Genomic DNA, 262,716 nt, shown 5'->3' on the forward strand with positions numbered 1-262,716 from the left:
CAGGCACTCAGTTCACAGCGGTGGGATGAATCAACTCGCCGAAGCAACTCGCACACCTGGAGGCTTTGGGCTCTGCCACCTACTCAGGAGGCAGAGCCAAGTCCCAAGGATCCCTCCTTTGCTCCAACCCAACAATCAGCACGATGATGACCAAAAGAGTAATAACAGCAGCCCTCACGCCCTCCCGGAAGTTGTAGTTCGCGGACATCTTATACATGAGGGAACAGAGGCTGCAGCCACAAGTTGGCACCTGCACTGCTGTGAGGGCGTCAGAGCTGCCACCAGCTACTCAGCTGTCCTGCCTCCCAAGAAACAGCCTCAGTCCTGCGGTGCTGTGCACGGAGGAAGGAGCGGGTGGGATATTGCTGCATGATTTTATTACTATAAATAGACAGTAAAAACGAACAAAAACTAGCCAATCAGAGTACATCAAATGGTAGCACACGCAAGTACAAGACAGGGCAGTCTGCACCCTGTCCTTCAGAGTTACTGGCACAATACCGATGGCGAGAGGCCGGGGTGCTGGCCGTGAGAGGAGAGGGCTGAGGAGAGGGACACGGCCGCCCTGCCTGTGTGTGCGTGTGTGTGTGCATCGGCATGCGTGCACCCACGAGCACATGGTGGGTGGGAGGGGAGGGGAGGCAGGGAGCCAAGGGGCCGGGGCAGGCTGCCCCAAGCGTGGCCTCTGTTCACAGGCTCAACCGGAGGGAAAAGGAGTCATCCACTCCCCACTGCCCCACTCAACAGAGCCTCAGGCTGTGCAGCCGGCCGCCCCATAACCGTCCTTCCCAGGGCAGCTCCTCAGGAAGCGGGACCCTCTCTCGCCTGCCAGGAAAGTGTCTGCACCCGGGAGCTGCAGACCCACCCACTGGGCTCAAGGTCCTGCTGGGGAAGCTCTCGCCCAGGGGAACCAAGGCCAAGCGTCCCCTCTGCCTTTCTGTTACCCAGAAAGTTTATCTTTAAAAAAAGACGAGGTCACCTCAGATGGGACCCTCATCCCCTGGCAGGTCCCACCACAGGAGTCCCAGACAGAACAAATCAAAGAGAAACGCTAAGTGGCATCTACATGGTGAAGAGGGAGCAGAGAAGCCGCTCAGGCCCTCCCGGGGCAGGTGGGCAGCAGCGCCACCAGCCGAGTGGAGACCCCCACCCGGAGGGTCCGACGACATGGGCTAGGCCGCCTCCGAGAAGGTGTGGGGCTCAGAGAAGGGCCCCTGGACACAACCACTGTTAATGGCCAGACCCAGACCTGGCCTGACTGCCTAGCCGCCCGGGGTGGGGGGCCAAGCTTGTGGGAGGTGGTCCCGCAGGGCCGCGTAGGGAGGGGGGAGGGTACACGCACACAGGGAAGGGACAGGCACTGTTTCCTTCACTGACTGAGACTCGGACCCCACTTCCTTTCCTCCCACAAGGCCCCCGTGACGTTTCCTGTGAAGACTGCACTCTGTTGAGTTCTCGGGCATCGACGGGCCCCCTACGGACTTGGGGGCTGGGTGAGGCCCAACCAGGCTGCGCGTGGATGATCAGCCCACAGGACGTCTGGGGGGAACCCCAGAGCTCAGCGCCCAGGACAGAAAGCCGCCATCCTTCATCCTGTACCATTTATAAATACATTGACCGTAGAAAAAGGGGGTTGTCAGAGAGGAAGGTCAACTGTGCTCTTCAATCAAGGGTCACACGGCCCCTCGGAGCCAGTGACCACACAGGGCGTGCAGACTGGAGAGGCCAGGGGTCACGCTGGAGTCCGGGCAGCCCCTCGGCCAAGTCTGGGGAGCTGAGGGCTCCATGCTGCCAGCCTGGCCAGGCTCTCAGAGTGGGGTCAGCTCAGCGGCCCCAGGGTCAGGGCTGGGGCCACCAAGTGGAGGCCGGGGGGGCCCGGCGGTGTGGAGGCTGCGGGGTGTCTCCATGGAGGTGGACCATCCTGCAGGCGGGAAACAGGGAGGAGGGTCACGTTTGGCTGAGCTGCCCCACCTCACCGCTCCCTTCGCCCGCCAGGCTCTGGGTCCCCACCAGCTGCCCTGCTGTGTGTCTGTGGCGGAGCACACAGAGGGCCTGGTGACCCCAGCCCCCGCCCTGGAACAGAAGGCAATGGGGCACCTTGGCTGCCGGCTCCCGGGTGCCCCGCCCGTGCCCACTCCGTGCTTCCTGGGCTCTGACAGGCCACTGGATTCGGCTGGAACTCGGTCACCCCCGATGGAGGGGCGCCCAGAGCGGCCCCAGGAGCCCCTGCCTGCCCTCCTCGGAGGCTGTTCCCGCCATCCCCACATGGCGCCTCCAAGATGCTGTGATGGGCTCCGTCCCTGGCTCAGGCCGCCCCAGGTGCTGGTGCAGGGGGAGCTGCACACCTCTCAGGGCCGTGCCCATCCACACAAGGGGCCCCGGGGCGGCTTCAACGGCAAACCCAGGAGCCCCCGCGGCCTGCGACAGACTTCGGGGACTCGGTAAGGGACAGTTTTCTTAGGAGCCGTGGCTTCACGTGGGAAGCCAGCTCTGCCACACAGCCCACAGGACAAATACAGTTCCTAGCAGCCGGGTCTGACCCGTTTCCTACTTCCGGAAGTTTTACCTAAGTGGCAACACTCAACATCTCCCACGGATGAGAATAAAAGTGTCAGGTCCTATTTCAGCAGAGAGTAAGATTCGTCAACAAGAAATGATCAAGGAAGACGAGAAAGGCCTGTGGGGGAAGGCAGTGGGTGGAGGGACCCCGCAGCCTGGGTCCAGGACGGCTGACCGGGAGGAGGGCTGCGTCCCGCAAGGCCGACACAGCCCGGGCTGCGACCCCACCCACACTCGTCTGGAAACCCTGGGCCACCGAAGGCGCCAGGTTCTCTATCTCCAGACTTGCTAGCGAGGCTGCTGTCACCTGAGGGAGGGGCAGGGGCCCCAGCGCATCCCCTCCCAGTGGTGCTCGCAGAACTGTCTTCTGTAAAACGTCTGTTTGGGTCGCCCGGGGAGAGGGCACCTCCCTGTTAGGTGGGGAGACCACTTCACGCAGCCGCCTCACAGGCTGACATCAGGGCATGCTGGTGTTCCGGAAGGTTCCAGAGGTAGGTCGGGGGACAGGCTAGTTGTCAGCGATGGCAGGGTCTCATCTAGGGCTAAGTCACTGATCCTGGGACCCTCAAGGCTGCAAGAGCCTGACTGGGCTGCCTGGTCCAGATGGGAAATCCTCTGGTTCCAAAAGCTAGCATCAGACCCCGCAGGACCACCTCTCAGGGGCACCTCTGCCTTGGTGTTTGGAGCGCTCTGGATTCTGAATCCAGGGCCCCAGAGAAGACACGGCTGCGGAAGGAGCCCGGAAAATGGGAAGGAACCCCCAGCGGAAGCAGGAGAGGGAGGGCGGCTGGGGCCCTCTCTCCGGCACCCTGCCAAGGCCGCCCTCAGAGACCCCGCCCCGCGTGCGAAGGCGTCACGTACCAGCTTACTTCTCTAAACCACCAGAGCAGGAGCCGGGCCCCAGGGCTGCGCAGAGGAGGAGAGAGACGGAAGCTCGGTTAGCAAAGCGCTCAGAGGGACCGGCACGTTCCAGGGCAGAGGCACCGGCTTTAGGACAAGGTGCCAGGGTGGGGGTGGGATATGATGGAAACAAATGCCACACAAACCGACGTGCTGACACAAAAGAGACAGATGCTGAAAACGCTTCCTGAGAAACAGCTCTGGGCCCAGTGCTAATGAAGAGGAACCCAGCCCAGGGAAGGACGCAGGTAGCCGGCGGGGGGGTGGGCTGGGGGCTGGGCACAGCGGAGCCCAGAAAGGGCCCCCACCCCGCAGGGCTGCTGGGACGCCGGACATCTAGGATTTCTCCATTTTAAGGATTTGCCCCCATCTCTTTTCTTCCTGTCTACGGGATACACTAAGATTCAATGAATCACGCTCCATCCAGCCAGAGAACGCGGTGCTGTTAAAAAGAATGGAGATCCCTGTGTGTGTGTGTGGTCGCATTCTTAAACACACACACTGATGTGGAAGATGTGCAGGGTCTCCGCTAAGCGAAAAAGCCCGGAGAGAACAGAGGAAGCGGCGTGGGAGTGGACGACTCAGAGGTGTGTATGTCCACGAGGACCCCTGCCTGCCCCCCAGGTACAAGCAGCCATGCTTGTGAGGAGGGGGTACAGGACACCCACGTGCAGCCTCCTCTCCGCTCTGGCATCGAGAACCAGCCCCACCCTGCTGTCCGGTCAGGCCCCACAGCCAGCTTTTGGCCTCTGTGGCCTCTCCTCTACCACCTCCACAGCCGACTGCCTCCACCCCCAGTGTGGACCTAAAGAAGGCCCGAGACATGCGCTGGGGGGTCCAGAGAGCCAGAGGTCCCGCTCTCACCCGTGGGCTGGGCCAGCCGGCTGTGGCCTGTCCTGAGCTGCAGGCTCCTGGACGCTCCGTGGGCCACTCGAGGCGTGAGAAGTGAGGGGTGGCACTCAGGGTGCCCTCACCCACACCCAGGAGCCACCTGCAGGGTCAGGACTCACTCAGGGCTCTAGGAAGCTGAGTCCCTCTCCTGACCGCCCCCCAGCCCCCGACCAGGTTTTCATCCTCATGATATACTAAGTCCTCCGGAATCCTGTGTTACTCTAAGGTCCTAGACACAGCTTTCACCCAGGGGTTCCTTTGAGTAGGCCCGTGTGTGTCAACGAACCAACTAGTGCCCGCCTTCCTCACACCTGGGGACCCGCTGTCCCCTAACCACACCCTCTGTCTGCACAGGCCGCTGCTCGTCCAGAAGCCCAGGGACAAGAGGCCCTTCCAGACCAAAGCACATCACAGTTCCCCCAATGCCCAGGCCAGGGGACCAGGCAGTGGTGGCTCCTGGGACAGGTAGGGGCGAGGAGAAGGGGCTTCCCAGCCACAAGGAAGCAGCCAGGCTCTGAGGGCAATGTGGCTTTTTATCTTGATTCCGGAAACCTCCGGTGGTGTCCCAGCAGGCCTGGGCACAAGCTTCTGAGAGACCCCAACTCCCGTCCCGTCTTTGAAGCCCAGGACTTGAACCTGAGGATCTTGACCCAGAGGAGCAGAGAGCAGAGCTAAGGCCACAGGGCCCTAGGTGGGGGCCTGGGAAGGGGTGGGAAGAGAAGCAAGACCCCTTCCTGCTGCCCTTGGGCCTCGCTGGCACCTAGTGCCCCAGCCTGTGTCCCCTGCCCTGGCCCGGACATGCTGCTTCACCCGGGACCAGGGAGCCTGTGAGCCCCAGGCCAGTGGTGGAGCCTGGTGGCCCTCGTCAGGCCTGCGGCCGGCGGGGAGGTTTCCGTCTTCAGCTGCCTGGGCAGAGGCCCGGCTGCTGGGGCACCCAGCACAGCCCAGGGATGAAGGAAGATAGCAGTGGCAGTGGGACCAGATTTGCCCGCCTGGCCTTAAACAAGAAGCCTTTTCTGCCTTCCTGAAGCTGAGCTGGCTCCGGGATGAAAAGGGGCCTCAGGCATAGGCTCTGCCCCAAAGAACCAGGGGCTGCAGGGTGACTGTGTAATCCGGGCCTGGCCGTGCTTTGGGGGTCAACGGAAGGAGCGTGGGCTCAGAGCCAGGGATGGGGAAGTGGGCTTCCCCCAGGCCTGGCAGGCCCCCAGCGCCACCGGCCGAGTGCCGTTACCTGGCAGGTAGATGTCTGCAGCTGCGCTGGGCTGGCCTCGGCTGCAGGGCTCAGGGCTGCCGTCCTGCAGGACATTCTCGATAGACGGCACTCGGCTCCCTGCAGAGGAAGGGGCAGGTTGGGGACCGGCAGGCAGGAGTCTGGGACCCCAGACCCCACCCTGGGGCCCAGACCCCACCCTTGACTCCCCCTCTGCTCTCCCGGGGCCCAGAGGTAGACGTCTATTTTCTTTCTCTTTCCTTTTCTCCTACCCACCAGCGTGGGGCTTTATTTTGTTTTTATTATAAAAACATCACATACCCACATTTAAAAGACAACATGGAATGGTAATAGATCTGACTGTCTCCTATCTTCCTGGACAGGCAGGTGGGCGCTCAGCCCTCTGACCCCCAGGCCCGCAGCAGGGAGCTCACATGTGGGGAAACAGGGGGGTGTCCTCTCTCTCACACATCAGTTCTCAGCCCGGGACTTGCCCTGTGCTTGTGGGGGCGTCCCCTCAGGCAGAAGAGGGACCTGGATCCTGTGACAGGGCCTCCGGAGGGTCCCCAGTCCTGGCACATGCTATGTGCAGGCGGGAAGCAGCCACAGCCATGGAAGGTGGGGAAGCTGAGGCCTGAGAGGCAGAGGGACCTGGCCCTGCACGCCGGGTAGGAAGGGACAACACCATGCTCCTGGGGGACACCTTAACCCTGGCACCATGCCCAGGCCCAAGGCCCTGCCCAGCGGCCTGAAGGCAGACATGGGTCACCCAGGGCAGCACTGGCCAGGGGCCACCCAGCAGGGAGGGGGTCACAGCGCCAGGGTGGCTGCAGGTTGCTCTGGGGGCCTTGACCACACTTTGGCCACCCCCTGGCTCTGTCATTCTCAACTAAAGGGCCTTGGGCCTCCCCCGACACCAACCCTGAGCCTCAGTCTCCTCATCTGTCTGACACGGGGAGGAATGACCAGGACTGCAGAGGAACAGCGTCTTCCCAGGCGGCAGAGAAAAGCTTGGGAGGTGTCTTATCACCTCCCGTCACCTCCCCGCTCACAGCTAGTGCCGGCAGCGGCGGCTGGGACTGGACCCCAGGGGGCTGCCAAGTGCTAAACCCTCTGCTCAGGAGGGGCACCAGGCCCCTTACACAGGGAACACGCCGGGGAGGGGCCTGGCTGAGCTGCACACCCACTGGCCATCGGCTACCCCAGGTCCGGGCAAGGCCCCAGAGACCCCAGTGGGACCCTGCCCTGGAGGGAGGGGCACAGCCCAAGCCCAGGAGCATGGAGCACCGACCATGGGCAGAATGAACCAGGCGGGAAGAAAAAGGGCTGCTACCACTAAACGGATGGATAGGGAGAGAAAACCAGGAGCGGCCCAGGGCTGTCCTCCATGAGACCGTGTAGGAACCAAAGTGTGTGGTCCCAGGAGGGCAACTAACACAGCTTGGAGAAACCTCCGGAAGAGCCTGGAGGCCCCGCTTCCTGCTGGGCAGGGAGCACCAGGGCCTCAGCGAGGAGAGGGCTCACCTTGCTTTAGTGATGAAGTCTCGTCAACCTCCTCCGTTATGAAGCTCTAGGAAACAAAGGAAAAACATGCCTGGACCCTGGTGCTGACAGCTGGGCGCCGGGCTGCAGGTGGCCGGGGAGGGCACAGGGTGAGTCGGGTCCAGGACAAGCAGCGCCTTTGGGTGCGTCACACACAGCGCCTCCTACGGCCCTCGCTGGACTCCACCCAACAGCGCCCACCTGACAGATGAGGAAACGGAGGCTGGGGCAAGTCACAGCAGCCAAGGTCGCCGAGTGAGGGAGTGGTGGAGCCTGGGATCTGGGAAGCCAACAGGCAGGCAGTGGGGACGGGAGGACAAATGGCACGCCTGAGGAGGGCGGGCAGGGGCCTCACCTCGGGGGAGCTGCTCAGCGCCATCCCTGCCCCGCTCGGCGGGGGCGGGGCCTCCGAGTCATCCTCTTCGTGGATGGGGGACGACGGGGACCGCAGGGTGCTGGGGACAGAGTGGGCAGAGGACAGAGGATGAGCAACGCCAACCCCACCGAAGCCAATGCCCCAGCGGGGCCAGCAAACATGCACTAGGTCCGGGGAGTAGGAGGCCCTCCACCTGCAGCCTGCACACGGCGCTGTTTGCAGGGGAGAAGGGAACCGCTATGGTATAGGCTTAGGGGGAGGGCTGGGCAACAGCAGGAGAGACCCACGTGTCCTTTTGTATCTTTGGAGTTGTTTTGTCACAAGTATAAGGCGCAGAGGCCGTGGGAGTTTTATAGAACCTGTGCCTTCTTTATACTTTTCTAGAAAACCAGCACATGTCTGAGCAAAGACTAAACACAGCAGGGCTGGTCGCTGGCACCTCCAAGTGTCCAAGGGACCAGGACTGACCCTTGCCCGGCCCCTGGGCATGTGGCCCTCGAAGGTCCCTTACATCAGTGATGACGATCCTGTAATCGCTGAGCAAGGCCAGGGCTGCCTCGTGGGGCACAAACAAGGTGGATGAGGTGCACCTGGAGGGTCCCGCACACCTTCCCCAGGGGGCTGCCGGCGGTGGCCTCACCTGTCGGGGGATTTGCTCCTCAGCTTGCCCTTCTGGAGGCCGCTTTCCATGATCCGATCGATCCCAGCAAGTGGACAACTGGCCTGGGACAGGCCGTCTGAGACGCCCGAGTAGGTGATCTCTTCATAAAGGGGGGCCGAGGGGATGGCTGGGGAGGCGGCCCGAAGGCCGTTGAGCGCCTCGAGCAGGGAGATGGGCTCGTAGCCAGGCGGGATGCTGTCGGAGCTCTGCAGGGACAGGAGCAGGTGAGGGACGGGCCGGCCAGGCACCCTGCCAACTGCCCATGGCCACAAAGCCCCAGACGCCGGCCTGGCGCCCCAGGGATGCTCTGCTCTCTGACCATCTCCTGTCCACTCCACCTTCTAGGGACTCACATCCCCCTCCCTCAGAGGGGCGCCAAGAACTCCAGAGCAGCATCGGACACCCCTGCCCAGGGCGCCCTCGGCCATCAGCTGCAGCTGCAGCCCGGGACACCCAAGTGCCCCACTCGGTGCCCAGGATGGAGGAAGAGAGGGCCTTGGCCAGCCCCTACCTGGCTTTCTGCTCCTGCCTGGTGGGCGCAGAGAGTGAGAGAGGGGTTAGTGAGAGGAGGGGGCAGGAGCAGGAGGGGAGCAAAGCCATGGCAGAGGCGGGAGAAGCTGGTGGTAGCGTGTTGTCTAGGCCAGGAGGACCTGCCCGACACAGGGGCCCAGCCTAGAGACCCTCCGTGGGCCGGACGAGCAACTTCAGGGCTGATGTGGGCTCCAGGGAGCCTAACGGGCACCTCCTCAGGACCAGTCTCACCCTCTCTGGGAGTAGATCCAATCAATAGGCTGCGTCTTTGCTTTAGGGTTAAAGGCAAAGGGAGATATTAGGCCTCCCAAGCCAGGGGGCTGGGCAGCCGCCTGCCCTCACTCTCGTGAACAAGGTGAAGGGCAATGCTCTCGACATGGGACTCCCGCCTGCCCGGCTGACCTGTGAGAAGCAAGGGAGCTGCCCTTCAGGGAGGTGACAGAGTGACCCTAGGGACCAGGGGGAGGCAGAGGAGCCGGGTGGGGTTCTCTGCCCTCAGCGAGCACCTCCTGGGTTCCCTGGGACCACGGTGCTTGCATTTGTCCCAAGCCACCCCTTTCCCCTTGAAACAGGGAGAAAACCTCTCTGTCTAGGCTGACCCTCAGTGACCCCAACCCTCTACCATTTTCCAAAGGGGCCCGGGGCTCAGCGGAGGCTCTAGGCAGAGGCCCGGCCCAGCCGCCACATGCTGTCTGCCCCCAGCCTGCTCCCTGAGATGCAGGAAAAACATGAGAAATACAAGTGTTGGCCCGCTGAGCAGGGATGCAGGGCGAGCAAGCACGAGGGACGTTTGCAACAAGAGCGGCAGCCTTAGTTCCGCCTCCGTCATTCCACTGCCAGCAAGAAAAAAAAGGGAAACAGGGCATCAGGAGACCACGGGCAGAAGCAGAGCTGGCGAGAAGGGGCGCCCGGGGCTTTCTGCCGACAGACCTTGAGCTTTGCTTGTTCCACAAAACTCCCTTCCTGGGCAGGGACGCCGGGACTGGGGAGAGTGGATTTGACAGATTAAATGAACAGAACACGTTAGCCTGGGGTGAAAGTGACTTCCCATTCTTGTCACTGGTGCAATAATCAGGGCACAGGGCAAAGACATAGCCACAGGGCCAAACACACTTACTGTTTCCCTTTTAGGTTTCTTGCTGGCCAGTGAGGCAGGGTGCGACTTTGATTTTTTAAAGGGACACTGTCAAGATAAAAATCATAGATTTTACCGCTGCCACCCCCCATGCGGCGCTGGAGCTGGCTGGCTGGGGTCTCCCTGGTCTGCTGGTCTCCAGGTGTGCCATGAGCCAGCGCTTCGCAAACTCTACATGCATGTAAATCGTGGGGACCTGGCCGAGCGTGGGTTCTGCCTTGGGGCCTGGGTTGGCTGCGCCTGCACATCCTTGCAGCTCTGGAAGAGCCCATCCCCGTCCGCAGCGGCCACTCACGGTCTGGGTCACCCTGAGCAGCAGGTGCTGACAGTGGCCAAGCGCTCCCCACAAGCGGGCCCGGCTGGGCACAGGGAAGGGACCCGGAGGTCCCAGCACAGCCTCACTGACTCATCACCAAGTCTAACTCCTAAAGGTGGGGCTAAAGCCCCCGAGGACCCCCACTCTGCGGTGATCTTAACAGACTCACTGGAGGAAACGCCCAATTTGGGCTCTAGTACTACTTGGAAATTCCTCGTGCAGGGAACGTGGCAGAGAACAAGGGCCACTTACTTGGGACTGGAACCTCCAGAGAGGAAGGCGCTGGCCCCCTGGAGTGCGAGTTTAGCACCCAAGCCCCAGGCTGCCCTGCACTGTGGGAGGCACTTCGGCTCTCAGGACAAGAGGGATAAACAAGGGAGGATCCTGCCTGACCCTCAGATGCCAGGGCAGAAACCCGGAGAGGCGACAATAAAAACCCACCACCTGAGCCCACCCCTCCGTGGAATAGCAAAGCTCCTCTCTCGGGGGCAGGAACAACTCAGTACTGTTCTTTTCTCCACCAAAAACATGGTGCTGGAGAAAGTACACACTGTTCTGAAAACAAGTCCACTGTTAAATGGCTGAGGGCCTGGTTTCAGAGCCGGAAGCCCTGATGCCTATGGGCCCCACAGGCTAAACAGTGTGGCTGGCCCGGGAGAAGCGGGGTGATGGGCACCCCAACCCAAGGGGCAGCCTTGCTCCTGATCCAGCAGCGAGACCACACCTTCAGATTTTGAAAGAGAAGCCAGAAATCTGAGTCTTAAGGAAAATTCCTAGACTTTTAAACATTGGCCCAATTTTCAGAAATGCTGGGCTGAACACATCACACCTGCTGGCCTGGGGCAGGCGCCCTCTGTGGGTATGCCAAACCAGAGGGCTTTGGCTCTTTTTCCTTTTTATTATTATTATTTTTTAAAATAAATTTATTTATTTTATTTATTTATTTTTGGCTGCGTTGGGTCTTTGTTGCTGCGTGTGGGCTTTCTCTAGTTGCGGTGAGCAGGGGCTACTCTTCATTGTGGTGCGCGGGCTTCTCATGGCAGTGGCTTCTCTTGTTGCAGAGCATGGGCTCTAGGCGCCTGGGCTTTAGGAGTTGTGGCTTGCGGGCTCTAGAGCGCAGGCTCAGTAGTTGTGGCACACGGGCTTAGTTGCTCCGCAGAATGTGGGATCTTCCCCGACCAGGGCTCGAACCCGTGTCCCCTGCATTGGCAGGCGGGTTTTTAAGCACTGCGCCACCAGGAAAGCCCTCTTTTTCCTTTTTAGAGAGTTGGCAGGGCCTCTAAGAATCACTGGATCCAAACAACCTCAATTGCGAGCCAAGAAAATAGGCTCACTGGCTGACAATGCTCAAAGCCAGCTGGGACCTAGGAGCCAGGAGCCGGGCCTACCCCCGTCCGTCCTCAGTCCTTCTGCCCCCACCTGCCCACCTCAGCGACCCGCTAAACCCCACCCTGTGTGTCTCTCCACGTCTCTTTCTGTGTCTCCCTGTCTGCCCATCTCCCAGCATCTCCCTTTTCAACCTCATCCCCATCTGTCTCTCCCTCTCTCCGTATCTGTCTCTCCATGTCTCTGCATTTCTGTGTCTCTCCCTCCCTATCTCTGTCTCTGCCCACCTCTCTCTCAAGGTCACCTTGGTGGAGCAGAGGTGACGACACCACGGCTCAGACTCAGCAAAGGGTCACCTGCATCTCAGGCTCTTGCTATTGGCCAAAGCAACGCCATCCGGCAGCCAGAGCTCACTGGGCCCAGCCTGGATCACCCCACGCATTTTCACAGCTGCCCGTCGGGGCCAGGCAGGTGAGCCAGAGGCCCAGAGGGCTGGCAGGCAGGGGTGCTGGCCAGATAATCTGGGTCCTGGTCTGGCACCGCCCTGAGGGCAGAGCCTGGGCAGCCTCCTCCAGGCCACATCTCCAGGGCCTCCTGACCTACTGGCTCCCACCAGACCAGCCCCACCAGGAGCCAGGAGCTGTCCTAACATGAAGGCGGGCCCTGCACAGTAGGCAGGGGCTTCCTCCAGGCCCCTTTTCTCTCCACCCCCACACCCTCCAATGTAGGAAGGAAGAGGCACTTACAGAATGTTCATCGTGGTCCATGCTCTGGGCCAAAACGGGGCTGAAGGAGATGGGGGACAGGGCTCCTGGCTTCTTCCTCACTGCCCGGATCTGCAGAAGGGCCCGGAAAGCTGTGGCAGAAGGACAGGGCTCATGTCAGGCAAAGGGCAGCACCACTGAGACCCTCCAAGTTTCGGGGACACTGACCACCCACCCACCCCGCAGCAATCCCAGGACAAGCCACGTTTCTGAGTCGAAGGCAGTATTTTTTTTGACATAAGTCTCAGTAAAATTTTGAGGGGTATGTCTCCTCAGGCAAGGGAAACAAAAGCAAAAATAAACAAATGGGACTACATCACACTAAAAAGCTTTTGCACAGCAAAAGAAACTATCAACAAAATGAAAAGTCCACCTACTGAATGGGAGAAGATATTTGCAAATAATATATCTTATAAAGGGTTAAAATCCAAAATATTCAAAGAACTCATACAACTCAACATCAAAACAAACAACCCGATTAAAAAATGGGCAGAGGGGCTTCCCTGGTGGCGCAGTGGTTAAGAATTTGCCTGCCAATGCAGGGGACACGGGTTCGAGCCCTGGTCCGGGAAGATCCCACATGCTACGGAGCAACTAAGCCCATGCGCCACAACTACTGAGCCTGCACTCTAGAGCCCATGAGCCACAACTACTGAAGCCCGCATACCTAGAGCCCGTGCTCCACAACAAGAGAAGCCACTGCAATGAGAAGCCCGAGCACGGCAATGAAGAGTAGCCCCCGCTCGCTGCAACTAGAGAAAAGCGTGCGCGCAGCAACAAAGACCAAACACAGCCATAAATAAATAAATAAATTTATATTAAAAAAAAGATATATGCATTCCTATGTTCTCTGCAGCATTATTTACAATAGCTAAGACGTGGAATCAACCAAAGTGCCCATGAATAGACAAATGGATAATAAAGATGTGGTGTATATACAACGGACTATTATTGTATATACACCATAAAAAAAGAATAAAATCTTGTCATTTGCAACAACATGGATGGACCTAGAGAGTATTATGCTAAATGAAATAAGTCAGATAAAGACAAATACTATATGATTTCACGTACATGTGGAATATAAAAAACAAAATAAATGAATAAGCATAACAAAACAGAAACAAGAGTTATAGATACAGAGAACAAACATCTGGCTACCAGATGAGAGTGGGTGGGGAGAGGAAAGAAATAGGTGAGGGAGATGAAGAGGTACAAACTTCCAGTTGCAAAATAAATGTCATGGGTATGAAATGTACAGTGTGGGGAAATACAGTCAATAACTATGTAATATCTTTGTACGGTAACAGACCATAACTAGACTTACTGTAATGATCATTTTGAAATGTACAGAAAATAATTATTATGTTGTATAACAGGAACTAACACAGTGTTGTAGGTCAGTTACACTTCAAAAACAAACATACAGGGGCTTCCCTGGTGGCGCAGTGGTTGGGAATCTGCCTACCAATGCAGGGGACATGGGTTCGAGCCCTGGTCTGGGAAGATCCCACATGCCGCAGAGCGACTGGGCCCGTGAGCCACAATTACTGAGCCTGCGCGTCTGGAGCCTGTGCTCCACAACAGGAGAGGCCGCGACAGTGAGAGGCCCATGCACGGCGATGAAGAGTGGCCCCCGCTTGCCGCAACTAGAGAAAGCCCTCGCACAGAAAAGAAGACCCAACACAGCCAAAATAAATAAATAAATTAATTAATTAATTAAAAAAAACAAAAACAAAAACAAAACAAAAAAACCCCAGGGCTTCCCTGGTGGCGCAGTGGTTGAGAGTCTGCCTGCTAGTGCAGGAGACACGGGTTCGAGCCCTGGTCTGGGAAGATCCCACATGCCACGGAGCAGCTGGGCCCGTGAGCCACAGCTGCTGAGCCTGCGCGTCTGGAGCCTGTGCCCCGCAACGGGAGGGGCCGCGATAGTGAAAGGCCCGCGCACCGCGATGAAGAGCGGTCCCCGCACCGCGATGAAGAGTGGCCCCCACTTGCCGCAACTAGAGAAAGCCCTCGCACGAACCGAAGACCCAGCACAGCCAAAAATAAATAAATAAAATAAATAAATAAAATAAATTAAAAAAAAAAAAAAAAACCCCAAACATACACACACATAGAAAGAGAGATCAGATTTGTGGTCACCAGAGGTGGGGATGGGGGAGGGGGAATTAGATGAAGGCCGTCAAAAGGTACAAACTTCAAGTTACAAAATAAATAAGTACCAGGGATGTAACGTACAACATGATAAATATAATTAACATTGCTGTGTGTTATACCTAAAAGTTGTTAAGGGAGAAAACTCTAAGAGTTCTCATCACACACACAAAAATTTTTAAAAATTTCTTTAATTTCTATCATTTCTTTATATCAGATGATGGATGTTCACTAAACTTATTGTGATATTCATTTTGTGATGTAAGTCAAATCATTATGTTGTACATCTTAAACTTATACAGTTCTGTATGTCAATTATATCTCAATAAAACTAGAAGAAATAAAAAATTTAAAAATAAGGTTAAAGGGGAAAAAAAAAAGAACAGAAAGAACATGAATAGATTCCTCCCGGTAGTAAGGCAGAAGCTCAAAGGAAGCACGACCCATTCTTGGAATCAAATAGTAAGAATGATTTCCTGAAGACAGTAATTTTCAGATACAAGGAATTTTATTCAGTCAAATATAGCTGATGAAATAGATAACCATAATTCTAGTTTTCAAATGCATAAAGAATTTGTTTTTTGAAAGTAAGCTGGTTGTGAAGTAATAGTCCATGAGATATTAGAGTATTAACTTGGCAAGATGGCGGAAGAGTAAGACGCGGAGATCACATTCCTTCCCACAGATACATTAGAAATACATCTACACGTGGAACTGCTCCTATAGAACACCCACTGAACGCTGGCAGAAGATGTCAGACCTCCCAAAAGGCAAGAAACTCCCCACGTACTTGGGTAGGGCAAAAGAAAAAAGAAATAACAGAGACAAAAGAATAGGGACAGGACCTGCACCAGTGGGAGGGAGCTGTGAAGGAGGAAAGGTTTCCACACACTAGGAAGCCCCTTCGCGGGCGGAGACTGCGGGTGGCGGAGGGGGGAAGCTTCGGGGCCATGGAGGAGAGTGCAGCAACAGGGGTGTGGAGGGCAAAGCGTAGAGATTCCTGCACAGAGGCTCGGCGCCGAGCAGCACTCACCAGCCTGAGAGGCTTGTCTGCTCCCCGGCCAGGGCGGGCAGGGGCTGGGAGCTGAGGCTCGGGCTTGGTTGGATCCCAGGGACAGGACTGGGGTTGGCGGCGTGAACACAGCCTGAAGGGGGCTAGTGCGCCACAGCTAGCCGGAAGGGAGTCCGGGAAAAAGTCTGGAGCTGCCGAACAGGCAAGAGACTTTTTCTTGCCTCCTTGTTTCACGGTGCGCAAGGAGAGGGTATTCAGAGCGCCGCCTAAACGAGCTCCAGAGATGGGCGCGAGCCGCGGCTATCAGCGCGGACCCCAGAGACAGGCATGAGACGCTAAGGCTGCTGCTGCCGCCACCAAGAAGCCTGTGTGCGAGCACAGGTCACTCTCCACACCGCCCCTCCCGGGAGCCTGTGCAGCCCGCCACGGCCAGGCTCCCGTGATCCAGGGACAACTTCCCCGGGAGAACGCACGGCGCGCCTCAGGCTGCTGCAACGTTATGCTGGCCTCTGCCGCCGCAGGCTCTCCCCACATCCATACCCCTCCCTCCCCCCGGCCTGAGTGAGCCAGAGCCCCCGAAGCAGCTGCTCCTTTAACCCCGTCCTGTGTGAGCGAAGAACAGACGCCCTCAGGCGACCTACACACAGAGGCGGGTCCAAATCCAAAGCTGAACCTGGGAGCTGTACGAACAAACAAGAGAAAGAAAAATCTCTCCCAGCAGCCTCAGGAGCAGTGGATTAAAGCTCCACAAACAACTTGATGTACCTGCATCTGTTGAATACCTGAATAGACAACGAATCATCCCAAATTCAGGAGGTGGACTTTGGGAGCAGGATATATTAATTTTTCCCCTTTTCCTTTTTTTGTGAGTGTGTATGTGTATGCTTCTGGGTGAGATTTTGTCTGTATAGCTTTGCTTTCACCATTTGTCCTAGGGTTCGGTCCGTCCGTTTTTTTTTTTGTTTTTTTTTACTTAAAAATTTTTTTTCTTAATAAATTTTTTCTTAATAATTTTTTCCTTATTTTTTATTTTAAAAAATTAAAAAAAACTTTTTTTCTTAATAAGTTTTTTCTTATTTTTTATTTTAAAAAATTAAAAAATTTTTAATAAATATTTTTCTTAATTATTTTCTTATTTTTTATTATAAAAAATTAATAAATTTATTTTAAAAAATTTAAAAAATCTTTTCTTAATAAATTTTTAAATAATTTTTTTCTTATTTTTTATTATAATAGCTTTATTTTATTTTATTTTATTTTACCCTCTTTCTTTCTTTCTTTCTATTTTTTCTCCCTTTTACTCTGAGCCGTGTGGATGAAAGGCTCTTGGTGCTCCAGCCAGGCATCCGGGCTGTGCCTCTGAGGTGGGAGAGCCAACTTCAGGACACTGGTTCACAAGAGACCTCCCAGCTCCACGTAATACCAAACGGCAAAAATCTCTCAGAGATCTCCATCTCAACACCAAGACCCAGCTTCACTCAACGACCAGCAAGCTACAGTGCTGGACACCCTATGCCAAACAACTAGAAAGACAGGAACACAGCCCCATCCATTAGCAGAGAGGCTGCCTAAAATCATAATAAGGCCACAGACACCCCAAAACACACCACCGGACGTGGACCTGACGACCAGAAAGACAAGATCCAGCCTCATCCACCAGAACACAGGCACTAGTCCCCTCCACCAGGAAGCCTACACAACCCACTGAACCAACCTTAGCCACTGGGGACAGATACCAAAAACAACGGGAACTACGAACCTGCAGCCTGTGAAAAGGAGACCCAAAACACAGTAAGATAAGCAAAATGAGAAGACAGAAAAACACACAGCAGATGAAGGAGCAAGGCAAAAACCCACCAGACCAAACAAATGAAGAGGAAATAGGCAGTCTACCTGAAAAAGAATTCAGAATAATGATAGTAAAGATGATCCAAAATCTTGGAAATAGAATAGACAAAATGCAAGAAACATTTAACAAGGACGTAGAAGAACTAAAGAGGAACCAAGCAACGATGAAAAACACAATAAATGAAATTAAAAATACTCTAGAAGGGATCAATAGCAGAATAACTGAGGCAGAAGAACGGGTAAGTGACCTGGAAGATAAAATAGTGGAAATAACTACTGCAGAGCAGAATAAAGAAAAAGGAATGAAAAGAACTGAGAACAGTCTCAGAGACCTCTGGGACAACATTAAACGCACCAACATTTGAATTATAGGGGTCCCAGAAGAAGAAGAGAAAAAGAAAGGGACTGAGAAAATATTTGAAGAGATTATAGTTGAAAACTTCCCTAATATGGGAAAGGAAATAGTTAATCAAGTCCTGGAAGCACAGAGAGTCCCATACAGGATAAATCCAAGGAGAAACACGCCAAGACACATATTAATCAAACTACCAAAAATTAAATATAAAGAAAACATATTAAAAGCAGCAAGGGAAAAACAACAAATAACACACAAGGGAATCCCCATAAGGTTAACAGTTTCAGCAGAAACTCTGCAAGCCAGAAGGGAGTGGCAGGATATACTTAAAGTGATGAAGGAGAAAAACCTACATCCAAGATTACTCTACACAGCAAGGATCTCATTCAGATTTGATGGAGAAATTAAAACCTTTACAGACAAGCAAAAGCTGAGAGAGTTCAGCACCACCAAACCAGCTTTACAACAAATGCTAAAGGAACTTCTCTAGGCAAGAAACACAAGAGAAGGAAAACACCTATAATAACAAACCCAAAACATTTAAGAAAATGGGAATAGGAACATACATATCGATAATTACCTTAAATGTAAATGGATTAAATGCTCCCACCAAAAGACACAGACTGGCTGAATGGATACAAAAACAAGACCCATACATATGCTGTCTACAAGAGACCCACTTCAGACCTAGGGACACATACAGACTGAAAGTGAGGGGATGGAAAAAGATAGTCCATGCAAATGGAAATCAAAAGAAAGTTGGAGTAGCAATTCTCATATCAGACAAAATAGACTTTAAAATAAAGACTATTACAAGAGACAAAGAAGAACACTATATAATGATCACGGGATCGATCCAAGAAGAAGGTATAACAATTGTAAATATTTATGCACCCAACATAGGAGCACCTCAATACATAAGGCAAATACTAACAGCCATAAAAGGGGAAATAGACAGTAACACAATCATAGTAGGGGACTTTAACACCCCACTTTCACCAATGGACAGATCATCCAAAATGAAAATAAATAAGGAAACACAAGCTTTAAATGATACATTAAACAAGATGGACTTAATTGATATTTATAGGACATTCCACCCAAAAACAACAGAATACACATTTTTCTCAAGTGCTCATGGAACATTCTCCAGGATAGATCATAACTTGGGTCACAAATCAAGCCTAGGTAAATTTAAGAAAATTGAAATCGTATCAAGGATCTTTTCCGACCACAACGCTATGAGACTAGATGTCAATTACAGGAAAAGATCTGTAAAAAATACAAACACATGGAGGCTACACAATACACTACTTAATAACGAAGTGATCACTGAAGAAATCAAAGGGGAAATCAAAAAATACCTAGAAACAAATGACAATGGAGACACGACGACCCAAAACCTATGGGATGCAGCAAAAGCAGTTCTAAGAGGGAATTTTATAGCAATACAAGCCTACATCAAGAAACAGGAAACATCTCGAATAAACAACATAACCTTGCACCTAAAGCAATTAGAGAAAGAAGAACAAAAAACCCCAAAGCTAGCAGAAGGAAAGAAATCATAAAAATCAGATCAGAAATAAATGAAAAGAAATGAAGGAGACAATAGCAAAGATCAATAAAACTAAAAGCTGGTTCTTTGAGAAGATAAACAAAATTGATAAACCATTAGCCAGACTCATCAAGAGAAAAAGGGAGAAGACTCAAATCAATTGAATTAGAAATGAAAAAGGAGAAGTAACCACTGACACTGCAGAAATACAAATGATCATGAGAGATTACTACAAGCAACTCTATGCCAATAAAATGGACAACCTGGAAGAAATGGACAAATTCTTAGAAATGCACAACCTGCCGAGACTGAACCAGGAAGAAACAGAAAATATGAACAGACCAATCACAAGCACTGAAATTGAAACTGTGATTAAAAATCTTCCAACAAACAAAAGCCCAGGACCAGATGGCTTCACAGGCGAATTCTATCAGACATTTAGAGAAGAGCTAACACCTATCCTTCTCAAACTCTTCCAAAATATTGCAGAGGGAGGAACACTCCCCAACTCATTCTACAAGGCCACCATCACCCTGATACCAAAACCAGACAAAGATGTCACAAAGAAAGAAAACTACAGGCCAATATCACTGATGAACACAGATGCAAAAATCCTCAACAAAATACTAGCAAACAGAATCCAACAGCACATTAAAAGGATCATACACCATGATCAAGTGGGGTTTATCCCAGGAACGCAAGGATTCTTCAATATACGCAAATCAATCAACGTGATACATCATATTAACAAATTAAAGGAGAAAAACCATATGATCATCTCAATAGATGCAGAAAAAGCTTTCGACAAAATTCAACACCCATTTATGATAAAAGCCCTGCAGAAAGTAGGCATAGAGGGAACTTTCCTCAACATAATAAAGGCCATGTATGACAAACCCACAGCCAACATTGTCCTCAATGGTGAAAAACTGAAACCATTTCCACTAAGATCAGGAACAAGACAAGGTTGCCCACTCTCACCACTATTATTCAACATAGTTTTGGAAGTGTTAGCCACAGCAATCAGAGAAGACAAAGAAATAAAAGGAATCCAAATCGGAAAAGAAGAAGTAAAGCTGTCACTGTTTGCAGATGACATGATACTATACCTAGAGAATCCTAAAACTGCTACCAGAAAACTACTAGAGCTAATCAATGAATTTGGTAAAGTAGCAGGATACAAAATTAATGCACAGAAATCTCTTGCATTCATACACACTAATGATGAAAAATCTGAAAGTGAAATTAAGAAAACACTCCCGTTTACCATTGCAACAAAAAGAATAAAATATCTAGGAATAAACCTACCGAAGGAGACAAAAGACCTGTACGCAGAAAATTATAAGACACTGATGAAAGAAATTAAAGATGATACAAATAGATGGAGAGATATACCATGTTCTTGGATTGGAAGAATCAACATTGTGAAAATGACTCTACTACCCAAAGCAATCTACAGATTCAATGCAATCCCTATCAAACTACCACTGGCATTTCTCACAGAACTAGAACAAAAAATTTCACAATTTGTATGGAAACACAAAAGACCCCGAATAGCCAAAGCAATCTTGAGAACGAAAAATGGAGCTGGAGGGCTTCCCTGGTGGCGCAGTGGTTGAGAGTCTGCCTGCTAATGCAGGGGACATGGGTTCGAGCCCTGGTCTGGGAAGATCCCACATGCCACGGAGCAACTAGGCCCGTGAGCCACAACTACTGAGCCTGCGCGTCTGGAGCCTGTGCTCTGCAACAAGAGAGGCCACGGTAGTGAGAGGCCCGTGCACCACGATGAAGAGTGGCCCCCGCTTGCCGCAACTAGAGAAAGCCCTAGCACAGAAACAAAGACCCAACATAGCAATCAATCAATCAATCAATCAATAAATCTTAAAAAAAAAAAAAAATGGAGCTGGAGGAATCAGGCTCCCTGACTTCAGATATTACAAAGCTACAGTAATCAAGACAGTTTGGTACTGGCACAAAAACAGAAACATAGATCAATGGAACAGGATAGAAAGCCCAGAGATAAACCCACACACATATGGTCACCTTATCTTTGATAAAGGAGGCAAGCATATACAGTGGAGAAAAGACAGCCTCTTCAATAAGTGGTGCTGGGAAAACTGGACAGGTACATGTAAAAGTATGAAATTAGAACACTCCCTAACACCATACACAAAAATAAACTCAAAATGGATTAAAGACCTAAATGTAAGGCCAGACACTATCAAACTCTTAGAGGAAAACATAGGCAGAACACTCTATGACATAAATCACAGCAAGATCCTTTTTGACCCAACTCCTAGAGAAATGGAAATAAAAACACAAATAAACAAATGGGACCTAATGAAACTTAAAAGCTTTTGCACAGCAAAGGAAACCATAAACAAGACCAAAAGACAACCCTCAGAATGGGAGAAAATATTTGCAAATGAAGCAACTGACAAAGGATTAATCTCCAAGATTTACAAGCAGCTCATGCAGCTCAATAACAAAAAAACAAACAACCCAATCCAAAAATGGGCAGAAGACCTAAATAGACATTTCTCCAAAGAAGATATACAGATTGCCAACAGACACATGAAAGAATGCTCAACATCATTAATCATTAGAGAAATGCAAATTAAAATTACAATGAGATACCACCTCACACCGGTCAGAATGGCCATCATCAAAAAATCTAGAAACAATAAATGCTGGAGAGGGTGTGGAGAAAAGGGAACACTCTTGCACTGTTGGTGGGAATGTAAATTGATACAGCCACTATGGAGAACAGTATGGAGGTTCCTTAAAAAACTAAAAATAGAACTACCATACGACCCAGCAATCCCACTACTGGGCATATACCCTGAGAAAACCATAATTCAAAAAGAGTCATGTACCAAAATGTTCATTGCAGCTCTATTTACAATAGCCAGGACATGGAAGCAACCTAAATGTCCATCGACAGATGAATGGATAAAGAAGATGTGGCACATATATACAATGGAATATTACTCAGCCATAAAAAGAAATGAAATGGAGGTATTTGTAGTGAGGTGGATGGAGTTAGAGTCTGTCATACAGAGTGAAGTAAGTCAGAAAGAGAAAAACAAATACAGTATGCTAACACATATATATGGAATCTAAGGGAAAAAAAAGGTCATGAAGAACCTAGTGGCAAGACGGGAATAAAGACAGACCTACTAGAAAATGGACTTGAGGATATGGGGAGGGGGAGGGGTAAGATGTGACAGGGTGAGAGAGTGGCATGGACATATATACGCTACCAAATGTAAAACAGATAGCTAGTGGGAAGCAGCCGCATAGCACAGGGAGATCAGCTCGGTGCTTTGTGACCACCTAGAGGGGTGGGATAGGGAGGGTGGGAGGGAGGGAGATGCAAGAGGGAAGAGATATGGGAACATATGTATATGTATAACTGATTCACTTTGTTATAAAGCAGAAACTAACACACCATTGTAAAGCAATTATACTCCAATAAAGATGTTAAAAAGAAAAGAGTATTAACTTATTATTGAAAATGAAAATATGATTTAATTAGAACAAATGCCTTCAAAATGCCCTCCCTTTATCTCCTCTTACTGTATATACTAACAACGGAATACCTTTAACCTGGAATGCAATTCACTAAAAACAACTAAAGTAAATCAAACTGAGAAACAAAGTAAAATAACATGTTACCAATATAGACTCACTGAATCTAAGTTAGGTTTTTGAGTATGCTAAACATAGGGCAAAGAACACTTTATTACAAAGATAATTTGCATTAAAAAAAAAATCATCCTAAGCTTTGTTTTTTGTCTTTTTCTGCCTCACTGTGAAGCTTTCAGAATCTTGGTTCCCCGACTAGTGATTGAACCTGGGCCACAGCAGTGAAAGCTGGGAATCCTAACCACTAGGCCACCAGGGAACTCCCTAAGCTTTATTATTTTTAAAACGCACTTTCTTTTTCTCCCCCAGGGTTTCCCAAGGCCATGTATATTGATTAATTGCTTTGAAGCATAATTTTAATGTAGCCATAGACTACTCAACGAAAGAGAGTTTTATAGTGAACAGTCATGAACCTAAGAACTAAGTGTAGCAATAAAGAGATATCTTCACACTTGGAGTTTTAAATCGACCAATACATTATTTCTGAAAGTGACAGTAAATCTGACAGTCTTTGTCTATGCTAAAAAAAAAAAAAAAAAGCTGTCATTTATCTCCTCAGATAAAATGCCCTGCAGCTCCCATGGGAGGGTGCTCTTGCCACCCACACCCAGTCCCCGCCAGGACCAGCAGGAACCGGGCCCAGGACTGCTGACCCACCAGCAGGACCCACAACCTGAGAATGTCTACTCTCTACTGGAGGATGAATATTTTGTTCAGAATTAGGCCCAATGTGACAGCTTTTTTTTTTAACGCCGTGTGTGCTACTTGTGGGATCTCAGTTTCCCGACCAGGGATCGAACCTGGGCCCTCAGCAGTGAAAGCGCCCAGTCCTAATCACTGGACCTCCAGGGAATTCCCCCAACGTGACAACTTTCGACTGAGAAAGTCCAGATGCTCAAGGAAACCAAATTTAACTCCTTGATCATTTACACCCAGCACACTTTTCATTTTATTATAATTTTCTATCAAAATATTTCCCACATACTCTTTGAAACAAAGACCTGACTTGCTGATCACTTCTGTGCAGTTCACCCCACACACTGCCCTGCAGCCCCTCCTGGATGCTTGCCCTGCGTCTGACTTCCCTGGAGGCAGACGGCGCCACCCCATCGCCACAGGGGTCCCTGCCCACGTCTGCCACCGTGCCGGTCTCCCTGCCCGCCCGCCCGCCCGCCCGCCCGTCCCACTCACGCAGCCGGCAGATGGGGCAGTTGCTGGCCTGGTAGCGCAGCGTGTCGGCGCACGAGTTGCAGAGGCACAGGTGGCGGCAGGGCAGGATCAGCGTGTCCCGTAGGTCCGACAGGCACACCACACACTCGTTGCTGTTGTCGCTGTTCTCCTCGTCTGAGGGCTGAGGGGACACCGAGGGTCCCAGGGTCGGTGGCTCCCGAGGCCAGAGGCCGGGGGCCTTCCTGTCCCCACTTCCCCTGGGGGCTGCGGTGGCAAAGGGAAGCCCCAGGGGCAGAGGAAGGTCACCAAAGAGCAGGACACCCCCCCAGCCCAAGACACCTCCCCAAATCAAGAGAACTTGGGTCTCCTCCTCCCCAGAACCAAAGAGGAAATGTGGGAAGACTTGCATCTGCCAAGGCTGCCCATTTACTTGCTTAAAACAGCAACAACAAAAATAAGGCAACGGAGTTCCCGGGCGGTCCAGTGGTTAGGACTCCGTGCTTTCTCTGCTGGGGCCTGGGCTCCATCCCTGGTAGGGGAACTAAGATCCCACAAGCTGTGCATTGCGGCCCCCCCAAAATAAATCAGGCAAGTCTAACTTGTTGAAATGTTTTCCTTAAGTAATGGCACGTTCTGGAAAACAAAATTAGCTTCTGGATCAAGAGATAGCAACAGCCTAAAACGGGCATCAGCCAAGTCCAGCCTGCTGCCTGCTTCTGAAGCAAAGTGTCACCAGAGCACAGCCTTGCCCCTGTGTTTCTGTATGTCTGTGGCTGCTTCTGCGTGATCCCGGCAGCGCTAGACACATGAACAGAAGTGACAGACGCCAGAGAGGTCGACGACATTAACTACTGGGCCCTCTATGGGAAGTCGGATGACCTCTGATGCAGAAACATGACCTGGGCAGAGAGCACTTGGCATCCAGCCAGTTCCAGCCACCATGGAAGCTAGCCTGAGACCCCAGAGGTTTTTAAAAAGAGGCAGCAGTTTCATTTGTGTCTTAAGACAATGACAAAGCCATGGACTAGTTCCCTGGCTGTGCCAGACCTTGGCTCTGTGGACCACCAGGCTCCTGTCACAGGCATTGGAAGGCGAGCCGGCCCACGGGTGCAGCGCGGGCTCAACTGCTGATGAGAGAAGGGAAAGGCCAAGGCTGCACAGGGGAAGGGGGCAGCAGGAGGGGGCCCGGCATCCCCAGGCTGCCTTGATGGCCAGCTGCCCAGTGATGGTAACAAGCCAGTGAATTTGCTGGAAAAAGGACAATGTCCCACAGACTCCGCTAACTCTAAAAATTAAGGAAAAATGATGGAGTCTGGGGTCCTGGGGTCTCCAGGGGAAGGCTCAGCAGGGAACTGGCTCATCTGCCACCAACCTGCAGGGCCCTGGCCAGGACAGGGGCCCCAAGCAGGTCACCCAGGGGCCCGCCTCCGAGCAGCTGGGAGGAGCACAGGGGAGCATGGCCAGCCTGGCCCGGCGGTGCCACAAGCACGCACCTTTGTCTCCTGGTTGTTCTTGTTCTCAATGCCGTAGATCTCCTGCAGCAGGTAGCTGACCCGGTCCACCTGGAGAGCAGAGAGGTGTCTGGGCACTTGCTCCCAACTCAACGGCTCCTCTGCACCCACCTTTCCCGACAACCCCTCCCAGGTGCCGGGCTCAGGTCCTGGGGGCAGGCGTGGTTGGCGGTTCTGTCTAGCCCCACCCCCAGGGAGCGGGCACTACTGGAGACAGGCAGGGAGAACCACCACCTGCCCAGCCCACTGGTAGCAAGGACACTGGGCTGGGCCCAGGTTCTGCCCGCCCCAGAGGGCGCAGAGCCTAGCTCTACCCGGACTCGGCGACCACATCTTCTGCCCACCTTACCGTGCCCAACCCCAGAGGAAAATGACCTTGGACCCTCCTGTCACCAGCCCCACAAGAGTGACCAGAGTCAGGCCTCGAATTGACCACAGTTTATGGGCCAGATACTCCTCCTGAGAGCCACGGTCCTGCTGGTCAGCTCTCCTGAAACAAGCACCCAGACCATCCCCGGGGTCTCCTGCCCTCCTGCCACCTCCAGGTGTTGCACCTGCCAGAGTTCTCTCAACCCCTCTTTTAAAAAACTCAAGCAACACCACTCTCGGGTTGTGGCTGACACACCTGAGCAGCTACACACAGGATAACCTGATAATCACCGCTTTGGAGACAGACCCCACCATGGCCGCTGTTAAATCAGTCTCCAGGCTCACTTCAGGCGAACCTGTCCGCTAAATCCTCACAGAACCTACCTAAGTCGGAGGCCACCAGGGATAATTCTTCCTGGTGTTAGACCATGGAATTACGGACCCCAAAGAAAGGCTGTACTGGTCTATAGCTCCCATTGGTTCCAAGATATTCCATCCTTCTCTCAAATATGGATTAAGTCAATCTAAGTCTTTGCCCAACAAGGAGGTAATTTCAGCAATTTGTAAGGAGGAGGACGGGAGGCTGCAGTGTTTCTCCCTTCTTTCCTCCCTCGCTTCCTTCCCTTCTTCCTTCATCTGTCCATTCATTCATTCGGCAAGTGTTTACTGAACACTCACTAAGTTCAAGCTGGACAAGATTCGGCTACAATGGTCAATGCAGGTACGTGGTGGGTATGCAGTACACGCGGACACACCCAGTGACCCTGACCCTGACTCCTGGAGCCCAGGGCCCACAGTAGTGGTGTCACCAGCTACTTCCACAGTGGCCATGGTGGCCTGGGGAGAATAATCCACAGAGACCACTGGGTCACATGTGCACGCCTGTCTTTTAAATCAAAAGGGCTCACGGTATTTCCTCTGATGGACTTACGATTTGCTTCTGCTTTAAAGGCTTCACAGAGAAGCTGCCATCGACGTGCTGCAGGGAAGAAGGACAGAGAGGTTAACTCGGCCATGCTGAAGGCCTGTCCTTGGTCAACCCACAACCACGGCTGAAAAAAGAAGGGGCCAGCGACAGTGAGAGGCCCGCGCACCGCGATGAGGAGTGGCCCCCGCTTGCCGCAACTGGAGAGGGCCCTCGCACAGAGACGAAGACCCAACACAGCCAAGGGTAAATAAATAAATAAATAAAATGTCTGCAGAAATATTAAAAAAAAAAAAAAAAAAAAAGAAGGGGCCACACGAAGACTCGAGAGACAGGCCAGGGATCCTCCAACTGTGGCCCTCTGACCTGGCTTCGAAACTACCCGGAGAATCTTCTAAAAATATCGCCTCCTGGGTCCCACCCTGACCTACAAAACCCAACTCTCCCTGGGTCGTTCTCAAGTACACTCAAGTTCACCACCATCAGCCAAGTTCTGACAATGGATAGGCGCCTCCCCACCTGGATGGCAAGAACTAAGACAGACGGCTCCAGCCCTCAAAGGGCCTGGTCGAATCGCGAAGACAGCACAAGGATGTCACTGGCTTACGTACTCAGCAAGGCCCAAAGCTCTGAGAACCGTGAGAACAAGATAGAGCAAATGCGGCTGGTGGTACCTGGGGAGGCACACGGCTCTGAGTCCACACAGTTAAGCACGGTACCAGATCTGAACTCTCGCGCACCAAATACCCCTTCTGAGTCCACCGAGACCAGCGCCCGGCGTTTTCTGTAAGGCTGATGGGTTCTGACAGAAGTTTCTAGCACGCTGCACTCCAAAAATAAGGTAGTTTCTCACTGGACTCTACACTGGAAGCACAGAATGGAGTGTCTGCCAGTGAGGGCCCATCGCCCCGCCAGAGCACACAGATGGTAAATAGTCACCATCTCCTCTGACAAGGCCGGTCTGGGGAGCACAGCTGGTGAGCCCAGAGATGGAGAGGGCCACCTCCACCACAGCCCCAGGAGGCCAGGGAGAGCACAGACCCAACGTCACCAGAGGGGCCTCGGGCCCAGCTCCACTGATCCCTTGGGGCATCTGGAAAGACCCAGATCACAGGGAGGAGATGAGCTCTGCACTTAAGGCTTTCGGGGCTGCAGGCACACCCTGGGCTGAGGAAGCCAGGGGTTGGCAGGACGTCCAGGACAAGTGGTCTGAGACTGATTTCCTCATGAGGTCCTTGCTCCTCGCCCACCTGGGCCACAGGCCGGTGCTAAACACACAACTGCACGGTGCCGACCAATGTCAAGGAACACTACAAGGTGGGGATCGGCCGTAGCCTTTTCAAATAGGGGACACACCCCACTACTCTGGCAGGGCTCTCGGTGAGCAGGGACCCTGCCCCAACACAGCCAGGCCCTCGCTCGCTGCATGCACGGACGCATGGAACTGGACCCCGGTGAGAGGACCATCCCTAGAAACCGAGACACCCTAATGCAGAGTCAGTGGTGAGGCCGACTGTCCTCACCACCAGCCAACATCCCCACCACACACCGTAAACACGGCCACAAGCATGGACAGTCAGGGGCCTGGGGACTCAGGTCTGGTGGAAAAAAGGGCAAACACGTAAGTTCAAATACACGTAACGCTAAAAAGGTAGTAGTAAATGAATCCTTCCATGTAAATGGTCTCTTTCTATGCGGGGCACCCCCAACTCGGGGACCCCAGGAGAGTATGTATGTCACGTCTAGGACCGTACTAGGCAGGTGGCAGACCCTCGTCTACCCCACCAGCATTTACTGGGCACCGACTGCATGCAGGATACGATGACAAATGAGGGGTCGGTTGGACGATCACGAGCAAGATGGCACTTACCTTTTCAAAGGCGGCCAAGAGCACGTGGGCGTGGCCGGTCACTTCCACAACTGCCCGGGAGAGAGGAGAGTGGTCAGAGCCGGCCTCCACCACCCCCGGCCCCCCGCCCCGGGCTTCCTCTTTCCAGCTGGCATGTCCCCAGCTCTCAGCCTGCAGGCAGGGCCTTGTCCTCTGAGGACCCACCGAGGTCTTGTCCTTGCCTCGCCCTCCTCTGCCTGCAGCTCCCTCCGACCCGCACCTCACCCGGCCCCAAGGCAGCCACTGCCGGCTGCCCACGGTTGGCTCTGCTGCTGTCTCACTTGGCACTGGGAGGAGCTGAGGAGCCCGGGGACGAGCCTGGGCCGGGCAGGGTGTCTGCACCCTCGTCTGGGACCCCGCAGCCTGCAGCAGGGGCAAGGAGAGGCCAGCAGGACAGGCAGGAGGAGGCAGGCGGCGAGGGGTCAGCGTGGCGCCGACAGCCTTCATCGTTCCACTGTGGGGTGGACACCAGCGCCGCGAGAGCCAGGCTCCGCCACAGGGGGGTGGGGACAGCACCAGCAGCAGGAGACGGAGCGCTCGGCGCCCGAGCCCCTCGGCCCCAAGCCCGGCCAGCAGGCTGAGTCGACGTCGTCCGCTGTTTCTGGACCCGGCTGACTGGGGTGAGAAGGGCCTCTTCCCAAGTGTGCACGCCTGGGAGGGAGACCGGAGGGAAAGGCCACTCACCATCCCCCTCATCCACCACGGCCTGGATGACCACTGGAAACATGCCCCGGTCCAGGTCAAAGTTCAGCTGCGGAGAAGAGGAGGTGACAACAGTCAGACTGAGCTGGAGGGAGCGGGTGGGATGAGCAGGAGGCGTCGCGGTGACAGAGCTGAGGCAAGACAGGCGCCCTTTTCTTCTTTGTGGTAAAGCAGATTAAAAGGGCACATTTGTGTTCTAAGTGTAGCTCAGTGTCATTAAGTACATCCGTAAGGTCACGCGACCGTCAGCACCACCTTTCCTGGCACGTCCTCGCCAGCCCTCAGCGGGCCTCCCAGCCCAGCCCAGCCCTGGAACCTCCATGCTGCTGCTGTCTGTGGACCGGCCGGCCCTGGACATTCACAGAAATGGATGCACACAGTATCTGTCTTTTGCGTCTGGTGCCTCTCAGGCAGAATCATCACGCTGCAGCCGCCTCCCCCTTAAAGCCGAGCAGCGCTCCCTGCCTGGCCAGACCTCACTGTCACCCATTCACCTGCTCACAGACACCAGGCCCCCCTTCGGCTGTGCTGAGCGGGGCCGCCTCTGCTGGACTCTGCTGGGTGGACCCCTAGGCACGGGAGTGCCGGGTCCCACGGAGATCCCGTGTCTAACCTTGTGAAGAAAGGCACCCAGCTCGGCCCCAACAAAGACGGAAGCAACGTGAAGGAGACCACGTGGCTCGTCCGAGCTCACGGAGAAACCTCCTCTCACTTTTCCTTCTCCTCCAGCTTAAATCCCTCCGGGGATCCCCGCTGCCCTCCGGCTGCAGGCCACGCTCCTCCCCACGTGTCCACTCGGGTGTAGCTTCCACGTCTGCTCACCAGTGGGGACCGCGGAGAGGTCACACAGAGCCTGCAGGGCAGAGGCGCTCAGCCAAACCACACCCACCACGGGAAGGGTGCCCAGCGGGTCCCTGGCTGTCGGTGGGCGGCAGGGCCGGGCCGGGGCCAGTGCTGGGACAGGGCATACTCAGCGCTGCCAGGTTCGGGTCTGGCTCTACAACCTGAGCATCAGGTCCTGATCCTAATGCAAAAGTTGCGAGCAGGTGGCCGAGAGAGCAGGCGGTGAGCATCGGCCACTGGAGCTGCGTGTGCTCAGGCAGCGGGAGCCGAGGAGGGAGTTGGCCCAGGAGGACCACGTGGGGTAGGGACTCCAGGGCGCGGGGCTTGGTAGTAACGTGTGCGCACAGATCCGCACGCGGGGAGGCGTCCAGGCCTACCCAGGACCCACAGCCTCAGGGTAGAAGGGCTGCACCACCAAAACTTGGACCTGGGAGAGGGAGGGACCCGCTTTCCCCGCTCCTGCCTTGCTCTGGGGTGCCCCACGGGGTGGGGGGGTGACCGCCCGAGACAGGAGTCACACATCACCTACAGCTATCCCGGGGCCAGGGACCTCCCGCACGCCTGCTTCTGCCCTCCCTACCGCAAGTCAGGGAACAGGGAGCCATCCTGCCAACGACCATCCCGCAGTTACCCTGGTGAGGGCGAAGGGAGGTGGGTGTGACGCACAGGCGCTGCCCTTCCCAGGCTGTAATCAGGCCCAGGAGGGGAGCTGCTCAGGTGACAGAGCTGTATGGGGAGCAGTGTGGGCCCTGCCACCCCCGCGCTTCCAGCCTGTTGCTGGAATACAGTCGTCAGCGCTGACGTGGCGACTTGGTTGCTCTCAGGAGCTGCCAGTGATTTGCATTTCCTTTCTCCCTCGCACGCTGAGTGCTGCCTCAGCACCAGCTGACGGGTGGAATAACAGACACTGGTCTGGGGAGGTGTGACGGGGGCCCCTGCCCCGCTGGCCGCCGGGCTCACGATGGACAGCCTGGCCAAGTAAGCACCCTGCACCCCGACCTCGCGGACCCCTGCGGCCACCTGTGAGGGAGGGACTATTTCTACCTCCAGCTGACAGATGGGAAAGCAAGGGTCGCAGAGGTGGCATAACTTGCTGGATGCTTCATGGACAGAGTGACAGAGCCAGGGTTGCCTCCAGGCCTCGCCCACCTGTGTCCTCCCAGCTCCTGGGAAAGGCCATCACTGCTGCCTGGACGCCGCTGGTACTTCTGTCCTGGAGACTCTGCTCTTATCAAGCCTGACCCACCTGGGGCCTCCTGTCCAGTCCTGTCCAAACCCTACTGCAAAGGTGCAAATGGCTGTTGTCCCACTTTTCAGGTGGCAGCACCCCAACTTTCCCTGTGGAAATGGGGGAACAACTTCTCTCCTATCCTGGTACTTTGTGGCCTGGCCAGAGGATGGTATGTCCACCTGAGCACTCTGGGACGCAGGCGGGGACCACACCTCTCCACTGGTCTGCAGGGCGCCAGCAGAGAGCGAGGCCAGCTCAGCAGGAGCACACCCTTCCTGATGACAGGGGCCCCTGCAGACACCCAGCCTTTTCAGAATCTATGCCAATAAGTTCCTGATTTTCTTTTCTTAAGCCAGACTGAGGTGCTTCTGTCACACTTGCAACCAAAGAAGTCCTGACACAGACACCACTTTGAAGGCTCTGCCGCAGCAGCCTTCCCGGCGCCTCCCATGAACATTCAGTGCCCAGACCACAGGGCAGCACGTTACATGTGACATCTGTCCAGCGGACTTTGCAAACCCAACAGAAGACCCGGTGCTGAGCCAGGGACAGAGGTGGAGACGGCAGGGCACCATGACCCCCGCTCTCCCCAGAAACCAGGGCCTAGGGGTCGGGGGGAAACCCTGGGAGTGCAGGGACCCAGGGAGCAAGGACCACCTCCTCCCAGACTCCTGCTCCCCAGAGCTTGGCGCATGAGTCACGCCCCAGAGCCAAGCACGCGGGGAGAGGACAGAGACTTCCACCCTCCCAGAGAGTCTGAGGGAGACGCTTTTTAGTTTTTGGCCACGCCAGGCAGCATGCGGGATCTTAGTTCCCCGACCAGGGATCGAACCCGCGCCCCTGCAGTGGAAGCGTGGAGTCTTAACCACTGGACCACCAGGGAAGTCCCAGGAGACACTTATTTTTAATGCAGGGGGTGAGGCTTTCTTAGGGAAAAAGGCGGCCAGGTCAGGAGAGAGAGCAGCAGCTGACGCCAGCAGGAGTCCCGCCCAGGCTCCCCTCAGGCTCTGCTGTCACAGAGGAGCCGTGGACGAGGGTCTTTGCAAGGCCTAAGTCAGATGGACACTGGGAAATAGGGGAAAGGCAAGGTGTGGGGGAGGAGGGGACGTGGCTTTGACTGAAATAAATGGAAGCCCATGAGGAGCTGGTGGGAAAACTGCAAAGAAGCCCCACGAGCCACGAGGAGATCTGTAGGTATTGACCTGGAAAGACTCCACAACATGGTGCAGTAAGAAAAGAAAATGACGCCTGTGTGGGGCAGGGGGCATATGGGAAACCTCTATAACTTCCTCTTAATTTTGCTGTGAACCTTAAACTACTCTAAAAAAGTCTTACAATTAAATTAATTCAAATTAAATTAAAAAGCAAACTGCAGCCAAGAGGAATGAAAACATACATCCACACAAAGACTTGCACACAAATGTTCACAGCAGCATTATTCATGATAGCCAAAAGGCGGAGACAACCCAAATGTCCATCAACTGATGAAGGGATAAACAAAATATGATCCCATCCATCCAGTGGAATGTTATTCAGCCATAAAAAGGAATAAAGCACCGATACATACTACAACCTGGACAAGCCTTGAAGACATGATGCTGAGTGAAAGAAGCCAGCACAAAAGGTCACATAGTGTATGATTCTGTTTATGAGAAATGTCCAGAACAGACAAATCCAAAGAGACAGAAAGTGGATGAGCAGTGGCCAGGGGCCGGGGGAGGAATGAGGAGTGATTGCTAGTGGGTAGAGGGTTTCTCTTGGGGATGACAAAAAAGTTCTGGAGCTAAGGCAGTAGTGACGGCTATACAACTCTCTGAATATAGTAAATACCACCGAATTATACACTTTAAAAGGGTGAGCTGGGGACTTCCCTGGTGGTGTGGCAGTTAAGAATCCGCCTGCCAATGCAGGGGACACAGATTTGAGTCCTGGTCCAGGAAGATCCCACATGCTGCGGAGCAGCTAAGCCTGTGCGCCACAACTACTGAGCCTGTGCTCTAGAGCCTGTGAGCCACAACTACTGAGCCCGCGTCCCACAACTACTGAAGCCTGTGCGCCCAGAGCCCATGCTCCACAACAAGAGAAGCCACCGCAATGAGAAGCCCACGCACTACAACGAAGAGTAGCCCCCACTCACCACAACTAGAGAAAGCCCGCGTGCAGCAACGGAGACCAAACACAGCCAAAAATAAATAAACAAAATAAACAAATTTATTAAAACAGAAACAAAAAAATAAATAAAAGGGTGAGTTGTATAGTATGCAAATTATGTCTCGATAAGTTGTTTTAAAAAAACAAGCTACAAAATAATATTTGTACAGTATGACTGCATTTTTGTAAAAAACAAATGCATACAGGAGAAAGTCTAGAAAATACACCCCACATGGTTAGAAGTGGTCACTTCTGGAAAAGGAGACTGAACTGGGAGCATTCTGCTTGACAGATTCTGTGTAATTTGCACATTTTACTATAAGCATACATTACTGTTATAATCTTTAAATAGGCAAATCTGGGGAAAATGGCTAAAAAAAGGGAGGATGGCCAGGCATCTGATGGCACAATGCTTACAGCTGAAGGCACGCCTGGCTGTGTCTGGAGACATCTTCAGTTGTCACAATTGCAGCAAGGGACATTCCTGACACCTGGTAGGCAGGGGCCAGGGAGGCTGCTCAACATCCCACAGAGCACAGGACAGTCCCTGCCAGAGAATGGCCCAGGACCCAAATGTCAACAGCACTGAGGCTGAGAAACCCTGGTATAAAGGAGAAACTTGAGTTTGGTGCCAGAGTGTCTGTCACGTCTCTAACACCTACCAACACCCCCTTCAATGCCTCAGCAGGCAAGGACGTCATGCCAGGACGTAACAACATCCTTCCGCTCTCCATACAGCTTAACTTCCAGAACCTTCTATTTATGGCAAAGCTTAGCCGTTTCCTAGCTACAGTAATGACTGACGAAGTTCCCATTTAAAAATACATGCAATAGGGCTTCCCTGGTGGCGCAGTGGTTGGGAATCCACCTGCCAATGCAGGGGACGTGGGTTCGAGCCCTGGTCCAGGAAGATCCCACATGCTGCGGAGCAGCTAAGCCCGTGTGCTACAACTACTGAGTCTGCGCTCTAGAGCTCGTGAGACAGAACTACTGAGCCCGCGTGCCACAACTACTGAAGCCCGCGTGCCTAGAGCCCATGCTCTGCAACGAGAGAAGCCACCACAGTGAGAAGCCTGTGCACCGTAACCAAGAGTAGCCCCTGCTCGCCGCAACTAGAGAAAGCCCGCGCCCAGCAACGAAGACCCAACGCAGCCAAAAATAAATAAAATAAATTAAAAATAAAAAAAATAAAAAAATAAAAATACATGTAATAGAGGGAGGAATGGGAGTGACTGCTTAATGGGTGCAGGACTTCCTTGTGGGTGATGAGAACAGCCTGGAACTGCCCAGTGGTCACACACTATGAATGCACTGTCACTGATGTAAGTTTATATTTTGGGTATTCTACCGCAATAAAAAACACCTGTTAGAAAAACTGAGGTGATTTCAAGAACATATTAGTGGGAATTCTCTGTCGGTCCAGGGGTTAGGAATCTGCACTTTCACTGCCGAGAGCCCAGGTTCGATCCCTGGTCAGGGAACTAAGATCCTGCAAGCCGCGTGGTGTGGCCCAAAAAAAAAAAAAGAACATCTTAGCTGAGGTGATAATCAGAAAAGGCAAAGATGAGGACGGGGTCCCAGGATAACAACACCGGACAGGCCCACCAGGCCACATGCTGACAAGCTGAGGAGGCAGGTTCCCTGATGCACTGAGGGAGCAAAGGGGGTGCCCTCGTGGAGCACCCAAGACTGGCTTACAAGTCAGGTCTGCGCTCAGGACAAGTGACCCAAACCGTTGGTGATGCAGCACATCCGCAAATGCACGGGGGATGTTTCAGGGCCAAAATGCCAAGACTGGGCTATTTCAGAGGTCACCAAGCTGAGGTGCAGCCTCAGCCCAGCCGCCCCGCAGTCACCATAGGTGGGGGCACCCACTCACCTGCCCTCCCAGCCCCTCTGCCCTTGGGGAGCTGCCCCTCCCCATTCACAGGAGGGTGGGTGGGACCAGATGCACCTGCCGGGCATCTGAACCGGGAATGTGTGCACGCAGGGACGGAACCATCCTGACGGCACGGGGCTGTGGGCAGGGGGCCCCCAGGACTGCTATTCAGCTTGGCCTTTGACTTCGACGGCCCCACCCAGCTTCCAGAAGACCTGTCTTTCTCACGTGGTAAAACAGAGGGGGCTCCTGTTGCTCAACATCAAAGCACCCTGACCAGCAAGCACACGCGGCCGGGAGTAACTACCAGGGCGTGGCCTTCACCGTCTGACATACCCGTGATCCAGAACCTTCCTGGCAATTCCCACACCACACCATGCCCTGCTACCTCCAATCCTTCCCACTCATGTATTTCAGTAACACAATACGTGACTACCCTCTGTCAAAAAAAAAACTAGAGAATTCAGCTAAGTCAAAGAAGCCAGACATGAAAGGCCACATACTGTACAGTTCCATCCATATGAAATGTCCAGAACAGGTAAATCCAGGGAGACAGAAAGCAGATTAGTGCCAGGGGCTGGGGCAGGAACAGGGATTAACTGTAAAGGGCATGAGGGATCCTATCGGGAGGATAGAAACATTCTAAAACTGGATTGTGGTGATGGCTGTGATCACAGAGATTTACTAAAAATCACTGAATTGAACACTTAAAATGGGTGAGTTTTATAATATATAAACTCTACCTTAATAACCTGGTTTTTTTAAAAAAACAAAATAATTCAGGGGTGTACACAGTATTGATACTCACACTGTACACATGCAGCGTGTATGTGTGTGTCTCCCTTATATCAAGCTCCGTTGCAGAAATAACCACTGTCTTCAGCTTGACGGGAATCTTCTCTGGCTCTTCCTCAAGGATTATGTACACATACATGTACCTGCAGAAGTGGTCTTGTGCACATCTGTGGCTGTCACATATGTGCGATTACATGGTATTTGTCTGTAATGTGCTCTTCTCCAAGCCCAGGAGGTGCTTCCACATCAGCATGTACAGCAGACGTAAGCTCTGTCAGCTACTTTAAGGCTCACGACATCCCAGAACGGAGCTGGACTATGGTGCCCCCATTATATATACAGGGGGTTCCCATGATGTCAGTGAACCAAGCGATACCTCCGTAACGGACATGTAGATTGTTTCCAATGTACTATTACAGACAGAGCTGCAGGGAGCACCCTCCACGTCGCGTAAATCACTGTCCTTAGCTACAGAACCGCTGGGGGGGGAGGCACCCTGCCACGCTGCAGCCCCGTGGCCCTGACAACCATACCAGAGCCCATACGGAGCTTCTAACTGCCGCTGCTCCGTCTGGCCGCGATCACCCAGTCCAGCCAATGCCTGCACCGACCGCGATCCACAGTCCAGGTACCCCGGCTGGGCACACAGACCTTGGTCAGCAGCCATTCCTGACACTTATCAACCATGTGAGGAATCTGAGTGAACAGGCCCCACTGTGCTTGCCCCCCTCCAGGGGAAGGAACTTGGGGAGGGGCCAGGGGAAAGGGGGGCCCAGCCAAGATGTTACCTCATCATCCTTCCACTCCGAGAAGTCGATCTTGAAGGAGGGAAGGGAGAACTGCTGGCTCACCCCCCGCTTATAGTGGACAGTCTCGGACTGCAGGGCCGGGCTCTTGGGGGTGTACCTGAAGGGGCCGAGAGAGAAAGGACAGTGAGACAAACGCTCTGCAGCGTCCCATTCTCCCAGAGCCCACACCTGCCCAATTACTGCTACCTTTCCAGACTTGGCTACACCTTTCCATTTGGCTTTTATGGTTTGTTGACATTTTTGAATGAATACAGTACAAAAATGCACAGTGCAAAGTGACCCCCAGCCCCGGCCTCACACGTGCTTCCAGCCACCTGCTTCTCTGCCCCGTCCACAACCCGTGTGTCACTCCTGGGAAAGCTGAGGCATAATTACGCCTGTATGAGCAGGTGTTTCTTCTTTAATATTCAAACAGCAGTCCACCTACACTCTGTTCCGACCACTCGTGTGCCCGAAGCTGTCCCACAGTCATCACAGATGGAGGTGCCGTGTTCTTGGGACACTGCATGGGTTCCACCGCGGTTTTACTCTAATTGATTCAACCAGGCCCCCAGTGGTGGACACCAGGCAGTCGCCAACATCTTGCTATTCCAAACAAAGCTTCCAGGACTCTCCTCTGCACACATCTTAACCACACATGCAAGCATGTCCCCAAGATAAAATTCCCAGGAAAGGAATGGCTGAGTCAAGCAGCACGCACATTTTCAATCCTGATAAGCTCTGGCATCTCCTTATGCAGGAATCCAACCCAGGACCCTCACCCACCTCCCCACACCTGCTGTCTCTGGGGCCTCACTCAGTCTCTAGGACAAAGGACACTCTCGAGGGCCTTGGCACGTCCGGCCTGAGACTGACACTGGGGGAGGGGCTGCTCTTACACGAACAGGGACTCACAGCCCGAGCTCTCAGCCACCACTCCACCCCCGGATCAAATCTGGCCTCCGAGGGGTTTCCTCCGACAGGACGGAAGTGGGTGCGTTTCTGCCCATCCTGCCTGGGTCTGGCCTTGCAGCCTAGAGGCAGGCCTGCCGTGGTCGTGCTGAAGTTGCCGATTTCAAACTTTTGGGGCCAGCAGGGCCCTATTTCAAATCAAAGCTCTGAAAGTTCAAATACACAATACAGACAGAAGCAGAACCACTGGGCCTGCCAGGCCCCACGGGGACTCACGCAGCCGTCCCATTCAGGAACTCCTCCACTGCCTGGCAGTAGATGGTGATGGCCACCCGGGCGTCGGCGTCGAAGGTGAACTCCAGGCTGTAGAGGACTCGGGGCTTCTCACCGTCCTCAGTGGGGCTGTCAGAACCGTCCTTGTACCTGCCGGGGAGACAGAGGAGCAGGGCAGGTCAGGGGCCGTGCCTGCGAGGGTGCCCCCACCCCATACAGCACCCCTGCCCCCGCGGGGGCCCCAGAGTCAGCTGCCTGGCTGCATCCCACCTCCCTAGGAACGTGGAGGCCGTTCCCTGTTCGGACAACAAGGCCCAGCAACGCAGGGTCCTCCATCCCTTGTCTCCTGACCACAGAAAGGGAGACCAGTCCTGTGGGTTTAGAAATGGCCCCGATCCCTCAAGTCTTCCAGGTCTGAGGCGGTGTCTCAGCCTCGTGGCAGTGGGGGTGTGCTGAGCGCTGAGGGTGCTGAGCGGCATCCCTGGTCCCTGCCTGCCAGATGCCAGTAGCACCGCCCTCGCCCACCCCCAGCTGTGACAACCAAGACTGTCTCCAGACCCGGCCCAATGCCCCTGGGGCACAGGCGCCAGGCTGAGGCTGGAGTTCCACAGGCAGAACCTGCGGGCCCCTCCCCTCCCCACCCTCCCCCAGGGGCAGCTCTGGAATCGAGTCCTGATTCTACACAAGGGGGAGTAGGGCCCACGGGGGTGAGGGGGGGGAAGGGTTACCTCACGAGCCGGAGGGAGTCTTTGCGGATGTTCACCAGGCTCCTCAGTGTCTTCACCGGCTCGTGGGGGGCGGGGGTGACGTAAGGAAACTAGGAGGGAAAGAGCAATTCCAGGTAACCCCCAGGGCATGGCAGCGGAGGGAAAACAGGGCTTCATCAGAGCAATGGTCACAACCCTGCCTGGTCATCCTGGGCCCTCGCACTGACCACAGGACAGCACTCCCCTCATCCACATCCAAGGAAACCACAGGCGACACGGCCAGCACGTGGGAGAGCCGGGACCGGAACTGCCTGAGGATTCTGGGTCCCCAGTTGCAGGAAGGACCCTCAGCTGCGTCCCCGGGGCAGAGGTTAGGGTTGGGGCTCTCAGGCCACGTTCCTGGAGGTGGGACCTGCCGTCTCACTGCTGCCCTGAACAAGGCAGGCTCTCCACACGAGGACGATGGTCGATACAGGTTTCGGAAGGGACTTGTGCCCACACAGGCACACACGCACACGCACGCACACACACACACACACGGGTCCTGTAAAACTGGTGGTGTCTGGAAGGCTTGGGCACGGGGTCAGTCTCCTGCTGGTGACAACGCACTGAGTCTTAGCAGATGTTGTCACTGGGAAGCCGGGTAAAGGACACCCGGGGTCTCTCCATCACTTCTCACAACTGCAGGTGACTCTACGATGGTCTCAAGGAGAAAGTGACACAAGACAACAGATCTACAGGCAGCCTGCAGAGCCAGGCCCTGGGTCTGAGCCAAGGCTACAAAGACGTGGAAGGCAGGTTCTGCTCCTGCTGTCACAAACTTGGGAGGGTGGGCAGCTCAGTACAACGTGGAAGCCCCACTGGCCCCACGGGTGGGGGACCAGCACTCTGAGCCCCAGGCCAGTTAAAGGACCAAGACTTCATGTCAACCAGCTGCTCTACAGCTAAAACAGCCTGGAGACCCCTGGTCCAGGGAATACCACCCCCACCAGGCCCAGGACTCAGCAGCCTTAGGGGACAGAGTCCAGTGTCTCCTGAGAGAGAGGGCCTCCTGCCTGGGCCCTTGGCCAGGCAGGGGACCATTATCTCAAGATGCAAAACCCAGGCCCCTGCTCAGCAATCCCCCACAGCTCTCTCTCTCTCTCTTTAGTCTCCAGCCATCAAGCATTCCCTTCTTTATTGCCTGCACCCCACATACTAAACAGGGCAGGGTCTGTCCTCCGCTTCCAGCCCCTGGAAGAGTCCCTAGGTACACAGCAGGTGCCAAATGTGCGTTGAACAAAGGGACAGCAGTGTATGAAGTGCACTCCTCTGGTGACTAGTGAGGGCGAACTTGTAAAAAACGGTCCTGGCCGTTTGCGTTTCCGCTTTGGATCACATCTCTTGCCCACTGCTCTATGGAATGTGGACGTTCTTTTCTCTTTTTAAAGACAATCATCCAAGAGGCCTGGGATGAAATCCAGAGCCTTCCTCAGCCCCACAGCCTGGATGCACCGGGTTCAGTAGCAGCTGCCCTGTACCCCAGGGACCAACCCTCAGCCATCCGGCCTCTAAGGGGGGACAGGCCTCACGCACACATCACATGCACACATCCAGATGGCACCTCCGCCTCGTTTGGGGAGACTCGGTGCAGGTGCCTGCTCGCAGCCAGGGGCCTTGCCACCACTGCCCATGTGCCCAGCCCCACCGAGACCCACCTGGACCGGGCGATTGCCCAGGAAGTTCAGATCCATGTTCTCTCCAAAGAGGTAACCTTCAGGGTGGGGGGTGTCGAATTTCTCACCTCCCATGAAAAAGTGGGAGGCAAAGTAGTTTCCTGGTTAAAAAAGGAAACACAACTGTAGATGATGAGGCTCAATACAGCCCAATGGGAGCATCTCATGGCCGAGAAGCTCAGCCTGAGAAAGGCCAGCTCCAGACACAGCCTCAGCCCCTCCACCTGGCCCACCCCACCTCTGTACCTGCCCCTCTCCGGGGCCTCTCCTCCCCACTCCTGGACTCATCCAGGCCCCCGCTCCAATATCACTTCCTTCTGCAGCAGGTTGAATTGCGTCCCCTACAAGGACATGTCCCAGTCCTCACCCGTGGCACCTGTGCATGTGACCTTGTATGGAAATAGGGACCTTGCAGATGGAATCCAGTTAACAGGAGGTCAGACTGGATGGGGGCCCCTAAACCCAGTGACCGGTCTCTCCATAAGAGAAAGAGGGAGATGTGGACACACACACACACAAAGGGAAGAAAGCTGTCTGACAACAGAGGCAGAGACTGGAGTGACGCGGCTACAATCAAGGAGTGCCTCGAGCCTCCAGAAGCTGGGAGAGGTGGGAAGGAGCCTCCCCTAGAGGCCTCAGAGCGAACCAACCCTGTGGACACCTCGATTCTGGACTTCTGGCCTCCAGAACTGTGAGAATAAATTCTGTTGTTTTAAATCACCCAGTTTCTGGCACTTCGTTACAGCAGCCATAGGAAACGAATACACTTTCTCTGACCCCCAGACTAAATCAGCCTCCCCACCCCAAATCCGAGCCCTGAGTACTTTTTCACCTCAGTACTGGCCACAGTGTAAACCTGTGTGGACCTGAGTTATTTCACTTCTATCTGACTCCCCTCCACGAGGACTGAGGTTATACGTCCCTGGCACACTTAGGCACTAAATTCACGTTTCTTGTAAAAATAGATGGCTACAAGGCATCGGACATGGGTCAGCTTCAAAGAACTGAGCTCACAGCCTTGCTGGGGAAACACTAGAAGTACCGCCTCCCCCAGGCTTCCTGATCTGATACTTGCCCACTGTCCCCCGTTTCTCTCTGGCACAGAGAAAGGCCAGGTAACCAGAGGGCCCTGTGAATTCTGTGGACCAGAGGGAATTCTGGGCCCCTTGAGCTTTGGTGGGCGCCCTGCATGGATCTGTGTGCCCTTCCTGAGAACCACAACCCCAGTTACGCGGGACACAGCCTTGGCTGCCTAGGCTGGGAGGCCCAGAACCAGGAGTCCAGCCTGGTGGCTCTTGACTGCAGGGAACGTAGCCAGGACATATCAGGCCAGGGCGTAGCCCCAACCCACGTGTGGACCAGGAACCAGACAGAGCCAACTGCAGTGAGAGAAAAAGAATAAAGTGGTGACTAGTTAAATAAATACAATACTCCTGATTTTATGGAACACCATATAATAGCTGCTAAAGAGCGTCAAACAGACCTGGATACTGACGCAGAAAAATGGTCACGGAATATTTGTTGGATGCATTCCAAAACCCCTTTTGAGAGGTAACTGCACACACTTAGGCGTGCATAACGCAAGTTGTGAGTACACAGAGAATGGTCAAAAGGACGCACTCAAAAAGCTGCCAAGAAGTCAGTTGGGAGCAGGTGCGGCGTGGACAAAAGCCCAGACGTTCTGCTCCATGTTAGATCTTTTCACTGAACATGAACCACTCGTGGTGCACTTATCAGAATAAAAAGACTAAGTGTGATGCAGGGAAGCACCTGGGCCCTTCCAAAATCACCTGGGATTTGCACTCAGTCCCGTCTACCGCACCGAGAGCATCAGTGGATTTTAATGTGCAAAAGGCTTTAAAAAGGTGGTTGTTCCCACACTGGCCCTATTGGGGTGGGGCACAGGAGGTCTCTGGACCTGTCTCTGGACAGGTGGGCCTGTGGCCCACCCAACCTTGAGCCCGAATCACAGGGCAGGTGAGAGGGGTGTCAGCTGGGAGCTCCGGGGGCAGCCAGCCCGGAGCCACCTGGTCCGCCAGGACTGTGATTAGGCCGTGACAGTGGCACACAGCACAGCCGACAAGCAAAGTCACATGCGCTAGGCTCTGTGACAAGTCAGGGCCGCAGTGGCACGTCTCATTCCAGCAACAGGTTCTATTCGACTGTGACTCCCTGAATTAACTGGGGGGAAAGCAGCCTATCCACTGACTTAAGAGATATATGTTCAATTTTTTTTTTTTTTTAGTATTTACGTTTGTTATTTATAAAAACTGTAATATTTGTGATGTTTTGACCAACTGGATATTTGTAATGGCCACTCAAACCAGGAGAAAAATTCTCCCTTTTAAGATTCTAATTTCAATTTATGTACATATTTTGGTTGCATACAATATAGGGACCAATAAAAGACTTTCAAGCATAAAAAGTTGGAAACACCTCACATGCTCGATAAGGAAATGGTCCAACACACCGTGGCAGTGACAGGATGGAACCAAACGTCAGGTAAAGGAGGAAGCGGGGTCTCCAAGTACCAGCACAGAGCAGGTGCAGAACCAACACAACTCAAACATGGAGGACGTGAAAACATCACAACGCAGCCCCGCAGCGCAGATGGTGGGACCCCACACTTGGAGGAGGAAGAAACCAACGTGGGGAGGACATGCCTGAGTCCACAATATGAAAAATGTTAACTGTGGACTCTGAATGGAGGGCATTCCCTATATTACTCTCTGTATTTTCCTGTATGTTTTTAAATGCTCATACTTTTTAAAAATTTATTTATTTTTATTTATTTATTTATTGGTTGTGTTGGGTCTTCGTTGCTGCATGCGAGCTTTCTCTAGTTGCGGTTAACGGGGGCTACTCTTCGTTGCGGTGCATAGGCTTCTCATTGCAGTGGCTTCTCTTTGCTGTGGAGCACTGGCTCTAGGTGCACGGGCTCCAGTAGTTGTGGCACGTGGGCTCAGTAGTTGTGGCTCACGGGCTTAATTGCTCCGCGGCATGTGGGATCTTCCCGGACCAGGGCTCGAACCCGTGTCCCCTGCATTGGCAGGCGGATTCTTAACCACGGCGCCACCAGGGAAGCCCTAAGTGCTCACATTTTAACAAAAGGAACTTTTAAAGGAGGAATGTGCATCCTAGGGAACTGGCAGCAGCTCCCAGGTGTGTGCCTGTGTGTGTGTACAGGTGTATCATGCATACGTATATGTGTGGATAGGTGTGTGCATATCTAAATGTGCGTGGTGTGTGTGTGTACAGGTGTATCATGCATACGTATACGTGTGGATAGGTGTGTGCATATCTAAATGTGCGTGGTGTGTGTGTGTAGGTGTGTGTGCACATGCATGCATGTGTTGTGCTTGTGTGTGCATGCATCTGTCATGTACACATGTATACGGTGTACATGTGTTGTGTGCATGCATGTGCATCTGTGTGTGCACACTTTGGAACCAAGAGGAGCAGGCAGAGCTATGAAGAGGAGAGAGGGAAAGAGAAAGACAAGACAACCGAGGGGGAGAAACAAAAAGGAAGACCTGGAGATGGGAAGAGAAGAGAAACCACCCCCACAGCCCCCAGGCTCTTCTTCCATGTCCCCGAGTCAGTGCCCTAGCCTGGGTTCCCCACGGAACCCATTGAGAGGGGATGGAACCTGCCCCCACTTTCCATGTGGGAAAGCTAGTGATGGAGCTACGGCTCAAACCTGGCGACACCAAGCCCACCGTGTGGCTTTTTTTTTTTTTTACTTATTTATTTATTTATTTATTCTTGGCTGCATTGGGTCTTCGCTGCTGCACATGGGCTTTCTTTAGTTGCGGCGAGCTGTGGCTACTCTTTGCCGCAGAGCGGTTTCTCATTGTGGTAGCCTCTCCTGTTGCGGAGCACGGGCTCCAGGCGCAGGCCTCGGTAGTTGTGGCTCGCGGGTCCAGAGCGCAGACACAGCAGTTGTGGCGCACGGGCCTAGGTGCTCCGTGGCATGTGGGATCCTCCCAGACCAGGGCTCGAACTGCGTCCCCCACCCTGGCAGGCGGACTCTTAACCACTGTGCCACCAGGGAAGCCCCACTGTATGTCTCAATCCCATGCTGGGCACCTCCCTGTACCACAGCACAGGGGACAGACAGGGGACGGCAGTCAGTGGTGTCACTGCCGGTCACACATAATGAGCCACATGAGAAGGGCGTCTCAATTGTGAAATCTTTCCAGAGGGCCTGCCAGAGGACACGGGTCCTGATTTTGACCTAGAAGCCCCAGCTACCTGGCACAACCCACCCCAGTACTCCAGGGCCTCAGAGGAGCCATCCTCAAACTTTATGGCTAGTATGCGAGTTCCTCAAAAAATTAAAAATAGAACTGCCATATGATCTAGCCATCCCACTTCTGGGTATTTACCCAAAGGAAACAAAAACACTAATCCAAAAAGATACATGCATCCCGATGTTCACTGCGGCATTATTTATAATAGCCAAGGTGTGGAGGCAACCTAAGTGTTGTCAGTAGATGAATGGATAAAGAAGATGTGAGATATATATATATATATAGTGTGGAATAGTACTGGACCATAAATAAAATGAAATCTTGCAATTTGCAACAACATGAATGGACCTAGAGGGTATGCTAAGTGAAATGAGTCAGAGAAAGACAAATACCACGTGAACTCACTTGTGTGGAATCTAAAACACAAAACCAAACAAACAAAACAAAACCAGACTCAGAGATATAGAGAACAACAGGTGGTTGGCAGAGGGAGGGGGCTGAGTGAAATATGTGAAGAGGATTAAGAGGTACAAACCTCCACTTATAAAATAAATAAGTCATGGTGACGTAATGTACAGCATAAGGAATACGGTCAATAATATCGTAATAACTTTGCACAGGAACAGATGGTTACTAGACTTGTCATAATGTATGCAAGTGTCAAATCACTATGTATCAACAGTACAAAACTAACATAACATTGTATATCAACTATCTATATATTTATAAATACATATATATTTTTTGCTTTCACCCGTCTTATTTTTCCCTTTTCCATTATAGTTTATTACAAGATATTGAATATAGTTCCCTGTGCTATACAGTAGGACCTTGTTGTTTTTCTGTTTTATACACATTAGCTTGCATTTGCCAATCCCAAACTCTTGATTTATCCCCCCCACCAATTTCCCCTTTGGTAACCATAAGTTTGTTTTCTATGTCTGTAAGTCTGTTTCTGTTTCGTAGATAAGTTCATTTGTGTCATATTTTAGATTCCACATGTAAGTGATAATTAGTATTTGCTTTTATACCTCACTTAATATGATAATCTCTAGGTCCATCCATGTTGCTGCAAATGGCATTACTTCATTCTTTTTTTATGGCTATATATATGTACCACACCTTCTTTATCCATTCATCTGTCAATAGACAGGTTGCTTCCATGTCTTGGGTATTGTAAATAGTGCCGCTATGAACACTGGGGTGCATGTATCTTTTCAAATTAGAGTTTTCTCTGGATATATGCCCAGCAGTGGGATCACTGGATCATATGGCATTTCTATTTTTAGTTGTTTAAGGACCCTCCATACTGCTTTCCATAGTAGCTGGACCAATTTACATTCCCAGCAACAGTGCAGGAGGGTTCCCACTTCTCCACACCCACCTCCAGCATTTGTTATTTGTTACATCAACTATACTTTAGTTTTTTAAAATTATGGTTAAAACAAATCCATGCCTCTGTCCCCTCTCTGCTGTCGCAGCCAAGGGACACTTGGGCTCAGACAGCTCACCTCCTCTCTGCCCGAGGGATTCAGACTCTGCCCTACTTATGGGTGTCCCAGTGACCTGGATGACAAACAGATGAACAGCCACCAAAACAAAGACTAAGAGTGCCCTTCCCGGGAGGCTCCCAGCGTCCCCTCAACGCGGCTGTTTTCCTTTACATATGTCAGGCGTGGAAGGACAAGTCAGGTGTAAAGCAGACACGTGTTCATCATCTCCCAGGATGAGGAAAATCAAGGCTGTTTCTGTGACGGCCTGTGGAGGTGGAGGCAGAGAGGTGCTGCCCCTTCCTCACGGGCCACAGAGCGAGCCCAGCGGACTTCTGGGGTTCCTTTCTGTTCTGTGTGTTCCACTTTTACACGTCTAGCTGTGCGCATGCGTGTGACGATCATCATTTACAACCGAAAACTGGAAACATTCTAGTTGCTTAAATGAACTAACCCTGCTAAAGAGCCAGGTGCCAGGACACGCAAAGATCTCCCTGGGATCAGAGTCAAAAGGCAAAGTGTTGGTCAGCACAGAGAGCACAGATGGACTCTAGGGGAAAGAAAGGGTCAGGCAGGATCCACGCCAAACAGATAGGAATCTCCGAGGAGGCGGGGAGAGAGAGGGAACAGTAAACCATGCCCTCAATGTTCTCCCCAAGAACACTGGCTCTGCACCCAGAGTTCTATTTTTTTTTAATAAATTTATTTATTTATTATTTATTTTTATTTTTGTCTGCGTTGGGTCTTCATTACTGCACGTGGGCTTTTCTCTAGTTGTGGCGAGCAGGGGCTACTCTTCATTGCGGTGCACCGGCTTTTCATTGCGGTGGCTTCTCGTTGCAGAGCATGGGCTCTAGGTGCACGGGCTTCAGTAGTTGTGGCATGCGGGCTCAGTAGTTGTGGTGCATGGGCTTAGTTTCTCTGCGGCATGTGGGATCTTCCTGGACCAGGGCTCGAACCCGTGTCCCCTGCATTGGCAGGTGGATTCTTAACCACTGCGCCACCAGGGAAGCCCCAGAGTTCTATTAAAACCTGAGTTTATCAAGAGACCAGAGTCTGGAACCCTGCTATAGAGTGAATGTTCGTGTCCCCCAAAATTCACATGTTGAAACCTAAGCCCCAATGTGATGGTGTTAGGAGGTGGGGCCTTCGGGAGGTGATTCTGCCTGATTCACCCAAATCTCCCAACCTCTGAAACACCCACAACAGAAAGAAGCTGGGCAGGACAGGTGCCACCCAGCATCCCTGTGGGGACAGCCACCACTACGACCACCACAGCCACAGGGCAGCTCCATGGCTTCATCAACTCCTGGTTTCCCCCGAGATCTGAGTGAAGAGACATCGTCAGAGGCAGAGCTCCTGCAGCAGGGCATCCTCAGACTAGACGCCGTTCCAGGTGGTCCCTTAAAATGCAAATGGGATGTCTGCACACAACCCGGGACCCCTTCAGAGCTCCCACCTGCACCCCGACTCCTCAGGGGCTCACAGGCCTGAGCCCCTCACCTCCCACCTCCAGTCTCAGCAGCGGCCCACCTTCCTTCCAAGTCCTTCCTACACAGCAGTGCCTCTGGCCTCGAGGTCTCTGCGGGCTGATCCTCTGCCCACACTTTCACACCCCAACTGTCCTTGGCTCACCCTGTGCATTGCTCAGACCTCCATGTGCTCAGAGAGGCCTTTGCTCAGCATCTCCAGCATGCAGAACACGGAGGGACCCCCACGCAGACGACCCTCACCTCTCCTCGACCCAAGAGCAGGACTGTGCATCTTGGAGATGGGATGCCCACATCCCCAGGAGCCCCACGAGGCCCAAGGACCGTCTGTCTCGGGAACATGGGATCCCAGTGCCCTTTCTAGCGCATTTTCAGGTAACCCAGGCTCCGCCCCCCACACTCCAGACACTCTGGACCAGGAACACTGATGTTATCCCCAAGGGCAAACAGGCCTCGCTCAACCCACGGGCTAGGCTCCGGCTCATCACTCTGCAGCAGACTCTTATTCTGCTCTGCACTGCCCACCCCACCACACCATCTCCCCGCCCATGTCCCGGACCCCAGAGCTCTCTCCATCCCCTCTGGCCCAATGGGCTGCTCCGGCCTTGCAACTCCCCGGAGGCCTCCCGTGCCCTCCTGGCAGGCCTTTGCCCAACTCTCTGCATGGTGTTGATCCCGACAAGCCCAGTAATCACCACCCTGGCCTGGACACAGCAGGAGCCCAATGAAGGTGGATGAATGACACCTTTATTCCTATGTGACAGTCATGGAAACTGAGGAACAGAGAGATCAAGGAACTGCTCGAGCCACACTACCAGTGGCGTCCTCATTGACAACCCATGCTGACCCAGAGCTGCGTACTCAACGATGCCAGCCCAGCCAGTGTTTTCAACCCACCAGGCAATTTTCCAATTCTCATCCAACACTGCCCGGGTGGCCTACAAACTTAGTTCAATCCTGACACCATGTACCTGGACACAGTTGACACTGTCAAATCCCACAAGATAAGGGCTCAGCCCATACGACTGCAAACCCCTACCCCACTTCAGACGCCAATCACAAGTTCAGGTGATCCCCTATGCTTCTGACCCACCAGCTATAAATCAAAGTTCCCAGGACCCCCTTCTCGGGTCCAATTAATTTGTTAGAGTGTCTCACAGAACTCAGGAAAACAGTTCACTTACTAGATTATCAGTTTATTACAAAAGGATACAACTCAGGAACAACCGGATGGAAGGGATGCACAGGGCAAGGCACGTGGGAAGGGCTGCGGAGATTCCATGCCCTCTGAGTGTGCCACCCTCCCAGCACCTCCACATTGTTCACCAACTGAGAAGCACTCCAAACCTGGCCCCTCTGAGTCTTTGTGGAGGCTTCATTACATAGATAAGACCGATTACATCATTGGCCACTGGCCATCATCTCAATCTCCAGCCCTCTAAGCTCATGGCTGGCTCCACCGGCAACTAGCCCCCATCCTCAGGTGCTTTCCAAAAGTCACCTCATTAGTATAAACTCAGGTGTGGTTGAAAGGGATCTGTTAAGAATATCAAAAGACACCCATTTCACTTTATCACTCATCCCTTAGGAAATTCCAAGGGTTTGAGGAGTTCTGTGCCAGAAACGGATGAAGACCAAATTTGTATTTCTTATTACAAATCACGATACCCCTGCCGGGTAAACCGTGATATTGACAAAGACACCCTGGGGCCCCCTTCTAAGAAACACAGGTGGCCCTGGAACCTGGGCACTGGGTGTGGCTTCACTCAGCTGCCTCCGTAGTCATTCCCACTTGGGTGGAGGGGAGCGGGGAAGGTGAGAAGTCTGGGAACAGTTCATTGATTCCACTGGCCAAAAATTCTTCTCATTTTACCACAGCACAGATATTCCCGGTTACCAGCTTCCTGACATCCGCTGCCACTAAGCCCCAGGTGGGCCTGACCAACAGGGATCAGGATGTCACTGCCCTCAGAGAGGGCTGATCTCGGGAAGCATCTCCAGGCCCATGAGATCACCCCGCCAGGTGAGAGACAGCCCCTTGGGCTAAGAGGCTGTTCTCAAACAGTGTACGGAGACCAACCCCTGGGGCCCACCCACCGTAATCACGCAGCTCAGCGATTCCCCTGGGTCGCGTTCACACATTGCACAGAATAGCTTCTCTGCTCCCCACACTCAGGCTGGGGGACTCAGCGCAGCCCAACCTCTCTGGGCCTCAGTGTCCCCATCTGTAACACGAGGCCTTGGTGAACACCACCAGCTGCAGACTACAGACAGAGGGCTGCTGGGGATGCCCTAAGGATAAAAGGAGCCGATTATGCAAAGGAGCATTACACAGGTGACAAGACACCTGAAAAACCTCCCTGCCGTGTGAAAGCCTTACCAGAGTGGACACAGCAAGTAAAAAGCTTGCACCCCTTCCCCTCCCATGGAGGGAAGCAGAGTGAGCTGAGAACAGCTCTGATCAAGCAAGGACTCTGCTTTGCTGAGTTCCTGGAAGGTGCTGCAGCCGCCTCTTTTGGGGGAAGGGGTCCTCCCCAGCTTCACCCCTTTTCTGGACACGGCCTCCACCACACACAGAGGTGGGCCCCAGCTGCCACCAGAACACACAGCTCCCAGCCCCTGGACACGGCTGGTTGGCCGCAGCGAACACCAGACTGTGCTGGGCCATCCCCACATTCCCCTCCCCCCGACCCCGGGAACTGGACCCAAGACCACAGGACTCGGTCCTTGAGGGCCTCCGGTGGGTGAAGTCAGCTCTATGCCTGTCACAGCAGCATGACACTGAGGCCGGAGAGGACGGGGCTCTGTGTTCTGCTTCTCCTGGCTTCCGGTGCTTGGTTCCACATCCTGGGTTCTAGAGACGCTACCCACCAGGCTGCAGTGCATTCCATTTCTGCCTAAGAGAGTTGGCATAAATGCCACGGACAGTCAATCGCCAAAGAATTCAAAATGTAATAAAAAGTACTTAGGAAAGCACTCCTGCAAGTAGGTGAGACAAGAGAGACAATCCAATATTTTTTTTAAAAAAATGCAAAAGACCTCACAAAAAGAGGAAGAGAAATGAATGACAATTTACACACAAAAAGGTGCCCAGCCTCACTGGTCATCTGGGAAAAATAAATTAAAACTACCACAAGGACTTCCCTGGTGGTGCAGTGGTTAGGAATCTGCCTACCAATGCAGGAGACACGGGTTTGAGCCCTGGTCTGGGAAGATCCCACATGCTGCGGAGCAGCTAAGCCCGTGTGCCACAACTACTGAGCCCGTGTGCCACAACTACTGAAGCCCGCATGCCTAGAGCCCGTGCTCTGCAACAAGAGAAGCCTCCGCAATGCGAAGCCCGTGCACCACAACGAAGAGTAGCCCCCGCTCACCGCAACTAGAGAAAGCCCGTGCACAGCACCAGACCCAACGCAGCCAAAAATAAAAATAAATTAATTTAAAAAATTAAAAAAAACCAAAAAACAAAAAAAAACTACCACAAGACATCCATGGCTAATATTAAAGAGAAAAGCAACAGAATAGCGCGCACGCGCGCACACACACACACACACACACACACACACACACACACACACACACGACACCAGCCAGCACTGGTGAGAACACAGAGCCCCTGGAACTCACGCTCTGCTGGTGGGAGCGTGAATGGGCTCAACCCGCCACAACATTGTAAAAGCTGTGGACTCCGCACACGCACACCCGAGGGTGCCAGACCCACTGCCAGGTATGAAAACAGACCCAAAGAGATGGGTATCTGGGATTGTCAAGACGAGACACAGAAAGTACAGTGGTGGCTGCCAGGGGCTGGGGGAGAGGGCAATGGGAGTTATTGTTTAATGGGGACAGAGTTTCAGTTTCACAAGAGGAAGACTTATGGGGATGATGGTGCGGATGGCTACACAGCAGTGTAAATGTACTTAATGCCTCTGAACTGCACACTTAAAACGGGTAAAATGGTCATTGTTAGGTGGAATTTACCAATTACTTTTAAAAGTGAAAAAAAAAATGGACCCAAAGAAATCAGACTCCTGGGAACCAAAGCCAGTCACAAGAGTGTCCACCCAGCATCATTCATGAGAGCCCAAACCGGAAACTCCCCGAGCGCCCTCCATGTGAGCTCGTGGATGAACACACGGTAGCACCGGCAGACACTGGGATGTCACGCAGCAGAGACAGGAAACCGACTGCCGCCCCACTGACGGCGTCCACCCTCTCACCACCCGACGTGCAGCCAAGAGCATCCACTTCCGTTCATACCAAGTTCAGAAACAGGCAAAACTCACCTCCACTGGAGTCCAGAGGGGGCCTCCCAGGGAGGAAGGGGCAGAGATTGGGGAGGGGCACCGGGGGCTTTGGGGGCTGCTACTCTTCTATTCCTTCAGCACGCCCACCTGGTGATGGTTCATCAAGCGGAAGCTCCTGACCTGTACGTCTCCTCAATATGTTACAGTTTGGCTGTACATGTACATACGTGCGTGCATACACCACACGTTTTCTACAGCACTGAACTGAATACAATTCCTTCTTTTGGTTCCCCCCTAAAGCACTGCGGGCAGCTGGTCACTCAGGGCTATCACAGGGGCAGGAGACCCGGGTAACAGAATGCGGCAGTTATCAGAACAGTGGACCCCCCGGAAGGCCTGCTCTGCGGGTGCCGGGCGCCCAGAACCAAGCCAACGCTGAGTAGGATGAAAGGATGAGAAAATGGGTTCTTTGCAAGCACTGCACACACAGGGGTGGACAGATGTTCCCGTGTCAGTCGTTCCCAAGCCTCCCCCTCCCCTCCCAGCTCGGAGAGAGCCGGCCATGATTTCTAGACAGCGAGTGCCACCCCCCCATGCTGCTCCACACCACTGGCTTGTCTGCAAACAGCAGGGGCGCGGGCCAGGCGGCGGCTGGGCCTGGCTCCCCAGCTCTGGGGAGCTGGGCAGACGCGGGGACAGTTGGCAGAACTGAACAAGTCCACTGTTATTCACTGAGCCTGAGTCCGACGCTGTGTGGGTGGCATGTGTGGCACCACTGCCCTGCGTTTTACAGGACAACACAGAAACGTGAGGCCTGATGGCTGTACCTGAGCACACGGAAACACACATGGTTAACGCCCACTGGACGTGGCCCCGTGCCAGTGTCTGGCCGCTGGCACCGGACTTGGGAGGTGAGGCAGGCAGCAGTGGTCACTGCTCGCGGGGTCATCCAGGAAGTGCAGGACGTGCCCAGGAAACTGCCAGGCCCCTGAAAAACACAGGCTCGGCTGGACCAGGGCTTGGTCCCTCCCCGCCAGCTCCCGTGGACTCACAGAGTCACAACTGAAAGGGGCCCGGGAGCAAGTGACCGGCTCAAGGCCACAGGGCAAGTCACTGGCGTGGGGCCGCTGGACTCTGAATCCAGTGCTCCGCCTCGGCTCTGCAGGCGGGTGGGGGCTGAAGACCCCTTGAGGCGGGCTCACACTCACAGTGCTGAGCTAAGCTCCGCCTGTGCCCACCCTGCTGGTGGAAGGGTGTGTTGTCAGCACAGCAAAGGCCACCCCAACCGTGAGGATGAAAACACGTGCGCACACCCCCCTTTGACGCTAGGCAGCTGGGCCCTCCGCGCCACGACCAACCTCCCGGTACCAGATGAAAGGCCTGCCATCCAGCTGGCCAGCCTAACCAGCACAAGCCCGGCTTCTTCCACTGACCAACAGGAGACTGCAGCAAAGCCCAGGAGCCGGGCGAAGGATGCAGGGACCTCCGGGTGCTCAAAACCCCGAGGGCAGGTGACACAGCAAACCTCAGCCCCAGTGGCCACAGGGCCCAAGTGCCCACCGAAGGCTTCTAAACCTAAGCAACTGGCTTCTCCTTCAGGGAGACAGGTCCTCAGATGCCCACCCGCCATGGCCAACTTAAAGGGTTTTTGTTTCTGCTGTTTTGCTGTTGTTGTTTTTACCTAAAATGTAACTACTGAACTTCCGAAAATACAGCTTATTTATACAGCTCTTACAACGATAAAATCCAAACCGAGTTCATGTGAGCAGAAGCACAGAACTAGTTCTGCTCTGTGAACGGGCACAGGTGGCACGATGCTGGCGATGATGGTGCAGGACTCGGAGCACGAAGGTGAAACCCCCGTGTGCAGGTGGAGCCCCTTCCCCACACCCCACCCCTCTGACACTGACCCTGGGGCTCGGAGCACAAGCTCACTGCCTCGGGACAGTGATGGGGCCCAGGGACCCAGAATGTCCCCAGTGACAGAGGACGCCCTCGGTGACACAAAAAGTCCTCCCTCATCTTACAACACCTGCCTCGGTTCTTTCCTTCAGGCACCAATTAACCAGAGTCGGCAAGGCCCCACTTCAGAAAGGGCAAACCCAACACACGTGGCAGCACTCATGAGCAGACATCTCTAGACTGCCACCAACACAAAAGTACACACCAAAGTCTCCTGGCACACACCTCAGGCCCCTCACCGCGTGGCGGCAGGCCCAGGAGTCCCCGGACCCCCGCCTGACACCCCAGGGGATAAGATGCAGCCCAGTCTGAGCAGCTTGTACACTAGGGAGAGGGGGGTTGTTTTCCGCAAGGCCTGCTGCACAAGCATTTATTAAACACCTACCGTGTGCAGGCCCAGGTGCTGGGAGACAAAATCAGCCTGATTTCTAGTTCCTCTGCCAAAGAGGACAAAAGTCTAGTGTCACGAGAACATGGCAAAGTTCAAGTGAGATAAAGGAGGTAAAAATGCTCTGAAAGTACACGCACCCGATATACAAAAGCTTTAGGTCTGGGGCATAGTTCACCCACACCTCCAGGGTTAGTGGATCACATGTCTGATTGCCCTTCCGGACGTTTCTCTTGGGTGACCTGTCCCTACCATGACCTCCCTCAAACACCAGGGCAGGGCAGCCCACATGGCTTTAAGACACATGAGTAACAATAGTAATGCAGAAGGAGGAACAACCAACCATGGCCGCCAACAACGACCAGGCACTGCTGTGGGGACCTACTGTGCCCCGGGCTTCCGTCTGCAACCTTCTCTCTTTTTTTTTTTTAATAAATTTATTTATTTATTTATATTTATTTTTGGCTGTGTTGGGTCTTCGTTTCTGTTCGAGGGCTTTCTCCAGTTGTGGCGGGCGGGGGCCACTCTTCATCGCGGTGCGCGGGCCTCTCACTATCGTGGCCTCTCTTGTTGCGGAGCACAGGCTCCAGACGCGCGGGCTAAATAGTTGTGGCTCATGGGCCTAGTTGCTCCGCGGCATGTGGGATCCTCCCAGACCAGGGCTCGAACCCGTGTCCCCTGCATTAGCAGGCGGATTCTCAACCACTGCGCCACCAGGGAAGCCCTGCAACCTTCTCTTTAAGAACTTGACTGAGGTGTCCTAACGCCTGCCGTGACCCCTGGCTGGGGACCAGCCAGCCGTGTGATCGGGGCAAGGGACTGCAGGGCAGTGGAGTGCAGAAATAAACCCTCACATTTATGGTCAGCTGATCTCTAACGAAGGTAAAATGGCAATGTGATGGGAAAAGAATAGTCTTTTCATCAAATGATGTTGAAATAACTGACTATCCATAAGCAGAAAAAAACACAAAACCCTAAATCTTTACCTCAAACCATACATTAAAAAATTAACTCAAAATGGATCACAAGACTTAATGTATGAGCTAAAACTATAAAACTTCAAGAAAAAAAAATAGGAGAAAATCTTTGTGACCTTGAGGTAGGCAAAGATCTTTTACAGTAATCTTTTTATTTATTTATTTATTTTTATATTTATTTTTGGCTGTGTTGGGTCTTCGTTTCTGTGCGAGGGCTTTCTCTAGCTGCGGCAAGCGGGGGCCACTCTTCATCGCGGTGCGCGGGCCTCTCACTATCGCGGCCTCTCTTGTTGCGGAGCACAGGCTCCAGATGCGCAGGCTCAGTAGTTGTAGCTCACAGGCCTAGTTGCTCTGCGGCATGTGGGATCTTCCCAGACCAGGGCTCAAACCCGTGTCCCCTGCATTAGCAGGCAGATTCTCTACCACTGCGCCACCAGGGAAGACCCAAAGATCTTTTAGATATAACTCCAAAAACATTAACCATCAAAAAAATTGATAGGGAATTCCCTGGTGGGCCAGTGGTTAGGACTCCGCGCTTTCACTTCCAAGGGCCCGGCTTCAATCCCTGGTTGGGGAACTAAGATCCCACAAGCCACGTGGCGTGGCCAAAAAAAAAAAAAAGAAAAATGATAAATCAAACTTCACCAAAACTTAAAATTTTGCTCCTCAAAAGACACCATTAAGAAAATGAAAAGACAAACCACAGACTGCAAGAAAATATTTGCAAATCACAGAGCTGATAAATGAATTGTATCACTGTATCCAGAATCCATAAAGAACTCTTACAACTCAAAAAGAAGACAATCCAACTTTTAAAAAGTGAATAAGACTAAAAGAGCCAACCCTCCAACACACACACACACACACACACACACACACACACACACACACACACGACATATAACGGCCAATAAGCACATGAAAAGATGCTCAACATCATCAGTCATCAGGAAAATGCAAATCAAAACCACAGTGAGATACCACTTCACACCCACTAGGATGACTATAATTAAAAAGGTAGGCAATAATAAGTGTTGACAAGGATGCTGAGAATTTGGAACCCACATACACTGCTGCTGGGAATAAATGTAAATTGGTGCAGCCATTATGGAAAACAGTCTGGCAGTTCCTCAAAAGGTTAAACATATGACCCAACAATTCCACTTCTAGGTGTATACTAAAGAGAACTGAACACACCAAACAAACGTTCAGCGGCGTTATTCATAATAGCCAAAAGGTGGAAACACCCCAAGTGTTCGTTAACTGGTGAAAAGATAAACAAAATGTACTATAACCATACAGTAAAGTACAATATATGGATGAACCTCAAAAACAATGCTAAGTGAAAGAAGCCAGACACAAAAAAAGACTACATGCTGTATGATTCCAGTTATATGAAATGTCCAGAAAGGGCAAATTTTAACGACACAAAGCAGATCAGTGATGGGGTAGGGGTGAAGGTGACAGCAGAGACTGCCTGCAAACAGGCATAAGGCAAGGAAACTTTTATGATGGAAATATCTAAAACTGATTGTGGTGATGGTTGCACAATTCTATAAGTTTACTAAAAATCGCCAGATCATAGGTTTACAAAGAATGAGTTGTACGGCACACGATTGATACCTCAATAAAGCTGTTATGAGTAAAATAAATAAATACAATAAAAACAAAGCAAATGCTGTTAAATTCAAGCTAGGTAACTGTTGCAGGGCATGTTGAAAACTTCAAAGTAAAAGAAAATTGGACAGGGACTTCCCTGGTGGCACAGTGGTTAAGAATCCGCCTGCCAATGCAGGGGACACATGTTCTAACCCTGGTCTGGGAAGATCCCACATGCCTCGGAGCAACTAAGCCTGTGTGCCACAACTACTGAGCCTGCGCTCTAGAGCCCGCGAGCCACAACTACTAAAGCCTGCGTGCCTAGAGACCGTGCTCCGCAACAAGAGAAGCCACCGCAATGAGAAGCCCGCGCACCGCAACGAAGAGTAGCCCCCGCTTGCCACAACTAGAGAAAGCCCGCGTGCAGCAATGAAGACCCAACGCAGCCAAATAAATAAATTAAATAAATAAATAAATGTATTTTTAAAAAAAAGAAAATTAGACAGGAGATTTTAAAAGTCCTCACCATACACACACACACACACACACACAGAGATAACCATGAGATGATGGATGTGTAAGTAACCTTATTGTGATAATCATTTCCCGATATATACACATATCAAATCATTACACTGCACACCTTAAACTTACGCAACATTATATGTCAATTATATCTCAATAAAGCTGGAAAAAAATTGGACAGTGTTACAGAGGTGTTAAAAAAATACTAACTAGCACCCAATGATTCTTTCTAATATAATCAACAAAATTGACAGAGACCTGAAAAGATAACAACTGTCTCATAAATTGATTGTACAGTCCATGGTCCCTAAAATCATCTCAACCCCCCCTTCCGTCCCCAGTCCATGCTTGGGGAAACATACTCAAGTACTGCTTAGGTTCCAGACTGCCTCCCGGAATAAGGTGGCCCGAGGGACAGGAAGCAGAGAGGACAGCCTTTGGACTGGACAGGTTAAGCACTCCAATCGCTGGCAGCAAAACCGAGGTGGCCCATGGTATTCACCTGGGTGCCAGCCCCAGCAGATTAACTGTGGCTGACTCGGGTGTCCACAGAGTGGACCTGACTGATTAACAAGGTCTGCCAAACAGAATCCAGAAGCAGTGCTGTAAGTGCCTTGTATTTGTGATTTTGTCCAAATGCCCAACTGAAGGGACATCAGGTTTGCTCTGCTCCCAGGTGACGGGAGGTACCACCTTAAACTTTTTGATACCTCTTCCAAGACACTGCTAACTGCTATTAGAGTCTAAGTTGATCACTTAATTTACTTTTTGAGCCATTATAGCAGCTAACATTTTTCAAGGACCTCTTAGGTGCTAAGCACTGTTCTGAGCACTGTATGAGGATCAGCCCATTTTACAGATGAGGAAACCATGACCCAGGGGGCTAAGCAGCTTGCCTAAGATGACTCAGCCAAAGATGGGCTGGAAGAACATCAGAGGTGGAAGAGGATGACTTCAAACAACTGCTCCATCAGATCTGGGGATGTCAGCCTCCAGGGGATCCCTATACCAGGCTGGGCTGCCCTGTCCTAGTGCCTGGGAACAAGCAGGCGTGGAGATCTCCCATGCCTAGTAGTAAATAGAGCCCTCTGCCCAGCTCTGACTGCATCCTCTTTGACTGCCCCGAACTGCTAGTCTCCACTCCCTTTATCTCTGGTGGTCCCAAACACTTGCCTTCTTTCACCTTCCAAAATGAGGGTGAAGCAGTTCTCAAACTTGAGTGGACATCTGACTCACCCTAGGAGTGGGTTTTAAATGCAGGTTCCTAGGCCACAGCAGGCCCCAACAAGTCTGAGGCAGGGCCTGGGAAATGCATGTTAAACAAGCTTCCCCACTGTTGGAAGCAGGTGGTCCTGGACCATACTCAGAGGAAACCTGGCCCAGGGGATGCCCACAGGCCAACTGTGAGGCCTAGAAGACCACGACATGGGATCAGATACTTCAGAAGCCAGGATCAGAGGCCCCAGTCTGAAAGTCTCCATGATATCCAAATGCCCTGTCCTCTTTCTTCTCTCCTTTCCAGGCAAGTAACCAGACGAGGAGATGGGCACGAGGAACCCGAACTAAAGTTCCAGGGCAGGCCACACTCCTCATCAGAGGCAGAAAAACATTGTGGACGGGTACAACTGGTCTGGTAGTCTGACTCCTGGTCCTGCACCCGGATGAGCTTCCATCCAGTTCTGAGACCTTGGGAAAGTCACTTCCTCCCTGGGGCTCAGGTCTTTCAGCCACAAAAAAGGAGACTGGAGAACCGGGTAGGTCCCTTCCAACCATTCCCCGGTTGTCCAGCATGGACTCCCAGCTCCTCTTCCACCGACAGTTATGCCCCCTTGGGCCCAGCCCCCCTCCCAAACACAAGCGCCAGGTCACAGGAGAGCTAAGCCTCTGTCCAGACGGGACGGAGAGTGTCCAGAACCACTGGCCGGGTCTTCACAAGAAGCCACCAAAGAAAGGGAAAACCGGCGATGGAATGATGTCAATCCTTTTGACAATGACCACTTTGTAAGCACAAGCGAAGCATCGGGCACCGTGCTAAGCCCTCGCAAGCGTCGCGCCCCGGAACCTCACGCCAGCCCTGGGGGATTCCTATTGAGCATACCCCAGTGTGCATACGAGGGAGCTGAGGCGCGCAGGAGTGAGCTGACTGACCCAAGGTCACCCAGCCGGGACGAGGCAGTCAGCGCCGTACCGACCCACGCCCCGGGGTCCGGGCGGAGGGCGCGTGGACCTCCATGCAGGGAAGCTGCAGACAGGGCCGCGGGCCGAGCAGAGCCCCCAGCCCACCCTCCGAGGAGGATCTTGCGCCCAGCCCCGCCGCCCCCTGCCCGCCCCGCGCTCCAGCCCGCGCCTCGCTGTCCGCACCCGGGGCCGAGACCCGGGCCGGGGCGGCCGCTCACCGGATTTCGGGGGGTAGCGATAGGCCGAGTTCGCCTGGATGTCGATGTCCTCCACGCCCGCGATGCGGCGGCTCAGGATGGAACCCATGGTGCACGGCGGGCCGGGCCGAGGCTGGGATGGGGGGGGCGGCGGCGGCGGCGGCGGCGGCGGCGGCGTCCTTACGCGGACATGGCCGGGACCAGGCCGCACGGACGATTGCCCACGGCTGCGGGCGCTCGGCCTCCGAGCCCCCACCCCCGGCTCGGCCCAGGGACAGACGCCACGGCAGCCCTCCGCCCCCCAGGCCTGAGGCACCTCGGGAAATGGAGTCCCCTCGCCGCCGAGGGTGCCCGGCGGCGGCGCGGGATAGCCACCTAGGAACTACATTTCCCAGGAAGCTCCTCGCCCGGGCTCGCTGCAGTTGTTGACAAACGGTCCGGGACAAACCAAATGGACCTGAGTCCAGAGGGGAGGAACCATCAACCACACTGCAAACTATCCTTCCCTTTGCATTCCATGCACAAGACTAACATCGTAACTCTTTAGCCTTTTAATAATCTGTTCATACATAGATCTTGCTAGGAACCAACGCCTTCCATTTATTCCCTCTCTGAAATAACTCCCGGAGCATGGTTCTCCCCACTTCCCAGGGTTTAATCTCCCGGCCCGGCCAGCAGAGGGCAGACCCGTACCTGCCACCCGCAAAGAGCTGGGATGGAACCCAGGATTACCTGGAGCGGTGCACACAGGGGAAGGGAAGAACCTTTTCCAGAACTCTAGGCATCTCTCTGTCTCCACGTCCAGAACAATTCTTTGAAGACATAATTTTAAAGTCCCCCATGGAGGCAGTAGACCTCTCCCCGTTTTACATATAGGGAAACTGAGGCACAAAGAAGGGAGGGGGCCACACATAAGGGTGCTCAAGTTTACAAGAATCAGGGTTAGAGTTAAAGCCTCCTCGCAGATTGCAATGTACTTTCTTGGCTTTGTGACTCACACAAAACTCTGTAAGCAGGCCAAGTGAGGATCTGTTTTTACCTACTTTTCACTTGAGAAACAGCAGTTCTGAGAAGAAAGTGACTTCCCAAGACAAGCCTGTCTATCCAGCAAGGAGCTAGGGAGGGCAGAGGCTGTCTAAGAGTCTCAGATGGTAAATTCACCACAGTCCACATTAAAGTGATTCCTACACCTTTCCAGACGCCAGAACCCAGAATACAACCTTCCTATTTTCAGGGGACCTGGGAAGCCAAAAGTAATAAAGGAAGTGAGGGACTTGTGTGATTATAAGGGAGAGTCCAGGTCTTGGAGCCTGATTTAACCTCTCTGCCCTGCAACCAAGATCCCCCTTTACTGAGCACCTACTATGTGCCAGACATTGGTGTTGAAGGCTATGCACATATTCTCTCTTTTAATTCTCTGTTGTAGGTTCTATTTTCATTCCCAATTTACAGAAGAGGAAAGAGGCCAGGAGAAGTGAAGTACCCACTCAGCTTGCATAGTAGGTAAGTGGTAATAAAGCTGGAATTTGAACCAGGCCACTCCTCTTAATGCCACACTCCCCTGCCACTCCCAGCCCCTACCACCCCAGAGACAGGAATGCTCCAGTGCCAGATTCCCTGTCTCTTGCCCCCAGATGAGCTTGAAGACATCCCCACCCCATGTGACCTTTCTTCCCTTACTTTAAATTTCTTTCTGTTGAATCACATAACACTGTTGAATCATATATACACAAACAGATATACCAACACAGCATTCAATTTATCGGTCTCCCTGCTTGTGGGGAGGGAAGGAGAGTATTGAGGGCCCAGATGTTCCCACTGAAAAATAACCCTAAGAGCATGTCCTCCCTACAGATAATGGGCCAGGGCAGTCATTTCCATGGGCTGATGTTTGATCAATTAAACATTCCTCTTAATAGAGCTTTGGACTTCAGGTATATTTTTCTGTGCTTATCCATGCCCCAGTGGGAGACAGGCCCTTTTTTATTTGATACTAGTTCTACTATCAACATCTTCACTGGTTCATTTATTTATTCAGCAAATATTTATCATGCAGCTACTATGTAAAAAGCAATGAGACAGGCAAAGAGCCAGGAAATAGAGATTAAATGGTGAAACCACCAGATATGAAACATCTAATGAGGAAACAGACACTAAAGGTGAACAAGTGTATAAATACAAAATGTGGTGGGTGCTATAGGGGAATGGACTGAGGTGCAGTGAAATACTAGGAGAGACCTACTATTCATAGGGGAGTCAGAGAAGGCTTCTCTGAGGAAGTGACATTTAAGCTAGGACTTGAAATACAAGTAAGAGCCAAGCAGGCAAACGCTGAGGGAGTAGGCAGCCCAGGTTCCAGGCAGGGAGAGCAGCATGTGCAAAGGCCCTGAGAAGCTGAGTAAGATCAATGAGCTCAAAGGCCAGTGTGGCTAGAATCAAGTAGGCAGGAGAGTTCAGGAACAGAGGTCAGGAGTGAGGCAGTGGCCAGATCTCAAGGCCCCTCAGTCAGCCAGTATCGGGTCCTTTGAAACATGAAGAAAGACCCTAGGCACACTTCACGGCTAGTATGAATCCCTCAAGTCGACTTCTCAAGCCTTCTGAGGGGGCAGGATCCCTCCCTATTCATTCTTGTGCTCCCAGAGCCAGGCACCCAGTGGATGTCTGATAAACATATCTGCAGAGTGATTGAAGGAATGGAGGTGGAGAGGAGCCCGGGGTCCTGAGCCTACCATCAACTGGCTATGCCAACTTTGCCAAGGTCCTCAACCTCCCTGGACCTCAGGTAAGATGAAGGCATTGCCGTAAATCCCTTTTATACCTCCATCCCCCCCATCTACTGGCCCCAGCTGTCAGGCCCAATCCGAGCCTGCTAAGAAATCCAAAGTCCACTCTCTAGCCAGGCTGATCCTGGCTGAAAACAAGGTTGTTTTTTCCTTCCCGCTGCCCCTGGGAAAACAAGCTGGCTGGGGGGCCATAGGGGTGACCTTTGCTCCCGCTAGCCCCACCTGCCCCACCCCAGCCAGCCAGCTGGCCTGGAAGAGCTCCTTCTGGGCTGAGCAAGTCTAGGCAGGTAACTGAGTGGTGCCCAGATGAGAGTGAGGGAAGGGGTGAAGGTACTTCCTGCCTCCCTAAGCAAGAAAAGCCCCCAGTGGTCCCTGCCAGGACAGTGCCCACCCTCCTTGGCCAGAAACACACCCTGCTGGCCCACTGGGTGCCTGCTCTTCTCCACTGGCTCTGAACACTGTCAAGAGTGTAAGGAAGTTTGGATTCCAGCCTCAGTTTCCTTATCTGTAAAATGGGGCTTGGGTTCCCTACAGTGGTCCAGATGGAGGCAAAGAGGTGAGTGCTAAAATGGTGCTCTGAGCACCACAGGTATTAATCCCCCAGAGCAGTCCTGGGAGAGTTCTGAGCTGTTACCTTGGGTTCTACAAATGAAGGAACTGAAGCTCAGAGCCAGAGAACCTTGTCCCAACATCAGAGTCATTAAGTGGCAGAGTCAAGACTGACACCCAGGTCTGTCTGGCTCCAGAACCCACTCACCTTCCACCATGCCCTGTTGCTGTCCCAGTAGTAATAGTGATAGAGGTAATGACATTCAGAACTGCCCACCCCGTGCTGTGCTGAGCGCTTTGTCCACATTAATTCACGCTGATGCTTTGTGAAGGTGAGGGACCATTTTTAATAAGAGCAGAACTCTCCTGGCACCATCAAGGTTTGCAAAAAATGGTGCAGCCTGAGTGATCCCCATGTGGCAGAAAAGGGCTGAAACCTTATTTCCCGAGTGGACTTGGGAAATAAGTCCCAAGGTGACTTCTGCCAGGGTTCACCTGAAGGGGACACTGAGTCCTCTCCCTGCCAAAGGGCCAAGCTCCCATCTCCAGCCCTCAGAGGCCGCTTAGCAGTCCCACTGCTCCAGGCTCCCCTCCCTCCCCCAGCTATCCCGATGCTCCAGCCTCCCGGAGCCCCCATAACCTTGGGAGCCTTCAGGCCCTGTCCACCAGTCTCCCATCCCCCTCCTCCTACCAGTCAAAGCCAGAATCCCCTGGAAGGGTTGAGGGACCCAGGAAGGGCTCCTCCCAGAGCCCTGCCGGTCCTCCTCCTCCCCCCAGGGTGGGACAGTTCCCTGCATTCAATCGAATTCTGCAACAAATCCCTGGGCAGGGACGGACTCCCCTGGAACCAGACACACCTAGAACATCGCCTGACCCGGACTGGTCCTCTCTCCCACCATCTGGTCTCCACAGTGCTCAGCCACAGTGATCCTACTGCACACAACGGATCAGATGTACTAAAACCCTTCAATAGCCTTTAGCCCACCATCTCCAGGGCCTGTGCCTGCTTCCTGAGCACTTTCCACACTTGCAATTCTACATCTCTTCTTGGGATTTTTCTTTAATTTATTTGGCTGCATTGGGTCCTCGTTGCTGTGCACGGGCTTTCTCTAGTTGTGGCAAGAGAGGGCTACTCTTCGTTGCAGTGCGCGGGCTTCTCATTGTGGTGGCTTCTCCTTGCGGAGTACGGGCTCTAGGTGCGCGGGCTTCAGTAGTTGTGGCACACAGGCTCAGTAGTTGCGGCACACAGGCTTAGTTGCTCTGCGGCATGTGGGATCTTCCCGGACCAGGGTTCGAACCCGTGTCCCCTGCATTGGCAGGAGGATTCTTAACCACTGGGCCACCAGGGAAGTTCCTGTTCTTGGGATTTTTGATGCACGCCCCCACCCCACCCACCAGCCGACCCTTCTAGAGTTTGTTCTCTGCATCCCGGGCCAGATCAGAGCCAGGAACAGAGTAAGGGCCCAATACAGAGTTGCTCAACTAATGAAACTGGTGTCCAGGGAGCGCGGGGAACCGGAATAAGGTCATTCTGAGCCGGAGTGACGAAGCCCCCGACCCCAGCTCCGAATCCGTCCGACCCCGACACTCTCGACCCGCAACGTCAACCGGAAGCGCCGCGTGCGGAGCTGTAAACACAGCCCGCAACACCCTACCTCGCGCTCTCTTCAGCCCCGCCCCCGCCCTCCACGTGACGCGCCCCGCCCGCCCCAACCCAGTGCCCGCCCCCGCTGCTGCCTCATTGGGCGGCCAGCTTTGTTTACCTTATATGGCCAGGTGCTAACACCTCCCGACAGCCCATTGGCTGAGGCGCGGCCTCACTCACTTGACGTCACAAGGACTGAACGATGCAAATAAATCAGGGCATTCTGGGAATAGGAGTTCGGGGCCGCCCCGGAACTGGCTCCGCGCGGTCCTAGCGTCCGTACGCTAAAAGCTGAGATTTCCGGGAAAGCTCACAAGATTTTGCGTGGGAAAGTGCGAGCATCCCGCAGAGGGTACGCAGAGGCTCCAGAGACTGCCGTCCTCGCCTACCTGTCTCGGTCGCCATCTCTTCCTCTGACGTTCCTCGGGTCTACTGTGTGCTTGGTGGAGTGCCAGGCCGGGGAGGGACCCGTGTCACAAGTGGGCGACGCGAGCTTGTGCCCTGGGTGTTGGGGAGACTCGGAAGGCTTCCTGGAGGCGGTGACTTTAGGCAGAACCCTAAGGGGCAGATTAATTTATTTACTGAACGAGTATCTGTAGGCGCCTACTGTGTGCCAGGCTTTCGGGGCCTTATGGCCCTAGTGCTGTTGATTTGTGCCAAAATTCTTGGCCCATCCCCTTCCCCAATAGTGCGCCTACTCAACACAGTGGGATGCCAACCACATTGGGGTTCGGGATACTGGGGTCTTGGTAAATACCCTGAGGCTGCGTTTGCGCCCATGCACAGTGTCTGTGGCCCCCGTCTCCTGACCCCCATCAGTTCAGTCACGGGCCTGGGCACGTGCCCGTCCAGCTTCTGCACACAGTAGGCGCCCAACGCTCAGACACACCTTCGGCCCCAGCCCGGCCCGCGGCTCACGGCCGAGCGCGGCGGAAGCGGCGCGGGACTACATCTCCCAGCATGCCCCCCGCGGCCAGGAGCGAGGCGAGGCTCGGTGAGTCAGAGCCGCACAGTAAATATTTGTATTAGCCGGAGCCGGCTCGCTAATGGTGGACGCGTGAGGCGAAGGAGCGCGCGGCGGCGGGAGGCCGGAGCGGGCAGGCGGCGGAGGCGCCATGTCCGTGAACATGGACGAGCTCAAGCACCAGGTCATGATCAACCAGTTCGTGCTGACGGCCGGCTGCGCAGCCGACCAGGCGAAGCAGCTGCTGCAGGCGGCCCACTGGCAGTTCGAGGTGCGCGGCCGGGCTGGGGCCGGGGCGCGGGTGTCCGTCCCGCGTGGCTACGCGTGTAGTGGGGCATGTGCGGGCCGGTGTGGACACGTGCCGCGGCGCGCTCGGCCGGGGTCGGGCCCGCGCACCCGGCCCGGAGTCCCGGCGGTCGCGCGCCCCGGCGGCCGGGCCGCAGCGCGCACACGCGGCGTGCGGGTCAGGCCCCGCGGCGCGGCCGCGTCTACGCGGCCCCCGGAAACGCCGCCCGCTCGTGGTGGGCGGGAGGGGCAGGCTGCCCCCCCCGGCCCCGAATCCCCGCCCCCCAAATTCCCAGGCGATCGGTTTCGGGGGCCCCCCTTTTTGTGCGGGTAACGGCCAGGGCGGGGCGGCACCGAGGCCCAGACGGACAGACGGGCGGGCGGCCGGAAGGAGGACGCCCCAGGCCTGGACCGAGCTGGGCCCACGCCGCCCCCGCCTTGGGAGCCGCGGGTTTGAGATACGGGAGCCCCGAGCCCGCGGGTGGAGCCGCCCGGTGTGTGTGGGTCTCAGGGTCTGAGGATCTGCGTGTGGGCTGGACAGCTCGGCAGCGCGTATTCACGTACATGTGCATTTGTATTTACGCACGCGCCACGCTGCGTGTGGACATGTTGGCGTGTGTGTGTAAACACGCAGTCCACCGGGGCGCGGGTGCGGGGTGTGTACCCACAGGTCGCCGTTTTGCAGACGGTGCTCTCGCGTGTGCACACATGTGTACAGGTGTTGTGTCGGAGCCCCTCACTACAGCTACGTGCGCATCTGTGTACCCTGATCCAGAGGCGTCACCAGGTGCTCTCCTCTGTGTTGGCCGGCGAATCTACCTGCACAGTGCATAGCATGGTATACACGGTTCAGTAGCTTCTAGCTTTCAGCCAGCTGGGCAGGAGGTGGGGCTGCCCCAGCCTGGTCCCCACCTCCCCAGGCCTCCCTGACCCATAGGGCACTAGTGCCCAGAGCTTGTGCTGCCAAGAGGCCACCTGGCCTTCCCTACTCTGCCGCCCCAGAAATAACCCAGGATGGTATCTAGGGATGAGGCCAGAGCCCCTTGAGCTCTTCCCCTCACGAGTGTAAGGTCACAGCCCCAGCCAGTCTGTAGAGTCTGTGCCTAGTCCAGGCTTCAGAGCCTGGTTTCTAGAGGGGGAGCGAGCTCAGGGAAGGTATTTGGGCCGTAGGAGGGACAGGGAGCCAGGGTACTCTGGAGTTCAGCTTCCTGGGGGTGGGATGGGGATCAGAATTGCTGCCCGAAGGTTGGGACAGTCTGGGGAGGCAGTGGCCTGTCCACCCAGGGGAATCCTTGCTCACTTTCCTACCAGAGATCTCAGGGGAACCGCTAACCCTGCGGTGGTCCTCACATCACAGGATGGGAGGCTTCTCTGTCTCTCTGAGCAGGTCCCACCCTCTGGTCTCAGTTTCCTCAGCTGTACCTGGGGCGTGTGAGTTGACCTCTAAGGAGTGAATGGCCAGCCCCCCTTCCAACCCAGGCAGCCCCACCCTGCAGGAAGCTCCCTAATCAGCCCGTTTGTCTCAAGAGCTGGATGTGGCAAAACTTGCAAAACCACATTCATGGCAGTTTGCTTGAGTCCCACATCTGCATACACAGCTCCCCCGTCTGCTTGGGGCTGGGCAGGCAGGTGTCCGGTGGGAAGCGGCCCTGCCTGTAGGCACTCTCAGACCAGCCCACAGAGCCTGGCACCAGCCTGGCAGTCACTCAGGCAGCACGGGTTGGTGTCGCTTGGTCACAGGACTTGAAAATGTAACTTTGAAAATGGAAATGCCTGGGGAAAAACTCTGATCTCAGGAGGGGCAGGAGCAGCTTGCAGACGGGGGAGCTCTGGTGGCCCCCAGGGTAGGAGCCCTGTGCGCCAGGCTCCCTGAGTCTCAATTTCACCATGTGTAAAATGGGGAGGCTGATAGTAGGGAGGTCTACTTAAGGTAAAAATGGACTGTGAACATCCAACCCTTAGATCTTCCTGGGAGTGAGTGGGGTTCCTTGTGGTAAACTCCCCTCTGTGCCCTCCACCCCTGGCTGGCTGCACACTTGGGCTGAGGGCTGGCGCAGCAGGAGGCCCTGTTTTTGGGTCATGCTCTCTGTGATTCAGGTGTTAATGGGGACAGAAGGCTGCTGGGGGAGGGGGACCTGTGTGCTTTAAGGTTGGGGGTGCTTTAGGAAGGCAGGAAAAGGGCAACCGTTTCTCCCTGGAATCCTAACACACAGCAATGGCCTTCAGAGTTGCCGTTGGGGGAGGAATGGTTTGGTGTGTCCCTTGAGGCTCCTGGGGGTGTGTGTCACAAGGAGGTGCTTAGAGATCAAGGCCCTCCCCCCAGCTCCCACACCCATGTTTGGGGACACTGGGGTAGGGCATCTCCAGCAGGAAATTCCCAGAGTAATTCACTTGAATTTACTTTAATAATAAAACCCCTAGGGTAAGCCCTAGAAGCCAGGCTGGGTTTCTGGTTGTGTTGGGAGTGGGGGAGGGGCTGACAGCGCTGGGCTGTGGGGTGGTGAGCCCGAGGGGGGAGCCATGGAGGGCAGAGCTGCTCGCAGACCCTTCACACACTTGACGGGCTCCCTCACCCAGCACTTTCGCAAGAGCAGCTGGTTCCTTTATTTTCCTGGACGCCTCTCCTGCAGGGGCCGAACCAGGACACACCAACGCCAGCGGAGGCCACCCTGGGGCCCCTTCCCCCAGCCCCCCAGGGTCACTAGAGGAGCTTGTCTGACCCAAGCCAGCTGCCACCCCCTTTTCCACCCACTTCTCACAGTCCTGGGTGCAAACCCCACTTCAGCCTTCCTCCTGCTCCACCACCTTGAGAACATTCGAAGGAAGGCTCAGGTAACTGGACAGCGGTGCAAACCCCAGACCATCCTACTTAATTCCGGCTCTCCCAGCTGGACCGTGGATCTCAGGAGGTTACTGCTGCTAGGGAGGGGAACCTGCAAGCCACCTAGTCCCGTCTCCCTGTGGTGCAGATGGAGAAACCAAGAACCAGGGCAGGGTCCCTTGGCCAGCCTAGGAGAGGAGCAGGTGGGTTACAGACTCGCAACATTTGGGTGCCTTTGCCGTCCTCTGGCTCATAGACAAGGAAACTGAGGCTCAGGGAGGAGTAGGGACTTGCCATCCACGGAGTTGGTGGCAGTAGGGCTAGAATCTGCCGGAGGCCTTTCCCCATGAGACAGGCCCCCATGTCAGGTGAGCTGGAAGCACCTGGCAGCCAGGTGGCAGGCAGTGTCATGAGGGTCCTCCCCACCCACCAGACGTGCCCAGAGGTCCACAGCGCCTCTTTGGGCTGCAGCGAGGGTTGAGGGATGACAGGCCTGCTGCCTCGACTTGCCAGGCCAGGGCCACAGGGGTCCTGAGGGTAAGCGTGGGCCTTTCTTCCCGCAGACGGCCCTCAGCGCCTTTTTCCAAGAGACCAACATCCCCTACAGCCACCATCACCACCAGATGGTAAGTGTCGCCTGCAGCCCCAGGGGCAGCCGTGCGGGGCTGTCCTGATTGGGGGCAGGGGGAAGCCACCCAGGGCCAAGGATGGTGCAGTGGCTCTTGGCCACGGAAGAGCCGCTGGGATGGGACTCCTGGGAGCCTGGCAGCAGGCACAGTGGGCCAGCCCGTCTCGGGCACCACACCTTTCCTCTGTGAGCTCCTGGCTGGTGGACCGCCTGCAGGGTGGGGTGCCTCCAGGGAAGGGGCATGTGTCTCCTCATGGGAGCCCGGGGCCCTTCCAGAAAGGGGTGCTCACCCCTCCCTCTCTGTTCCTCTTCCCCCACAGATGTGCACTCCAGCCAACACCCCCGCCACGCCCCCCAACTTCCCCGATGCCCTCACCATGTTCTCCCGTCTCAAGGCCTCCGAGAGCTTCCACAGCGGAGGCAGCGGCAGCCCGATGGCCGCCACGGCCACGTCGCCCCCGCCGCACTTCCCGCTCGCCGCCACCGGCAGCTTCGCGGCACCCAGCTGGCCGGCTGCGGCCTCGCCCCCAGGCGGGGCACAGCACCACCAGCCGCAGCAGCTGCCCCTGTGGACTCCGGCACCCCCTTCCCCGGCGTCAGACTGGCCACCCCTGGTCCCCCAACAGGCCACCTCAGAACCCAGAGCCCACCCTGCCATGGAGGCCGAGAGATAAGGGAGGCCCCTCCCCCCTCCCGGAGGCCAGAACCCCGTGGGGCGGGGGAGAGGACGTCTCTGCGGGCCCCCTTCACCCTCCTCTGTCTGCACCCCCATTCCCCAGAGCCCTGGGGGGGAGAGACCGGACCCTTGTGCCAGTACACAGGCTGCCCGCATGCGTACCCAGCAGCGCGGGCCTGCGGCACCCAGCTTTCATGGATTTGGTTCAGAGTCGTCTGGGTGCTGGTGGACAGAACCTCAGAGAACAAGCAGCCTTCCCCCGAGGACTCACCCGCCCCGCCCCACCCCAGGGGGCTGCGGAGCTCCCTGGGGCCGGTGGGCCTAGATCCCCACCCTCGGGAATGCAGAGCCTTCTCCGCATGTGTGCGTGTCGCTGTGTCTGTGTATTTATACGTATGTCGCTCTTCGAGAAGCAACCTAGTTTATGGGGCAGCTGGACTTTGCATGTTAGAGTGAGCCCCCTCTCCCCTTGTCCGCCGTCCCTCTCCCCAGGGCCCTGCCCCTCTCCCCTGCCCCCTGGGCAGTCAGCCTTGCTGTTCCCTGCAGAGAAAAGGATTGTGGGAAACTCCAGGACTCTTCCCACCCATCCCCCAGCGCCTGCCTGCTGGGGCTGCCTGCATGCTTCCCCAGAGCCCGGGGGTACCCCATCCCCAGTTCCTTTCCCCCTTTTAACAAAGGAGAAGAAAGAGTTCCAAACCACCACCAGGCTCTGTGGTCTTGCCTCGTATCCTAAGCTTTGCTGCCAGCTGGCCCTGTGTGGAGGGGGGAGGGAGCCAACGGAGCCCAGAGCAGGGGCCCACCCCCCAGTCCCGCCTGGCTCCACACCACTCCTGTCTGTTGCTGTCTTTTCAACCACAACATGCTCTGGAATCTTCCTGCCCACCCCAGCCTTTTCCCATGAAGTTAGTTCCTGCCCTGTGTTCCCAGAACCCCTGCCTGTCTGCTCACCCTTCCCCCTGTCCGACTGGACAGATCCCGACCTCCAGGGCTAACAGCTGCCTTCCGGTCTGCCTGGGTTTCACAGAGGACTTTTCTTCCTGGCTTAGGGCCCCAATGACTGGCTGCAGGCTGGTCCCTCAGCCCAACCTCCAGCAAACATGCTGTGTGGGCAGGGCCCTCCCTTGGGGAGGCACAGGCCACAGCACCCGTAGTAAGATAGCAGGCTCGGATGCAGAGCCCGTGGGGGCTAGCAGCAGGGACCAGACAAGGCTGAGCAGAGTCTAACCCGCAGCTCAAACCTTTGGATGCTAAGGAGACGAACCACTCGGGCAACAGGCAGTGGATCCGCGGCTGCTACCAAGCCAGGCTGGGGCAGGCACCTGTTCTTGCTCCAAGGGAGAAGCCAGGGCGCCCCACTCTGTCCTGGGCAGCCTGTACCAGTGGAGGGCATCCCTGGGGCAGCTTTGGGAGAAGGTAGCCTCGGCCTTGCACCCCTTCGTGAGGAGCTGGAACGTGGGGAAGGAAGGAGGCGGGGGCCTCTGCAGCTCTTCACTGGCAGACCTTACTCCCTAATCCGGGAGAGCCTCCCGGCACTCAGCCCTCTGTGGATGGCGTCTGGGTTGGGGAGTTCTATTTTGGAAGGTCTCCTGCTTGACAGGTGTCTCAGCACCTGCCATCAACAGTCCTGCTCTCGCTCCCCAGGGTTGCCGTGCTGCCACCCAGCCTCACCTCTGCCCTGTTGGAGCCTGGACAGGCTCTGTGGACCACTGTCTGTCCCCGCTTGTCACTGAAGACTGACCGTGGCGCCCCTGCTCTAAATGTTGCTTATGTCCTGGAAGTGTGTCCTCACCTTGAAGCCCACCCTTCTAATGGCCTTCAGAGGGGGCACAGCTCTGCCTGGGGTGCCTGTGGTGAGGGGATTGCGGGATGGGGCAGGATGAGAAGGGGGAGGCTGCCCTAGGCCTCCTCAATCTTTACTGCAGCTTCTTCATCCTTTTGGATGGAAGACAATTCTCAGGGAGCTGCCACATCTCCCTCCAAGTGTAGGAAAAATGGTTTGTAGAGACAAGTAAGTATTTCTGGGTTATCTGTAACATGGGGGTTATCTGTAACAGTGTGCCTGAGCTCCCCAGTGCGCAGATTACTGAGGTGGCCGTATGCGTTGGAGCCACACAAGACGGTGTACAGTCCAGAATGTGCACTCAGGCTACCCCCAGGCGGGCCCCTGGGTGGCCTGTAAGTGATCCACACCCTTGCTACTCAAAGTGTGGTTCCCAGACCAGCGGCATCACCTGGGAACTTGTTAGAGATGCAGGACCTCAGCCCCCAGCCCAGATCTACTGAAACAGAATCTGCTTCTGACAGGATCCTCATGTGCCCAGTGGACATTCAAGGGTGAGAATGTCCCAACCTAACCAAGCCCAGTTCTGTTTCTGGGGGCCACCACGGGCTGGGCCTGGAGGTCCCTGGTGGTCTCATTAGGGCTGGCAGGGACTTGAGGTTCCTGTAGATCCAGCTCTTGCAGCGTGGGCACTCTAGACGTCGGGGGCTGGGTCCTTCTCTGCCACAGGCACATCCTGTGTGCTGTGAGATGTTGAGCAGCATCCCTGGCCCCTTCCCATGAGTAGATGCCAGTAGCAGCCCCCAGTTGTGACAACCAAAAATGTCTATACGCACAGTGAAACATCCCCTGGAAGCAAAGTCGCCCCCGTGGAGAGACCCCACTCTGCCTGTGGTTCCGTAGCTGGCTGCACAGCATGGCCTCCAGGGAGCTCCCAGACCCCACGGCATCAGAATCCCTGGGGAGGCCCTGACAGTACAGTTTTAAACATTCCCCAGGATATCAGTGATCGACTTGTGAACATACTAAAAACCACTCAATCGTATACTTTAAAAACTGTATGGGGGCTTCTCTGGTGGCACAGTGGTTGAGAATCCGCCTGCCAATGCAGGGGACACGGGTTCAATCCCTGGTCTGGGAAGATCCCACATGCCGCGGAGCAACTAAGCCCGTGCGCCACAACTACTGAGCCTGTGCTTTAGAGCCCGTGAGCCACAACTACTGAGCCTGCGTGCCACAACTACTGAAGCCCGTGTACCTAGAGCCTGTGCTCCACAACGAGAGAAGCCACCACAAAGAGAAGCCTGCGCACTGCAATGAAGAGTAGCCCCCGCTCGCCGCAATTAGAGAAAGCCTGCATGCAGCAACAAAGACCCACCACAGCCAAAAATAAATAAATAAAATAAATTTATAAAAAACAACTGTATGGCATGACACTTATGTGTCATAGCTGTTATTAAAACGGCTCCCGGGTGATTCTGATGCAACACAAGTCCCTCATGGCAGCTGGGAGCCACCAGACTCGTGACCCTCCAGCCTGCAGAGCACAAGGGTCCCTTGGGTCCTTGAGGCAACTGTTCTGGAGGAGGGCCCAAGAATCTGATTTCTCTCTTCTTAAAATTTTGTTAATAGACTTTATTTTTTAAAGCAGTTTTATTTTTTTTAATTCTTTTTTTGGAATTTCATTTATTTTTTATACAGCAGGTTCTTATTAGTTATCTATTTTATACGTATTAGTGTGTATATGTAAATCCCAATCTCCCAATTCATACCACCACCACCACCACCACCACTTTCTCCCCTAGGTGTCCATATGTTTGTTGTCTACATCTGTGTCTCTATTTCTGCCCTGCAAACTGGTTAGGAATCTGATTTCTAACAAGGGCCCCAGGCACAGCGGGAACTGGAGCAGGAGGGGGCAGAGGGCAGGGCTGGAGCTTTCCAGCAATGCTGAGGCCCTGCCAGGTGTGAGCATCTGAGCATCTCTCAGGCAAGCAAAGGGGGCAGGAAAACTCACTCAAGGGGGGCTAGAGGTGGGCCCACATAGATGCTACGTGACCCAGAACTCAAGGGCAGCACGGAACCAGGAACTTCAATTTCCCCAAACCTGGAGTCTCAGAAGCAAAACTGAAGGAGTCAGTAACCACCTACTACACGTTCAAGTGTAAACTGGCTAAAAAGCAAAGCTGCTGATGTAGGAACAGAAGAGAGCCACATTTACAGCCATCCTCAGCTGTCCACCTCGGGCACCTCCTAGGAGCTGCCTAAGCAGCACACAGAGAAGACCAGCCTTGTCACCTCAAAAGTCCAGCCTCTGGGCTCTGTCACCACTAGACTTGAGCTCCAGATCGCTCTTTCCAAGATTCCATTCTGAAAACACCATTTGCATCCATGAGGTTGCTGAAAAGAATGTGATTGGAGCGCTCATTTCTGAAGAGGGGACATGGCAGCATGTGGGAATGGAGGCCCGGCCTCCCCAGGTGACAAGCGGTGGGTGGGCCCTTCAGGTCTGATGTTAAATAATCAGGGCATGGCTGTCTTAGGGGTTTGCAGATTCACAGGCCTCTGATGTGTGCTGCTGGGCTTGATTTGTCTGCCAGCACTTTAAAATCAGGAGAGTTTACAAGAAAAGCCTCACCTCTGGCTTACCTTGGAAAATTTGTAATATCTGGACCAAGTTCCCTTAAGGCCACAAATGGTTGAAGCTGACCACCACGGTGGGGACATAGCTCAGCCTGTCCCTGGCCGGCCAGCCACTCCTCTGGCCACCACGGACATGTGCGTGTCCAGCGTCTGTCTTGCGTCTGCTGGAATCTCTGAAGGGGATTTGCTCTTCATCAGGAGCATCTGTGGAAGTAAATGTCCTGCTCTGTGGGGTGGCAGGGTGGGGGGTGGGGACCTGGGGGGGTGGTGAATGGAGGCTCTGAAATGCTTTCTGCGGGCAGGCAGGGCTCCTCCTTCAGAGCTTTAAAGAGAAGGGCTTGTTCTGAGATTCCCTTGGATGAAGGTGGATGCTCCCAGGGCCGTTGAGAGCCTCCAGGGCTCTCTGGGAACACACCGTGGCCGCTGCAGAAAACCACGCTGCTCCGGAGACTGGCCCCCCAGCCAGTGGCGGGCAGGGCCGTTGTGGCCCTGGAGGTCTCTGAGGGGCTTTTTACAGCAGGACTCATCTGAGGACAGATGAGGGTTTTGACTTCAGCCCCCTCCGCAGGAGGGGAGGGGAGGGCCCGCTTCCTGGAGGCCTGTCAGTGGCACAGCACGAGGTGCTGGGAGCCTGTTGGCAGAGTCCTGCTCTGCTTTCTGGGGCCATTTCTCATCTCCTGGGGAATATGAGGTGTAAATATTGGGGAGCTCATTTTCTATGGATGCTGGGGAAGCCATGAGCAAGAGGAAGAAAGGGGAGAGAGAAGAGAAGCCCCTCTCTGGAGGTTGTGTGTGTGTGTGGAGGGTCTCTGCCTAGAGCTCCCAAATCCGTGGAAAGTCAGGGGTCAAGCCAGCCAAGACGGTGGTGCCAGGGGGACCTGTGTGTCCCTATGAAATACCTGCACAGAATGTCCTCCCTCCAGTGCCTCCTGGTGGCCTGCTTTTGGGTACTGGTGGTGCCTTTTACCAAGGCAGATCATCTTGTTTGGGACACGTTTGCTGTCATCAGTTGTTTATACCTTAGGGTTAATGAGTTTGTGGTCTTTGAAAGGAAGAAAATGTTCAGTGACCCTTTTACTTGCATCGGTGGGTTGTGGGGCTGGGTTTGGGGGTGCAGAGCAATCACCACGCTGCACCTCGAGGCAGGACCCTCTGCTTGGCAGCAGGCATCTCATTCGTGCCCCTCATACCAGGCCAGCTCACATGCTTCCCTCTCCACATGACCGATTCATCTCAGTCTTTTGTTTGTTTGTTTTGTTGTGTTTTGGCTACACCACACGGCTTGCGGGATCTTAGTTCCCCAACCAGGGATCGAACCTGGGCCCTCGGCAGTGAAAGCCCGGAGTCCTATCCACTGGACCACCAGGGAATTCCTTCTCGGTCTTCAAACTGCAAGTTCCAGGGATCCCCTTCACTCCCAGGCAGACCAGGATGGTTGGTCACCCTACTCCTTGTCCAGCCTGGCCCTGCCACTGTGTCCCAGGCCAGGAGCTGTGGTCCCCCCTGCAGAGGAGGAGGCTGGACCCAGGGCCTCCAGAAATTCCCACTCTACTGACCCCATCCCCGGTTCTGTCTGCTCCCCAAGCACCTTCCCCTGCTGGGATGGGGTGGGCCACCCTTCTGAGCAGCAGCCCCAGGAGTAGGTGCAGTACCTCCCTCCCAGCTGCCAAGACCTGCAGGTCCCACCCCCGGGGCTAGAATAGGCGAGCCTTGTCCTTGGCAAACATCCTGCCTGCACCTCCCACCTGGGATCAGGCCAAAGGTTGGCTTCCCTACCAACCCCCACGGGGGATAGAACTGTCATCTTCAAGATGGCTCCTGGCCGGCTGCAGTTGGGTTCATGGTTCCCCACCGTTCAAAGCACCCAGGAGGCCTGTCAGTATGCAAATGGGTACACAGTGACCTACCTGGGTCTTGCTCCTCGCTCCCTGGGCTGCAGGAACCCACTCAAGCGCTGATTCCATTGGTAAATCTGAGAAATGGGCTGGGAAGGCAGCTACGAGGGGCTGAAAGAGCAGGGCTTGGATGCCTGTGGTTCCACACGTCAAGGCTGCAGGAGACAAGCCTGACCACACCTGGCATGGGCGCGTCCCCAGGAGCCCCCACCTCTCCGTCTGCCCGAGGCCAGGCCACACCTCCTTTCCCTGGAAGTTGGACCCCCTCATACCTGTGTACAGCACCCACCCAAGAAGTACAGCCTTCTGGGCAGGTGGCTGGAGAGCTAAGGCCTCACTGTGTGACCCTGGGCAAGTCACACCACTGCCCCTCCCACAGGCCTGTGATCTGCCCACCATACAGGACCAGGGCCACACGGGGCGCTTTGCCACGGGCGACCGATGTGATGGGGGAGGGGAGGTTTGTTGTGATTCTCTGCTGAGACTCAGCCATGGTGGTTCTGGACAGTGGTTCTGGGAGGCTGACCCTGGGCTGGTGGCCCGAGGAAGGACTGGCAGGTCCACCCACCCATGTGGGATGGGCAAGGCCTCCCCTCGCAGAGGGCATGGGGCCAGTCACCCTCATCCACAGTCAGAAAAGTGAAAGATTTTATTCTGGGGAGAAGCTGACAAAAATACTCATCTGTGATATGGGGGTGGGGCCAGGGCTGCACTGGCCAGTATCCCCCAAGGCGGTGTAGGTCACCTGGGTCAGGAAGAGCTCTGCCTCATTTGGACACAGTCCTTGGAGAAAGAAAAGAGAAGTCAGGAGTGGTTGCAGGTGAGGAGCAGGGGGAGGGGGAGGCAGGGCTGGGGGACAACTGATGGGGAGGGGCAGGCACGCAGCATCCAGGACTCCTTTGGCTGCCGGTCCAGAGGACCCTCCTCCATGCCAGCACCCTGGCTCCCCCAGGGCGGACCCCTGGGCAGCTTGCCCACCCCACTCCCTGACTCGCTCCAGGAGCCTCTGGTGGATGTTGGGGGGAGCCATGCCCCAAAACCATTCAGAGGGAAATTTTTTATTTTAGTCTTTGTGGAATGTGATAGAAGTATCAGAAGCACACAAAGGGTAGAGGGCGCAACTGGACAACCTAGGGGGTGGAAAGGGAGAAAACGCGAAACAGAGGGAGGAAGGACCAGTAAACTGTCCAAGGGGCCGAAACCATGCCAGGCTGCAGGACTCGCCAGGCAGACGTGAGCAGGCCGGCCTCTGAACCCCAAATCAGGACGCTTTGACCACCCCCCGTCCACCAAGTGCATAGGCAGTGAGTGCGGGAACCAAAGAGGCAGAAAGACGCCAAACAGGACAGAGCTGTCCTGGAGGATTCCAGGGCCGTTGCTCCAAGTGCCTCATGGATTAGCCAGAAGTAAATACAAACAATCGGGTTCTTTAAATATCCAACTCATAACAGTAATTACTGGTGGGAACAATCAACAGACAATAAAAAACCATGCACGCAATAAAATTTGGTTCCCATGAGAAAATTGGTCCTGGTAGAAATAATGGTCCCCAAAGAAAATGGACAGTGGCGTTAGCTGTAATTGGAACTGATTCTGATAAAATCATTTCAGCAAAATAAAAAGGAAAGTGTTTTGAAAACCACTTTGTGTTGTATTGAAAATTGGTCAAGGAATTAAATTGGTTTAGTGGGAAATTCAATCTAGAAAGCTGTGTTCTCCATGAAACGCAGCATGAGAAGGATTGTGTTGCGGGTATTTATATGAGAGTTAAAACAGCTACTGGATCAAAATGAGTCTCTTACAGAGACCCTCCCCTAAGTCCAGGGCCCCTGCACCTTCCCCAGACTAGGCTCAGGGCAGGGTCTCCACCTGCTGGGGGGAGGGGGCGACGCTGGAGGTGCAGGCTCACAGCTTGGTGGGCTCCTTGGCGGACTGCATGCCGGCTCGGGACTCGAGGCGCAGAAGCCTTGGGTGCCCGGCAGGCCCTGGGGCCGGCTGGGGATCCTGCAGGGACGGCATCAGCTGTGGCAGCAGCGACAGGGGAGGCAGAGACGGAGGCTGAGCTGGCATCGTCGGCTGGGGGCCTGAGGCGGCTGAGCCCATGCTGGTGCGGGGGTGCAGGGCTGCGGGGGGGGCAGGAGAGACCCATGATGTGTCCCAGGAATGTTCTGGAGAGAGGCTGGCCCAATGGGGTCATCTTCTCCACTAAGGAGAAGAGAAGCCCCAAGACTGGAAGTGCTTCACCTCTGCTCACCCAGTCCAGGCACCTGACACTTCCTGGGTCTGGGGGGCGGCCCAAGATAAGTGAAACCAGAGGTGGACACAGAAGTGGAGCAGGGCAGCCGAGAGGACACAGGACTTGGAGTCCAGGATCTGGGCTTCGGCCCAGCTCTTGCATTCTCCAGTTCACGGTCGTGCGCCTCAGCTCCCCCACTTTAAAATGGGCTAGCTGTGCCCACCACAGCATCCCGGTTAACGGGATAAGGACTGGGTGAGATGAGAAGGGAGGAAGTGCTTTGTATGCTGTAAAGTGCTCTCAGATGCCTGGTACGTGGTGATGTGACCAGAGGAGTCATGAGCTCAGTTGCCCCCAGCTTGGCTCACGGGCCCTCAGCAGAGAGGCCCGAGGGAATGAACAGGCTCCCTCATCCCAGCTCTGCAGCCGGCTGGACCCCAGGGGACAAACACCTGGCTTGGGCCCCAGGGATGGCTCCTGGGCCAGGAAACCTGGCTGAAGGGTAAGGGTGGAGCCCAGGACGGCTGAAGGCCCCAGCCAGGGGGCTGGGTGCCAGGGGGGCGCCACTCGACGGATCTTCTCTGGCCCAGGTCCGGGCAGGGCAGGTGAGATATGGACGAGGTGGGGTAGGAGAGCCCCAGGCTGGGACTGGGGGCCCAGAGACCCTGCCAGAATCCCAGCTGGGCCAGGTACTCACAGGGGTAGATGGCACCAAATAAGGCACTCGGGCGCGCACCCTCATATGGCCTTCGAGCGGGGGGATGCGGAACCTTCACAGCTTGGTGGAAAAGAAAGGGGAAGAGACAGGAGCTGGTGCGGGGCGCTTCCAGGGCTCTGCCCCACCCTGGAGACCCTTTCGTTCCAGTGGGACCTGCCCTGCTGCCCCCCGCCCCCCCACCCCCTGCCGCCCCTTCACACACCCAATCCCCACCCAGTCGTGCATGGAAGACCCTTCCTCCCTCCCCACCTTCGTGAGTCTAGAGCTTCTAAAGGCTGAGATGTCAGAAAAAGGCTTTTTGAAAGTAACTCAAGGCCAAGGAGGAGAGAGACATTATGTTAGCATGAAAAGATACAGGTGACGTGCTGGCCAGCCTGGCAGTTCTTCAGCTATTCCCACCAGGACCAGGCCACCACAGTGCCCCATCCCACCTTCCTGGCCTTCATCTTCTGTACATGCACATTTTTTTGAGGTGAACTTCACATAAAATTAACCATTCAAAGTGAACAATTCAGTGGCATTAAGTGCATTCACAAGGCTGTGCAACTGCCGTCTCCATCTGGTTCCAGAATACTTCATCACCCCCAAAAGAAACCTGTACCCATAAGGCAGTCACCCCCTCATTCACCCCTCCCCCGAGCACCCAGCAACCACTAATCTGTTTTCTGTCTTCGTAATTTCCCTGTTCTGGACACATCATGGCGGGGGTGGGGGGTCACACAATATGTGGCCTTTGGAGTCTGGCTCCATCCTTCACTTTTGAACCCAAGGCGTCCCTTTCTCCCCGTCCAGCCAAGAGTCACCATGACTGGCCATCCAGACCAGAGACCACTGTACGAGGTGGGAACGTGCAGGGAAAAGAGGCCATGACAGTGAATATGCAGGAAGGACGGGGTGGGGGGTGGTGTTGGGGGGTCGCAGATGGCTGAGCAGGGCACCAGGTCTGGAGGGGACGGGCCAGGCCTCCCACCTAGGACGAATTACAGGGGCACGAAGCTCCTTCCCATGCAGGACCCCGACGGTTCCTTCTGCTTGGAAGGCTCTGTCCTTCCCTGGCTGTCTCCTGACCTTCATTTTCAGAGAGTCCTTCAGACCACATGCTCCACAGGGACAACCCCTGGCCCCAGTCATTCTCTCCCCTATTTCCATGTTTCATCTTCTTTTTTTTGGCCACACCAAATGGCTTGTGGGATCTTAGTTCCCCAACCAGGGATTGAACCCGTGCCCTTGGCAGTAAAAGCACTGAGTCCTAACCACTGGACCGCCAGGGAATTCCCCATGTTTCACCTTATTCACTCGCTGAACTTACTCATTTCATTTCACCATTCTTCATGGAGTAAAAACTCTAAAGGGGCAGTAACTTTACTTTGACCTCACCAGGTCTCTCCAGCGGCATCCAAAACACACGTGGCACCAAGGAGGGCTAAGGACTGACCGCCTGAGTGACCAGGGCCATGTGGCAGCAGGAGGTGCCGTTTAGCTCTCCCTTTAAGAAAGAACTCATCGTTCAGTTCTGGGGAGCACAGGGAGCCGACAGCCTCCACCTGTTAGCACTCGGGGTCTGTTAGCATCTCTGGCCAATATGGGAGCACAGGGCCTGGCCATCTGCTGGGCAGTGTTTGCTTGGAAGGTCCCCACTGGGCTGGCCTGGACTTTATCAGGTCTGCACACTGTCTGAGGGTCTCTCTGCCTGCTCCCTCCCTTCCTCCTCTTTGTTAACGCCGCCCCATCCCAAACCTATTGCATTCCTAACTCTGTCTCAGGGTCTGCGCCCTGGAGGACCCAACTGACACAGGGGACCACACTGATTCCCCATTAGCCTTTGGGATCCAGGTAGCTTGGGTCATGTCCCTTGAACCTGAGCTAGGAACGACCTCCCATGTGCTTTGCAGGTTCGGGGTAAGAGCAAATGCCCAGTTGAGGATCACTCCCTGGTCCCCACTCTGATCACCGGTTGGCACCTGCATCCCTCCACAGGTCAGAGGTAGGACCTGCCAACCAGCCAACCAGTGAGACTGTCACACTGCTTCCCTCCAAGGTGAGGCACGTGAGCCTGGGGTACAGATTCAAAACCAAGACCCAGTGAGGCCTGGGAACCCAGCTCTGAGCCTGCACTCTCCTTGAAGGCCCCCAGACACCTTGGATGCAGAGGCCCAAACCCAAACTCGCCACCTGACCCCAATATCTGCTTCTCCCACGATCTCCTCCACGGCTTTCCCGCCTCTGCAAGAGCCAAAAGCCAAGCAGCTGGGAGGCTCCCGATGGGAGGGGACATTTGAGCCCTGGCAGATGAGAAAGGTCCTCCAGGGATTCCAGGCAGAGCACATGGCACATGCAGGGGCCCAGACGGGGGGAACAGCCTGGATCGTTGAGAGAGCAAGCAAGCGGTTCTGGGAGGCTGGAGGCAGGGAGCAGACGAGGCTGGGGTGGGGAGTGGCCAAGGGGCCCTGCAGATCAGCCAAGGAGATTGGACTCTGGGGACAATGCACCCCAAGACGTCCCTGCCCTAATCCCCAGAACCTGTGACTATGTCACCTTACATGGCAGAGGGGGCTTTGTAAATGTTATGAAGTTAAGGATCTTGAGATGGGGAAATGATCCTGGATTAACTAGATGGGTCCAATGTAATTGCAAGGTCCTTATGAGGGGAGGCCAGAGGGCCAGAGTCAGAGAACGAGATGTGAGGACAGACGCTGAGGTCAGAGAGATGCACTTTGAAGATGGCAGAAGGGGCCATGAGCCAAGGAATGTGGGAGGCCTCTGGAAGGACACGGAGTCTCCCCTTGAGCCTCAGAAGGAACCAGCCCTGCAGACACCTCGATCTTAGTTAGCCCTGTAAGATTCACTTCCGATTTGACCTCCAGAACTAAGATAAAATAAACTTGGATAGTTCTAAGCCCCTGTTTGTGGTAATGTTACAGCAGCCATAGGACACTCACCCTGCAGGGTCCTGAGCGGGGGAGGGGCCTGGTCAGGAGTGGGTTTGAGGCCATTCACTCAGTGCTGGTGAGGACGGCATCTCCCCCTCCATCTGCGCCCCTGCTGCCTCTGCCTACCTGAGCCCTGCCTGTACTTAGCCCCCCTTCCACTGAGACCTCTGTGGAAGTCCAGCCTCATGCTGGGGGCACTGCTTACTAGGGATCAAGGGTTCCTCTGCCTGGCCTGAGATCCTGACCACTGTGCAGGCATCAGGAGGGCACAGGCTGGCTGGACGGCCCTTGGTGGCCCCGTGGGCAAAGGATGGATGGATGCATCTGGGACCAGGCTGGACCTGGGAGGGGGGCTCACATCAGCTAGTTTAGGTTTAGATACTGAGTGTGTTTTGGAGTAGAATTTTCTTTTGAGTAAAAAATAAGCAATAAGACAAACTGGTCAAAAGATCCAGCCACAGGTCGGTTTCGAATTGATTCCAATTTCTAGTTAGACTTTGTGGCCCCCAAGCAGGATAAAGCAATTGAGGCATCCTGATCCACTCCTGCTTTGCTGCATGGGTCTAGAGAACAAACAAGCCCTGGGGAGAAGAGCCCCTCGCTCTGGATGACAGCCCTGGGGAGCTGGGTGGGGACGCCATCCGATGGATGACTGGGGACGAAGGTCGGGTCTGTAAATCATCCTGACCCCTCCACCAAGGGTGGGCTCCCGGCAAGCGGCCCTCACCCGCTCATTTGTGCAATGCCTCACCGGCTGGTGCAGGGTGAGAGGAGGCAGTGCAGGGCCTGGCAAGAAGTTGAGCTCATTAAATATTGGCCACCATTGCTGTTATCCTGCCTGGTGATCCCAGGGGCCCAGCCTGAGTCTCTTCTCGACAGCACCTGCGGCCGGGGGCATCATCCAGGTGGAGCCATTAACACTGCAAGGGCCACATCCGTGCCCCAGGGGGAATGCAGGGTTCAAGATGGTGACCTGCCCCCTGGAGCAGGGCAGGGGCCTGTGGTGGGTTGAATGGCAGCTCCCCAAAAGATGTGTCCCCCTGGAACCTGTGAATGTGACCTTGTTTAAAGAAAAGGTCTCTGCAGATGTAATTAAGTGAAGGATCTTCAGATGAGGGCATCTGAGTTAAGAGACAGAAGAGGAGGAGACACAGGGAGAAGCCACACGGAGAAGCCACACGAAGAAGGAGGCAGAAACGGGGGTGATGCAGCCACAAACCCAGGAATGCCTGGAGCTCCCAGAAGCTGGAAGAGGCAGAAAGGATCCTCCACTAGGGCCTTCGGAGGGAGAACGGCCCTGCCAACACCTTGATTTTGGATTTCTGGCCTCCTGTACTGTGAGAGTTAATTTCTATTGTCTTAAGCCACCCAACTGGTGGTCATTTGTTGCAGCCCCGGGACACTAAAGCAGGGTGCTGTCCTCTCTATCCAGCACACCCAGGATAAGAGCCCCCTTTCCTTTGCTTAGGTGTCTGGTGGTTGTTCTCAAGTCAATGGAGGCAAAGTGGGGTGAGGAAGGACAGTGGGGTGAGGATGGGCGGAATTTACCCCCCTGACCACTTTGTGGCTCCAGGACCAGTCCCAGTAGGGCAGTGTGTGGAACCCCTCTTCCCAGAGCGGGGTAACCTCAAAGGGGCAGGCAGAGAAGGTATTGCTGGCCCAGTGCTGGAGCTGAGTCCCGGGGTCCCCGGTCGGAGCCAGCTGGAGCCAGGGCCTCGACACTGCAGTAACCAGAGCAATTCATTCCACGTCTCCCTCTGGCCCAACCCTCCCCAACCCGTGACAATTAGGACACAGGCCTCCAGTCTGTCCTGGCATCCTCCTCATCACGCCCAACCCCAGCCCGATCTCCCCACTCCAGGTAGACTCACCTTCCCGAGTTCCTAAGTGTGCCTGCCTTCCATCCACCACAGGGCCTTTGCACCTCTATTCCCTCCCCCTGGATCACTCTCCTCCCACCTGATCCCTTCATCCAGCTAAGCCTTATTCCCTTTTCAGAGGCCTCAGGACAGCAGTCTAGGACCTCCTCCTTGAACTAGTGTCCCTTGTCACAACTCTCCCATCACCACCCAGCATTCCTTCTCTGGGGAGGCCATCCAGTACCCCTCCCCAGCATCCCCTGTCACAAGCTGTCCCAGTACAGTGCCTGGCATACAGCAGGATCCCATGTTTGCGAGTGGCTGTGTGAGGAGCCCCCAGTCATAGATGTTGCCGGCTCTGGGCCCCGCCTGCACCACACTGGGCCTCACAATGCCCAGCAAAGGCAGGACACGGGGCAGGGGTGCCCAGGAAGGCCTGACGCTCCTCACCTGCCAGCTCCTTCTCTGCGCCGGTCAGAGGCCGCACCCTGTCCTTGCTGTTCATTCGGCCCTTGTACAGGATCCCATCCACTCCCAGGATGTCCACCTCGGCCTGTTGGGCAGCCCGGGCCCCGGGTAAGGGAGTGTTCACAGAGGCAGCAGGGCCTGGCTTCCCCCAGGGTTGCCCACCGCCAGGGGCTGCAGCCTGACTCACGGAATCATAGTCCAACAACTCGGGGTCCCCGTAGGGGTAGACTGTCGACAAGTTACATGATTTGAAATCAAGGTTGGCGTCATTTCCAGGGCCGTCACCCCAGTCCTGCGGGGATCCCAGCGAGTCCAGGCTCCCCTCCGGGGCTGCAAGGTTCTGGAGCTTCTGCAGCCGCTGCTGTTCCCTGGGGCAGGGCAGGGGCGTCAGCAGCCACTTGGAGACCCCTCCGCCCCAGAGGAGCCTCAGGTTGGGTCCGAGGGCCTGGCCAGTAGCGAGGGAAGACTGGAATTTCTTCCAGCTTCAGCTTGGGTGATGCTGCCGGGCAGGCCTGGGGCCTGGTATGTGGATACAGACAGGCACCATCGGGGCAGAGGGGAAAATTGAGACCCGTGTTCTCCCAGACCTGGAGTCCTGGTCTCGCCTGCCAAATGCAGGCTCTTAACTTCTTTCTTTTTTTTTTTTTGGCCACGCTGAGCAGCATGTGGGATCTTAGTTCCCTGACCAGGGATCAAACCGGCGCCCCCTGCAGTGGAAGTGCTGAGTCTCAACCACTGAACCGCCAGGGAAGTCCCTCTTAACCTCTCATCCCAAGAGGGAGTCAGGCGAGTGAGGGTGGGGGCACCGGGCACAGGCCCCCATGTCCCTCCCCTTCATGTGGCTGTGGCTGCTATTCAGCCATCACTCCATGCCTGGCCAGACGTACCCTCGGGCCTGGGGGCCTGGGAGTCAGAAGCACCCATGAAGCTGTGGGGTGTCAGGGGATGAGGGGCAGGGCTGGGGCCCAGGGAGATAGCCGGGGGCAGAGGAAACCTGCAGGTTTAGGTGCCAGAGCCCGCCACTCACTAGCTGTGAGACCTCAGGAGGGTTGCTCAAACTCTTTTAGCCTCGGTTTCTTCAACTGTGAAATGGGATGATAGCAGAATGACCTCAGAGGCAAGGTGTAAGGATTCAACGAGGTCAGGTCTGTCAAAGAGGTTGGCACAGTCCCTGCCCGGCCGCAGCAAGCCCCACGGAGGACCCAGGGTCATGACTCACTTCTTCCAGCTGGAAGCAGGCTCATCAACCCTAGCTCACAGGGGGGTGTGAGCTTTAAATGAGAGACCCTCCCTCCCTTAACAGTTCTTGGCCCATGACAGATGCCCAGTAACCTGTCCGTTCCTCTCCCCATGAGCACCTCACGTGCCCGTCTGCAGCCCCACCACCCAGGACGGCTCCCCTGCAGATGGCTGCAGTGCCCCGGACAGCCTTTGCATCTTGGAACTGGAGTTTGCGTCTCTGTTGGCGCCCGGACCCCCACCTGCTCACCTCACCTGTTGCCACTGCAGGTACTCGTAGCTGTTGGCGCTGGCCGGCCGCAGCCGCGACAGCAGGCGGGCACTGCGGATGGTGATGAGTTGCCTGTGGAGGACAAGAGTTAAGTGGGAGGTGCACGTGGCCAGCAGAGGGCCCAACTTCCACCTCTTCCAGGAAGCTCGCCCTCAAACACGGCCTTCCCTCTAGAAAGATCCACAGCATGGGGCCACCATCCTCTTCATAAATCATAAAGAACAGTTGTTCTGATAATAAAAGGAAAACCCCCGAACAGGTGAGTCCTAGAAGTGGGATGCAGGTTGGAGGTTGGCAGGGGTGGGGGGAGGGGGAGGGGGAATGATTGCTTATGGGCACGGGGTTTCCTTCCGGTGGGTGGAAAGGTTCTGGCACTAGATTGAGGTGGTGGCAGCACAATATTGTCAATGTACTAAATGCCCCTGAACTGTTAACTTTAAAATGGTTAATTTATATTATGTGTATTTGACCTCAGTACAAGAAATAAAAATAGTAAAACATCAGCCTTCTGAGGAGCTGGAACCGTTCTACATCTTGATCTGAGTGGTGGTTACCAACGCGTGTACACATGTAAAAACTCATCCAGTTGTGAAACAAACGTTTACATACTTTACTGTGTGCATGTTAAGCCTCAATAAAAATTTAAAGTCATGCATATTGTCAGCATTTTAGAAAGTAAAGAAAAACACAAAGAAATCACTGTAATCACTGTAATCAAATATTTTGATATGTGTCCTTCCAGTATTTTTCTGTTTGTGTTTGTTTTTTTTTTTAACAGAAATAGGATCATAACACACATCCTACTTGGTTTTCTCATTTAAGTTACTGCAAACATTTTTCCAGGTCATTAAACATTCTTTTGTGACTGTGCCATCCAATATGGCAGCCACTGGCCACATGTGGCTATTTAAATTAACTAAATTTATTTTTAAATTTTTTTAATTTTTATTTTTATTTACTTATTTATTTTTGGCCACGCCGTGTGGCATGTGGGATCTTAGTTTCCCAACCAGGAATAGAACCCGTGCCCCCTGCAGTGGAAGCACAGAGTACTAACCAATGGACCACCAGGGAATTCCCCATATTAACTAAATTTAAATAAAATTTAAAATTCAGTTTCTCTGTCTCATTAGCCATCTTTCAAGTGCTCCACAGTCAAACGTGGCCAGTGGCTACTTCACTGGACAGCACAGCTATGGAACATCCCCCCCATCTCAGAAGGTTCTACGTAAGGCCTTCCTCTACGACTTGCCTTATTGGCTGACGTGAACATACTGCAACTCACTCACCACTTCAGGTTGTTTCCTTTCCTCTTTTTTTGAAAAAAAAATATTATGGGGCAGGGAGGGATAAATTAGAAGTTTGGGATTAACACATACACACCACTATATATATAAAATAGATAACCAACAAGGACCTACTGTATAGCACAGGGAACTCTACTCAATATCTTGTAATAACCTATAAGGGAAAAGAATCTGAAAAACTGTGTGTATGTATATATATGTATGTATATATATATATATATATATATATATATATATATATGAATCACTTTGCTGTACACCTGAAACTAACACAACATTGTAAATCAACTACACTTCAATAAAAATATTATAAATAATGCTGCGATTTTGAAAGAAAAATTCTGGCTGTATCTCCCAACATGGCCAGGTGTGGGGTGGTGAGCGTCACGGGTCACCAGGAACAGGCTAGCAGCGCAGAGGCCATGGGCACTGCAAGATCCTAGGTGTGTCCACACAGTGGGATATTATTCAGCCATAAAATGGAATGAATCACTGACACAGGCTACAATGCAAATGAACCTTGAAAACATCATGCTCAGTGAAAGAAGCCAGACACACAAGGCCACATATTGTATGATTCCATTTATACGAAACGTCTACAACAGGCCGATCCGTAGAGACAGTGAGTAGATTGGTGGTTGTCAGGGGCTGGGGGAGGGGAATGGGAGTGAGTGCTGATCAGTCAGGGTTTCCTTGGGGAGATGGAAATATTTTGGAATTAGAGGTGAATGTGCACTAAATCCCACTTTAAAATGGTTGATTTTATAAGTGAACTTCATCTTGATAAATAAACAAAAGTATTAGACTATAAAAATATGTGCAAGGAAGTCCCACAAAGTTCAGCTTTTCCCCAGAGTTTCCTTTCATCCTTTTCCTTTTGGAGTTGACCCTGCCCCTGGACACAGCGGGCACCAGACAGGGCTGGTGAAGGGAGGGATGCTAGTACCTTGCCCAGGTCGGGGGCTAATGAAATGATCTGTACAGAACGGTGTACACGGATGTACATGTCATGGACGATTCCCGGCGGTACTCACGGGCTGGTCATCATCTCCACGGGCCGGTGGCAGGAGATGCATTTCACCTGCTCAAACAGTTTCCTGGAAGACACCCAGCTCCGTCAGCTGCTGCGCCAAGCCAGGCCCTGCAAGGCCACCCCTGCCCCAGGCAGTGCTTGCGCCGGAGGCTGCAAGTCCATCTATGCCTCAGGGTCAGGGCTTCCCCCACATCCTACTCCCGCTGGCCCAGCCCCTGCGCTCAGCTCAGCTTTACTGGCCCCCGTTGACCCCCATGTGCGGCCACTTGGGGCAGCAGTAGGGGTAAAAGTGTGTTTAGTTTCTCTCCTCGCCCCAAACGCAAAGGAGGTCTTTAAAACCAGGGAAAGCTACTCTTCACAGTGGACATTTGGGAGCATGAGGGGTGATCTGAGGACAGGAGCCCCCCCCAGGAACATCAAGTCCCTCTGCCTAGGGCTCTGTCTGGAGGGGGTGGGGGCCTGGCTCTAGTCCCAGATCTGCCCAGGCTCCCTCTGGGGAGCCCCTTCCCTCTCTGAGCCCAGGTTTCTTCACATGAGCACCTGGAGCCCCCTCTGCACTCAAGGGCAGGCCTGCCCACCTCTGAGCCCCTGGGTGCTCGCAGCTCCATCCCCCACCCCAGCAGCTGGAAAGCCCTGCCCCCTCTCTCCACAGGTCCACAGGTCTGGAATCCTTCCTCCCAGAGTTCAGAATCCACTGGGATACCTCTCTTGTTTCCTCTCTGGAAAGAGGGACCCCTAGCCTCTGGGAGCTGCACCCCTATCTGGGAGAGGCTCACTTCCTAAAGCCGGCAGCGCTGTCGGGGTCGAACCGGAAGCCTTCAACCAGCAGCTTCCTGACTACTTTCCAGACCTCATCCACGTCTTTCTTCAGGTTGTCCAAATCACTGGGAACCAGCTGTGAACAGTCAAAGGGAAGAAAAGAGACTTTAGTCAATTAATTCACACTCTGCCTTGCTCCAGAAAAGGATTTGCAGCAACCTGCAAAGTTATGTAGAGTGTAACAAGATTAATCAAGAAAAGTGAAGTGGTGAAGGAAAGGGAAAATGACAACGCTTGGGTTAAGGCTCGGACCCGTAATGCATGCTCTTGCTGGAGGGGAGCTGCAAAGTGAGCTTCCCGGCAGCCAAGGCAAGGAAACACCGTCACAGTTACTGTCTCCAAAAGACAAACCAACCCCACTGCTACTCTGAGTGCAGGCCTGCAGGCCCGAGAAACATTCTCCTGATGGTTCCAAGACACCTGACCTTCACGCATTCAACACCTATTTAATGAGCGTAAAGTGTATATTCAATGGCTTTTAGTACATTCACAGAGCTGTGCAACCATCACCACAGTAAGTTTTAAAATGTTTTCATCATCGCAAAAGAAATCTCATACCCCTTAGCAGTCACCTTTCTTTTTGTCCCAAACCCCCAGGCGTAGGCAACCCCTAATCTACTTCCTGTCTCTACGGATTTGCCTCTTCTGGACACTCCATATAAATGGAACCACACAATCTGTGTCCTTTCATGTCTGGGTTCTTTCATTCAGCATCATGTTTTCAAGGTTCACCCATGTTGTAGTGTGTAGCTGTACTTCATTCCTTTTTATGGTTGAATAATGTTCCATTATATGGATATACCACATTGTGTTTATCTGTTCATCTGTTGATGGACATTTGGGTTGTTTCCACCTTTTAGCTATTGTGGAAAATGCTGCTGTGAACATTGGTGTGCAAGTTTTTTTTGTGGGCTGTTTTCATTTCTCTTGGGTATCTACCTAGGAGTGGGAGTGCTGGGTCGTATGGCGACTCTATGTCTAACTTTTAAGAAACTGCCAGACTCTTTTCCATGGTGGGAATTTTGAATTTTTAAAGTGTTCCTTCCAGTGCCCAGATTTTGGTCCCTAAACACCATTCCCCCAAAAGGCACCAAGACGCCACAGAGAAATGGCTGATTCAGGTCTGAGGAAGGGAATGTAGAAGATGAGCCTGGAACATCTTGTCATTTAAAAAAGCAGGACAGCTATCCAAGATAGAGGGTCATGTCAAGGGGCTCAGGGGCCAGCTTGCAAGCCTAAGATGAGACCATGTGAGCGACAAAACAGTAACTTAACTGACTGAACAAACTGAATATTTAAAAACTCATGATTCATAGTGATACCCACAAAAAAGAAAAAAAATAGAAACCCTCATTTGCCACCATGTATCGGAGGTGGCTACTGCACCAATATTTTACCCTGAAAACTGGTAATTAAAGGAAATAATTCACCATTATCTCTGTCTTTCCTGCAAGAATCCTATTTCAGGGTAATCAGCTCAAGTTGATGAGGGAAAGCTCTTCTTTACAGATTTCTAGCTGATATAGAAGCAATGCTAGGATTAGAAAAATCACCATTTTGTAACCCTTAATGAAATAATGGGTTCAGGCAACAATCCTCAACTTAGGAGGAAACTATCAATATCAGGAGAATGGCCAACGAGGCAATGGCCATTCCCAGAGTGACAGAGAGTCACCCCCAAATTACTTGCTGCTTGTAAGGGGAGAATATACGTTTATGCTGGTGGTATCAGCTGGGCTAGCACCGCTGGGCCCTGATGAATCTTCACTCCAGAAGGGACCACCTCCCAGCACTGACTTATCTGTTAACCAAACACTACAGGAAGCGCATGGCATACCAAGAAGATTCTTTTCCCCACATTCTATTTAAAAACTTAAAAAAATATATTTATTTTTGGCTGCATTGGGTCTTAGTTGCAGCATGAGGGATCTTTCGTTGCAGGGCACGGGCTCTTCGTTGTGGCATGCGGGCTTCTCTGTAGTTGTGGCATGTGGGCTCCAGAGCACATGGGCTCTGTAGCTGCAGCACGTGGACTCTCTAGTTGTGGCATGCAGGCTCAGTATTTGCGGCACACAGGCTTAGTTGCCCCGTGGCATGTGGGATCTTAGTTCCCAGACCAGGGATTAAACCCACGTCCCCTGCATTGGAAGGCGGATTCTTAACCAGTGGACCACCAGGGAGGTCCCTCAAAAACTTTTTTTTTTTAATTTATTTATTTTATTTCTCTATTTTTGGCTGCGTTGGGTCTTTGTTGCTGCGCACGGGCTTTCTCTAGCTGTGGCAAGCGGGGGCTACTCTCTGTTGCGGTGCGCGGGCTTCTCATTGCGGTGGCTTCTCTTGTTGTGGAGCACGGGCTCTAGGCATGCGGGCTTCAGTAGCTGTGGCTCACAGGCTCTAGAGCGCAGGCTCAGTAGTTGTGGCACACGGGCTTAGTTGCTCCGCGGCATGTGGGATCTTCCCGGACCAGGGATCAAACACGTGTCGTGTCCCCTGCATTGGCAGGTGGATTCTTAACCACTGCACCACCAGGGAAGCCCCCCCTCAAAAACTTTTAAACCTACAGAAAAGTTGCAAGAATAGTCCAAAGGACACTCCTATATCCACTGAAATTCACCAATTTTTAACATTTTGTCATGTTTTCTTTTTCTATATATATGTATGTGTGTTTTTTTTTTTCTGAGCCATTTGAGAGTTAATTGCAGACATCACTATATATCACCCCTACAAAAACTTAAACACAGAATTACCATACGACCCAGCAATTCCACTCCTGGGTATCTACCCAAAGTAGCTGAAAACAGGTGTTCAAACAGAAATTTGTACATGAATGCTCATAGCAGCATTATTCAAAAGGTGGAAATAACCCAAGTGTCCATCAACAGAGAACAAACAAACAAAATGTGGTCTATCCATTTGACGGAATATTATTCAGCCTAGAAAGAAATGAAATTCTGGGACTTCCCCGGTGGTCCAGTGGTTAAGACTCTGCCTTCCAATGCAGGGGGCGCAGGTTCAGTCCCTGACTGGAGAACTAAGATCCCACATGCCGTGCAGTGTGGCCAAAAAAATTTTAAAAAGAAAAGAAATGAAGTTCTGGTTCATGTTACAACATGGATAAACCTTGAAAACATGATGCTGAGTGCAAGAAGCCAGACACAAAAGGTCACATACTGTGATTCATTTATATGAAATGTCCAAAATAGGGTAATCCAGAGACAGAGAGTAGATTAGTGGTTGCCAGGGGCTGGGGGAGAGGGGGAGTGAGGAGTGACTGCTTGATGGGCCTGGGGTTTCCTTTGGGGGGATGGAAATGCTCTGGAACTAGATAGAAATGGTGCTCACACAACACTGTGAATGTAACAAATGCCACAGAATTAGTCACTTTATAATAGTTAATGGTTAATTTTATGTCGTGTGAATTTTACCACAATTAAAATACACAAAGAAAAGAAGAGCAATGAGGATAGGATCACTTCAACCAACAAAAAACAAAAAAGCTTTCAATCAGGAAAAAAATTCAGACACATAGAGAGGAGAAAAGACTAGACTCATGAACCCTGATATACCCGCCATGTAGATTTAATCATTGTTAACATGTTCCTGCATTTGCCTTTTTTTCTTTGTTTCTTTTCTTTTTTTTTCCATGCCATGCAGCTTGTGGGATCTTAGTTTCCCAACCAGGGATTGAACCCGTGCCCCCTGCAGTGGAAGCACAGAGTCCTAACCACTGGACCGCCAGGGAATTGATGGAGTGTTTTTTAAAAAAGTTACAAAAATCATACCATTTCACTAAAATATTTTAATTTTCTTACATGCCTGCAATACCATTTATCCCATCTAACACAATGAGCAGTCATTCCTGACGTTGATCTAATTCCCAGCCCATTTTCAGAGTTGGAGCAACTGAACCAGGAAACAAAGTAAGTCTCCTCGTGTGTTGCATTTGGTTGTTGTGTCCCTTGAGACTCTCTTAATCTAGAACAGTCTCTGTCCCACTTTTTTTCACCCTGCCATTGAATTATGGAAGAAAAACAGTTCAGCTGTTCTGTAGATAACTGAGTTACTCCAGCTGTAATCCTGCATTGATTTGTATGATTTCTATGACAAGTGTGTTCCATATCTGTTTTGCTTATCATCACATCCTCGCTAACCAGCATCAGAGGTACCCAATAGGTGGATGATGAGTGAATAAATCCTCATTTTACAGATGAGAAAACTGAGGCTTGAAGAGGTTCTATAACTCAAGGCATACTGCCAATCATGGTGGGGCTGCAACTCGGAACCAGAGCTGCCTGACTCTAAACCCAAGCTCTTTTGTCCTCACCAGCCACCCCAGCTGCAGGAACCACACAACACTGAAATGGCTGGCCTGACTGTTCCTGTCTCTCTATTGGACGGTACACATTAAGGCTATGACTTCTTATCAACATTTCCCCAGGATCTGGCTCAACACAGGTGATCATTAAATGATGAATGAATAAACGAATGACCAGCAGGACACCCCCTCTGCCCGCCATGTCCCTTTGCTTGCGTTATGGTGGTCAGCCTCCAAGATGCTCCCCAACTATACCTCTTGGTATTCACACCCCCATATGGTCCCCTCTCGCACTGAACAGGGCTGACCTGTGTAACCAAAAGGATACTACAGAAATGATGGAGTGTGAATTCTGTGGCTAAGTCATCAAAGATGTTGCAGCTTCTGTCTTGCTCTCTTGGACCATGTGCTCTGGGGGGCCCACTGGCTGCCATGTTGTGAGGCCAGTCAAGCAGCCCTAAGGAGGATCCGTGTGATAAGGAAGTGAGGAGTCTTGCCCACAGCCATGTGAGGGCGCCATCTTGGAAGCAGCTCTTCCAGCTCCAGTCAAGCCTTCACATGACAGCAGCCCTGGATGACATCCTGACTACAGCCTCGTGGGAGACCCTGAGCTACTCAGCTAAGCTGTTCCCAAATTCTTAACCCTCAGAAACTGTGAACGTTTGCTGTCTTAAGGGACTAAATTTCAGGGTAGTTTGTTACGCAGCAGGTGGTGACTAATACAGGGGTCCTCACCTTGGTGCGTAGGTCTTTATCCAGCTGCGCCACAGTCTTCTTCCAGTCATCCTCATTGGCCATAACCCTGAACAGCATGCCCTGAATCGTCTCATTCAGCTCCATCGCCACTGCGTCCAGGTCAGCCCGGCTTCCCTTGCCTGCCAGGGAGCTCCTGTTGGCTTTCTAGAGAGAGATGGGACTCAGGGAGGCAGGGCTGCTGGTGTGGGAGCAGGAAGAGGCTGAGGGAGATCAGACCACTCTGGTCAGTTTTTCTAGTTTGGGACCCTGGATACACAGCCTTGGCTTAAATTCAACCTTGGGGTCTGTGTTGGCTCAAACACAACCATTAGATCGAAGCCAAGGTTTCCTGTGATGGAGAAGTTGGGGCATGGTTTTTAAATTCACATAAATTGTCACAAACTCTAATTCAAAAAGATACATGCACCCTATGTTCATAGCAGCACTACTCACAATAGCCAAGACATGGAAACAACCTAAATGTCCAACAACAGATGAATGGATAAAGAAGATGTGGTATATATATACAATGGAATATTACTCAGCATTAAAAAGAACGAAATAATGCCATTTGCAGCAACATGGATGCAACTAGAGTTTATCATACTAAGTGAAGTAAGTCAGAAAGAGAAAGACAAATACCGTATGATATCACTTAATATGTGGAATCTAAAATATGACACAAATGAACCTATCTATGAAACAGAAACAGAATCATGGACATAGAGAACAGACTAGTGGTTGCCAAGGGGGAGGGGGTTGGGGGACGGATGGAATGGGATGTAACTATTATATATAGGATGGATAAACAAGAAGGTCCTACTGTATAGCACAGAGAACTATATTCAATATCCTATGATAAACCATAATGGAAAACAATGGTAAAAAAATAATGTATATATATATGTATATGTATAACTGAATCACTTTGCTGTACAACAGTAATTAACATAACATTGTAAATCAACTATACTTCAATTTTAAAAAATTGTCACTCATCCTGAGTTACTGAAAATAGGAATTGATGGAACAACTTCTGAGAACTTCCCCTTAACTTTCTATATGATAAAGGTGGAAGGAAACTCCAGAAGTCTGCCTGCCTTTGTCTTGGCTGGATGATTCCATTTCCCTGGTGGGAAAGCTGGGCTCAGGATGGTGGAGGGGGTGGGGGAGAGGAATCTCTGCTCACTCACCTCTTTCAGCTCCTGCTCCATCACACTTTTGTCTGCCTTGTACATTTCTAGGTTTTTAATCTGAGAATGGACAACCTAAGAACAGAAGCAGAGGGCATGTCAGCTATCCTCGGAAGTCCTGAGGATAGCCTCTACCTCCCACGTCCGCCCTAGGAAGGGACAATGGGGCCAGGTGGACAGCAGGCAGGGTGGCACATTGGAAGGCTTGGGCTCCAGCTGCCCAGATCAGAAGGGGAGGAACGTGGGACTTGGCACAAGACGTCCCCTTGGAGGTGGCCTCACAGAACTACAGGTGGCTACACAGGAAAGGAAGGAAGACCCGAGGAAGGAAAGCATAAACAAACGCTGATGCTTTGTGTCCCTAGATGTTTAAGACAAGTGCATCTCTTCTGATCTGTAATGGGGTCCCCGTGAGAATGGCAGTCTATTCATCCACCAAGCACTTATATGCCATACATGCTATGCCCCAGGGTCAGGGGAAAACCCTTATTTCCCATCCCCATGACTCCATGAAAAACCAACTCCCTGCATTAATTCTGCCCTCTCTCCACTTACTGGGTCCTCCTTATGACAGCAGCAGCCAGCTAACCTGCTTGGGAAGAGCCTCACATCCAATGGGCCATGTCCCCAGAGGGTAGGGTCACTCCTCCTCCAAAGCTGGAAGCAGGCTTCTACTTCTCCCTACATATCTGGTCTCCCTTTTACCCTCAGAAACAGAACCCCCAACTTTTAGCTGGCATTTGGCAGATCAGAATCATGACTATATTTTGCAGCCTCCCTTATAGTTTGATGTGACCACTGAGGTGTAAATGGAAGTGGGTCAGTGTCCTCTTCACTGCTGCCTTGGAAGCAGAGTTAATGACTGGAGCGCCAGCAGCCATCTTGGACCATGTGGTGACCTTGTGAATGGAAGTGACACACCATGGAGTTCAATACCAGCTCTGAGTTTCTTGAATGTAAAAGAGAGATACACTTATGCCTTAAGTCAGTTACTTGGGAGTTTTATGCTATTCAACGATGAACCTAATTCTTTTTTTTTTTTTAATTTATTTTGGCTGTGCAGGGTCTCAGTTGCGGCATGTGGACTTCTTAGTTGCAGCATGCATGCAGGATCTAGTTCCCCGACCAGGGATCGAACCCAGGTCCCCTGCATTGGGAGCGTGGAGTCTTTACCCACTGGACCACCAGTGAGGTCCCAAGATGAACTTAATTCTAATTAATGCAAACCTCCTTCACATCCACCTTGCCCCAGATGGGTCTCAAGGTCTAGGATGGACGGTGGAGGTAATGGAAGGGAGATCCTGCTTCAGCCTCGTGTCAGGCTGCTTCCTCCAACACCACATTAGCAGGGAGCTGACCTTTTGGAGGCATCAGGCCCAACATTAACACTTAGATCCCCACTTGGCTCTTCCTAGTTAAAATCTAGAAATAAAGAGGAGCCGGGAGCCTCTAACTTCCACTGCCACGGTAACCTGCATACTGGGTTGACTAATGTCCGCCCCAGAATTCATGCCTGCCCAGAACCCGTGAACATGGTCTTATTTGGAAATAGATCTTTGCAGATGTAATTAGTTAAGATGAGGTCATACTGGATTAGGACAGCCCACATGGATAAGGAGCCCATGTGAAGACACAGATATACACACAGAGAAGAAGGCCACGTGACAACAGAGGCAGAGATTGGAGCGATGCGTCTATAAGCCAAGGAACACCTGGAGCCACCAGAAGCTGGGAGAGGCCAGGAAGGATCCTCCCCTAGAGGCTTCAGACAGAGCAAGGCCCTGTCAGCACCTTTATTTGGGGCTTTTAGCCTCCAGAACTGTGAACGAGTACACGTATCTTGTTTTAAGCCACCCAGTTTGTGATCATCTGTTACAGCAGGCGCAGGAAACTGGTACACCCACTAAGTGGCAGAATCGGGATTGAAACCCAGGCCTATCCAACCACAATAGCAGGCTGCCTCCCAACTGGCTGGTTACTCTGCCTGAATCTGTTTCCTCCTAGTTCAAATGGCATTAATACCACTCCTGTCCCAAAGATGCTGAGAGGACTAGAAATGGCATTTTCCTAGGAGAGTTGGCATTTGATACACATCAGCTGTCTTATCCGTCCCCTCCTGCACCAAGCCAGAGCCTTGGATATAATAGTTTGTTCCAAGAATGGCTTTGGAATGCAGCCTCTGGCTTATAAAAGACACCTGTCCACTTGCAAAGGGCAAATAATGTTTTCACATTATTTGAGTCAGTAAGAAAGAGTTCTATCCTCACTTATTTTCCTGCTGGGTTCTTAGTGGGAAACACTCCAAGAGGAGCACTCTAAGGTGATGGAAACATTTCCATCTTGATTGGGTGGTGCTGACATGGGTGTACCAAGAGGCAAAAATTAATCTAGCTCTTACACTTCAGGCCTGGGCATTTTACTGTGCGTAAAGCATACTTTCATTAAAAGCAAACAAATACTACCGTTCCCCCGCAAAAAACACATAAGGGCTTTGGCGCTGTCCATCTTGTTGACTGCTGTATCGCTGGGCCCTGGAAGGGCGCCTGGCACACAGTGAAGGCTCAATGACGTTGCCTGAATGATTCAGGGAATGAATGGGGATTTCTCGTGCCACCTGTTACGTCCAGAACATTTTCTCCCAGGCATCCAGGTAACGCAGTAACAGCGGCGTTTCCTCTCTAGTCCCGATGTTGCGACAGAACCAGGGCAGAGGTGTCTGCCCTCCCTCCTTCCTCTACTGGAAGGGCTCCACTGATCTGTTGCTGCCCATGTTCATTTAAGAACTATTTAATGAAGCGTGCTGTGTACAAAGCCCAGCTCCTGATCCTTCCAGGGTTCACTTTTATAAGCAATTAGTTCTTGCTGGCACAACGGGCAGGAAGGAAGTCTGGACAAAGGCTGACTTGATCCATTTGGTCTGTTTGGCCAAACTCCTCTTGAGTTTCTCTCAACGAGTGACAGCTCCTTGGAGGCAGATCCTACGCCCACCCCCCGACCCCGAGCAGGGCAGGACATGGTGCTGGACACACATCAGACGTGCTCAAAGAACTGGCCCTGGTCTCCGACCAGGAAGGACACCAATAGGTCCCTAGGACAAGGCATCCCAGTCTCTCTGAAAAGCAGTGGCTAAATGAGGGCACAGAGTTGGCAGGAGACTATGTAGTTCCTGATCCTGGTACTCACAAAAGTCTGGGCCTGAAACCGTGTATTGGGAGCCCACACACGGCCCAGGCACTCCCTTCTTTCCCCGCTTGGGCTGGGCATCGGCTCACCTTCAATGAGCTCCTCCCCCGTCCAAGTTGCCCTGTGCACGCTAGCCTGGTTACTCTGTGTGACCACCTTGGGAGGGGGAGCTGTGCCCTCCCCTTTCGCTCCCCACACCCTAGTGCATCCCACCAACAGCCCCCCGACTTGGAATCAGAAGCCCTCTATGGAAATCACCTCAGGTGGATCTGCTTGGGATTTTGTCTCTTTATACCCTGGGGGAAAGGTCATCTCCTCCCACCGGGAATGACTGATCCTTTCCCCGAGGGTCTGGGATGCCTCTGGGACAAGGCACAGATGGGACTGGTCCCGAGGTCATCAGGGCAGGGTCATCAGGCCAGCTCAGTGAGCCCAAGGGAGAAGGCGTCTGGTTGAATGACCCCTGGGAGGTGCTCTGCATCGTCCTCACATTTCTCACGTCAGACTCTGCTGTTCCGGACAGGCCCCACGGTGTGAGAACTCAGAAACAAGCCAGTTTAGGGGAAAGGTTATGAACATGAACAGTTGGCTCAAGAAATCCTCTTATCCACTCATCGATTCATTCAGCACATTCTGAGCCTTCACTTTGCGCCGGGCACCCTTCTGGCGTGGGTGACCCAAGCGGTGAACGAGACAGATCCTGTTCAGGCCCTCTTGTTTATGTGGGGGGGGTGCGGGTGGCGGGATTTGTTTGCTTTTCATGGAAGTGTAACTTACACACAGTAAAATGCCAGGAAAGTGTCCCTGGTTCCCCTGCCTTCAGGGTGTCTGTGAAATCTCTGGGGAGGATCTGAGTGTCCCGATGAGGAAACCTCCCTCCTCTGGGCCCTTCCGGACCTCCGAACCTTAAACTCACCCAGGCGAATCTGGAGCTTGTCCACTGCCCTGTCCAGCACAAGGTGGTGGTCCTTTATCATCTCTATCTGGTGGCCCCAAATTCTCTCAAGTTCCTCCTCCTACAAGGGGGAAACACAGACACAAGAGGCCTCTGCTTCTGAGGTCGCCACGGCCGGGAAGGGACTTCAAGAGAGTACCAGACCAGGGCGTCCCCAGCCTGCCAGCCAACTGTCACTTTAGACACTTGTCAGGGGGAAACATGTGGCTGCCCACCCCTGGGAGCCTTGCACCAGCCGGGGCAGATCTGCCTCCGCGGGGCTGCACCTCCCTTCTGGGCCCCACTCCCTCCCCAGGGCTCCTTTCAGCTCCAGGACAAACGCTGCATCCAGGAGGGCAGGGCCTCCACCTGGCTCTGGCCATGGAGTCTGCCATCACCTCAAGCCATCATCTTCTCAAATGCCTTTTCTGCCCGGGACACTGACCCTCATCCTGGATTTCTGGAGGCTGCCAATCTTTTCTTGCAATACGTCCACTGTTGTCCCAAGCTTGGAAGAGGCTCCCATATTAGCTGAAAGCAAAGGAGGGGGTAGCTGTTGGGGGCAGGGATGGGGGAAGATGCTTCATCTAGAGTTCCACCTGCTTCTGTTATGAGATATTTAAGGCAGTGCTTTCCAACAGAGAGATGCTGTGAGCTTGGGGGCCTTTGAGGTCATCTAAATTTTTCTAGTGAAAATTTAAAAAAAAAAAATCTAAAAATAAGCAGGTGAAATTAATTTTTTTAAAGATTTTTTTTTGATGTGGACCATTTTTAAAGTCTTTATTGAATTTGTTACAATATAGCCTCTGTTTCATGTTTTGGTTTTTTGGCCCCGAGGCAGGTGGGAACTTAGCTCCCTGATCAGGGATCAGACCCACACCCCCTGCACTGGAAGGTGAAGTCTTAACCACTGGACCACCAGGGAAGTGCCAGGTGAAATTAATTTTAAGAAAATATTTTGTTTAATCCAATACAATCCATGTGGGTTTTTTGGGGGGCCACACTGTGGGGCATGCAGTATTTTAGTTGCCCGATCAGGGACTGAACCCGTGCCCCCTGCATCGGGAGCTTGGAGTCAACCACTGGACCGCCAGGGAAGTCCATAACCCAATATAATCCAAAATAGCATCATTTTGGGAATTCCCTGGCAGTCCAGTGGTTGGGACTCCACGTTTTCACTGATGAGGGCCCGGGTTCAATCCCTGGTCAGGGAACTAAGATCCCACAAGCTGCGTGGCCAAAAAAAAAAAAGGCATCATTTTAATATGTGATCAACAAAATGATTAACGAGATATTTCACATTCTTGTTTTCGTATTAAGCCCTCAATATCTGGTGTGCGCTTTGTGCTTGGACCATATGGGAACTTGAACTTGCCCCATTTCAGATGTTTGACAGCCTCGTGGTTATCCTATTAGGGAAACCTCTCTGGAATTTATTGCCCTCCCAGAAATGGTCCTGAGAAAAACTATGGAGTATTTACTTCCGGGAGTTTATGAAATGTATTATCTCATAACAAGATGCAAAGGGGGATTTAACAAAAAAGGAGAGGGGTGAAAAAAAAAGTGCCCTATATCCAGTTTTGGATGAGAGGCCAAAAAGTGATGTACATGACACAGCTGGGAGGGTAGGAAACACTGCAGCCAAGACACATTCACAACCTATCTTTAGTTTTCTTAACAAAAATGGCAACTGGTCAGAAGTAAAGTTTGGGCTATTATGACTTTATGTTTTATATTTAAATTCATGACTATCATCACCTAAGCTGTGCCCCAGAATTCACAGAGATCGATGTGGTTCTTTTTAGCTGCTCAAAGTTCTACTTTTTCAAGATCTGTGCAATGGCACTGCCCATCAGGGGTGGCGCCACATATGGATTTGACTTAGGCTGATTCAACTATTACACCTGGCAGAGAGCGAAAAAGCAAGATAATGATTCAAAGAGGGGAGGACAGTGGATCTCAAAGTGGGTTCCCTGAGCCAACAGCAGCATAAGCAGCATCCCCCGGAATGGGTTAGAAAGAGAAATTCTAGGGCCCCACTCAGACCAACAGGTCAGATCTGGGGCTGGGCCCAGCAGCCTGTGCCTTACCAAGCGCCCCAGGGATGCTGAGGTGAGCTTAAGGTTGGGAACCACTAGGGTAGGCCATTCTCCTCTCCACTCCCCACAGTGAACATATGCCCATCATGGGCGTGAACTGGGATCATATGTCTATTGGCCCTACTGCCACCTAGAACATGACTGTGGTCTTTAAGAAAACATATGTTTGCCCAGCTGTTGTTCCTAATCCCAAATTGACCACTTCATCTGGGGTCTGTTCAGTGCTATTAGACACTCTGGTTGATCTGGACTTATCAAAATACTGTACAGCAGTACTATTTTATGCGCTATTGAAAGGGAATTTCCAAGAGTAATTTTGACTTGTGATTTTCCTCCTTGAGCACCAACTTTAGACCCTAACCACCCTTCTTCCCTAAGATAAGACCTCACTGTACATTCATTGTAAAAGAATAGACTAGTAAGAGGCTAATGCTTAAGCCAAAGGAATGAATGGTTAATGGTTGAATGCACATTTTGTTGGGGCAGCTAAATGAAAGAGAGGAGGTGCTTCTCAAAGGCCACAGGGAGGGCCTGAGCCCTTGTTACCCTTCCAGAAGCCAGGCCGGGCCTACCTAGATAAGTCATACGCTGATGCAGGTTGGATGACAGCTGGGCGAACTCTTCTTGCAGGGAGTCATGTCTAATGGGCATCTGGGCTATGTGGCTCATGGAATACCTGACGGCCTTCTTCTTGTCTTCAGGGGTCATGGCCTGTTTGGCAGCCAGCACGGCCTGGGACAGGGCCATGTTGGGAGGGACACTGGCAGCAGAGAATGAAGGAGAGAGGACATCCTCATAGTCCACCTCCTGCAAGTCTTCCATCTCGCCGTCCTCGGTGAAGGCCCCGCGGGAGGTCCCCGCGCCCAGGATGTCTGCAAGGACCCCTAAGGGCCCGGATGCGGCCACGGCTGTTGCTATGGTGGCCAATTTGGTGGCCGGGGTGTCCCTGACCAGCCTGGCAGCCGCCTTAGCTGCCAGGGCTGCCAATGTCGCTGAAGCTGCGTAGGCGGCTGCGGCAGCAGCTGCAATGGCAGTGTCGGACTTTATCTGCTGAACCGCAGACGGGGATCCCTTAGGGAGTACTTCCGTGGAGGCCTCAGCCCTTGGGGCTCCATCCTGAGGGACTCCCACTTCCACAGAGGAATATTCTTCCTCCTTTTCTGAGACAGCTGAGAGCTTGGATGTGTCTCCCTGGCGAGACCATGACCGCAGTGAACGAGGCCAAGCTGAGCCGAGTTCCGTGGCTGGGGGTAGGACCCTAGAGCCCCAGAGCTGGGCAGACAGGGAGCCCGACGGGCCTGGGCCAGGCTGGAAATAGCCCAAGCTGGTCCCAGGCAAGCCTCTGGGAGGAGGCCAGCCTCGTGGTGGTACAGGCCAGGATCCTGATTGTGTGGGCTGAGGACCTGGGGCAGGCCCCAGTCCAGGGGCAGGCCCAGGTCCAGACGCAGGCCCAGGTCTGAACGCAGGCCCAGGTCCAGGCGCAGGCCCAGGTCCAGGCGCAGGCCCAGGTTTGAGCACTTGGGCCTGGTCCGGCCCCTGGGCCCTGGGGAGCAGAACTGCTTGGGCAGACTCCTCCTCCTGTAGCTGCCCTGGGACTTGGTAATGCCAGATGGTCTCCAGGAATCTGGGGCACTGGATGGCCTCCACGACCTGGCTGTGGCTAACTTCTTCGTGGTACTCAGCCATCTGGGGAAGGTTGGTCTCTGCAACATGTTCCGCAATCTGCCATAGCTCAGAATCATCCAGCAGTTGTGGAGCAGTTCCCTGCGGAAGAGGGGGCTGGCTTGGCCAAGGCTGCTCCTGACCAGCTCGGCGATCACCCTGCCCACTCCTCACTCCGCCTTCCCCGACGCTCAGATGCTGCCTCTCCACTTCCTCCTTCACTTACCGGGGTGAACATGGCCTCATGGAGGCTGCTCCAGAGCACCATGTCCTCAGTTTTGGGCATGGTGGTTATCTTGTTCTGGAGAGAAATCTGGGGGGGTGGGAAGGAGATTGGGAATAAGGGTCATGAACCCAGAGGGTGCGGTGCCCTCAGTGGCTCCCTCCTCCATGCTGTCCTCCACACTTGCAAATAAATGGGCCTTTCCAGATTGTGTTCTCCTCCTACCCCTCCTTGCCCCCAGCACCCCTGGGCCTGGAGGGCGGGGGTCTGGCATGGTAGGATGGGCCCCAGACCCTCACCACTTCCCGCTGCAGTGCACTCATCTTCCGGTTCTGCTCTTTCAAATCTTCAGAGAAAGCATCTATTCTTTCCAGATGCATCTGTCAAATGAGCCGAGCCTGTGAGCCAGTGGGTGCAGGTTCTGGTCCCAGCCCTGCTTCTCCCCCAGCTCAAATGCAAGGCCTTAGCTCTAGGTAACTAAGAGATGGAGAAGGAAGAACAGATTCCAAAACAAGTGTTTCCCACTGAGTGGGAAAGGGTTCCCTGGGCAAATAAGTTTGGGAAATGCTAGGCTTAAAAAACATTCAGTGGGTTTCTATACTGCAGGACTTCTCAGAGCCTTTAATAGGCCAAAGTACCTTAAGAAACTCCAAGAGGTAAGCTGAGAAGGCATTGTTACCCAAACAGATTTGGCCAACTGTCTGTTTTAGTGTTTCATGACACAGTTTCCTGGCAGTGCCCTTTCTGCTCAGATGGGAGCTACACAGCCCAAGACTGAAGTTCTCACAGTTGCCATCATGGTCAAATACATACACTGACCTGTATATTAGGGATGATACAGTAAATCATGTTATTTCGGGACAAGTTGTAAAACCTCAGCCATAACACCAGCCTGGGGGTGTTGAGGCCTGGCTTCGGAGCCCAGCTCTGACTCACCAGCTATGACCTCACACTTCAGGGATTCCATATCCTTTCACATCACAGTAAGGAGTTAGAACATGTCTGGGTTGATATTCTTGTGGCTACAGAGGGAGCTAGAATGTATGCCTATGCTAGGTTTACTCCACTTTTCAGTGTGAACAAAGTTTTCGAGACAAGGAATAAGTATTCTCTTTCTGCTAAGTTGATGGACTATAAGCCTGGAGTTACCAGGACTTGGGGAGTACCTGTGTGAGAATGAAGCCAACCCAGAGGAAAGCATCACTTGAGGGAGAGATGTTGAGCACCTTGGTATGTGGTATGAACACCTTAATCTGGCTGTAACTAAAGGCATTCCTGACTTTTTAGTAAATGAGACAATAAATTCTCTTCTTTTGCCTAAGCCAGGATGAACTAGGTTTCTGTCACTTACAAATGATGTCTTAACACAGCAGTGTGAGGATCATGGTGGAAGCTGAAGAGAGTTCAGTGGGATGGACCAAGTGGCTCAGCCATGTCAGACGCCTTCTCCTGCCCCCATAGCTGTGTTCTTTGACTAAGAACAGGCTTCTTGGATTTACCCTGTCACCCCAACCACCAGATGTCCAAGCAGCATGGCCAGTATGAAGGATACTGGGGAGGGTCTACCTTGTCAAACATGTCCTTCAGCATGGCCACATCCTTCCTGAGGGTTTCAACAGTGACCCTGAGTGCGTAAATGTTGGTGAGCAAATCCTGCAGGGTCTTCATGGACTGAAGAGGGAGAAAGGAAAGGAAAATGTGAAGTTAGGTGCAGCTGGGGGAAAAGGCAAGTAAAGTGTGGAAGCTCTCTGGTGATGGCCATGGTTCAAAAAGTCTTCTTGGCTCTTCCAAGGCCTAGGCTGGAACATATTCAGAGGCCAGAAAATGACACTGAAGTGAATCGTGCTCTGAGCTCCCAGGTGGCCTAAGTGGGAAGGAGGCAACCCTCGGTTTGAATGTGTTCAGTAAGCAGGAGTCACTCATCATGAAGCATCTCATGCCCTTTGGTGGGAGCCACTGGAAGATCAACAAGGAATTTACTGGATTTATATTTTTAAAGGGTACTTCTGGCCGCATGTGCAGATTGGCCCTGGGAGGGTAAGGGAGAAGCCAGAGGAGCAGGGAGGAAACTACAAGGCAAGAGCTGATGGGTGCAATGTTGGTCTCATAGCTCAGCTCCACCAATGACTGGGGCTGTTACTGCATCTTCCTAGATTTTAGACTCCTCAGTCATTAAATGGGTATGAAAAAATGTGATAATTTATATTAAAGGTCTAGTGCATAGTTAGGCATTCAGATAACAAAAATAACAAATAGTGAAATGGCAGAAGTCCTTCTTATCTGTAATTACATTAAATGTAAATGGTTGAAATGTCAGTTAAAAGGCAGAGATTGGCAGAACGGATAAGAAAACATGATCCAACCTCATGCTGTCTATAGGAGACACATTTCAGATTCAAAGATACAAATAGGTTCATTCACAGAAAGATAGACAAGATGAAAAGGCAGAGGGCTACATACCAGATAAAGCAACAAGATAAAACCCCAGAAAAACAACTAAATGAAGTGCAGATAGGTAACCTTCCAGAAAAAGAATTCAGAATAATGAGAGTGAAGATGATCCAGGACCTCGGAATAAGAATGGAGGCAAAGATTGAGAAGATGCAAGAAATGTTTAACAAAGACCTAGAAGAATTAAAGAACAAACAAACAGAGATGACCAATACAATAACTGAAATGAAAACTACACTAGAAGGAATCAACGGCAAAATAACTGAGGCAGAAGAACGGATAAGTGACCTGGAAGACAGAATGGTGGAATTCACTGCTGTGGAACAGACTAAAGAAAAAAGAATGAAAAGAAATGAAGACAGCCTAAGAGACCTCTGGGACAACATTAAATGCAACAACGTTCGCATTATAGGGGTCCCAGAAGAAGAAGAGAGAGAGAAAGGACCAGAGAAAATATTTGAAGAGATTATAATCGAAAACTTCCCTAACATGGGAAAGGAAATAGCCACCCAAGTCCAGGAAGCACAGCGAGTCCCATACAGGATAAACCCAAGGATAAACATGCCGAGACACATAGTAAACAAACTGGCAAAAATTAAAGACAAAGAAAAATTATTGAAAGCAGCAAGGGAAAAACGACAAATAACATACAAGGGAACTCCCATAAGGTTAACAGCTGATTTCTCAGCAGAAACTCTACAAGCCAGAAGGGTGTGGCATGATATACTTAAAGTGATGAAAGGGAAGAACCTACAACCAAGATTACTCTACCCGGCAAGGATCTCATTCAGATTTCATGGAGAAATCAAAAGCTTTACAGACAAGCAAAAGCTACGAGAATTCAGCACCACCAAACCAGCTCTACAACAAATGCTAAAGGAACTTCTCTAAGTGGGAAACACAAGAGAAGAAAAGGACCTACAAAACCAAACCCAAAACAATTAAGAAAATGGTCATAGGAACATACATATCAATAATTACCTTAAACGTGAATGGATTAAATGCTCCAACCAAAAGACACAGGCTTGCTGAATGGATACAAAGACAAGACCCATATATATGCTGTCTACAAGAGACCCACTTCAGACCTAGGGACACATACAGACTGAAAGTGAGGGGATGGAAAAAGATATTCCATGCAAATGGAAATCAAAAGAAAGCTGGAGTAGCTATACTCATATCAGATAAAATAGACTTTAAAATAAAGAATGTTACAAGAGACAAGCAAGGACACTACATAATGATCAAGGGATCAATCCAAGAAGAAGATATAACAATTATAAATATATATGCACCCAACATAGGAGCACCTCAATACATAAGGCAACTGCTAACAGCTATAAATGAGGAAATCGACAGTAACACAATAATAGTGGGGGACTTTAACACCTCACTTACACCAATGGACAGATCATCCAAAATGAAAATAAATAAGGAAACAGAAGCTTTAAATGACACAATAGACCAGATAGATTTAATTGATATTTATAGGACATTCCATCCAAAAACAGCAGATTACACATTCTTCACAAGTGCGCACGGAACATTCTCCAGGATAGATCACATCTTGGGTCACAAATCAAGCCTCAGTAAATTTAAGAAAATCGAAATCATATCAAGTATCTTTTCTGACCACAACGCTATGAGATTAGAAATCAATTACACGGAAAAAAACGTAAAAAACACAAACACATGGAGGCCAAACAATACGTTACTAAATAACCAAGAGATCACTGAAGAAATCAAAGAGGAAATCAAAAAATACCTAGAGACAAATGACAATGAACACACAACGATCCAAAACCTATCGGATGCAGGAAAGCAGTTCTAAGAGGGAAGTTTATAGCTATACAAGCCTACCTAAAGAAACAAAAAAAATCTCAAGTAAACAATCTAACCTTACACCTAAAGGAACTAGAGAAAGAAGAACAAACAAAACCCAAAGTTAGCAGAAGGAAAGACATCATAAAGATCAGAGTGGAAATAAATGAAATAGAAACAAAGAAAACAATAGCAAAGATCAATAAAACTAAAAGCTGGTTCTTTGAGAAGATAAACAAAATTGAAAAGCCATTAGCCAGACTCATCAAGAAAAAGAGGGAGAGGACTCAAATCAATAAAATCAGAAATGAAAAAGAAGTTACAACAGACACCGCAGAAATACAAAACATCCTAAGAGACTACTACAAGCAACTCTATGCCAATAAAATGGACAACCTGGAAGAAATGGACAAATTCTTAGAAAGGTATAACCTTCCAAGACTGAACCAGGAAGAAACAGAAAATACGAACAGACCAATCACAAGTAATGAAATTGAAACTGTGATTTAAAAATCTTCCAACAAAGAAAAGTCCAGGACCAGATGGCTTCACAGGTGAATTCTATCAAACATTTAGAGAAGAGCTAACACCCATCCTTCTCAAACTCTTCCAAAAAATTGCAGAGGAAGGAACACTCCCAAACTCATTCTATGAGGCCACCATCACCCTGATACCAAAACCAGACAAAGACACTACAAAAAAAGAAAATTACAGACCAATATCACTCATGAATATAGATGCAAAAATCCTCAACAAAATACTAGCAAACAGAATCCAACAACACATTAAAAGGATCATACACCACGATCAAGTGGGATTTATCCCAGGGATGCAAGGATTCTTCAATATATGCAAATCAATCAATGTGATACATCATATTAACAAATGAAGAATAAAAACTATATGATCATCTCAATAGATGCAGAAAAAGCTTTTGACAAAATTCAACACCCATTTATGATAAAAACTCTCCAGAAAGTGGGCATAGAGGGAACTTTCCTCAACATAATAAAGGCCATATACGACAAACCCACAGCAAACATCATTCTCAATGGTGAAAAACTGGAAGCATTTCCTCTAAGATCAGGAACGAGACAAGGATGTCCACTCTCACCACTATTATTCAACATAGTTCTGGAAGTCCTAGCCACGGCAATCAGAGAAGAAAAAGAAATAAAAGGAATACAAACTGGAAAAGAAGAAGTAAAACTGTCACTGTTTGCAGATGACATGATACTATACATAGAGAATCCTAAAAATGCCACCAGAAAACTACTAGAGCTAATCAATGAATTTGGTAAAGTTGCAGGATACAAAATTAATGCACAGAAATCTCTTGCATTCCTATACACCAATGATGAAAAATCTGAAAGAGAAATTATGGAAACACTCCCATTTACCATTGCAACAAAAAGAATAAAATACCTAGGAATAAACCTACCTAGGGAGACAAAAGACCTGTATGCAGAAAACTATAAGACACTGATGAAAGAAATTAAAGATGATATCAACAAATGGAGAGATATACCATGTTCTTGGATTGGAAGAATCAACATTGTGAAAATGACTCTACTACCCAAAGCAATCTAGAGTCAATGATTCAATGCAATCCCTATCAAATTACCAATGGCATTTTTTACAGAACTAGAACAAATCATCTTAAAATTTGTATGGAGACACCAAAGACCCCGAATAGCCAAAGCAGTCTTGAGGGAAAAAAACGGAGCTGGAGGAATCAGACTCCCTGACTTCATACTATACTACAAAGCTACAGTAATCAAGACAATATGGTACTGGCACAAAAACAGAAACATAGATCAATGGAACAAGATAGAAAGCCCAGAGATAAACCCACGCACCTATGGTCAACTAATCTATGACAAAGGAGGCAAAGATATACAATCGAGAAAAGACAGTCTCTTCAATAAGTGGTGCTGGGAAAACTGGACAGCTACATGTAAAAGAATGAAATTAGAACACTCCCTAACACCATACACAAAAATAAACTCAAAATGGATTCGAGACCTAAATGTAAGACCGGACACTATAAAACTCTTAGAGGAAAACATAGGAAGAACACTCTTTGACATCAATCACAGCAAGATCTTTTTTGATCCACCTCCTAGAGTAATGGAAATAAAAACAAAAATAAACAAATGGGACCTAATGAAACTTCAAAGCTTTTGCACAGCAAAGGAAATCATAAACAAGACGAAAAGACAACCCTCAGAATGGGAGAAAATATTTGCAAATGAATCAACGGACAAAGGATTAATCTCCAAAATATATAAACAGCTCATTCAGCTCAATATTAAAGAAACAAACAACCCAATCCAAAAATGGGCAGAAGACCTAAATAGACATTTCTCCAAAGAAGACATACAGATGGCCAAGAAGCACATGAAAAGATGCTCAACATCACTAATTATTAGAGAAATGCAAATCAAAACTACAATGAGGTATCACCTCACACCAGTTAGAATGGGCATCATCAGAAAATCTACAAACAAATGCTGGAGAGAGTATGGAGAAAAGGGAACCCTCCTTGCACTGTTGGTGGGAATGTAAATTGATACAGTCACTATGGAGAACAGTATGGAGGTTCCTTAAAAAACTAAAAATAGATTTACCATATGATCCAGCAATCCCACTACTGGGCGTATACCCAGAGAAAACCATAATTCAAAAAGACACATGCACCCGAATGTTCATTGCAGCACTATTTACAATGGCCAGGTCATGGAAGCAACCTAAATGCCCATCGACAGACGAATGGATAAAGAAGTTGTGGTACATATATACAATGGAATATTACTCAGCCATAAAAAGGAATGAAATTGAGTCATTTGCTGAGACGTGGATAGATCTAGAAACTGTCATACAGAGTGAAGTAAGTCAGAAAGAGAAAAACAAATATCGTATATTAATGCATGTATGTGGAACCTAGAAAAATGGTACAGATGAGCCGGTTTGCAGGGCAGAAGTTGAGACACAGATGTAGAGAACAGACATATGGACACCAAGGGGGGAAAACTGCGGTGGGGTGGGGATGGTGGTGTGCTGAACTGGGCGACTGGGATTGACATGTATACACTGATGTGTATAAAATTGATGACTAACAAGAACCTGCAGTATAAAAAAAAACAAACAAAACAACTAATACTAAACTTTCATTGGGTTATTTGTATGGAAATATGTTAATATGTTTCAGACATTACATGAAATTTCTAAAAATCTTATATGTTCTGGTATAATGTTATATGTCATAATTCTAGTTATTACTTTAAAATGTATATCTCAGAAATAAAAAAAAAAGATACAAATAGGTTGAAAACAAAAGGATAGAAAAAGATATACTATGCAAGCAGTAACTAACAGAGAAGCAGAGTGGCTACACTAACATCAGACAAAATAGACTTTAAGATAAAAATTGTTACTAAGACACAGAGGAACATTTATAATGATAAGTGGATCAATCCATCAGGAAGATATAATAATTATAAACATACATGCACCTAGCAATGAAGTCCCAAAACTATATGAAGCAAAAACTGAGATAACTGAAAGGAGAAATAGTTGAAGACTTCAATACCCCATTTTCAATAATGGATAAAACAACTAGATAGAAGATCATCAAGGAAATAGAAGATTTGAACATCACTATAAACCAATTGGATATAACAGACATCTATAGAACACTCCACTCAACAATGGCAGAATATACATATTGGGTTGGCCAAGAAGTTCATTCGGGTTTTTCCATAAGATGTTATGGAAAAAACTGAACAAACTTCTTGGCCAACCCAATAGAACATTCTACCAGATAGACCATATGTTAGGCCACAAGACAAGACTCAATAAATTTAAAAAGGATTGAAATCATACAAAATGTGTATTCTCGACCACAATGGAGTTAAATTAGAAATCAATAACAGGGGCTTCCCTGGTAGCACAGTGGTTAAGAATCTGCCTGTCAATGCAGGGGACAAGGGTTCGAGTCCTGGTCCAGGAAGATCCCACATGCTGCAGAGCAACTAAGCCCGTGCGCCACAACTACTGAGCCTGTGCTGTAGAGCCCGTGAGTCACAACTACTGAAGCCCGGGCGCCTAGAGCCCATGCTCTGCAACAAGAGAAGCCAACGCAATGAGAAGCCCACGCTGGCAATGAAGAGTAGCCCCTGCTCACCACAACTAGAGAAAGCCCACGTGCAGCAGTGAAGACCCAATGCAGCCAAAAATAAATAAATAAATAAAATTTATTTTTAAAAAAATCAGTAACAGAAGAAACTTTTGGAAGTTCACAAATATATGGAAATTAAACAACATTCTCCTAAATAACCAATGGGTCAAAGAAGAAACTGCAAAGGAAATTAGAAACACTTCGAGATGAATTAAAATGAAAACACAAACACACCAAAACTTATGGGATGCAGCTAAAGCAGTGCTTACAGAGAAATTTTAGCTGGAAGTGACAATATTAATAAAGAAGAAAGATCTCAAATCAATAGCCTAATCTTCTACCTTAAGACACTGGAAAAGACAGATCAAAATAAAACTAAAGAAAGTAGAAAAACTGAAACAATAAAGATTAGAGTGGAAACTAATGAAATAGAGCAGGGATCCCCAACCCCTGGTCCACGGACAGCAGGAGGTGAGCAGCGGGCAAGCAAGCAAGCTTCATCTGTATTTATAGCCGCTCCCCATTGCTCACATTACCACCTGAGCTCCACGTCCTGTCAGCATTATGGTGAGTTGTATAATTATATACTACAATGTAATAATAATAGAAATAAAGTGCATGATAAATATAATGCTCTTAAATCATCCTGAAACCACCCCACTCCCCGGTCCGTGGAAAAATTGTCTTCCATGAAACCAGTCCCTCATGCCAAAAAGGTTGGGGACCACTGAAATAAAGAACAGAAAAATAATAGAGGAAATCAATGAAACTAAAAGCTGGTTCTTTGAAAAGATCAACAAAATTAGCAAACCTTTAGCTGGATTGACCAAGAAAAAAGGAGAAGACTCAAATTACTAGAATGAGAAATGAAAGAGGGAACATTGCTATTGACCCTACAGAAAAAAAAAGAATTATAAAGGAATACTATGAACAGCTGTATGCCAACAAATCAGATAAGGTGGATGAAATGGACAAATTCCTAGAAAGACATAAACTGCCAAGACTGACTCAAGACAAAATAATCTGAATAGACCTAAAACAAGTAAAATGACTGAATTCGCAAAACAAAAACAAAAACAACACGTGAAAAAAGGCCCAAGCCCAGATGGCTTCACCAATGACTTTTATCAAAAATTTAAGGAGAATTAATACCAATTCTTAACAAACTTTTCCAAAAAACAGAAGAATTCCTAACTCATTCTATGAAGCCAATATTGCCCTGATAAAAATCAAAGATATCACAGGAAAACTAGAATATGGATGCAAAAATCCTCAACAAAATACTACCACACTGAATCCAGCAACATATAAGGCAAATAATCTGATTAAAAATGAGCAGGGACTTCCCTGGGGGTCCAGTGGATAAGACTCTGCACTCTCAATGCAGGGGGCCTGGGTTCGATCCCTGGTCAGGGAACTAGATCCTGCATGCATGCCACAACTAAGAGTTTGCATGCCGCAACTAAAGAGTCCACATGTCACAACTAAAAGATCTTGTGTGCCTCAAGGAAGATCCTGCGTGCCACAACTAAGACCCAGCACAGCCAAAATAAATATTTTTAAAAATGGGCAAAGATCTGAACAGACATTTCTCCAAAGATGATATACAAATGGGCAATAAGCACAAGAAAAGATGCTCAACATCATTAGTCACCAGGAAAATAAAAATTAAAACCAAAATGAGGGCTTCCCTGGTGGCGCAGTGGTTGAGAATCTGCCTGCCGATGCAGGGGACATGGGTTCGAGTCCTGGTCTGGGAAGATCCCACATGCCGCGGAGCAACTAGGCCCGTGAGCCACAATTACTGAGCCTGAGCGTCTGGAGCCTGTGTTCCGCAACAAGAGAGGCCGTGATAATGAGAGGCCCATGCACCGCAATGAAGAGTGGCCCCCACTTGCCGCAACTAGAGAAAGCCCTCGCACAGAAACAAAGACCCAACACAGCCATAAATAAAATAAATAAATAAATAAATAAACCCAAAGTTTAAAAAAGAAAAACAAAAAACAAAAAACCCACAATGAGATATGCTAGGATGGCTATCATCAAAAAGACAGAAAATAAGAAGTGCTGGTGAGGATGTGGAGAAATTGGAATCCTCATACACTGCCAGCAGGAATATAAAATGGTGCAGCCTCTTTGGAAAACAGGCTAACAGTTCCCTAAGATTGAAAAAGAGTTACCATGTGGTCCAGCAATTCCACCTCTAGCTATATAGAAATGAAAGCCTATGTTCACAGAAAATCTTGTACAGCAATGTTCATAGCGGCATTATTCCTAATAGCTAAAAGGTGGAAATAACCCAAATACCCATCAACTGATAAAATCTGGTCTACCCATACAATGGAATATTATATGGCAAAAAAAAGCACTGATACATGCTACAGATAAGCCTGAAGACATTATGGTAAGGGACTTCCCTGGTGGTCCAGTGGTAAAGAATCCACCTTCCAATGCAGGGGACACAGGTTCGATCCCTGATCGGGGAACTAAGATCCCACATGCCACAGGGCAACTAAGCTCGCATGCCGCAACTACCGAGCGTGCGCACCTCAACGAGAGAGCCCGCATGCCGCAAACTACAGAGCCCACACGCCCTGGAGCCTGCAGGCCACAACTACAGAGCCCATGCACCCTGGAGCCTGGGCGCCACAACTAGAAAGAGAAAATCCATATGCCACAACTAGGGAGAAGCCCGCGCACCACAACGAAGAGCCCATGCTGCAATGAATGATCCCATGTGCCTCAACGAAGATCCTGCATGCCGCAACTAAGACCCAACGCAGCCAAAAAACAAAGAAAAAAAGAAAAGAAAATTGCAAAAAAACCCCTCAAAAAAACCTTCTACTCCAATATAAAATAAAAATTAAAAAAAAAAAAGACATTATGGTAAGTGAAATGTTGAAGATGTCTTAAAATTGACTGTGATAGTTGCACAACTGTGAGTACACTAAAATCACTGCACTGTATACTTCATTTTAAATTGAGGTACAATTGACATATAACATTACGGTATACTTTATTTTTTTATTTTTATTTTTTAAAATAAATTTATTTATTTATTTATTTTTGGCTGTGTTGGGTCTTCATTGCTGTGCACGGGCTTTCCCTAGTCGCGGCGAGAGGGGGCTACTCTTCATTGTGGTGTGCGGGCTTCTCATTGCCGTGGTTTCTCTTGCTGCGGAGCACAGGCTCTAGGCACATGAGCTTCAGTAGTTGTGGTATGTGGGCTCAGTAGTTATGGATTGCGGGCTCTAGAGCTCAGGCTCAGTAGTTGTGGTGCACGGGCTTAGTTGCTCCGTGGCATGTGGGATCTTCCCAGACCAGGGCTCAAACCCGTGTCCCCTGCATTGGCAGGCGGATTCTTAACCACTGTGCCACCAGGGAAGCCCCCAGTATACCTTAAATGGATGAACTTTCTGGTATGTGGAATATATCTCAATAAAGCTTTAAACAATAGCATTTTTGTTTTAACTGGGGGAAACTGCAACACTGTCTATTGGATGGTATTCACGAGTTACTGTTAATTCTGCTGGGAGTGATAATAGTATTGAGACACCAGTTTTCCAAGGCCTTACCTGCTGTAGATAGAAAAATGCTTTTCAGAGAAATCTACAAGGTCCAGATCCCCCACCTATGCAGGGATGCTTCCCCCTCCCCTTGTCTCTCTGGGTGTAACCAGGGGACCAAATCACCTGAGCAGGAATCATACCCCCCTCCCATGGGCAACTACAGGGCAAACCCAGAAATGATGGCCTGGTGGGTTGCTGCACGGGTAGGGGCTGCACAGGAGAGGAGGAAGACTCTTTTCTCGTGGGTCTCCTAGGACATGCAGTTAAAGGTTTCCCACCCCAGATCTAGCCTGCTTCTCACAAGGTGGGCCATGCCCCGAACTCTGGACTGTGTTGGTGGGAGAATAACCAGGAAGGTCCCACTTGGCCCCTCAGGCCACAATCAGGGCTGGGATGTAGCCAAGTTCAGGGAAGCAAATTCTAGAAAGCTGCCCTTCTTGGAAGCAAAATGTCCAGACATTCATTCTCCCTCTGTCTTTGTCTCTTTCTCTCTGTCTGAAGACGGCTTCAAGAATGTAGGTTCGACCTGAGCTCCAAGTGCTTCCAGAAGCTTTCAAGGGCTGATAAGGGGGTCCAAGACAAACATCCCCTTGAACAATCAGCTAGACTAGTCTACAAGGCCTCAGAGCCAGAACTTTGGGAAATGGGAATGCTAACACCACCTCCTTCCCAGGAAAGGAGGAATGCAATAGCCCTTCCCGGCACCCTGGGAAGAGCACTGCCAACGCAGGAAGTTCATTACTATTACTGCAATGACTTGCACCTTGATTCTCTAAAACCCCAAAGCGTCTTCCGTGCCCTTAAGCTTTGCTTTGAAATTCTCAAAAACCAATATAAATTTAAAATCATTTTAATTGTGGGATACACAGCAGGAGATTTTGGTTGGGGGAGGGAGTTTTGAAATTTCAAAAAAAAAAGCAGCAACAGGTTGTTACAACCCCCTAGTGGGACACACAAGTTTACTTATGGAAACGGGGTTAGCCAGAACAATCTTAATAACAAACAGCAGACATGGCCCCTCATTTTCCCGTGTGAGGCCAGCCGGGGTTATCATAACAGATGAGATAACCTGAGATAACCTGAGATAACCAAGGTCTCGAGGAGACAGCCAGGGGCTTCTGAGCAGCTTTCTAAAACTCTTGTTCAGAGCTGCCTGGGAGATGCGGGCAGGGCCTGGGAACCTGCAATTCTGGAAATGCTCCCTGGCGCCGGGAGCCTGGGTGGGTGCCCCCCTGGAGGTTACGGAGCCAATGCACAGCAAGCAGGGAGCCCAGGTTTTCTAAGCAGTTCTCAATGGGGCGATTTGGCCCCCAGTGGGTATTTGGCAAGTCTGGAGACATTTCTGGTTGTCATGACTATGGGGCGTTCCTGGCATCTAGTGGGTCGAGGCCAAGGATGCTGCTCAGCATCCCTCAGTGCACTGGACAGTCTCCACCACAAAGAATTATCCGGCCCTACGCACACGGAATAGTGTGTGCATCGAGACCCGGGGGAAGGAGCAGTGACCCTGGGGGAGACTGAACCAGACCTACCTGCTAGTGTTGGAGGGTCTCCTGCAGAGGCGGGGGCTGGCTCTGTTTCACCGTGGGGACAAGGACACTGGCAGTAGAGGTTCTGGGAAGTACTCCTTGGCGTGAGCCCTCCCAGAGTCTGCCATTAGGGCCACCAAAGAGCCCAGGTAGGCTCCAGTGTTGGGTTGCCTCAGGCAAAACAACCAACAGGGAGGGAACCCAGCCCCACCCATCAACAGTCAAGTGGATTAAAGTTTTACGGAGCTCTAACCGCCACAGCAACAGTCAGCTCTACCCACCACCAGAGCCTCCCATCAAGCCTCTTAGATAGCCTCAACCACCAGAGGGCAGACAGCAGAAGCAAGAAAAACTACACTCCTGCAGCCTGTGGAACAAAAACCACATTTACAGAAAGATAGACAAGATGAAAAGGCAGAGGGCTATATACCAGATGAAGGAACAAGAAAAAACCCCAGAAAAACAACTAAATGAAGTGCAGATAGGCAACCTTCCAGAAAAAGAATTCAGAATAATGAGAGTGAAGATGATCCAGGACCTCAGAATAAGAATGGAGGCAAAGATTAAGAAGATGCAAGAAATGATTAACAAAGACCTAGAAGAATTAAAGAACAAACAAACAGAGATGACCAATACAATAACTGAAATGAAAACTACACTAGAAGGAATCAATAGCAGAATAACTGAGGCAGAAGAATGGATAAGTGACCTGGAAGACAGAATGGTGGAATTCACTGCTGTGGAACAGACTAAAGGAAAAAGAATGAAAAGAAATGAAGACAGCCTAAGAGACCTCTGGGACAACATTAAATGCAACAACATTCGCATTATAGGGGTCCCAGAAGGAGAAGAGAGAGAGAAAGGACCAGAGAAAATATTTGAAGAGATTATACTCAAAAACTTCCGTTAACATGGGAAAGGAAATAGCCACCCAAGTCCAGGAAGTGCAGAGAGTCCCATACAGGATAAACCCAAGGAGAAACACGCCAAGACACATAGTAATCAAAGTGGCAAAAATTAAAGACAAAGAAAAATTATTGAAGGCAGCAAAGGAAAAACGACAAATAACATACAAGGGAACTCCCATAAGGTTAACAGCTGATTTCTCAGCAGAAACTCTACAAGCCAGAAGGGTGTGGCATGATATACTTAAAATGATGAAAGGGAAGAACCTACAACCAAGATTACTCTACCTGGTAAGGATCTCATTCAGATTTCATGGAGAAATCAAAAGCTTTACAGACAAGCAAAAGCTACGAGAATTCAGCACCACCAAACCAGCTCTACAACAAATGCTAAAGGAACTTCTCTAAGTGGGAAACACAAGAGAAGAAAAGGACCTACAAAACCAAACCCAAAACAATTAAGAAAATGGTCATAGGAACATACATATCGATAATTACCTTAAACGTGAATGGATTGAATGCTCCAACCAAAAGACACAGGCTCGCTGAATGGATACAAAGACAAGACCCATATATATGCTGTCTACAAGAGACCCACTTTAGACCTAGGGACACATACAGACTGAAAGTGAGGGGATGGAAAAAGATATTCCATGCAAATGGAAATCAAAAGAAAGCTGGAGTAGCTATAATCATATCAGATAAAATAGACTTTAAGAGAAAGAATGTTACAAGAGACAAGCAAGGACACTACATAATGATCAAGGGATCAATCCAAGAAGAAGATATAACAATTATAAATATATATGCACCCAACATAGGAGCACCTCAATATATAAGGCAACTGCTAACAGCTATAAATGAGGAAATCGACAGTAACACAATAATAGTGGGGAACTTTAACACCTCACTTATACCAATGGACAGGTCATCCAAAATGAAAATAAATAAGGTAACAGAAGCTTTAAATGACACAATAGACCAGATAGATTTAATTGATATTTATAGGACATTCCATCCAAAAACAGCAGATTACACATTCTTCACAAGTGCGCACGGAACATTCTCCAGGATAGATCACATCCTGGGTCACAAATCAAGCCTCAGTAAATTTAAGAAAATTGAAATCATATCAAGCATCTTTTCTGACCACAACGCTATGAGATTAGAAATGAAATACAGGGAAAAAAACGTAAAAAAGACAAACACATGGAGGCTAAACAATACGTTACTAAATAACCAAGAGATCACTGAAGAAATCAAACAGGAAATAAAAAAATACCTAGAGACAAATGACAATGAAAACACGACGACTCAAAACCTATGGGATGCAGCAAAAGCGGTTCTAAGAGGGAAGTTTATAGCTATACAAGCCTACCTAAAGAAGCAAGAAAAATCTCAAGTAAACAATCTAACCTTACACCTAAAGAAACTAGAGAAAGAAGAACAAACAAAACCCAAAGTTAGCAGAAGGAAAGAAATCATAAAGATCAGAGCAGAAATAAATGAAATAGAAACAAAGAAAACAATAGCAAAGATCAATAAGACTAAAAGTTGGTTCTTTGAGAAGATAAACAAAATTGATAAGCCATTAGCCAGACTCATCAAGAAAAAGAGGGAGAGGACTCAAATCAATAAAATCAGAAACGAAAAAGGAGAAGTTACAACAGACACCGCAGAAATACAAAACATCCTAAGAGACTACTACAAGCAACTTTATGCCAATAAAATGGACAACCTGGAAGAAATGGACAAATTCTTAGAAAGGTATAACCTTCCAAGACTGAATCAGGAAGAAACAGAAAATATGAACAGACCAATCACAAGTAATGAAATTGAAACTGTGATTAAAAACCTTCCAACAAACAAAAGTCCAGGACCAGATGGCTTCACAGGTGAATTCTATCAAACATTTAGAGAAGAGCTAACACCCATCCTTCTCAAACTCTTCCAAAAAATTGCAGAAGAAGGAACACTCCCAAACTCATTCTATGAGGCCACCATCACCCTGATACCAAAACCAGACAAAGACACTACAAAAAAAGAAAATTACAGACCAATATCACTGATGAATATAGATGCAAAAATCCTCAACAAAATACTAGCAAACAGAATCCAACAACACATTAAAAGGATCATACACCACGATCAAGTGGGATTTATCCCAGGGATGCAAGGATTCTTCAATATACGCAAATCAATCAATGTGATACACCATATTAACAAATTGAAGAAGAAAAACCATATGATCATCTCAATAGATGCAGAAAAAGCTTTTGACAAAATTCAACACCCATTTCTGATAAAAACTCTCCAGAAAGTGGGCATAGAGGGAACCTACCTCAACATAATAAAGGCCATATATGACAAACCCACAGCAAACATCATTCTCAATGGTGAAAAACTGAAAGCATTTCCTCTAAGATCAGGAACGAGACAAGGATGTCCACTCTCACCACTATTATTCAACATAGTTCTGGAAGTCCTAGCCACGGCAATCAGAGAAGAAAAAGAAATAAAAGGAATACAAATTGGAAAAGAAGAAGTAAAACTGTCACTGTTTGCGGATGACATGATACTATACATAGAGAATCCTAAAACTGCCACCAGAAAACTGCTAGAGCTAATTAATGAATATGGTAAAGTTGCAGGTTACAAAATTAATGCACAGAAATCTCTTGCATTCCTATACACTAATGATGAAAAATCTGAAAGAGAAATTATGGAAACACTCCCATTTACCATTGCAACAAAAAGAATAAAATACCTAGGAATAAACCTACCTAGGGAGACAAAAGACCTGTATGCAGAAAACTATAAGACACTGATGAAAGAAATTAAAGATGATACAAATAGATGGAGAGATATACCATGTTCTTGGATTGGAAGAATCAACATTGTGAAAATGAGTATACTACCCAAAGCAATCTACAGATTCAATGCAATCCCTATCAAATTACCAATGGCATTTTTTAAGGAGCTAGAACAAATCATCTTAAAATTTGTATGGAGACACAAAAGACCCCGAATAGCCAAAGCAGTCTTGAGGCAAAAAAATGGAGCTGGAGGAATCAGACTCCCTGACTTCAGACTATACTACAAAGCTACAGTAATCAAGACAATATGGTACTGGCACAAAAACAGAAACATAGATCAATGGAACAAGATAGAAAGCCCAGAGATTAACCCACGCACCTATGGTCAACTAATCTATGACAAAGGAGGCAAAGATATACAATGGAGAAAAGATAGTCTCTTCAATAAGTGGTGCTGGGAAAACTGGACAGCTACATGTAAAAGAATGAAATTAGAATACTCCCTAACACCATACACAAAAATAAACTCAAAATGGATTAGAGACCTAAATATAAGACTGGACACTATAAAACTCTTAGAGGAAAACATAGGAAGAACACTCTTTGACATAAATCACAGCAAGATCTTTTTTGATCCACCTCCTAGAGTAATGGAAATAAAAACAAAAATAAACAAGTGGGACCTAATGAAACTTCAAAGCTTTTGCACAGCAAAGGAAACCATAAACAAGACAAAAAGACAACCCTCAGAATGGGAGAAAATATTTGCAAATGAATCAACGGACAAAGGATTAATCTCCAAAATATATAAACAGCTCATTCAGCTCAATATCAAAGAAACAAACACCCCAATCCAAAAATGGGCAGAAGACCTAAATAGACATTTCTCCAAAGAAGACATACAGACGGCCACGAAGCACATGAAAAGATGCTCAACATCACTAATTATTAGAGAAATGCAAATCAAAACTACAATGAGGTATCACCTCACTCCTGTTAGAATGGGCATCATCAGAAAATCTACAAACAACAAATGCTGGAGAGGGTGTGGAGAAAAGGGAACCCTCTTGCACTGTTGGTGGGAATGTAAATTGATACAGCCACTATGGAGAACAATATGGAGGTTCCTTAAAAAACTAAAAATAGAATTACCATATGACCCAGGAATCCCACTACTGGGCATATACCCAGAGAAAACCATAATTCAAAAAGACACATGCACCCGAATGTTCAGTGCAGCACTATTTACAATAGCCAGGTCATGGAAGCAACCTAAATGCCCATCAACAGACGAATGGATAAAGAAGTTGTGGTACATATATACAATGGAATATTACTCAGCCATAAAAAGGAACGAAATTGAGTCATTTGTTGAGACGTGGATGGATCTAGAGACTGTCATACAGAGTGAAGTAAGTCAGAAAGAGAAAAACAAATATCGTATATTAATGCATGTATGTGGAACCTAGAAAAATGGTACAGATGAGCCAGTTTGCAGGGCAGAAGTTGAGACACAGATGTAGAGAATGGACATATGGACACCAAGGGGGGAAAACTGCGGTGAGGTGGGGATGGTGGGGTGCTGAATTGGGCGATTGGGATTGACATGTATACACTGATGTGTATAAAACTGATGCCTAATAAGAACCTGCAGTATAAAAAAACAAACAAAACAACTAATACTAAACTTTCATTGGGTTATTTGTATGGAAATATGTTAATATAAATGTTTCAGACATTACATGAAATTTCTAAAAATCTTATATTTGTATTTGTATGGAAATATGTATGGAAATATGTTAATATAAATGTTTCAGACATTACATGAAATTTCTAAAAATCTTATATTTGTATTTGTATGGAAATATGTATGGAAATATGTTAATATAAATGTTTCAGACATTACAGGAAACTTCTAAAAATCTTACATGTTCTGGTATAAGGTTATAAGTAATAATCCTAGTTATTACTTTAAAATGTATATCTCAGAAATAACTAATTTTCTTGTCAACTGCATTATTATGAACTTTCATCAAATCTTTAACCATGGTCATTTTTAAGTCTTCTGTCATTTACAGACAGTTCTGGGTGTACTCTGATGATTTTGCAAATATGTTCCTATAAAAGGGTTTCATCTTCAAGAAATTCATGGAAAAGACTCTGACAAGTACAGGTTTCTGGTAACTGACTGTACTGCTGAACTGAATGAATAAGCATTTTCAGAACTCTAATGAAAAACTGATGAACTCATAAAAGTGCTAACAAAAGATCAAGATGAAAAAAAAAAAATTAATTACATGGGACTGAGTGAACTGATGAGGATGAGTATAATTTTTGTGACTTTCTGTCTGAATTAAAAAAAAAAATCCCACAAGGACTCAGAGGCAAAGAATATACAAATCAATTTTCACTGCAAAGTAAAGGAGCTGTTACAGTGGAGGATTACTGGACTGAATGTCAATATTATGACATAGTATGAGCGTGTTTCATGTTTGGTAATTGCAATCATTGTTGCTTTTGTTGTGGTCATCCATGTACAATGCTTGGTGTCAGTCTATTTATCTCTTGTAAAAATAAAATACAGTGTGTGTGTGTGGAAAAAAATAAAAAATAAAAAATAAAAAATAAAAAAAATAAAAAAAAAAAACCCAGCAGATTACACGTTCTTCTCAAGTGTGCACGGAACATTCTCCAGGATAGATCACATCTTGGGTCACAAATCAAGCCTCAGTAAATTTAAGAAAATCGAAATCATATCAAGTATCTTTTCTGACCACAACGCTATGAGATTAGAAATCAATTACACGGAAAAAAACGTAAAAAACACAAACACATGGAGGCCAAACAATACGTTACTAAATAACCAAGAGATCACTGAAGAAATCAAACAGGAAATCAAAATATACCTAGAGACAAATGACAATGAACACACGACGACCCAAAACCTATGGGATGCAGCAAAAGCAGTTCTAAGAGGGAAGTTTATAGCTATACAACCCTACCTCAAGAAACAAGAAAAATCTCAAATAAACAATCTAACCTTACACCTAAAGGAACTAGAGAAAGAAGAACAAACAAAACCCAAAGTTAGCAGAAGGAAAGAAATCATAAAGATCAGAGCGGAAATAAATGAAATAGAAACAAAGAAAACAATAGCAAAGATCAATAAAACTAAAAGCTGGTTCTTTGAGAAGATAAACAAAATTGATAAGCCATTAGCCAGACTCATCAAGAAAAAGAGGGAGAGGACTCAAATCAATAAAATCAGAAATGAAAAAGGAGAAGTTACAACAGACACCGCAGAAATACAAAACATCCTAAGAGACTACTACAAGCAACTCTATGCCAATAAAATGGACAACCTGGAAGAAATGGACAAATGCTTAGAAAGGTATAACCTTCCAAGACTGAACCAGGAAGAAACAGAAAATATGAACAGACCAATCACAAGTAATGAAATTGAAACTGTGATTTAAAAATCTTCCAACAAAGAAAAGTCCAGGACCAGATGGCTTCACAGGTGAATTCTATCAAACATTTAGAGAAGAGCTAACACCCATCCTTCTCAAACTCTTCCAAAAAATTGCAGAGGAAGGAACACTCCCATACTCATTCTATGAGGCCACCATCACCCTGATACCAAAACCAGACAAAGACACTACAAAAAAAGAAAATTACAGACCAATATCACTCATGAATATAGATGCAAAAATCCTCAACAAAATACTAGCAAACAGAATCCAACAACACATTAAAAGGATCATACACCACGATCAAGTGGGATTTATCCCAGGGATGCAAGGATTCTTCAATATACGCAAATCAATCAATGTGATATACCATATTAACAAATTGAAGAATAAAAACCATATGATCATCTCAATAGACACAGAAAAAGCTTTTGACAAAATTCAACACCCATTTATGATAAAAACTCTCCAGAAAGTGGGCATAGAGGGAACCTACCTCAACATAATAAAGGCCATATATGACAAACCCACAGCAAACATCATTCTCAATGGTGAAAAACTGAAAGCATTTCCTCTAAGATCAGGAACGAGACAAGGATGTCCACTCTCACCACTATTATTCAACACAGTTCTGGAAGTCCTAGCCACGGCAATCAGAGAAGAAAAAGAAATAAAAGGAATACAAACTGGAAAAGAAGAAGTAAAACTGTCACTGTTTGCAGATGACATGATACTATACATAGAGAATCCTAAAAATGCCACCAGAAAACTACTAGAGCTAATCAATGAATTTGGTAAAGTTGCAGGATACAAAATTAATGCACAGAAATCTCTTGCATTCCTACACACCAATGATGAAAAATCTGAAAGAGAAATTATGGAAACACTCCCATTTACCATTGCAACAAAAAGAATAAAATACCTAGGAATAAACCTACCTAGGGAGACAAAAGACCTGTATGCAGAAAACTATAAGACACTGATGAAAGAAATTAAAGATGATATCAACAAATGGAGAGATATACCATGTTCTTGGATTGGAAGAATCAACATTGTGAAAATGACTCTACTACCCAAAGCAATCTAGAGTCAATGATTCAATGCAATCCCTATCAAATTACCAATGGCATTTTTTACGGAACTGGAACAAATCATCTTAAAATCTGTATGGAGACACAAAAGACCCCGAATAGCCAAAGCAGTCTTGAGGGAAAAAAAACGGAGCTGGAGGAATCAGACTCCCTGACTTCAGACTATACTACAAAGCTACAGTAATCAAGACAATATGGTACTGGTACAAAAACAGAAACATAGATCAATGGAACAAGATAGAAAGCCCAGAGATAAACCCACGCACCTATGGTCAACTAATCTATGACAAAGGAGGCAAAGATATACAATCGAGAAAAGACAGTCTCTTCAATAAGTGGTGCTGGGAAAACTGGACAGCTACATGTAAAAGAATGAAATTAGAATACTCCCTAACACCATACACAAAAATAAACTCAAAATGGATTAGAGACCTAAATATAAGACTGGACACTATAAAACTCTTAGAGGAAAACATAGGAAGAACACTCTTTGACATAAATCACAGCAAGATCTTTTTTGATCCACCTCCTAGAGTAATGGAAATAAAAACAAAAATAAACAAGTGGGACCTAATGAAACTTCAAAGCTTTTGCACAGCAAAGGAAACCATAAACAAGACAAAAAGACAACCCTCAGAATGGGAGAAAATATTTGCAAATGAATCAACGGACAAAGGATTAATCTCCAAAATATATAAACAGCTCATTCAGCTCAATATCAAAGAAACAAACACCCCAATCCAAAAATGGGCAGAAGACCTAAATAGACATTTCTCCAAAGAAGACATACAGACGGCCACGAAGCACATGAAAAGATGCTCAACATCACTAATTATTAGAGAAATGCAAATCAAAACTACAATGAGGTATCACCTCACTCCTGTTAGAATGGGCATCATCAGAAAATCTACAAACAACAAATGCTGGAGAGGGTGTGGAGAAAAGGGAACCCTCTTGCACTGTTGGTGGGAATGTAAATTGATACAGCCACTATGGAGAACAATATGGAGGTTCCTTAAAAAACTAAAAATAGAATTACCATATGACCCAGGAATCCCACTACTGGGCATATACCCAGAGAAAACCATAATTCAAAAAGACACATGCACCCGAATGTTCAGTGCAGCACTATTTACAATAGCCAGGTCATGGAAGCAACCTAAATGCCCATCAACAGACGAATGGATAAAGAAGTTGTGGTACATATATACAATGGAATATTACTCAGCCATAAAAAGGAACGAAATTGAGTCATTTGTTGAGACGTGGATGGATCTAGAGACTGTCATACAGAGTGAAGTAAGTCAGAAAGAGAAAAACAAATATCGTATATTAATGCATGTATGTGGAACCTAGAAAAATGGTACAGATGAGCCAGTTTGCAGGGCAGAAGTTGAGACACAGATGTAGAGAATGGACATATGGACACCAAGGGGGGAAAACTGCGGTGAGGTGGGGATGGTGGGGTGCTGAATTGGGCGATTGGGATTGACATGTATACACTGATGTGTATAAAACTGATGCCTAATAAGAACCTGCAGTATAAAAAAACAAACAAAACAACTAATACTAAACTTTCATTGGGTTATTTGTATGGAAATATGTTAATATAAATGTTTCAGACATTACATGAAATTTCTAAAAATCTTATATTTGTATTTGTATGGAAATATGTATGGAAATATGTTAATATAAATGTTTCAGACATTACATGAAATTTCTAAAAATCTTATATTTGTATTTGTATGGAAATATGTATGGAAATATGTTAATATAAATGTTTCAGACATTACAGGAAACTTCTAAAAATCTTACATGTTCTGGTATAAGGTTATAAGTAATAATCCTAGTTATTACTTTAAAATGTATATCTCAGAAATAACTAATTTTCTTGTCAACTGCATTATTATGAACTTTCATCAAATCTTTAACCATGGTCATTTTTAAGTCTTCTGTCATTTACAGACAGTTCTGGGTGTACTCTGATGATTTTGCAAATATGTTCCTATAAAAGGGTTTCATCTTCAAGAAATTCATGGAAAAGACTCTGACAAGTACAGGTTTCTGGTAACTGACTGTACTGCTGAACTGAATGAATAAGCATTTTCAGAACTCTAATGAAAAACTGATGAACTCATAAAAGTGCTAACAAAAGATCAAGATGAAAAAAAAAAAATTAATTACATGGGACTGAGTGAACTGATGAGGATGAGTATAATTTTTGTGACTTTCTGTCTGAATTAAAAAAAAAAATCCCACAAGGACTCAGAGGCAAAGAATATACAAATCAATTTTCACTGCAAAGTAAAGGAGCTGTTACAGTGGAGGATTACTGGACTGAATGTCAATATTATGACATAGTATGAGCGTGTTTCATGTTTGGTAATTGCAATCATTGTTGCTTTTGTTGTGGTCATCCATGTACAATGCTTGGTGTCAGTCTATTTATCTCTTGTAAAAATAAAATACAGTGTGTGTGTGTGGAAAAAAATAAAAAATAAAAAATAAAAAATAAAAAAAATAAAAAAAAAAAACCCAGCAGATTACACGTTCTTCTCAAGTGTGCACGGAACATTCTCCAGGATAGATCACATCTTGGGTCACAAATCAAGCCTCAGTAAATTTAAGAAAATCGAAATCATATCAAGTATCTTTTCTGACCACAACGCTATGAGATTAGAAATCAATTACACGGAAAAAAACGTAAAAAACACAAACACATGGAGGCCAAACAATACGTTACTAAATAACCAAGAGATCACTGAAGAAATCAAACAGGAAATCAAAATATACCTAGAGACAAATGACAATGAACACACGACGACCCAAAACCTATGGGATGCAGCAAAAGCAGTTCTAAGAGGGAAGTTTATAGCTATACAACCCTACCTCAAGAAACAAGAAAAATCTCAAATAAACAATCTAACCTTACACCTAAAGGAACTAGAGAAAGAAGAACAAACAAAACCCAAAGTTAGCAGAAGGAAAGAAATCATAAAGATCAGAGCGGAAATAAATGAAATAGAAACAAAGAAAACAATAGCAAAGATCAATAAAACTAAAAGCTGGTTCTTTGAGAAGATAAACAAAATTGATAAGCCATTAGCCAGACTCATCAAGAAAAAGAGGGAGAGGACTCAAATCAATAAAATCAGAAATGAAAAAGGAGAAGTTACAACAGACACCGCAGAAATACAAAACATCCTAAGAGACTACTACAAGCAACTCTATGCCAATAAAATGGACAACCTGGAAGAAATGGACAAATGCTTAGAAAGGTATAACCTTCCAAGACTGAACCAGGAAGAAACAGAAAATATGAACAGACCAATCACAAGTAATGAAATTGAAACTGTGATTTAAAAATCTTCCAACAAAGAAAAGTCCAGGACCAGATGGCTTCACAGGTGAATTCTATCAAACATTTAGAGAAGAGCTAACACCCATCCTTCTCAAACTCTTCCAAAAAATTGCAGAGGAAGGAACACTCCCATACTCATTCTATGAGGCCACCATCACCCTGATACCAAAACCAGACAAAGACACTACAAAAAAAGAAAATTACAGACCAATATCACTCATGAATATAGATGCAAAAATCCTCAACAAAATACTAGCAAACAGAATCCAACAACACATTAAAAGGATCATACACCACGATCAAGTGGGATTTATCCCAGGGATGCAAGGATTCTTCAATATACGCAAATCAATCAATGTGATATACCATATTAACAAATTGAAGAATAAAAACCATATGATCATCTCAATAGACACAGAAAAAGCTTTTGACAAAATTCAACACCCATTTATGATAAAAACTCTCCAGAAAGTGGGCATAGAGGGAACCTACCTCAACATAATAAAGGCCATATATGACAAACCCACAGCAAACATCATTCTCAATGGTGAAAAACTGAAAGCATTTCCTCTAAGATCAGGAACGAGACAAGGATGTCCACTCTCACCACTATTATTCAACACAGTTCTGGAAGTCCTAGCCACGGCAATCAGAGAAGAAAAAGAAATAAAAGGAATACAAACTGGAAAAGAAGAAGTAAAACTGTCACTGTTTGCAGATGACATGATACTATACATAGAGAATCCTAAAAATGCCACCAGAAAACTACTAGAGCTAATCAATGAATTTGGTAAAGTTGCAGGATACAAAATTAATGCACAGAAATCTCTTGCATTCCTACACACCAATGATGAAAAATCTGAAAGAGAAATTATGGAAACACTCCCATTTACCATTGCAACAAAAAGAATAAAATACCTAGGAATAAACCTACCTAGGGAGACAAAAGACCTGTATGCAGAAAACTATAAGACACTGATGAAAGAAATTAAAGATGATATCAACAAATGGAGAGATATACCATGTTCTTGGATTGGAAGAATCAACATTGTGAAAATGACTCTACTACCCAAAGCAATCTAGAGTCAATGATTCAATGCAATCCCTATCAAATTACCAATGGCATTTTTTACGGAACTGGAACAAATCATCTTAAAATCTGTATGGAGACACAAAAGACCCCGAATAGCCAAAGCAGTCTTGAGGGAAAAAAAACGGAGCTGGAGGAATCAGACTCCCTGACTTCAGACTATACTACAAAGCTACAGTAATCAAGACAATATGGTACTGGTACAAAAACAGAAACATAGATCAATGGAACAAGATAGAAAGCCCAGAGATAAACCCACGCACCTATGGTCAACTAATCTATGACAAAGGAGGCAAAGATATACAATCGAGAAAAGACAGTCTCTTCAATAAGTGGTGCTGGGAAAACTGGACAGCTACATGTAAAAGAATGAAATTAGAATACTCCCTAACACCATACACAAAAATAAACTCAAAATGGATTCGAGACCTAAATGTAAGACCGGACACTATAAAACTCTTAGAGGAAAACATAGGAAGAACACTCTGACATCAATCACAGCAAGATCTTTTTTGATCCACCTCCTAGAGTAATGGAAATAAAAACAAAAATAAACAAATGGGACCTAATGAAACTTCAAAGCTTTTGCACAGCAAAGGAAACCATAAACAAGATGCAAAGACAACCCTCAGAATGGGAGAAAATATTTGCAAATGAATCAACGGACAAAGGATTAATCTCCAAAATACATAAACAGCTCATTCAGCTCAATATTAAAGAAACAAACACCCCAATCCAAAAATGGGCAGAAGACCTAAATAGACATTTCTCCAAAGAAGACATACAGACGGCCACAAAGCACATGAAAAGATGCTCAACATCACTAATTATTAGAGAAATGCAAATCAAAACTACAGTGAGGTATCACCTCACACCAGTTAGAATGGGCATCATCAGAAAATCTACAAACAGCAAATGCTGGAGAGGGTGTGGAGAAAAGGGAACCCTCTTGCACTGTTGGTGGGAATGTAAATTGATACAGCCACTATGGAGAACAATATGGAGGTTCCTTAAAAAACTAAAAATAGAATTACCATATGACCCAGCAATCCCACTACTGGGCATACACCTAGAGAAAACCGTAATTCAAAAAGACACATGCACCCGAATGTTCATTGCAGCCAGGTCATGGAAGCAACCTAAATGCCCATCGACAGACGAATGGATAAAGAAGTTGTGGTACATATATACAATGGAATATTACTCAGCCATAAAAAGGAATGAAATTGAGTCATTTGTTGAGACGTGGATGGATCTAGAGACTGTCATACAGAGTGAAGTAAGTCAGAAAGAGAAAAACAAATATCGTATATTAACGCATGTATGTGGAACCTAGAAAAATGGTACAGATGAACCGGGTTGCAGGGCAGAAGTTGAGACACAGATGTAGAGAACAAACGTATGGACACCAAGGTGGGAAAACTGCGGTGGGGTGGGGATGGGGGTGTGCTGAATTGGGCGATTGGGATTGACATGTATAAAGTGATGTGTATAAAATTGATGACTGATTAAAAAAAAAATTACAGAATAGAGACACACACACAAAAAAAGTGGTTAAGAGAATAAATTCTAAGGGTTCCCATCGCAAGAAAAAAAAAAAAAAAAAAGAATTATCCGGCCCCAAATGTCAGTCATGCCAAGGGTTAGAAACTGCAATCTAAGCCTGCTTAGTGAGGACCTGCTGCCCCGCCCGAGCCCCCAAATCCAGCGGTGTGCTGACCAAGAGCACCACCCCTTGTGCTGCACTTGTGGGTCCTCCCAAACCTTCTCTCCAGAAGCCCCCTTGGTGCCTGCCCTAGTTTCCAGGGCACCATTCACCCCATCTGGGGTAGCTGCTGGGGCTGGGAGGCTTGTCTTTCCCCATGAAGGGTGGCATTTGGTCTGCCAGCCTGGCTGACGTGGGCCGGACTAGGGGGGACGGTGAGAGTGGGTTGTAGACTCTTAGCTAAGCAGCTTGCACTGCCCTAGAACCAGCTACCATGGCAACCCCGACAATGGGTCACCGTGGTAACCCCGGCAACCTCAGCCAGTCTGGGACTCGGCAACATTCTCAGTGGTGGGGACATTCCTAGGTGCACAAACAGTCCTCTGAGGGCAGCATGACCAGTTCCGAACCTGTCCACCAGCCCCCTGTGTGAGCTGGCTGGGCCACTCTGGGTACTCGTGCATTCTAGAAGACTTCATCCATCAAGGCAGGCCGGGGGCAGGCTGCTCTGGAGGGGCTGGCACCTCGGACATTGTGTCCACCTCTCCAGCTTTGAGGCCCCTGTAACCTGCCCTCAGCCACCTCTGCAGCCTTCTGTGTCTCTAGTAACACTTCTTGTCTTAAAGTCTATCCTGTCTGATGTTAGTACAGTAACTCCAGCTCTCTTCTGGCTACTGCTTGTGTGGAATATCTTTTTCTATCCTTTTACTTCCAACCTATTTGTCTTTGAATCAAAGTGTGTCTCTTGGAGACAGCATATAGTTAGATGATCTCTGCTTTCTGTGCGTGTGGTAAAACACACATAACAATACTAAAGTGAACAATTCGGTGGCAGTTGGTACATTCACAGGTTTGTGCAGCCGTCACCACTATCTAGTTCCAGAACATTTTCATCGCCCCAGAAAAAAACCCATACCCACCAGCACTCAACTCCCAGCCCCTGGCAACTGACATTTTCTGTTGCTACGGACTTGCCTATTCTGGGTGTTGTCTATGAACAGAATCATGCAGTGTGGTTCTCTGTGCCCGGCTGCTTCCACTGAGCACGAAGATTTATGGCTCACACCGTGTCGCTTTGCCTCTCACCCGCATCAGCCCATCTTGGCCAGAACGGACGTCCAGCTCTGTGCTAAGCAGTTCCCATGCTTTATCTTGTTTGGTTTTAATTGTTGTAACAATCCTGGGAGGAGGAGGCCGTGGCCATCCCTCACCCCTTCCGGGGGGTAAGTGGCATCTCAGCACCCACACTCCTATGCCTTCCAACTACCCACTCGGCCCAAGTTGGCACTGGCTCCCCATTTTCTTTTTTTTTTATTTATTTATTTATTTATTTATTTTTTTATTTATTTTTTTTTTTAATTTTTTTTTTTTTTTTATAGCTACTTTATTTATTTATTTATTTTTGGCTGTGTTGGGTCTTCGGTTCGTACGAGGGCTTTCTCTGGTTACGGCAAGTGGGGGCCACTCTTCATCGCGGTGCGGGGACCGCTCTTCATTGCGGTGCGCGGGCCTTTCACTATCGCGGCCCCTCCCGTTGCGGGGCACAGGCTCCAGACGCGCAGGCTCAGTAGTTGTGGCTCACGGGCCCAGCTGCTCCGTGGCATTTGGGATCTTCCCAGACCAGGGCTCGAACCCGTGCCCCCTGCATTAGCAGGCAGATTCTCAACCACTGCGCCACCAGGGAAGCCCCCCATTTTCTAACTCTGTGACCCCGAGTGGGTTACTTAACCTCTCTGCGCCTCCATTTCCTCATCTGTAAGCGTGGGGTAATGACAGCACCTGCCTCTTAGAGTCGTTGAGAAGATTAAAGGAGTGAACAGATGGAGCACCCAGCTCACCTGGCATGCAGTGAGCGCTTGGTCTCAAGATCATTCCCCGGGGAGGAGCCAGTGGAGGAGCGAGGGTGAAGGGGACAGTGAGGAGGAGAGGCACAAGGCCCAGGAAAGTCAGGCTGGTGGACTCTGCCCGGTGCATCTCGCGGCCTATAGAGTCTCCGAGTTCTAGGAAGGGATCTTGCATTGTCTGTTTCTGTCACCTCTACAAACACCTGCACCAGGGGATCCCACCTTTTCCAGCCCCCAGGTTGGACGTAAAGCCTGGCGGCCCTTGTGTATTGATAGCTTTGGGGTGTCTGCCAGTCCAGGCAGTGGGAACGGGCCCCCAGGAGCTCTAATTCTTAGGCACGACCCTGCCTGCTTGGCCAGGAGTGGACACCTGACCCCAGGTGTGCCATCTCGTTCTCTTACCCAAAAATTATAACCAGAAGACCCGGAGACTGGCAGCTGGAAGCTGAGACAAGTTAAGGCCTGTTTTTAAGATGCAGGAGATCTACGAACGCTTCCTCCCTTTGAGGCCTGCCCACCCACTTCTTCCTTGGTGCCAATGAGAAACCCCAGCGTCCTTCAAATAATACACTGCTTTTGTTTAAAAGGAGTCTCAACTCAGGAATTTCCTCGTGGTCCAGTGGTTAAGACTTGGTGCTTTCACTGCAGGGAGCCCGGGTTCAATCCCTGGTTTGGGAACTACGATCCTGCAAGGTGCACGGCGAGGCCAAAAAAAAAGAGTCTCAAGCCAAATGCCCAGCAACAGGTGAATGCTTAAACCCAATGTGGTCTGTCCCTACAATAGAATACTATTCAGCCATAAAAGGGAGTGAAGCACAGACACAGGCTACAATGTGGATGAACCTGGGAAACATGATGCTCAGTGAGAGAAGCCAGACACAAAAAGCCATATATTGTATGATTCTATTTATATGAAATGCCCAGAATTGGTAAATCTTTAGAGCCAGAAAGCAGATTAGCATTGTTGGGGTGGAGGGAAGAGGAGTGGGGAGTGATGAGGACACAGGGTTTCCTTTTGGAGCCATGGAAATGGTTTAGAAGGGGACAGAGGTGGTGCTTGCACTACATTATCAATGTACCAAATGCCACCCAGCTGTTCACTTTATGTTATGTGACTTGCACCTCAATTTAAAAAAGAGGAGTGTTAACCTAAGACATCCTGGAATGACTCCTCCGGGTGATGGATGTTCCCTGTTGCCCCCGTACATCCATCCTCTGCGCCTACTCAGTGCCCTCAGAGGCTGACCCACAGGCACTGTGCTCTCCACACCCCTGGCGCTCTGACTTCTGGCCCTCTTGTTTGGCCAATGGGAGGAAGGAAGGAGAGAGAGGCTGGGGTATTTATTCTTCAAAATCCAACTCTTCCCCAAGGCTACAGCTCCTGATGGATAACTGTGTGCTGGGTGGGGAGGCAGGGGAGCAAGAGGTCCAAGGTGGGTCCTGAATCACAAGGCCTCAGCTCATCCCTGTTCCACGGTCACTGGCTGCTGCACCCACAGCAAATCAATGACGTTTCTTTTCTTTTTCTTTTTTTAAATTGGAGTATAGTTGCTTTACAATGTTGTATTAGTTTCTGCTGTACAATGAAGTAAATCAGCTATGTGTATACATATATCCCCTCCCTCTTGGACCTCCCTCCCCCCCCCATCCCACCCATCTAGGTCATCACAGAGCACTGAGCTGAGCTCCCTGTGCTATACAGCAGGTTCCCACTAGCTATCTATTTTACACATGGTAGTGTACTTATGTCAATCCTGATCTCCCAGTTTGTCCCACCCTCCCCTTCCCCCCCATGTCCACATGTCCGTTCTCTACATCTGCATCTCTATTCCTGCCCTGCAAATAAGTTCGTCTGCACCATTTTTCTGGATTCCACATATATGTGTTAATATATGATATTTGTTTTTCTCTTACTTCACTCTGTATGGCAGAGTCTAGGTCCATCCACATCTCTACAAATGACCCAATTTCGTTCCTTTTTATGGATGAGTAATATTCCACCGTATGTATGTACAACATTATCTTTATCCATTCACCTGTCGATGGACATTTAGGTTGCTTCCACGTCCTGGCTATTGTAAATAGTGCTGCAATGAACATTGGTGTGCATGTGCCTTTTTGAATTATGGTTTTCTCAGGGTATATGCCCAGTAGTGGGATTGCTGGGTCATATGGTAGTTCTATTTTCTGAGTGCCAGTTTCCCCACATACAGGTCCTCAATTATCTTTTTTTCAGTGAGGCGAGATTCACATAACATACCACTTGAAAGTGTACAGTTCAGTGGCATTTACTGCTTTCACAGTGTTGTGCTCTATTTAGTTCTAAAACCTCATCACCACCCCAAAAGGAAGCCCTGTAACCACTAAGCAGTCCTTCCCCATTTCCTCTCCCTCCAGCCCCTGGCACCCACCCGTCTGCGTTCTGTCTCTACGAATGTGCCCACTCTGGACATTTCACACAGTGTATGGCCTTCTTTCCTCTACACTGATGAAGGATGGAAACCTGGAGCTTCGGTTCTGCCTGAGTCCAAAGCCGAATTCCTCTCCTGGTTAAGGGCAGGGCCCCTCATCAGGGGCACCAGGTAGCAGTGAACAGCCTGGCAAGAGAGCCAAGGGGGCAGGCAGCTCCTGGAGTCCAGGTGGCTTACCTTGGCCATGGCTTCCTCGTTGCCCTCCACTATCTTCCGGAGCTTTATCAGGTTCCACAAGTCCTGGGCGGGCTGGCCAGTGCCCTGGCTGCCTTCCAGCAGCTGGGAGGTGGAGGGCAGTTCCTGCAGCACAGCCAGCTGGCTCTCCATCTTGTCCACGCGGCTCACCAGGTGGTCGAAGACGTTGCCGAGCCTCTTCATGGGGTTAAGGATGGGCTGGGAGTCTCCTTCCCGGGGCATGAACATGGCTGGCGAGGTGTGGAGGAAGTCCTCGTCCCCCGAGAGGACCTTCTCGAGGTCAGCCATGTGGATGTGCTCCAGGATACCCTGGAGCAGGAGGTGCAGGGCCTTGAAGTTCACCACCCCGCACTGTGGGATGGCGATGTTGACCAGCTCCGAGAACGTGAGCGAGAAGCTCATTCTGCCGGGGCTGGGGGCCGGCCGGGCTGGCCTTCTGGGCGTCCAGGGGGACAAACGGTGGCTTTCAGTGGACCCGCAAGGTCCTCAGGGGCCCAGGGAGCCTGCAAGTCACAGTGGTCAGGGAGAGAATGGCCTCTGTCCCGGCCAGAGCTCAGATGAGTTTCTGGTTGCTAGGACACCAGAGAACATGGGCAAGCTTCTGAGAGCCTGGGGTGGGCAGAGTAGCTGCTCAGTTAATTGTTGAGGAATGTTCCAACAGACCAATGGGCTGCCTTTTAATTCAAGCCCTTCAGTTTTGTAAGACCGATGACCCCTTCCAAGAAGCATGCAGGGGGTGTGATGGAGAGGCAGCTCACTCCTCGGAAGCCTCCAGAATCAGGACAGAAGACAAAGTTCTCAGAGTCAGGAAACCCCAGCTTCCCATAATGGAAGCCCAACGAACCGGGCGAATGTAAATTCGCTAGCGGATCCCGAAGCCCTGAATTTCTCCTTGTCTAACCAACGTGAATTCGTATTGGAACAGACACTTCTTGCAGCATCGGTGTAAATACCACATAAATACCACGGGTCAAGTACACAGCTCATGACTGGCCTCCAAAAAAAAGTCAATGGGGTCTCTAGGGAAAGGTGAGCCCGACTCTGGGGTGGTTTTCAGGGCCTGCGTTTGGCAATCGAGGTCTCTGTCTTCAGGATCTGGTACCACAACCAACAGCCAGTTTTGTTTCTGACATCTGCCTGTGTTGTGGTGGCTGATGTCTGCCGTCCAGAGCCTTAAGTGCAGCGACTGCCTCATGAGAGGGCTAGACAGCTCACATGCACCAAAGTGGGAGGTCTAACCACACACAGTCCAGCTAAAAACCTCCTGACCCACATGCTTTGGCAAGGGCAAAGTTCTGGGTATTGAGATGAGCGGCCTGAGGGCTGACCTCGTCTGCCCTCGGCTAGAAGGGGCACGGGAGAGGAGACAGGCAGCGTGGACGGGAAACTGGCCCAGCCTGGGGGGCCTTGGTCCACTCCAGTGAAGGTAACTTCCCAGAAGCCCCAACCAACAGGGCCGCTCTGCCTGTGATGGGCTCAAGACCAAACAAGGCCGGTAACAGTCATGTCTGAACTCAGACAAGAACAGAACGTCGTCCAAACTACAAATATGACCATGTGGCCCCTGTCCTGGCTGAGCCGAGTGACTGCTGCTTCTCGACCAGCTAGACCGTTAGCTTTGCTTCGTTCCTCCAGCCTTCGAGATCAGACTGGTTAAAATACCATAGAACTACCCCTGCTTACTGACAGCACCAACCCGGAACACTCCCCCCATCGCCTGACAAGGGCCAAATCCCAGAACAAGTCCTTCTACCTTAACCCTCTTGTCAGATGTCCCTGGGATCCCCACTGTGTTGTTAGACTAAAATTTCCTTTTTCTTTTTCTTTCGGCGCACCGTGTGGCTTACGGGATCTCAGTTCCCCGACCAGGGACTAAACCCAGGCCATGGCAGTGAAAGCGCCGAATCCTAACCACTAGACCACCAGGGAACTCCCCATAGACTAAAATTTCAAGTGCTGCCTTGACATCTTTGGGTCTCACAGGCCCCCTTGGTTTCCCCTGCTCTTGTCAGAGGTGCCCCCCACCCAGCAGGGAAGGCTCCCCACCCTGCTAGTTCCCCCACCAGCCAGACCAGCCACACTCCACCCCATCCTCATCCTGAGGGGCTTCAGTTCCCTGCCAGCCTGTGAAATTATTCAAGCAAGCCCATCATATCCTCCTGTGGGAACCAGGGGAGACCCCCACCCCCCATTACTACAAAGACTGCACCCACAGCCCTTGCTGGTTCCCTCTGCTTCCTAACTCCAAAAACTCTGTCTTCTGTCCTGATTCTAGAGGCTTCCACCAGGTGGCCCTTGGTGTCCTCTTCCCCCAGCTGTGAGTATATGTGTGGATCTCACCTGTCCAGTGCCAGGTGTGGTACTATTGAGGGTGGGGTCCCTTCCCACCAAGGGGTGAGTGGGAGGTGATCAGAACAGGCACGCTGTGTGTTCTCCCTTATGGCAACAAGTCCATGAGGCCAACTTTGCTCAACTACAGCTGGGTTCCTGGTGGTCTCGGCTGGAAGGACAAGACCTTAGAGAAAACCTTCAGTGGTTGGAGCTTTTTGGACTTTCGACCGGCAGACTAGGGACTGTGGCGCTGTATTATTATGGAACCAGAAGCAAGACCTGCCCATGTGGGTGAGGGAAGGTAAGTGGGGGTGAGGAAAACAGGCTGCTTAGTGTAGCAGCAAGGGTGGAGGGGAGAGCATGGGGCCAGACCACACGCCCCACAGGCCTTACAAAGAAATGTGAGAGACAGAATCTGAAGCAATTCTCAGTCACTGGGGGCCAGGCTGGGTAAGCTGGTGTAATGACAAAGTGGCTCTTTGTCATTTTTGGGGGCATGTCTGGCATATGAAACCGTTCCTGTGTCTGGGGAAGTCTCCACGGTAGGAGTCCTGGTGGGCAGTGGAGTGTTACTAGGCCCCAGCTTACTCTGAGGCTAGGACACCAGCATTTAGGGAAACATCACGGTCAGTCCTGGCAGCTCCTGCCATCTCAAAGAAACTCACCTCACAGAGCCCAATCTGGTCTCAGGCCTTCAAGATTAGGGCTGCAAGCTCACCACAGAGATGCTGATATACTTCCCAGAACCCGGCACTGGACCTGGCACTGATTCTTCATTCTCTCCTTCAACCAATATTTATTGAGCACCTACTGTGGAGGAGACCTCAGTGAGGCCTGAGGAGGTCTCTGATCTCACAGAGCGTACAGGTTAGTGGGGGAGACGGACACTTACTCTATTTTACTTTTTATTATTTATTTATTTATTTAAATAAATTTATTTTTGGCTGCGTTGGGTCTTCCTTACTGTGCGTGGGCTTTCTCTAGTTGCAGCGAGCTGGGGCTACTCTTTGTTGCAGTGCGTGGGCTTCTCATTGCTGTGGCTTCTCTTGTTGCAGAGCACAGGCTCCAGTAGTTGTGGCTCATGGGCTCTAGAGCGCAGGCTCAGTAGTTGTGGCGCACGGGCTTAGTTGCTCTGCGGCATGTGGGATCTTCCTGGACCAGGGCTTGAACCCATGTCCCCTGCATAGGCAGGCGGATTCTTAACCACTGCGCCACCAGGGAAGCCCCGGACACTTATTTTACAACAAAGAAATAACTTCAGGTAGTAAAAAGAGTTATGAACATAATAAAACAGGGCAGGGAATTCCCTGGTGGTCCAGTGGTTAGGACTTGGCACTTTCACTGCTAATGGCCCGGGTTTATTCCCTGGTCGGAGAACTAAGATCCCACAAGCTGCACAGCACAGCCAAAAAAAAAATTTTTTTTTTAATTTAAAAAAAAAACGGGACTTCCCTGGTGGCGCAATGGTTGAGAATCTGCCTGCAAACGCAGGGGACACGGGTTCGAGCCCTGGTCCGGGAAGATCCCACATGCCGCGGAGCAACTAAGCCTGTGCGCCACAACTACTGAGCCTGTGCTCTAGGGCTCACGCGCCACAACTACTGAAGCCCGCACACCTAGAGCCCGAGCTCTGCAACAAGAGAAGCCACCACAATGAGAAGACCATGCACCACAATGAAGAGTAGCCCCCGCTCACCGCAACTAGAGAAAGCCTGCTTGCAGCAATGAAGACCCAACAACAAAGACCCAATGCAACCATAAACAAACAAATAAATAAATAAATTTATAAAAATAAAATAAAAGAGGGAAAAATGCGAGTGGGGGATGGGCATTAGTAGGCTTTTTGGAGTAGCCAGCCTCCAACATATACTCCAAAGATAGCCCCTGGGATTCACACCCAGTGGTCTCCCCAAGCACTGTACCAGCGAACCTGGTCCTGGTCCCACCAGCCTGCATCTTGTACACACATGCATTTGCTCATTTTACATTGCAGAATGGCAAGACCTGGGAAAGCTGTGTATGTTACAGGTGATTTGATGTTGCTAAATCGAAACACTGATGATGAAAATGCAAAAAAAGTCAATGTTTTAGACTTGAAAGGATCCATAAACTTTAAAAATTGTGTCGTTCACTGTAAAACTCCTAGAAGAGAACATAGGCAAAACATTCTCTGACATAAATCGTAGCAATGTTTTCTTAGGTCAGTCTCCCAAGGCAATAGAAATAAAAAGAAAAATAAACAAATGGAACCTAATCAAACTTACAAGCTTTTGCACAGCAAAGGAAATCATAAACAAAACAAAAAGACAACCTATGGACTGGGAGAAAATATTTGCAAATGATGCAACCAACAAGGGCTTATACAAAATACACAAACAGTTCATACAACTCAAGAACATAAAAACAAACAACCCAATCAAAAAATGGGCAGAAGACCTAAACAGACATTTCTCCAAAGAAGACACACAGACGGCCAATAGGCACATGAAAAGATGCTCAACGCTGCTAATTATTAGAGAAATGCAAATCAAAACTACAATGAGGTACGACCTCACACCAGTCAGAATGGCCATCATCAAAAAGTCTACAAATAATAAATGCTGGAGAGGGTGTGGAGAAAAGAGAACTCTCCTGCACTGCTGGTGGGAATGTACATTGGTGTAGCCACTATGGAAACCAGCATGGAGGTTCCTCAAAAAACTAAAAATAGAGTTGCCATATGATCCAGCTATCCCACTCCTGGGCATACATCCAGACAAAACTTTAATTCGAAAAGATACATGCACCCCTGTGTTCATAGCAGCACTACTTACAATAGTCAAGACATGGAAACAACCTACATGTCCATCAACAGAGGAATGGATAAAGAAGATGTAGTCTATATATACAACGGAATACTACTCAGCCATAAAAAAGAATGAAATAATGCCATTTGCATCAACGTGGATGGACCTAGAGACTATCATACTAAGTGAAGTAAGTCGGAAAGAGAAAGACAAATACTATATGATATCACTTATATGTGGAATGTAAAATATGACACAAATTAACTTATCTACGAAACAGAAACAGACTCACAGATATAGAAAACAGACTTGTGGTTGCCAAGGGGGGGTGGGGGAGGGAAGGACTGGGAGTTTGGGATTAGCAGATGCAAACTATTATATATAGGATATATAGCACAGGGAACTATATTCAACATCCTGTGATTATCCATAATGCAAAAGAATATGAAAAAGAATTGTGTCATTTTAGGTCTTAAAATAAAATGTGTGTTATAAAAATGAAAGACCCGGCCTTCCCTGGTGGCGCAGTGGTTACGAATCTGCCTGCCAATGCAAGGGACACGGGTTTGAGCCCTGGTCCAGGAAGATCCCACATGCCGCGGAGCAACTAAGCCCGTGCACCACAACTACTGAGCCTGCGCTCTAGAGCCCACGAGCCACAACTACTGAGCCCGCGTGCCACAACTACTGAAGCCCGCGCACCCTAGAGCCCGTGCTCCACAATAAGAGAAGCCACCGCAATGAGAAGCCTGCGCACCGCAACAAAGAGCAGCCCCCGCTCACCTCAACTAGAGAAAGCCCGAGCGCAGCAATGAAGACCCAACACAGCCAAAAATAAAGTAAAATTAAAAAAAATAAAATAAAATAAATTAAAAAAAAAAAACAAAAAACACCTTCTTAAAAAAAAAAAAAGGGCTTCCCTGGTGGCGCAGTGGTTGAGAGTCTGCCTGCCGGTGCAGGGGACACGGGTTCGGGCCCTGGTCTGGGAAGATCCCACATGCCGCGGAGCGACTGGGCCCGTGAGCCACAACTACTGAGCCTGCGCGTCTGGAGCCTGTGCTCCGCAACGGGAGGGGCCGCGGCGGTGAGAGGCCCGCGCACCGCGATGAAGAGTGGCCCCCGCTCGCCGCAACTGGAGAAGGCCCTCGCACAGAAACGAGGACCCAACACAGCCAAAAATAAATAAATAAATAAATTAATTAATTAATTTAAAAAAAAAAAAAAAAAAGAAAGACCCAAAGAGCTGGCTGCTTGTATGGAAGAGGCCACCTCACAGGGTTTTCCCAGCTTCCTGGCGGGTCTGCTGTCCCTGGGGAGGGACCCTGCCCTTAGGTCGGCAGAGAGCAGCTGTGAGCTGGCACCACTCAGTTCTGACGGCAGAACCCTAATTCAGACAATTTCAGGACAAACTTGTCACTGGGAACTTCTTTGAATGGCTGGTCGGAGCCAGAAGCCAAGTAACATGATTGGAAACAAGCAGTAGCATTTTTTTCCCTCCCAAATAAATTGAGGTCAACGATTAAATCAGTTCTGTAAAGTGCCATTCTTCCGCTTCACCCAGACAAACCATTTTTCTCGCTGGATAAGTAGCTAAGAATGATAACCAGGCAACCTTTCCTCTCTTGCTCTGGGAAGAACTGAGAGGTGGAAGGCTCGGGCTGCTGGTGGAGGATTAGAGCTTGTGGTGAATGTCTGCACTTTCTGGCTGCCCAGTATCTGGACTTTCTGCTTATTCAGGGTGGGGGTAGAGGTGAGGGATCTCACAGCAGGTGCAGGCGACCTGTCCACTCCTCAGAAGCTGAAGGTCTGGGAGTTCCTTGGTGGGCTAGTGGTTAGGATTTGGGCTGTCACTGCCGTGGCCCGGGTTCAATTCCTGGATGGAGAACTGAGAAGATCCCGCAAGCCGCGCGGTATGGCCAAAAAAAAAAAAAAAGAACAAGAAGAAGCTGAAGATCCCACCCTACCCACCAAGGACTCATTTGTAGTTAGATGTGAAAATTCAACAAGGCAACTGCTGTCCCTGGTTCTGAATTTTGAGACCGATATTTTAAAAAACCTGTTTCAATGCAAATCAGCTCTGGACTAACCCACAGGAAGCTGTGGGGCTGTGGGGTAAGCATTAGTCTGGGATGGTCTGTGGAACTGCAGTGACTCAGCCCCTTCTTACCATGTTGGGCAAGATACCTGATCTTAGGCAGGCTACTTACCTCCCTGAGCCTCAGCTTTCTCATCCCATCCTTATCTCACTAGGATGAAGGGCAGATGGAAAGGGAAGAGAGTTTTCAGGACGAGAGCAGTGCAGCTGTAGGTCCAGTGGCTGGGTCACTGGGTAATGGCGCACTAAGCTTCCCTGCCAGGCTGTCTGGGGTGGCATCTTGGCCAGGCCCAGCTTCCTGGTTCCCATCCAAGCTGGGTTCCCCAGCCAGGAACATAATTCTGTGAGCTACTGTGACCTTCCAATCAAGTCTTTTTCTGCTCAGGTAACGCGAGTCAGTTTCTGTTGCTTGCACCCAAGAACCTCCAACTGGTCCGAAATGCTCATTTGTAAGGCTGGCTAAACGAAAGGAAAATGCAAACGAAACCCTTACAAGTGGTAAGGGGCAGCTGGGTGTTCCGGGGAGGCTACAGCCAATTAGAGCCTGCACTTGCTAGGTCCCCTGATGCCCATCACTCAGGAGAGTGTGTCCAGGTGGGATTAGGAGCTGCAGGGCCCACATATCTCCAGGGGGAGGGATAAAATATAAGTTTACATTTGTACTGGGACCCGGACAAGGCACTGTCCAGCTCCCTTAAAAAGACCTCAGACCACAGGTTTCCAGGGACTCGTGGGAGATGCCCAGGGATCTTCTAGATGCCTTACTCCCAGCAATCATCCACATCACAACCTTCATCAGTCCCTACTGACTTTTCTTCCTAAATATCTCTGAATTCCATCTACTTCCCTCCTTGTCCACGGCCAGCCCTGCAGTCCCGTGCTTAGGACAAAGACCAAAGCACTTGACGTGGTCTATAGGGTGCATGGCTGGATACCTTCTCCCTCCTTTTTCTTTTTTTTTTTAAATTTATTATTTTACTTCTGGCTGCATTGGGTCTTTGTTGCTGTGCATGGGCTTTCCCTAGTTGCAGCGAGCGGGGGCTACTCTTCATTGCGGTGTGCAGGCTTCTCATTGTGGTGGCTTCTTTTGTTGTGGAGCACGGGCTCTAGGTGCATGGACTTCAGTAGTTGTAGCACGCGGGCTCAGTAGTTGTGGCACACAGGCTTAGTTGCTCCGCAGCATGTGGGATCTTCCTGGACCAGGGCTCAAACCTGTATCCCCTGCACTGGCAGGTGGATTCTTAACCACTGCGCCACCAGGCAAGTCTCTAATGTTTTTTTTTTTTAAAGTATATTTGCGAAGTTTTCAGGCATTATTTCTTTGACTATCTTTCCTGTTCCTTTCTCTCTCTCCTCTCCTTCTGATACTTCCATTACATGTATGTTGGTGCACATTTCTCTGAGGCTCTGTTCAATTTTCATTTTATTTTCTATTTTTCAGATTGTATAGATACAAATCTCTATCAATCTAGCTTCAAGCTCACTAGTTCTTTCTTCTGCCAGTTCAAAGCACTTCTGTTTTATAGATGAGGAAAAGAGGATCAGAAAACTTAATTTACTGAAGGTCACACATAGCTAATAAGTGGCAGGGCCAGGACTTGAATCTAAGATTTCAGCTCTCATCCTGCCAATCACTTATTCAATCATTCATTCAATCATTTCTTTCAGTAAATAATATTTACTGAAAGTCAACTATGTGCCAGAAACTATTCCCAGGGCTGGAGAACACCAAAAAGACAAGATTCCTGCCCTCATGAAGACAGCAATAAGTAAACAGATAAATAAGGTAACAGATGATGTATGTGCTATGAAGAAAGTGAAGCAGGCAATGAGATAACGGGGGTAGGTGCTCAGGGAGGCCTGTTTGCAGAGGTGACATCTGAGCTGAGACCTGAAGAGAGGGAGTTCCTGGGGTTCCTTTGACAGAGACCTTTCTCCTCCTTCTCTGTGTCTCTGTCCCCAGAACACACAGCCCAGCACATAGGAAGGACTCAGTAAATGTTTGCTAAATTGGATGACAGGTGCAAAGGAGCTGTTAACTCTCATGGGCCATATTAATGATAGAAATGATACAAAATGGGCCATATTAATGATAGAGAAATGTTAACATTGAAATCGTTCATGTTTCCATTTAGAATCATTCAGCATTTAGATTTGAAAGTCTGGCAATACCAAGTGCTGGCAAGGATGCAACTACAGAACTCTCACATGCTTTGGTGGAGTGTGAGTTGGCAGAAGCACATTGGGAAACTTTGTGGCAGGGTCTACAAAGCTGAACATAGGAGCACCCTGTGACCCAGCCACTCCACCCCTTGGAGGGCACCTGACAGAAATATACTCATGCCATGCACCAGAAAGTCTGTGACAGCAATATCAGAATAGCCAAAAATTCCTACCTGGGAATTACCCAGATGCCCATGAACAGCAAAACAGACAAACTGTGGTCTGTTCACAAAATGGACTATCACATGACAATGAGAATGAACACTGACAACTATGTACAACAATGTGGATTACTTTCTTTTTTAAAATTTAAAATTTTTTTTTTATTTTTTAGGCTGTGCCATGCGACATGTGGGATCTTAGTTCCCTGACCAGGGATCGAACCCATGCCCCCTGCATTGGGAGCGCAGAGTCTTAACCACTGGACAGCCAGGGAAGTCCCTGGATGACTTTCGTAGGTGTAAGATTGAGCCAAAGAAGTCATATACAAAAGAACTCATACTATATGATTCCATTTCTGTAAAAATTACAAAAAGGGAGAAAACTAATCTTTGTTGCTAGACGTCAGGAGCATGGTGACCCCGGGGTGACCTCATGCTTGGAAGGGAGCGTGAGGCAGGTTGCTGGGAGGTGGGTACAACAGAGTGTTCGGTTTGTGAAAATGCATCATGCTGTAGCTGCTCTTTTCTGTGTCAAAGGTCTGAGAATCTGCAACAATTCAAACAAATCAATCACCCAATCATGTGGATTCCGCAGGGGTGGCAGGCTCCCCTCCTGTCCTGTGCAACGTGAGGGCCTGAGTCTGACAGCTTCCTCTCTCACCTCGTTCGTGCTGGCTAGCGCCGCCTCTGGAGAGCAGTGTGGGTGGTGAGGAATCAGTCCAGGGTCACAGGAGCTGGGTCTGCAGGCCGCTGGCTCTGCAGCTCCTAGCACACTACCTCTCTGCTCAGCTTTAGGTAAATGCACACAGGCTCCTTGTGGGAATGGAGAGAGGGGTGCGTGTAAAGAGCTTAGCATGGCACCTGGCACAAAGCAAGCGCTCAGTGACGTTAGCTGCATCTCCCAAAATGATCACAAGGTTGTGTTTGAGGCTTTCAAGCCAGTAACGCATCAGCCTGGTGGGTGGAGGGGGGTTAAGGAGGACACAGAGGACTGTGGGAGGAGAGCGGCACCCAGAGGGGCTCAGGCTCTGCTCCAACGGGCAGAACCCTTTAGTTACCTGGAGTGTTGCATTACAGAGCTGTACACGCTATGCTCCAACTGGCTCCAGCTTGTAATAGAAGATACAAACACAGGCAAAATGAATCTAGTCGTAGAAGTCGGGCTAGTGGCTTCCTCGTGGGGGACAGTGAGTGGAAGGGGGCACAGAGGAGGTTGCTGGGGAGAGGCGGTCTCACTCTGTGTCTTGACCTGGTACATTAACGAGTGAGGTTCGTGAAAATGCATCAAGCTCAACACTTAAGACATGCACTCTTCTTTTGGGTCTCAATGTAAGAATCAGGCCCAATTTTAGCTCTGGCCTGACAGAACTTAACAAAGAAGGCTGAGTATTACCCCGGCCCCCGTGTTCTGTAACACAGGCTCCAAGTCAGAAAGGAAAGGCCAGCAGGGAGGCCACCTCCACATGTGCGCCATCGTTTTGCCAGCAGATGGCACTGGTCTAGAGAGGATGGAGGAATTCTGACTTTCCCCACTCTGGGCCATTTTCTGCACAACCTGGGAGGCAAACGGTTGGATGAAAGTTGTTGGGAATCCAGTGGGCCAGCCCCATTGAAGGCCAACATGTGTTCATCCAGCGGCAGGAGGATGATCTAGTGGCAGGGGCCCAAAGGCACCCGTCACCAAAGGTGTGCTGGGCCTGAGGTGCTCCAGCTGCCCCCGTTAGGGTCAAATCTGCACTGAAAATAAAGGGCGGCTGGCTTTGTAGTACAGGTCGGTGGGCAGAGGAGAAGGCAGGTGACACGGAAGGAGCCGCGGGTGTGTGTTCGTGAGGACGGAGGTGTCTGCAGAAAGTGAATGCTCCCCAGGAAAAGGTGAGACAAGCAGTTATCCTGAAGGATGGCCAATGACTCCTGCCACCTCCTGGGACGGCTGGTCATGGGCTCCTGGTCTCACATATGCCCCTGTGGATTCTACAGCAAATAACATGGATAACATCTCTCTCTCTGCACAGAGGGGGTGGGGGCTTCCCTTTATTTTGTTGTTTCATTATGTGTCTGAATTCTTCTGAGTTGCTTTGGGTAGTGTCTCTCTCTCTCTCTCTCTCTCTCTCTCTCTCTCTCTCTCTCTCTCTGGTAACTGCTTTAAGATATAATTCATGGGGCTTCCCTGGTGGCGCAGTGGTTGAGAGTCTGCCTGCCAATGCAGGGGACACGGGTTCGAGCCCTGGTCTGGGAAAATCCCACATGCCGCGGAGCGACTAGGCCCGTGAGCCACAATTGCTGAGCCTGTGCATCTGGAGCCTGTGCTCTGCAACAAGAGAGGCCGCGATAGTGAGAGGCCCGCGCACCGCAATGAAGAGTGGCCCCCGCTTGCCACAACTAGAGAAAGCCCTCGCACAGAAACGAAGACCCAACACAGCCATAAATAAATAAATAAATAAAATTTAAGATATAATTTATGTTCACCCATTTAAGTGTACAATTCAATGGCTTTCGGTACACTCACAGACTTGTGCAACCATCATGACAAACAATTTTAGAACATTCTTATCACCCCCCAAGATAAAACCTGTACCCATTAGCAGTCACCTCCACTTCCCCTGAACTCTCCCAGCCCTAGGCAATCGTTAATCTTTCCATCTCTACAGATCTGCCTATTCTGAACATTTCACATCAACGGAATCATAAAATACGTGATATTATGCAATAATATTTTGCATATATTGGGTCCTGTGTGATTGACTTCTTTCAACTGGCATGATGTTTTCAAGGTTCATCCATGTTGTAGCCTGCATCAGAATTTCAGTCCTTTTTATGGCCGAATAATAATGCATTGTATGAACAGAACACATTCTGTTGATCTACTTATTAGCTGATGGGTTGTTTCCACTCTCTTGGCTATAGTGAATGTGAACATTCATGCTATGAATATGAACAAATGCTATGGACATTAGTGTATGGGTTTCTGCATGGACATATGTTTTCATTTCTCTTGGGTGTACTCTTAGGAGTAGAATTGCTAGTGACCCCATGTTTCACCTTTTAATGAACATTTGCCTTTATTTTTATTTATTTTTAAAAGTATTGGGTTTCCCTGGTGGCGTAGTGGTTGGGAATCTGCCTGCCAATGCAGGGGACACGGGTTCGAGCCCTGGTCTGGGAAGATCCCACATGCTGTGGAGCAGCTGGGCCCGTGAGCCACAATTGCTGAGCCTGTGCATCTGGAGCCTATGCTCCGCAACAAGAGAGGCCGCGATAGTGAGAGGCCCACGCACTGCGATGAAGAGTGGCCCCCACTTGCCGCAACTGGAGAAAGCCCTCACACAGAAACGAAGACCCAACACAGCCATAAATAAATAAATAAATAAATAAATAAAATTTAAAAAAAAAAGTATTTATTTATGTTGGCTGCATCGGGTCTTAGTTGTGGCATGCGAGATCTTTTCGTTGCAGCACGAGGGCTTCTCTCTAGTTGTGGCATGGGGGCTCTCTAGTTGTGGCACATGGGCTCAGTAGTTGTAGCACACAGGTTTAGTTGTCCCACAGCGTGTGGGATCTTAGTTCCCCGACCAGGGATCGAACCCGTGTCCCCTGCATTGGAAGGCGGATTCTTTTTTTTTTTTTTTTTTTTTTTTTAAAACCTCTACTTTTTCCTCCCTTCTTTTTTTTTTTTTTTTTTTAATTTTTATTTATTTATTTATTTATTTACTTATGGCTGTGTTGGGTCTTCGTCTCTGTGCGAGGGCTTTCTCCAGTTACGGCAAGCGGGGGCCACTCTTCATCGCGGCGCGCGGGCCTCTCACTATCGCGGCCTCTCCTGTTGCGGAGCACAGGCTCCAGACGCGCAGGCTCAGCAACTGTGGCTCACGGGCCCAGCCGCTCCGCGGCACATGGGATCTTCCCAGACCAGGGCTCGAACCCGTGTCCCCTGCATCGGCAGGCGGATTCTCAACCACTGCGCCACCAGGGAAGCCCCTGGAAGGCGGATTCTTAACCACTGGACTACCAGGGAAGTCCTACCCTTAGTTTTAAGAGCAAATACAATTCAATCATCTCATTTATTCCTTGATTCCTTTAACAGCAAGTGGGAGATGGCAATTCCATTTTTGTTAAGTGAGGGAACTGAGGCCCAGGGCACTGAAAGGATAGCAAATAATAACAGCTACTATTTGTATCGAGTGTCAGTAAGTGCCAAGATCCGTGCAAAGTGACCTAACTACAGTAAGCCAGTCCATCCTCACAACAGCCCCCTGAAGCTGGTCTTTTTTTTTTTGGCCATGCCACACGGCTTGCAGCATCTTAGTTCCCTGACAAGGGATTGAACCTGGGCCACAGCAGTGAAAGCGCCAAGTCCTAACCACTGGACTGCCAGGGAATTCCCGAAGCTGGTTTTATATTTAATCTCATTTTGTGGTTAGAAAAACTTAGTACTTTGAGGACTTCCCTGGTGGCGCAGTGGTTAAGAATCCCCCTGCTAATGCAGGGGACACGGGTTCAAGCCCTGGTCCGGGAGATCCCACATGCCGCGGAGCAACTAAGCCCGTGCACCACAACTACTAAGCCTGCGCTCCAGAGCCTGTGAGCCACAACTACTGAGCCTGTGTGCCACAACTACTGAAGCCCGCGCACCCTAGAGTCCATGCTCTGCAACAAGAGAAGCCATCGCAATAAGAAGCCCGTGCACCGCAATGAAGAGTAGCCCCCGCTTGCCGCAACGAGAGAAAGCCCGCACACAGCAATGAAGACCCAACACAGCCAAAAAGAAAGAAAGAAAGAAAGAAAAACTTAGTACTTTGAACAAGGCCACACAGTGGTATAGTCCAAGACTTGAACCCAGTTCCATCTTACTAAACTTTAGGTTCTCACTGGTGCTCAATCCCTCTGCCATTTCGTGGACTCTGGAGGGTCAGCAAATCCCCACCAGCCTCTGGCATAGTAAGGTTTGCCTGTTCTTTTCTACTGCACAGGACACTCTGGACCACCCTTTGCCCTCTCTCCTCTCTGACCCTTCTCAGTCTCCAGTTTCCTCTCCATCCATCCTAGGGTCCTTTCCCTTCCTAATGGGTCCTCCTGTCTCCGGTTTCCACCACTTCCCCTTTGCCAGAATGATCTGTCTAAAGCACAGATCTGGTCACATCACTTAGCTTAAAATTCTCACCATTCCCCATTACTACTGAACAGGGTAAGTTTTACATTCCATAGATTGGTATATAAGACCCTCTTGTTTCCTTACCCACCACCCTCACATTTCATACCCTACACTCCAGCCATAAAGAACTGCTTGCATTTCCCCAGAGATGCTCGGCATCATTTCTCTGGGACTTCGCATAAGCAGTTCTCACTGCTAGGAGTGCCCTTCCTTACTTCTTCCACCTGGGGACCTCCTACACATCCTTCAAGTCCCAACTTCAATGTCTATCTCCTCTCTGAAGCTTTCCCTATCTGGGTGCTCCCTCCCTGACCTCTCAAAGCACTTTGTCTTGCGGTCTTCAACACAAGCTATTACATTAGTCTCCCTAGCTGGAGTGTGCACTTCAAGAACAGAGATTGGGCTTTATTACATTCTGTATATTTCCAGGCCTACAACAAGATCTTGCTTGGTTGAATGAGTAAATGGATAAATGTTCAATATCTGCACTGTCTCATATAATAGCTACAAGACACATGTGGCTCTTGAGTCCATGAGATGTAGTTGAACCAAACCGAGATGTGCTCTAAGTATAAAATACACACTGGATTTCAAAGACTTGGTGTGGGAAAAATAAGAATGTAAAATATCTCATTGATAATTTTTTATGCTGATTAAATATTGAAACAATAATATTTTGCATATATTGGGTTAATAGTACAAATTAATCTCACCTGTTTCTTTTTACTTTTTTAACATGATTAGTAGAAACTTTAAAAAGTACATGTGTGCTGGTTTCCCAGCTTCCTAATTGCTTCTCTTGGTCTAAACCACGCTCCACACAGCAATCAGAATGATTCTTTAAAATGTCAGTTGAGAGGCTGCCCTGCTGGTGCAGTGGTTGGGAGTCCGCCTGCTAATACAGGGGACACAGGTTTGAGCCCTGGTCCGGGAAGATCCCACATGCCGCCGAGCGACTAAGCCCGTGTGCCACAACTACTTTGCCTGCGCTCTAGAGCCCGCGAGCCACAACTGCTGAAGCCCGCGCGCCTGGGGCCTGTGCTCCGCAACAAGAGAAGCCATCGCAGTGAGAAGCCCCAGCACCGCATAAAAAATAAATTAAATGTCAATCGAATCATACGCAGTTGAGTCTCATTATTAGTGGTATTTATGAAGTCGCTGCAACTTCTCAGCCATAAAAAAGAATGAAGTATTGCCATTTGCAGCAACATGGATGGACCTAGAGATTGTCATATTAAGTGAAGTAAGTCAGAAGGAGAAAAACAAATAGATGATATCATTTATATGTGGAATCTAAATTATGACATAAATCGGGAACTCCCTGGCGGTCCAGGGGTTAGGACTCCATGCTTTCACTGCCAAGGGCGTGGTTTCAATCACTGGCCAGGGAACTAAGATCCTGCAAGCCGCATGGCACGGCCAAAAATAAATAAATAAATAAAAGTTAAAAAATAAAATAAAATATGACACAAATGAACTTATAAAACAGAAACAGACTCACAGACATAGATAACTCACAGACTCATGGTTACTAAAGGGTAAAGGGGGCTTCCCTGGTGGCGCAGTGGTTAAGAATCTGCCTGCCAATGCAGGGAACACGGGTTCGAGCCCTGGTCTGGGAAGATCCCACATGCCGCGGGGCAACTAAGCCCGTGAGCCACAACTACTGAGCTTGCGCGTCTGGAGCTTGTGCTCTGCAACGGGAGAGGCCGCGACAGTGAGAGGCCCGCGCACCGCGATGAAGAGAGGCCCCCGCTCTCCGCAACTGGAGAAAGCCCTCGCACAGAAACGAAGACCCAACACAGCCAAATATAAATAAATAAATAAATAAATAAATAAATTTATAAAAAAATAAATAAATAAAAATAAAGGGTAAAGGAGTGGGGAGGATAAATTAGGAGCTTGGGATTAGCATATAAAAACTACTATATATATTGAATAAAACAGATAAACAACAAGGTTCTAGAGCACAGGGAACTATATTCAATATCTTGTAATAAACCATAATGGGAAAGAATATGAAAAAGAAAATATATATACGTATAACTAAATCACTTTGTCGTACACCAGAAACAAACACAAGATTATAAATCAAGTACACTTCAATTAAAAAAAAAAAAAAGTTGTGGGAATTCCCTGGCGGTCCAGGGGTTAGGATTCAGCACTTTCACTGTGGTGGCCTGGGTTCAATCCTTGGTCAGGGAACTAAGATCCTGCAAGCCACGTGTTGTGGCCTAAAAAAAAAAAAAAAAAAGGAAAGGAGGAATATCATTTGGATAAATTAAAAAATGACCAAAGGCTTAAATGTTAACAATAAACTATAACAAAATCCCTTACTAGGTTGATTAAGAAAAAATAAAATAAAAATTATTAAAAAAAAAAAAAGTCACTGCAAACACTGAAATAGTGAACAGTGAACCACTCACTGCTCCTGGGGAAATGCAGGGTAAGGTTCCTGCCAGCCACTGGCACAACATTTGTACCAACTAATTAATACATAACCATATTTGAGTGTTTGTTTAAAACACCTTATTTAATATATATTATTGGTTCAGTAACATTGAACTCAAGGCCAAGGGCACTATAACTCACACAGGCACAGCTGATCTAATACAGGTACTTTCTGTGTAAGGCACACCACAGCTTTCTCATGCTCACTGAACACTGGACAGCGCTTCAACACCATGCTTGGGGGCCATTTTAAACAGCAAAACCAACCAATGGAACAAAACTGCGAAAAACATGACACTAAAAATACCCACTAACACTTGTTAACAGAATGAGAGCTGAAAGGAAAAGGCGGAGTGTTGTCTCATTTAAGCTCTGCGTGGAACCGCCACATCAGGCAACTAAAATCTTTCCACCTGGTCATGTCCACATAATGCCCAACGCCTAAACCCAATAGGTATTTGTGGAATAAACGAACAAATACGCCTGAAAGGAAGAAAGGTGCGCCTAGCTCTGGTGGATACCCGGGGTCTGGCGGGCCGGGAGGGAAACCTAACAGGGCCTCCCTTGATTGTTCCCTCACCTGACAAGGACCCCACGCCCTGCCACGTGCCTCGCGTGGGCCGAAGGGCTCCCGCTCTCGTGAAGTCACCAGGGCTATTCACGTGCCGCCCCGAAGCCCCGCCCCTGCACTGACCTCATGGCCCCGCCTCTGACCGCATGGTTCCACCCCTCGCTGTGACGCCACGGGCCTCGGCCCCGCTCCAAAGTCTACCCGCCTCCTTCTGACAGACGCGCGACTGCGAGCTGCGGAGGCGGCTGTTCTTGCTGCTGCGGCCGCCGCGGCTGCCGCGGCAACGGTGAGTCGCCTCGACCATTCTAGACGGCTTCCCGCGGAGACCCCTGGGAGCAGGGCTGGGCACTCGCGGCCCGCGCGGGGAGGGGTACGACCTCGTACCGCGCAGCCCCCTCCCCGCCCCCGCCCGCGGCCCCGCGCGGTGCACGCCGGGCACTGTGGTCCCGCTGGCCCGCGGAGCGCGTTTTGGACACCCGGACGGACTACATCTCCCAGAGGCCTTTGGGCTGGCGGGGGGGTGTGCGCGCAAAGCCCCGCGGGGCTGAGGGTCTTGTCCTCCGAGCGCTTGGACCCGGGCTGTCTCGGCGTTCTCTCGGCCTTGGGCTTCCGGCCTCTCGAGGTAAAGGGACCCCGGGAGCGGCGCAGCGGGCCGGTCGCCTCCTCCCAGGATGCTGATGCGATCCAGAGCGGCCTTGGGGTTTTGACGTCGTACCGTCGCTGGGTTGGCCGGGCACCCGCGGGGCTGCGGTGACAGCTTAGCCAGGCTTCGGCTGGCGGCGGGCTTGGTGCCCCGAGGGCTGCCGGCCCGCTCCTTGGATCCCGCTATCACGCCTCCCACATCCTCTGCGGGGAAGGTTGGGGAAGTACCATCCCCGGTTTTCCGCAGGGGCTGTTTCCTCAAGGAGGGGGGGTCGGGAGGAGGGTCCCGGCGACAAAGAAGCCTCTGCTGAGCTCCGTGGTGACCTTGGCAGGCCAGGCGGGCCCCGCGCGGCTCTCCCTCCCCCGCCCGCCCTGGTTTGCCTACATCTGTAAATCTCTGCGCCCGCTCTCGACCGCACACGCCGGTGCCGAGGGTGGAGACAGTGACCTGGCCTATCTTTGGGCCCAACCTCATGCCATCGGGGACTTTGGTGTAGTTGAACTCACGGCGTCATGCGAGCCCGGGTTTGGGCACTTGACTTATTTAAGGGTATGCGTGTTTCTGCTTTCCTCTAAATGTTCCCAGGAGGCCTCTCAACAGGTGTCAGGTAAGGAGCAAGAGGCTATAAGTTTCTCCAGTATGGGCCTAAGATCCTCTGCATCAGAGTCATCGGGGCCCTCGTTAAAAGGGCCGATTCCGGGGACCCACCCCCAGAGGTTCAGATGTAGCAGTTATGAGATGTGCCCCAGGACTTTACTTAATAAGTTCCGCAGATAATTCTCGGGCTCATTTGGGGTTGAGAACCTTGGTCTTAGTGTGAGGAGGATGGAAGACCTTGAGCATAGGGTTTATACCAGTTTCATGTGTGTCCTGTGGGCTGCTGGGCAGGGCAGTGCCTAGCAAGTGTGACCTTGCTCCTCCGTGCTTTGTTTCTTCCCTCAGGGCTGATCTAAGAGTCTGGTGGGGAGAGGCACACCAGCTCTGCCTTGCCCTCTGCCAAACGTTTAATTATGAAAAGTTTCAAACGTACAGGAAAGTTGAAGAAATTCTACAGTGAATGCCACCTAGAATGTCCAACATTTTATTGTACTTTATCACAAATCTAACCATCCAGCAGTCCATCTGATTTTTTTGTTTTTATGTGTGTCAAAGTAAGTTGCAGATATCAGTCTGTCCCCCCCTAAATAGTTAAACATGCATATAATTAAGTAGTCTTAGAATTCTTCTTGTTTTTTAACTAACGGCATATTTGAGAGTCATTCTCTCTGCCTCCCGCCCCTGAGGAGCTGAGGACTCTGGAGGTTTTTCTATAGGATGGGCCTCTGGAACCAAGAAAGAGCTTTACATGTGCTCTTGCAAAGATTTGAAAACAGCAGGCCATGGTTCTAGAATCACCCTAAGAGCAAAAACATGGACTGTGTGACATAGAATGATACTTGAGGGAACAAAATTGTTGTGAGGGGGAACTGATGGGATGTGTCCCGATGGCCAGGTCGCCCCATGTATTGCGTCGGCAGGAACTGACGTTAAGTCGTCAGCTTGCAAGCCATTCCTGCTCTCTACACTATAAGCTTTCCCAGTTTGAATCTGCTGGTTTGGTGTGTTTTCTAAAGCCCTAGGGGCACAGGGCTCCGTAGCCCAGTGAACAAGGTCTGAGTCCCTTGGGCCCAGGTACTTTATTCCATAGCCACAGACACCAACCCTAACCCTCTTCAGTGGTCTGAAGGGGAGAGAAGAGACAGGTCCTGTGAAAATTCGTCTCCACTTTCAGAAACACTATTCAAAGGGCACGGACGTATTTGTACTCATGTAGGATACAGTCAGGGAAGTGTGGCAGTTCAAGTCATGGCATCTTATATTGACGTCTCTGCCCTTAGGCGGAGGAAGGCAGTTGTGCCAGTGAGAAGGCAGCATGCAGTGGGAGCTCGGCCCTTAGTGGGGAAGAGAGAGGAGGAGAGCCAGGCTGGCAGTGGTGGCATGAGGCTTATTGTGCCCCACAAAGGGACTTGGAAGTGGAGTGCACGGAATGGAAATGTGCCGGTTTCTAGGATCCCACAAAGGTCTGCGTTCTCTCTTCTCTGCATAGTCAGGACTCTCCCAGACACATCTCCCTTGGAGGTGGTAGAGGCTGCAGTGCAACTTAGTGCTGCAGGGAACAGGGGGCACCTGGCCTGGGACCTGTGGCAGGCAGAGCCTCTCGCCCTGAGAGGGCCACGCAGACCACGCTAGAGGCCTTTTTGTCGCTTCCAAGCTGTGTGACAAGTCATTCGCCCTTCCAGAGCCTCAATTGCTGCGTCTGTGGTAGGTGAGGAGCAAACCCAGATGAAGGCCTGTCTGCTGTAAGCGCTGAGAAGATTAGGGTCCCCTAATATGAGACTGAAGACAGCACGAAACCGTGCAGTGCAGGGTGAGGAAGGCCAGTGGCGTTCTGATTCTTTCCATGAAAGCGGTTGTGATGTGTTTTTGGTAATGTTGGATCATTTTTCCAGAAAACATTTCTCATCACCTTTTTGATACTCCTGATCTGTGGGTGCTGTGAGCTCCTGCGTGGTCTGTCCACTGGGTGATCCAGGCCATCAATTCTTACCACAAGGAAGTGTCCAGTAAAAATTGTGAAGGTGTTGGATACATAATGTGTTCAGTAAGTGTTGATTCGGTCTAAACTCAGATCTGTTTCAGTGTCTGTGTTTTTCCTTCAAGGAGAAACAGAGGCCAGGGAAGGTGGAAGTAGGTAGGGAATGGCGGAAGGGTCTCCCTGGGTGGGGTTTGAGGAGAATTCTAACCTGTTATTACTTCAGGAAGACGCGAAACGGTTGTCACAGTCCTAATTAACATTAAGAGCAATAGTCTTAGAAGCTGGGGAAACAGCAGGGAATGAAGTTTTGTCTGCAGTGTGTGCCTTTTGTATGTGCTTTGTTCCCACCGGACAGAACTCTCACCTATGTTTTGTCATTGCATGCAGTGTCAGCTCTGCAGATGTAGCTCAGGCACCTCTGAGTCTCACGGCTGAGGAAGCAGCCAGAATACCAAATGACTTGTTCAGGGTTGCCAAATAATGGCAGAGCAGAGCCCCAAACCCAGCTCTCCTGAGACAGCAGGGTCTGAAGGGAGATGGGGGCTCCCCGGCCCCCTTGTGAAAACTGCTCCCTGGACTCGACTGTGACTCAAGAAAGGGTTTCTTTTCTTGTCTGGATTTTTGGCACTCTCATCGGGAAGCCAGCACACTGCTTCTCGGCTGAGGCTGTGCTCTGGCCCAGTGGCTGTGGGTTAGGGACAGCGTGGGAAGCCTTCCCTCACCGACCTGCTTATTAAACACACCTGTGCCAGGGACTGAGCTGGGTGCCAGGAAAATGAGGGGGAGGGTCCCATTGTTCTCCAGTGGGGTGACAAGAGTGAGGGACACAGGATCCCCACCGCAGGGAATTACAGGAGAGGCTCCATCTTCTGGAAAGAGGGTTTGGAGGCTGAAAGAAGGGTCGGTGGAAAGGTTCTTTGGTGGGGGCGGGGTTTGGTTTGTTTGGGAAAGGGCGAGTTACAGTCTTGGGTGGCTGGAGTGTAGTGTGGTAGAGAGATCTGGAACACACGGCCAAGTCCAGACTTTTCCCCTTAAACCTTGACCAGTAAACCTTGACCTTAAACCTTGACCAGTAGATGAGCTCTGAGAGCTTTGTGAACCATGGCATTCGCAAGGCTTGCTGACAGGTCAGGGTTTAAGGGGCAGAGACAATTCTGGAACATCTCTCAGACGTCCATCTTGGGGACAGGGGTACTGCTAACTGAAGCAGGGCCTGCGGGCTGGGGGACAGAGCTCCTGCCTGGGAGTATCAGCCAGGCTGTGTTATCATCCAACTGGTCAGCTGATATTTGATGTGCTGCCTGGGGCTGTGGAGAGACTGGCCCCAAACACCACCCCTGCCCTCTGGGAGCTGCCGGTCTGCCTGCGGAGGCTGCGCCTTTGATCACAGTTCTTTCCCCCTTGCTCCTAGTGACTCTTGCTCCAGTCCTGGAACCCCTGCCCACCTCCTTGCGGGCCTACCTAGGGCCCACCTGGTCCCTGAAGCCTTCCCAGGGCCCCCACCCACGGACCGCCCCCTCTCTCACCTGGAGCACCTACTGTCACGTATTCTCATTTGGGTTTTGCTGAGTATCTTTTGCAAAATTTTTTCAAGTGTGAGCTGGCTTTCCAGCTGGATCTGCAGCTCTCTGAGGGCAGGGACCAGGGAGGTGAGTGGCCTCTATAGAGGGCCTATGAAATGTTGGCTGAATTAAAGAGTCAGGAATCTTAAGTCTTTTCAAACAGGTAGTCACTTGAAAGAAAGAATAAGCAAACAAACTTGGGTAGTGATGGCTCTGCTGAATAAAATTGGCTAATCCCAGAACTAGAGGAATTTTGTGTTGCTTACGTGACCACTTCTCAGCTCTGGCACTCGGAGCAGGCCTCGGTTTCTGTCCCCATGGAGGCAAGCTCAGGCGAGCTCGGGTCACCTGTCTACCTGCTTTGCCTGGGGAGTATGGGGGCCACACCGGGGCCCATTTCTCTGCGGTCCCAGTCACACTGGCCAAAAAGAACCTGTGCCTGCCGGAGGTGGGGGCCAAGCGCTGTAGGGTTCAGGACTCTCGGGGACCCACGTTAGTGCCCAGGCACAGCACGGGAAGCCCTCCATCTCACTCCTGCCCCGACTCTGCCCAGCTGCCTGCCCAGCCACGGGCGTGTGGACATGCTCCAGGCCTCTGCGCGGAACTACTTCCCCAGGACCTTTCCCCGGCCGTGTACATGGCTCGTGGCTCTCGCCTCACCTCCGTCCTGTCTTTGCCTGAAGGTTCCCGGCTCAGAGAAGCCCTCGCTTCCCTGCTCCTCTGTCCTCTGTGGTGCGCCTCACTGGCTGACATACAATGTATTTTACCAGTTTCTGTGTTTTACAGCCCCTCCCCCACTGGATTGTGACATGAAAACTGCTTTTTCCCCCATCTTCAGGGCCTAGATGCGTGCTGGCTGTTTGTGTGTTGAATAAAATCACGTATGTGTCTGCCCTTCAGCTGTCCCATCTCTCTACTGGCTGGTAAGGTCTTGAGGTGTAGGGCCTGTGGTCTGTGTGCTCCATCCTCCCTGGAGCGGGGAACACAGATCTGCGTAGAGTTGAATTCCCTAGTGAACGTGCAGGGGTCAGGGCTGCAGTCAGCCGGCAGGGCAGAGGCCTCCGGTCCTGGTGCCCTGTGGAGGCCTTGGGTGGCACCAGGGGAGGCACGCAGGAGCCCTCGTTCTGTTCCAGGAGAAAGGGAGGGACTGGTCAGCTCACTTCACTTGTTTCTCTTTTTGTCCTGGGTGCAGTGAGATCCATGTACACTCACACAGTGGAATTCCACCATGCGTAGCACTTTGTTGGGTGTTCAAGATTCTGCTTAAGCAAAATTTGGAGCAAAATTTTGGAAAATGTGTGAGATAAGAGATGGGGCTGAGCCAGCTGCAGTGGGAAGGAGCGCTGGTTTGAGACTCGACTCTTGTCTGAGCAGCTGGGCCAGGCTCCCCATCAGGGAGCAGCCGGAGGGCAGGCGCCGCTGTCTTGCCCGCTGTTATCTGCAGCACCGCGCCCAGGCCTGCCTTCATGGGTGCTTAGTAATGTCTGAAGACCAAACGTATGTCAGCTGAGACCTTGGACTTGGTGATCCCTAGAGACACTTGTGGCCTGAAAGGTGGCCTCTAGATGTATGTAACAGAGAGAAATACGCACATGGCCGAAAATAAGGCAACCCCAGATACAGCGTGAGCTCTCATTTCCTCAAAGAGAAGATCCAAAATAATTCTGTCCCAAAAGGCACAAGCCAGCTCTTTGGGTCAGATGTCCATTTAGAGTGGTATGAATTTAGTTCAATTTCCATATACTGTTTCATGGAGTGTAATTTCACATGCTGATTAGATTTGTTCCCCACTCAGGTTTCCCAGGGCACTTTTCCGGCTCTTCCCCTTCACCTTTGTGGACATCGTGTCCTTGTCCTGGACGCTAGCCCCTCTGGATTGTCAGTGCCAGTCGTGTGAGCGCCCCTTGCTACACGTAGGGGCGTTTCCGCTGGAGAGTATCCCTGTACTGTTGTGTGTTCTTGAGTTTTTTCGTCAGTTCTGTATGCAGCTTCTTACCGTGTGCCCTTTCACAGGGTGTTTACGGCACATTACGGCACATCTAACCATTGCAACTGTGAGGTCCTACCCCAGGAATAATTACTAGTCTGCTAGGTGTCTGCTGGCTTTGGGCTTCCTTCTTTTCACTGATTCCATCCAGGTGACCTCTAGAAGCGTGTCACGCTGGACTGGCTGCAGCTGCTGTTCTTCACCCAGCTGTGCTTAGTGTAGAAGAATTGAGAGACTGCCTGCAACAGGAGGGACTTAAATGATGGAGAGGCACTCCCTCTTTGTGCTCACGGAAAATGAGCAGTACCTCCGGGACTCAGAGCTCACGAGGGCAGAAAGGCAAAGCCGTTCTCTTGGGAGCACAGAGGTTCCCCCACCCCCAACGGAATGGGGGGACTCGGGCAAGGCCCAGCTGCAGGCTGAGTTCCTCTCCTGGGCCAGCAAGGCCAGTAGGCCTTTGTGTCCAAAATAAGACTCTTACAGCTGGATGGGGACCTTGTAGTGGCCATGTGGCTTGGCTGCACTTAAGGCCCTAGAGCTTTTTCCTGGATCAGGATGGTGTATCTTGATCTCAGATAACCAGTTAAAGTAGAGTCAATCCAAAGACTGTCCATTTGTGTCAGCTCGTGTAGGTGGTGTAGTGGTGAGCATAGCTGCCTTCCATTTTGTGTCAGCTCAACAAAGGCAGAGTTAAGGACTTTTTCTTTTCAGGGTTCCACTTTGATTGCCTAAGCGATGGTTCTTTAGATTCATTGCATTTCTAAAATTAGTCAGCCTTCTGGTTACCAAGCCCTGCCTGTCCAGCAGGTGCAGATGACTTGTTTATCCACTCGTGGTTGCAGCTGCATCTGTTTTCTGCCCTTTGGTCCTCATCCCCCTCCTGTCTGTACTTCCTTCTTCTGTGTCAACAGTAGAACATGCGGAATCCAAGCTCCTGAGCTTGGTCCTGCTTGGGAGGCGGCTCAGAGGGCAGGAGGAGACCTGTGCTCCCAGCGCCAGCTCCAGCTAGTAACCTCGGTCAAGCCCTGTGATGCTGTCAGTCTCAGTTCTGTCATGTGTCTATTGGGATTTTCTCACCTGCCTCCTCTGCCGGTGACTTCCTGCTGGCTCTCCAGGCAGGGTCTCTGAGGCTAGAACTACCTTGGATGGCCTTTATGTCCCAGCTTCACAGGTCTAGACCCTCAATTTTACTGGAGCACTGGGAAGTGACTTGGTATAGAGAACTGATCTGTGTTACCAAATTCCTACAAAACGGAAGCAAAGACCACTCCAACTCATGAGAGGGGAACAGCCCAGTCCTTGGGTTTGCTCCTTGGAGCATTTCTTTCCCTACAGACAGAACTAGATTATGGTCAGAGACACCTTTTCTGGACTGAGGAGGAATACACATAAATATAGCACACTTACAGTGAGCATTTTGAGGAAGGAACCAACCAAAGGAGCTGCCCACCCTATAAAAACTAGAAACTACACAGAAATAAAAAGTTTCTGTATGTGTGTGTGGGTGGGTGTGTGTGTGCAAACAAATCATCCAAAATCTCACTGTCCAGAAAAAAACCACCCTTAACATTTGGTGTGTAATCTACATGTAAATACACACGTCTCTCTGAGAAGGGATCGCACTGTACATGCTATGTGGTGCTCTATCAAGTCCATCTTTCTATGTCAATAAAGGTAGATCCACATCATTTTGAGGGAGTGAATATAGTTACATCGTATAGGTTAACCAGATGGGTAACTAGTCCCTTTGGTTGAACATCAAGACGTTGATATATAGAAACATTTTTACATGTGAACCTTTGCTCATGTGTTCGTTTATTTCTAGGACAAATGCCTCAAAATGGAATTAACGTGTTAAAAAGAATGTACAGGAGTGAGATTGTCCTCCAGAAAAGTTGCATGAACCCACTGTGCTGTGGCCCAGGTGCCCTTGCCTCTGTCACGGGGAGTCAGAGTGGTTTGCCATGGCTCTGACCAGAATTCAGCATGATGTAAATTGTGCATTTATGATTGTCATCATCACAGTTCCTAGAAGTCTTACTACTTTCTAGCTTAGAACCATTCTTTGAGTCCTATCTGCCTTTTGATTTTGCTTCTGATTAAGAGCAACCAATGTATTCTCTTTTCTGTTTTATTGTATACTTCCTTTTCCCACACTCTGCTTGCGTCTCCATAAATACAACTATTTGTATTTATGCAAACCATGATTTGTGTTTATTGAACACTATGTGACAGGCTCTGAGCTGCGTGCTCTTCATCCATGACCTCATTTATGCCTCATCACAACTCGGTGGGTCAAGGACGGCTGCTGCCATTTCACAGATGAGAAAACTGAGACTCTGGAACATTAGGTGGCCAGATGGGTGGGACCTAGTGCCTGGGTACCAGCAGGCAAGGAGTCTGCCCTTCCTGCTTGGCCTGTGACATCAGGGCTCAAGCCTCCCCGGGGAAGGGCATAGGCTGTGGTATTTGGGGCCATTGGCTTAGGCTGATGTATCAGCTCCGTTGAGCCATGATACTCATCAGGGAGAAGAGTATAGGGCTGGGTGGGAGGAGAGCAGACAGATGGGAGAACCAGATCTACTTTCTGGTCCTTTCCATGTCTTTAGCTTGTTTTGAGGTGTTTAGAATTCCCAAGGCATCAGATACACCCAGGTTCAAGCGTAAAAATAAATGGTATGCAGCCACCAGTGATGCTATCTGAGGGAGGGATTGTCTCTCTTGTCCTGCCTGCATCTTTAAGGACAATGGAAAAGGGGCTGAGTTCAGGATTTCCAGTCCCGCCAGGGCTGAACTTGGCAGCCTAGGGGCCTGCTCGGCAAGGCAGTGTGAGCTAGAGGAAGCCAAGGCATCGGGAAGTCCTAATGGGAGCTTTTCAATGATGGACCACTTGTTCACATACCTTCAGGCCCAAGGAGCACTATTTATTTTTAATGGTACTTGTTTTCCTTCCTTGTTAATAACTAACTGGAAATTTACCAATTACAAGTAGATTCTGACTACCTTGGATTTGAGAATTACTGGAAAACTAGCTTCTCTGTTTCTCTTTGATATTGAGGTCTGGCTGCATTTACTAGGAAACTCACAGTAACCCAGCTAAAACAAGTTAGTTTCTCACTACAAGATAGGTGAGAGGGCTTCCCTGGTGGCGCAGTGGTTGAGAATCTGCCTGCTAATGCAGGGGACACGGGTTCGAGCCCTGGTCTGGGAAGATCCCACATGCCACGGAGCAACTGGGCCCGTGAGCCACAATTGCTGAGCCTGCGCGTCTGGAGCCTGTGCCCCGCAACGGGAGGGGCCGCGATAGAGAAAGGCCCGCGCACCGCGATGAAGAGCGGTCCCCGCACCGCGATGAAGAGTGGCCCCCGCTTGCCGCAACTGGAGAAAGCCCTCGCACGAACCGAAGACCCAATACAGACAAAAATAATAAACAAATAAATAAATAAATAAATAAAAGAAAATCCTTTAAAAAAAAAAAAAAACTTTTAAAAAAAAAAAAACAAGATAGGTGAGAGAGGCGGTCCATTCAGTGCTGGAATGGTATCTCCATGGTCATCCAGGGCCTGGGTACCTTCAGTTGTCCTTAGCACGGCTTCCATTCCCAAGGTCACCTCGTGGTCAAGCATGGCTGCTAGGGCTGTCACATCCATCTTCCTGGCAGCAGGCAGGAGGAGGGCCTGAGGACATGGGCTCCATCTCCCGGCCGAGGTGGCTCCCTTTTAGCACCTTCCAACAAGAACGTATGTCACTCTACTGTGACTCATTGGCCAGAACTTAGCCACATGGTCACATGACTGTAAGAAGGGCTGAGACCATCTTAGCAAAGATACTGCTGCCCTGAATAAAAATGGAGTTCTGTGGTCCAGGTGGGGAAACCGAGGCGTGGAGAGATTATATAGGGTCATACAATCCATCGGTGGCACTCTTCAAATTTTACTGCTGGTCTAGAAAGGAAGTCAGTGTCTTTGTTCCTGAAGGCTGAGTTGAGGGGGTGGTGCATGCGGTGGGGGGTGGCTGCTCAGAGGAGAAGGGCTGGGGTGCTGCTGTGGGCTGCGTGGCCTGAGGTCCTTATTCTGCCTACTGGCCCAGGTCCTCTGTCCCCACAGAGGTCTGTGGTCTGCAGGTCTGAGGTCTGTGCGCTGCAGGGCAGCCCCTGCGCCTCGTACCTCTGAAACAGTCCTGAGGCTCGATGGCTCCAGGCTGCTGTCTGGCCACCCACACCGGGCGCAGCCTCCTTCCTGAGGCCTTGTGACTCACTGTCCTGCCCCTGTCCCGTCCTCTCCTTTGCCTGCTAGTCTCATTGACCCCACCTTCTCCCCCCGGCTTACTTGGAGAGTTGCTCCCTGACCCCCGGAAAGGGTCTGATCTTTCTGTACTTTCACAGTGTACTTTCTTGTACACCACTGGTTTCACTGTGTACTTAGGTTTGGTGTTTCTGGTGTGTATTTGACTCCTGTCTCCCCCACTCAGTTGTGAGCTTCTGGAAGGCAGGGACCGAGCCACTCACTCCCTGACACTTCCCAGCCTGTGCCCAGCGCAAAGTAGGTGCTACACAATGATCAGCACCAACAGACCGTTGGGTATTCCCAGAGGAAGTGCCGTCCCCCTCCAAGGGCCTCTGTTAAGTGGCCACCAAACAGACTGTCCTTAAGCCCACCCCTGGGAACTTGGGAGAACAGGACGGTACGTGGCGTCTCCCAGGGAGTCAGTGGCCATCCCTGGTGAATAAGCCCCCAGCCACAGGGACACCTCACACTGCCTGGTCCTTCATGGTCCACGCAGCCTCTACAGTGGGCAGGCGGGCTGTGGACGATGTGGGCCAGGCCCCCTTGCTCAGCAGGGGCTGAGTGTGCTCCCCGTCCCCCATCCTCTGGGTGGGCCCAGGGGAACCCCCAGGGCACTTGGCTTTCACCCCGGGCCTCCACCCTTCGCGGAGCAGTGGGCGCCTCCTTGGTTCAGCAGATGTGAGGCTGTGGGCAAGACGAAAAGCTGCCTTTCAGTTTCCCTGGCAAAGCCCAAAGCCCCTCTGGCCAGACGCCTGGAACCTGCCTCCTGGGGACAGAGGAGCCCCTCTGAGGCCAGCTGGCATCCTGGTGCCATGGCTGCCGGAGGGTGGGGGGTGAGTTCCTCTGGCGGGAGGCAGTGGGCAGGCCAGCCCAGCTCTGGGAAACTCGGCCCTGCAGCTGCTGCCACTAGGGTCTCGGGTGGATGCCAGTGTCTGGGCAGAGTGCCCTTCCCGGGGCATTGTAGCCCATGGAGCTCCAGGGCAGTTGCCTGGAAGGAGCGATGGCCCTTTAGAATGATTGCTAGTATCTCTTCCTTTCCAGAAGTTGTCTTAGGGGCTCACAGAGCAGTTGGCCGCCACTTGGCCATGCCGCATTGACCTCTTCCGGCTGAGCCGCTCAGGCTGGGCTTGATTACGAGTACCCCGGGATCCTGGGGGAATGCACACCAGGATCCCCGCTCCTATGGGAGCAGAAGCTGCCATAGCAGAGGCATCAGTGCCTGTTTTGTTTTCCTTCCCGTTGGAAGTTGTTCACAATAATTGACCACAATAGCAGGTGCCATTTATTCAGTGTTCTTGTGTGCTCGGCCTCAAACTACTGCTCTGGGTGTTTTGCTTACGCTGTTTATTATAAAACTTGCTCCAACCCTGAGAGGTAGGCATGATTATCCCCATTTACAAACCAAGAAACTGAGGCTCAGTGAGGTCACACAGCTGGAAAGTGGTGGAGCTGAGTCTGAACTAGTCTGATGCCTCCTTAAAGCCTTGCACGTTGCAGCAAGCATGTCCCTGGGGTGGGACCTCGGTGTGACAAACAGCCAGCTCGGAGACTCCCCGGCACAGTCCACTCTCAGTCCTGGGACTCTCGGTCCCTCTGGCCCTGACCCTGCTCTGCCTGCAGGTACCCTCTTACCGGCTTGGGGGTTCCTCTAGCCCGGCAGCTCTTGAGAGGTGACGTGCAGTCTCCGGGAGGCTTCCTGAGACCTTCTGGGGCGGAAGGTCAGAACTCTGTTTATAAGGACACCAAGATGTTATTGGTTATATTGCCTTTTTCATTGTGTTGGCATTAGCATTGGCGGTGCAAGAGTAGCGGGACTTAGCTCTGCTCAAGGCGTGGCACCCAGCTGTGCTAGTCATTGTTGTGGTTGTGTTCACGCCAGTTTCATTTAAGAAAAAGCAGTAAAAATTATTGAGTTTATTATCTGGACCCTTGAGTACACATTTTTTTAATGTTTTAATGAAAGGACGCACATGAAGCATGCTGGAGACCTCAAGGGGAAGCATGTGTGCAGCTGTTTGAGCTGTGAGCTGAACTAGCGTTTTCATGGAGCTCCATATTTATTTAAAACAACTGACACACAGACTATGGTTATTCAGACTTGGGGATTTAGCAGACATTTTCTTGAAAATGAACAAAGTGAGCCTGCTAATTCAAGGGAAACAACTGACCTTTTGTTTTTGTATAAGTTGCCAATGATAAATTTGTTACTGTTTCCAATGATAAAATTTGAGCTTTCAAGTGAAAATGTCAGAATTTTGGAAAACTTGTATCTGCCACAGTGAGCTTGACAGCTTCCCAGTAGTTAAAGACTTTTCTGATGGGATTGGTGGTGATACTAACAATGTGATTTTTTTGAGGGAGGCATATCTCATAATGAGATGTGTTAACATTGCTAGATCTACATCATCAGGGCTCATAATCATGGACCATTATTTTCCAAATGACCCATGCATGCTGTTATAAAACGGGGCATGTGTAAAAGATCCATTCCAAATACAAGGTGGCCCAATGATTTTCAATGTAATAGGAAAAATTTGTTGTTAAAGATTCAGATTCCATATTGCAACTAACCTTTAAGAAGCTACTGCCACCTGTCAGGTTTGGGTGTAGTGTTGAAGAATATCCACAATTACCTGAGAAGATTATTCAGATACCTCTCCCTTTTCCAGCTACTTACTGTGGCTGGATTTTCTCATACTTCAACCAAAACATCACAACAGATTGGATGGAGAAGCAGATATGAGCATCCAGCTGCCTTCTCTTAAGCCCGACTTTTTTATTTTATTGAAGTATAGTTGATTTACAATGTTGTGTTAATTTCTGCTATACATATATATTCATTCTTTTTCATATTCTTTTCTATTACGGTTTATGACAGGATATTGAATACAGTTCCCCGTGCTATACAGCAGGACCTTGTTGTTGATCCACCCTTTATATGATAGTTTGCATCTGCTAATCCCAAACTCCCAGTCCTTCCCTCCCCCACCCCCACCCCTCTTGGCAACCACAAGTGTTCTCATGTCTATGAGTCTGTTTCATAGGTAAGTTCATTTGTGTCATATTTTAGGTTCCACATATAATTGATATCATATAGTGTTTGTCTTTCTATTTGACTTAGTATGATAATCTCTAGGTCCCTCCACGTTGCTGCAAATGGCATTATTTCATTCTTCTTTTTTTTAAATTAATTTATTTATTTTTGGCTGCATTGGGGCTTCGTTGCTGTGCACGGGCTTTATCTCTAGTTGTGGCGAGTGGGGGCTACTCTTCATTGCGGTGCGCAGGCTTCTCATCGTGGTGGCTTCTCTTCTTGCGGAGCACAGGCTCTAGGTGTGCAGGCTTCAGTAGTGTGGCACGTGGGCTCAGTAGTTGTGGCTTGCAGGCTCTAGAGCACAGGCTCAGTAGTTGTGGCACACGGGCTTAGTTGCTCCGTGGCATGTGGGATCTTCCTGGACCAGGGTTCAAACCCGTGTCCCCTGCATTGGCAGGCGGGTTCTTAACCACTGTGCCACCAGGGAAGTCCCTCATTCTTTTTTATGGCTGAGTAATATTCCATTGTGTATATGTACCACATCTTCTTTATCCATTCATCTGTTGATGGACATTTAGGTTGTTTCCATGTCTTGGCTGTTGTGAATAGTGCTATGAACATAGGTGTGCATGTATTGTTTTGAATTATAGTTTTGTCCAGATATATACCCAGGAATGGGATTGCTGGATCATATGGCAGCTCTATTTTTTGTTTTTTGAGGAACCTCCGTATTATTCTTCATAGTGGCTGCACCAATTTACATTCCCACCAGCAGTGTAGGAGGGCTCCCTTTTCTCCACACCCTCTCCAGCATTTGTTATTTGTAGACTTTTTAACGATAAGCCAGACTTTTAAAGGGTTTGCAAAAATGTAAAACAATGTCCATCTTCTTATTAAATTTGTTTTGGAAAGTATTTAAAAATTTTATTTATGTTAACATGTAATGAGTTAATCTTTTTAATGAATAAATACTTCTAACAATTCCTTATTTTTTATTTCTAGTAAGGTAAGTATTGATAGATATAACTCACAAAAACAATCTTTTTGGAGTCCTCAATAATTGAGTGTAAAGGGGTTCTGAGACCAAAAAGTTTGAGAACCGCTGCTCTAGCAGACCGTGGGGGAAAACTGATGTCAGAAAGTCCTCCTTCTGGGTGCGTCCTCTCCTTTCATCTCTGTCTCATCCCCCACATCTGTCCTCAGTCCTCCAGGAACCTGCACTCATGTACAGATGCGTCTCAGCTTCAAACTGCCCTCCCTGCCCTCCCAGTCCTCCTCCAGAAGGCAGTGTGGGTGTGTTTCCTCAGCAGAGACTGTCTGGGGTGGGGGGACCGGGGGCAGGGTTGGCACCCCCATGGTGGTGTGCAGGACAGCTTAGACTACAGAATGGAGTTTGCAGCAGCGGCTGAGCCAGTGAGGGGTGTATCCTGCTGGCCCGGTCCCAGGCCCTCCCAGCTCCCACGGGGAGCCACCTGGGCCACCTCAGGCTGCTGCCAGTTGGCCGGGCTCTGGCCCTGGGTCAACAGCAGCGCTCTCCACAGGGCACAGTGAGTAGCTGGGAGCAGAGCAGAACGCCAGAGCCGTTTTCCAGGGCCGGGAGGTCTTGTGCTTTTAACTCCACTCGGGAACATGGGGAGACCTGGCTTTGCAGAAAGTGCCCGGCCCTGTGTCCTACCCCAGAGGCCCCAGTGCCTGCTGCTCTGGGGAAGGTGAGATGAGATTGCAGCAGGGAGTGGGTCCAAAGACAGACAGACAGACGTGGAGACAGGCTTCATCTCACTTTAGGGTGACCGGAATAATTCCCTCCTACATAAGAGCACAGGGGGTGAGGTGCTAGGCTGTGCTGGTTGTGGGGGCAGAGGCCAGATGCAGCTTTTAAGTGGCCCCATTCCATCCCCTGGTGGAACAGGGTGCAGGCCCTCCCTCTCCTCTCTCCCATGTAGGGGATGATGGTCCCAGAGCTTCTGGACACCCCCTTGTCCCTTGGTCTGTCCTCGGCTCCTGAGGAAGCTGTGGGCTAACGGCGCGGATCAGAGTCCCAACAGCGCCTCTCAGCTTGCCAGCCACGCGCCCCACGCTGCCTCCCCGCCCTGGCCATAGTCAGGACATTCCTTTCAGGCTAGGCCTCAACCTGAAAATGCAGTGGAGGGGACACTGATCTCCTTTGTCAGTTTCATCTTCGGGGCCCCGTGACAGGTGCCCCAGGAATCCAGCCTCTGCCCTGCACACATTTCCAGCTCCTGCTTAGTTCCAGCCCAGACTTCAGCTTTTCGAAAGTGCTCTGTCTCCCAAGGCCAGTGGCTTCTAAAGTAGGAGCCGTCAGGGCTGGGGCAGCGGCACTTCGCTTTCATCCAGGGTGAAGTGGAAATTCCCCAGCATCCCCAAAACTGCCTGAAATCAGGTAAGCAGGAATTTAAGGCTCCTTAAAGAGGAAATCCATGAAGCCTGTGGCAGAGTAGAGTCAGCTCCCAGGTCCTGGGCGCCCTGCTCTGCACCTTACACCCACGTGCTGCTGGGGTCAGCACCTTGGCTGGCCAGCTGCTGAGCGGTCAGCTGGATCGCTAGCTCTCTTCTCAGAGAATTTGTATTTTATCAGTACTATGACTGGGTAATACCTCTGCATCCACCAAGTCCAGAGGGCATAAAGGGGTGTGCTGTGTAACATCCTCTGGGCCCCCCGGGAGCTCCTGTTTGGTTTACGATAGACTCATGATGGCTCTCAGACAACTCTGTTTCTTCACAGTCTGTAGCTACAATATCTAAACAGAAGGCTGAGAGGCCTGTCTCGGGTTTCAGGGGCTGCAAGTTGGCTTCATTGAGCTCCCAGGACCATGGGCCTCCCTCTCCTCTGTTGGGAACTTGTGGCCCTTCCTGAGCCTCTTTTAACAGACGCTCCAGCACCTGCCCAACAGTGAAGTTGCCTGGGCTGTGATCTCAGATTCCACGCTTGCACTTGTAGCTTAACTTGAGCAGTGTGCGTTGTTTTTTTTTTTTTTAAATTAATTAATTAATTAATTTAAATTTTATTTATTTATTTATTTATGGCTGTGTTGGGTCTTCGTTTCTGTGCGAGGGCTTTCTCTAGTTGCAGCAAGCAGGGGCCACTCTTCATCGCGGTGCGCGGGCCTCTCACTATCACGGCCTCTCTTGTTGCAGAGCACAGGCTCCAGACGTGCAGGCTCAGTAATTGTGGCTCACGGGCCTAGTCGCTCCGCGGCATGTGGGATCCTCCCAGACCAGGGCTCGAACCCGTGCCCCCTGCATTGGCAGGCAGATTCTCAACCACTGTGCCACCAGGGAAGCCCCAGTGTGCGTTTTTATTGGAAAACTGTTTTGCTTTTGGACACGTGCCTTTTTTTTTTTTTAATATTATTGCATTCTTGAGGTTTTTGATTACACCTTAGAGACAATGCAGTTTTGTGGGAACACACACATTTGATTTTATATTGGGAGGCACTAGGGGAACTGGGGTTTGAATTCCTGAAATCTTCGTGAGCCATTTTTCAGAAACCTCTCTTTCGTATTGGAGGGCCCTGCCCCCCAGTCTCTGCCACAGTTCAGGAAGGCAGCTGCAGTGTGGGTGTGGGTGTGGGTGTGTAGGGGAGGGGAGGAGACAGGAGCAGCTGGGCCATGGTGCAGTCAGGGCCTGGAGTGGAATGAGTGTCCTGCAGCAGTGCCTGCTCTAGGTTCTGCTGGACACCAGGGGAGGCCTCTGCCCTGTGTGCAGGGCTTATGCCATCATTATGATGGTGGGATTCCAGAGTGAATTCTTGCACTCTAGGAGATGACGGAATTAGATCCAGAGATTTTGGTGACAAGGCAGGCCATGCCTACATCCTCAGAAGTGTATGTGTGTGCCTGCTCCCCAGACACGGAGGGGCTAGTTCCTCCCTCTTAAACCCAAAGGTGCTCAAGCGCCTTGCCAAGCACAGTGCAGCTCTTCCCGGCCTGCTCAGCGACCCAGGACCCGCCAGTTTCCTGGTGAGCCACCCCCAGAGGCATCCCTGATGGGCGGAGCATGGCAGTGTGCAGCAGGTGCCAGCCTGGGTTCTAACAGACTCAGCATATTAGAGTTTTCTGCAGACTCGAGTCAAGCTCCTTAAGGAAAGCTGCCTTTTTCTCCCATCGGGGTGGCTGTGGCCGCTGGCAGTGGCCTGAGCAAGGGTCCTCAGGCCCAGCATGCACAGCCAGTGCCCCTGGAAAGGGACCTTCTGTGACGTCCTCTAGAGGCTCTGCTGTTTACTGTTGTTGACCCTGTGCTATGAGGAGTCACCTGCAGGTGGGGGTGGAAGAGTCACGCCAGGGTCTTAGGCTTGGCTCAGCCTCTAATAAGCCATGGGACCTTAGACAGGTCCTGTCTTTCCTTGGCCCCCATGTCTTCAAAGGATAATTATAAGCAGCAACTCACAAAAGCTGGCATATAATTGATAAGCACTTGGGAAGATGTCCTCACTCTTAGTGATCAAAGAAGTAAACATAACCAAGTGTCATCTTAACATTACAAATCATAACAGTAGTATTCAGAGTTTGCACTGTAAATCAGCATCATCCTTCACAGAAGGCATAAAATGTCCATACCCTTTGACCTAATAATCTCACTTCTGACAGGTTTAGCCCAAGGAAATAATCCAAGAAAGGGAAAGAGCATTAGCCAAAGGTGTTCCAGTTTTTTATGAAATAAGGAGCATTCTAAATGCTTTAATAGGGATTGGTCATGTAAACAGTGATGGGCCCATTTTTGGAAATATTAAAATCTATGGTCATGGAGTCTTGCAAGATGGAGGAAATATATGTGACAATGTTAAAAGGATTTAAAACTTTGTCACAATGGCAACTATATAAAAATATAGGTGCCTATACATGCAGACTGGCAGGGACATGCAGAGACTGGCTGCATTAGGGTGATAAGGTTGGGCAATTTTGTTTTCTTTCAGTTTAATAGGTTTTATTGATACACAATAATCCACATACCATACGATTTCCCCATTTAAAGTGTGCAATTCAGGGACCTCCCTGGCGGTCCAGTGGTTAAGACTCCGTGCTTCCAGTGCAGGGGGCACAGGTTCAATCCCTGGTCAGGGAGCTAAGATTCCGCATGCCGCAGGGCGTGGCCAAAAAATTAAAATATTTTAAATAATTGTGTGCAATTCAGTGGTTTTTAGTATATTCACAGAATTGTGCAACCATCATTAGTCAGTTTTACAACATTTTCATCATCCCTAAAGGAACTCCGTAATTGCCGTTCTATGGCCAGCCCCCCAAACCCCTGGAAACCACGAATCTGCTTTCTGCCCCTATGGATTTACCTGTTCCAGACATTTCATATATGGAATCATATAATATGTGGTCCTTTGTGTCTGGCTTCTTTCACTGAGCATAATGTTTTCAAGGGTCATCCAGGTTGTAGCTGTGTCAGTACTTCATCCCTTTTCATGGCTGAATAATATTCCACTGTATGGAAATATATATATATCTCCAGTTTGTTTATCCATTTATCAGTTGATGGACACTTGAGTTGTTTACAGTTTTTAGCTATTATGAATAATTCTGCTATGAACATTCTTGTACAAGTTTTTGTACGGACATGAGTTTTCAATTCTTTTGGGTATATACCTAGGAGCAGAATTGCTGGGTCATGTGGTAACTCTATTTTAACCTTTTGAAGAACTGCCAGACTGTTTCCCAGAGCGGCTACACCAGCAGTGTGGGGGGTTCCAGTTTCTCTACACGATACTTGTTATTATTGTCCTTTTCATTTTAGCCATCCTAGTGGGTAGGAAACGGTACCTTGTAGTTTTGATTTGCATTTTCCTTTTGGCTAACAATATTCAGGTTCTTTTCATGTGCTTATTGGGCATTTGTTTATCTTTGGAGAAATGTATGTTCAGATCCTTTTGCCCATTTAAAAAAATTGGGTTATCTTTTTTGTTAATGAATTAGAAGAGTTCTTTATATATTCTAAATTGTACAGGTCCCTGATAAGATACATGATTTGTAAAAATTTTACTCCACTGTGTGGGTTGTCTTCCCACTTTCTTGATGGTATCCTTAGAAGCACAAGTTTTAAATTATGATGAAATCGATTGTATCTTTTTTCACTTTTGTTGCTTGGACTCAGTTCCTCTGGCCCTGCCACTGATTTAAATTTAATATTTAAACTTACTGACTCCAGGCTCCCTCTCCCCTGGCAGGATTGTTTGGGGCCCTCCATCCCCACATCGTTCTGAACTTAACACTGTTGGGCTCTAGGAGGGAGCTACACTAGGAGACTTGCTTTCACTGTATATATTTTTTATACTGTTTAGCTTTTTTTTCTAATTCATATTATATCAGTTTAAAAAAATGAGTCTCACTTTAAAATGCTACTAATTTTTAGCCTTTTATGCTGCTGAATAGAGTGAAGGAAGTGTCTTACTAAAGGACACAGAATGCAGACCCAGGGGTGGGAAGATGGCCTGCTTCCCCCGCTTCTCCCCCAGTACCCGGCAGCAGGTGCTCAGCGGACCTTGTGAAGGAAATGACCAACGCTACCTCCTTCCTTCTCGCCCCATCCACTCCCCGACCAAAACAGCGCTGCTGCCGTGGGGAGAAGTCCTTGGTTCTGACTCCTTCCCACAGGGCATGTGGACGTGGCGGGGCTGCTCTGGGCCTGGTGGGGAGTGCACAGAGGACTGGCCGTGGCCCTGGGGAGACAGCAGCTGTGGGGAAGGGAAGGGGGGGCTGAGGAGTGGGTAGGGACACAGGATGGCGCTGAGCTGGGCAGCGGGGGAGACACCAGACATACAGTACCGAGGGAGTGTGGCTGCGTGGGGCCAGGTGCCCAGAGCAGCCCTGCCCCGCTGCTGAGGGCGCTACCTGTTCTCCCCCTGAAACAGCTCCCCAGAACCCTGTGTGTCCGCCCAGGCCGGCAGTAGAAGGAGCCTCACCTGCCTGTCTCCTCTGAGTACCTGGGATTGGAGGTAAAAACTCTCCCAGACCCCCTCCCACAAGCAGGCCACAGTGCCCTGGCGTGGAGGCCAGCCTGGTGCTCCCTAAGTTGGAGGGGAGGAGAGGACCAGTGACCAGACTGCCCTGTGAGAAGCCCTAGATTAGGTTCCCGAGCTGCTGGGTTCTGTCCCCTTCCCAGGGCCACCCCACCCTCTGGCTTTCACAAAGGAAGTGTGGGTGACCCCTGAAGCTGGTAGTTTCTGGAGGTTGGAGGATGGTGGCTCTGGGCTGGGTTACCTCAGCAATGGTGGGGCATCTCCAGGGCCTACAGGGAGCCCAGTCTGCTCTCTCAAAGGAATTGGTCCCAGCCCATCACAAGCGTGGAGATTTATGGGGAGGGGAGTGAAAGGTGACCTGAGCCCCGAGGGCAGGGGACACCTGCAGGAGGAGCCACAGGAGGCCGTGTGTGCTTGGGCTCAGCAGGGGTGGCTCTGAGGATGACCACACACCTTGTGCTGCAGCCCCTCATCACAGACCAGTGCCTGACTGGCGGTGGGGGGTGGGGGGTGCAGGCTGGGAGCATACTTTGCATCTTGGTTTGTCCTCCAGGGTCCAGGAGAAGCAGCAAAGATGTCGAATGAGCCACCCCCTCCTTACCCTGGGGGCCCCACAGCCCCCCTTCTGGAGGAGAAAAGTGGAGCTCCACCCACCCCAGGTAGGGTTCAGTGCTTGATTGCTGTCCCCTGCCCTTTCCAGCTGCCAGGAGCTGGTGCCTGGAGCAGCGCTCTCTGCCGATGGCTGGAGCCCTCTGAGCTTCCTCTCCCCGCCTCTCTGTGTCTCTCTCTGTCCAGGCCGCACCTCCCCAGCTGTGATGCAGCCCCCACCGGGCATGTCACTGCCCCCTGCAGACATTGGTCCCCCACCCTATGAGCCGCCGGGTCACCCAATGCCCCAGCCTGGCTTCATCCCCCCACATGTGAATGCAGACAGCACCTACATGCCTCCAGGTAAGCTGGAAAGGAATCCGCTTAGCCCAGCACCCAGCATGTCACCTGGGTTGCCAGCCAGCCTTTGCTGCGGGCAGGTAGTCTGTGTGGGTGTTTAATATAAGGGCGGGGGGCTGACAGTGAGTCTGGACCGTGGACATGGGAAGGTGCCCTAGAACACGGTACAGGTTCTGTGAGCCAGAGGTGTCCCGGGCCCTGCCAGGGGAGGGTTGGTTCCTGGAGGTGCTGCTAGGAACCTGAGTCCATGGTGGAAGCCTGGGATCCTGCTTACCCAGCAGCTCTTGAGAGAGACTACACAGGCTGGAGAAGGGCCCTGGTCAGGTGGGCTGGCCCCTGGCACCACAGTGCAAGACCTGATGCTGGTGGGGAGGAGAGGCTGGTGAGAGACAAGGCTTTCCCTCCTGTGGTCAAGGTCCTTGAGCACAGTTCAGTCCCCTGTGTGTCAGAGGCAAGGGAGCTCAACGCATCAAGCTAATAAGACCGAGGAGAGGAGAGGTTAGACCTTGTTCCCAGCTCTCTGCCCTATCTGGCTGGGCCAAGTAGCTTCTCTGTCTTGGTCCCCGTGGGACAGGGACCAGGAAAGGCTGGGAGAATGTGGATGGTTACTTTGGCCCAGGGCCTGGTCCCCAAGGCTTCACCCTATGTCCTTGGGTGCTGGGGGCCTCAGGGCTTTGTGCTCACCTCTCACATGGGGCAGGTGGCAAGGCAGTGATCTGTCTTTGCTCCATCTTCCGTGTCATTCCAGGTTTCTACCCTCCTCCAGGCCCCCATCCACCCATGGGCTACTACCCACCAGGGCCCTACCCGCCAGGGCCTTACCCTGGCCCTGGGGGCCATACGGCCACAGTCCTGGTCCCTTCAGGGGCTGCCACCACAGTGACAGTGCTGCAGGGAGAGATCTTTGAGGGTGCACCCGTGCAGACGGTGTGTCCCCACTGCCAGCAGGCCATCACCACCAAGATCTCCTACGAGATTGGCCTGATGAACTTCGTGCTGGGCTTCTTCTGCTGCTTCATGGGGTAGGTGGTATGGTGCTTGCTGGGTGGGGAGGCTGAGCCCACCCACCACCACGCTGGAGTAGGCCCCGGCCCTCGGCGCCTTTTCTTCAGGCCTCCCTGTCTCTCCCCATCTCCGATTCAGGTGTGACCTGGGCTGCTGCTTGATCCCCTGCCTCATCAACGACTTCAAGGATGTGACGCACACGTGCCCCAGCTGCAAAGCCTACATCTACACGTACAAGCGCCTCTGCTAACGGAGCCGGGACTGGACTCCCCACTGTCAGTCTGGCCCCCTGTGCTTTGCTCCCCGCGCTCAGTGGCTCGCTTCCCCGCTCCCACTTGGGGGTGGAAGCCGTTCCACCAGTCCGTCCCCTGGAAGTCTTGTCCTCTTCGCCTTGCCCTTCCCTGAGCATCTGACTCTTTTGGCAAAAATTGTTGGATTTTAGGCCAAGGGTCAGCAAGTGGCAGGGGGATGGCACTGAGCTTGTGTGCTGCTGGTTTGCTTGGTGTTTGTGATCAGAAAGATAAGCAGGGAATGATCTCACATCGTCTCCCTGCTGGGGTCTCTTCCTCCATTTCTGAACCAGGTACAGGTTCGGTCCTGGGTCTTCCTGGGACCAAAAGCAGCCAGAGCAGTGGCTGGTTCCCCAGACCTGGGGCCTGCAGTGGGGCCTAGCCTGTAGCCACAGTCATTTCTGATCTGCTGGGCTGAGAGTGGGGGATGGACCCAGGCAGGCCTGAGTTTGTTTCTGGAGTGCTAGAGGCAGGTATGATGGTCAGAAGGAATGACTCTGGCCCTCAGAACTCAGGAACTCTTAACAGTGCCCAGAAGCCACCTGGGGTAATGTGGACGTTGGCACACCTGCAGGCCATGGGGTAAGAGATTGGGCCCTAGCTTGCCAAGAAGGGACTCTCCTCTGGCCCCTGCCCAGCTCCCTTTCCAGCCACACCTCTGTGAACCCCGGTCTTTGCTAGGGCCAGAAGGAATGCCCAGGAGCCTAGCCCATCTGTCTATACCATGTCCTTGCTGCATGTGGGCACAACCTCTGTGGGGTGTGTCCCAGCTGGGACTAGAGGTGACAGAGAGGAGGGGCCTCCTTGCAGGCACACTCAGATCTGCAGTGCACTCTCCACGGATCCTCTTCCCAGTAAGCGCTGCACCCTTTGCCCTGGCTGGCTTGCTGTCACCTGTCACTGTGCTCGCTCCAACAGCGGGCACTGCAGCAGGAGCAGCTGTGGCACTGGACGGGGGACAGGCTGGGGACGAGAAAGGAGCAGCCGCAAGTGGCAGAAGTGCCCTGGTGGACACCAGCCCTGCCCTGGGCCTGAGCCCACACTGTCTATTTCCTGAATGGTTTGTCTGTGAACTTGCTCACGTGGACCGCTGTATCCTGCTGCCGCCCCTCTCCTGGTCTCGCACTGCCACTGCATGGCCTCCTGTCACTGTGAATCGTGGCTGGTCTCAGTTTATAGTTTCTCATTAAATTGGCCCTTTCACTCCCCTGCCCGAGGCCTCTGCTCTCTTGCCTGGCTTCCTTCTTTTGTGAGGGAAGGAGGGTGGGGGGTTGAGTCCTCAGGGTGTCGGTGCTTATGCCAAACCGACTATCCAGGGACGACACTGCTATCTCAGTCCCTAATTAAACCCGCCAGAGCCCAGTGTGGACGAGCCCTAGGATTCCAGCTGTGACTGCGCCAGGAAGTTGGCTTCATGGCTCTGTCAGGCTGCCTTACTGATAACATGTAACCCACCTCCACACCATGCATCCACCCACGGGGTCTGCAAGCTGGAGACCCCCAGCTAGAGCTCAGGGTCATCCCACCCTGCAGGGAGGTACCCTCGCTCCCTTAAGCAAGACAGAGCCACTGGGGTTGAGGCTACTGGGGGTGGGCAGGCAGCTGGGCCCACAGGTTCTGGCCGGCTCTGCCTCTGCCCCTCATCTGACTTGTGAAGGCAGGTGGGCTCGGTCAGTTATTGAAAAAAGTGTCCCCACCATTGAACCCTTTTCTGAGTAAAACTTTCACAGATCCTCAATATATAAAACCGGTAATAAATTCCTATTAAAATAAATACTTCATTTCTATGTTAGACAATGAATTATTATATAATTATATGCTCTTATCTTAGTTATTAAAAAAAAAATTCAAAAAGTAGGAAAACTCCAAAGCACTCTGAGAATTAGAAAACCACGGGACCACATGGACTTTAAGGGTCTTTGTGAGATGGTCACAGTGACTCCGCCCTGGAGAGGTGCGCTGCTGGAACGTGACCAGCAGTATTGGGAGCACGTGAGGGGCTGCCAGGGGCCATCGAGAAGGATGACATCACACCAGGAAGGAGGGAGGCAGCTGTCAGAGTCCATTTTATTGAGTGCAGTAGCATTTCCACAGGTCAGAGGAGACAGGCCACGGGCAAACAGACCCCACTCAGGTTTCTGCTTGAGAGGCATGAGGACTGGCTACCCAGGACGGAGCTCCCAGGGCCTCTGAGGCAGGGTGTGAGCCTGGCTTCTGTCCTCTTCCTGGCCCCCGCCCCCAGGAGAGGTCCTGCAGAAGAGCAGCCACATCTAGGGAGCCCCCCAGACCCCAGGGCTATGGGAGCCTGAACTTGCTAGCTACCCCACTCCCAGCAGGGGAAAGATACCCACCTAAATGCCGACACGACGAGAAAGAGCAGAGGGAAAGAGCCTTGGGGTCAGAGGTGTGGGTGCCCCGGCAGCAGAGCTGGTTCCAGAGGCCCAGGCTGGCCCGCTGAGCTGCGCTGGCTGCTCCTGCTGCCATGGCCTGGGGGCTGCAGGGAGGGTGGGCCTGCACCCAGGTCAGCATTTGGCCCGCAGATGGGATGCTGACAGGCAAAGGCTTTAGCATCTGGCTTTTACTGGTTGCTTGTTTTCTCAAGCCCAGCATTAAAAAAAAGTCACCTGAGGTGGTAGTTTGGTCGTGGGTGGAGGTGAGGGCGGGCCAGTGGTCAGGAGGAGGGTGCCAGCGTGGGTGGTGGGTCCTTCACATGTAGTACCAGGCCAAGAGGCCGGCAGCCAGGGCCACGCTGGCGGCCAGAATGAACTGGAGGCTGGGCTTGCTCAGTACAGCCAGGACTGTTCGGAAGGGGCAGCTGCTGCCCTCCAGGGCACCTGCATGGCAGCACCAACAAGGGACATGGCATCAGCGGGGGACACGGACACAACCACCCTGGGGGGAGCTCAGGACACACGAGACCTACCTTTGTCTTGTTTAGCAGCGTAGTAGGGGCATTTCCGCACATCTCCTTTCCCATCGTGCACAGGGAGCCCGTCCTCCAGGGTCTCTTTGGCCAGCAAGGAGCCAGCCTGGTCCAGTTCACTGAATATCTGCAGGTGCAGAGGATCGACGGCCATCACTGGACTGTGTATCCTCTGTTTTCAAAGAAAAATCTCTCCCCCCCGGACACAGAGGGAGCTGGAGCAGGCGAGGCTTGCTCAGGAGTGCAGAGCAGCAGCCCCAGTCCGTGCCCCGCCACCGAGCTCTGGGAGGTGTGGCCGCACCTGTGCTGCCCAGACTGACAGCCCACAACTGAAACTACCAGGGAACAGATAGGAGGAGAAAGCAAAAGCGCTGCCCCAAGACACTGTGTGAGCACTGGTACTTCCCTATTTCCAGCTGCTGGGTATTTTTACCAAGAAACAACAGAAAAAGAGGAACATGGGAGAATGAGGCCCTGACAGGGCTGACCTAGCCTGAGTGGCCCTCAGAGGCCTGCTGAGATCAGAATAGAGGGCTGCCAGGCCTGTGGTCAGGCTGGCGCTTCACCACCTCCCATGGCAACTTTCCTGGTGCTGAGGGCTGGGCCTGGGCTCTGGACACAGAATCAGCCTCCCCAGACTTGGGCCCATCTAACAGCTACTTGTAAACTGAGTCATTCTCACTCTCCTTGATTCTCTCCCTGAACTTATCAAGTAGGACTTTTCATAGCAATCCTTGCTTAAAAGGGGAAACCCATTCCTTAAGACCAGGATCCTGGGGTGAGAGGGAGGGAGATGGCTCTCTCCTTCCCAACCCCTCAATGTGCTGGGGCCTCGCCTTCCCAAAACACAACACACAGGCTATCAAACAAGGCAGAGCCATGACTGGGTTCGTGCTCTCTGGCCTGTTTGGTCCCTTGACTTTCTCTCGGGCAGGCTGTAGCTCCTCTGTCCTAGCGCACTGATGCCCATTTGGGCAGCTCCTCTGTCCTAGTGCACTGATGTCCATTCAGGCAGACCCAGGGCGGCCCCCCGCGGTCAGAGGCCCCTTCCCGCCTGACCCCTGGCAGTACCTGCATGTTGTACTCGAAGGCCTTGTTGGCCTCCTCCACGATCTTCTCTTTGGTCTTCAGGTTCAGGTCCAGGGCGTTCATCCTGGCCCGGTAGAACTGCTTGAACTGCTGTGCATTGTCCACATTCTCAAACAGGTAGAACTGGGTCCCTTCCCCTGTGCTGGGGAGTTTCAGGGCCCGCTGGGCCACCTTCTTCAGCACCTGGCCCCCTGAGAGGTCCCCCATGTAGCGGGTGTAGGCGTGGGCCACCAGCAGCTCTGGTTCATCCTGCCCCACGTAGTGGATCCGCTCCACGTACTTCCGGGTGGCCTCGGAGCACTGCGCCTGCTCCTCCCAGTCCTCACCATAGAAATACTCCATGTCCTTGATCAGCGCCGCCTTCCGGTGCAGCTCCGTGGGGAAGTACAAGGGGGCAAAGGCTGGGTGGTCCTTGTTCCGGTCCATCTCCTCCTCAAGTGCCGAGTATGTGAAGTACAGTGCAGTGGTGGCCAGCTGCCGAGGGCGATGGGGAGACCATGGGAAAGGGGGACCTTGGCCGGCAACTCCCGAGCCCACTGCCCACACTTCTGAGCAGCTGTAGACAAAGGCTCGAGTAGCACCCACCTCCATTCCCCAAAGGCCTACTTTTATACAGTGAATTATTTCACATGCGCAGGAAGCTTTTGTTTCTTAAAGGAATGACACGGTGAATTCTTTGGAACATGGATCACTTCCTTTACATCACTATGTTATTCCACTTAAGACATGAAACCACAGCCTGACGCTGAGAAAGCATGGAGTATGGAGAAAGGCTCCAGGGGGGCTTCCTCATGGGACTAAGGCCCCCCAGCCCGACCCAGTCCATGACCTAGGGCACAAACCTTAAACAGCTCCTTCCTGATGTTGCCTTTCAAGAAGTCCTTGACAAACTGGGTGTTTTCTGCCCGGTCATGTGCTTCCTTGGTCCCTTCCTTCAGGAGCTCGGAGAGGTCCACCATCCTATGGAGAGAGCATGCGTGTGTGAATTAGCACTTCCCAGCTCTAGGCTGACCACTTGCCGAGCTAGAGGCAGAGGCTGCTCAGAAACTTGATTCCAGCCTCTTACCAAGAAGCACAGGGCAGGCAGACGTGAGTCTGCTCCAAGGACTTGGGAGACGCTCTGGATGACTGTGACCTACTCCTCCACAGTGTCTGTGTCTCTCTGAACCACCCAAATGAATGATGCTTTGCTTCTGTGGCCCCCTAGTGCCCGAACAAACACACACCTCTAATCCTACCACAGCGTGTGCTGGCTTCAGGGAACAGACAACCTTTGGGAATGTCTCTCCCGGAATCCACACCACTGAGAAGGACTGACCGTGCATCTCCTGGGGTGGCCCTGCTGCTTTCCTCCCACCTTGGACCCACAGTGTCTTCAGGATTACATGTGGCTGGGTCCAGGAGTAGGAGGATGCAAATGAAATCAAGGCCGGGGAGGTCAGAGCCAGGACCTAGGTTTGTGCTGCTTAACAAAATTATGCAGGATGGAGTGGTGCTGACAGATGCCAGTAGCCAGTACCAGACAAGGGGGAGAACACGCTGGGTGGGGGCTCACGTGCATCCACACAATCATCTACTAGAGCAAGAAAAACTTGACCTCTCGAAGCCCAGCCTCTGTTGGCTTCTTTAGGAGACTGGCTCATATCACTCATGTGCTGACAATATTTATTATTAGCAATTATTTCAAGATATAAAAAAAGAACTTTGCTGGAACTCTACTCACTTCTCTGTGGTGACCTAAATGGGAAGGAAATCTAAAAATGAGTGGATATATGTATATGTATAACTGATTCACTTTGCTGTACAGCAGAAACTAACACAACGTTGTAAAGCAACTATACTCCAATTAAAAAAAAAGAACGTGAGATACATACATAGATAGATAGATATACACACACACACACACACACATATATGGTATGGAATATTACTTAGCCACAAAAAATAATGAAATAACGCCTTTTGTAGCAACGTGGATGGACTTGGAGGGCATTATGCTAAGTGAAATCAGAGAAAGACAAATACTAAATTCCACTTACATGTGGAATCTAAAAAATACAATTAGTGAATATAACAAAAAAGAAGACTCACAGATATAGAGAACAAGCTAGTGGTTACCAGCGGGGAGATGGAAAGGGGGAGGGCAATATAAGGGTAGGGGACTAAGAGGTATAAACTACTATGTATAAAATAAGCTACAAGGATGTATTGTACAACTCAGGAAATATAGCCAATATTTTGCAATAACTATAAATGGAGTATAACCTTTAAAAATTGTGACTCACTATACTGTACACCTGTAACTTATATAATATTATACATCAACCATACTTTGATAAATAAATATTCAGAAAAAAAAAAAAACAACTTTGCCAATGACAGGGCTACAAGGAGAGGCTAAGAACAATGAAGAACAGGCCCAGGTAACTAGAGGCTTTGAGTGATGAACTGGTCCTCCCCAGAAAGGAAAGCCCTGAAGTTAGAGTTGCTCCCACATTCGAGGGGGTGGGAGACACTGGAAAAGGTGCCAGCTTTGCCTCTGATTACCCTTTCTCACCCCAGATGACAAAACGCTTAGAATTTTAAGAAGAAAAAAGGACCAGGAATACCATCAAGTTCCACTATTCAGCATTCCTAGCAGTGCCCGTCCTGCCTCCTCGTATGATGGAGATGACGGTGAGAAGGAGCGGGCAGAGCGCTGAGCAGCCCAGGGTGCCATATGCTGTCTCTGCAGTGCCAGCCTGGTGTCCGGAGACCACAGCAGCATGACCCTGACCACACCTGGTGCCTCCAGCACCGGAAGCCAGGTGTGCTGGGCATGGCAGGCCCTGGGCCCACCTGACTCAACAGGGCCAGCCCCCATCGCTCACCTGGTGTGGTTTTCTTTTTCTGGGGCCCCAGAGCTCTTTTTCTCTGGCTCATCCACCCCCTCTGAGGTCTCCAGTTCCGCTGACATCGTTGCCAAGTGTGGTTCTTCCTGCTCTCACTACTCTGGTCCTGCAGAGACATGAGGAGCAGGTGATGCGGCGCCCACGACAGTCACGTCCCCCAAACACCTGCTGGTTCTGCTCTCCCCTGAGCAATATAAGCAAGGAGTCACCCACGTGCCTCAGGAATGTTTTTGTTAAAAATAAAGCTTTGCCGTTACTGGGACTATATCTGCATATGGACAAAATATGGACAGTGGTGATAGCATTGTATTGATGCTGAACTTGCTGTTTTTTTTAATTGCACTGTGGTTAGTTAAGAGAATGTACTTGTTTTAGGAAACACATACCGAGGTATTCACAAGTAACAGGGCATACCACCTGCAACTTATTGTCAAATGGTTCAGAGACAGAGAAAAAGAGCACGCGTGCGTGCGCGTTTGTGTGTGTACAGGCACGTACATGGAGGGGGGAGGACACACAAGTAAAGCACATGAGGCAAAATGCTGATGGTAAATCTGGATAAAACATACACAAGAGTTCTATGTACTATTCTTACAACTTTTCTGTATTTCTGAAATTATAGCAAACTTAAAAGTTATCCAAAACATAAAATAACAAAGAAAACATCATTTTTAAAAAAAGAGCAATGCAGCAGCTCTCAGTGCGGCAGCAAGCTCATCTGAGCCAGCCCAGCCTACCTATTAAAGGCAGGTGGCCCTGTGCAGAGAGAAGCAGAGAAGCACACAAAGTGGAACGTCGAGCCAGGCCATTCAGAGCAGCTCTGCTTTAAAGCAGAGCTGCTTGAAAGGCCCCTGACAACCTGCATCAGCTACACTGAGTCACCACGCAAGCAAACTGTCCCCAGCCCACTCCAGACTCTGCCCAGCTGAAGGAAATAACAAGTTAGGCAATCGGTGCCTGCTGCTTGCTGCCACGGCTGAGCCTTCGTCAGCTAGGGAGATACGGCCCCAGAACACAACAAGCTCACCCTCCACCCTGGCAGTGCAAAGGGGTGGGAGCCCATCTGGGAACTTTCCAGATGAACAGCAGCACAGCTGCACCAACAACTAACAAGGTAACGCAAGACCAGGGCTACCAACTCAGGCCAAATCAAGCCAAGAAAAGAAGAGACCTTAACTTTCTACCTCAAGCAGCATCTACTTACTGAGCATTACTGAGCTCTACCCAGAAATAGGTACTTCTTTGTTCAAGGAGAACAAAGAAGTATAAGAAATGGTCTTTGAAAGGTATAAAGAAGGCATAAAGGTCCTTGAAAGGTATAAAGAGTAAAAAACAACCTCTATCTCACCCCACAGATACAACCACTGTTAGTATTTTGCTAAATATCCTTAGTTTTCTCTAGATAACATCTTCTTTGTTATCTTTGGGGATATTATAAGGCATGGTTTTGCTCAGCAGTATCTTTCTGAACCTTGTCTCACCTTTAGATTTAGTATTTATACAATGGGATTAATGATAGGAAGGATTAAGTGAGAACAAGGAAGCACAGTGCCTGCCACTTGGTAAGCACTCAGTAAATATCAGATATAATGGTTTGTACTTGCCCAAGAACACTTAGAAAATAGCAGAAAGTTAAATAAGCCAGACAAAGCATGGTACCATTTCTATGTACAATTTTAAAAAAAAAAAAGGTTCAGTTCATAGAACACAGTGGAATGGGGGTTGCCTGGGAGTGGGGGCAATGGGTAATGGCTGGTAAAAGGGTACAAATTTTCAGTTATAATATGAATAAGGTCTGAGAAGCTAATGAATAGCATGGTGACTATAGCTGATAATAGTGCACTGCGTAACTGAAATTTGCTAAGAGAATAGATCTTCAGTGTTCTCACTTAAAAAAAAGGTAGGGGATTCCCTGGTGGTGCAGTGGTTAAGAATCCGCCTGCCAATGCAGGGGACACCGGTTCGAGCCCTGGTCCGGGAAGATCCCACATGCCGTGGAGCAACTAAGCCCGTGTGCCACAACTACTGAGCCTGCACTCTACAGCCCGCGAGCCACAACTACTGAGCCCGCATGCCACAACTACTGAAGCCCGTGTGCCGAGAGCCCGTGCTCTGCAACAAGAGAAGCCACCACAATGAGAAGCCCGCACACCACAACGAAGAGTAGCCCCCGCTCACCGCAACTAGAGAAAGCCCGCGCGCAGCAACGAACACCTAACACAGCCAAAAATAAATAAATAAAATAAATAAATTTATTTTTTTAAAAAAGGTAAATATGTGAGGTGATGGATGTGTTAACTTAATTGTGGGGATCCTTTCACAATGTATGCATCTACCAAATCATCATGTTGCACACTTTAAACAATTACAATTTTGTTTGTCAATTGTAACTCAATAAAGCTGAAAAGAAGAGAGAAAAGAAATAGCAAAATATAGAAAATGGGACCTTCTTTTGACTCCAAATTAGATACACTCTCCTCTATCAAAGTGCTGGTGACGGTATGGTGCAGACCATCAACAACAGATGGGATCTGGGGCAGGGGAGAGGAAGTGCCTCTAGATCAAGCAACAATATGAACAAAGCTAGAAACTGGACAGTCCACAGAGATGGTGAAAGGCTGCCCAGCTATGTGTCCTCTTTGAGGGGTCAAGGTAGACTCTGCCAACTGTGGAATAAGCCCCACATAGCTTCCCCCAGCTTGTTCATACTGACCCAACTTTACAGACTTCTTTTTTGGCCACACCACGCGGCTTGTGGGATCTTATGGGATCTTAGTTCTCCGACCAGGATGGAACCCAGGCCCTCAGCAGTGAAAGTGTGGAGCCCTAACCACTGGACCGCCCGGGAATTCCCCAGACTTTTAAGAAAGAACATCTGAGCTCCACTCCCTTAGGGACCCTGAGAGCCACAATTTGTCCCCAGCTGCTCGGCACTCAGACTGCAGAGAGGAGAGGGTGCTGAGATGAGAGTTCTAGGCTTCCCAGAGGAGAGAGGCTGCAGTAAAAGGCCCCAGAGGCTCTAGGCAGGTGCACGGCCACACTGAGGACACGCCCCAGGCACCTGAAGACTACAGCCCCCATGCTGCTTACAGGAAAAAACTAAAATCAGGCAAAGACAAGAACAAATGCCATTTGGTTGCCTAGGTTACCAACTGCAGTAACTTAGGTAAATTCCTCCACCTGATCTTCATGCTGCACAGCAGTGACTGTATGAGTGATTAAATCTGACCACTAACTGTTTTACTTGATGATAACTGCACATTCTGGGAGGTGTAGTCACTTGAGCAACAAGGCTTCTGCTTCTCTTAAAAACACAGAGGAAGGGAAAGCCAGCTTTCCTCCAGTGCCTGTCGTGGCATTTTTTTTCTCAGCAGCACTTTATTTGTTCCACTCCCCCCTCAGGCACACCCTCCGCCCACCCTCTTCAACCTGGTCCTGCCCAACAGCCCCTAATTCCCTCCTCCCAGCTCTCAGGAGGCCCGACTCTGCCCCCAGGGGCAGGGCCACAGCTGTCTGCTTCACTGCTGTAGCTACAGGGCCCCAAAAATAACAGGCTCTCCATAAACACTTGTTGAACAACAAATCCAAAAGAAAGAAGGTGGGTGTAATGAGTGCCGCCAACAGTAGGCATCTGTGGCCAGCAAAGCACACTCTGCGGCCCACTACTTCAACAGGTTCTAAACTCAAAACACGGTTTAAGGATTTTGCTTTGAAAGAAGGACAGATACCAGCTTATTCCATCCCAGCGGCAAGAATACTGAGTCCTTACGCAGGCTAAAAACTCCATCTGGCAGGGAAGGAGAACACTCTCAGGAAGGCTCAGTTAGTACATTCAACCCACACAGGCTCGGTGCCAGGAAGAGAGCTGTGTCCATTCTTGAGGCCTGGCCACTGTTCCTCAAGGGAGTGGCCTGGGGTGCAGCATTCAGGAGCCACCTTGCACGTCAGAAACAGAAATCACTTCATTCTCTGAAAAGCTACGTGGCCAAACTTGGTCAGGCTGACTTCTACACTCAAATCCTTTTTTCTTTGTAGGAACCACTGTAATCCCTAGAAAATCAGAGGCCAAATCATAAATGTGGAACCTTTCTAGACTTCAACCTCTTGTTATCAACATGAAACTGCCCCAACCCCCCAACAAAAATGAAAACAGAAAGATCCCAAAATATTCCACTGTGGGAAATACACTTCAAGAAGTATTACTAGTAATCTGTACCAAAATGATAAGTAGCCATACTATGACGTTTGAAAAAAGTCACACAGCCTAACAATACAGGGCAGGGCTACTCAAACAACAGTAAACAATGGAATCCTGGCACCACAGCAACAAGTTGACTGGGCTCTACCCCTGCATAAAGAAGTCTACATAAACTTCTTTGTTAAAAAAAGGCCCCCAAACACTGACTACAACTATCTACAACTAAGTATACTGATGGTGACAGGAAGGGAATTTGGAAAACTATGAATACTTGTTACTTGTTGGACTTTTTAGCTAACTGGCTCCTTCTTTCATATAAAGTGGCTCAATTCTCTTGAAAGGGGGGAGGGAAAGGCATGGGAGAAGGGAGGGACAGAGAGAGCAATTGGACCAAGGAAACCAGCTAAGACCCTGTACTGTACCAAGTGGTCACCAGGAAGTCCCCTGGGCCCTTTACTTTGCTCTTACTAATTCTAGAAAGGTCAATTTGCCCTCTCTCTCTCTTCTACTTCCAGAAAACTGTGACTCTCTTTATAAAATCTACTTCCACAACTCCATAATTCCTGTACTCCTAGCTGTTCACCTGATCACTACTGGTTTTCACTCCCACACCTGATCTGAGAGAAGTGGCAACAATGTCCCGATCACCAATGTTCCCTCCTGTGGACCTAGCCCAGCAGATCCACAACACTCATTTCAAAGCCTCTGCCCTGGTAAATGACAGGCTCAAGACTCTAGGGCTTCTGAAAGAACAGTCATGTTCAAAGACGTTAAATCCTCCTCCATAGAGACTCACGTCAGCAAATCTCAGGTCAGTCAGCCTGGGACACGGCTGCCAGATGGAAACATAATCACCACTCCTTCCCCACCTGGTGATCCCAAAAGACACAGTGGAGACTTCATCCGTAACAATTCTTTTTTTCATTCCCATTCTTTTTCTTTGCCCAGGAAAACCACAACTGAGGGAAGGGGGCAGGTTGCTGAGCCTGGCCAGAACTAGAGAGGAAGGAGGGGGGAAGGGGGAGGAAAGGCAGGCGACCAGCTCCCTGAAATTAGAACAGTCCTCCTGCCTGACTGGAATTGACAGTGACCAGCTATCAGCTACCGCAACTCATGGGATGCCCACAACATGAGCTAGTGTTGTTTTCCCACATACACAGAGGAGGAAGCAGCCAGAGGGAAGGTGAGCGGCTGCTCCCTCCCTACCGAATGGCTTCCTACTGGGCACCAGAAGTGCCTGCCTGCCTCCTAGAAGGCTGCTGGCAGCTCAGAGTTCAGTCCGGTCTAGAAGTGGCGTCACATTTATAAGAGGTGACTATTCTTCAGCTTCCACAAGTGCCATCAGCCTGTTTCCCACCCCATTAAACTAGAAGCATCCTACAAGACAGATCAAGACTCCCTCATACTCTGAATTTCTCAGAGTCCAATACCATGTTCCAAATCATGTACAGCACAGCACCCTGAGGAGTCTCCATCCTGAGCTGTAATTGTTGCCAATGCATGAATGAAATGCCTACTGAACAAAGCGAGCTAAATGAAGGGGGCGGGTGAGGGGTGACAATAAAATATGGATTAAATTCTAAAACACCAAGCAAAATAATAAAAAATTTAGTTGGGTACTACGTCTCTGAATTAAATGGTATGAAATCTAGTTTTATTTTCCTTCAAATCTGACTCCTTCCCTCCCTCCTTCCCTCCACCTCCACCCCTCTTTCTGGTGGTCTGGTTTTTTTCTAACTAATGACTTGTTTATAATTCCCATGCCTCTGAGCTGGCCAAGGCCATTCTCACCTCACAGGGCCCAGCTGGGTTGTCGCCTTCGTTTAGGGGCCAGTGTTGTGCTTTTTCTGCTGCTCCCCCAGAGTCCTCTCCCAGGGCTGCAGCAGCCCAGGGTCTCCCCCGTAGTCCCCGCCCCGGGCTGCTCTCCCCACATCAGAGGTGGACACTGACTCCCTGGCCCCTCTGACAGCACCACACAGGCCCAGTCCCGCGTCCTCTCTCCCCTTGCCCAGCAAGGCTGCTCCTCACCCGCCGGCCTGTGAGGGCAGGCGCCTCAGCAGGCTCTGACTCCTTTTCTTAGCCAGTACTGCTGGTAATGAGGCCTCTGGTTTCTTCTGTCTCAAGGTGCCTCTGGTCATTGGTACAGCTTTCTTCCCAGAGCCCATGGAGATGTGTTTGTGTGTTTTCCACTCTTCTGGCTGAACTAATACCTTTCAACTGTATACATCTTTGTCTATGATCTCACCCCACCCACATATTGTGACATTCAGGAGGGCCATAGTTAAAAACGATGCATCACCTCTCACAGAAACCATGTACAATATGTGCACCACAAATGTTTTCAGATGATAAACACAGAATACAAGAGTCCAAGACACCCCCTTTCCTGGACTATAGGATTTGCTCCTTCTCTACATCCCCTTTTCACCTTTGAGAATACCTGTTTCTGTTGAACAATCCCATAACCAGGCCAAGTCAATTCTTAATGGTGCCACACACTCCTATCAGGCAAGCCTCAGCAGATATAAAGAAATGGGTGGTTGTGCTTGCTTCGGCAGCACATACACTAAAATTGGAACGATACAGAAAAGATTAGCATGGCCCCTGCGCAAGGATGACACGCAAATTTGTGAAGCAGTCCATATTTTTTCCAATAAAGATGTTAAAAAACAAAAAAAGAAAGAAATGGGTTGTTTACCCATCATGCAAGTTCTTTTCTGAATATCTGTCTACACAAAAAGAGTAAATTCTAACATCCTACTTCTAACCCTATATATGATCTGGGGAACAAACAATGCTAGGGCTACTGTGGAGGGAGAGGGAGCAGGAGGGAGGAAGCCAGGGGGCAGGAAGGTGCATCTCTTCAGAGCCTCCAAATCTCTCCGGCTTTCTCCATTTTTCACCTGTAAAATGCAATGAATATCTGCCCAGCATTCAATAAAAGACTATTACTAGGATCAAATAGGATAATGACTATGAAACCACTTTATAACAAATGTTAATGTTACAAAAGGAATTGAGAATGAACTCAGAACTGTTTACTAGCTGGTCTACCCTAGGAGACACTCCTGGTGAGCTTTTTTCAGATGCTAGGACACCAGGAAATTCTCAACAGGGGGAAGAAGCCCTGTTCCCGGATGCAACGTGGAAATAAACTTGCTCTCCTTAGCACTGTTTAAAATCCAGCATCTATAAGCGTAAACCCTGCACCAAGGGCCAGTTTTGCACCCCAGCTGGCATATGGATGTGAAGAGGAGGTGCAACCTGTTTTCTGTAGCAAATAGCCTTGACAGTCCCTGCGCTGCTCCCAGACCTCAGGGAGGGCTGGAATGATGCAGGGGAGGGGGGAGCTCAGTGGACCTGTCAGTTTACAGGGGCCACTTTTGGGCTCCCACTAACTGTTGATTATTGCTCTAGATCCAGCTCACCTTCGGGAATGGAAAGGTAGCTGGGCCCTGCACAAAGGGTATGGTCTTTAGAGTTAGAAAGATCTGGGTTGGAGTTCCAATGCTTAGTAGCTCCATGGCTACAGGTAAGTCATAACCTTCTGAAGGCTGAGTTTCATCATCCATAAAACTGGGTAACAAAACTCTCTTTGCTCCACATTCTCGAGTGTGCTGTGAGGACTAAATAAGCTAATGTGTGCACAAGTGCTTCATGAAACTCAACGCTGCTCAAATGCTGATGATCTCTTGAGAAAGTTGTTGGCGAAAATGGGCAGCTGGGTGATTCTGAAACACTGAGGAAGAATGTGAAATTTGGTGAATCCATGGGTAATTCTGGGCAGGTCACACCTGAGGACTTCTGACTCCACCCTCATCCTCTGACAGTGTCAGGAAATGGGAATTCCTGCTCTTTCTGAGGTGAGACCTGTGACCACTGAAGCTAGAAAATCCACACTGCAGATGCTGCTCGATGCTAGCTAAGCTGGAGGTTGGGAGCGGTGCACAGGGTTGACTCGGCTCTAACCCTACAAAGCAGTGATAAGAGGGGCCTCTCAAAACCCTGAGGAAACCACGTCATCTAGATCAATACCTTCTGAGTTTGTAGAATAAATGACCTGAGGTCTCTGAACTCTGGTGCAGCCACACCTCAGGAAATCTTACACACAAGCTTCACCCATTTCATTTTGATCACTGGGTGAATTCAATCCCACAGTTCATTGAATGGATGACTATTAACCTCTTGACAAAGAGCAAGTTCAGACAAAGAATCCTGGAAAAGTGGGGAGTCCAGGGACACAAAGCTCTTGCGTCAGATTTACTCAACACACACCTGCACATTTGGGCAACAAGCAACCAGAAAGCAACTAAGGGCACTAGCCTCTTAGTAACCTCAAAAACTGGCGTGATTCAGGAAGTCCAAGACTTCTCTGGCAGGCTTTTTTCACTGTGGAGGGGTGGGCTCATCTCTAGCACATTCTAATACAGCTGAGCAAGAATTCAAAAGCAGACACTGGGACGAAACCTGAAACACTGAAAAGAGCAGAGAAGAGGCCAGAAATCTACTGCTGCTGGCACCAAAGACGCCACTTCCTACTACAAATGAAATAAATACAAGACCTGCCCTGTTCCCTGAGTGCCACTGGGTCTCAGGGCTGAGAAGACAAGACTCTTCAGTCCCATGAGAAGGACCTGGAGGGGTGGGGGCTGAAGTACTGACTGACTTCTAAAATGGTTAGGCTGGGATTTTATAAGAACAAAGCCTAGGCACCAGACATCTACAGGGCTGGTTGTAACAGAGTAAATGCTGGTGGGTCATCCCCATCAAGCAAAAATCATTCCAACTTTGGAACAATCTTGAAAGCACGTGTTCTGTGGCTTAAGTGGTCAGCCACATTTCCTTTCACTCAGGTGTAACAACTGTCACCTGTGACTTCAGCTTCTCTCATAAATGATGACTACAAATAGCATTTGGGAGTTGAGGGAGAGAGTGGATGATTAGGATGCTTCTGCTGAATTTCCATTTTGGAAAACCTAGAAGTGCTATGGGCTCCCAGGTAATTTCCTCTGTACAAACAGGATCGACAGAACCTAAGCAGCATCCTTGCAGGGACCAAAGGCCCTCAAGTTCACCCAAGAGAGGGTGGTGCAGAGGAAGAGCACCAGACTAAAGTCTAACAGATGTGGACACACCAGACTAAGTCACTTTCGAGCAGAATCCCATGACTATGAAGGAACTAAGATCAAGAGAATTAAGTAATATGGCCAAGGTCACTCAGAGTAAACAGTGGAGCTGGGACCAAACCTGAGTCCTTCTGAATGCAAGGTGATTCCTCCTGTGTCCCCAGCTAACCCTCAGTGGTACATGAACGTGAAATTAGTAGGCTGTCACGACAGACTACTAGCAACATGGAAACTGAGGTTATATTACACTGCATTTACGCTCACAGTGGAGGGGTTTGCTAAACCACTGAGTGCCATTTGTTTTTTTAGTATGAAAAGTGAGCTCAGTCCTATGATTTCTGAGAAGTAAATGCTCAGGCTCCCATTTGAAGATTCAAAAGCTGCTGCTGCCCATCCCCACAACTCTCATCTTGGCTCACTCAGAATACAGGGCAACCCGAGAAGGCTGTCCCCTGGCGAGCCCTGCTTTTGTTGAGTAACATGGCAGGCCAAGGCTGGAGATGGTTGGTCCCAAGGGGGAGGATGGTGCCCACTCCATCCCCCCACCCCCGCCACCACTCAGTACCAGGAAGGAAGCAGCCAGATCTGCCAGGTCTTGGTGGACGATGAAGCCAGAGGCCCTGGGGCATCCCAACACCAAGAGGAAGTCACAGTAGAGTCTGCACATTTCTATAGTACCTATTACCATAGTAACTACAGAGAAATAGAGGACCTGGTTTTAAGAATCTGAAAGCGTGTCCTCCCTGTGTTAAGTGTCTAAGACCTATTCAGTCCTATCTTTCTGTCTACTGAAAATACATCTGCCTTTGAAATAGTAGTGTGATGGATAGGAAGTACATCAACATAAACTTCTTATAAGATTAGCAACTCCATAGGCCAAGGCATTGGTCAATCTAATGAGGTGGCTCCTCTGTCTCACTGTGGACCCGTTTGGGATCTTAACATATTTCCACAGGCCTACAGAGTTAGGTATCATTCTCAGGCTTTTTCACGACTGCCTAGATTCTGGCATCAGGGGCAGGGGTGGGTGAAGTGGTGGCAAGGAAACAAGCCCTGACCAAGAACTGGCAACTCCAAGAGGCTGGCGCTGTCCTCACAGGCTTGCGTCTATGGTGGCAGGGGACCAGCAGCAATAGCTACTGGACTTGCTTAGAGTAAGAGGCTCGGCTTTCCCAGCGTTCCCAGCAGGCCCTGCCTCCACTGGAGGAGCGGTCAGGAGCACAGAGCAGGCAGCCTGCTGCCACTCAACTCTCTGGTTCCCTGTACTAATAAATGAGGCAACAGCTCCTAGGAATGGGGGTGCGCAACTGTTTTCCTCCCTCAGTATATCTGGCCTATTTGTACATGGATGAAAATGTCCCCTAGGAGTAGCCAGGAACTAGAGGGTAGAAAAAATATACTGTAGGTGATGTGAAGTTATCAGCAGTTAGTTGTAACAGCAGCCCTCTCTTCCACTCTAAAAAGCATCCAGAAGGAGAGCTGACTTATAAGGATAATCTTTAACTCAATAAAACTTATATTTTGAACAACAAAATATTCACAAATTTCACTGTTAGTAACAATTTACTTGCAACACCCCTCAAAACCATACTTGAAAGGCAGAAAAATCAAGGTGGCACAGTGATTACTTAGCAAAATGCCCTCAAACTCTTTTTCTAGATACTCTAGCTCTTCCTTGAAGCCTTCTTGGATCCAAGGTAAGAGATAACAGATCATCACACATTACTCTACCTGGTCTGTCCGTGAAATTTCCACAGCCATGTGCATTAGTTTCCTCACCAGGACGAAGTGCCCAGGACACAGCCTCCCCATGCAGTAGTCACTGGCAGTAACTCAGCATATGTATAAACGTGACTCTTAACTTAGATACAAATATAAGTATTTGTATTTCGGTATACATCCTACGACATGCAGGCCAAATCCCTCCATCTCAAAGTTTCTAGAAGATGGGCTCAACAAGTCTAACAGCAGCCATACGCACAGAAGTCCTATCTGCACAGCACAATGCTAATGTGCTGACAGGACACCAAAGGAGTTGAGGCAATGACTGAATTGCATGATGATCTCTAGAGCCGACCTACGGTAGGCGCCCAACAAACCTGACCTGAACTAAGCCCAGCCAAGAGAGAATCCACTGCCACACACAGGCTGAGAGGCAGCATAGGGCTGTGGTCAAGGCACAGGCTCTAGTCAGGCAGGACAGAGAGAAAACCCTGGTTCTGCTGCACACCTGCTGGGTGGCCCTGGACCAGCTATCTCTCTGAGTCTCAGTTTCTTCATCTGTAAGGATAGTAATAACAACTCTGCAACGTAGGTATAAAAATTAAATGAGATAATTTACTTATAAAACTGCCATATAGTATGATGTTGATTAATGAACTAAATAAAGTGTCACTTAAAGTTAACAAATGTTCCTGTATACTTTTAGTTAAGAAATGGAAAAACCCCTGTCTCTATGAAAGGCCCTACAGGTAGCATCAAATCTATACTGGGGTCACAGACTGAACTGAATGCTCACTGTAAAGAACCTCTGTTTTCATTCTGATAACACTAGATACCAAGAAAGGAACAGAAAAACCTTGGAATTTCTAGCAAAATAAATTTTGCAAAGGACCTAAAGGAAGATAATCACCAGAGTTCAGTTCTTTTAAGGAGGCTCTGAACATGAGTTACGTGAAGCCCCTCCATGCCACAGAGGGTCAGGCTCGGGGACGGGACATGTTACTGTTTTGTTTCTTTAGAGCAGCTCATCACTGTAAATAAAAGTTTAGGTAAATGAAAAACGTACTTGAATATTCTGATTTCCATTTAGGTCTCTTGCCAATCAATCCCTAACCCAGCGGTTCTCAGATGCGGGCCGTTTTATCCCTCAAGGGACATTTGGCCATGCCTGGAGACATGTTTGGTTGTTACAACTGGAGGATGGGCTGTGCTACCGGCATCCAGTGGGTCTGAGGTGGGTCTGATGCTGCTCAACATCCCACAGAAAGCACAAATGTGCGTACACACACACACACACCAATAACAACAATAATTATCCAGCCCAAAACATCAACAGCACCAAGGCTGAAAACCCTGCTCGAACCTCTCATCCCTTCATCAGTTTACAGAGACAAGAAGAGCTTTGTTTTCACGCTAAGCTTCAAACCATCCATCACACCTTCATGAAATATCCTTTACAGAGATTTCTGGGAAAACTGAATTTCCACCAGAAAACAGAAGAGGTTGTAGGTGGGGCAACTTGGCACTGCCCACAGATGACAATGAAAAGGGTCACAGTACCTTCCTGGGAATAGGACTGATTTGTATTTAGATCGCTAGGAGGCAAAACCTTTAAAGCAGGCTCAGTAACAAAGCCAGGCAGAGGTGAAGCCCTGATAGAAATGTGCTCACTGACTTCTTGGAGGAATAGAACATAAAACTGGGAGAAAATCTAATTATTATTTATCAGTCTGGTGTCTGACTGACAAGTAGGCTAAGAATGAGAACTAAGCTCTACTACCAGGTCTGCGCTAGCTAGCTGTATTACACAACTGCCCTGGAACTCCAACATCCTCATTTATAAAATAAGAGGCACTTCTCAGTGAGCTGCAGGGAAGATGGTATTTAACAGGAGGCAGAGCAGGAAAGACTGTGGGCTTCCCCCACCCATTTCAGACAGAGCAGCTCCCTTATTCCTCTGAAAATGGAGTTGTACTGCTTCTAAAAATAAGGTCTAGATAACAATGAGCTGGATGATCTTGGAGGCGTGCTGTTACATTAAGAGCTACCTAAGTAAGCCTTTCATGATCTATTACAGCATTTGTATTCTGTTACAGTATTTATATGTACACGTCTTTTTTCCAGATTATGGCTCATTTATCTTTGTCTCCTACTGCCCAACACAGGGTACCTACCTAATCAGGGTTTGCTGAGTGAATAGACAATTTCCAGAATGTAAGGTATTCTCAAAATCAAGGTATTCTCAAAGAGCAGATGACAAAGAGAACATTTAAAAGTGAATCCCAGAAATAAGAAAAATGGCTAGCTAGTGAGTAAGCATCTTTGAACAGCATTTTTACTGCAGAAATTTCTACTGATGGAGGGTGGGGGGTGACACAGGCCTTGTAGGGGACCAAGCACATGATGCTCTGTGCTCAAATAGCTCACTGAAAGAGAAATGTTGCACTGCATTGGTTTTAAACTGGCTTCCTGACATTCTACAGATACAGCTATTGACCACACACCTTTTAGATTTTAAGGACTTTGAAAGCCTGATTAAGAGCAGAATACTGGGGCTTCCCTGGTGGCGCAGTGGTTGAGAATCTGCCTGCTAATGCAGGGGACACGGGTTCGAGCCCTGGTCTGGGAGGATCCCACATGCCACGGAGCAGCTGGGCCCGTGAGCCACAATTGCTGAGCCTGCGCGTCTGGAGCCTGTGCCCCGCGACGGGAGGGGCCGCGAGAGAGAAAGCCCCGCGCACCGCGATGAAGAGTGGCCCCCGCTTGCCGCAACTGGAGAAAGCCCTCGCACAAACCGAAGACCCAACACAGCCAAAAAAATAAATAAATAAATAAATAAATAAGAAAATCCTTTAAAAAAAAAAAAAAAAAAAAAGAGCAGAATACTGCCTTACCTTTTTTTTTTTTTTTTTTTTTAAGAAGTGGATAGGCGGGACTTCCCTGGTGGTCCAGTGGTTAAGACTCTGCACTTCCACTGCAGGGGGTGCGGGTTTGATCCCTGGTCAGGAAACTAAGATCCCACATGCAGCACAGTGCGGCCAAAATAAATAAATAAATAAATAAATAAATAAATGGATAGGCAAAATTTTAACAGTCCAGGTAACAAACGCTTACCAGCACTCCTCCACCCCATGCATGCACAAACCACCAACCCTTCCTGCTGTCCACCTCTGTGAAAACCCTTTATTCCCCCAGTTGGCTTTAGAGAAGGGATTTCACAGCAGCATTCTCTTCATGTTCGTTAGTCTAGGGAAGGGGTCAACCTTCTTTTAACATGCCCTTATCCTGTCTTTAAGCACATTTTGGAGGAAATACACCAAGGCATTAGGTTATTATTGCAAGGGGGAAAAGCAAAATGCTACAGTGACCGCAATTTACCAAAAAGAAAATTAAAAAACAAACAGCATTTTGCCACTGTAAAACAAATAACTTCCTGTTCCATGAGGCAGCCTGCACAAAATACATAAATTAAAGATACATGAAATGGGTGCCTGTAATTCCCAAGAGGTCTCCAGAACTGATCAAACATCACTGTCACCACTAATCATTATCGAGAGGAAACTCAAATAGCCCAGAACATCTACTGCTGACTAAGGACCTGATTAGGCAATAACGAATGAATAACTAGGGGGAAAAAAGGTAGACATGATGGCGAGGGCAAATGTCAAGAAAGGCAGAGAATCATGTGCTCCAGGGCTTTAAGAGGTATGCTCACCCCTTTTCCCAAACCAAACCCTACACAGAAGGCCAACACATGGAGCAAGTACAGTGGAGCATCCACAGTTAAAGCAGTCAGGGCAGGTGCGGGGCGGGAGCTCAGCTCCTCCTCCGCCCTCAGGAGCCCTGAGCTCAGCATGCTTTGCTGGCTGTGGTCTGGGGCAGCTAGGGCACTCACTCTGAAACAGACGGTTTCCATTTCCCGCCGTGTGTGCTAAGTGATGGCAGCTCTAGGACAGTCTTTTAGGTCTGCATGTCCAAAGCAGCAGAGGGAAGCTGGTCTTGAATTAGCCACTGTTCACAGACCTGCCCAGGGCTCCCTCCACTCTTTCATACCTTGTTTCCAACAGTCTAGTAGTTTCTGAAAAACGTCCTGACCTTCCAAAAAGCATGTGACTTCTGTGCCAACTCACCCCCTCCCCAACACTCCTACTTGGCTCTACCTCTGTATCACAGACAGGTACACATTCTAATCGGCTGCACTCGACTATAAGGTCCCTGAGGGCAGACCTGGAGCCTTACCCACACCAGTCAGGTAAGGGCACTTTAGCTGCCCCACTCCTGGGAACCAGATTAGACCACTGTGTACGTGGGAACATGCTGTCCTTTGCATGAACACTCAAGTATGTCCCATGACACTTGATGTTTGGTAGAAGGCTGCTTGTTTACAAAGGAATCCTACGGTTTCTGTCTCTAATCTTCCACGGAAATACCTCCTCATCTGAAGATACAAATTCACAGACGTGCACTTCTGAAGATGGGTAGCAAGGGTATTCGTCAGAATATAACAATCATTAGCCTTTTGAAGTTGCAAATCCCTTTGAAAATCAGATGAAGACTTCAAACTCTCTCTCCAGAACAATTACATATTTAAAAAATGTTGCCTATGCTATTCCAGAGCAACCACAGGCCCCTGAAGTTCACCTGTGGACCGAGAATTCAGCTTAAGAATCCCTATTCTAGACGAGTTACTTTATGAGAGACATTCCTTTTGTGGGTAATATGTTTTCAGTAAAACCCCTTAATGCTTATTCATTGAAGAGGGGTTTCCCCTCCTTCCTTCTTTTCTCTTCCTACTCTGTCTTTTACCTAACCCAGTGGGTTTCATTCAAATTATCATCCTTTCCACTTCTCAGCTCTTCACTTTCTTGACCTCGCAGAATACTGAGTGTCAAAACAACAATCATAAACCGTACAAAGTGAATTTACTGTTTTGCACCTCCTCAAGGTGACTGCCAACCCCCTGTGAACAAGGACTGCTGGGTTTGCTGTTGTTTTTGTACATCCCCTCAGTGCCAATAGTCTGCACACCATAGAGGCAAGACATGTGCCAAATGGGCAGATAGATAGCTTCTTTGTCCTTCTACCTGTAGGCATTTGCACTTGAATGTGTTGACTTTAAAATCTGGGCGTAAGTCCCGGAAAAGCCACATGCAAAGGGAAGAAAGCATAACCTAGAGCAGCCAGTCACCCCACTTTGTTCCTTCTGGGTCCGCCAGTAAGACTTTTTGCAAACACAAAAAGTGTTACAAAACAAGACAAACATGACACTGAGCCCAGACACTTAGAAATTTTGCTGAGGCTGACAAAAACCCAAGTGTGGCAGAGGAATAGTGTTTCTGTTTATTTGTTTTTGTTTTTGAATAGTTTGGTTTTTTGGCCCCGAGGCATGTGGAATCTTAGCTCCCCAACCAGGGATCGAACCCACAACCCCTGCATTGGAAGGCGAAGTCTTAACCACTGGACTGCCAAGGAAGCCCCAGAATAGAGTGTTTTAAAAGTTATTTTCTAATTAGTGGGATACCTGTTACTACTAAGCAAAGAGAAGGCATGACTCTCCCCTTGCCTTCCTGTAGAAAATCAAGGGAGTAAAGGTTTAATGCCACTTCATTACGTCTGCTTTTCTCATCTGCCTTCAAACACTACTACCTAGCCCCCCCTCCCAACCCACACTCAGTTTTGCTCACTGATTCTTCCCCTTCATCTGCCTGCCCTCCTCCAAATTGCCCTGGAAATAGTTCCAGGTGACAACAGCTCCTCTGCAGCAGCTCCTAGTGGTCTTGCCAGAGAGAACAGCAGATCCAGTACTAAGGAAGGCATGTGACATGCCATCTTATCATCAACAAACACTTATAATGCTCATGGGCTCTACGACTACAAAGAGGCCTAAGATGTTCGGGACCTCAAGCAGCTTTCAACTGAGAAAGAGAGAGAGAGAACTAGAAAAATAAATAACATAACAGGTGTATTATATTATAAATGCTAACTGTGCAGTACAGACAACAGTGCTAAAGATGGAGCCTTATGTTCCAGATTTTCCAGGACAGTTCTGACTCAAATATCCTGTCTCACCAACTCCTTCAGTATACCTGTATGCTCAGACTATGGGTCCCACTGTTTGGCATAATAAATACAATCACCCCAGTGACTGAGGAGGCAGGTCAGCCAACTAGATTAGCTAAAAGCATGATGGCAAATTGTTTTAATCATGCTAGCACCTTCCCACAGCCCTGAGGTAACTGCGGGATTGAATATAATACAAGACAGTGAAACTTGAGGCTTCCAAGACTGAGAGCGCTCACTGGGAGAAAGGCAAGAAGCTGGGAGTATTGAGAAAAAGTCAGGCTGGCGGGGTGCTAGACACCTGCCTCTTTATGCCATTCTTCCCCAAAGCCCTTTTAAAGTTACTGAGAACTATGACAATAATTAGGCTTACGATATTCCTGGGAAGGAAACAAATCTATTCGTGTGACAAAAGTTAATTTTTCCCCTAAGTAGAGAGAAAAGAATATCCACTTGCTGGGCCTCTGGCAGAAAAGCTGACCGCAGTCACTGTGTGCAGCAATCCGCCCTTTCTGTCCTGTCTGCTGTCTCCTTCCTCATGTATGCTGTCGCTTACTTCTCTGCCTTCCTACCAATCTACTCCCTCTTCCATCCAGCCTGGGCTTTAGACAAGGAGGCCCCAGACAAGAATCACATGGGAAACTTTAAAAACACATGTTCCCAGGCCCAACCCCAAACTTAGTGAAATAGAAAAGTTTGGAAACCCCTGTCTTAGATTGAAAAGCAGCATTCAAGGCACTCAAGACTTGAAGGCTCATCAAGTATTAACCTCATTTTTCAGACACAGAAACTGCAGCTCAAGGAGTTTAAATGTTTTTCTCATGATCAAAAATATACCACAGCTTCCTTTTTGGGGAGAAACAAACTGTTTATTTTTGACTCTTTCTAATATAAATTAATATGTATGTATTTGGATACACATACGCACATGTAAAACAACATTGTCTAGTGTTGAATAGTTGTTTGTGAGTGAAAATAATGGTTATAAATTGATTAATCAGCTCAATTTTGTACTTAATCCAATCATTTTGAAGTGCAAACAAAAAGTTAGTGTATATGTAGACTTTCAGAGAGAGAGATACTTAAGCATACATTTGAAAAAAGAACCCTCCTCAACATCACATCATTGAACAGCAAGAAGACACGCAATCTGATGCAATTCCTACTTCAAAAGCAGACTAAACACCCTTGGATTACTATTAAAATATTTGATTAAAAGAAATACATCACATAGGGAAATGCACATTTGCTAAAAGCCTTTTAAAATTACATCAAAGCAACATTAAAACCTGCTCACTGAGAAGAGCCTCATGAATTTAACTGCTGTTTTGAAATGCCTAGTTAAGGTTTAGAGTATTACCTTGTAAGGTCTGACTACAGATGTGGTTGATATGACCACCCAGAAAGAGTTCCTGGCTCCACTGCAGTCAGCCATGATCGCAATTTAGATGCAGTCCTCTGATGGGCTGATTGTAAATATATTCCCTTTATAATAGCTATGCACCTCTAAATTATCTATAGTGAACTCCAAAACCATTGTTATTCTTAATGGAAAAACACTGGTCATACAGAAAGGATTTATGAATAAATGTAACTGCATATCCTGTAAACATATGTAACATTGCTAGAACAGACCATCAGTTATAGGCTGCTGTATTTCAGTACTGTGTGTCAGATTTATTAGAAAGTTTAAAAGAATTTAAAGTCAGCTGCCTTCATTAGCTGGCTTTACAATGTGTAATATAATGGGAGACATCTTATGGTAAATAAATGAAGTCAATAGGGAAAAGTAAACCTTGGAGTGAACTATCACAGAGCACCCGAGTGGTCACCAGAGTGAAATAACTCCCATATAAAAAACAGGAAGACCCCAGCATAAGCAGTTATATTAACTGTTCCAATTAAAGATATGCCCCCCCCCACTCTCTCTCATTGCTGGCAAGAATTAATCAGTAATGGCACTGCTTCTCAGCAGGGCAAAAATACCCTGAAAGACTATTCAGATTACAATAAAAGGCAGAGCTTTCATTCTATACTTTTACACAAACAAACCTAACAAATATAATAAATTAAGTTAAAAAGCAAATAACCTTCACTGTGTTCAACACAAAAGGAGATGTGACCCAGATCTCTTAATTCTCCCATTAACTAGTATCAGAAAAAGAGACTGCATTAAATGTCTATTTATAACTTTTTAGTTAACTATGGCCAATAATATACAAGGAGGTAATGTATTGTTCAAATTTTTCATCTTTCTCTCCAAGGAGTTACAAACTAAATTCCGAATTTTACACTGAAATATACAATTCCAATTTTCAAAAATATCTTCCTCCTAGAGGAGTGATATTTCAGTTTTTGGTGCAAACCTGATACAGAGCCCAACTATCCTATGAAGAGAGTCAGCTTTTAAAAAGAAACCAAAAAACCAAGGTAGCCCAAAGGCCCCAGCTATTTTGCTTTTCAACAGACTCAAGGAACGGTAAGCCAAAGGCAATGAATACTTTACTTTCTGTAATTCACCTTCTCCTTGGCATTGTCATTTCTGGAGTAGCTCATACTCCTGACTCTGGTGACTCACAGCATATCATCTCATTGGCCCAGGCAAAGGAAAAAAGGAAATCAAGTCAGACAATGCGGGAATCACAAATTTTTCCTCTTCACATCCCCAGTCCGACGAGGTCACTCAGTAAGTGTGTTTCCAAGCTCCCTCGAATTCCCATACCCCGACCAGTATTTTGGCGTAGGTACTGTATTTGAAAACTTTTCCCAATTTCACCAAGTAAACTTGAAATGCCCAACTGAACTGTGAGCTCTTGGTAAGCTTGTGATGTCTTGTCTTGTGATGTTTCTTGAAAAAAACATAATGAATAAAGCACAGATTTAGGGACTTCCCTGGTGGTGCAGTGGTTAAGAATCCGCCTGCCAATGCAGAGGACCCGGGTTCGAGCCGTGGTCCGGGAAGATCCCACATGCCGTGGAGCAACTAAGCCCGTGCGCCACAACTACTGAGCCTGCGCTCTATAACCCGTGTTCCACAACTACTGAAGCCCGCACACCTAAAGCCCGTGCTCCGCAACAAGAGAAGCCACCGCAATGAGAAGCCCACGCACCACAACGAAGAGTAGCCCCCGCTCGCCGCAACTAGAGAAAGCCTGCGCACAGCAACGAAGACCCAAAGCAGCCAATAAATAAATAAATATAAAATAATAATAATAATTTTTTAAAAAGCACAGATTTACTCATTTATATTCCTTATCCTCCTCCTCACAAAAGAAAACCTAAAAATTTTAATATGGCAGTTAAAATTTTAATCAAAACACCTGGTTAATGCCTAACAGAAATTCAAATACATAAAACCAGTAAGCTCCCTGTTTCCTTCTACTTGGGAGGGCAGTTTAGGGGGAGAGGGAAAAATGTCTAGTTTAAATAACATAATCCATTTCCAATCTCCATGGCTCTGTTTAGGAAAGAGCATGGGATCTGGGAGCAGACCACCAGGAACAAGACCACCTGTGCCATCTTCTTGATTGTGGGATGCAGGTTAAATCTCTTGAGATTCATCATTAAACCCATTTCACCTGTGGGAGAACTATCAACTCACAGGGTTTTGTTAGGGGCTGAGAGTGAGAGGGCTTCCTGAACTGTAGAGCACCATAGGATGTTTATATTTTTTCAGTCATGCTCCGCCTTGTGTGGTTCACAGAGCCATGAATACAAGACAATAAGGATGAACAGCCACAGGCCACAGCAACCGGTTCATCAGAAGTCACTTAAATGACATGACACAGGCCTTGTGCAAAGACTGTGCAAGGCGGTCCTGGCAGCTTTTACGGGACAATTAATACACCTAGGGCACTGCGCTTATGAGGTGACAGGTAGACTCCCTGCCAGACTAACCGGTTGCCCCTGACGTTGGTCCCTCGCAATCTTGCGGCCGCGGGTCACTCCGGAAATCAAGACAGTGACTCAAAGGACCCTACGGACCGAGGTGAGTCAAGAGCAGGAAGAGCAGAGCCCCGGCCCACGCCAACAGCCTGGGCACGGCTCTCCGCCGCCAGGCCAGGTCTGGGTCCTCGCCGGCCCAAGGTGGACAGACGTGCAGGCTGGTCGGCCAGAAGCTGCAGGCCCCGCGGGAACGCCAAGTCCGCCCGCGGCGACCAGGGAGTCACCTCCCCCGGGGCACAACTACGCGAACCCGCGGCTTAGGCCTCCCCGGGCCTGTGAAACGCCGTCTAGGAAGCGGGGTCCCCCCGCTCGTCCCCTCCGGCCCGCCCCCCGCCCAGGGCCCGCCAGGGCTCCCTCAAGCGGGCGCTGGGGCGCAGCGGGCCGTGGCCGACCGAGCCCAGCTCCCGAGGGCCCGGGCGGGCCAGGCCCGCGGAGGAGCCCCGAGGGAGGTGCGGCAGTGCATGGACACTCACCGGCCGCGGACACTCACTGGCCGTGGACACTCACCGGCCGCAAGTCAGGTCCGCCGCCCGTCAGCACCGAGTCCGCGCGTCGCTCAGCGCCGCGGCCGCCGCAGCCAAGCAGGCAGCCCGACGTGCGCACGCAGAGGGGGCGGGGCCTGCGGAGGACACGCCCCTGCGGCGGGCAAGTGGCTGCAATCTCAGCGCGCTGGTCGGCTGCGGAAGTCGGAAGTGCTTGCGACTGAATGTTCCCATTCATTAGAGGGGGTGTTTATGAGGACGCCTCGGGGCTACGCGCTTTTCTTGTCCTTTGTCACCACCGCTTCAGGCTCATCTGGTACTGGGCTCCACCTGTCCCTTCTGTTTCAGCCACACTGGTTTCCCGTCATTTCCTTAACCACGCGACTGGCTGCAGATTAAGACTGGTATTGTCCGGTACTGGCAAAGGTGTGGGGAATGAGCGGTATTTGCGGGAGTTATTGGGAAAGGGGGGACAGTTTGGCAAAAGGTCTGTTAAAATTCAGGATAGGCATTCTCTTTGATCCAGTACTTCCACTTCTGGGTAGCTGTTCTAGAGAAAAACAAGAACCCAAAGAGACACAAACAAGGGAGGTCATTGCAACAGCATTTCGGTGAAAACCTTGAAACAACCTAAACGTCTATCAAAAGACGATGGGGTTGGGGTTGACAGGGGCACATCTATTCAACAGAGTTGTGCCGAATAAAAAGGAAGGGCAGGGAATTCCCTGGCGGTCCAGTAGTTAGGACTCCCCGCTTTCATCCATGGTCGGAGAACTAGGATCCCGCAAAAAAAAAAAAAAAGGAAGGGCAGACGCCGCCTTAAGGGAAGACATCAAGTAGAAGGGGGAAAAGCAAGTTGTAGGAAAATACAAAAATACATTAGAACCTAGAGATTGTCATACTGAGTGAAGTAAGTCAGACAGAGAAAGACAAATATATGATATCTCTTACATGTGGAATTTTTTTTTAAAAAATGGTACAAATGAACTGATTTACAAAACAGAGTCACAGATGTAGAAAACAAACTTACCGTTACCAGGAGGGAAAGGGGGGGGGTAAATTGGGAGATTGAGATAGACGTATATACACTATTATATATAAAATAGGTAACTAATAAGGACCTACTGTATAGCACAGGGAACTCTACTCAATACTCTGTAATGACCTATATGGGAAAAGAATCTAAAAAAGGAGTGGTTATATGTATATGTATAACTGATTCACTTTACAGTACACTTGAAACTAAGACAACATTATAAATCAACTATACTCCAGTAAAAAAATTTTTAAATACATTTGATAGTATGTAAATTTAATCTTAAAAACAAATATTGAACTCTAAACAATGTGTGTGCTGAAGTGTTAAAGGGTAAAGAGTACTGATGTCTGCAACTCACTAGAAAAACATAAAAAAATAAGATTAGTTGATGGCTAGATAGATATCTGATAAAGCAAATATAGCAAAATGTTAAGAATGAAAGTGGTGAGATTTCCCTGAAGGTCCGGTGGTTAAGACTCTGCCCTTCGGACTTCCCTGGTGGTCCAATGGTTAAGAATCCGCCTGCCAATGCAGAGGACACAGGTTTGATTCCTGGTCCAGGAAGATCCCACATGCCACGGAGCAGCTAAGCCCAAGAGCCACAACTACTGAAGCCCTCAGGCCTAGAGCCCATGCTCCACAACAAGAGAAGCCACCGCAATGAGAAGCTCTCACACTGCAAGGAAGAGTAGCCCCCGCTCACCGCACCTAGAGAAAGCCCTCGCGCAGCTACGAAGACCCAGCACAGCCAAAAATAAATAAATAAATTGTTGTTATTTAAAACAATAATTTAAAAAATTTTAAAAGACTCCACGCTTCCACTGCAGGGGGTGCGATTTCCATCCCAGGTTGGGGAATTAAGATCCCACATGCCACATGGCATGGCCAAAAAAAAAAAAAAAGAATGAAAGTGGTATTAATATATAGCTGCTTACTATACAGTTCTTTCAAGTTTTTTTTATGTTCACAAATTTTCATAATAAAATTCGGGGGAAAAATATATTCAATATGATCCTGATGAAGTAAAAATTCACATTTTAAGACAAGACAAGAAAAATTCTGGGAATTCCTTGGCCGTCCAGTGGTTAGACTCTGCGCTTTCACTGCCAAGGGCCCGGGTTCAATCCCTGGTCAGGGAACTAAGATCCCACAAGCTTCACAACTTAGCCAAAAAAAAAAAAAAATTCTGTTTGGGCCTCCTCCCTCCCCTCTAGTGTGCATTGTGTATCTGCTTTATGCATTAACCAGCCCTCCCTAGCGGCAGAAATACTTGCTCAACCATAAATATCAATTTTTCTCCTTCTGAAGCCAGTCATGAAACTCCTGAGACAATAACATTCCTTTCTCAATCCTGTAAGGGGTCAGGATGCAGATATCTTGGGGAGATACTGGGTTGCACCTAATGGAAGTTCTTAGCTTAAATATTTATTTATGACCTTATTAATGTAACTAGCTGAATTACTTGTATTCTACGTTTACAAGATTAATGTTTCTTGCATTACCAAATGTGTGGCTGAGCCTCAGATCAAATTAATGACGATTAACCAACTGGAAACAATTGACCTTATATATAGTTCTGTAAGATCAATGATTGTAATAGTGTAACTCTACATATGGGAAGAAGCAACAAGAGGGAACCATTTCCTTGACCATGACAGACTGTAAGACAGGTGGTCCAGAGGCTTTTGACTACTCTAAACAGGGCCAAGTCCAGTAATAGTATATTAAGTGGCCTATCAATGAAATCCTGACCTGAGAATGAGCATTCCTAGTCCCATGGGACAAACTGGTCACAAAATGCCTCCCAAAACTTGGTTGAAATTAAGACCGAAAGGGAGGAGATTGTAAAATAAAGAATGTTGCCCACCATCCAGTTCTACAAGAATTGAGTCATTAGCCACTACAGTCACTGACCTACAACCCACCCTGAAAGGGCAAAGATCAGGATAAGGCACTTTGTGCTCTAGGAAAACTGACAGAAATGGCCCTCAGATATTTTCAGGAGAAATTTTTATGAACCCAGTTTCCTGTATCTTCCCATACTTAGAAAAGCACTAAAACCATTAACTAAGATATCTGTTCCTCATGAATAGCAGTAGCCTTCTCCCAGGATGTGTGCTTGACTGCATGTAACCATCAAAATCACATATATTCCGGCCTCCTCCCTTACCTCTTTGGAACAGTTCTCAGAGCTCAGGTTGATGCGAATAAAATTTTCCATTTCTTTCTTAGATTGGCTATTTAATTTTTTTAGTCAACAATCCCTTTTATTTTTTATATTAAAAATTGTTTTCTGGGGCTTCCCTAGTGGCACAGTGGTTGAGAATCTGCCTGCTAATGCAGGGGACACGGGTTCAAGCCCTGGTCTGGGAAGATCCCACATGCCGCGGAGCAGCTAGGCCTGTGAGCCACAGCTACTGAGCCTGCGCGTCTGGAGCTTGTGGTCTGCAACAAGAGAGGCCGCGACAGTGAGAGGCCCGCACACCGCGATGAAGAGTGGCCCCTGCTCGCCGCACTTAGAGAAAGCCCTCGCACAGAAACAAAGACCCAACACAGCCAAAAATAAATAAATTAATTAATTTTTTTAAAAAGTCTCAATCTTTTAAAAAAAAAATTGTTTTCTGTTTTATTTTTTTAACTACAAAATGTTATCTTTCTGCATGTTCATGTTTAGGCATGTAAATGCATCCAAAAGAGGGAAGGTTTACACACTAGAATGACAGAGGGATGTCAAGGCTCACTTGTGCTATATATCTGTACCATTTAAACTTTTTATGAGAATGAATAAATGCATTATGCTATCAAAATCAAATTTAAAAGAATGAATCTTGGGACATCCCTGGTGGTCCAGTGGTTAAGACTCCTCACTCCCAATGCAGGGGGCCCAGGTTTGATACCTGGGCAGGGAACTAGATCCCACATGCTGCAACGAAGATCCCACATGCCACAACTAAGACCTGGTGCAGCCAAATAAATAAATAAATATTTAAAAAAAACCAAAAAACTCAACAGGATTAACTTAAAAAAAAAATAAAAGAATGAATCTTGGGACTTCCCTGGCAGTCCAGTGGTTAAGACTCCGTGCTTCCACTGCAGGGGGCATGTGTTCCATCTCTGGTCAGGGAACTAAGATCCTGCATGCCCATGCTGCATGGCCAAAAAAAAAAGAAAAAAAAATGAATGAATCTTAAAACTGCCCCCTGTCCCAAACACACACACGTAAAACTGAATTAAACCGAGTGGCACTGATTGAAGGAGGGGTTGCTCAAGAGTTAAAATGAGATAATGTGGGGCTAAGTCTGTGCCTGACATGTAGGAGAAGCCCAGAGAAGGGTTCCCACTGTTATCATCATTAGTACAGGTCGCTTGGCTGAGTGAGCTGCTGGCAAGTGCTTTGCAGGAAGTCCTTTGTCAGATATAAAGTCCCACAGGAGGTGCTGAGTCATGGCTGATCATATGCCAGTCAATAGCCAAATCTCTTCCCTCAGGCCTCAGGGAACTGCCTGAGGTGGGTAGCTGGGGCTTCAAAAAACAAGACCTTTGCCCAGGCTGCCTGTCTGCCCACCAACTTCGGGACAGCTCCCTGGCACCAGCACCACTGACCAGAAGCCTGGGGCAGAGATGCTGTTCCCTGCCACTCATTGCCTGCACTGATTTCCAAGCTTCAGGTTCAGCAAGGCCAAAGGGCACTGGAGTTGCTCAGGCCCCAGCGTGGCCCTGGGCTGCTACTCTCAAACCTAGGGACCAGGGCCGATCAACTTCATGGACTTATGACTGGAGCAGTCACACTGGGTCCCAGGCTCAGAAGGACCTTGGGTTTGGTTTAATGCTCTGCTATCACTGTTCTTGGTAATTTTAAAACATGGAGCCCCACATTTTCTTTTTGCACTGGGCCTTGCAAATTATGCAGCTGGTCCCACTAGGGATCTTCTTGTTTGGACTTATTTCCTTAAAGTGGAAACCTCAGAACATCGAGTTTTGTGGTTTAACCCATGCAGTTAAAGAAAAACCTCATCTTTTATCAGAATAATATGCACTTGGGTTCCATTTAGTGAGTATTTATTGAGTTCCTACTAAGTGCAGGACATTGTGCCAGGAGGGAGAGAGATAGAGACAAAAGAGACATGGGGCCAGCTCTTAAGAAGCCCTGGGTCTAATATGGTAGAGACAATGTTGCCAGTGGAATAGAGATGGGAGTGAAATAGTAGTTACCCTAGCCTAGGGGTCAGGGATGGCTTCTTGGAGGAAGTGGTGGTTATGTGGCGCATTAAGGAATGAGTAGGAGTCAGCCCTATCTAAGGTGGTGGGAGGAAGGTATTCCTGGCAAACTTTGCAGTCAGTCTGAGCTCAGAGACATACATAACAGGGTGTGGAGACAATGCAAGATTTAAACACTCTATTTAGACACCACCTTCACTTGTAAACACAAACATAAATGAGTATTTATTAAAATAAATACACGTATCTTACAACACATAAAGACCAATATTTTACATACATAAAATACACATTACCTGGTGGGTTATCTCCTCTATTAGATTCGGGAAAACAGCACCAGTTTTACTTTGATTTCCCTGTGACTCCAGTTCCTAGTAGATGTTTAGACAACCAGTCAGTCAGCAAATATTTATTGAGCGACTACTTTGTGCCAGGTACTATTTTAGGTGCTGGGAACTCAGCAGTGAACACAGACGAGTGTCTACTGTCAGGAAGCTGACATTCTCTGAGGAGTCAGTACACATTTTGGAATGAATGAAAGAAAAAATTGAATGCTTTTATCCAGTCAGCAATAAATTTCCGAAGAGGAGTGAGAGGGCCATTTTTGAGTTTTAGTTGAACACAAAGAAATCTCTTTTCTGGGGACTTCCCTGGCCGTCCCCGCTTCCATTGCAGAGGCACGGTTCAATGCCTGGTCGGGGAACTAGGATCCCACATGACGCTGCCTGCGGCCAAAAAAGAAAAAAAAAAAAAAAAAAAAAGAGAGAGAGATCTCTTTCCTCTTAAATAGAATTCAAAACGGGCAAGTAGTAGCAACCTCAAACGTGAGTCAGGCATACAAGAACTCAAACAGAGCCTTGGGTGTTAAGACTCACAGATATAGATTTATTTGTCTTTGGATGACACCCGTATATCGAAGTTCAGATGCTCATGCAAGATAAAATTTTATTTATTTATTATGTGTTTATGTATTTATTTTTGCTTCGCACAGTCATCACCCCCAGCATCCCGCTAAGCAGCCCTCGGCGTGTACATTTCGGTGAGATCCGATTTACACAAATTCGGTTTACGCAGGCCTGGGGCTGACTGGTCCTCACCGGCCGCTGAGTCTAGGCGGAGGCGGGACGAACCATCTGTGTCCGCGGAGGGGGGTGGCGGGTCAGCTCCGCGCAGAGTCAGGGCCCAGACGGCTGGGATTCGGAAGCAGCCCAGCCTGGGGTCCCTTCACGCAGGGTGGCCGGGAAGGGGTGACTTTGCCAGGTTGCAGCTGGAGCTGGGGGCGGGGGGCGGCGCCGCTCGCAGGCTTCCATCCCTCCCCTCGGCGGTGGACTCGGCTGCAAAACCGGGGGTCCCTATTTCCCGGACCGTTTCCCACGTAGGCAGCGGCTAGGAGGTATAGCCGACCTGGGGGACCCGGGAGGTGGGTGCGGGTAGGACCCGGGGGGGTCGGGCCCGAGGAGGCGGGGGTCGCGGGGTCCCGACCTCTCCCGGCCGGACCGCCCCCTTGGTCCTACCCGGCGCGCGCGGGGTCGTTCCGGGCAGGCACCCCCGGCCCCTTCACCGACTCTGCGCCTCTCACGGCCCTCAGACCTCTCCGGACTGCATTTCCGGCGCCCGGCCTCATGGCAGACAAGAAACTGGTGGTCGTGTTTGGAGCCACAGGTAAGCGAAACCCCAAACGGAGGCCCCGAGGCGCAGGACCCCTCACCAAGGCCAGCCCAGGGCAGGGGTCAGGCCGGTCCGACCCCGCAGAGCCTGGGCTCCCGCCCCTCAGCTCCAGAAGACGTCCCCGGGGTCCTGGAGGGAGCGATGAGATGGCGGGGACCCCTGACTCAGGGTGGGACCGTGGGGCAGGACCTGAGCGCTGATTCCCTTTTAATTTTTTAAAAAAATTACTTAGGGGGCTTCCCTGGTGGCGCAGTGGTTGAGAATCTGCCTGCCAATGCAGGGAACACGGGTTCGAGCCCTGGTCTGGGAAGATCCCACATGCCGCGGAGCAACTAGGCCCGTGAGCCACAGTTACTGAACCTGCGCGTCTGGAGCCTGTGCTCCGCAAAAAGAGAGGCCGCGATAATGAGAGGTCCGCGCACCGCGATGAAGAGTGGCCCCCACTTGCGGCAACTAGAGAAAGCCCTCGCACAGAAACGAAGACCCAACACAGCCATAAATAAATAAATAAAAATTGTATAACTTAAAAAAAAAAACAAACCAACAGATTTATAAAAAAAAAAAAAATTACTTAGCTTTGAATAACAGGTGATTGCACATAATATCAAAATTAAGTCTCCCTCCCACCTCTGTCCCCGAAACCCCATCCATCACTGTTGTCAAGTTTCTTGAGTATCCTTCCGGACAAATTAGGTATATAAAGATACTGTTTTTTAAATGGGAGTGTTTTATTTTTACCCCACCTGTTTTTTTCTTTCCTGTATGTACTTTAAAAATATATAACAGCTTTATTGAGGTATAAATCACATACCATACACTTCACGTGTTTAAAGTGTTTAATTCACTGGTTTCTAGTATATTCACAGAGCTCTGTGACCCTCACCACAGTCAGTTTTAGAACATTTCATCACCCCCCCAAAAAACCCATACCCACTAGCAGTCACTCCCCATTTCCCCAGCCCCTGGAAACTGGCAGTCTATTGTCTAAAGATTTGCCCATTCTGGACATTTCATATAAATGAAATCATACAGTACATGGCCTTTTGTGTCTGGCTTCTTTCACTGAGCATCGTTTTCCAGGTTCATCCACATTGTAGCATGAATCTGTACTTCATTCCTTTTTATGGCTGAATAATATTCCATTATATGGCTATACCACATTGTGTTTATCCGTCATCCATTATGGACATTTGATTTGTTTCCACCTTTTGGTTATTGTGAATAATGCTGCTGTGAACCTTCACATACAAGTTGTTGTGTGGACATATGTTTTTAATTTTCTTGGGACCATACCTAGGAATGGAATTGCTGGATCATATGGTGACCGTGTTTAGCATTTTGAGGAACTGCCAGACTTTTTCAAAGTGACTGTACCACTTTACATTCCCACCAGTACTGTATGAGGGTAGTTGTAGTTCTTCAGGTTGCCTTTTCCACTCTAGGACACGTTGTGGTCACATAAGTCATGCATACTGCTACATTCTTTTTTTTTTTTTTGTAAATTTATTTTTATTTTTATTTATTTTTGGCTGCGTTGGGTCTTTGTTGCTGACTGCGGGCCTTCTCTAGTTGCAGTGAGAGGGGGCTACTCTTCGTAGCAGTGCGCAGGCTTCTCATTGCGGTGGCTTCTCTTGTTGCGGAGCATGGGCTCTAGGCACGCGGGCTTCAGTAGTTGTGGATCGCGGGCTCTAGAGCACAGGCTCCGTGTCCCCTGCACTGGCAGGCAGATTCTTAGCCACTGCGCCACCAGGGAAGCCCTGCCACATTCTTTTTAATCACTTTTGTATGGATTTATCACTTATTTAGGCCAAGTTCTTACCAAAGGACGTCTAGGTTGTCTATAAACTTCCACTATGGATAATAATACTGCACCCAATGTTCTTTTTTTTTTTTATTGGTAAGAAGTGGATTTATTTATTTATTTGCAGCCAGTGTTCTTATACATATATTTATGGATGATTTTTATTTTCTTCCTTTTGATGATTTTAATAATTTTCTCTCTTTTTTTTTTTTTTCTTTTTTGGCTGTGCTGCGGAGCTTGTGGGATCTTAGTTCCCCGACCAGGGATCGAACCCAGGCCCTCAACAGTGAGAGTGCAGAGCCCTAGCCACTGGACCACCAGGGAATTCCCCTCAGTCTTCTTTTTAAGGTATAGATGATACTTTATTTCTTAAGCTAAGTGGTAGGCTCATGGGTGTTAGTATCCCTTTTTTGTATGTGGTAAATATTTCATAATAGGGACTTCCCTGGTGGTCCAGTGGCTAAGACTCCACGCTCCCAATGCAGAGGGCCTGGGTTCGATCCCTGGTCAGGGAACTAGATTCCACATGCATGCCGCAACTAAAGAACCCGCATGCCGCAACTAAGACCTGGCACAGCCAAAATAAATAAATAAATATTAAAGAAATATTTCATAATACATTTTAAAATTTTTGTAAAAGGTGTGTGATGACTGCTAAAACATGGATGAACCTTGAAAACATAAGTGAGAGAAGCCAGACACAAAACACCACATATTGTGTGACTCCATTTATGTGAAGTGTCCAAAATAGGGAAATCCATAGAGACAGAGAGTAGATTAGTGGTTGCCAGGGGCTGAAGGGGAGAGGAAAATGGGGAGTGACTGCTGATGGGTACGGACTTTCTTTTTTGAGGCGATGAAAATGTTCTAAAATTGACTGCAATGATGGTTGCACACTCTGAATGTACTAAAAGCTGCTGCACTGTACACTTTAAAAGGGTGAATGTGGGCTTCCCTGGTGGCACAGTGGTTAAGAACCTGCCAATGCAGGGGACACGGGTTCGAGCCCTGGTCCGGGAAAATCACACATGCTGCAGAGCAACTAAGCCGGTGTGCCACAACTACTGAGCCTGCACCCTAGAGCCTGTGAGCCACAACTACTGAGCCCGTGTGCCACAACTACTGAAACCCACGTGCCTAGAGCCCGTGCTCTGCAACAAGAGAAGCCACCGCAATGAGAAGCCCGTGCACTGCAACAAAGAGTAGCCCCCACTCGCCGCAACTAGAGAAAGCCTGCGTGTAGCAACGAAGACCCAACACAGCCAAAAATAAATAAATAATTTGTTTTAAAACTGTATTTAAAAAAATTAAAAAAAAGGATGAATGTTACGGTAAGTGAATTCTATCTCAATGAAGCTATTAGTTAAAAGACTGTGAGGCAAAACAGTGGGAATCACAGGTGAAAAGTGCCAGGTGTGTTGCTGTGGTGGAGGATTCCCTGCAGGGCCTCACCCTTGGCAGGCTCCCAGGCTGGTCCCACCCTGCGGGTCTTTCTGACTCTCTGCAGGTGCCCAGGGGGGCTCAGTGGCCCGGACACTCCTGGAAGATGGGACATTCAGGGTCCGAGTGGTGACCCGGGACCCTGGGCAGAGGGCAGCGAAGGAGCTGAGGCTGCAAGGTGCAGAAGTAGTGCAGGGAGACCAGGATGATGAGGCCAGCATGGAGCTGGCCCTGATCGGGGCTCACGCCACCTTCATCGTGACCAACTACTGGGAGAACTGCAGCCAGGAGCAGGAGGTCAAGCAGGTAAGGGCAGGCGGGAGGGTGTGGGGAAGCCAGGGCAGGAGCAGGCCATCTTCAAAGGCGCTCCCAGGTCTCTGCTTGCCCTTGGGGGGCAGCTCCGACTTGCCAGAGAGGGGCTGACCCCTGCCTGACCACTGACACTGCAGGCCTTTCCCCTCCTCTTCTATGCAGCCCTCCTAGACTTTGATGAGGGCAAAAGGTGGCCGCTTCCTCATCCGATGACGTTTTTTAGACATCATTCATGTACCGTACTGTTCACCCTTTTGTTTTTTTTTTTTTTTTTTTTTGTAGGCTCTCTTACTTTTTTTTTTTTATTTTTTTATTTATTTATTTTTTTTTTATTTTTTTAAATTTATTATTATTATTATTATTATTTTGACTGTGTTGGGTCTTCGTTTCTGTGCGAGGGCTTTCTCTAGTTGTGGCAAGCGGGGGCCACTCTTCATCGCGATGCGCGGGCCTCTCACTATCGCGGCCTCTCTTGTTGCGGAGCACAGGCTCCAGACGCGCAGGCTCAGTAATTGTGGCTCACGGGCCTAGTTGCTCCGCGGCATGTGGGATCCTCCCAGACCAGGGCTCGAACCCATGTCCCCTGCATCGGCAGGCAGACTCTCAACCACTGCGCCACCAGGGAAGCCCCACCCTTTTGTTTTTAAAGCTTTTATTACTATTTTTAAAATATTTATTTATTTTTGGCTGTGTCAGGTCTTAGTTGCGGCACACGGCATCTTTTGTTGCAGCACGTGGGCTTCTCTCTAATTCTGGTTCACCAGCTCAGTAGTTGAGGCACGGGCTTAGTTGCCCCGCGACATGTGGGATCTTAGTTCCCCAACCAGGCATCGAACCCGCGTCCCCTGCATTGGAAGGCTCATTCTTAACCACTGGACCACCAAGGAAGTCCCTGTTCCCCCTTCTAAAGTGTACAATTCAGTGGTTTTTAACATTCACAAAGTTGTGCAGCCATTATCACTACCTAATTCCAGAACATTTCACCACCCCAAAAGAAACACCATACCTGGTAGTGGTCACTCCCCATTCCTCCCTTCCTCAGCCCCAGGCAACCACAATCTGCTTTGTGTCATCCAGTGACTCTTTACACTTTCTAAAAAACTCTATTGACCCATAATTTTCTTAAAATCAAATGTAGGGACTTCCCTGGTGGTGCAGTGGTTAAGAATCTGCCTGCCAATGCAGGGAACGTGGGTTTGATCCCTAGGCCAGGAAGATCCCACATGCCACAGAGCAACTAAGCCCGTGCACCACAACGACTGAGCCTGCACTCTAGAGCCCGCAAGCACAACTACTGAGCCCGTGCCACAACTACTGAAGCCCGTGCACCTAGAGCCCGTGCTCCGCGACAAGAGGAGCCACCGCAATGAGAAGCCTGTGCACCGCAACAAAGAGTAGCCCCCGCTCTCCGCAACTAGAGAAAGCCCACACACAGCAGCGAAGACCCAGTGCAGCCAAAAATAAATAAATAAATAAATAAAAAGTAAACTTTTTAATTGTACAATTTAATGAAATTTGAAAATAAATATACCCATGTAACTACCATTCTAATCAAAATATAATACATCTTCATCATTCCAAAAAGTCCTCGATGTCCCCTTTCAGATGTTTTCTGTTTCTCTTTATTCTGTTTTCCACCCAGCTTCTCTCTGGTTGGGTGGTTATTGAGCCCAGGTGGTGGGGGGAGGGATGTGAGACAAACACGCATCTTTTTAAAGTCTCTTGGAAGGTGGGGACACTTCGGTGGGCCTGTCACGTAGCAGGCACTCAGGTATTTGTGGAAGGTATGACTGGTGCCCAGCAAAGGCACTGGGCTGAGACCCGTGCCTGTCGGCTTTCAGTCTTGCCTTGTCCACAGCTCCCCACCGTTGGCGGCTGTGGACGTGACTTCCCTGCACTGGTCTGTCTTTCCTCCCGTGTACAATAAAGGGAGACTGGACCGGACCACTGGTCTCCAAACTTGTTTTTAGCCCTGAGCCTTTCTTCAGTTGCAGTCTTACATGGAAGCCCATCTCAGAGAGTGGACAGAGACAGCTTTTCTGGTTCACGCAGATCTCGTCAACCTGACCTCCTGAGCCATAACAAATGACCCCAAGCCAGGTGGCTTAAAACAACAGGAATTTATTCTCTCCCCATTCTGGAGGCCAGGAGTCCAACAGCAAGGTGTTGGCCCTGCCCTGTCTGGAGGCTCCAAGGGAGGTTCCAATTCTTGCCTCTTCCGGCGCCCAGTGGTACCAGCTCTCCGTGAGGCCACATCACTCCGGGCTCTGCTTCTGTTTACACAAGGCCTCTCCTCTTCTCTGTGTCTCCTCTTCCATCTCTCATAAGGACACTCGTCATTGGGTTGAGGGCCCATGAGGGTAATCCAGGATGATCTCGTCTCAAGTTCCTTAACAAAAATATCTGCAGAGATCTTTTTCCAAATGATGTGACATTCACAGGTTCTGGGGTTTGGGACGTGGACATATCTTTTGGGAGGCCACCATCCAGCGCCCTACACAGCCTTGTGCAGCAGGTCGTGTTTCTGTCCCCATCTAACCGACAAGGCCAAAACAGACCCCTTGTCCTGGATGGCACAGCCAGTGTGCTGCAGAGCTGGTCCAGAACCCAGGTGGTGTGTGTTGTGTGCTTAACTGCTGAGCCGTAGCACTTCCCTAGGGGATGGTTGGGGCTCTCCCAGGAAGAGGGCCCAGCATGGGGACAAGATGCTCTCTGAGAGCACGCAGAGGCGGGAAGCCTCTGTGCGCACCCTCCCAGGTGGCACATGGTGGGCCGCAGTCCAGCACACTGGAAGGTGGAACGACCCAGATGATCTAGAGAAGGGGCGCTAAGGCTATGCGGGTGGTGGGAAGCTTATAATCCCGTGGCAGAGCGTGTGGCGCCACGTGAGCCGCACACGGAAGAGGGAGCCTTATCAGAGGGCTCTTGGCACCGGGCACAGTGGCCTCTGGGGTGGGAGAGCCAGTGCCGTGATGGGGACACACATCCTCCCTCTGAGCTTTGTGGTTTCTCCTTCCCTGCCCACCAGGGAAAGCTGCTGGCCGATCTGGCCAAGCGCCTGGGACTGCACTACGTGGTCTACAGTGGCCTGGAGAACATCAAGAAGCTGACAGCAGGGAGACTGGCAGCGGGACACTTTGACGGCAAAGGGGAGGTAGAGGAGTATTTCCGGGACATTGGTGTCCCCATGACCAGCGTGCGGCTGCCCTGCTATTTCGAGAACCTCCTCTCCTTCTTCCTGCCCCAGAAAGCCCCAGATGGAAAGAGCTACTTGCTGAGTGAGTGCCCTCCCTGCTTCCTTGGGCGTCTCCTCTCACCGTGTGGAGCCATGGTGGCCCACTGGGCTTGTCCTCAGAGGGCTCTGGGTCCAAGCTCTGGCTCGCTCACGTTAGGCTGTGACTGCGAGCAACGCGTGTGACCATGCTGGGCCTCTGCGTCCTGTCCCGTGAGATGGGCATGACTCGGACTTCCCCGGGGCCATGGGAAAATCTGCCGAGTCTGGGGATGCAGTGCTTTGTCTGTCGGAGAGCTTTACGGTATCGTTACTGCTTCACAAATAAGGAGAGGATTTGGAAGGCGAGGTCCAATTGTGGATTTCCTGAAGTAGGAAAGCACTTTCTTCTCAACATCTGTTTGCAAATCTGTATACAGCCTGGAGGGAACCACGTACGACCTGTGTCCTGCTGGCAGGGCAGTGGGTTAATGCAGGTGGCTCAGCAGGCGGAGCAGGAGGGGTCTGAGCCCTCCCAGCCCCTCACCTCTGCGTGAACGCTGCTCACCCTCGCTTGGGTCCTGCCTGCTGGTGAGCAGTCTCGTCCTTGTGTTGGCGCACCGGCATCTCCCTTTACAGTTTGCAAAAGCTGTAATTAGAGATTCACCTGTGTTCCGTCTGTAAGTTGGAACAGGCTCCACCCCCGCAGGCTCCCCGGGCCGTCTGAATGGGCAGCCACGGAAATTTTATAGGGCAGGGCCCGAGCGCTCCAGGTGCCTCATCAGGACACAGCTCTGCCTCTCCATCCCCAAGACCATACCTCGGCAGGTGGAGTCACTCGTTAATTTAACATGTTTATCAGCACCCGTCATGCTGCTCTGGGGTCAGCCCTGGCCTCAGCTGACCGAGCATTACTGCCGGTGGAGCTGGTGTCTGGAGCACCCCCCACCACAGGCATCCCTATCAGAGATTCAGGTTTGACGAAGTGTATGGGGGCCTGAACGCTGGGAGCTCCCGTTCTCAGAGGTGCCTATCAAAGCCCCTTCCTCTCCTTCCCCTTGTTCCCATCTCAGGCCTGAGAGGGGCGGCAGGACCAGGGTTCTCCCCGCCTTGGGAAGGGCACAGGCGGGCTCCCAGGGTTCGAATGGCCTGCCGGGTGGCAGAGCTCGATCGTGTCCCATTTCCTGACTCATTTCTCCTGCTGGCACCGTGGGTGTCTGCCTCGTGCCAGGTGCTGGCCTGTGCACACATCCAGTCGACTGGCCGGTGGGGACCGACCCCTCAGAGATGCATGCCAGCATGTCCCTCTCTCCCTCCCAGGCTTGCCCATGGGTGACGTGCCCATGGACGGCATGTCTGTGTCCGACCTGGGCCCCGTGGTGCTCAGCCTGCTGAAGATGCCCGAAGACTACATCGGCCGGAACATCGGGCTCAGCACCTGCAGGCACACGGTGGAGGAGTACGCCGCCTTGCTCTCCAGGCACACCAGGAAGACCGTGCGAGATGCCAAGGTGGAGGGCCCAGGCTGGGACTTGGCAGCCGTGGTCAGAGGGGCTTTGCGGGTAGAAGGGAAGGGGCATCTAGAGCTGCCCCAGCACTCTGAGCAACGTAAAGCCAAATTCATTCTCACTGTGAACGTTTATGTCGTGCTGTTCTTAGGAGCCAGGTGTGGCCGCTGAGTGAAACTTCTGGTTTTGTCAGTTGATCAAGTGGCAAGGAAGGGTTCCAGGAAGAGGGGACAGTAGGGGCCAAAGCAAGGAGGGAAAACGCAGGGTGTCTTGGGCTCCTCTCGGGGAGGGGAAGGAGGCCGGAGTAGGCCCCCATCCTGGTCCCCCCTTCTTGGCCTGGCACAGTCCCCTCCTCCCCATGCCTACTCTGGCTTCCTGTCCAGACCCCCAGGTGCCTTGTTTCTTGTTTCTCATTATGAAAATCTGGGCTACTCCAAGTCATTAAATGACAAAAACCACCTGTAGAGCGCCCCCCCAGACCCAAGCAGAGCAATGATGGGGGAAAGGCCACGGCAGGACGCATTTTGGGCCAGTCAGACCTTGGACTCAGATCTTGCTCCCAGCCCTTAACACCCACCCATGTGACTGGAGGCCCAGCCCCTGACCCCTCTCTGCCTCAGTTTCCTCATCTGTAAAGTGGGTGTATGGAGAGTATCCCCCTCCTTGGGCTGCTGTGAGGATTGAATGGAACAATTGCTGTAAACGCTCCCTTGGCACAATGAATGCACTAGAAAGCATGCACTAAATGGTTGCGTATTACTCTATAAACAAAGAAAGCCTGAGGCAGTCATGGAGGATTTGGAAGCTGAGGAGTTAAGATTCAGTTTGGTCAGGAAAGGGGAACAGCTTTGGTTTTTTGAGCAAGAAGTGACATAAGCATAGTTCTGATTTGGAAAGGACTGAGTTTTCATCTCGTGATCTTGGAAGAACAGGATTTAAATTGCCCTAGAACAGTGGTTTTTGACGTTTCATCTTTATAATAGACTGGTTTTCAGGTGAACTTAGTGGGGACCAGGGTAGGAACTGAGGTGTCAACAGCGTGGTCAGGGTGCTGCAGATGCCGATCGACCCTAAGAGACTCCCCTCTGCTTCCAGATAAGCCCCGAGGACTACGAGAAGCTTGGCTTCCCCGGCGCCCAGGACCTGGCCAACATGTTCCGTTTCTATGCCCTGAAACCCGACCGCAACATCGAACTGAGCCTGAGGCTCAACCCCAAGGCCAGGACACTGGACCAGTGGCTGGAGCAGCACAAAGGGGACTTCGCAGGACTGTGACCCTGCCCACCTCTCAGCCCCATCTGGGGGGACAGGAGGTGCAGTCACAGTGATCCTTTCTCGTGTTATAAGAAAGTTTATTTTTTAAATAAAGGCCATTGTTCTCACAGATGGCTTCCAAAAGAAAAGTGCTTTGTTTCAGGGACTGGGGTTGGGGTGGTGGCTGCCTGAGGACATGAAAGTTCCAACAGGGAGCATAAACTGGTGGGGGGCCCAGTCAAGTTGCGGGGGCTGAGAGGACCCCACCCCCACCCCCGCCAGCCAGGAGCAATGTTTGACACCCCTGCACACACGCCGTTCCTCTCCAGAACGTGAGTGCAGCCACCCACGTGTTCCTTCTTTGAGTTTTAGGGCAGGAAGACCGGCCCCTTCTCCCTCTCTCTTTTCCTGCCTCCTGGGCCCCCGGGTGCAGAGGCCTCAAGATGTGGGTGATCGCAAAACAGGCTGGAAAGAAACCCTTGAAGGAACGTGGCAGTTCTGTGGACCCCAGGTCATATAAGACTTGGACACTGCTGAGAAAAGGTGACGCCACCCACAGCAAAGGCTGGGAAGGGAAACCAGGGAAATAACCACCCAGCCCTGCTTGGTGGGTTGAGCTCCCCAGGCATTTGGATGGTTTCCGTCTCCCGCTCGCTTTAGAGAAGAGAAATGAAGGCCCAGAGGACACATCCGGTGGGCTGACCAGTGTCTCCATGGACTTGTGAAACCTCCACCAGCGTCTGTACTACCCCGCCTCAGCCTCAGGACCCGCAGAGGCATTGAAAGGGGAGCAGGTCAGCCAAACTCATTCGATCCGTTCATTAACTGAGTCATTGAAAAAGCACTTCTTTGACAACCTACTAGTGTAAGCTGGGCCCTAAGTACAATGTTCACCAGAAAAGTATGCGCCCTGCCTTGAGCCTGGTTTAGCAGGAGAGCCAGATACAAATCTGCAGAATGACTGCAGACTGACATAGGGCTGCAGAGAGCAGGAGGAACGAGGAACACTGGAGGAGGGGCCCACTTTAGTGGGACAGGGACAGCTTGCCGTCTGAGGGGAGCAGCCTCCCAGGCAGGGTAGGAGGAAAAGGACGTGATGACATGGGCTTCCAAGCCCACCCGTATCAGCAAGAGAACATGAGAGGTCATCTGTGTCCAGCCCTGTGATGCCCAAGTCCCCCAGGCCCCTGCGTGGGAAGCTCACCTGCTGGGGCTGCGACTCACCGTGCCGAGATACTGGAGCAGCCCTTGGTCAGTACCAAGCCTGGGGAGAGCCTGCTGTGCCAGGTCCAGGTCCAGGTCCAGGTCCAGGTCCAGGTCCAGGGCGAACTGCAGGGAGCTGATGCCAGGCTCCAGCCGCTCCTCATCCACAAGCAGCAGGCCACGGACACGTCGCCGAGCCTCTCGGGTCTGTTTGCTCACCCGGTGCCCCCTGGCCAGGCTGTTGTGAAGGCAACGTGAGTGCATTTGTGCGAAGCAGTGTCTGACTCCCCTGGGCCCACATGGTCAGGCCTGGCGAGCCTCCAGTGCCTTCCCTTGTCCATGCTCCAAACATTTCAGCAAATGCTCACACCATCTACCTCGCCTCTTGATCCCCAGAGGCTCAGGGACCTGGAGATACTCTTTTGTATTTTTAAATACCTCACCTCATGCTCCAGCCCCACCTCTGGCTGCAAAGTTGTCTGGAGACACGTCTCAGGATCCAGCTGTGGCAATAAACCAAATCCAGTCCAGGCCTTGAGTGGGGCTTGATTCTACAGATGTTGCCCCGCCACCTTCTGACCATCTGAGGGAAGGACGCCTCAGTACAGCAATGAAGATGTCTCGCTAGAAAGAAAATCCACTTTTCCCTTTCAAAGTCTAGGCTTCTGCTTTCAGAAGACAGGCCAGGAGTGGGACTTCGGTTGGCTTCTCCAGGAAGAAAACCTAAGCTATCACGAGAGAAACCATCTAGCTCCCCACCGCCACACCCCGGGGTCTAGGATCCTTCCAGGCCCATACTGAGTCCACAGCAGGCGCTTGACAAACTTCTGTTCAATGAAGGACAAGTTTGGAAATTGGTAGGAAGTCACTGAGCCCCTTTCTCACCCAACAGGTATTCCCAGCCTCTTCACCCAACCCAGCAAGTGCCCTCACACCTCAACCTGCTCAGCCCAGAACCCAGAGTGGGGCAGAGCTATGTGCTCGGGGCCCACTCCAGCCACGACAGCACTTGGGCTTTTGTGAGACAGCCCAGACTAACACTGCAACACAAAAAAATACCTTAATATTCCTCTGAAAATAATGGAGGAAAAAAAAAATCTAGTGAGGGAGGTGGTGACGTGTAGGGACCTAAGTAGGCCACACTGCACGTCTCTCAAATCGCAGGCTCCCAAAGAAAAAGCTACATGCCGAACCCTAGAACATTCGTCAGATCAGCACCCTCCCCACTCTGGGATCTGGGCTGGAGAGGGTGAGCGCCTGTCAGAGCGCCACCCGTCCCTTGGCGCACGCGACTCCAAGGACTAGGACAGCCACCTCTAGCCGCCCCAGGAAGGCCAGCAGAGACGTGAGGTGGCCTGACTGGCAGGTGACCACCAGTAACCCCCTGCTGGGCCACCTGCTGAAAGCTGTCTGAACTCTTTCAAAGAAGAAATGACGACAATTTAGGTTTTAAATATCTCTTTGCGGTAGATAATCTTATTTACATTGATACAGAATCATTTTACATTCCTAGAGCAGACACTAGTAGATGCTTTATTTTAGTAAATTATGAAGGAAAGCAAAAAGGGAACTAATCAGAAGTGTTCTCCATTAACCTGTCTTACCACAGCTGGGGGATCTGGAAACACAATGGAACCCACACATCCTACGAGCCAAGGCTGGGGAAACAGTGTTTTGCTTTGGCTGGATGGTGGAGAGCCTTCAACTGCTGAGACTGTGCTCTCCTTTTCTGAACAAACATTTATCAGGAAAAGACGATGATTCTTAGCACTGAATAATTTAAACACACTTCTGAAAACAGAGGTCAACTGTGAGTGGTGAGAACCAAGGCCCTGGCAGGCAGCAGGGCAGGGCTCCGGGTTAAGAGGCCGTTAGTCGGCCCCAGGCCACGGCTGGCTGTGGTCCAGCAGAAGGGCAGGAGCTCCACTCACACCCGGCTTAGAACAACAGAACTCAACCGTCAGGGGACAAGGGGCCACCCCAAGTGGGGTGGGAGGAAGGACTATCCATCCTGACAGAGATCATGGCCCATGTGATCAAGAGTAGCCATCTCCAGGGACTGTCTTCATATGTGTCACCCTGGGCCCCCAAGGCCCCCATGTTCCAGTTGCTTGGTACCTTTTGGAATTAAAACAAACTCTAGCAGGGGATGCCCCTGCTGAGGGGTGGATGACACCAGTGGGGCGTGCATGCCCCAGGTTCCTGGAAAAGACAACCCTGTCAGGAAAGACTCATTCTGGAACCTCCAGAGGTTTGCTGAGAGGGAAATTAATCACTTCACAACTCGGTGCAGCTTAAGGCTTCATTTTTCAGCTGTAAGCATGGCCTTTAATTCTTTAACCACATTTGATTCCAAATCAGAGTTTTAGCTCTGCAAGAAATGTCCAGCTGTCTGACTCTGCCGGAGCCAGAAGAGGCCAAGTTACCTACTCATGGATAGGAAACTACCAGCCCTTAGACCTGCCATGCCTCACTGCCCAGGGGCTGTCCACCATGACCCTTTCATGGAGAGGTGCACTGTCACATGATTTTGCTGTTTCCAAGGTGGTCCAGAGGGCCTCTGCAGGCAGGGGCTCGGTGCTGCTGTGTGGAATCCTCCTGCATCTGAGATGCCCTGGCCACAAGGAGGGGCTGCTGCTCCCGGCCTAGTTTCCAGTGGACCGTTTTCCTGAGCCAAGACACAAACAGTTACGTTTCACTGGCATCGCAGGAAGAACACACCCTGTTGGTGAGCTTCTGTCATCCCTGGCAAGGAGCTGCACCAGGAGCCCCAGCCACCAGGGACTAGCACAAGTAAGAAGTGAGTCCCGAGACACCACAGTAAGCAAGCAGGACTCCTGGCAGTGCCCCCCACCCCAGCCCAAACCAAGGTTGACACCTCCCCGCGCCTCCCAGGCAGGACAGGGCGGGGATTGGGGAGATCTGAGTTCTAGGCCTGGCTCTGCTATGACTTGCCCTCTGTGAACGTGGGCAACCTGGTCCTCACCACGGCAGGACGCAGAGCCCCCAGGAGCTGGTGGAAGGAGGGCTGGGAGGTAGCAACCTCTCCAGAAGTGGAGCCGCAGAAGCGGCTACTATCTGTGGTTCGGCCCTGCACTACCGGCTGACTCCCCACGAGCTGAGGCTTGGCTCTGAGGGGAGCCAGACACACCACGCCTGAGACTGGAACCTCTTCAACTCTGGGTGTGGGGGGACGATACTGGTTAAAGTGACAGAAAACAGGGATTAGTTCACAGAGGGGAACGAAAAGGGGAGGAACCTCAGGGGTTTTCCTACCTCGGCTAGGATATCAGGAGGTAAACATTTTCTTAAGTTTGGAAAGGAATCCCTCCTTGTCCTCCCCAGCCTCAGGCCTAGCCTTGCCTCCTGCGGAGCTATCCATGGTGCTGCCACCTGGGCACAAACAGCAGAGAGAACTGGGGTCAAGGGCGCACACCTCCATGTGTCCCATCCCAGGCCCCGCCTGGCCACCCAGGGCTCGCCACTCAAGGAGCCACCAAGCGCCACCCGGAGAGGAGAGGGGGCTGCACCCCGGTTGGCCGGGGCTGCCCCGCCTGTCAGATGACTCAGCACTTCAGAGCATATCAACTGCTCGAGTCACTGGCCCTCGAGAGGAAGATAAGAAATAGAAAGGGACAAAAAGGAGCTGTCTCTACCTTAACAACCATAATAGAAATAGAGCCAAGTGCCAGATGTCTTCTGGGCCAGGCCACACAGCATCCACATTAGCTCATTCAATCCTCAGGCTAACCTTACAAGTAAATGCCACAGATGAAAAAACCAAAAACCAGAGGCACAAAGGGGTTAGGTGGCATGCCCAAGGTCACAGAGCCGGTAAGCAGGCAGGAGGCCCGAGATGAGACCCAAGCAGTCAGACGCCAAAGTCCAGGCTCTCACTCACCAGCTCTGAGAAGTGAATAACATGCACCAAGACCAACTGACCAGTTTCCACAGCCCGTCGGTGCACACAAACCGTCTCCGGGACACCTGGGGATCCCAGGACATGCGCACTTCTCATCTATGACGATGGCAGCCGAGGACCCTGTGTGTCACTGGGCAAGCATCTGGCTCCAAATGCTCCAGATAAAGGGAAGCTGATCTGCTGTTTCTTGAGGGCCCACTGAGAGCAATTCTGCTGCACAAACACATCGTTTTAAAGACCTGCCAACCACGAGGCAGAGGGCCAAGTTGTTATGAGCTGGACTGTAGTCAATATTTTTCATTGTGCTAGGAGAATTAGCACATCTCAACATGCTAGAAGATGTACATCAAGTACAGCGCATAGAGGGTACAAAATGGTCACATCCCCAAGATCTCAGTCTAAGACGCCTTTGTTGGTGAGAGGCCCAAAGCTCTGGGCAACAGGCCCCCGGCAGGGGTGGGGCAGGTTGTCCTGGGTACAGCCCCCCAGGCCGTCCTCTGGACCTGACGTGCTCTCCTAAGTCAGGAATGTCCTCAGAGAGACAGCGGTGGCCCCAAACAAGAATGTGCTGACAGAGGTCTGAGCAACCACAAAAGCCCGATGCCCAGGGCTCCCCAGGTGAGGACCCGGGCACTGCACAATCACGGCGGCAGGCCCCTGCGAGAGGCATCCATGGCCACAGGTTACAAGGCCAGGTGTGCCCTCCTTCAGTCCTTCACGTCCCCTTTTCTTACATAAAGACTTAAGTAACAAAAAAGGACTCTCCTAACACAAAGGAATCCACAAACCAGAAATTTCCTGGGCCTCCTTGGACAAGGCAAGGCAAGGCAAAAGTATTGAATTTTGTTATGTCCTTGGTGAGGGGACGGCAAGTCTGTGTGTGTGTGCACGTGTGTGTGTGTCTCACACTATGAGTTACTGCTGCTGATGGAGCTTTTAACATGTGCCAGGTATCATGCCAAATGCTTTATCCACATGATCTCATTTAATCACAGAAGAACCCTATGAAGTAGATGCTACTATTACCCCCAATTTATAGATGAGGCAACTGAGGCTCAGAAGCGAAGAAATTTGCCTAAGGCTTTATAGCTAAAAATGGCAGAGCTGGGACTTGAATCATCTGATAGCAGAACCCAAGCTCTTAACTATTAGTCACAATGGGGCACAGAAACACTCAGTGACCACCATCACCCCCACCCCCACTCTGCTGTCCCTGCAGTCATGCCCCAGGGCCACAGCGTTTGGCCAAAGTCTGGGAGAGCCAGAATAAATACCTAGTTAGCGGGTTAATGATTCAAAACCGAAAAATAAAACAACAGAACACAGACACATCTGGAAATTCTCATCCCCTGCCACCAGAACACATTCTTATCTCTATTTTAAATGTGGGCTCCTTCAGGAATAAGGCTTACTGACAGGGACATCAAAGGATTTAAACACTGAAATTTAAAATTCTGAACCGAAAGTCAGGGATAAACTGTGGGCCTCTGCACACGGATGACGCAGTCTATACCTACATCGCTTTTCTGGCCTAGGGGAGGAGGGACGTGTCCTTACAGGATGTCCTGAGCACTCAGGTGCCTTCTGGTCTCATTACAGGATACAAGCTGGCACATGATTCCTGCACTTAGGATAAACAGGAAATGCCCATGATCCCTCCAGCTGCACAGGCACTGCATGAGCGTTTCCAGTCCGCGCCTTCAGGAGGTGACCAGAGTGGAGGGGCTGCTCAGCCAACCTCAGGCAGAGGTCGGACCCGAGGCACAGGACTCCTCTATCAGACCACATGCAGCTTGCCCGAGCAGGGGTTACGTTTCCATCCCTCAGAAGGAAAATGAATTCAAATAAACTCAGCTAACAGGCGCTGTGCACGTGCAGGGGATTCAAAGAGGACACGCTCCCGGCCTACAGGCAGCGATTCCCAGTCAAAAGTGTTTGATGGCTCTTTGCAAAGTGAAGAATAACCAGGTAACATTCATTCTGGGAATGTATACCACTTTTCTCCACAGTCACAAACCCCTAGTGTTATAAGCAAGGTCTAACACTTATTTGGGGGTTCAGTGCTTGCCCTGTCCTCCCCGCTCACACTGTAAGCTGGATGGGGCAGGGACCCTGTCTCTCTGTGCATTGCTTCTTATCACATGGCAAATGCTCAATGACCATCTGTGTGAAGAAACAGAAGCCAACAGGACTCCAGGATGACTTCTGAGGACTGGACCCACCCTACAGGTAGAGATGCGGGTCTACACTCACAGCCTGACTCCCTGAGCCGTCTACACGCACAGACTGAGCCAGTGGAGCACCCCTCGTTCCACTAAAATGTCTTTTCCCTCATCTTCCTCTTGCCTCCACCCTGCCTAGATAAAGGGGCTCTACAGTCAACTGTCAGCTTGTCAGAGAACAGAACGCAGTGGGATCCCCAAATAACGAGCTATGGAACAGGCTCCTACACGACAGCTAAGTGTACGTACGTGGGTTGTCACAGGAATTAATGATGATCCAGAAACACAAACAATGAGCCACACTGTCTCTAAACCCAAAAGGCCACATGGTAAGCTCAGAGCACCCCAGGCCCCCGAGACCACTAAGGGTCCCAAGTTCACTACGGTCTTCTGCTTCACAGACTGGGAATGAAGCCAGGGTCAGACATTAAGGTTTTCAGCAGGGGCTTTAGGGAACAAAAGTAAACAAGGGATACTAAACCCACCAAAAACTTTAGGTCAGTTTCCTACATAATTGTAACTATTCCAAATGCCTTCCCGTAATGAAAGCAGACACCCAGGAATCCGTTTGTATCTGCAGTGACAGTCTCCGATGACTATCTCACTTAGAGGCTATTAAGAAGTGACACTTTAGCCCAAGAACCACTGATGACTGCAAGCAACTGCTTCTAGTAAAACTTTAATAAAAGAGATTCAGGCTCTACTTAAATAAATAGGAATCACCTTAGGGAAGCTGACAGGAGGGGAATTTTGTACACTGGTGTGTTTTCACACATGGACTGCAAAGGTAACTTTCTTCACAGTGTAACAAGAGGCTTAACCACACCCAGGTAGCAGACTGACTGACAATGCATTCTTTGAAGCCATTACTAAGATTCTTAAATGCCTTTTAAAGAATTATGTCTGGCAGCCAAATTTCCCACTGGAATACAATTCTGAAATGACAACAGAAGTGGAAAAAATAATAATTCGGCATTTTACTTTATAAACACTTTTCACAAATGCATCCAATGCCTATGTTAAAGTTACACTATACTCAGCAAAATTATGTCAATAAACATTTAAAGGAAGAACTGGCAAAGTGTCTGGCACACAGGAGCATCCCAATAAATCCTGGCTGAACAAGGGGACAGGGAATGAGCTAACAGGACAAAGAACCATGAAAGTAATGACGGTTCTAAGAACACTCATAAGCTGACTGTATGATCAACTCCCAATTTAAGCTCTCAGAAAGGGACTGAAGACAACAACTGGTGACGACTAATACCTGACATTCAAATAGAGTGAACAAGGCCCAGGTGGACCTCGAGTACCCAATGTGGGAGGGGGCACAGCTGAGAGCTGGCTGCAGAACAAATCTCACATGCTCCATGCCTGCGGAAATATTTGGGACTCAGGAAGAAGCTAGAGGTGCATAAGCAGAGTTACATGGAACAACCATTCCCACTTCCTTTTAGTTCAAGGGATATTAACAGAAAATATGAAAAAAGTCTATGAACCAAACCACTAAAATAAGTGCCCACTTGGTGCCTAGTTGGCCACAGACAGGATTTGTGGCAGCTGCTTTTTCACGGAGGACTTGGTCCCCTGGACTTAAAAGGAACTCAGGGGACCTCCCTGGCAGTCCAGGGGTTGAGACTCCACGCTTCCAATGCAGGGGGTCCAGGTTCGATCCCTGGTCTGGGAACTCAGAACCCACATGCCACGTGGCACAGCAAAAAAAAAAAAACAAAAACAAAACAGGAGCTCAGCCAAGTCCACGCAAAGGCTACTGCTGCCGGGACCCCCACCCCTACCCCGGGGCTGCAAGACCAAGCCCCCACCCCCTGCTCCGATCACCTGCTCTGAATGACCATACACTGATCTTATGCCATTCAAGCTCTGAGAAGGTGAGAGGCAGATCCAGGACCCAGACAAAAACAAAATGATGCAACGAGGAGGCAACATGTTGGGCAGCTGAAGCCAATTCACCCTTGGCACGGCCTGTCCCGGCCCCAGCAGAGGCCCAACCGACAAAGAACAGCGTTTTCTCAGCAGAGCACCCCCATCCCATGGGAGGAGGGCTGTGGCTGAGGTTCCCATGGCCAAAGCTTCTGCCTGTGGGCATTTTGGTATCAAATCACCAATATTTAACTCCACTCTACAGAGGGCCTATGATGTTTAAGCTCAGGGTAAATAAGGTGTTTTGTTTTTCATTGCCCTAGGAATTCAGAATTTAGGCCTGCTATGAACAGGCAGATTTGGGGTAATGTGACCACGGTCCTTCACTGCTATAGTAGCTGTTGTTTACAGGACACTCTGAAATCCTGGAGAAGCTTTCTGGGAGAGGAATGCATTAAGCCTCCCAACCCATCTTCTCCTTTAATGGTTACAAGGTGATCTCAGGTAGGGATGTGCCCAAGGTCACATGGCAAGTGGCAGAACCAAGGATAGAACTCAGAAGAGCAGCCCTCTGAGACACACAGCTGCTACCTGGCAGGAAGCATCGTGGAACTTGCTAACCTTGGCAAGCAGCACAGGCGCAGAGGAAGGGGGAGCAGCTTTACTCTGGAGCGCGGCTGCCCCCGCTGTTCCTAGCCCTCAGCTCCCCTCTTTCTACTCTGCTCTGCCCAAGTGGAAACCCCAACATGCTTCTGAACCGTCCACCCTCCGAGGGGCTGGGGGCTCCCACAGGTCGCTGGGCCACCTTACCAGTGCTTGTGTTGGTGACGCCGTTCACTGTCCCCTCCACGTCAGTCTCATCCTCAGCGTAGCTCAGAATCAGGCTCTGCTGCCGGCTTGTCAGTCTCCTGTGGACCGAGCACAGTCAGTGTCAGAGTGCTTCCTCTGGGCAGCTCTTTAAAGGACGTGGACGCGGCCAGTCCCCATGCAGCGTGTGGGAAATGCAAGACCCGCAACCCAGGCACAGGACACACCCTGAACCCGACAGCCCACGCCCTCAAAGCTTCTGTAAAATAAACCTCCTGAACTACCCTAACTTGTTCTAAACAACTGCCACTGTGGCTATGCTAAATAGTTTACAGGGGGGAACAAAATGGAAATGATCTAATTAAAGAGAGGGCTGGAAACCCAGTCCTCCCAAGCAGAGTCTGGCATGCCCTGCTCCAGATGCCCACAGCTCCCCGCTTGGACTTTTCTTCCAGACACCACAGACATCACCCACCACTATCTGGTTATAAGTCTCTCCCACCAGATGGCAGGCAACCTGAGAACAATAATAACAAAATCAACAGCAGCAACCATAGCTAAGCATTCCCTATGGGTTATTCCTTTAATCTTCCAGCAACTCAACGAGGTCGAGCTTTTGTATTACGTCCACTTTCAGAAGGAGCGCCCGGGCAGGACACACGTGACTTAGAGGGAGAAGTAACCCGCCTAAGCCGCAGCGCTTATGGCAGCAGAGCCACACAGGCCGGGCAGTCGGGCTCGGCGCTGAACCACCATGCCGCTCAGCACCAACTCAGCAGGTAAGAAGCCCTCAAGCGGCTCCTGCCCAGTTCTGAAAGCTGCAGAGATCGGGCGGGCCTCGCCACAGCTGAGTGGCGCTTACTTTGGAACTCTGATCTTGATGTGAATGTAGTGATCTCCATAGCCGTAGCTGTTAATCCGGGGGATGCCTTTCCCGCTCATGCGAATCTTCTGGTCTGACTGAGTCCCAGGGGGAATCTATAAAGCAAGGAATCTCTGGTTTTCCTTGGTTTCCAGTTGCCCAAATGAAAACATTTCACTACGTGAAGACAATCTTATTCCCGAAAAGAACTCCATTCAGGTTTCTAAACCAAACCCACCAGACACCACACGGAAACTGGCTAAGCCGGGTCCATCCCGAGCAGAGCCTGTGACGGCCTTGAGGGCAGGGAGTCTGGGGCGGCGAGCCCAGAGCAGGAGTGAGGGAGCACGGGGAGCGAGACCTGGGAGGAGGCAGAGCCAACTGGGGCACTATTGAGGCCGCTCCCCGGCCCGGCAGCAGTGGACATGGCCTGGGAGCTGCCTTCCCTGCCAAGTCACACCCAAGGCACAGCCAACACTCCTCCTCCCCCCCCACACTCAGCTTGTCTCCTCGAATCCCCGACAGGCTGGCTGTTCCCAGGTTCCAGCCACTTCTCAGCCATTTCCCGTTTCAGAAAAAAAGAACAAGGAAGTACAAGGGTGGTGACGCCACGCTTGTCCTCTTACCACCACATTGATGGTCTCGTACAGGCCCTGAGCTCTGGCGGTGCCTCCCAGAATGGCCTGAGCTATGGAAATGAAGAGGTTGGAGTGGATGTCTGCGCCATCCCTCTGGAACACGGGGCTTTTCTGCACCTACAGCCAAGCACGAGAGGGGGTTACGCTCAGAGAAGTCGTTCTGGAGAGCGGGCAACAGACGCATCTCAGCAGCTCAGAGCACAGCGTCAGGGAGAGAATGTACTTTCACCAAAGCGACCACGCCCCCAGGCTCCGGGAGTTACAGGGCAGGTTCTTACTCCACTGCAACGCAAGAGTGTCATCTCAGATCAAGCTGTTCAATTGTTGAGGGAAGTTAAAAAGTAAAATCAGCTTCTGAACATTAAAAAAATAAAAATCTTTCTTTATTGGAAAGTATAAAGAAACACAGACTAATACAATCTACAAAGGCGAAAACGGTTTACTTTCCAAAGAGCCATTTGGTACAAACTACCTTCAAGTCACACTGCCAACACTGGAATTATTCTGGTTTTATAAGCACTATTTTTTGTGTGTCAAACACATTCTTTGCCTTCCACTGATTTCTTCTTTCTTTTTTTCTTCTCTATTATCAGCTGGGAACAATCTGAATTCTCTACCAAGCCTTCCTTATAGATTGGCTTCCAGCCCGCTGCCTTTGTCTTCGATTTCTCAGTCTAGAAGACTCACCCTTTACATTATTTTTTTCTTTGTTTTAAATTACGAAATATTTCACATATACGTAAACCAGCAAAGTAAATAACACATAGTGTTTCCACAACCCAGCTTAGGTAACAGAACATTAGGACACAGGTGACTTCTCCCCACCTCCAGCTCACCCCTCCAGAGTGACCAGGCCAATTTAGTAGGTATCATTCCTACAAGCATCTGTTTACTTTTCCTACATGTTTACATGTCCCTAAAGAATACATAACACCACCTCACATGGTTTAAAATTTTACACAGATGACGTCCTTCCCTCGTCCTGCAACCTGCTCCCTCCCTGTTTGTAACTGAGAAGTCCCAGGACATCTCATGCTGACACGTGTAGCGCGAGCCTCCTGCTCTGAGATGCCCTGGGCCCACAGCGCAGACCACTCACCATTGTCCTCTCCAAGGACAGCAGGCTGTTGTCACTGTCTCGCTGTTGTTAATGAGGCTGTCACACACCCTGCCTCTGCGAACTGCACCTCCTCAGGTACACGTCTGGTGTAATCGCTGGCAGAAGGCGCCACCTCCTCTCATGTTTCCCTCACCTCAGAAAAGTGGGTTTGCCCTGCACATTGTACGTAAAACTGTAGCTTTGGCACTTATTGTCCCTATGAACAATTCGATACATAAATAAAAAAATACAAGGAGATGTTTTCTGTATTTTTATGAGTCCAACTTGTAAACACCTCGAGGAAACTTTGTTCTCTCCACATTTAGCACAAAAGCTTGATGTAACACACGTTTAATCACCCTGCCAAAGTGGCCACTGCTCACCTTGGAAACTCAGATGGCCAGACACTCTGTGAAGCTCCTACCTCTCCTGTGAGAAGCCTGGGCCGTACCCTCTCCAGGAGAGCAAGGGCCTGACAGAAGCTGTGCAAACAGAGAACCTACCCTGAATGTGATGAAAATTTCTCTTTTTCCTACAGGCATCCTCACAGTCTGGCCATCCTCAACTCCTGTAAGTAAAAACAAAAGTTTAAAAGAGAACGATTATTTTGGGACCTCCCAAGGCATTTTCTATGCTAGATCCATTTACAACCCACCAACTTACTCATTCCTGTTTCTTGTTAACAAGGAATAACACAACTACCGAAGATAGCAACAAGTATAACTTAAAATAAGAATAACTTTCCAAAGGTGCAACATACAATAATTGGTAACTGAACAAAAGCCCCTTCTATTCATTTCTTTGGTTTACTGCCAGGTCCACCTAGTATCTCAGTGAGTTTAGAGTCTAACCGGGGAGACAGCTATTAGCCAAATAACAACACTAACAAATGTGTCACTACAAACAGAGACGTGTTCTTAGAAAGAAAAGATCACAACTCCAGACAAAGGAACATCTAAGGAACAGGGAGGGTTCCAGAAGGCTCCCCTGGGGAAGTGACCCTTGAGCTGGGAGCTCCGGGAGAACAGAGTTACCCTACTGAAAAGAAGCTGGACAGCGAGCTTCAGTCACCGGGAATGGCGTACGCAAAGGCTCTGTTCTGGGAGGCAGGGGCTACGTCAGAGTCAGGAAGCTGCAGGGCAGGTAATGAGGGGGAGACTAAAAAGAGGGGAGGCTGAGACCAGCAGGGGTTGGAAGGGGAGGCCATTTCTCAGCCCCTGAGAGTCACTGCGGTGTCTTCAACAGGGTGAGAGACATGATCAGACCGCACAGTGGAAACACTACCCTAGGAACAGAAGCCAGTTAGGGAGAGCAGCCACAAGCTGGCCCTGGGGGCAGGAGGAGGGGGTGGTGTTGCCCACTGGGCTGGCAGTGGGGACGACATTGGCCTTGGGACAAAAGATGGAGGAGATGGGGGAGTCCTTCACGCAGAAGCAGAGCGGTCACGTCGGGTTCCACCTCCCCATGTGACATGTGTGCAGATTTTAAGGATAACTGGTGCAGAGGAAAACGCAAGGAGACCCTGGTTCCTCCTCGAGTTTGGGCTCTAGAAACAAGGACACGATGGCCCCGGCTCCCAGCCCCTGCGCGTGGAGGAGCCCCAGACCCACCGGCAGGCACAGGGATCACCACCTTCTTCTTCTGCTTGGCTTCTCCTGCTCCTCTGCACACCACACAGGGAGACGTGACAATGGAGCCCCGGCCACCACACCTCCGACACGTGGAGCGCATCACAAAAGGGCCTGTATTTATGGTTTCCTGATAAAAAGGAGAAGAAAAACGGGACCCTTAGACACCGGTAAACCCTGACAGCGAGGTCCTGGGACCACAATGTGCACAAGAAACATTTCACCAAAGATTCACGTGTTGCGTGCACATGCACTAAAACATACCGCCTAAAGACACAGGTGCAGGAGCTCAAACTGTTAATCTGACCTAGAGCGCACCGACTTCTGAATCCCAAACCACAAACCTGACTATATGAGGCTGAAAAATGAGACGCTGCCTCTCTACAGAAGTTCCCGAAACTCCTGGGAGCTGAACAAATATGCTTTAAAAAGAGTACCCCCCCCCTTTACAAAAGGGACAGCTGGGAAAGCAGGGAAAGAAAGAGGAAAGTGACGACTGGATGCAACCCCCACCCAGAGCTGCCACTGCCCACTCCAAGGGAGGAGCAGCACTGGCCTCTCTGCCTCCCAGGGCCCCCCACTGTCCCCAGCCCCCATCACAGGCACCCTGGGAGCAAGGAGGCAAACAGCTCCTCTCGCAGGCACTGGTGCTGCTCATGCTCCCCCCCAGGGGTCTCTTCTTCCCCACCCCAGTCCTCCAGGAGCCTCCCCGGCTCCCAGCCCCTCGCACAGCTGGTGGGGCCTTACAATTTGTGGCCACTCCCATCAGCTCCTCACTGGGCACTGGAAATCGGTTACTTTTATTTAACCTCACATCCTTGGGTTTTTTGTGGGGTTTTTTTGGTAAATTATCAAATACCTGTTGTTATAGCAAATCAAAGAATACAGACATATATAAAAAAAAATTATTAATCTCCCCCCTCATCTTGACTCCCAAGGTGACCAGCTCTTGGTAGCTCAGTTTGAGGTGTTCTTTCCCACAACTCGCTCACTCACTCTTTCTCTCCATAAAAAACTTTTCAAGTAAAAATTTTATAATGACAATGTATTATACTATTGCTCTGAAACTTGCTTTCCCTTTCATCTTCATGACACATCATGAACATTCCTCCAGACCAATATATACAGATTTCAATTTCCATTTTAATATTTAATTTTTGTTTTGGTGCTGAAGAAAAAAATCTCTTCACATAGATACTTCTGTTCTGATGTCTTAATTTTTTTTTCTAAGACAGATTCCCAAAGGTGGACTTGCTAGGACAAATATTTATTAAATTTAAAATTTTATGTGCTAGGTACTTCCCTGGTGGTCCAGTAGCTAAGACTCCCAATGCAGGGGGTCCAGGTTCGATCCTTGGTCAGGGAACTAGATCCCGCACGTGCAACTAAGAGTTTGCATACCGCAACTAAAAATCCCACATGCCACAACTAAGACCCGACGCAGCCAAATAAATAAATAAATAAAAATATTTTTTTTAAATACAATTTTATGTGCTACATTTATTTGAAAAGGTCCTATGTGCGTATGGTACAAAATTCTAAAGTAGGGACTTCCCTGGTGGTGCAGGGGTTAAGAATCCCCCTGCCAATGCAGGGGACACAGGTTCAAGCCCTGGTCCGGGAAGATCCCACATGCCGCAGAGCAACTAAGCCCGTGCGCCACAACTACTGAAGCCCATGCGCCTAGAGCCCGTGCTCTGCAACAAGAGAAGCCACTGCTATGAGAAGCCCACGCACCACAACCAAAAGTAGCCCCCGCTCGCCGCAACTAGAGAAAGCCCATGTGCAGCAATGAAGACCCAACACAGCCAAAAATAAATAAATAAATAAATTTATTTAAAAAAAAAATTCTAAAGTAAAAAATGAAGGTACGGTGAAAAGTTAAATGTCCCCCTCACCCCTGGCCCCTAACCATTCCAGGTACCTTCCATAGATGCACAGCTGTAGTGATATTCTTGTGTATCCTGCTTTTACAGATACACATTTCAAGCCATCCATCTGTGCATTACAAGTTTTCAATAAGCCCAGGTAGCATACCGTGCACACAATTCTGTGGCTTTTGCTATTTTGTTTTTAACAATTTAATAATCTCAGAGAGCATTCCTCATCAGTGTATTTTTCAGACAACTCGCTCCTGGTGGTCACTGAGGCTGTCCAGTCCTTTCCTATTACACACAGGCTCCAAGGGACACCCTGTACATGTGCTATTTTCTAGGTGTGATCTATAGGCTACATCCCCACAGAGAGAGGCATATGTGCAGGTGAACAGCCACTGCAGCTGCCACTCCCAAAGGCCAGGGTGGTTTCCACATCCACCATCAGTGCACACGAGTGCCACGTCCCACAGGCCTGTCAGCAGGGCCTGAACCCGTCTCTGAAATGTGTGGCGAACTTCAGGCATCTCCTTGGCTCCACCTGCACTTCCCTGATCGCCAGCAAGAAACATTTGCTGGTCACTTGCATTTCCTCTTCTCACCTTGACCTGTTTTTCTAATGAGCTGTTAGTCTTTTTCTCATTATTCTGAAAGAGCCCTTTACATATTAGGAATACTAATCCTTTAGCGTATGCCTTGCAAGTTTTTTTCCCCAATCTCAAACATTACATTTTGAGAGAAATACACTTCAGCTTGTCTTATCTCAATGTTCACCAAAGAAGTGTGAAAAAAGAAAGTCATAGCAATTCAGGGCCTTGGAGAAAGGACCTTAGAAGTGAGAGGGAATTAGGATCAATAAAAAGTATCTGTAGGGAATTCCCTGGCGGTCCAGTGGTTAGGACACGGAGCTTTCACTGCCGAGGGCCCGGGTTCAATCCCTGGTTGGGGAATTAAGATCCCATAAGCCGCCTGGCGCAGCCAAAAATAAATAAAATAAAATAAAAAATAAAATAAAAAGTATCTGTAACAAGTGGCAGCAACTCAACTCACAAAACTGTAACCACAGGAATCCTCATCCTCTCCAAGAGCGCCCTCTAGAGGAATGTAAGCACAACTTCACTTTCTCAGACTAAGCTGTAGGAGTATTTACAGGTAACTCTGGGCACACCCATCAGTGGACTATTATTTAGCCATCAAAAAGAATGTTTAAAAATATTTAAAGATATGGAAAAATGCTTTCATTATAATAAATGAAAAAAGGAAAAAATTGCATGTATGATTCTCAACCGTTGAAAATTATATACAAATAGGCAAAAATATATTCAAAGTCAAAAGACAAATACAACTAAAATCGTTGGCAAAGGACTAATTCAATTAATTTATAAAGGGCTTCTACAAATGAATAAGAAAAAGACCAATTACTCAATACAAAGAAGGACAAAAGATGGAATACATGCAAAAAAAAATGGCTCTCAAATCTTAGAAAAGATATTCTACTCCACACATAATAGATACCTGTATATTCAGAAAATGAATATGAGGAATGACACTATTCAAAGGTATCCGTTGTCTATAACATGAAAAAAATAAGAACCACCTAGGCATCCAGCAACAGGGGCCTGGCTAAACAAACGGTGATGTGTCCATATAAAGGAATACCATGGCCATAAAAAGACTGAGGCAGGGACTTCCCGGGTAGCGCAGTGGATAAGACTCCATGCTCCCAGTGCAGGGGGCCCGGGTTCGATCCCTGATCAGGGAACTAGATCCCACATGCATGCCGCAACTAAGAGTTTGCATGCCACAATTAAGGAGCCAGTGAGCCGCAGCTAAGAGTTCGCATGCCACAACTAAGGAGTCTGCCTGCCACAACTAAGACCCGGTGCAACCAAATAAGCAAACATTTAAAAAAAAAAAGAAAAAAAAGACTGAGGCAGCTATAAATGCAGAGTATTTCCCAAACATATTGAGAATTAGAAACAAAACAAAACACCAAGGTACAAACAGTGCTAACAATTGTATTCTATCTCTGGTATGAAAAAATGCACACACACACACACACACACATAGAGACTTGCATACAGAAAGACAAAAGGATGTTTCTGGAGCGTGGAACTCAATGGCTAAAAGTCAAGACTGAGAGGGAGACTTATCTTACACAGTTTTCAATTTGTACCCACTGAATTTCCAATGATTTGCATATACAACCTATTCAAAAACTAGCTAATATAAAACAGAAATGACATTCCTAATCAACAACTGGCAGGCAGAAATAAAGACGCAGACGTAGAAAACAAATGTATGGACACCAAGGAGGGGGGGGTGGATGCATTGGGAGATTGGGATTGACATATATACACTAATATGTATAAAATAGATAACTAATAAGAACCTGCGGTATAGCACAGGGAACTCCACTTCACTGTACAGTAGAAACTAACACAATATTGTAAAACAATTATACCCCCCAAAAACAAACAAACAAACAAACAAAAAACAACTGGCAGGAAACACACCAAAATACTAACAGTGGTGGGATTATCAGTGACTTTTGTCTCCTTTTTCATGCTTTTCTGTACACAAAGACAACTTCTATCCCCCCATACACACACATACCATGAACAATGATTTGATTTTAAAGGTGGGTGATGGAGAACTTCCCAACTCCCTTAAAAACACCATCTAAATGGAATACAAACAAGCACAATGGAAACGTAACTGCATTTCAAACAAATAATCATGGTGAAGGGGGAGAAAAAGAAGTGATCTAAGTAAGTTGAGCACAGTATTTTAACTATATACCCTTAATCCAAAGGTAAAAACAACTCTAAATACTAAATGCCAGTTAGTAGGACTTCTTTTTGCAGTGGTATGAGTAACAATTCTGAAACTACTTTTTGTGTCTTATAGGATTGAGCAAATGAGTAAATATAGAGGATAATGAGAGCCAGATTTCTCTTTATTAGAAATTAATAATTTATCTTTATTATTTAGTTTCAAATATGGATAGGCAGAAGACTAGATAAACCTTGTGGTGTTGGGCTGGAAGTGGAACTATCAGGTGGATGATGGGTGGATGGATCAGTGTGAACATATGTGTGTATATACATCTATAATATGAAAAATATGGAAACATAGGTATGAAATATGTATCTATATGTGCACATGCACATGTGTTCATACACACAAACACATGCTTTTTTCCTGACTCGGTCTGCTGAAAAGTCTTGGAAGCAGTGACACTCCAGGCACAATGACCACACCTAGAGCACAGATCTTGGTTTCTAAATCCCACTAGACAGTAAAAGGAACCAGGACTCCTTGGAGAAATGACTGGTCTTCCAGGGTGTGGCAAGGAAAGTACAAGTTGTCTAGAATATCCTGTTGTAATAGAAAGTAAGGAAGAGCTGAAAGAATGAAGGGGACACATCAAAAGAATACAGGAGCCAGCCAGAAGAGACTTCCACAGGCCAAGTCAGGGACAGTTTGAGCGTCAAAGTAGTAATACTAATGACAGCTCAGTGAATAAAATAAGAATTCATGGGCTTCCCTGGTGGCGCAGTGGTTGAGAATCTGCCTGCTAATGCAGGGGACACGGGTTCGAGCCCTGGTCTGGGAAGATCCCACATGCCACGGAGCAGCTGGGCCCGTGAGCCACAGCTACTGAGCTTGCGCGTCTGGAGCCTGTGCCCCGCAACGGGAGGGGCCGCGATAGTGAAAGGCCCGCGCACCGCGATGAAGAGCGGTCCCCGCACCGCAATGAAGAGTGGCCCCCGCTTGCCGCAACTGGAGAAAGCCCTCGCACGAACCGAAGACCCAACACAGCCAAAAATTAAATAAATAAATAAATAAATAAAGTAGCTATAAAATTAAAAAAAAAAAAAAAAAATAAGAATTCATGGGCTTCCCTGGTGGCGCAGTGGTTGAGAATCTGCCTGCCAATGCAGGGGACACGGGTTCGAGCCCTGGTCTGGGAGGATCCCACATGCCGCGGAGCAACTAAGCCCGTGAGCGACAGCTACTGAGCCTGCGCGTCTGGAGCCCGTGCTCTGCAACAAGAGAGGCCGCGATAGTGAGAGGCCCGCGCACCGCGATGAAGAGTGGCCCCCGCTCTCCGCAACTAGAGAAAGCCCTCGCACAGAAACGAAGACCCAACACAGCGAAAAATAAATAATAAATAAATAATAAAAAATTAAAAAAAAAAAAAAGAATTCATGAGTTCATACTGATATGAATGAAAGAATGAATAAATAAATGGAGAAGAGAAAGCTCTTCCTTTCAGTAGAATGACAACTAATAAACAAAGAAGGGATGTTGCAATCAGAAAATCACCATTTAGGGAGATTGGGATTGACATATATACACTAATATGTATAAAAAAGATAACTAATAAGAATGTGCTGTATAAAAAAATAAATAAAATTCAAAAATTCAAAAAAAAAACTTAAAAAACAAAAAAGAAAATCACCATTTAGCAACAGTCAGAGTAATCCCTGATTTACGCAAGACTGATCCATGGATGCTATAACTACTGGGTATAAGTTTGATGAGGAACAGGATATTTATATAGTGTCAAGGTACCTCACAACTTCCTTGTTAATTTCAATCGGAAAAATAATAACTTTATAATGAAGAAACCTGGTGGACACTACCTTAACTGATTGTGAACAAATGTAACATCACCACTAATGAGACAAACTGACACGTCATGACTCCTGACATGATCCATGAAAAGGGCACTACATGTCTGGTGTTTCTGCAAAAAATGCATAATCTGAATTTTATCAAGAGAAAACATCAGATGACCCAAATGAGGGACATCCTACAAAGCAGGTCTGTAATCCTAAAAAATGTCAGTTGTCATAAAAGAAAGACTGAGAAGTCGGTCCTGATTAAAGGAGACAAAAGATATGACAACCAGATACTATGCAAGATCACAGACTGGATACTGGGCTTGTGGGAAAAAAAGAACATTATAAGGACAACTGAAAAAAATCTGAATAGTACAGATAGCGGTATCGTATCAACATTAAACTTCCTGATTTTGACAACTTAGTGGTTACGTAAAAGAATATTCTTGCTCTTAGAAAATATATACCATAGGGACTTCCCTGGTGGTCCACTGGTTAAGACTCCACACTCCCAATGCAGGGGGCCCAGGTTCGAACCCTCGTTGGGGAACTAAGATCCCACAAACCACAACTAAGTTCGTGCGCTGCAACTACTGAGCCTGCGCACTCTAGAGCCCAAACGCCGCAACTAAAGAAGCCCATGTGCCACAACAAAGAGCCCGCGCAGCCAAAAAAAAAAATATATATATATATATACACACACACACACATATGTACACACCACAAATGACAAAGCAAATGGGACAAAATGTTAACAACTGGTGAAGCTGGGTAGAAGGAGTAAGGGAGTGTTCTTCATACTATTCTATAAGTTTGAGTTATACCTAAAACTTACCAAAAAGAAAAAGAAAAAAATGATCACACTTCAAGCAAAATTTAAGTCCCCCTCCCCTACCCCAGGTTCAAATTACCAAAATACCCCACAATGTATTTTCAGAGAAGACAGCAGAGTTTCATTGCTTCTTCCGTATTATTGACTAGGACAGAGCATTCCTGGGAAAATGCAGAAGATTCTAGGTAAAACAGTCCCACCTAGTTATGAGCTCTCAAAGCCCTAGGTCCACTGGAGCACAGAAAAGAGGAGTGGTGGAGGGGAGCAGGAAGGGGGCAAGAGGTGGGAGGCCAAGGGCTCGGCCTCACGCTCACCATGCCGGAGCCGCCGCAGTAGTGGCAGTGCTGCACCTTGGTGCCGGGCTCGTTCCCTTTGCCATCACACCGCTCACAGGTATCAGTGATGTTCACGGTGAACTCCTTGTTGACACCCTTGGCAGCTTGATTGAATGTCAACTCCATGATGTACTAAAGAAATCAAGGGACCGCCTGTTATCTCTCTTAAAGTAAGGGAGAGCACTGGCCAGCAGTTTACAGTTACTTTTTCTTTTAAAGACTTTATTTTTTAAAGCCGTTTTAGGTTTACAAAATTGAGAGGAAGGTACAGAGATTTCCCACATACCCTTTGCCCCCACACATGCACAGCATCCCCTGTTATCAACATCACTCACCAGAATGGTACTTTTTTTTATCAAGGATAAACCTACATTCACACAACATAATCATCCAAAGCGCACAGTTTACATTAGGGTTCACTCTTGGTTTTGGATATTCTATGGGTCTGAACAAATGTATAATAACATGTATCCTCATCATAGTATCATATAAAGTAGTTTCACTGCCTTAAAAATCCTATGCTCCACCAATTCATCTGATCCCCTACTTACTTTACTTTTTAACTTACTTGTACTTTGTCAAGCAAGAATAGATGGGACTCAACTGATTCTGCCCTACTCCTCAGAATTTTTAAGAGATAATATTTACATGAAAATGTGCTTTTCAACAAACTGAAAATGCTCACAGAAAATATTTGTACAGGGTCCTTACTAACAACTCAAACGATCCACAATCATAACTCACATCATAAAACATCTCCCCTCTCTCTTCAATTCTAATAATGTCTGAAACAAGACATAAATATGGAAGAGGCAGGACTGGCAGTACCTCCCTATGGATTGAGCTCTCCTAGAATAACGAGGCAGGCTCCAGATAAAATAGTCACACTCTAACTATGGACTCTGAGAGCCTTAGGTGCTGCCTGATTAAGCAATTGTAAGAATATAGTAAAACTGTATGTACACATTATTATATGATTTTTCAAATACTGGAACCATTTCCTACCAAGACGGCTGCCTCCAAATCATCCCATTTAAGCTGCTTTAGCTTTTTCTTTGAGAAAAACAATTGGTAAAATCCGTTTGCATCACACTTGGCAGCTAAAATTTGAATGATTCTTCAAAATGAGATGCTTACCTCCTGGGGCTGATGGAACACACTCTGGAAGTCTCCAAAAGAGGAGGATGAGAACTCCCCAAAGATCTTCCTGAAGAGCTCCTCAGGGTCAACAGTGGGGCCTCCTTTCCAGTAGCTCTGCCCAGAGCTGCTGGCCCCAGTATCGAAGCCAGTAGAGCCATAGGTGTCATACTGCTTCCTCTTCACTTCATCACTCAGGACCTACCGTGAAAGGCACAGCAGTCAGGTGCTCCCGAGTCTCCCAAGGTCCAGGGACATGGACACCAAACACAGACAGTGGTATCGTATCAACATAAAATTTCCTAATCTTGACAGCTGTACTGAAGTTATGGAAAAGAATGTTCTTGTTCTTAGCGAATACACACAGAAGTACTTAGGGATAGAGAGACACCACGTCTGTGACTTATTCTCAAATGGTCGGGGGAATGCACACTTGCGCGTGCGCACACACACACACACACACACACACACACACACACAGCAGACGTATGATACCCTACATATCCTGAACCCCTTCAGCACGGCCAAAGTCCAGGAAGGGGGTCCACTCTCACTTAACTCTGCAATGCTCAGTGGCTGTTTCACGTCCGCTTCGTCCCCCTGATTACATTCTACACTCCTCTAGGGCAGTGGTGGTCTACTTTTACAACACCCACCATCCCCACCAGACAGTGATGCCCTAAGTTGGGGGTGGGAGGGGTCATCAAACAGGCGCAAAACTTTTTACTCTGACAAGGAGTTCCCAGACCCAGCTACAAGTCCGAGTGGAGGGAGCTCTGTTAACACAGATTATTGGATCCTGTTCTTTGTTGAGATTCGAAGTTAGATCTAATGTGAAAATTTTGGATCTGGGAATTTTTTTTTTCCTTCAACGAGGTGATCTGGTGGGGAACACAGCCTTCCCACTGGACCTTCTGACACAGCGGTTGCCCTGGGCAGCGAGCTCTGATGCACACACACAGCGGAATGACAGTGACTGCACACACCGGTGGGCTGCATTACCTCATAGGCCTCTGCCAGCTGGGAGAACTTCTCCTTGGCTTTGGGATCATCCTTATTCGTGTCTGGGTGATATTTCTTGGCGAGCTAAGGGAGGAAATGGTAAATTACTATGGACACAAGATGATTACTAAAACTGAACCCCAGATACCAGTTACACCTCACCTCCTTTGTAGCAGTTGTCTGAGACTTTACAACCAATAGCAATTTTTAAAACAAGGTTTAAGACTTTAAAATAAACCATCTCTAACTAGACTTATTGTGATGATCATTTCAGTGTATGCAAATGTTGAGTCACTATGTTGTACACCTGAAACTAACATGTCAATTATACCTCAATAAAAACAAACTAAAAGCAAAGCACACACAGCCAGAATTAAGAACATACACATTGTGTTCAGCTTTCAAATTCGATCAAAAGTTTATTACAAAATGACAAACTGAGTTTTGGGAAAGAGAAATAAATAAATAAATAAATAAATAAATAAAACCATCTCTTCAAATCTGAGGTGTGTACACATTTTTCAACCACAACAAATCTCTAACAAAAATAAAAACTAATTCTTTAGAACTTGAGCACCTTTGTGAAAGATGCAAAAGAGTGCATCTGGTAGACTACCATCTATATAAAAAGAGAGATAAATAACTGGATAGATAAGTAGCTGTATCTGTTGTATAAATTAGTTAGAACATACACGAAGCTGAAAACACTGACTGCTCCAGGAGGGATGTGGATGAACGGGAAGGAGGAAGACTTCTCACTGTACACTCCTTTGTACTTTTTGATTTCTGAACAAGGGGAATATATTACCCACTAAAAACATAGATTTAAATATTAAAAAACAAAACAAGAGCTCCCTTGGCTGTCCAGAGCACACAGGCGAGCTGAGCAGCTCTAAAATGAAGGTTTCTTGCTGGCCATGCTGAGCAGTGCTGTGCGACACCTTTGTAGGTGTTCACTATGTTTGCTGCAGCTACCGATGCCTTCCAAGTCTGGGTCACCCTGATAGAGGGTGAGGAGGGCACAGAATCCTAAAGCTGAAAGTGACTCAGGAGACGTCTGGCTCCACCACTGCTGGCAACTGGCTGCTCACTCTGCTGCTGGACATGCTGGTCCTCACACCAGCACGTGGAAGGACGTCAGAGGCTGAGTGCTCAGCCGGAAGGGGGCTCTCAAGGCACGGCAGTAGATCATGGTGGGCCACAAGTCTAGTTCCAGGCCAGGGCAAGATACGCTGATATGCTCATGAGATCAGCACAAGGAAAACAGAGGCCTTTTGCAGTCAGAAAGACCTGTGCTTTAGTTTCATGTATGCCACTTATTGACTGTGTGGCCTCAGCTGCATGTCATAACCTTGCCAAGTCTTTTGCCACAAGGATTAAATGATGTAACACATGAAAAGCTTTTATCAAGGTTTGACCCCAGTTATTGCTCCATAAAGCCTACTTTCTAAATTTCCAGTTTTAAATTACACAGCTTTACCTGATCTATTTACTTCCACACCTAAAAACTTGGATGGTTCCCTACTCTCTCTTAAATTAAATCTCTAGTACTTGCTAAGGGCCTCACATGCCCCCTTAAGTTGGCCCCAGGCTCCATCTCTCCAGTCTTCTCCCACCCTTGTATCAGGTACCTTACCTTCCAGCTCAAGAGACACACTATTCACTATCCCAAGCCAGGATCTCTGCTTCCTATCCCCAAGTCTTTCCTCATTCCCTAACAACCCAGTAATAAAAAGATATCTCAATTTAAAAATGGGCAAAGGATCTAATACACATACAGCAAATGGCCAAAAATCACATGAAAAGGTGCTTAACATCATTAGCCACCACGGAAAAGCAAATCAAAACCACAGTGAGATACCACTTCACACCCACTAGGGTGGCTTGAGTCAAAAAGACAGATAACAAGTGTTTGCGAGGATGTGGAGAAATCTGAACCCTCACACACTACTGGTGAAAATCTAAAACAGTGCAGCCTGTTTGAAATAGTCTGGCACCAGAAATAAACCCACACACCTATGGTCAATTAATCTATTACAAAGGAGGCAAGAATATACAATGGAGAAAAGACAGACTCTTCAATAAGTGGTGCTGGGAAAACTGGACAGCTACGTGTAAAAGAATGAAATTAGAACATTCTTTAACACCATACACAAAAATAAACTCAAAATGGATTAAAGTCCTAAATGTAAGACCGGACACTGTAAAACTCCTAAAGGAAAACATAGGCAGAGCATTCTTTGACATAAATCGCAGCAATATCATTTTGGAACCGTCTCCTAGAGTAATGGAAATAAAAACAAAAATCTACAAATGGGAACTAATTAAACTTAAAAGCTTTTGCACAGCAAAGGAAACTAAACAAAATGAAAAGACAACCTACAGAATGGGAGAAAATATTTGCAAACGATGCAACCAACAAGGGATTAATTTCCAAAACATACAAACAGCTCATACAGCTCAATATCAAAAAAACAAACAACCCAATCAAAAAATGGGCAGAAGATCCAAATAAACAATTCTCCAAAGAAGTCATACAGATGGCCAACAGGCACATGAAAAAATGCTCAACGTTGCTAATTATTAGAGAAATGAAAATCAAAACTACAATAAGGTATCACCTCACACTGGTCACAACAGCCATCATCAAAAAGTCTACAAAAAATAAATGCTAGAGAAGGTGTGGAGAAAAAGGAACCCTCCTACACATTTGGTGGGAATGTAAATTGGTACAACCACTATGGAGAACAGTATGGAGGTTTCTTAAAAAACTAAAAACAGAGTTACCGTATGATCCAGGGATCCCACTCCTGGGCATATATCCAGAGAAAACTATAATTTGAAAAGATACATAAACCCCAACATCTACTGCAGCACTATTTACAATAGCCAGGACATGGAAGCAACCTAAATGTCCACTGACAGATGAATGGATAAAGAAGATATGGCATATATATACAATGGAATATTAGTCATAAAAAGAGAATGAGGGCTTCCCTGGTGGCGCAGTGGTTGAGAATCTGCCTGCTAATGCAGGGGACACGGGTTCAAGCCCTGGTCTGGGAAGATCCCACATGCCGCGGAGCAACTGGGCCCGTGAGCCACAATTACTGAGCCTGCGCGTCTGGAGCCTGTGCTCCGCAACAAGAGAGGCCGCGATGGCGAGAGGCCCGCGCACCGCGATGAAGAGTGGCCCCCGCTTGCCACAACTGGAGAAAGCCCTCACACAGAAACGAGGACCCAACACAGCCATAAATAAATAAATGAATTAAAAAAAAAAAAAAAAAGAGAATGAAATAATGCCATTTGCAGCAACATGGATAGACTTAAAGATTATCATACTAGGTGAAGTAAGTCAGACAGAGAAAGACAAATATTACATATCACCTATATGTGGAATCTAAAAAAAAAGATACAAATGAACTTATTTACAAAACAGAAATAGATTCACAGACATAGAAAACAAACTTATGGCTACCAAAGGGGAAAGGGGAGAGGGAGGGATAAATTAGGAGTTTGGGATTAACATATACACACTACTATATATAAAATAGATAACTAGTAAGGACCTACTGTATAGCACAGGGAACTATACTTAATATTTTGTAATAACCTGTAAGGGAAAAGAATCTGAAAAAGAATAGATATATATATTTATGTATAACTGAATCACTTTGCTGTACACCTGAAACTAACAACAGTGGAAATCAACTATATTTCAGTAAAAGAAAAAAAAGAAATAGCCTGGCCATTCCTCAAAATGTTAAACACGGCAATCAGAATTGCTATGAATTGACCCAGCAAGTCTGCTCCTAGGTATATGTATATACCCCAGAGAAATGAAAGTATAAGTCTATATAAAACTTACAGAGGAATGTTCATAGCAGCACTACTCATAATAACAAAAGGTGGAAACAATCCAAATATCCATCAACTGATGAATAGATAAATAAAACATAGTATATCCATGCAATGGAATATTATTTGACCACTAAAAGGAATGAAGTACTGCTGCATGTTACAACACGGATGAACCTGGAAAACATTATTCTAAAGTAAAAGAAACCATGGGACTTCCATGGCAGTCCAGTGGTTAAGACTCTGCGCTTCCACCGCAGGGGGCGCAGGTAAGATCCCTGATCAGGGAACTAAGATCCCACATGCCACATGGCGTGGCCAGAAAAATAAAAAATAAAGTAAAACAAACCAGTCACAAAAGTCCACATATCACATGATTTCATTTCTATGAAGTGTCCAGAATAGGTAAATCTACAGAGACAGAAAGTAGGTTAGCAATTTCAAGGGCAGAGGAGAATGGGGAATAAGGGCTTATGGTGTGGGGTTTCTTTTTGAGGTATGAAAATGTTTTAAAGTTCATTGTAGTGATGGTTATACAACTCTGTGAATATACTAAAAACCAGTGAACTGTACCCTTAAAAAAAAAAAAAAAAAGAGTAAGAGAAGAGAGTAGCTATCCAAGCTATAAGATGTTAGGTCTCGTCTTGATCAGTATTTGGCTTTAAAAAAAAGTTTTTTTTCTTTTTGGCCACGCCGCTCAGCTTGCGGGGATCTCAGTTCCCCAACCAGGGACTGAACCCCGGCCACGGCAGTGAAAGTGCCGCATCCTAACCACCAGACCACCAGGGAACTCCCGGTAATTTTTAAAATTTAAATTGTATTTAATTTATTAATTTTGTTAAATTTCAATCTTATTCTGATATGGCTTTCCTATGTTTATGGTGTTAAAGTGCTCTTTTTTTCATCAAATGACATTAATAGATTGTACTTGATTATTTTTAACACCTATATAAGGCAAAATACAAAAGCTAGCATTCCTACATCGGCGCCCTTCATCTTTAATTTTTTTTTTTTATTTTGATTGTGTTCATCAGAGCAAAAGCCTGGAAACCACAGGTCTAGATAACTCACATGCCACTTTACTAATCAGCCCAATACATTCCGGGATATGGACGATGGGTTACAAAAATGAAATAATTCTAAACCCATAAACTTTTATCTAAATGCAAAGAATGAGTACCTAAAACTTAGAGCAGCACACCTGATTCAGAAGATACAGAAGAGATTTAAATACAAAAACATCTCTGGAAAAAGATTTTTTTTTTTAAATCTCTGGTTCTGACTCTCCTTTTTTCTGCAGCATTAACCAGCGTGGCCTCACGCACTTGAGGAACACGGTCCAGCAAAGCCCATCTTTACCATCTCATTCCACACTCTCGGCTGCACACAACCGACACGTACGGGCACACACACTGCACCCATCAGGGTCACACTACATCCACAGCGTCCCTTCTGCAGTCTTGTCTGTAAAATCTTCCATACAGACCTGGTAATAAGCTTTCTTGATCTCCTTCTGGCTGGCACTTCGGGGCACTCCTAATATCTGGTAATAATCCTCTTTGGCCAAAGGGGCACTTGTGTGGAAGGAGGCAGTACAAAGAAAAGGGTAACTTTTTACTCCTAAAAAAGAAAAAAGGAAAGAAAATCACTCTGGGAATGTACTCAACAAAAGGAAATAGTGAGCAAACAACCAGCCAGGCTATACCTGTGAAGGAGCAGAGAGGTCACAGCTTTAGGGCCTCTTCTCCTACAAGCCCACTGGGGACCAAACTCACTGCACTTCAAAAACAGCTAAAGCGGGCTTCCCTGGTGGCGCAGTGGTTGAGAATCTGCCTGCCAATGCAGGGGATATGGGTTCGAGCCCTGGTCTGGGAGGATCCCACATGCCGCGGAGCGGCTGGGCCCGTGAGCCACAACTACCGAGCCTGCGCGTCTGGAGCCTGTGCTCCGCAACAAGAGAGGCCGCGACAGTGAGAGGTCCGCGCACCGTGATGAAGAGTGGCCCCCGGTCGCCGCCAACTGGAGAAAGCCCTCGCACAGAAACGAAGACCCAACACAGCCAAAAATAAATAAATAAATAAATAAATAAAATCAAAGCTTCATGGTCAAAGAAGCAAACAAAATAAAACATGTTTATAAAAAAAAAAAACAGCTAAAGCCACTGTAAATGGAGTCTACAAAAAACAGAGTGCTGGGTGGGGCTGATTCTGCTGGATTACACTAGGGCTGTAGCCTCATTATACCTCTAAAGGAACCACCCCCAGATGGGGGTTGCACCTGGGGATGACTGAAAAGGAACTTAGCTCTCCTGTTACACGGCTGGCCGAGCACCCACCATATGCCAGGTGTTCACATAGGCCTTGTCTCACTTAAAGCTTAACAACTCCCCAGGTTCTTTCCCTCCACCATGCAACCTTGGATATCTGCTTATGGGGTGGTTTTCAGAGTGTGGTCCCCAGACCAGCAGCATCATCAGCTTGCTGGAAATGTAAATTCTCAGGCCCCTCCCAAATCTGAATCCAAAACTCCGGAGGTGGGGTCCAGCAAGCTGTGTCTAACAAGCCCTCCAGGTGATGATTCTGTGGCACACTCAATTTGAGAACCACTGTGCTAAATAAATGGTTCTTGGTCTTTAGAGTCTCAGATCTCTTTGAGAGCATCCAATAAAAGCACTGACCCCTCCCCTAAAAACAATACATATATATAGACACACAAGGTTAAACGGCCCTGTGCCAGAACCTCTGTTTACCCCAGAGCAGACAACCCAAAAGGGATCAAAGCACATGGTAGCCCCGCCTCCATGCCCTGCCCTCCTTTCAGGCCTCCTGCATCAGCAGCTGGGAGGAAAGGCTGACAGACACATCTACTCAACTGCCCTCTGTATGGAGCAGAGAGCCAACTGGACTGTCACCAAGTGAAGGGGGGAGAGCTGCTCTATAACCTGCCTCCTAACCCCCAACCCATCCTGTGACAACTGAAGATGGGGAGGGCAGGGCTGGGAGCAGAAGGGGCCAAGTTAAGGCAAAAGAGAGGGCAAGGCCACAAAAGAGAATGAGGATCATGAGGCAGCTCCAGGTTTTTAAGTCAAAGGTTCCCCTGCCAAGGAGAAGCTTCTAGATTCACCACTCATTCATTCAGCAAACACGCCTGCCAGGCACTGGGCTCCTCGCAGGGGACACAGCAGCAAACCATGCAAAGGTACTGCCCTCTGGGAGCTTGCATTCATTCAGGATCTTAATACTGTACTAGGCACTGAGGATACAAGTTGAATAAAAGAGTCTAAGCCAGTGCCCTCAAGGAGCTTACCGCCCAGCAGGGGAGTGTGGGAGGCAGTGTGTGAAGTGATACTAGCACACAGGAACACAGAGTGAGAATACACAAAAGGGTCACCTAGGCAGAGTCTCTCAGCCTCCACAATGTTCACAATGGGATCAGGTTCCTCGCGGGACGGGGGGTGGGGGGGGAGCTGTTATGGGCTGAATTGGGTCCTCCCTCCCGAATTCACATGTTGAAGTCCTAACCCCCAGCACTGCAGAACATGACTGTATTTGGAGATGGGGGTCTTTAAAGACAACCCTACCAAAACACTGATCTTGGAATTTTATGGCCTCCTGAACTGTGAAAAAGTAATTTTCTATTTTTTTAAGCCACTTAGTCTGTGGTACTTAGTTATGGCAGCCCTATGTTATCTATTTATAGCCTAACATGCCTATGTATTTATTGTAGGATGTGTTAGCAGCATCCCTGGCCAACTAGTTACCAGTAGCACCCCCCCAACCCCAAACTGGTAACTAAAACTCCAGATGTTGCCAGATGTCTCCTGGAGGGTAAAATCATCCCCAGTTGAGAACCAGTAAACCCAATCTCAGAAATTCAGAGGTCTTCTAAGGCACCTGCTGTTAAGCTGCAGAAATTAGCTCAGCTAAGGAGGGCTGGAATCCATCCAGATTTATGCTTGTAGTCCCGGCACTGTTTGCAATAGCATCCTCTTTTGCTTTCAGAAGTGCTCCATTCAGCAACTACATCATATGATCACCTTTGGTTTGGAGAGAGAAAGTCCTTGTGTAACTGCAGGTACTATGATATAACTAGAGACTCGAGTGCGCGCGCGCGCGCGCGCGCGCGTGTGTGTGTGTGTGTGTGGTGGTGGTGGTGGTGGTGGTGGTGGTGGTAGAGGGGTGGTTACAGATGTTGATGAGGATGATAATTAATAGGGCCTAGGAATAAACAGAAGGGCCTTTGAGTATGCTGAAGAGTCTGGATTTTATCCTGAGGGCAATAGGGAGCCACTGCAAGCATTAAACAGAGAACTGATCAGATTTGCATGAGAAAGAGCTCTCAAACAACAGCAACAACAACAACAACAACAAGGATTGGGAGGCTACTTAAAATTTATGTATGCACAAAAGACAACCCAGGGTGTGGAGCATATCCAGGAAGGGGGCAAGAAAAAGGATAACCAGGAGAATAAGTAGGAATGGTCAGAACGATAAAATCAGAAACAGTAAATCCGTATTTTCAGTATCCCCCATACTTGTTTTCTGCTGCTGCACCCCAGATTTCCTGGAATATGAAAAGCAGACAGTGTGGGAGAGGCAGAGACCACTATCGTCTTTCTCTGGTCAGATTTGAGAAAAAGAGCAGAACTAGTTTCTCAATGCTCCCATACTCAACCCCCGCTTCACTCCAGGACTGAGGGGTTACCTTGACCTATCCTGCCTCTTTCCCCCACCCCTTCCAATCCAGAAGGCAAAGGCTGGTAGTGGCAAAGGTTCTGGAAGCTGCAGCTTCTACATCATGAGAAGAGAACTCAGGCTTGGGTTAGAACGGGAGACAGTAATGTGCACAACTGCATATAAAGACAAGTAGTACACTTAACTAGCACAAGTTTGATGACTTGACATTATCCCAAAGGCATCAATGATTAGCAATGATTAGAAAGAGTTCATTTAATAGACACATTTTCCCCCGAGATATGACCAATAAATGTCTTGCCCATTTTAGAACAACCCAGAACAGGATTAGCCTCCAAGTCATTCCAAGAATGGCCAACCTTCCACTCTGGGAGAAGGTGTGAAATAACTACCTTCCATTCCGGGAGAAAAAGTCAGATTTAAAGTGTTGTTTTTAGGGACCTCCCTGGTGGCGCAGTGGTTAAGAATCCGCCTGCCAATGCAGGGGACACGGGTTCAATCCCTGGTCCAGAAAGATCCCATATGCCGCAGAGCAACTAAGCCCGTGCACCACAACTACTGAGCCTGCGCTCTAGAGCCCACGAGCCACAACTACTGAGCCCGCACGCCACAACTACTGAAGCCCGTGCACCTAGAGCCCGTGCTCCACAACAAGAGAAGCCACTGCAATGAGAAGCCTGCGCACCATAACGAAGAGTAACCCCCGCTCTCTGCAACTAGAGAAAGCCTGCGCACAGCAATGAAGACCCAATGCAGCCAAAAATAAATAAATAAATAAAGTTTTTACATCATCTAACTGTACTGCTGGATTTGAGATGAGATCACACACCAACGTTTGGGAGCTGAGATGATGACCTTAGATGTGGTAACAGTGCACCTTGAAGGATGCCACCTCTCACAGGTGTTCAACACCTGTTACAAAACATGCCCATTGTGGGCACTGGGCTCACTTGGGGAAAAGGACAGCTGACTGCAGTTCCTTAGTAATCACCCCATGCCAGGCTCAGTACTTAGTGCTTGTCTCTCACACATACACATACACAATTATCAAAAAATGTTCCCAAACCTGTACAAATGTGATATGAACTAATTTAGCTTAATAGGTATCTAAGGAATTAATAATTGAGCATAAAGATGTAGTCAAATTCTATTCACAACAACCTTGACATTAGAAACGTTGGCAAAACCTAAAAATAATCACTTTTGCTCATACTGAGAAATACAGCATGACATCGATCCAAATAATCCTGAGGAAACCTGGGCAGACTACTGCTCCGTCCATCCATGAGGAAATACAGGTGGCAGGAACAGAACTTAAAAATGGGACCATTCTGACCAAAACCACATCCAATCTCTTTGTTCTCTGTTGTATCCCCAGTACCTAGAACAGTACCTAGCATATGACAAGTCCTCAATAAATACCTGTAAATAAAAAAATTTTCACTTAAGGAATGAGAGGCACAAAAGGATTAAATAATCCACCCAGGTTGCACATACATTACTGGAGTAGTGTTCACTGTACAAGGTAATAACAATTACTGATACTTTAATTACTGGCTTTTATGTAAGCAATAAAAATTGGATCTCAATAGGAAATTATCTTGTGTAAATTACCTTGTCAGGACCCTCTAATTAATCATCTTTGTAAGTTTATAGTTTAAATATCATTTGCACAAATTCTAGGGAACACAAACATCTAGCACAATCCAGGCACATCGTTGGTTGTTCACCGTTTCCTCCTTCCTTCCTTATCTCACTATAAGGGAAGTCACCCAACACACAGCATAAGAAACCATCATAGCTAAACACTTAAAAGGCTTAACATATACTAATTCAACATCACCTCCAGCAATTAAGAAAGCAGCAGGTTTTGAATCAAGGCTCAACTACTTTCTAGCTTTGTGACATTCTACAAGTTAACATCTAAGCCTCAATTTTTTAATCTATAAAATAGAATTAAGAGCAGTGTTTATCACATGGAAATGACCCATGCCTAGCGCATAGTAAGTGCTCAATATATATCAGTTTGCATCAATGACCAACATAAGAACTTCTTTAATTATTTTTTTGAATTTTATTTATTTTTTATACAGCAGGCTCTTATTATCTACTTTATACATACTAGTGTATATATGTCAATCAAAAGGGACTTCTAAAAAACAGTAAGTATGTCCTTCGATTTACACCATGTGGTGGAGAGCGTAAGCTATGGAAGAACAGCTCTGGGTTTGGGACAACTCTCCTTATCTAACTTTATGACCTTGGGCGGGTCAACTCCTCTGCTAGAACCTCAGTTCCCCACTCTTTAAAATGGGGATGATGAGCCCCACCTTGCAGGATTGTTGTTACCATCAAGGGAGAAGAGGCACAAAGTGCCCAGCTAGCCCATGAGCAGGTACTCACCGAATGGCAGTTACCTCTTCCCTTCCGTTACAGGCTAGGAGGTAGAGGGAAGGGAAAGGAATTGGGCAGGGGAGCAGCGGCAGGCCGGTAAAAAGCCTCCAGAAATGTTTACAGAGAGGTGAAGGTTCACGGCTCCGGGGCGTTTCATCCCCGCCGCCGGAGGCTCCACGCAGCTCTCCCTCATTTACCACCTCTGAGTAGCCATTTGGGTATCTCTGCCTCCTGCTGGCCCATCTCCCCCAAGCGATTCCGCACGTAGATCAGAAGACACGCTCCACCCCGCTACCGCCGTAGTCGGAGCGAAGCGAGTCACTCCTTTCCAGGCCTTGGAGCCCCTCACTCGGGCGCTGGAGACTGCACTCACCTGTGAGGCTGACACCAGGTCTCAATGTCAGCAGCGCCCCGGGACCGCGAGCTCCCAGTGAAGGCGCAAAGGCGGTGACGCTCAGACTGCGGCCCAGCGACGCCCCCACCACGCCCCCCATGGGCGGCCGGGCCCCTCTCCCCGCTGCAGCCGGCAGCCGCGGAGCCCCCACGGCCACCAGCAACCAGCGTGTGGAGCACCACGCCGCCATCTTGGCCCGGGGACACTGCGCCTGCGCCACCCGGCTCAAGGCGGCCTCACGCGGACGACGCACGCGCGCCGAGCCGGCACTTCTGGGGGCGGGGCCCGCTGCGTTCACTCGCGGGGGAGTGAGGGAGACACGCACACACCGGGGCGCATGCGCGCGTTGCGCATGCGCATCCGCACCCAATGCGCTTTCTTCGTGGCCGACGCCGAAATGATGTTTGCTCTAAAAAGTGCTAATAAGTAACTTGTCTTGAAGAGCCTAGTCATTCTGTGCTGGACGATCAATACTGTATCTGTATAAGGACGTGGTTGAGTGCAGCCGAATGTAACTGGTCTGAGGGGCCCTGCAAGGGGCGGGACTACAAACCCCGGCATGCAATGCGGCCATCAGTAGCGCAGATCTCAGCATGCAGCGCACGGCTTCCTTCTTCCTGACCCTGAGTCTTAGGTCTCCTTGCTTGAGGCTTACTCACCCGGCGTAGGCGCAAGCGGCTGCGGTCTCTGCCCTACTCCCAGATCCAGGCCTCAAGCTCACTCTCCCTCTGGCTGATTCCCCACTAAAAGAACTTTGATCACTCAGCTCTCTCCTAAGCCTATTTGTCTTCTCCAAACCTGTAGTGAACTTGCCGATCGCTGAATGAGAGCCGAGCTACCCGAAAACGAATTTAATAAACGTTTTGGGCACCTGTTAGGTGTCCCGCGCGTTCTAGAATGTTGAGGATGCAATGATGAATGACATACCATCCCTACTTTGGAGGAGCTCACGATGAATCGAGAGAGACAGGCTCCTTGGTAACTAAGATAATGTGATCAGTGCTATCGTAGGTATAAACAGTGTTACAGGCACACTGGTGAAGGAGTTTCTCAAATAGGTCGGGGGCATTGGGGTGTCAGGGAAGGCATCTGAGAGGTAACATTCGAGTTGGACTTTGGTGAAAAGTGTGTCAGGTAGCGGTGGAGGGGAAGAGCATTCTAAGCAGCAAGAACTTCAAAAGCAGATGTGAAAGTGCTTGCCTTGTACGCTCTAAACTTGGGGTGTGTGACTGGAGATGAGGCTGGAAAGATAAACCTGGCCTGGTAAGTCCTGTAGAGGGGTTTCTGCTTTCACACTCCCACCACCACCACCCCTAACAATAGAAAGGTAACCTAAGGGCTCATGGATGAATTTAAGATGGTCTGTGCTCCTTGCGCCTTCCCCCATTATACATGAAATTTTTGTGTATGTGGATGTAAATCTGGGGAAATATCCATAGCTTTCATCAATCAAATTCTCCACAGGCTCTGAAATTGAAAGAAGGTTATAAACCACTGGTCCAGTGAAAAAGAGTTATGAGGCTGTTGTAAACTGCAAGAAATAGTTGAGAGTTTGCACTAGGAAATGTAGAGGGCTGAGGTGAGCAAGGGACATTCTAGAGAAACAAGGAAAAGGCTGTCCATGGGATGGGAAGTGGGGAAAAGAGTTTGTTTAATATTTAAATGTCTCCAGCATAGTGCTTAAGCTTATGGGCTATGGAGTCAGACTGCCTGGGACTGAATCCCAGCTCTGCCATTTACCAGCTGTGTGTCCTTGGACAACTTACTTTACCTCTCTGTGCCTCAGTTTCCTTTCTCTTTTTTTTTGGCTGCGCCACGCAGCACACAGAATCTTAGTTCCCTGACCAGGTATCGAACCTGTGCCCGCTGCAGTGGAAATGTGGAGTCTTAACCATTGGACCAGACCGCCAGGGAAGTCCCTCAGTTCCCTTTCTCTAAAATGGGGGCATAATAGTAACTACCTCAAAGGATCATCTGAGGAGAGAGTGAGATAATCCATGTAAAGCCTTCATACTGTACTTGGCACATAGTAAGTGCTCAATATATGTCAGTCCTATGTGCCAGGCTCTATGCTAAGCACTGGAACACCAAGGAGAACGCAGACAGTTACTTGCCCACAGGGATCCCAAAACCTAAGGGGAGGAGGGAGGGTGCTGGATGAGAAGTACAGCTTTCAGGAATAAAAGCTGAGAACAAGAGCCAAAGGGATTTTCATTTACCACCTCAGAGCGAGTTAGGAACTAGAGGAGGGCTCACTAATATGAAAACTTTGTCAGCTTTGTAACTTCCTCACTGTTTTGTATTTTAGTACCAGCCCCTCCCCCATCTACTTCCCCACAGTGATTAACAGTGAAGATCCTTCACACCGAAAGTGGGTGTGTGTTCTTGTTTTAGGGGATAGCAGGAAGGCTGATTGTTGGGGAGGCCATATTTTCTCTTATGAAGCAGAGAGCCCCAAGGGAATGGAGTGGGTGAGAGTGACTACTAAAGGAGAGGAAAAAGGCCCTGGAGAGAACACGGAAGACTCTGGCAAGACTCCCTGGTGAGAGCAGCCTAGGGCTGTGCCTGCTTTCTCTCACTGCTAGTCACCATAGAAAAACAAGAGATGATACAATTACTAAACATGAGTAGATTACAAAGCTTGGGAAATCTCCACAGCAGTGGTCCTTGGTCTGTGCTTCCTGAATCATCTTGAGTCGATGGTTGTTTGGATACAACGAATATGCTTTTTTTATGTTCTCCAAACGGTAGTCATGCCAAGCTAAAAATCCCAGGAAAGAAGCAGTTTTTGGGGAAAAAGATACTGAGTTATTATTATTTGGACTGAACACCCCTGAGATATCGATGGGACCGATTTCAGGCAATTGGTGGCTATGGAGGGATCGGAAAACTTTGGCTGTGCTAAGAACAGTCTCTTTCCAGCTCACAAAGAACTTTCTCATGTTTTCTATCTTGATACAATCACAACCCTGTGGGTTAGTAGGGCAGAGGATATTTTTACAAATGGACCCCTCACCCTCACCACAAAATAACAGCAAAATAAGCTCTGAAAAGTGAAAAGACTTGTTCAAGTTCACACAGCTGGTGAGTGGGTGAACTAAGATCTTTTAACAGCAAAACTAGAGCTCTTCTCTTTAAACCGTGTGCCTTGGTAAATTGTGATCAGTAGATCCCAGTCATATAACCCTGGATAGTTTACAAAGCACTTCCTCATGCAGAATTTCATTTGCTTTTTACAACAAAAGGAGGGAGACACGGCAAGTATTTATTACCACCCTCACCTACAGATGATTTCACCGCCATCCAAGGACTTCAGCTGTGACGGAACACAAATGGCTGTGGCTAAAAACTGGGATGAGCACACAGGCGACACCTACCCACACTTTCAGGCAAAATATGTCCTGGGTCTCCTTCCCTGCTTCCTCCCCCACCCCTGCCCCCTTCTCTGGTCTAAAGCCAAAAACTTCAGCTTTAAGGAGAAACAAATGTTTAGGAAAAGGCAGACAAGTTTCGCAAGCATCTTCCTGTCTGCACTTCTCACTTTACTATTCTACTGCGCCCTTTCTGGCTCTCCTGAGGTGGGGAGATCTGGGAGCACTAGCAGGGAATTTAAGTGTGGTCCTCCAGTGTGCTGGGCTGAAGGCAAAGGGAGACTAGAGGGTCTACCCTGTGATTTCCAGTGGACATTGGGCTTCTGAGGTACTATGGGACTGCCCAAGTCCATGGCTACATGATGGGACCGCTGCTCCGTCTCCATATGAGTGAGGAGCCCTTCCCAGGAGGGCAGAAGGGCCTAAGCCTTCAGAGGCAATACAAGCAAGGTCACAATTTCTCTAGCTGTAGCATTTCCTTTCCTCCCCAAGAGAGTATGGGACAATTCCGAGGGAGTGTGGAATGTGGGACCCAGATGTTCCCAGGCATGACCTCTGCAGTGGGTGCAGTTCCCTGCAGTAGAAGATGAACTATATCCTTGCCTGGCTCACCTGGGTATTCCCAACAGGACTTTCATGCTAATGATTTCCTAAAAGGCCCTTTAAAAAAACCACAAGTGGTTTCAGCTCCCAGCTAAATACTCTTCTGCCCAAACTAGGCTTAACCTTAAGCAATGTTTCACAAACCTGAGAAATGAAAGGAACTCCTAAAGGAAAAAAATAACCACAGATGCTGAGAATAAAGCTGTGGATCTCCTGGTGATCAGTAGACTCCAAAGTGAAAAACATCACCTTAGTAAATGACAGTCTTTTCTATGGAAATGTCCTTTAGTTGTGAATTATCACCACAAAAGTTAAATTTTGTGTTTCTGTTAAAATATTTTGGGGACTTCCCTGGCAGTCCAGTGGTTAAGACCCCGTGCTTCCATTGCAGGGGGCACGGGTTAGATCCCTGGTTGGGGGAACTAAGATCCTACATGCCGCGCAGCATGGCCAAAGATATATATATAGTTTGCAAGTTATTGTAAAAAAAAATCAGAACAAATCACTAGATGTAGTAAAACTTAAGAGCCCCAAGACTACATGGTTACACCTCCATAAACAACAAAATAATAATACAAGGTGCACTGTCATGTTTTTCTCCATTTTTGGAATGTACTTTGTTGCTTAATTGTTCGCTTCCTGTGCTGAAATAACTACATGTGCCTCTGTGTATTTTAATAGACAACCATTTCAGGGGCAGAAAACTAGATCTAAATAATTTGTTATTGGCACTGAAGCTGGCCTCATGCCTCCCTCTCTTGCAAAAATTCTAATTTATGGAAACAACTGACTTTACAGAAAATTAAGGGAACACCATGTCAGAAACTTCCTCTCTTTGGCATCACAGCTGAAAATAAAGATGCATCCTAAGGCTCTTTAATGCGTTTGTGTGGTTTTTTTTTTTTGCTTTCTTCTTGCTCGTCCCTTTTCTTTCTGCTGATGTCTCTTCCTTTGGTTACACGAAGTGTTTTGAGTTTTCTAGAATGAGGACCTCACTACAATGGACTCCCAAATTCTTGT

The 262,716-nt window shown here is 49.3% G+C and overlaps 7 protein-coding genes and 1 non-coding gene across 18 annotated transcripts; 4 read left to right on the forward strand and 4 right to left on the reverse strand.

The window, feature by feature from the left end:
* Nucleotides 1-360: 360 nt before the first annotated feature.
* On the reverse strand, nt 361-65,814 carry MGRN1 (mahogunin ring finger 1). 5 transcript variants are annotated; one of them, XM_057528590.1, is made up of 18 exons: nt 65,686-65,814; nt 65,318-65,485; nt 40,628-40,746; nt 38,952-39,040; nt 38,227-38,373; nt 37,039-37,156; nt 29,334-29,400; nt 28,632-28,681; nt 26,768-26,815; nt 25,450-25,518; nt 23,978-24,137; nt 12,194-12,303; nt 9,788-9,853; nt 8,119-8,345; nt 7,458-7,557; nt 7,085-7,130; nt 5,582-5,680; nt 361-1,921 (listed from the first exon to the last, which is right to left on the reverse strand). In XM_057528590.1, the coding sequence occupies exons 2-18, from the start codon at nt 65,331-65,333 to the stop codon at nt 1,809-1,811; spliced, it is 1,644 nt and encodes a 547-aa protein (XP_057384573.1). In that variant the 5' UTR covers nt 65,334-65,485; nt 65,686-65,814; the 3' UTR covers nt 361-1,808. The 5 variants fall into 5 exon arrangements, with proteins under 5 accessions (XP_057384573.1, XP_057384572.1, XP_057384574.1 ...); XM_057528589.1 differs by lacking the exons at nt 65,318-65,485; nt 65,686-65,814 and adding exons at nt 3,421-3,465; nt 59,973-60,220; XM_057528591.1 differs by lacking the exons at nt 9,788-9,853; nt 65,318-65,485; nt 65,686-65,814 and adding exons at nt 3,421-3,465; nt 59,973-60,220.
* An 86-nt stretch (nt 65,815-65,900) lies between these two features.
* UBALD1 (UBA like domain containing 1) lies at nt 65,901-70,450 on the forward strand. Of its 2 annotated transcripts, none has more exons than XM_057528595.1 (3): nt 65,901-66,163; nt 69,562-69,624; nt 69,947-70,450. In XM_057528595.1, the coding sequence occupies exons 1-3, from the start codon at nt 66,044-66,046 to the stop codon at nt 70,298-70,300; spliced, it is 537 nt and encodes a 178-aa protein (XP_057384578.1). In that variant the 5' UTR covers nt 65,901-66,043; the 3' UTR covers nt 70,301-70,450. The 2 variants fall into 2 exon arrangements, with proteins under 2 accessions (XP_057384578.1, XP_057384577.1); XM_057528594.1 differs by lacking the exon at nt 65,901-66,163 and adding an exon at nt 67,037-69,009.
* An 8,075-nt stretch (nt 70,451-78,525) lies between these two features.
* Nucleotides 78,526-136,744, reverse strand: C15H16orf96 (chromosome 15 C16orf96 homolog). Its single transcript, XM_057529690.1, has 16 exons — nt 136,325-136,744; nt 105,411-105,515; nt 104,144-104,224; nt 103,848-103,934; nt 102,532-103,723; nt 100,306-100,391; nt 99,832-99,942; nt 95,744-95,818; nt 94,551-94,715; nt 89,458-89,576; nt 88,683-88,745; nt 86,321-86,413; nt 85,019-85,199; nt 84,814-84,916; nt 79,554-79,634; nt 78,526-78,743 (listed from the first exon to the last, which is right to left on the reverse strand). The coding sequence occupies exons 1-16, from the start codon at nt 136,742-136,744 to the stop codon at nt 78,526-78,528; spliced, it is 3,180 nt and encodes a 1,059-aa protein (XP_057385673.1).
* A 17,860-nt stretch (nt 136,745-154,604) lies between these two features.
* CDIP1 (cell death inducing p53 target 1) lies at nt 154,605-177,542 on the forward strand. The gene is made up of 6 exons (XM_007181525.3): nt 154,605-154,731; nt 175,072-175,155; nt 175,733-175,838; nt 175,975-176,130; nt 176,876-177,149; nt 177,271-177,542. Exons 3-6 carry the CDS (start codon nt 175,754-175,756, stop codon nt 177,380-177,382), a joined length of 627 nt encoding a protein of 208 aa, XP_007181587.1. The 5' UTR covers nt 154,605-154,731; nt 175,072-175,155; nt 175,733-175,753; the 3' UTR covers nt 177,383-177,542.
* Nucleotides 177,543-179,463: 1,921 nt separating this feature from the next.
* HMOX2 (heme oxygenase 2) lies at nt 179,464-205,976 on the reverse strand. Of its 4 annotated transcripts, none has more exons than XM_057528989.1 (6): nt 205,850-205,976; nt 184,305-184,431; nt 182,277-182,394; nt 181,417-181,908; nt 180,346-180,472; nt 179,464-180,256 (listed from the first exon to the last, which is right to left on the reverse strand). In XM_057528989.1, exons 2-6 carry the CDS (start codon nt 184,388-184,390, stop codon nt 180,129-180,131), a joined length of 951 nt encoding a protein of 316 aa, XP_057384972.1. In that variant the 5' UTR covers nt 184,391-184,431; nt 205,850-205,976; the 3' UTR covers nt 179,464-180,128. The 4 variants fall into 4 exon arrangements, with proteins under 4 accessions (XP_057384972.1, XP_057384973.1, XP_057384975.1 ...); XM_057528990.1 differs by having other exon boundaries at nt 205,884-205,972; XM_057528992.1 differs by lacking the exon at nt 184,305-184,431 and having other exon boundaries at nt 205,884-205,960.
* LOC114237909 (U6 spliceosomal RNA) lies at nt 191,066-191,172 on the forward strand. Its single transcript, XR_003623377.1, has one exon. It is a non-coding gene; the product is annotated as a U6 spliceosomal RNA (small nuclear RNA).
* A 6,319-nt stretch (nt 205,977-212,295) lies between the features above and the next one.
* Nucleotides 212,296-222,439, forward strand: NMRAL1 (NmrA like redox sensor 1). 2 transcript variants are annotated; one of them, XM_007181530.3, is made up of 6 exons: nt 212,296-212,508; nt 212,704-212,777; nt 216,092-216,330; nt 219,365-219,614; nt 220,868-221,058; nt 222,151-222,439. In XM_007181530.3, exons 2-6 carry the CDS (start codon nt 212,738-212,740, stop codon nt 222,328-222,330), a joined length of 900 nt encoding a protein of 299 aa, XP_007181592.1. In that variant the 5' UTR covers nt 212,296-212,508; nt 212,704-212,737; the 3' UTR covers nt 222,331-222,439. The 2 variants fall into 2 exon arrangements, with proteins under 2 accessions (XP_007181592.1, XP_007181591.1); XM_007181529.3 differs by having other exon boundaries at nt 212,297-212,777.
* Nucleotides 222,440-224,953: 2,514 nt separating this feature from the next.
* On the reverse strand, nt 224,954-257,936 carry DNAJA3 (DnaJ heat shock protein family (Hsp40) member A3). Of its 2 annotated transcripts, XM_007181531.2 has the most exons (12): nt 257,702-257,936; nt 251,727-251,860; nt 246,383-246,466; nt 245,381-245,581; nt 244,223-244,375; nt 236,554-236,701; nt 235,447-235,511; nt 233,833-233,961; nt 233,207-233,322; nt 232,348-232,445; nt 226,789-226,905; nt 224,954-226,180 (listed from the first exon to the last, which is right to left on the reverse strand). In XM_007181531.2, the coding sequence occupies exons 1-11, from the start codon at nt 257,910-257,912 to the stop codon at nt 226,802-226,804; spliced, it is 1,443 nt and encodes a 480-aa protein (XP_007181593.1). In that variant the 5' UTR covers nt 257,913-257,936; the 3' UTR covers nt 224,954-226,180; nt 226,789-226,801. The 2 variants fall into 2 exon arrangements, with proteins under 2 accessions (XP_007181593.1, XP_007181594.1); XM_007181532.2 differs by lacking the exon at nt 226,789-226,905.
* Between the last annotated feature and the right edge of the window lie 4,780 nt (nt 257,937-262,716).

The sequence above is a fragment of the Balaenoptera acutorostrata genome, chromosome 15 (assembly GCF_949987535.1).
Source record: "Balaenoptera acutorostrata chromosome 15, mBalAcu1.1, whole genome shotgun sequence".
NCBI lineage: Eukaryota > Metazoa > Chordata > Mammalia > Artiodactyla > Balaenopteridae > Balaenoptera > Balaenoptera acutorostrata.

What these genes read in the sequence shown, in the direction of transcription:
- C15H16orf96 (XM_057529690.1), bottom strand. Translation starts at nt 136,744, where the DNA reads ATGAGCTTCTCGCTCACGTTCTCGGAGCTGGTCAACATCGCCATCCCA. An exon ending in GTGGAGATGATGACCAGCCC is followed by an intron (nt 86,414 to 88,682) that starts GTGAGTACCGCC and finishes TGTCCTCCACAG; the next exon opens with GCAACTCATCACCATCCGCA. An exon ending in CTGCAGTGGCAACAGGTGAG is followed by an intron (nt 85,200 to 86,320) that starts GTGAGCAGGTGG and finishes GCCCTGCCCCAG; the next exon opens with GGAACAGCAGCGGCTGCAGA.
- UBALD1 (XM_057528594.1), top strand. Translation starts at nt 68,698, where the DNA reads ATGGAGGGCAGAGCTGCTCGCAGACCCTTCACACACTTGACGGGCTCC. An exon ending in ACATTCGAAGGAAGGCTCAG is followed by an intron (nt 69,010 to 69,561) that starts GTAACTGGACAG and finishes TTCTTCCCGCAG; the next exon opens with ACGGCCCTCAGCGCCTTTTT. An exon ending in GCCACCATCACCACCAGATG is followed by an intron (nt 69,625 to 69,946) that starts GTAAGTGTCGCC and finishes CTTCCCCCACAG; the next exon opens with ATGTGCACTCCAGCCAACAC.
- NMRAL1 (XM_007181530.3), top strand. Translation starts at nt 212,738, where the DNA reads ATGGCAGACAAGAAACTGGTGGTCGTGTTTGGAGCCACAG. An exon ending in AGGAGCAGGAGGTCAAGCAG is followed by an intron (nt 216,331 to 219,364) that starts GTAAGGGCAGGC and finishes CCTGCCCACCAG; the next exon opens with GGAAAGCTGCTGGCCGATCT. An exon ending in AGACCGTGCGAGATGCCAAG is followed by an intron (nt 221,059 to 222,150) that starts GTGGAGGGCCCA and finishes CTCTGCTTCCAG; the next exon opens with ATAAGCCCCGAGGACTACGA.
- MGRN1 (XM_057528587.1), bottom strand. Translation starts at nt 60,060, where the DNA reads ATGGGTTCCATCCTGAGCCGCCGCATCGCGGGCGTGGAGGACATCGAC. An exon ending in AGGAGCAAATCCCCCGACAG is followed by an intron (nt 7,558 to 8,118) that starts GTGAGGCCACCG and finishes CTCTGTCCCCAG; the next exon opens with CACCCTGCGGTCCCCGTCGT. An exon ending in TGCAGACATCTACCTGCCAG is followed by an intron (nt 1,922 to 5,581) that starts GTAACGGCACTC and finishes TCCCGCCTGCAG; the next exon opens with GATGGTCCACCTCCATGGAG.
- DNAJA3 (XM_007181531.2), bottom strand. Translation starts at nt 257,912, where the DNA reads ATGGCGGCGTGGTGCTCCACACGCTGGTTGCTGGTGGCCGTGGGGGCT. An exon ending in TGTTCCATCAGCCCCAGGAG is followed by an intron (nt 244,376 to 245,380) that starts GTAAGCATCTCA and finishes TGATTTCTTTAG; the next exon opens with TACATCATGGAGTTGACATT. An exon ending in AAATTTTCATCACATTCAGG is followed by an intron (nt 233,962 to 235,446) that starts GTAGGTTCTCTG and finishes GCTTGGCTGTAG; the next exon opens with GTGCAGAAAAGCCCCGTGTT.
- HMOX2 (XM_057528989.1), bottom strand. Translation starts at nt 184,390, where the DNA reads ATGTCAGCGGAACTGGAGACCTCAGAGGGGGTGGATGAGCCAGAGAAA. An exon ending in GAAAAAGAAAACCACACCAG is followed by an intron (nt 182,395 to 184,304) that starts GTGAGCGATGGG and finishes CTCTCTCCATAG; the next exon opens with GATGGTGGACCTCTCCGAGC. An exon ending in CCTTCGAGTACAACATGCAG is followed by an intron (nt 180,473 to 181,416) that starts GTACTGCCAGGG and finishes CTGCACCTGCAG; the next exon opens with ATATTCAGTGAACTGGACCA.
- CDIP1 (XM_007181525.3), top strand. Translation starts at nt 175,754, where the DNA reads ATGTCGAATGAGCCACCCCCTCCTTACCCTGGGGGCCCCACAGCCCCC. An exon ending in CAGCACCTACATGCCTCCAG is followed by an intron (nt 176,131 to 176,875) that starts GTAAGCTGGAAA and finishes GTGTCATTCCAG; the next exon opens with GTTTCTACCCTCCTCCAGGC. An exon ending in TTCTTCTGCTGCTTCATGGG is followed by an intron (nt 177,150 to 177,270) that starts GTAGGTGGTATG and finishes TCTCCGATTCAG; the next exon opens with GTGTGACCTGGGCTGCTGCT.